We start from the raw sequence: 288,358 nt of genomic DNA on the forward strand, positions 1-288,358 counted from the left end.
GGTTAGTAGCAACACAGAGTAATTCACTATGGGTTTACACGACCTGTGATTAGTACCACTATATGCGGAATACCACGAGCTCAATTTGCCCGTGATTAGTAGCATTATGTGAGAAACATCACGGGTTTGCGTTGCCTATGAGTGGCGCTGTTATGTGAGAAACACCATAGGGGATACGGAGCCGCCTATCTTACCAATGTTAAATTTGTTTAATTCATGCTCCTTTTTCTCAGGATCTAATAAAGTTATGAAAATTAAATTTATGTGACAATTTATCCAAACCTTATTTGACATACCGACGGAGCGTTTTTGTAATTGGACTTAAGGGGACTCAGACATATACTTCTTTACCAGTCAATAAATGGAATAATGTTTTCCTAAAAAAACACCCAAATCTCGAACAGTTTTATATAAATCAGGAAATCCGTCCGTTAAAATGTTAACCAATATGAGACAAATTAATAATGAAAATTGCACAGCTCTGTGGTTAATAGTCTCCTAGAAAAAGGAACATACAATTGAAAAAATTGGAAACTTTGAAAACTGCAGTTAAAAATTTCCACATATATGATTTTTTCATTGTTAGCGCAAGTTAAAATTAAAATTGTGGCAACTTTTAATTGTTAAACTATAGTGTAATATACATCATTTTAAAGAGCAGACTTCAGAGATTTATTAAATATAAAAATGTAAAAAATATATATTTTTGACCATTTTAACCCTTCCATTTCCCCTTAATTTGACTAGGATTTGAATTAAAAAGTAAACGAGTAAAGAAACATGTGATTTTAGGCTGTTTTTCCGGAACTGCATTTAGGCCGGAAGTGATTTTCGAAAATTTTTTTTTGTTTGGTAGAGCTGTCCAAGACTCTCAATTTGAAACCTTTCCCGGCCTTTTAGCCTTTCAACCTTAGGCACAATTGAGGAAATTTGCTTAATTTTACGTTTTTTCTAAGAAATGTTTTCAACATTTTAAAAAAAGGGTTTCGCCGATGAAAGGATAAGATCAGGTAAACGTGGCGGCCATGGTCTCCAATAAGTTAAATCCTAGCAATTACCTTGTGTGAATCAGGGGGACACATTGGAGAGAAATCTTCAGGATTGCCGACAGTGCGATTGGAATATACGCTTAAAAGTACACGAGGCATACCGCGTAGCCCACACACTTGTTCGATAATAAAATTGCCATGTACTTATATGATTCACGGTGTGGAAAAAAACAATTTCATGTTGGATGTTTTTTCTAACCAGGGTGCGTGACCTAGGGAGGTTTTATTCAAAACGGTAAGGATCACCTTAAGGTTCAAGTGATACAACCACAAAGGCGGTACGAAGGAAAGAGGAAGAACAAAATCAATATTCCCAGGTCGTATTTTAATATCGCTAAAGAGAAAAGCCGATAGCCTCCTTTGACACACGCCATTGGTAGAAATGACTTCGGGGCGTTCCCAGGGTGTCATATATCAACCAGCAGCCCTTTATCTCCAGAAGAATGCGCTTGTCTCCTCCTTCTGAAGGGTCGTAGGGTTTAGCAGCAACTTGACCCAGAAGGGCGGCGCTATCGTGCATATTGATGAGATAGTGGAACCACAAGGGAAGGAAAGGGCTTCTCCTCCAGTCTACAGATGTATGATAATGTAGAGAAAGGTTAGAAAGGAAGGTCATTGACACTACATGAGGAAAATGTTTCTTATTATTCAGAGTGTGCTTACATGTACAGTGGTGCACGGGGATTTGTTAAGTCCAAATTGGACGGTTCTATTCAAAAGACCCGTGTATATTATTATTATTATTATTATTATTATTATTATTATTATTATTATTATTATTATTATTATTATTATTATTATTAGTATTATTATATAATTCGCTGGGGCCATCAAGGACCACGTTAAGTCTTGTTGCATTTGACACTGAACTTGGCCTTCTTTAGAGCCCAAATTTCCCTCATTCTTTGTGAGTGGGTCTGCTTACGCTCCTCTGTCCAAGGGGCACCGTATCTTCTCTTCGGTTGCTCGTCTCGGTTTAGCCCGTTCGTCAATATTTTCTTGCGGAAGAGATCTCTGTTAAGGGCATCTTCAGCTGAGATATGTAGCATTTGCAGGTCTTCTTTGGTATTTCTAAACCAGGGAATTGTGGGTTTGGGGTTTGAATCAAAAAAGTGAAAGATTTCCTTAGTTAACTTTCTTCCGTCCATTCTTTTCAGATGACCGTATAATCGTGCCCGTCTTTTTCTGATTGTGTCGGTAATTTTCTCTATTTTGCTGTTGGATCTCTTTTGATGGATTCCATTTCTGTACTTTCTGTACTCTCTACTTTATTATTATTATTATTATTATTATTATTATTATTATTATTATTATTATTATTATTATTATTATTATTATTATTATTATGTGCGTATGGACGCAATGGATCACGCAAAACTCTAAGGATTCGGTTTTCTGAGTTGCCAAACAGCTCTCATCCTTTCTCCGTGGATCCTTTTTCTATCTTTTGGCCACTTTGCTCCAGTCTTCTTTTTCACTTCGTTCTCTGGTTGCACTTTCAATCCATTATTTTTTTTCTTATAGAGGTTTCTGTCCATGGTGTCATTTGAGTTCATCTGGGCTTTTTCCAGATCCTTCTTCACTTCCAGTACCCATGGAATATTTTTTAGATGTTCTATGTAGGTGAGAATCTTGTGTGTCTGTCTACTTGCCGGCAGTCTGCGGACGTGCCCATAACATTTCAGACGTCTTTTGCCGATGTCAGCTGCAATGTTGGAAAGCTCTTCTGTCTATATACATCTTCTGTTTTTCGGGGGCCGAGAATTTTCCTCAGGATTCTACTTTCTTCTTTTAAAATGTTTTCTAGGTCACCTTTCCCATTTAGTGTAAAGGTCTCAATGACATATAAGACTACGGGCTTGATTTCTGTATTATAGTGTCTGATCTTTGCATGGCAGGGCAAGTACTTTTTATCGTATATGTTGTGAACCCTACCGTGGGCTTTCCGAAATTTTTGTAGGCGAATTTTCTGGGCAGCCTTCTCGCCTCCCGTTGGTTTAAGTATTTCTCGCAAGTACTTGAAGTGTGGTACTCCGTTGATTTGCCCATATGTCGTGTTCAAATTTTGGATGTCAAGTTTTGAGCAGAACAACTTGGTCTTTTCAAAGGATATTATTATTATTATTATTATTATTATTATTATTATTATTATTATTATTATTATTATTATTATTATTATTATTATTATGTGGATATTGATTTTTGTGCAAATCTGTGCAGGAGTATTTCATTGAGTATATGGCTGTGACACTTTTTCTGGATGACTAAAATACAATGTTCCTTTGAGCCATACTTCACTGGAGTCTCTTCCGTATCGCTGGCATTGAACATGATCATTACTTCTTTGTCTCGTTATGTAGGTGGGAAGAAGGGATCCAATCTATTGTGTTGAAGTTCCATCGGCGACTTGCTCGTAATAGCGTCTCATCGCGCAGTCATTTGTTTTGCGTTGCTAGGTAACGTGGCCTGTGCTATACTGTAGTAACTGTCGCTTTAATTTCACTTTTATGACGCCCCCTAGTCTTACTTTCTCTTCCTGCGAGCGCATTGTTATGTGAAATGTGCTCGTAACTCGCCACGAGGCTACGAAAGAGGAAAATATAGATCACGGCTATGCACGGTATATATTACATTACACTGCGTTCCTCTGTACTGCATATTACTAAGAGCTTACAGCCTGTGTGCGTGCGTATACACAGAACACTTATATTCCACACATACCTGTCATGAGTATTAATATGACTTATTTTCCACAGTTCTGTTCAGAAATATGGAATGTCTAGAGAATAATAATAATAATAATAATAATAATAATAATAATAATAATAATAATAATAATAATAATAATAATAATAATGTTATTTATAATGTTATTTGCTTTACGTTCCACTAACTACTTTTACGGTCTTCGGAGACGCCGAGTTGCCGGAATTTAGTCCCGCGGGGGTTTTTTTACGTGCCAGTAAATGTACCGACACGAGGCTGTCGTATTTGAGCACCTTAAAATACCACCGGACTGAGCCAGGGTCGAACCTGCCAAGTTGGGGCTCGAAGGCCAGCGCCTTAACCGTCTGAGCCACTCAGCCCGGCGTCTAGAGAAAAAAAGGATGAGCCCCATGTACATATAAAACGTTCCCTATACCATTCTTGAGATGAGAAATTATTTACAATATTTATACACAGTATAACCAGTGGCCGCGATAAGTACCCTGAGGGGTTGGGGGTGGCTTGTGAGGGGCCCATGACTGTTTCTTACTTCAGTACCTGAAGAGTGACTTTTCATATTGATAAAGCTACAGCACACAACACAGTATTATTTGTATTACAGAGGGTTATTCCAAGCTTTGGCCGTCGTAGTGCAGAGTTTCTTTCTTCAATAGGAGTACGGTAGTTATTATGAATGTGGGTTTCCCGACCTGTTCCAATAATAACTATCCCTTGCTGCCACTCACGACAATCGCAATGCTTTTCAAGTAATTAGGCACCACGAACCTACTACGCTGGCGTAGCAGGGGGAGATGTGATACTCCCACGTGGCGCGTCCCAGGTGGTGGATAGGGGGATCCTAACCGGTTTGCCGGCGGACTTGAGGGAAATAAAACAGTTCTCGCAGACCAAACACACAACCCCCTGTGGGTGGAGGACGCAGACGGAGAATACACCCACGTATCCCCTACCTGTCGTAAGAGGCGACTAAACCGGGCGAGCAAGGGATGATTTTATTAGAACTATGAAACTACTTGTGATTAGTACCACCACGCGGGGAACACCATGGGTCGCTTTTACTTGCGCGTAGTACCACTATGTTAGGTACCAAAGAGGTTTGTGATTAGTAGCAACAGAGTGCGTTACCGGCTTCTACAGTACCTGTGATTAAAACCATTTTAGGGGCGACACCATGGGATGAGCAACAGCATGATTTAGTACCCACTATATGAGAAACACCACGGTATAGTACGGGTCCCTGTGGTTAGTACACGTGTGTGATGAACACCATAGGTTTGCGTTGTCTGTAAATGTGCGAAACGCCATAAATCTGTATTCCATGTGCGAATTTCATTACCTGTGTGTAGTACCATAATGTGTGGAATGCCACAAGTCTACGCTACTTTTGATTAGTACCACAGTATGACCAATACCATGGTTCTACTTTCCTAGCGATAAGTAACCTTAATGAGGGGCCGATAACTTGGATTTTGGACCCCTTTAGAATAAAAGCATAATCGATTCAGTATTGTGCTATAGACGCAGTACCTTGGTTAGTAATACTATTGTTTCACGACAGATTCTGTGAATGTGGGGCACTGCGGGTCGGATCCACTGATTGTTTTAAATTCTAATCCATACGTTCGTTCCTCGTCCTCGCGTTTTGAATTCCGGTCAGTGGAGGATTTTGGACTTGTACTTTGTCATTCCATTTCGTCTGATTTCGTACCATTAGGGACCGATGACCTAGCTGTTAGGCCCCTTTAAACAACAAGCATGATCAGTAATTAGGCAGTTCTCAGAACCCAGTAGGCAGTGAAGATGCGATAACAAAGACAATCCTCCTTATCTAAACTCTAAATGCTGAAGTTTCGGGCCAGTTTATAACTTTCGGCAGTCAGTGTAGCTAAGTAGGTCTACGATGGACGGTTGATTAATAAATTATCTGTTCCTAGGAATGAGATTATTTCTTAATATTGTGACGGCCAGCGTGTTTTGGTTACTATAATTGGAGAGAGAGCGAGAGAGAGAGAGAGAGAGAGAGAGTGAGTGAGTGAGTGAGAGAGAGAGAGAGAGAGAGAGAGAGTGTGCGCGCGTGTGTGTGTGTGTGTGTGTGTGTGTGTGTGTGTGTGTGTGTGTGTGTGTGTGTGTGTGTGTGTGTGTGTGTTCGCAGCATATAAGTGTATTATTTTTAATTCCTTCAGATTTGAAAACTATATTGTGTAACTTATTATTATTATTATTATTATTATTATTATTATTATTATTATTATTATTATTATTATTATTATTATTATTATTATTATCGTCATTGCTGTTCATTGTAATAATATACAACCTTGTACTACGAAATTAGCTTGCAACGTTCCTTATCAGGAAACGTGGGGCCCATTTTCAATTTTTGCGGGGGGGGGGGAATAGCTTCTTAGCGCCGCTACTGAGTATAACCTCATTAATCCGAACTAATTGAGGCTCTAGTTTGTCTGAATTCATGAAAGTCCGGATTAAACAAAACAACTTATGAAATGAGCCAAGGTACATATTTAAACACTCTGTTTAGTAAAGAGAACGAGTACAGACCAGTATTTTACATGTATGAAATACAAAAGTAATTTAGTATACAAGATATAAATTAACACAGTATTAGGCCCTACAAAATACAGAGTAACTAGTGCATTACAGAATTAGAACATGGCAATAAAGGCACAACTTCACACGCTTACTGGTTTGAAGAAACAGCTGATCTTTTGTTGTCTTCCTTTGACATTAATTTCTTTAACAAATAACTCGCGCAAATGCTTTATTGGTGGTCGTAATATGCAGGTATGTTTTCATCGTTGTTATCTTCAACGTATTTAATAACAATGTTTATATGGTCTTTAATTTCACTAAGTTTTGGCTTAGGATTGATAATATCACCTTATTCATCTTGGTCTTATTCATCTGTTTCAGAGCTTTATGCAGTGACCACACTTTCAATTATCTCCTCCTCTGCGTAGTTTACAACATTGCTTCGTAACTCAGTTTTATACTGTCATATCATTTATGAATTATTATTATTATTATTATTATTATTATTATTATTATTATTATTATTATTATTATTATTATTATTATTATTATTATTAATCGATACGGCCACCTGTGGGCCACGTTTACACAATCTTCCTTCTGTCACGCAGACTGATACCCTTCTCTTTACACTCTCGCCAAAGATTCTCGAGTCTTTGACTTCTTCTTGCTCGTTCTTCCACCGAGATGTTCCGTGGCTTCGCATGTTGCTCTTCAGACGCATCCCTCAATCCCGCAACCTTCTTCCTAAATGATGTCCTTTCTTTTATATCCTCCTCCTTGATACCTATTTCTGCCAAGTCATTGTGCACGTGTGTAAGCCATCCCGGTTGTATTATTATTATTATTATTATTATTATTATTATTATTATTATTATTATTATTATTATTATTAAATGGCTGTCCGGATTAATTGGGTTCTACCGTGCAGTTTACAAAATACTTACATGGTACTGTACAAGATATACATATATAATTAATTTCTTACTGCTCCTTTATTCCAGTTATCGTTTGTTAACTAATCATTCATTAAATCATTCCTCTGCTCGCATACTTCCTTTCACTCTACCAGTCTACCGTTCACTCATTCCTTTCTCACATCTTTCACTCTAACAGTCTGTCACTCACTCATTCACGCACAGAGCAGTTCCATTAAATTAACTTTATATATATCCCATATTTTGGAAGAGGCAAGTTGTTGAGATCCTCTAACAACGTGTTCCATAGTTTTGTGAAACACCAGTAGAAGACTTTCTGAAAGACAGAGGTACGGGTGAACGATAAACAAGCGATAGACGTTGGAAGGGATCGATTTCTATAGAGACAGAGACGGATTTCCGGAGAAAAATCAGGTCATTTTCTTGACCTATTGTCTCAATGGAAGGAAACCTTATTGGATGGGAAGTGGAATGCCGGTTAATTAGACTTTCAGCACGACACTGCACTCTCTGTACATGTTCTCCGCTGTTCTAGCCTGCTCTTTAATTGTTCAAGTCCTATCGACCTCTCTGGTATCGATAATATATTTTCGTTTTGTATTGTTTCTTAGGTGTTAGTTATTCCCTTGACGTGAAAACCTCTTTCTCTTCGGTCCGGCGCTGAGGTCTACTAGCGCTGAAACGCCCGTCACAGATCGTTATTTTGCAATGCTGATATGGCCATTGTAATTTCATAGTTTCAAAAGGAAACCTGTGACGTCACTCGTCAAAATAAGATAGCCACCAAATAAGACCTAATTTAGTGGTACCGCGCAAGAGAGCAATCGTTATAACTTCAAAATCTTAAGTCGGAGTTCAACTATAGGAATAAGAACATTTTCATTTTTACGGACAGCTAAGCGGCTAATAATATCCGGATAATATCCAGAATTGTCTGGTATTGCCATTCACTTCTCCTGAATCTCTCAAAGTACGACATTACATGTAATAAATATCATTTTGGTCCGTATTGATGATATTTGATTGAAATAATAACATTAAGTTATTTATTAGACCACCTAATCAATACAAAATCGTCTTGGATGATTTACATAAATTTGTTAGCTAATAGTGGAACATGTTTCGCCTTCCCTGAAGGCATCATCAGCCATAGTCTTAACCTTAAATTAAAAATAAGCGTCTAAATAACATGTAGTAATGAAATGAATTTTAAAATCTTGAAGAGATTTGAAGTAAAATAACATTAAAAATAACAATGATGGTTTGAAAATACAATGTGATGAGATACAATAGTGGAAGTATTAACAAAATTAACATTAGAAGGCTGCTAAAATAAGTACAATGGATAAAACAACAGATTGTTATACAACAAGTAGTAAGATTGCATAAAAGAAAAGTTGATAGTCTGGCGGTTATAATTAGACGATGGCGAAAAATCTTATATAATCAAAGTAAAGAAGAGAGAATAAAAGTCAAAGTTAGTCGAGAGATCCGAAGTTAATCATGATCTAAAGATAAAAGACGAAAGTCAGATGCGTATGGTGAAGTTGTAGAACACTTTTTTGTTGAGGATATGAAGTTGGTGAATAGAAGTTGAAGAACAGTTTCAAATAGGATCACTATGGACCATCTCAAAATTTGAAGTGATGTTCAAATGTTGTAAATTGTGAGTTTGTAGATATTCTAGTTGAAGAAGCATATAGAAGTGGAATCTGTAAATGGAAGCAAGACAAGTAGGGTTAATTGTGTGAAAAGATATTTGAAAAATATTGAAGTAGAATCGTATGCACTTACCATTTGACGGTGACAAAGATAGCTTGTAATATTATGAGTTAGAAGTATTTGCAACAGTAGTTAATGTTATTATTTCAATCAAGTACGACATTGCCAAAATAATATGGATACCAGGGCATGCAGGTATAGAAGGAAATGAAAAGGCAGATAAACTGGCCAGGAAAGGGGCCGAAACACATTTTGTAGGCCCAGAACCTGTACGAGGGAGTTCCTATGGACAAGCCCGACACTACATAGGAAAATGGGTACAAAAGAAACAAATGGAGAACTGTAAAAATACTCCAGAATGCAGGCTTGCAAAGGAACTGATAAAAGGACCAAACAAGAAGCATACTGAAGAACTGTTGAAACTCAGTAGAGAAAATATAAGATGGGTAGTAGGACTTTTCATAGGACACTGCCATCTGAAAAAGCACCTACATAGAATTGGAGTAATAAGAGACAACATAGGTAGGAAATGCAATGAAGCAGAGGAATCAGCTGAACACATACTTTTCGAATGTGAGATGCTGGATAGAATCAGACTCTCCACTCTAGGACTATCAGAAGAAAGAGGAAAAAATCCAAGACGGCCCAATAAAAACAACCTACAGCTTTATGAAGGGAGCAGGTAAATGTAGGTGGGAATGGCGGAAAAACATAGTAGCGAAATATCTTAGAGGTCGACGCTAATTAGGAACTAATATTTAGAGGCCCCATGAAGAAAAGAGAAAGAAGAGAAGAAGTCGGAGTTCAAGAAACAAAGTTTGTTTGGAAGCCTGTATAATACCTACAAATGGACTTTTAAATAATTTCAGTTGGTGAAGCCTTTAGAGAATAACGTGTCTTTGCAAAAGAAATATTTTGTTAATTTTCGGCGAATTTTCATAATGCCCAACATTAAAACACGATTAATCAAGTGTAAATGTTCGATTAGTCTATCACTGATAAGAGACTTAATTCTGAACAAAACGAGACAGAAAACAGATTCTCAGCACCAAAATTGATGCATAGAGATCAAAAGTTTAGATTTAACATTTGCTAGATCATAAAAATTTAAAGGAACAAATAGAGATTATAGAAAATAAAACCGGGTGAGTTGGCCGTGCGGTTAGGGGTGTGCGGCGGCTGTGAGCTTGTATCCGGGATATATTGGGTTCGAATCCCACTGTCGGCAGCCCTGAAGATCGTTTTCTGTGGTTTCCCATTTTCACAGCAATCAAATGTTGGGTCTGTACCTTAAATTTTTTTGCTAGTTGCTTTACGTCGCACCGACACAGATGGGTCTTATGGCGACGATGGGACAGGAAAGGGCTAGGAGTGGGAGGGAAGCAGCCGTGGCCTTAATTAAGGTGCAGCCCCAGCATTTGCCTGGTGTGAAAATGGGAAACCACGGAAAACCATTTTCAGGGCTGCCGACAGTGGGGTTCGAACCTACTATCTCCCGAATACTGGATCCTGGCCGCACTTAAGCGACTGCAGCTATCGAGCTCGGTGTGTACCTTAATTAAGGCCACGGCCGCTTCCTTCCAACTCCTCTTCTATCGTCGCCATAAGACCTATCTGTGTCGGTGCGACATAAAGCCCCTAGCCAAAAAAAAAAAAATCAAGAGAAAAATTTAAATCTCAGAATTAAAAATGGAATTCATTACCACAAACCCAATGCGGGAAATATATATTTGAAAATATCTAGATTTACTGATACAATGAGATTGTGACGAATTCAATTTTTAAGCCATTCGGAAGGAATGAATGAATAACAACAGACTTACTTATCGAATACATAAGTTTTTGTGACTCAAACGTACGGAATCAATATTATGTAAGCAATTAGAGAAAGACCTCGCTGAATTAGGATCACCAAATTTGCAGGATAGGAATGTAATCATGAAAATTGTTCACACAAGTGTATTTGAAGGAGATGTGAAGGAACCAACACGACGTACCTGGTCAGAGGAACATAAATTACAACAATCAATGAAATTGAAGACCTGTTGGGTAAGGACGAAAGCTCAACAAACGTTGATTCCGCTTGATCGTAGGTGACCCATTCAGGCAGAAGAAGGAGAAGAAGAAGAAGAAGAACAATAAAGCTGTTTTCTATTTAACATCAACAATAGGTGTAATTTTTAATCAAAAAAAAATATCATTCGTATCATTTGCTCTTCAATAGAACCATTCATGGATTGAATAACATTTGGACGAAGTTGTTCCACCAGTGAGCGAAGTTTAATTTTATGAAAGGAATCCAATTTTTAAAAAATTAAAAAATGTTTCCAGCACAAGAATCCAGCTTAATTGAAATTACCACAATCCAGCTGCAAGGGCGCGGCCTGCCAGAGAATTCACGAACCACACACTCATGTAATAGTATTGCGCTGTTCATTAAATTATCAGCAACACGTCGGACTGTGTGCCTGAGAACACCAGATTGCAGGAGAATATAAATATTCCCTCGGCCAAAAATTAAAATTGAAGCACGGATTTGTTTTAAAAAAATCTCAGTTTTAATCTGTGAGAAGGCAGGCCGGGAGATGATAAAGAATACTTAATACAAGCAAGTATTTAGCTACTACAGTTCTCATCTGTGCCCTCCCCCTGCTGGCAGGGACGGCGGAATACATTTTCCTGATATCCTGACTGTCGTAAAATACAACTGAAATGTTCTTGAATTGGCAGCAGTGGCGTAGATGGGGGACGGGGGTATAAGCGGGGATATATTCCCCCATGAGGCGCTTGAACTCATTGTTATAAACAGATGCATTTATTATTTTTACGAAGGTAAAATAATAAATAAAAAGGAAAATAATAAAAACATATATTTGCAAAAACCTTAATTTAAAATATGTTTCATAATTATTGCAATTGATATCCGCTCACCCCAAGAAAAATTCATATGTACGCCACTGCTTGGCAGCGTGAGTTCATGATCACATGTAGGTGGGGGACGCAGACTAAGAATTCCCCGACGGTAACCCCTTCCTGTTGTAAGAGGCGACCAAAAGGGGCGACCAAGGGATGATTGAATTAGAACCATGAGACTGCTTGTAACACCAGTTTACCTTTACTTGCGAGTAGTACCACTATGTTAGGTACACAATAGGTTTGTGATTAGTAGCAACAGAGGGTGAATCAGTATGGGTACCCGTGATTAGTACCTCTGTATGCGGAACATCACGGTCTTAGGTTGCCTATGATTAGTACATCTATATGAGCGACACCGTGGGTCTACTTTGCCTGTGATTAAGGTACCACTGTACGAGCGACACTGTGGATCTGCGTGGCCTGTGATTAGTACCCACTATGTGAGGAACACTACGGGATAGTACGACCCCCTGTGATTAGTATACCTATGTGAGGATCTCGATGGTTTGCGTTGCCTATGAGTGGCGCCATTATGAGAGAAACACCATAGATCTGCGTTAGCTGTGTGTAGTACCGCTACATGAAAAATACCATGGTTCTTACTTTCTTAGTGATAAGTCCCATTATGATGGGCCGTTGACCTGGATTTTGGACCCCTTTAGACAACAAGCATCATCGATTCAGGATTGTGCTTTGGAAGCAGAGCTTGGTTAGTATATACTATTGTTTTAAGAGAGTTTCTGGGAAGGTGGGGCATTGCGGGTCGAAGCCACTGATTGTTTCAAGTTCAAAATCATTGCCCATCTTCTCTTCTTTTTGAATTCTAGTCAGTGGATTAATTTTGGATTTTTTTAAACTCTCAATATTGTGAGCTGGATCCGCTGATTATTTTAAATTGATATTCATCCATTCATTCTTGATCATCACGTTTTGAATTCTGGTCATTGGATGAGTTTTGGACTTTTAAATTTTCGTTACATTTCATTGCATTAGGAGCCGATGACCAAGATGTTAGGCCCCTTTAAACAACAAGCATCATCACCATCATCACATTTCAGTTCCATTATTCCTTCGACAACTCGTGTTCTGTTCTCTCCCCGACGGTATTAGGTTTGCCAGGCTTATGGAAATTTCACACCCTCGCGGCTCTTCGCTTTCTTCAGCTATTAATTCGTAATCATTGATAACTTTGAAGAGTTAAGGGGACTGATGACTGGAGTGTATAATTTCTACAATTGATCACTTAACCACAATCGAATTTAAAACACAAGCATATATTAATACGATAGAGCAGCACACAAAATTTGAAGTTGATTAGTTAATTTGTTGCAAAGTTATTAACAGATAATATTTGCCATTGATGCTTTTACGGCCCGTACTAGTATACATGGTGCTGTATAGGCTTTTGGGCTTATGCCGTATCAAAAAAATAAGGTGAAATTCTTTACGTTTCGCAGAGAACTGTGCTCTGCGTCATCAGAAGAAAATCTCGACTGTCCACGACAAAGGCTTCTTAAACAATGACATTTTGAAATTTAAACGTTATAATAGAAGTGGAAATGATACGTTCATTCGCCATCAGATGGCTCCCCGGACGTTGATAATATTTATTTTTTATATGTTGCATGGAAAAAGACCCTTGCGGCCCAGTTTTCATTATTTTGGGGTTATAATTTGGCAAACTTGTAAAAAAATACTTTAATAATAACTCTGGGTTTTGCAGTCAGGTATAAACTATCGGTGATATAATTTTCTCAGTTTCCATTATTCATACAATAGACAAAACTCTAGTTTGGTGGTATTTTAGGAACAAAAATATAAAGGTAATATTCATCTGATGATAAAATGAAGAACTACTTTTCATTCATGTGCATATTAAAACTTTCCCTGAAAATGTCAGGAGAATCTGATAAGAACTCTATCGCAAGAAGAATGCAATTGAAAGTGTTAAGAAACATACTTCAATAAAAACTGCTCTGGACTGCGAAGTGACTCCCTCAGGCTTCTATCTCCTCTTATTGTTACCACTGCTTCCACTTACTTGAAACAGATATTTCAGTTCCATTTTTTCCTGTCTGGCGTTCCTCCTAATCTCGTCTCAACTCTGCTCAGATGGCAGAGCGCAGCAGAGCAAGTGAGGAAGCGGGAGACAGGTGGAGCGAGCGAGACAGTCGTAGGGTAAGACAGAGACAGCGCTATTGCTCAAAATCGAGGAATGGGGTTCTGCACTCTGGTCAACCTAGCGAAGGCGTTGTTTGCACCTTGCGCCGTGCAAAGCACCGGTGCATGCACCCTACTACAAGGTAAATATATTCTATCAGGGTCATTGAAATGGTAGTCCGAAAGAACTTTGAAGCAAATATTGCCTGACAACCTGAAGGGGGCGTCTGCTTCTTCTATATACGTCATGCCGCTACGCAACAAATCTGACATTTAGAGCTTTAAACATGGCGTTACTGCAAAATTAATAACGGCATTTCGAAGAGGAAGAATTGGGGATTTTCAAGGTTAAAATTAAAAAGTCGATGTCTTGGTAAATATCGCAACATCTCAGTCTCGACCCCCTTAAATATTCGAAATGAGCTCCAAGTATACGTGATCTCCGAAAGTACTCAAGTAGTCAACAATTGCGGGATGGTAGTTGCGTTATTCCATCCCCTTGAAAACAGCAACCACCACTACCGTAGTTTTTTTGCTAGTTGCGTAACGTCACACCGACACAGATAGGTCTTATGGCAACGATGGGATAGGAAAGGACTAGGAGTTGGAAGACATCGGCCGTGGCCTTAATTAAGGTGCAGCCCCAGCATTTGTCTGGACGGAAAACCATCTTCAGGGCTGCCGTCAGTGGGATTCGAACCCACTATCTCCCGGATGCAAGCTCACAGCTGCGCGCTCCTAACCGCACGGCCAACTCGCCCGGTCTACCGTAGTTTAGACAATACTTGTGGAATGTCAGTATATCTCATGTAAATTTAAGGTCTTGAAATACATCTTTCTGTGGCCAATACAGTTTTTTTAATGTAACTATTTCCATTCTGTGTTTCAGGTCCGAAACATGGTGATCCACTGTGAATCCTCTTTTACCTAAACTCCGGCGACGTCATCATAAAGCTGGTCAGGTAAGACTCTCCATTGCCTCTCTCCATTTCTTAGTCACGTGTAGGTAGGGGAATGACTTTTCGCATTAACGATAAACGCGACAAAAAGTATTTTCAAGCGATTTTGAGATATATTAATGAATCACATGATTATGGTTAAGAAATTCTTGATTTCGCTTTCACGAATTACAGCAATTTAAAGCTATAAGGCCAGTTTAAAGTGAAATTTACTTATTCTGCGCTAAGAATGAAACTGCAGCGAAATTTATGGAAAATAACGAGCTTGAAATTGTATTTCAATGTTACCAGCGTAAAGAGAAATGGAAGTCAGAATAAGGATTTCTCAGTTGGACGGAAATTCCTGTAAGTTTTAATATACTAGGAAATTATTTAATGGTATGGCGATGTAGGGTTAAATCTACAGCCATGCACAGTAGGGTGGAAGGGTAGTTTGCTATGTAATCTTTATTGGAGCTGTATAATAGTCCTAATAAAGAATCCGCAAGGAACAATGGAAGGTTATCAATATTGTATTTCACATAAATAATTTGCAAATCACAAGAATAGGACTTTATAAGAACAATTTTAGAAAATTATTACAGAAAAATTCAAGCGAGGAGTAAAGACCTATTTCGCGAAATCGTACATAAATTAATGCTAAAATATTATGCTTCTACGTATAGCCTATTTGAATTTACACAGTAAACTAGTCTCTCTTCTTTTTTTGCTAGTTGCTTAAAGTCGCACCGACACAGACAGGTCTTATGGCGACGATGGGACAGAAAAGGCCTAGGAATGGGAAGAAAGCGGCCGTGGCCTTAATTAAGGTACAGCTCCAGCATTTGCGTGGTGTGAAAGTGGGAAACCACGGAAAACCATCTTCAGGGCTGCCAACAGTGGGGTTCGAACCCACTGTCTCCCGGATGTGAACTCTCAGCTGTGCGCTCCTAATCGCACGGACAACTCGCCCGGTACTAATCAATTTAAACAAGCTTAATTTAAATATCGCCGTCCCCGTAGTGTAGGGCAGCCGGGTTCGATTCCCGACCAGGTCAGGGATTTTTACCTGGACCTGAGGGCTGGTTCGAGGTCCACTCAGCCTACGTGATTATAATTGAGGAGCTATCTGACGGTGAGATAGCGGCCCCATTCTTGAAAGCCAAGAATAACACCCAAGACGATTCGTCGTGCTAACCAGACGACACCTCGTAACCTGCAGGCCTGGGGACTGAGCAGCAGTCGCTTGGTAGGCCAAGGCCCTTAAAGGGCTGTAGTGCCATGGGGTTTGGTTTGGTTAATTTAAATATCAGTGATAAATACCTACCCCTTTGATTCTCCCAAATATCTAGCCCTTTGACCCTTCCTTTATAATTTACCTTCATATTGTATCTCGCTGCTTAGTGGAACTTTCCGCCTACGAGGGTGATTTAACAAATAGAACAACAAGACCTCTCAATGTACAAACTTACGTATAGAACATAGTCCAGATTTTGTACATGTTACATTTGCACACCGTCATCAGGCTTGCCTAAGCATAGAAGAAATCAGAAGTTGAAGCTCATGTGTCCATATCCCTGACATTATATAAATTTATATTTATGTGATTTAGCTTTTGCAGATTACCTTGCCATGTTAGCTCAAAACTGAGAAGACACTCAAAAGATGCTGGAGAGTCTGCATGAAATCGCTAAAGAAAAGTGGGTCTTAAAGTCTCTTATAAAAAGACTGAATGTATGGAGTACAAGCACCAAAGCGATAGGTATCTAGAGGTAAAACATAGCAAGATTAAAAGGAGAGACACATTCAAATACTTGTGTGAATAAATCCAACTCAACCGACTGGATAAAAAGACAAACAAGGCAAGAGCCAGAAAATTAAATCTGGCCTACAAGCTAACACAGATCAGTTATAACAAACGGACATTGTACGCTTCAGAGTCTTCTTCTTCTTCTTCTTCCTTTTCTTCCACTTATTCCCCCATCTGTGGGGTCGCGGGTGCGATCTGTGTCGCACGTGTGTATTTGGCCCTGTTTTATGGCCGGATGCCCTTCGCGGCGCCAACCCTATATGGAGGGATGTAATCGCTATTGCGTATTTCTGTCGCGATTGGCAGTGTAGTGTGTTGTCTGAACATGAAGAGGAAAGTCTTGGGACAAACACGAACACCCAGTCCCCGAGCCAGAAGACCTAATCATTGGCGATTAAAATCACCGACCCGGCCGGGTATCAAACCCGGGACTCTCTGACCCGAAGGCCTCAACGCTGACCATTCAGCGAATGAGTAGGACGATTGTACGTTTCAGAGTGCCTAATTTTAAATAAAAATAAAAAATAGATAAATAAAAAATAAATAAATAAAATAAAAATAATAAAAATAAATAATAATAAAAATAAATAAAAAATTAAATAAAAAAGGGAGCTGCAAGAACTCGAAAAGTTGGAAAGAAAGATTCTGAAGAAAATGTTAGGACCACAGAGGATTACTGATCGGACTTGGAAGAAACAGTGAAATGAGGGGGTCTAAAAGAACACTGAAACATTCAGGGACACAATGCAGAAACGAAGGCTGATAATTCTACGGAAATCTGGTAATAATGGATGATGAACGACTGACCAAAATGATCTTCAAGTACATCATGGGGTTAAAGCTCACCTGCAAGTGTGTGGAAGAGGTGAAGAAGGATGCGGAAGAAGTTGGAATTACACTAGAGATGATCCACAATAGAAGAGAGTTCAGAAGAAGGGTCGACAGTCTAAAATCATTTGAAGAGAAACCACTAAAACGGAGCCCGAACAGATCATTTCCGAACAGGAGAGAAAGATCAGAAGAGAAAGAATGAAGAGATTTTAGGAAGAGAAGAGAGGAAAGGCCAAGAATCCTTCCTTAAGTTCGTAAAAAATTTAATAGTGGAATTCTTGTCGTTTTTTACGACGCTTTCCAGTGATCATGTTCCCTTCCTGCACTTCTTTTGACAAAATCTGAGTATCATAGTGGTAAAATATCTTACTTCAGTGATATTAATTCTTTTTTTTTTTTTGCTAGTTGCTTTACGTCGCACCGACACAGATAGGTCTTATGGTGACGATGGGACAGGGAAGGGCTAGGAGTTGGAAGGAAGCGGCCGTGGCCTTAATTAAGGTACAGCCCCAGCATTTGCCTAGTGTGAAAATGGGAAACCACGGAAAACCATTTTCAGGGCTGCCGACAGTGGGGTTCGAACCTACTATCTCCCGAATACTGGATACTGGCCGCACTTAAGCGACTGCAGCTATCGAGCTCGGTGATATTAATTCTTGTTGTGTGTCTGATCGGGTGATTTTCCCCTCTCCATGAGTAGTTAAAACTAATTGCGATCATGCTCAGCCGATTAATGTCTCTGCGCCGTAGTCTTAAACTTCCGAGTACCATCTCCCTCATTCTATGAGATGACGAGCAGCCAGCAGACCTCGTCACCCGTTTTATGAGGGATTGTTGGCCTGTTTTATCATGTTTAAAAGTGTATTTTCTATTTTTTTAAAAAATTTTATTGTTAACTACGCTTTATTCTGCTGACTGTTTTAGTTTTCCTTTGTGTATTTCAGTGTGATTTTCAGCTTTTAATTTGAATTATCTATGTATCATTTCACTTCAAGGGCAATGACTAAAGACGTATTCTACTTTAATGCATTTTTATATAATTTTATAAGAAAATAAGGCATTGCTAATTAGATCCACTGATAATTTTAAAATCATAATATATTTTATGAGTGTAATTATTATTATTATTATTATTATTATTATTATTATTATTATTATTATTATTATTATGAAACAGTCTGACTGATTGTTTTAGTTTTCCTTTGTGTATTTTAGTGTCATTTTTATCTTTTAATTCGAATTATTTATGTATCATTTCACTTCAAGGGCAATGACTTATGACGTATTCTACTTTAATCAATTTTTATATAATTTTATAAGAAAATAAGGCATTGCTAATTAGATCTACTGATAATTTTAAAATCATAATACATTTTAAAGTACATCATAATACATTTTAAAATTATTATTATTATTATTATTATTATTATTATTATTATTATTATTATTATTATTATTATTATTATTATATTTCGTTTCAGTTTGTACCATTAGAGGCTGATGACTTAGATATTAAGGACCTTTAAACAACAAGCATCATCATCATCATCATCATCATCATCTTTTAGACGAGGAATTTTTAACACTGTGCTCTCTTTTTTATTTCAGCATGTCAATGACAGGGAGTTTGATGCCCTTCGACAATAACAATGACGTCAACAGCAGCAAAAGTAACAAGTCGAAATCCTCGAGCAGTAACAAGGTATCGAAGCCCCAGATCCAACCTAAACAATCGACTACCTGTGGTGGAAATGTCAGCGGGTCTGGGGGTAGTAATATGGGCGGTAGCAGCAGCAGTCTGGGTGCAGGAAGCGGCTACAGTAGTCGGAGGAAGAGGCCGTGCTTCAGGGCGCATCTCAACAGTCTTTGGTCAGTGTGGTACGGACTCTGTGGGGCAGGGCTTCAAGCTTACGTCGCTGTGTTGAGTGCTGAACGCTTCCTCGCAGTTGCCAACAAACTTCCCCGATTGGAAGTGCATGCGTACCTTGCGCTCACTGGTGCTGCCGTGTTGTTGCTGCCTTTCTTCTTGACGGCCGCTGTGTTCAAGATCGGGAACTTAGCTAATGACGGGTTTAAACTCGGCAGACATATGAGTACGTGCTCCGCGGATCCTCCAGGAGTGCTACTAGGGGCAGGAAACGGAGTCATCAGAAGTCTGTGGCAGCATGGAGGTCCGACAGCACCATTCCTACACCTCACGACAGCCTTCTTCCTGCTGCTGCCTAAACTGCTCATGGAGGCGAGACTTATCCAGTCCGGACATCTTCCACAAGGTAGGAAATACTACATTATGTATTAAAGAATATTAAGCACATTACTCAGAGTCAAGTCATTAGTCAAATATTAATTTATAAAATCTGCGAATGGAATTCAGTTTTGTTAAATGTTTGCTCTAAACCGATTTCCAGGATTTTCTGGTGTCTGTTGAATTGAATTACGTAAATTTGTGAAACCCTGACAGTTATGCATACCAACCTACAGAACTGTTATATAGGTCATAGCACAAATGGGGCTCCGTCTGTCAACCAAACTGAATTGAGCTAATTTTAACCTCTTTCATCCCATGTCTGAGTTAACGCGGATGTCAACATGTCTCCCGCTGTCCCAAACAATAGTTAACTCGGATTTCAAGCAATGCGCTCGTCCTCACTTCTGAGTTCATTCTTACGCTGTTCATCACATGTTCTGTTCAGACGGCGCGTGATTCATAAATTGCCTCACCGTATTTTGACGATAATTATATGTTATGTGTTTTTATTTCACAGCTGTCTTCTGAGGTGGGTGCGCAGAAGTGTAGAGAAAGCATGAAGGAAGATTATATTTTTGAAATTTTAGGGAATGATGATAAGCCTGGCATTTAGGAGAATAATGAAGATACAGTAAGTTGGAGTGGAACAAGCTGTAGACATGTACCACGTCATTGCCTAAAAGAGCCAAGAGATAACTACTGCTAATATTGTCATTTATGACAGTTCAGTAACTGTGTAAATACAAGGTATTTTTAGCTTATTTCAACCATTGTCAAAACATCCAGAAAAATCTGGTTTGAGACATGCATAAGGCTGAAAAGAAAAGGTTAAAATCCCTACTAGTTATACCAAACGTCCTAAAGAATTGTTGTACAGGCTACAGAAAAAATGATGTCCATTACATATTTCTATTATGCCAAAACATTTTTTTCCGTGGCATCAAGCGATTCTCCTACGCCTCCCATCCACTCAACAACATTCGAAACAGAAACATTACTTGTATTTTCGCAATTACATTCTACATTATGGCATTCAGCAAGAACTGTTACTATTGCCCGGTTTCTGGAATGGTGAGATATCTGTCCGATAGCTATTGATCTGTTACACCTGTTGACTCTGTAAATCTTCGCTGAATTGCACAGCGTAAATAGCAGCTAACTTATCGAACTGTTAATTATTGGCTCGTTGATCAAGTTTCATATTACACGCTAGATGCCACCCCCTCGCACTGCTTTGTTTTTGTTCATGAGATGTATTCCCTAGACTGTCAGGTGCATGAGCTTTCCCTGCAGCTCCTATTGTCTCCTTGCCATGCAGTGAGAAATTTGTATCCGATTAGATATGGGTGTCAGATTCGTAGTGTTTAAAGACAGTCGAAGAATGTGCCATTGTTTTAGGATTTCTAATGAAATATGCACGCCAGCAGCACATGTCACGTGTGATCCAGTTTGCACTGAGCCTTATAAATATACCCTATCTATTCGCTGTTATTCCAAAATGTGTACATTGTTTGACCACAGTATTGCGATAAATATCGGGTAATTGACATAATTATATAACCTTTTACTTCCTTGTAATGTAATATCGTTAATTAAAACAACCCCAGATAAAAGTATATGCTCACTGCCAATACAAGTAGGCCTACTACGATAAATGTGTAATTTATGTTATACTCAGTTACTAGTACGTGTGCTTTTATGGACACGAATTCAGTCACAGATATAAATATGACAAAACTCGGTAGTATTAAAGGGTATCGTAATTAATATTTGGTCAACAGGCGACAATGGAAAATTATTTGCCACAGGACACAAATTGTCGCCTGTATCCTCAACCAAACGTATTATAGTATTTGTTTAACCTGAATCTGCCTTTGAATTCACTTTCACTATACTTCAATAGAACATTAGGCCGACGATGATATAATCGTGGTCGTTCTAGAATGATGACCATTTCTACAATTACTTCGTCGGAAGAAGATGAGAAAGCCATGGGAAATTTTAACAAACACAATATTAGCTGCCGATACTGAAGTATACTGCGCACGCACCCACCAAGTTAACAAATAGATATCACCTGCTCAGGCCCCTTTAAGTTAGCAGGCGATTTATCGAACCGATAGATGTATCTTACGTTCGTGCAACGCCAAAACACAAGTTAACCATTCGATATCTCACGTTCCAGAAACCGGGCATAAGTGTTATGGCTGGTTTCCACCTGAAATTATTATCCGTTGCTTGATGTCCATGACATATTGTCATCATTTGATTTTCGCAAAGGTAAAAGTGTTTTTGTATGTGCGTGTGTGGGTGGGTGTGTTTGTGTGTACTGTAGATATGTTACGCTAATATTACACTGACTGACAGAGCAAATGCAACACCAAGGAGGAGTGGTTCGAAAGGGATGAAAGTTGGGGAAGAAACCGAGTCAGCACGGAAGAATAATTGATGTTTATTTCAAACCGATATGCAGGTTACACAATGCGCACGGCATCGACTCAGTAGGATGTAGGACCACCGCAAGCGGCGATGCACGCAGAAACACGTCGAGGTACAGAGTCAATAAGAGTGCGGATGGTGTCCTGAGGGATGGTTCTCCATTCTCTGTCAACCATTTGCCACAGTTGGTCGTCCGTACGAGGCTGGGGCAGAGTTTGCAAACGGCGTCCAATGAGATCCCACACGTGTTCGATTGGTGAGAGATCCGGAGAGTACGCTGGCCACGGAAGCATCTGTACACCTCGTAGAGCCTGTTGGGAGATGCGAGCAGTGTGTGGGCGGGCATTATCCTGCTGAAACAGAGCATTGGGCAGCCCCTGAAGGTACGGGAGTGCCACCGGCCGCAGCACATGCTGCACGTAGCGGTGGGCATTTAACGTGCCTTGAATACGCACTAGAGGTGACGTGGAATCATACGCAATAGCGCCCCAAACCATGATGCTGCGTTGTCTAGCGGTAGGGCGCTCCACAGTTACTGCCGGATTTGACCTTTCTCCACGCCGACGCCACACTCGTCTGCGGTGACTATCACTGACAAAACAGAAGCGTGACTCATCGGAGAACACGACGTTCCGCCATTCCCTCATCCAAGTCGCTCTAGCCCGGCACCATGCCAGGCGTGCACGTTCATGCTGTGGAGTCAATGGTAGTCTTCTGAGCGGACGCCGGGAGTGCAGGCCTCCTTCAACCAATCGACGGGAAATTGTTCTGGTCGATATTGGAACAGCCAGGGTGTCTTGCACATGCTGAAGAATGGCGGTTGACGTGGCGTGCGGGGCTGCCACCGCTTGGCGGCGGATGCGCCGATCCTCGCGTGCTGACGTCACTCGGGCTGCGCCTGGACCCCTCGCACGTGCCACATGTCCCTGCGCCAACCATCTTCGCCACAGGCGGTGCACCGTGGACACATCCCTATGGGTATCGGCTGCGATTTGACGAAGCGACTAACCTGCCCTTCTCAGCCCGATCACCATACCCCTCGTAAAGTCGTCTGTCTGCTGGAAATGCCTCCGTTGACGGCGGCCTGGCATTCTTAGCTATACACGTGTCCTGTGGCACACGACAACACGTTCTACAATGACTGTCGGCTGAGCAATCACGGTACGAAGTGGGCCATTCGCCAACGCCGTGTCCCATTTATCGTTCGCTACGTACGCAGCACAGCGGCGCATTTCACATCATGAGCATACCTCAGTGACGTCAGTCTACCCTGCAATTGGCATAAAGTTCTGACCACTCCTTCATGGTGTTGCATTTGCTCTGTCAGTCAGTGTATATGTACTATGATGGATACTGGTGTCAACAATTCAAGGGATGAGGATACGCATGTAAGTATCGGAACTTGTACAAGGAAAAGACGTAAATTCGGTTGTATGAAAAGCGTGATGGGGAGATTTCGAGACGGTGCGTATGAATCTAGCGAAGACTGTAACTGCAAACGTTTGCAATGTTTTCAAGAGGGTCACTTCGAATGAACTGAGTAAGTTAAAAAAGGATTTTAATAAGTTAGCTAATAAAATTTCCCAGAACTCATACTTGGCGGGATTCATTTCCATAATTCCTGCACATCGAAGGTGAACACGGCAGCCTACACAAGATGCGTGATTTTTCTTTCTTTCTTCTTCTTAAAGTTCGTGTTTTGCATTAGGGACTCTCCAAACCAAACAAAATCAAACCCCATGGCACAACAGCCCAGAAGGTCTATGGCCTACCAAGCGACCGCTGCTCAGCCCGAAGGTGTGCCGAATCCTCTCGGCCGTTATTCTTGGCTCTCTAGACCGGGGCCGCCATCTCACCGTCAGATAGCTCCTCAATTGTAATCACGTAGGCTGAGTGGACCTTGAATCAGCCCTTAGATCCAGGTAAGAATCCCTGACCTGGCCGGGAATTGTACCCGGGGCCTCCGGGTAAGAGGTAGGCACGCTACCCCTACACCATGGAGCCGGCATAGGGACTCTCTAGGAAATGAGAATGTTCGCTTTAAGGCAATCATGTCGGCTTTTTTTTAAAGTAATGTATTGTAAAAGAGAAGATGTTGACAACCCACAGTGAAACACTCTTCTAAGAATCTTTTATTATCATAACTTAAGCCATGCATATCCATCAGCAAAACATAGAATGTTGCGATGAGACTTGCTCACCATCCTTTATACATAGTTCAGCGATCTGTCAGAGGACGGGCACAAGCCATCAGCGGCGTCGGAACGTGGAATGCAATAACAGAACCGCCAATATCGGCCTGGAGAGAAAGATTACTTCTGCTTGCCTCGCCCAGTGAACACTCCAATCTCGACTGTATAACAGTGGCTACTGCGGCTCGGGAAGGACCAATCGTCTTCGCTCTCGATACGGACAGGGGGACTCCATCAAGCGTGTTAACGATTTCATTTCCTGTTTAGACTTTACTGCAGCGCACAAAACCTTTAGTCCACGTTCAGCAGTAAAACTCTGCTCCCCTCCTCTTTCATCTCCACCATTATCGTGTAAAATCATGGCCTTTGAAAGCCACACGCAGAATGAATGAAGATAGATAGATAGATAGATAGATAGATAGATAGATAGATAGATAGATAGATAGATAGATAGATAGATAGATAGATAGATAGATAGATAGATAGATAGATAGATACCTTTGGAATTCACTGCTACAGTTGATACCTGGTAACAACTAGGGTTCCATGTTGAACTCCACGAACCTACTACGCAGGCGTAGCAGGGGGAGAGGTGATACTCCCACGTGGTGGCGCGTCCCAGGTGGCGGATAGGGGGGTCCTAACTGGCTTGCCGGCGGACTTGAGGGAAATAAAATACCTCTCGCGGACCAAACACACTACCCCCCTGCGGGTGGGGGACGCACATGTAGAATACACCCGCAGTATCCCCTGCCTGTCGTAAGAGGCGACTAAAAGGGGCGACCAAGGGATGATTGAATTAGGACCATGAAACTACTTTTGATTCGTACCATCATGTGGGGAACACCATGGGTTGCCTGTACTTGCGAGTAGTACCAGTACATTAGGTACGAAATAGGTTTGTGATTAGTAGCAGCAAGAGGGGGGTTCTCCTGTGGATTTCCAGTACCCGTGCGTCGTACCCATGTGAGCGACACCGTGGGTCTGCGTTGCCTGTGATTAGTACCCACTCTGTGAGGAACACGACGGGATAGTGCGAGTCCCTGTGGTTAGTACATCTAGGTGAGGAACCTCATCGGTTTGCGTTGACTATGAGTGGCGCCATTGTGTGAGAAACACCATAGGTCTGCGTTCCCTGTACGAAGTACAATACTTGTGAGTAGTATCATCTTGTGTGGAACACCGTGAGTCTTCGCTACTTTTGATTAGTACCCCAACATTACAAATACTATGGTTCTACTTTACTCGCGACATGTACCATTCTGAGGGGCCTTAGACCTGGTTTTTGGACCCCTTTAGACATCAAGCACCCTCGATTCAGGACTGTGCTTTGTAAGTGGTCCCTTGGTCAGTAATAGTGTTATTTATGACCCTTTTTGAGTCAGATCCACTGTTTTTCGTTTGTTTCTTTCTTGTTTTTTTTTTGGTTCATGTCCATCCATTCATTTTTCATGAATTTTTATTTTTTATTTTGGTCAGTGGATTTTTTGAACTTTTTGTTGTCATTTCATTTCGTACCATTAGGGGCCGATGACCTCGATGTTAGGCCCCTTTAAACAACAAGCATCATCATCATCAACCATGTTGAACTGGTGATAATTGTTCTGCGGCTCTGCAGTTCACCCAAGACCACCAAGAGGACGCTTTGGTGATTTACAACGATCTTCAGTAAGTTATGAACTGTACCAATAAAAATCAACTGACTCATTGGCGGTGCGTACATTTCAAGGAAAGTAAATGTAAAGGAAGAATAACAAGATGAAGTAATACAGATTTAGGCGAGGCAAGTCATGTTCGCATTTTGGATGAAGCGGCGAATGAAATGAGAAAAAGTGTGGTAAATGCAAAAAAAAAAGTACGAGTGAAAATGAGAGTATGATATCAACAATTTACGCCGAAGAAGTAGGCCAGCTCTTCAGTCGATGCTATGAGAAGTACTGCAGGTGTCTATTAATACCGGAGTAAATGTAAATTAAGACTCGGTGCTAGTGTCACTCCGTGCAAGTGTTCGAACCTCCTGACACAAGCCACTTTGCGCTCGCTTGGGGATTCCTGCGGCCTGAGACTAGAAGTGCGAAGTCTTAAATGATATCCCCTCTATAGTGTGATTCGGACTTGAAGCCAGTATTTAAGAATACTCGTGGCCTGTCGCAGTAATAGCTACGAACGCATGACTAAAAATGAAACGGATGATAAAAGAAGCGTGTGAAAAGTAACGGAAAATATATTGAACTCTGGAAGACCATTTATTTGTCTTTAAACGTACATTTCTGTTGTGACTACACATGGAATTTTTGAACCGTGAAATGTCGTGCTTGGCAGTTCACACAGATTTTACATGAAACAGTTCAGCCTATGCTAAAAACAACCACTTAATCCTAAATCCTTGTAAAACACAAAGTACAGTATTATCATAGGAAACTCTAAATTATTACATGTAATAAGAAATATAAATCCTCCTCCAATCATAATCAATGACGTTACTGTACCGAACCTAAAAATGTAACTAATCTTGGAATCTCCATCAATGAGAATCTGACCGGTAATGAACACGTAAGTAATTTATGTAGAAAGGTTCATGCAGCTCTATACCTCCTGAAAGGTCACAAGAATGCTTTTCCTCAAAACCATAAATTAAAATTAATCCAAGCACTACTATTCCAAATTTTAGTCTACTGTGATACGGTACTAGTCAATCTAAATGCTGGACAAGCTTTGAGACTTCAGCGAGCACAAAACTCATGCATACGATATGCCTTCGAGCTGCGACATGACGCTCATGTTACACCATATTTCAAAACACTGGGATGGCCTACGCATAAATGAACGAAATGAACGAAGGAATTTTCACCTAATGACACTTGTTTACCACGTGCTCTCGACGAACACTCCTACTTACCTCTCTTCTAATTATCGTTTCCTTTCCTCATTCCACGAAATTAGTACCCGTTCTGGTTCCCTACTTGAAATTCCACTAAGTCGAACGAATTCCTACAATCATTCCTTTTTAGTTACTGCATCGAGACTCTGGAACACACTCCCAATGGACATTCGGCACCTTACTTCCTCTCATAAATTCAAATCTGCCTGCCGAAAGTTTTTCCTGGGAACATAAAACTGAGTTGTGTGAATCATGTGTGTTTGTTGTGTGAGTGGGTTTTCTTCTTTATTATTATTATTATTATTAGTAGTAGTAGTAGTAGTATTGTCACACTAATTGCCATACTGATATGTAGACCTAACTTAGTCTTAGAATTATCTGTCCGTAGTATTATGTCCTTTTAGAATTTCTATGTCTTACTTTTATGTTTACATTTTTAAATTTTATTGTTTATAGTGGTTAAGTTTAAGAGAGGGCCGTGAGCTCTAACTTCGCTACAAATGTAAACCAGGAATAAATAAATAAATAAATAAATAAATAAATAAATAATAACCCTACACTGAATAATTAAATGTAAGTTTCAAAATAAGGGACTTTTTGAAATACAGCCCTCTATCGGGCTGGCATAGGATTATCAGTGGAGACAACTTTCATAGAGCCATCTACTGGCGAAGACAGTTAACTGCAACGACCTAAGCATTGTATTATTCGAATAAATGACTATTTTACTCAAATCAAGGTCCTAATGAAATAAATAATATTTTTTCTAGTAATATTTATATGGAGATCTTTCTTTTAATGTATAATACATAGATGTTAGTCGTGCGGTTTTCCCACAATATTGTATTAAACGTTCAAATTATTTAAGGCTATGCTAGTCACGAAGGTGGGCTTTTCGAGGACACGCCCTCTTTAACAGAGTTTTACATTTGAACCCATAATTTCTAAACTATTAGAGACGGATTTCTGAACTCACCTCCGTACTACTCAGTAAAGTGCAATCTCCGTGTTGAAAATTATTACCGTCCCGAAACTTTTCGTAGCAGTTAGGACTTCAACACCACCATAGCAATTTGCGCCTTCAAAGATTCTACCTCAAATTTTAGGAACCACGCATATGGACCTTAAAAATTCTTTCTTTCATTATTACATTTCTATAAAGAATAGGTTCATTCCTAACCAAAATTTGTCAGGTATTGCTTGTCTCTGTGGCAGCCTGCAGAGGATGTAGGAAGAAGTTAAAATAAATGACCAAAATACAGTGTGATACCAGTTGAACGTTAAACCAAATAACTGGTTGCAAACTGTATTGTTTTACATTGTTGAATGGTTGGTCCACCAACAGAACTATAAGAGTCAGTATTATAGGTAATTGTTTGGGAGGACTGCAGATGGCAGAAGTGTCTCCTTAAACAGAGGCAGTTCACTGATATCTTCGTACACCATGATGGGACTCTGTGCTATTCGCGTGATATTGATTTCAATAACAGAAAGGAGGATATACAGCAACACTGTCCAGTCTGATCGATGCACATGCCGGGTGGACATTCTCAACTGTTCTCTCGTTTGTTGGCTGTATTCGTACAGCAAGACATGCTTTAGAGACCTTCCTACATCATCTCCTTTACTTCTCCCGTTTTAATGTTACCTCTTCTGCTTCATCTACACATCATCATCTTCCTTTTCCTGACTCCTCACTGACTGGTCAGCGTATTGGACTTAGATCGTCGGGTCCCGGGGTTCGACTCCCGACCGGGTCGAGGGTATTTAATCTTGGGTATTTGTGCTGACAAGAACATCCTACTCACACCCCACACTCAACAATACTATCTACCTCACTAACATGCAGCTCCCCAAACCCACCAGATGTCACCCATCCTCGTTATGATTATTATCTTCCTCATCTTCATAAAATAATCTACCTCCATTTCTTCTTATTGTCATCTTCGTCTTTCTAATGCCATCTTTCACTTCATCTTCTATTTTGTGTTTCCATTGCCATCTTCGTCTACTTCATTTTTTACTTCATATTTCCAGTCTCCCCCTGATTCATCTTTTTCTAGTTCATCTTTCCAATATCATCTTCTCAATGCCATCCTCCTCCTACATCTTCCCAGTGTTATCTTCCTCCATTTCTTTCTCTACTTCACCTGCCTCTGCTTTCATCGTCCTCTATTTCATCTTTCCAATGTTCATCTACTTCTTTCTATAATTCACCTGCCTCTACTTCATCCTCTCCTCCTTCATATTTCCAGGTTTTTCTTCCTTTTTTTCACCGGGCGAGTTGCCCGCGCGGTTAGAGGCACGCAGCTGTGAGCTTGCATTCGGGAGATAGCCGGGTGGAACTCCACGGTCCTGAAGATGGTTTTTCTTGGTTTCGCATTTTCCACCAGGCAAATGCTGGGGCTGTACCTTAATAAAGGCCATAGTCGCTTCCTTCCTTCCTTCCTTCCTTCCTTCCTTCCTTCCTTCCTTCCTTCCTTCCTTCCTTCCCACTCCTAGCACTATCCTTTCCCTATCTCAGTCAGTGCGACGTAAAGCAAATTACAAAAAAAGAATCTCTACTTCACCTGCCTCTACTTCTATAGCTTTCCAGTTCCATCATCCTCTATTTCATACTTCCAGAATCATCTTATTCTGCTCCATCTTCGCATTTTTCCATCATTTCATCTTCCTGTACTTCTTCTTCAACGCAGTTTTTCTCTAGCTCATCTTTTCAGTGTCATCTTCTTACAATTTACCACTCCATGTACATCTTCATATCCTCACTCTCCACTACCTTACATTCATAGTACTATTTCTAATATAAATGTCTTGATGTAAGGATATAAAATTAATCTGCCTCGTCGGTCACATGAATTGCAATGCAAATACACACTGCCTTGCTCAATCTGGATTGAATTTGGAGAAGAGAACAGACGAACAAAATTTAATTCAGGAGACTTTATTTGTTTCATTGGTCAGTCCGATTTAATATGACTTACTTATCTTTAAAAAATCCTAAATTTGTCGACTTCTCGTGGAGAATGGAACCCAAATCTCTCCGAATTAACCTAGTACACTCCAATTTAAGACAGAACATTACTTTACCCAGACAAGCATGAAGTTGAAATTCGCAGCTAAAATGCCACTCATGTTGTCTGAACTTCATATGCAGATCTCGCATGGGCTACTGTTGTCTGGCTAAAGAGATATAAGCCATTAAAATTCTACGCCAACTCGTTTGTAAGTAGGATGATGCAGTTTGAAGCAGCTAAATAATCCACCAGTTCATCATGTACTTCTTTTTTGCAGACCGCCTGAGAGAATTACCAGACGTTAGCGTCGGAAGCGTGCAAAGTGTCTGTGTTATACCATGCTACTTCTTGCTCGTAAGTTAGTGAACTATCCCACTTCACCGCACTGCACATACACAGGGTGATTCAAAACTGAAGAACGGTCGAAGTTCAGTAACGTTCCAATAGGAAAGAAAGCATGCGTAAGGGCAAGCCTGTTTGTACCAGCATTCATTCTTGCTACTTTCATGTCTGTTACTTCTAACTTATGAATAAGATATCCTGAGTCCACCCCGCTTTAACATCCATAAAGCAAAGTTGGTCTGAAAACAGACCGATGTAAAGGTAGTTTCGTCCAGGAGTTAAACAGAATACTGTTGTTCGCAACTGCGACCTCACTACATTAGCTTTACTACACATCGATTCAATCTCACTCACTGTACTACCATCTTCGGATAAGACACAACCTAAATACTCAAAATTATCTACCTGTTCCAGCTTTCTATCCCCAGTCTGACATTTAATTCACAATTTCTTACCTGCTGACATCAATTTAATCTTGTAAGGGCTAATTTTCATACCATATTTATTGCACCTATTTTCAAGTGCCACGATATTAGACTGCAGGCTTTGGGCACAATCTGCCATTGAGACTAAGTCGTCAGTGTAGGACAGACTGCTTACTACATTTTCACCTAACCGAATCGCTCCCTGTCACTTAATACCTTTGAGTAGATGATTCATGTAAACTATGAACAACAAAGGTGAAATATTACAGCCTTGTCTAACCCCTGCAAGTACCTTGAACCAAGAATGAATTCTACGATCAGTTCTCACACCAGCCCAGTTGGCATCATAAATGCCTTTGATTGATTTTAATGATCTACCCTTGATCCCATAGTCCCCCTCCCCCAGTACGGCGAGCATCTTCTCCCTCGGTACTCTGCCATATGCCTTCTCTAGATCTGTTGTTGTTTGAGTCATCAGTCCATAGACTGGTTTGATTCAGCTGTCCATGCTATCCTAACCTGTGCTAACATTTTCATTTCTACGTAACTATTGCATCCTACATCTGCTCTAATCTGCTTGTCATATTCATACTTGGTCTACCCCTACCGTTCTTACCACCTACACTTCCTTCAAAAACCACCTGAACAAGTCCTGGGTGTCTTAAGATGTGTCCTATCATTCTATCTCTTCTTCTCGTCAAATTTAGCCAAATCGATCTCCTCTCACCAATTCGATTCAGTATATCTTCATTCGTGATTCGATCTATCCATCTCGCCTTCAGGATTCTTGTGTAACACCACATTTCAAAAGCTTCTATTCTCTTTCTTTCTGAGCTAGTTATCGTCCATGTTTCACTTCTTCTACGAAACATAAATATAACTCTATTCCTCTTGTATCAGTTTCCAGTTACCTGTCTCATACTGAAAATCTGATCCCTCCCCGGTCTGAAACCATACTGGTTTTTATCCAACTTCCTCTCAACCACTGATCGCACCCTCCCTTCCAAAATCCCAGTCAACACCCTGCCTGGTGTACTGATCAATGAGATACACCAACATCATTGGCGACGTCACCGGGAAGATTCCCTTTATTAAATAGAAACATACACTAGTGTCTATTTCGTTCCTGGCTACCACACAACAAGAAAATCTGTGTGAAGTGTGCGTACAGGATAAGATAAATTTATTTTATTTATCCTGGCAAAGTTAGGAATATACTCCTTTCTTACGCTTATCTAGTCTTAACCAAGAAAAATCTTAATAATGTTGTCATTGATGCTTTCACGGCCCGTACTTACAGAGTCTCTAAAAAACGTAAAGAATTTCACCTTATTTTCTTGACACGGCATAAGCCTAAAAGCCTACCTCATGTCTATCAAATCTTAATAATAATTACTACTCTCAAATGCAGCAAAAGTATAATTACACCACTATGGTGAGAAAAAAATATGTTAACAATACTAACAGTAACTTAACAGTAATAATCAAATAATCAAACCTAGTGCTATTAAGGTAGAACCATAACATGTATACCTTCTGTGGGCGGGGGACGCAGACGAAGAATAGGTATCCCCCGCCTGTCATGAGAGGCGATTAAAAGGGACGACCAAGGGATGATTGTATTAGAAACTTGTGATTAGTACCCCGTATGTGGGGAACACCACGGGAATACCGGTGCCAGAACCCCTGCAGTGACAAGTTTATGAGGTATTTTCACTTGCGACGTCTGAGCTTTGTTCCTTCGTTCCTCTACTTGCGGGCAGGAGCCAGTTAGGTTTAGATCAGATTTACAGTTTTATGGTTTCAAGCCTCTATATATCACCATTCTATCATGCCAATGTCAAGGGTCGCCTAACCACAAGCAAAAGTAAAAGTATACCCGAGTGAAAATCAATAAACTTCACTATTTAGAAATTATCCGCACAGCCATACAGTTTGTATCCGCCAAGACGCAGATATCCGTGCAGGGCTGTATTAATAGCATGCGAACTACAAACCACCCTCGCAATCCTGGAATGAGACTGTCGTGTTAACTGTTGCATTTACCGTAAGTGTCGCCTTCTGCAGCAGACAGGAGGAAAGGAAGAAGACGGCGTCTCATATAACATCACTCCCTAAGAGGGTGGGTTATTAAAGTGTCAATGTCGCGATGGCTTTTTCCACCCGGCTTGATTCTCTTTATAATTAAATCCAACCAGCTCGCTTTAAGAAGGGGGAGGAATTAGTGTTCTACGTGAAGTCTTGGCTGTAGTTTTCATCTTCTCCTGCAGCTTAAGATCGGGATGGAGAAGTTAGACATGGCGCAAAATCAAAGATATTAATGGACTGACAAACAACGCTACGTAAGAAGTGAGACAAAGTGTGTTTCGTTGAAATGCGTAGCATAACGAAGCACAGTTTCTCTTCCAACAGGAATTTATAAAATTCATTACCTACTTCCCACTGTTGGGATTTGAATATTCTATTTTAGAATCAGGCAAAATATTAATACCGAAACTTAACATATAAAAAGTAAATTTTTGATCCAAAAACGCCCAAAATGTTATTGCTGAAATATATTTATCGTACACATATTGTACCCGGGAATAGACTGTAGCGTGGGCTATCTTAAACACGAGATTCTGGGATCTGCAGGGTTTGTGCGGTCCACTATTGGAACTAGGTACAGAGAGGGGTTTTCTTGAAATACCCTAAGAGCGACTGAGTGTTAGATAATTTGTTCATTGCATATAATTGTACCTCATACCCTACAGCTCGAACGACGGTACAGTTATTTAGGTATGATATGACAAAGCTCGGAGCGGTATTTAAATACCTTAGAATTAATTACAATATTTAAATATAATTTTCTTCTTCTTCTTTCGAATGGGCCACCAGAGGACCACGTGCCAATTTCAATTCCTTCTTCTTTGTTCTTTCCTTTTCTTCCATTACGCTTTCATCTGTTCACTATGTTTCTTCTTTCTGTCTTCAGACCACTTTGAACCAGTCTTTTTTACTTTCCTACCTTGGAATCCTTCTATTTTCAATACTTTTTCCCGAAAGCCTTCTCTATTATTTATTTCTTCTGTTGTTATATTGTTTTTCTCCAAATCCTTTCTTACTTCATTGACCCAGCTTGTCGTTGATTTCTTACCCCACAAATATCTGAAAATCTTACTGGTTAATCTACTATCTTGCATTCGATATAAATGTCCAAAAAACATAAGTCTCCTTTTCCTCATTACATGTGATATATTTTCTATTTTTTTATATATTTCAGCATTACTTCGTAATTTCCAACCTTCTGCTGTGTTTTGTGGGCCTAATATTTTCCTCACGATTCGCCTTTCTAGTATTTCTAGTTTATCTAAATTATAGTTTAATGCCGGACATTCGCTTGCATATAGGCATTCTGGCTTCACTACTGTGTTGTAATGCCTTATTTTTGCATTTTTGGATAGGCATCTTTTATTGTAGATATCTTTGGTGACACCATAAGCTCTCTCCATTTTATGTACCCTCTCCTCTACTGCAGATTTTTCTAAACCATTTTCTTGGATTATTTCCCCTAGATATTTGAATTTTTTTACCCTCTCTATTTGGCCAATATCTGTTTTCAGAAATTTTGGTGCATCCCAAATATTTGTTACAAATTTTGTTTTTTCTGCAGAAATTCTTAAGCCAGTTCTGCTGGCGATTCTTTCCAAGACATTTACTTGGGTTATAGCAGATGTCACATTTTCAGAAAGTATTGCAAAGTCATCTGCAAATGCAAGACAATTTATTTCGATCCTTTTGTTTCCTCTTCCTAACCTTATCGGTGATAAATGTAATTTTAATAATAATATGATTTAATAATAACATTTTCACGCATAACATTATCTTAGGAAAGTAATGACTACCACATTTACACAGACGGCTCTCGCACACCTGATAACGCTGAATCTGACAAAGTGGGATGTGCATTCGTTGTCTACGAGAACAACAGCAAAGTGTTTTCAGCCCAGCATGAATTGACATCCAGCTGGTCAGTGTTTCAAGCCGAGCTATGGGCTATCAAGTCTGCTGTGGAGTGGTGTGAACACAATAGCAATAGTGCTCGGATACTAAGTGAATCGTAGGATGCACTGAACACAATCAACGACAAGCACAATGTCAACCCAATGGCTGCTACTAAAGGACCTAGAGCACCGCCGTGTTCCCATGTCTGTCTTTCCTGGATCGGAGGACACGCCGGTTCTCCTAGAAATGAAAAGGCAGACATTCTTGCAAAAGCAGCCTCCTCATCCAACACATAAATTACCCACAAAAAATCGCTCCCAAAGTATTCAGAAGCCCGAATCTAAGCATATATAATAAGACAGTGGAAAAACCTCTGGGTAAATTACAAAAGGGTTCCGTCACAAGGGAATTTTTCCCGACATATACAACCGACTCCAGTGCAAAACATGAATGCCCGAATTCATTCTCACTCAGTTTCTCTCCGGCCATGGAAAGTTTTTTACTTTTTATAAATTTAACATTGCAGGCGATTATTTGTGCTTTTGTGCATTTTCCCAAACAGTGGGCAATTTACTGTTTGCCTGTGCCATGTTTGGAAGGCCAAATTTGATCTTGAGTGTTACTTAAACAATTGTAATGTGGAACTCTCAAAGCCATTTGTATTGAGGAAATCCTGCTGCTACAAACAGTTCCTTAAGTTCATTCACCATATCTTTAATAATTTTGTTTCCTATTTTTGTATCAAGGACCAATAATCAAAAATATAACCCTAATATACTCGTGAAAAATAGGGTCCAAACTATTAGGATATTCATTAAATAAATAAATAAATTCCAAGACCTTGAACTTAGGTGCCAAATGACAAACCAGTTCTGCTACCCTCCGTGAGATCAGAACTCTTTTGTATAAGAGCAGATGAGTCCACTTTTTGTTCGACACTACTTCTGTTTGTGCCATCATTAGCGAGAAGCCAGAATCCGGGTGACACTTTTCTGAACTTGGTCGTGTTAATGAAGACGTAAGCAGCTTCCTCAAGTGTCTGAACTTGGCCCATCTCTAACTAGGATAATCAACTGCTCCATAACCAAGTTAGGGCAAAGGTCAACTCAACTCACCACAGAGTCTTAAGACCCTCCCAACTTTAAGAAAACTTGTTAGCGTGGAGTAGTGGAACTGTCTCTGTTGAAACCTGCCCTGAAAGCCTGGCAGGGAGACAACGTATATCTCCCCGGAGGAAACCAGAGAGCACAAGTCGAATGCATTAATCACCATTTCTTACAATTTGGGGGGGACTTCTATGACAGTAATTGGACTTAAGAATTTTACAATATTCTCATGTTTGCTTTAGCCTCCGTGGCTCGGGCGGCAGCGCGCCGGCTCTCACCACTCGGTTCCGTGGTTCAAATCCCGGTCACTCCATGTGAGATTTTTGATGGACAAGTAGAGGCGGGACAGGATTTTCTCCGGGTACTGCGATTTTCCCCTGTCATATTTCATTCCAGCAACACTCACCAATATTTCATTTCATTTGTCATTTATTAATCATTGCCCCCAGAGGAGTGCGTCAGGCATCGGCAGTCGGCACAATTCCTATCCTCGCCGCTAGATGGGGGCTTTATTCATTCCACTCCTGACCCGGTCGAATGACTGGAAACAGGCTGTGGATTTTCATTTTTCGTGTTTGTTCTAATTAATTAATCAATTAATTAATTAATAATAATGTTACTGTTTTTACGTCCTCCTAATTACTTTTGGCAGTTTTCGGAGACGTCGAGATGCCAAAATTTTGTCCCCCAGGAGTTTTTACTCACTAGTAAATCTACCCAAGTAACGATTTTCGGAACTTAATCAAAATTGACCGGGCGAATTGGCCGTGTGGTTAGGGGCGCGCGGTTGTGAGCTTTCATCCGGGGGATAGAGGGTTCGAACCCTACTGTCGGCAGCCCTGAAGATGGTTTTTAGTGATTTCCAATTTTCACACCAGGCAAATGCCGGTGCTGTACCTTAATTAAGGCCAGGACCGCTACCCTCCCCCTCCCACGTCTTTCCTATCCCTTCGTCGCCATAAGACCTATCTGCATCGGTGCGATGTAAATAAAGAATAATAAAAATTGAGAACTTTTTACGGTTGGCTATGTGATAGAGGGGTCCGACTGCAGAGTAACATTCATAGAGCCAGTTGTCTCTTCATTTTCTTTAGCGAGAACCTTTGGACTGTTAAAACCTTTTAAGGTAAAAAAATATGTGTAGAATGTAAAAAAATATGTGAAGAATGTGTTATTTTGGTGAGGGTAAAGAAACATAGCTGCTCTAATCAGATGCTGTAAGTTTATAGCAAGCAGGTCCAAAGTGTCGACCGCGAGACAATTTTTATGGCGAGTACCTGGTAGGAGTTAGCAGTCTGAATTTTTTTGTCAGTGTGTATTTTGACATAAATATGTCTTAGAGATGGGAGTCGTCAAAAAATTAGTGTAACGGAATAGTGTATGTAACAAAATATATGACGGAAGTGTAACCCTAACCAGCCATGCAGGCTGTGATGTGAGAGACATATTTATCATCATTTGATTGTTTTGTAGGAAAACCTGACATTATTTTTTCTTCATGGGAAGAAGAGAAGGACTGTCGATATCTCGAAGTAACTTAAAATTTCCCGGCTGTTTGTTCTATCCTTCGCGTGTAATTTACTTCTCTACTGCTTGAAATTCGATTAGACGAATTACTCGATTTCTAGAAGCAAAAAATACTCTGTTACTCGAATTGTGTACAACATTAACTGTGCAATACGGCATTGTTGGTTTGTGAGAAACACTTAACAAGTAAAGAAAGGGTTACAGTGATGCTGGGAGCTAATATAAAGGGAATCGAAAAACTAAAATTTCTAGTGATCGGAAAATAGGTAAGCCTCGCTGTCTCTCAAGTGTGAATTAATTAACGGTCATGTACGAAAGCAACACCAGAATTCGCGGATGACAAGCTCCATTTACGAATCTCGGCTGCATGGTATTGACGAGAAGTTTCAACGTGAAGTGAGTCAAGGTTAACAGTAACAAACAGAAGAGACTAATGGATTTCTTCCAAAGGTATTAACGGAGGTATGTTTCGTGTTTCACTAGTGTACGTACAGTATCCTGTCATCTGAAAAGCTACTATAATAAGGGTTATAACTTGTAGAGCCCGGATTTTTATGCATTAATAGGTTAGAATGCAAACTTACTGAAGCGAGTAGCAAGTATAGTCTACCTTCACAACGATTATACTATGGGGTTAGCATAATATTAGGGGTGCGGCCTATCAGAACCCCTAAAATTTATGTTACTCTTGCTATACTATGGAAGAGCGGGTGGCCGACACTGCCCACTAACCAAACTAGTTTGCAACCTAACCTGATACTGCATATAAATCCGGGCTTTAGTTATAAGTAAAGTGATACCGTAAAATAGTTTGTTTATTTTTAAAATACAGTTAAAAATAATCTATTCAGTACAATCCCGTAGATACATATGATTCAATAATGTGTTATACATGCTCAAAAACTGTATTCTCTATGTCTCGAAATTTCTACAACTCGAAGTAAAATTTAGCTCCTGAGGTGATTCCAGGTTCCACTGTATGTCAAAATACCCTTAGAACTATTTCTCCAGCAGGGCGAGAGATTTGTGGCTACGTCTGAGTGAGATAATGACGTATTTTGTTGTCTTCCTCAACAAGTAGCTTGAATGACGATCTCTGGATAATCACACAAACAAACTGCTTAACGTGGCTTTGTTCGCGTTATTTGAGTCTGATAGTTTTAGTGTGCTATGGTGCGTGATTTTTAAAATAATTATTCACCTATTATTTCTAATTATTTCAATACAGTGAGCATGAGTACAAGGAAGAATGCCAAAACTTTCCATTTGAACATGGGTATGTTTTGGGGCTGGGATGTATCTCGAATTAGCATAAGTAATTTAACGTCTTCATAAAGCCGACGCCGTAACCAGGCAACCACTGTACGTCATTAGCATGGAACATGGGCGCCATTTTTTGGACGGAAAGATATGTTTTTGGAAGGTGGTGTTATTGGACTATTAGACAGAGCAGTGGCGAATAATTTGAACGTGAAAATATTGATTAAAACTCTGAACACTCCGGAAGTAAGAGAATATTATATGTTTATTTCGATTTATCGGAATTATTTACCTCTCCCGTGGGTGGAGTGAAAAAATGCATTCATTATCTGTGCCTCCTGCATGTCGTAAGAGGTGAATACTCCAGCTTGTTTCAGTTTATTGATGAATGTTTCACTCGTCACCGTCTGGTGCAGCGGATCCATGACCTGCTGGTCGGATGTTGGAGTGCTACACCAGAATCACGTTCATGTAGCTCCCAAGTCACATGGGTGTAGAGGGAAAAGAGTTAGTTGATAGGGCTGCCAAGGAGGCGATCACATTTCCGCCGTTGCCTTACAAGGTTGTCAGCTGAAATATTTGGTGATGTCCCATTGGGAGGTGGAGTGGCAGGCCACTTCTCCAAAAAAGCTGACAAAGACTAAAGGAAGGTATGGAAGACTTCCCTTCGGGTTTCACGGAGAGAAGCAGTGCATCAGCCATGGTATAGTGACGCACTCCTACTTACTGAAGGGAAAAGCTCCCCCAGTGTGTACTTGCGGATGTGTCCGATTTGCGCCGTAGTCTAAAACTTCCGAGACCCATCTCCCTCATCCAACGAGATGACTAGCAGTCAGCAGACCTTGTCATCCGTTTTATGAAGGATATTATCCTGTTTTTCGTGTATAAAAGCATATTTTGTATTTGATTTTAATTTGTATGTTATTGTTAACTACTTTTCATTTTATTGACTCTGTTTTTAGTTTATGTTCGTGTATTTTAATGTGTTATTGTAACTTGTAATTTCAATTTCATGTATGATATCACTTCAAGAGCAATGACTATCCTATTTCAAACTATTTTTATTTCATTTTATAAGAAATTAGATCCACTGATTAATTTACATGCATATTCAATAATTATTACATTTCGTTTCATTTCGTACCATTAGCAGTCGATGACCTAGGCTCGTTTGAACAAGCATCATCATCATCATCATTCCGTAAGAAGCCACTAACAGAGCAACAACCACAGAATCTGTACTCACTCCCTCTCGTCGTCTAAGCCCCAAGACATACCCATGATTCCATGTTCTACGTATGGAGGAGAAATTTACATAGTATATCATTTTTCACGACGAATGGGAAGATTTGTTCTTTGTTAAGATGAAAAACATTATTGTTTAATTTGTAGCGCTTCAATCTCTTAAGTAAGAAAGCATTAAATGTCACTGTAGTGTTCTTCATCGTTATATTATTTTGATTCTCCACAAGGGATTGAAATTCGTAAACTGAAGGTCAAGAGAACTTTAAATTAGCATCTCAACAATGCATGCTAACAAAACCAGGCTCTCATTCTAAGAATGCATCAATTTCATACTTCAAAGTGATCAAAAAGTTTGAACCATTCATTGAAGAGGAGTTCTTAAAACCTGCCTTATATCAGGCATTGAATATAATAGCATTTAGTCCCCTACATAAGTCATGTCACGAAATCTATTGTCAATTCTTCACATAGAAGGCGTTCCGATGTTCGAACTCCATTCACACAGTTCCCAAGCGACCTGTTAGCTCCAACACTCCGCGGAGACCTTCCTTCTCTTGCGTGCGCTGGATCGAAAACGCCGCTCGATTGCCCTTGACCTAGCGAGAACGTTGAGATAGATTTAACCTTTAGAGAGCCTCGACTGAAGGTAGCAGCTTTGATGAGGATAACAAGGTAAGGATATCTCTTTGTAAAATAATGAACTGAAACACGAGAGTGTCGCAGAGATCTTCAAAAAAATAAGGAGAGGAGACAAGCAAATGTAATTTAAGGAGGCTATAAAAACCTTTCTTTGAAAGAAATGCCTGAATAAAAAGTACTTAATTCCGACGGCAACCTTCAATAAAGCTAGGATATGTAGGTCAGAATGCAAACTTACAGAAGCGCCTGCACAACGGCTATGCTGTGGGTTTTACATAAACATTACGGGGTATGGTCTATCGGAACCCCTAGAATGTATGTTCCCCTTGCTACATTGTGGAAAAGCGGGCTAGTCGACTGTTCCTAATACACACATCAGTTTACAATTTAACCTGTTATTATAGCTCGGATGTTTAGGCTGTAATAGGTTAGAATGCAGCCATACTAAAGCAAATTACAAGTATACACTTCCGGACAACAGTTCTGTTGTGAGGTGTACATAAACAGTAGGGTCTTGGCCTACTAGAACACCTGAAACTTATGTTTACTCTTGCTACATTACGGAACAGCGGGTAGACAATATCTATCCTATTACTGCAGGGCCTCTCAGAGTGCATGCACCGGTGTATTGCGCGGCTCAAGGTGCAAAAGATAACTTCGCTAGGTTGAAGAGAGTGCAGACCCCCCACTACTCGATTTTCAGCATAGCGCTGTCTCTCTCCTTCCTTATGTCTGTCCCGTTCGCTCCACCTGTCTCCCCCTTCCTCGCTTGTTTTGCAGCGCTCCATCACCCGAGCAGAATTGAGTCGAGCTTAGCCGAGTCGCCCGAGATAAAACGCTGGTCTGAGCCTAGCCGAGTCGTACCGATGCACTGTGCACAGAACCTCTGCGCCTCTGTTTGCACGCGTGAGATTTTGGGCTTTTGAGAGGCCCAGTGTTACTGCTTAAACATACGTACTCTTCCTGTTCTTCTTCTTCTTCTACTACTACTACTACTTCAAGTGTTATATCCGGTCCCCCAGACGTTGGTAATCACCCTGAAGAAAGCAACCCTTTCTTTAGCTAATTGAAGAGCTGCTCGGTGCTGTTAATACAAGGCCAGTCTTTGATGTACAGTACAGGGAACTGGAAATAAAATTAGGATGACAAAGTTGTTACTAATAAACTGTAAAAATATTGTAAGGAAAGGAATAGAATTTAGTAATTTAATAGGTATAAATTTACCAGATATTGTAAATAAATAATAATAACGCTATTGTTTTATGTCCCACTACCTACCTTTTTGACGGTTTTCGGAGACGCCGAGTTGCCGGAGTTTTGCCCCACTGGAGTTCCTCCACGTGCCAGTAAATCTACTGACAGGAGGCTGATGTATTTGGGCACCTTCAAATACACTAGACTGAGCCAGGACCGAACCTTCCAAGTTGGGCTCACTAGGCCTGCGCCTCAACCGTCTGAGTCACTCAGCCCGTCACCAGATATTGTAATAGGGGTAAAATTCTGGCTAAGAAGTTTTATTACCGATGCAGGAAATTTTCTCGAAAACTGGAGTGTTAATCGTAGTGACAGAAAACTATACCCCACTCGTCAATTCCGTAGTTCACCTCTTTGGTGAGGCCTAGGCCATCTAATACAGGTGATGGTGGAGCTGTTACGGGGAATCCAACCAGCCTTCTTGCTGAGTACTCCATTTACATACAAAGCAGATTAGCTATTACTAGTACTACAGACGACTGTGGCGGATCCAGAACACACTTAAGAAAACTTGTTCACTATAATAGAGCACTTATATTTGAATATGACATTCTTAAGAGTTATTTTACGTAAATCTAGTTCATACGTTGTAGTTTATTACTATTGTTGTTATTATTATTAATAATATTATTAATAACAAATACAGAGCAATTAGGAAATATCCCGGTGACAGAGATCACTTACAGCAGTGTGATAATCAATTAAAGTTAGAACGTAATTACTCAACAACAAGAGCACAACAAGCAATTCCATGGAAAGAAAATAGTACAAGAAGTACTACTAGTTTAACATACTAAATCCAGCAGCATCATTTACAAATTCACGCACAACTTAAGTGTTTCCAGTGCTTAACACTACAACACCGCCATATATAAATTCACACGCGCCTTAGGTTTTAAAAGATTTTACATTATGACTTACAATATGCTGAGCGGTCCAATTAAAATTTTACACTGTCACTTGCACTAGGCTGAGCGGTCCAATTAAAATTTTACACCGTCACTTGCACTAGGCTGAGCGGTCCAATTAAAATTTTACACTATGACTTACGGAAGGCTGAGCGGTACAATTAAAATGTTACACTGTGACGTACACTAGGCTGAGCGGTCCAATTAAAATTGTACACCGCCACTTGCACTAGGCTGAGCGGTCCAATTAAAATTTTACACCGCCACTTACACTAGGCTGAGCGGTCCAATTAAAATTGTACACCGCCACTTGCACTAGGCTGAGCGGTCCAATTGAAATTGTACACCGTCACTTGCACTAGGCTGAGCGGTCCAATTAAAATTTTACACTATGACTTACGGAAGGCTGAGCGGTCCAATTAAAATGTTACACTGTGACGTACACTAGGCTGAGCGGTCCAATTAAAATGTTACACTGTGACGTACACTAGGCTGAGCGGTCCAATTAAAATGTTACACTGTGACGTACACTAGGCTGAGCGGTCCAATTACTAATTATTACTATTATCTTGTAAATGCATTGTAAATACATTCATATACGTTCATATACAAATTCACACAAACCTTAAATAATGCAGATGCCTTAATATTACAGTTTACAGTGGGTTGAGTGTTGCATAAAAATGACACCATTACATAGACATTTACACACAATTTTCAGAATGCTGGAGTCTATTCTTGAAGCATGTTACATTTTCAGGGAAAGGCTCTAACAAAGCTGCACGTAATGCATTTACGTAAATCTGGTTCAAAAGATGTAGTGTTTTATTATTTATTAACAGATACATTGCAATTTGTCTCTATTTCGTAGGTATTTTTGCACGACATGAACACCGGAGTAGCAGTTCCTATTTGACTTCATGTAAAGAAAGTGTCGAATTATTTTCTTACATAGAAACAGCTTTCAGAACACGGTCCATATCACTTTCAGGTACACATGGTGGATATGAAGTCATTCATTCATTCATTCATTCATTCATTCATTCATTCATTCATTCATTCATTCCCTTTTCCCCTTATCCAGCTCCTGCCGGGTCGGGATATTTATGGCACTTCTCCAACTTCCTCTCTCCTTCCACCATTTCTTCCTCCATCATTTTGTTCGAGTCAGATTTCTTCTTCTTTTCGCACTCCTCTTTACTGAATCGATCCACCTTCTTCTGGATCTCCCCCTTCATCTCCATCATTTCTTTTCTCCTCCATCCTATTTACATCTCCAGATTATCTCAGTTTACTCCCATCAATTCTCTCATTTAGGTTTTCCATTCCGAATTCCTTTCTCACATCTCCGTTTTTCAATCTGTCTTTCCATGTCTTTCCTATCATACTCCTTAGTGATGTGAATTATAGATCTTAAATTAATTAAATGCAAATGGATTGCGTCTGTTTATGACATACGAGATAAGGGACCACAAGGGGTGGTGTTGGGCCCTATACTACCTCCTTTATATTTTCGCCTGACAGAAGAATTCTTGTTGGCACGGAAATACTGCTCTCCACTTGATGTGATCTTCGCTGAGAGACATCTCGTTGTAAACAGGTGCAACAGCAACAAACATTAAGGGAAAATGGAGTCTGGAGACAAATTGACGCAATCATGGACCAGCAGACCTGCTCGCTGCTAGAAGCTGTTAAATAATTCCCTTCACGTCGCTCGCTGAATAAACATTAGATTGTGGGTCACACACGACCACAGTATAACAAGACAAGTCAGCCATGTATCAGACTCCTCTGATAGGCCACAGAGTTCCTTCAATGTCGTTCTTTCTTTGATGTAGTTTCCTGTTTTGCATTTCTAAGGAAATTTGTAGCTATTTCATCCTGAAGTAAGGGATGCAGACTTACTTATTACAGTTACAGTAATTACTAGCTGTACCCACCCGTATTGACGGGTTAATCAGAATGAAGGCACAGTTTCACTAAGTAGAATATTCGAAAAATCCCTTCAGGCAAGTAATTCTATATTGAAAACATCCTATGGATATGAGCTACAAATTTTAGGTAAATAAAATATAATAAAATATGGGATTAATTCTTTATTCCTAAAAATTGCAATCCTTTTCTTAACCATCGTTATCCGGTCGATTAAATTAATAGTTTGCCTTTTTCTACCATTACGAGCGCTAATGTGAGTCAATGCACTGTTTCACTTAAGCACCACTACAAGCGCTAATGTGAGTCAATGCAGAGTTTCACTCAAGCCCTTATAACTACATTCGGTGTGATATTTTTCAAGAAGTCAAAAAACACCTGTGAGTATAAAAACAAGGAATACGTTACGGAAAGAATTATGTAAATAAGTTAATTTGGCTAAAATTTCAATCAAAAAGAAAACAAGTAAAGAAACAAGCGATTTTAGGCTGTTTTTTCCGGAACTTCATGTCGGCACGAAGTGATTTTCGAAACTTTTTTTATATAGAACTATCAAAGACTCACAATTTGTAACCTTTCCGGGCCCTTTAGTCCTTCAACCGTTCGACACAATTGAGGAAATGGCTTGATTTTACATTTTTCAACCCCTAATGTATCTACTAATGATGTTTCCAACATTTTTTAAAATCTTAGTTTTTGTGTTGGCTACTGCAGATATGGTCTTCACCCATTATTTCGTGCACTTTATTGCCCCCATATATAATTTGGACGTGCAACACAGTATTGTGAGAAAATTGCAATACTATAACGCATGTAGGCTATATTATATATCAAAAGAAAGGTCTCCATCTCAAGATTACTAGAAAAAAATATTTATGTCATTAAGTGCTTTGTTTGCGTAAAATAGTCATTTATTCAAATAATACGATGTATAGGTCCACGGCCGACGGGATCCATCGCTGCGCTCCTTGGTCATTGCAGTTTACTGTATTCGCCGGTAGATGGCTCTATGAAAGTTGTTTCAGTATATCTTTCTATGTTAGTCCAATAGGTGGCTCTGTGAAATTAAGTTATCACCAGCATGTTTGTTGTGGCTCCATGTTGCTTCTAATGAGCGAGAAACAGAAAGAAATCCATCTCAGGATATTCTAGTTCGAAAAGTCCTTTATTATGAAACTTATATTATTCTTCAGTCTAGGGTTATTTATTTATTTATTTATTTATTTATTCATTTATTTATTTATTTATTTATTTATTTATTTATTTATTTATCAGCAGCAGTATAACACCGAGTTACAAAGATCCGAGCTATGTACAATACATATTACTCTAAAATGAAATAAATATTTACAAAGGACACAAATATACACAATAAAACTGTACAATCCTATATAATACATATTTACATAAACAACGACATATACAAAGGAAAATACATTTACAATATATACAGGAGAAGAAACAAAAAGAATAATGATATCTTTATGGACTGCCAAGCACATTTCGTTCCGGAAATGGTAAATGGACATTTTAATTCGTGTCGCCCCAATGGTTTGGTTTATTTTCCACAAACTGAAATATACGATGTACTTAAAGGCGTTATGCTACTTGATAATGATTTAATGAACCATGTAAGGCAGTGTAATAGTTCAATGTCCTTTGCATCCCTCGCTGCTAACCGTAGCCTCATTCCAGGATTGGGTCCATACTTTTTTAAGATTCAGGGAATGATTCATAGGTATATTTCAGATTTACTGTCTACTGGACAATTGCTGATGATTATCCGGCAATTTTTATGTTACGGTTCTGTGTCTTATAAGATTATTTCAGATCTGTGTGTCATTGCATTTTTCGTCTTTGTAAGGCGATCTTGTAATTCAAACTTCGAATACTGTGTTTCTGGGTTCTATCCCCTTCTCTCAATGTTTAAAATGTGGCTCTAATTCCTCATTGAGGACGCTTGTTGTTTTGTTGTTGTTGTTATTCCACCTCTCCCTTCTTTTGCATAATGTTGTTACGTCAAATTTTAAAATATACGTTCTAATATAATATTGTACTTGTGAATATTCCTTACTTATTTACTGTCCTGTACCTACTACGAAGACCTCTGAAATCCCCAGTTGCTTCCCTAATTTATGGTGTACATTATTATCAATATTTTATTACGTCATCTCATCAGCATAAAAACGACCAGTTAAGAATGGACTTCTTCTTTCCAAATATTTAAGACAGACAACAAAATAGGTTATTTCAACATGAACATGTTACAACTCAGTTTCTGACAGGACATGGAATGTCTGGATCGTACTTTCAGGGGTTTAGAATCAATATTTAGAAACCCTACAGCTCTATCTGTCAAATGCCACAAACTGTTCCTCATAATTTTTTTGAGTGTCCAATTTTTGACAGGAGTAGATATGAGTTATTAATGCATTTAAAAATGTTTAATATTGAATACCAAGCACTTCTCACTATGGTATTTCAGAGAAGATGCTGTTATAAAGTGTTTGTTAAATTTCTCCCCTCATTTATAAGTCATCTCCATTTTAAATTCAATTGTCATGTATTAACTTAGTCTGACTATCTATAGCCCTAATATACTACTTGTAAAATAGGGTTTGTAACTGGTTATTCAATAATAATACGTCATCTAACTGTGACCACCACAGTTTACTGCTGCTAACACGGGAGTATGGGAGGTACAATTAGCTCGATCTGAGATCATGTCCTGCAACTCTGAGTCCCACCCTGTGACTGATAATCATTACGAGGCACCGGTAGACATTGTATGCAACCTATGTTATTGTCGTATGTGTGGAAGTGTGTGCTACTGTTATTACTTGAGTGAACGAGTAGAATAGGTGCTTTGATACTCGAAATAATGTTACAGTACTACCTAAGCATTTCCCTGGAATGTGGGGGTATCGGACCTAAGATTTTCCGAAGAAATCTCCTTTCCCTTCTTTCAGTGACTGAGTCCGTTACTCTCGTTATGGTTTCCGCCACATTTAGACAGAGTACTCTGTCCACCGTACAAAAATGTTTTAATTCCACTTGGGTGGATTTATAAGTTCTATGACATAGTACGAAAGCTATTTCCACCTTCCTCACCCTTCCAATTAGTAGTAGTAAAAAAAAAGTAAACTCGTATCCTCATCCCGAGGTGGTACAGCTCTCTTCAGGCACACCCCCATTTGAGGTGAGCTGCATGTACCATTTCAACCACATACCAGCCCTCCTGCCATTCTTAAATTTCTGGCAGTACCGGGAACCGAACTCGGGCCCCCGACAACGGCAACTAATCACACTAGTCGTTACGCTACAGAGTCGGACAGTAGTAGTAGTAGTAGTAGCAGTAGTAGTAGTAGTAGTAGTAAATTCTCCCATTATTGAAATACGTTAAGCAAATAACCCAATCAATTCTTCTGAGGGTTCTTCTTATTGTTCCAACAGGCTTTCATTCTTTCCGAGAAGGCTTGTTTACGTTCTTCCGACCACTTTGGTCTATACTGTTTTTGTTGTGGTTGCTCTGATGTAGCTTCCCAATTATTTACTTCGTGTCTAAAGATGTTTCTTTCTAGAACGTCTGTTGAACATATGTTCGCGTTTTTGAAGTCCTTTCGAAATTCGTTAAGCCAGGGTGTTCAGTTCTTAATTGAGATTACATAACTTATTATCCTTTTTGTCAATATATTTTCTGGTAATTTTGTGAGAAAACTGAAGAATTTCATTCGTATTTTCCTAATGTCAGTTTTGATGTTTGCGAACTTTTCTGTTGTTTTGATTTATTATAACCTGTAACCGTCGTGGGTGTATCTTGCTCCTAAGATATTCCTCTCTTCTTTTTTGATTTCTTCAAGTTCTTGTTTTCTGTTGAGTGCTAATGTTTCACTTGCGTAAAGGACTGTTGGTTTTATGAGTGTGTTGTAATAGCGAATGTTTATATGTCTTGACACGGATTTTTTGTTGTAGATATTTTGGACTAACCTTAGTGTCCTTTAAATATTTTGGAGACGAGTTTGTTGTGAGATCTTTTCAAGGCCTGTCGGTTCGATATATTCTCCGAGGTATTTAAAGTAAAGGACCCTGTTAATTGTATCATATTTTGTTCTCAGGCTCGTAATATCTGTCTTTGAACATACCTGTAGTCCCACCTTTTCTGCACTTTCTTCAAACATCTCGAACTGTTTAACGGCAGTCTCCTCATCCTCTGTTATTATTATTAATATGATTATTATCTTCGTATATAGGGCCTACTAAAATACTAAACCAAAGATTTAGTTGATCACTATATCCAAATATTTCGAAATTAATTAATAAGAACCAGTCTTTGGTGAGTTGCAAATGTAGTGCTTTGTACAAAGAGATTGCAAGTCTGCGTCAGATTTGAGCAGTTCCACTCTAGGGGAGGTGAACAAATTGCTATAGATATACGCTCGATATATCCCATCACACTCAGTGTCAACATACGTGTATTCCACCCCAGCTGCTGAATGGTCCTCCCCTAACACATGCGGAGTATGTTTACCTTCCAAGCCGGTGACACACAACGCTCTCCAAGAGTACAACCCAGTGTGGTTCAGGCTGGACTGTGGTCCAATTGGTCATTCCCAGTTACACAAATACACTATTTCCGAATATACATTCATATTCGCTTACGCTGTATCAGCCTATGAAGATAAAGCTACTTCACTGGCTTCAGGACTGTCGTCTTCAGTCGGAGGTAGCTCTTGAATCTCATGCCTAGAGCCCGGATTTGTATGCATTAATAGGTTAGAATGCAAAGTTTCTGAAGCGAGCAGCAAGTATAGTCTACCTTCACAACGAATATGCTGTGGGGTTTGCATAGGCATTAGGAGTACCGCCCATCAGAACTCCTATAATTCATGTTACTGTTGCTACACTGTGGAAGAGCGGGTGGCCAACACTTCCTATTTACCAAATATAGTTTGCAATTTAACCTGTTGCGGCATGAAAATCCGGGCTTTGCTCATGCCCTTTCGATGATTTCCTCACATGATTTTCTCTTTTTTTTTCTTCCGAGAATTTTTCCTTCATGCATGATTCTCAGAAATGTTCTTGTTACGATTGATACCCAAACAATTGTAATCTTATTTTCCCCGGTTTTCTTCTTCTTTAGTTTTGGCCGACTATAAACTACGTTAATTCGAATTCAGCTTCATCGGTTTCTGGACTTCAATCCTCGCCCAGTTCCCCTTCATCCTTTCACTCTGCAATCTCCTTTCTTCTGTCCTCGGCGCTAGGGTACGAGATCTAACTTTTCCTTGAAATATCTTGGTGGCTTTGATCCTCGACTTGTAAGCATTGCTGTTGCTGATTTCCATTCCTTGTATTCTCATTTCTTCCTCCTGATACCAGCGCGCCGTAGTTTTCCTCATCTCAAAATATCTTCCCCACTCAATTCTGTAGACATGTCCAAAGAACATGACTCTCCTCTTCCGGTTAGTATCCAAGATATTTTTCATCTTGAGATATAATTCTCTATTGAGACTTTTATTCTTTTTTCCTGCACTTTTCCCGCGAATTCTACAAAGGACCAGGATTTTCAGATTCAGAATAAAGTGCAACTTTTTTAAGTTTTAAGTATGGACGTTAAATATTTCCATATTCCTAAAAAAGAAATGGGAAATACTGTGTTCCCCAAAAGTTATATAAGGTGTTGCCTGGCCGAGGCGGAAATGGCATGCTCAGTTCGCCCGGAAGGACGTGGGTTCGAATCCCCGTCATGATGTCGTAAAATTTAAGAAATGAGATTTCCATTTCCGGAGGTGCATATGGCCGTGAGGTTCACTCAGCCTACACCAAAAATGAGTACCAGACTAATTCCTGGGGGCAAAGGCGGCCGGGCGTAAAGCTCTACCCCATCAAGTGCCGAGGTTACAGGTAGTGGAAGCCTTTACCTTCCACCCCTCAAAGGGCCTTCATGGCCTGTACGGAGATGACTTTGCTTTGCTTTGCAAAATGTTTATAAACTGAAGATAGTGAATTTTCACGTACGTGGTCAAAATAAGAAATTTGTCCCGAAGTTGCTAATGTGGTAAGTAAACAATGATGATAATTGCGGTCAAATGTAAAGTATTCATAAGTGGTACAGGTGGTTGTTCATTGAATTCTGAAATAAAAACCTGACCACTAAATAAAACTGCAAAGTGTAATAACCTTAGGTAGGTATTTTCTTACATGTCCTAAGAAACTCATTACCTGCTACATCACTTACAATGAAACTTCAAATAAATCTAAGATGTCACCAGGTAAGGCCACCAAACAAAAGAACCACGCACTGCTACCAAAAACACTATCGCGTACTTTCAAGGAGGTATATCACGATAGTATTTGCACGACCATGGGTAGTATAAACACGGAAATACCCAATAGAAGGTCGTAGCAACACGTGGAAGATACTAGGGCCCACCAAGGTCAGGTGGATAAAGAATAAATAATTTACTACTAAATAAAAGAAGTTAATACTGACTAAAATAAAACAACAGACTTAAGTTAAACAGGAACTTTAATAATAGGAAAGAAAAGCTTGACACAAATCAAATAATAAGTCCTGTATATAAGACACAGGGAAGATTAAATTAAATTAGGAATCCTTGGACATCGAGTTAGATTCAAATTAAAATCAAAAGAAACTGCTTTCACAATTCAAATCGTAGGATAAATCTGGAATATATTTCAGGGTAAATTAGGAAACGTAGTACTTAAAGAAAGTTCCAACCCTAAAATCTTGGTTTTGATTACACTATGGTAGTAGAGTAGAAAAATGCTTTTCTATGACTACTTCAGAAGTTCATCAACATAAATCAGAAAAGCCAAGTTACAGATCCCCAAAAAGCACCAAGAGCAGATCAGGCGAGCGTAATTAAAATAAAACATAGAGAAGAAATTAGAAATAAAAGCCACCAAGTAAACTAATTATTTAGTTTAAAATGTTAATACTTTAGAACACCAATAACCGCAGAAATACGAAGCACGAACTCCGATTCACATACCCAACCAGAACAAAAAAAAAACACTCAACTCACGTCATATGTCCACCAGCAACAGTCGTATCAGACGTCAAATGTCAAAATATAATAATTACATTCACCAACCAAGGGTTGTGAATGTAACCAAGGTAACCGGTCACATGACCAAGAAAATGGCTACCCTTACAAGATAATGAACCAAAGCTAGAACCAGTCATTCGAAAACAATTTTTCTACTCGTACATTCTCCATTTTCTCACAATGCTTCGTATAGTAAGATATTAAAGATTTTCCAGGCAGGATTAATGCATAGTACCTCCTTTTAAAATTAAGACGTACTCTCGAAGGTATAGTAGAAGTATGGAGACGAACTTGTCACAAAATCATTGAATACATTAATTTTCGTATTAAAAGAACATCTCTAGAGAGGTTAACAACCCAAAATTATTCTATGAATAATTACATAACAGCCCCACGAAAGTTTATAACCTATTCACAATAAAGATAACCAGAAATTCAGTCTCTTTTCACTAACAGTGATAATTGAATTTTACTTAGTACAATTTAGGTGTAGATATACCCGACGACACGGAAGAGTTCGCTGATAATTACTGTTATCACATCCATATACTTCCAGGATCAAAACGAAGATTGTAGTTACTTACAGTTTCCCAAGTTGACAAATAAAATACATCAAAACCGACTGGTGACTATCACCATACGGCGATAGAATTACCCCGGATCAAAAGGGTACATTTTCCTCCTTTTTTCCTCTGCTAATACGTAATTTAAAGATCCAACAGCAAGAGCAAGATTTTTCTTCTTCTATCCTCCATTCAGGAAAAAAAAACAGATGACGACCGAAAATATTGTCGTTGTGTACAGGAACAATGCAGTACAAGTTAAGTTGGGTACATGCTACAAGAGGGCAGCACAATACATGTCTTGAAGTTCACTGGAGGCTACTGCCTGCGGGAGGCACCAGTACTACTAGCACTTTGCAGAATGATAATGTGGCTTATTTTAAATGCCCTTAAACTGTCCAATTTCCGTCAGAGAACAATAAATTATTATTTACATATTCGTGTTAATACGGTACTTACAGCCAAACGTTTCATAAAATGTTATCTTAAAACTGCAATCAGTGAACTGAACTGGTCATATTCTTGTAGAACTTAAATACAAAACGAATTGGAAAAGTACAAAAATGGTAAGTTTCTTAGCAATGCAAAATACAAAAAAATGCTTCATTCAATTAATTAGTTACAGGCATCTGATTACAGTGCAGATGCAGGTTTGAAGCATTTTACACATTTTAAAAGTACTATTATTACCGCTAGAATTCTTCAGGATAACAACTAACTGACTCCAATTAATTTGTCGTGACACACCTGCTGACAAGTGTTAGATTCCGTGCACTCATTGGAGTTACCCTTCGGCATTTCCGCATTTCTATCTACCATCTCTTTTTTTCTTTCCCGTTGGTGATAATTGTATAGATGGTAAAAGGGTCTTTGACCTTAAAATTCTTACTGGTTCTATCTCGGTAACTCTTTATGAGGAACACTTTCAACAGCTCATAAATCAAGCAAGTAAATTTATAGGTTCAAAACTATAGGATCTAGAACTTCTCGTGGAATTCTAAATACGTTCACCGACAGAACTTTCAAAACTCAAGAGATTCGAAACACACACTTGGTAAGTACATGATAACTGTGCCACTGAGCTACAACGCTTCCGTGATAGAAAGCCGAAGAAACTGCTCAAGTGGTAAAGCTCTCGCATTCTATGCGTCGAATCCAAGAATAGTCTGTATATAATGAAATGTACTTCACTCTCAGAGAACCAGGGCACCATTTCAGGGCAAAATTCCACAATTTCATGCCAAGACGCCTGCTATCCAGCCGGGTTATTATTATTATTAGCGTATGGCAAGGAAATTATATGAGGCGTCTAGTATCAAAACCGGCCAAGTCACTCAAGGCATATTTTTCAACATGGACGAAAAACCTGTAGAGACAAAGCAATGATTGTCAGAAAGATATTTTTTCACAGTTATATCTTTAATGGTTTAATATTTAAGTTCCGCTGTTTTGAGAAATCTAACTCATAATTAACCCATCTTTTTTGTTAATTTGAATTTTGACTTGGCCGTTTTTGTTGCAATTTTGTACAATTTCACAAGGTATGAAAGTAAATCTTTCAGTTCACCACTCGGGACAATATCCACGTTACAGCACACAATAATGACAAAATACGAGCACACCGGAAATAGGATTGCTTTGGCGCCAATGACGGTAAGAAGCCCGCGAATACGTAAATCAGTGTTGCAAACGAACAAAAAACAAAATATTATGACTTCAAAGAATATACATTACAAGGAACGATTTTGCCTACTGATATTATCACATTGTTGCTTAATGTAACAACACAAGATTCCAGACAATAATGCTGCATCATAAAGATTGTCGCTCGTTCCTTGACTTGGCCGGTTTTGAATTCACTGGCTGCATGACTTGGCCGATTCTGTTGCACGACCGATAATTCAGTGCTCTATAACATGAAGACATGGACGATTTTAAAGCATATTCTTGTTTCACCTGATAGTGCTATACTTCTACTTCAAATTGATAACCTTAACTCATTTTCGTAAATTTTGTGACTTGGCCGGTTTTGATACTAGACGCCTCATATACATAATATACAATATATACACAATAACAAAAACATTGATTCACTTCAGGCATTAGTGTTATATCTGAATGTCCAACTTTTCAATCCACTGTAGTGCTTCCGCTGTTGGAGATAGGAAGTCTTCCAAACTACCCGGATAAGCCCGCAGTTGACACTCGCTTACAATGTGGGGAATAGTCTGGCGAGGGGCTCCACAATCACATTCTGGAGATGGTACAAAGTTCCACTTGTAGAGAGAATCCCTGTACCTTCCATGACCTGTTCTGATCCTGTTCAGTCTGGACCAAGTTGCACGTGGTAGTTGGAATCCATTTGCAATATTTTCCCCTCTGAAGATGTTATGCAGGGGCACGTTGGGAGAGTTATTCCAGCGGCCTTTCCACTCCTCCAAAGCACTGAAGTTGGTGGACGTCTTCAGAGCAGCATCACAAAGAGTGATCTGCCCATACTGGATCGTCAGGTGGTTGGTGTGACGACACGTTCAATCGTACTGGTTGTCTTTGAGTTAATGAGGTCCACTGTCTTTCATATTAGACAACCTCATTTCGTCTCAAGAGGCTGACCGAACCTCGTTTCTGAATTTGCTTTACGTCGCACAGCATCCTCTCTGAAATACCACAGTGAGAGGTGCTTGGTATTCAATATTAAACATGTTTAAATGCATTAATAAATCATATTTACTCCTGTCAAAATTGGACATTCAAATAAAAGATGAGGAACAGTTTGTGGCATTTGACACGTCAAAGGGTTAGGAGTAGGAAGGAAGCGGACGGGGCCTTAATTAAGGTACAGCCCCAGCATTTGCCTGGTGTGAAAATGGGAAACCACAGAAAACTATATTCAGGGCTGCCGTCAGTTGGGTTCGAGCTCACTACCTTCCGAATGCAAGCTCACAGCTGGATGGCGCCATCCACACAGCCACTTGCTCGATATTATTATTATTATTATTATTATTATTATTATTATTATTATTATTATTTGCTTTATGTTTGACACAGATGTGTCTTATGGCGACGATGGGATAGGAAAGGGTCAGAAGGGGGATGGAAGTGGCCGTGCCCTTAATTAAGGTGAGAAAATTGGAAACGGCGGAAAACTATCTTTTCAGAGTTGTCGACAATAGGGTTCGAATCCCCTGTCTCTCGAATGCCAGCCCACAGCCGCGCGACACTAACCGCGCGGCCAGCTTGGTCAGTTGAAATGTCTAGATTTACCAGGAATCGAACCTGTGTCTTTAACATTTTAACGCTGCACCACGAGACGGAATATCTGAGGAAACCATTCTTTAAATAAATTCTCCACTACACGGAAAGGCAATAGAATCATGGATATATGTTTGTGCTTAGAAGTGGATAGAGTAAGTATAGATTATCTGGTCGTTCCCCTTAGTAGCCTTTTACGACATGCAGAGGGATACAGATTTGATGTTATTTAGCCTTCCTGTGTGTCAGTTTTGACGTTTCGTTTTCCTCTGTTAGATGGCAGAGAAATTAGAACTCTTATTGGGCAATCGGATGCTCATTTTAATTAATTAATTAATTAATTAATTTGATACGATACACTTCAAACGACATGGAGGTGCCAATTGATAATTTTTGTCACAATTCAAAAATTAAAATACCTCTATCGACACTTCGTGACTAATCCAAGAAACTGCATATGTTGTTGTGCTTGAATAACCTAAAATATTTCGAAAGGACAACATTCCGGCTTCTTTGAGAGAGTGTGTTCGACTAGCGAGCTCAGTTAGAAACCTGGCCGAGCATACAATTAGCATACAAAAAATCTCCGCAAATAGTTGGAAGCTCCAGAAATGTACTACTGAAATTTTTCATTATTAAAGGAGCCGATGACTGGAATTTTTAACTTCTACAATTTTTGCAGATATCAGCATGAAATTTTATGAGCACATCCATGAAATAAATATTACCTATCATATCACGTTTCAAAGCAGTGGGTTGATTCAACCTTCTTCAATATTTTTTTTTTTTTCATATTTGCTTATGAGTAACTGAACAAAGTTTCCTAAGGTACACTTGTGGCTTCTATGACTCGATAGCTGCAGTCGCTTAAGTGCGGCCAGTATCCAGTAATCGGGAGATAGTGGGTTCGAACCCCACTGTCGGCAGCCCTAAAGATGGTTTTCCGTGGTTTCCCATTTTCACACCAGGCTAATGCTGGGGCTGTACCTTAATTAAGGCCACGACCGCTTCCTTCCCATTCCTAGGCCTTTCCTATCCCATCGTCACCAAAGACCTCTCTGTGTCCATGCGACGTAAAGTAAATAGAAAAAAAATGTTAATGGTGTTCACATACATATATAAACATAACCAACTTTAAAAGTGTATTCTTCTGCTTCTTCTTTTTCTACCACTTTTCCCACACCGGTGGGGTTGCGGATGCGAACTGCGTCGCACACGTGGATTTGGCCCTGTTATAAGGCCGGATGCCCTTCCTGACGCCAACCCTATATGGACGGATGTAATCACCATTGCGTGTAGTGTGTTGTGTGAATATGAAGAGGAAAGTGTTGGAACGGACACAAATACCCAGTCCCCGAGTCATAAGAATTAATCAAAAGCGATTAAAATCCCCGATCCGGCCGGGAATCGAACCCTGGACCCTTTGAAACCAAAGGCCAGTACGCTGACCATTCAGCCAACGAGTCGGACAACCAACCTAAAAAATGTATTTCTCCTCAAATATGTATCAGACTAGAAAGTTATGAATTTCTGGTCTGCTAATTTCTTTGGAAAAATGATATACTGTCGTAATCAAATGCATGTAAAGTTGCTTCCAATCAATAACTAAAATTATTTATAAGTATGTTTTGTTAGCTGAAGATATTACTGTAACTCCAGAAAGTTCCATATCAATCAAACTAGAACTGCAGCACATGCAACTTTTTGCAGAAAGTAAAGCACTATAATAATTTAATAATTTCGCGTGGCTATTTCTAGCCTAGTGCAGCCATTGTAAGACAGACCCTACGATGAGGGTGGGCGGCATCTGCCATGTTTGGGTAACTGCGTGTTATTGTGGTGGAGGATCGTGTTATGTGTGGTGTGTGAGTTGCAGGGATGTTGGGGACAGCACAAACGCCCAGCCGCCGGGCCATTGGAATTAACCAATGAAGGTTAAAATCCCCAACCCGGCCGGGAATCGAACCCGGGACCCTCTGAACCGAAGGCCAGTACGCTGACCATTCGGCCAACGAGTCGGACAGTAAAGCAGTGAAAAAATGAAAGGCGATAGAAAAGGGCATCTGAAATTTTGAATGCACCTGTTATTTTTTAAAGATTAAGAGGTGAACAGTGGAATGTCCTAAAGCTCTGACACCATACCACTGTCGTTTATGAAACCTTGGAGCTAAATACAAATGGAATTGGCAAAATGTGCAATAAAGTGCCATCAGTGTGAGGAGGACGAAGCAGAGACACCAAGACGGCAGCCCATTAAAATGTTCGTAGGGTATTTAAAATTGGTGAAACTTTAAATATTCTTCCCTTCTCTGATAATAGTACGATTAGTGTTATTTTTTAACAATAATTCCGAAATTAATTTTTTGTAAGGAAAACACGAAATTTCAATCATCAGTCCCTTTAAACGGTAGATAAAACGATTAGAAGATTCAGATGATGAGGGGAAGTGTGCCTATTCTCAACCCAGTACGAACATATGTTTTCCCACGCGCACATTTTCGTTCTTATCAGTGCACCATAAAGGAGTGAAGCCTTTTGCTCCCTGACTGAAAGCCATTTCCGTTCCATTCTGCTCAGCTCGTGGATACAGATTTTTTTTTTCCTTTCTTCTTCTTCTATGCCAAGTCTGTGTCAGCAGTTTGGAGAAAACGTTTTCGTGATATTCATTGGCAGTTACTAAAACAGCTAAAACACTTGTTTGTGGGAGCAGTGCCAAGCCAGAAGGCGTCATGCGACAAATCACACAATTGCTCTCGTTATTCGAGGGAGAAAAGAGAGGACAAATGTTTTATTGTTTTCACTGAAATCAAAAGAATATTTTTTTTACATATTCATATATTTTTACTTCCTAATGTTCAGCAACATCCGCCGAGAAGTGTGGCTGTTAACTTAAAATACGTTCTTCCCTTTCGCCTTACGGCACACAAAGCATAGTAACTCTTGAATAAAGTACGTTGTCCTATTAACACATTTCTTCAATATATGTAACATAAAAGTATGTGTATATCAGAAATGAAGAAATTATCTCTTCAATGAATTATATTATTATTTTTTTATTTTTCTTGATTCGTTGTGCCCAACTGTCGAGCGCGTTTGAACTTATTTTGCACAATGTTTCTTCTTCTTTTCTTCCTAATATCTCTTCATTTTTTCACTGTGTTCCTTTCTGCGTGTTTCTGTCCAGCCAGTATTTTTTCTTGTTGGTTTCCCTGCAAATTTATGTTTGTTTACTAAGCTTCTAAATTTCATTCTATCTTGAATGGTTTCGTCCTCAATACCCATTTCGTGTAGATCTTCATGAATTTCTGCTAACCAATTGTTGCGGATTTTCAGGGTTAGAGCTAGATTCAGAATTTTCTTTGTCAGCCTGTTGTTATCCATTCTGTGTAGGTGTCCGTAGAATTTTAGTCGTTTCTTTCTGATGGTATCTGTGATTTTTTCTGTGAATTGAAAAATTTCGTGTGGTCTCTTTTTCATCCAAATTCCATTTTCGAACTTTGGTCCTAGGATTTTTCTGAACATTTTCCTCTCTTGTTTCTCAATGCTTTTCATTTGTGACCTGCCGCCAATGATCAGTGTTTCAGATGCATAAAGTTCCTCTGGTTTGAAGACTGTATTGTAGTGTCGCGCCCGATAGGGGAACAGGCACAAAACCCCACGGGGAATTATATTATTATTATTATTATTATTCTTTTATTTTGCCCATTCAAAGAGCGTGTTTGAACTTGTTCGCTGACCTGATGGCTTTCGCCTTATTAACCTCCCTCTGTGTTGCATCTTGCGCTCAGTGGACCACTTCCTACCAGTTTTATTTTTAGGTATCTTCACGAATTTGTGCGTGGCTACAATTGTACTAAATCCTCCACGATCTTCTATGATGTCGTACGTGATATTAATTTCTTGGATGTCCGCCTCAGTTTCTTCTAGCCAGTTTGTGTTGACCTCCTTTGAGTTGATTACATTAAATAATCTTTTGGTGAGTCTGTTGCTGTACATACTATAGATATGGCCATTAGAATTTCAGGTGTGTCTTGTCTACACCATCAGTGAACCTGTCAGTAAATGAGTAGTGGCCCGCTGTTCTCTTAATCCACATTCCATTTTCTCTCGTGGAATCATAATTTTTTTGAAGTATTTTCCTTTCTTATGGTTTCTGGGGCGCATAAAGCATCCGGCAAACCAACTGTCTTGTAGTCTCGTAATTTTGCATCACGTGATATGACTCTTCTGTTGCAATAATTCAGCGTCATTCGATACGCCTTATGGATTTTGGTGGCTCCTTTTACGTCGGCCCCACTGTCTAGTTCCGATGGTGGTATGATTTCTCCAAGGTATTTGAAGGATGACACCGTTTTCCATCTCTATCGGAGTATTTTGTTTTGCTGCGCTGATGTAGAGGTTTCATATACGCTACTGGTTTTTCCTTTTTCTTTTTGCTAGTTGCTTTACGTCGGACCGACACAGATAGGTCTTACGGAGACGATGGGACAGGAAAGGCCTAGGAGTGGGAAGGAAGCGGACGTGGACTTAATTAAGGTACAGCCCCAGCATTTCCCTGGTGTGAAAATGGGGAAACCACGGAAAACCATTTTCAGGGCTGCCGACAGTGGGGTTCGAACCTACTATCTCCCGAATACTGGATACTGTCCGCACGTAAGCGACTGCAGCCATCGAGCTCGGTCTACTGGGTTTTATTACTGTTATTATTATTATTATTATTATTATTATTATTATTATTATTATTATTATTATTATTATTATTATTATTGTTTTCGAATGGGTCTACTATGGACCACGTTAAGCATCATTCATTTACGGTTCTTCCTCTTTCGATCGGCCCAGTACTTCTTCATCCTTTCGGAGTGGGCTTCTTTACGTTCTCGTGACCAGTTGTTGCCGGTCCGTTTTTTGCTACTTTGATCTTAGAATCCCTTAATTTTGTTGATAATTTTTCTGTATTCCTGTCTGTTGTATACTACCTGCTGTGATATATTATTTTCCTCCATATCTTCCTTGACCCCTTTAAGCCGGCTAGTTTGTGTCTTCCTGTTCTCCATGTATTCCAGAATTCGCTTGGCTGTTCTCTCTGGTGGCATTCTTTTAATGTGTCCGTAGAAGCAGAGTCTTCTCTTCTTGAAGGATGTTGTGATTTTTTCGGTCCTTTTGTATAGTTCCTCATTTGGTCGCAGTCTAAATTCTTGACCCACTTTCCTGGGCCCTAGTATCTTCCTCAAGATCTTCCTTTCCGTCTTTTCAATGTTTATTATTATTGTTGTTGTTGTTAAAATCGGTGAAATGGAAGAGAGAGGGGAAAGGAAAGGACAATATTGAGGAAAATCTAGGGCGAATTGAAAACGGAGGAAGGAGACATAACGATCTATACAAGAACGAAGAAAATGAAAGCGTGTCAGAAACGATCAGAAAGAGAAGAATTAAATGTTTGGTCAGATAATGAGGAGAGATAACGTCATATTGACAAAACGAGTGTTTAATCATGTTTACAAGAGCAAGAACGATACAAAATTTCAAGAGTTTCTAGGAGTTCTTTATTTTTTTTTACACGTTGCTTTACGACGCACCGACACAGAAAAGTCTTATGGCGACGATGGGACAGGAAAGGGCTAGGAGTGGGAAGGAAGCGGACATGGTCTTAATTAATATACAGCCCCAGCATTGGCCCGGTATGAAAATGGGAAACCACGGAAAACCATCTTCAGGGTTGCTGATACTGGGGTTCGATCCCACTGTCTCCCTAATGCAAGCTCACAGCTGCGCGCCCCTAACTGCACGGCCAATTCGCTCGGTGTTTCTAGGAGAAGGAGAAGAGGAAAGGTAATAACAACTAGACACAAGAGAGGAGTAAACAGCAAAGTGAAATGATGAAGAACTATTGGATGTCAAGAAAAGATAGAAGATGAGGTGGAATGGTAGGACAGCCAGGATTTGTTCATTAAGTTTCTGAGGAAAGTGTAGACGGTAAGAACGGTAGCGGTAGACCAAGGTATGAATATGGCGAGCAGATTAGAGCAGAATTAGGATACAGTAGTTTAAACCAATCTACGGACTGATGATCCAGACAACAAGAAATAAAAATTACACTTTCAAATCCACTTCATGAATTCACTGAAATGGTTCGTCAGTCACGTGGTAGAAGGTCTAAGGACGCTCATGACACCATCGTTATGATAAAGTAAGAAAGAGGGTAGTAGAGCGTGAGGTAAACATCTGTTAAGTGAGAATTCTGGTTACAAATTCAAATAAGTTGCACAAAAAATATTGAATTTCTTTCTCTCTGCCTGTCTTCACTTTGCGTGTTGACACACTACCAGTGGTGTAGAGTAAGAGGAAGTGCGTTTTAACTGAACAGTAATGACAGTGCTGGAGCTGTCACCTGTCACTTCGGGCTGTTGACACTTCCTCGCAACAATTTCCTGCAACCCTCTCAGGGGCTTCAAGCCTAACATAGAACAGTATGTGGTCCACAGTTTACAATTCGTAATAACAATAATACAGCAGCCAGCAAACACCACAAGGCGAGACGTCCACGAAAATTCATTGATTAGCTAAATTCTCTGTAACTCAGACATTATTTGATTTAGAATCATAAAACTTTGCACACTGATTTAAAACACATTGTTAAATATATTGTTCTTAACTATAAACATTAATAACTTAATTTAGATAAGAATATTTGGAATTTTTTTCAATTTTCAATTTTGATCCTGTTGAGGTACCTTTTCCTCAGGAACGGCGAGGCCCTGGACCTTGTAATTTATTTTATTGAGTTCTTAATCCTTGACAATATAATGCCTGCAGGCGTTTCCCATTTCATGCCTATTTCGATTTTTAAACGGTTCCTTCATCTTTTGTTGCCCAAATATCCTTTCGCACTCTAGAGATGTGTATTTCCAAAAATTGCGCATCAGGGCTGTGTAATGTTACATTATTACACATTTTTTATCTGAATACTAAACCTTTTGATGTTTGAGCATTATCGTTTATTGAAAGCGAAATTCAGATGTGTTGATCACCCAACGTAAATGCATAAATGAAAACTAAATAATAATACAAAACCAAAGAAAGTGACTTATAACTATAAATAAATATAATGAATTGCTGAAAACGGCAAAATAATGATGCAGAATTGAAGAGATGAACTAAATATTTAAAAATTGCCGAAAATGACGGCAAAATGGCTTAATAAATACACATACTGTATCCGTAATCAGGTGTCAGTAGTGATATCTAAATTAGCAATGAGTATGATGGTGCATCAGTTAAAAAGTTACATGTCATCCAGGCCCTAGACATGACTTTGAGGAACCGTCCTGAGCGAAGAAAGGCAAGATTTAAAAGCAGTTGGTATTCTTTGTTCGTGACATTGGGAAGTTATTCTAAATGAACAGCTGTGAACTTGAAGTCTGTGGAAACCAGAGACGTGACGAATATGATACGAACCTGCCTGTAGGAAAAAATTGGACCATCTCAAGAAAATAGTATAAAACCTATCAACAACACGCGTAAAATAAACTAAAACAGATATTTTAACACAATCTGTATCCATTAATATTTACAAAGGACTTACTATAAGATTACAAAACTAATTAATTTATTAATAGATTTTATTTGGAAGTTCAATATTTTTAGGGATTGAAATACAACTCAATTAAACATGTATTTCTATGTTCATTACAGTTTTGAAACTTTACTGTACTGCATTTGTTTGTAAGAAATTGGACCATGCAGCGAAATTTCTGCCGTGCAAAGACATTGACAGTGTCATTGATATGCATGGATGACACATTCCTTGGTGACGAAGTTGAGTTCACAGATTCTGTCTTGGTTCATAACTATGGAAAGGATATTTAGGCCCGAATAGGTTGGAATAGAAACGTATTTGAACAAGGCGCAAGTATAATCTAGCCGCTCTACAGTTATGTTTGATAAGTTGCATAAAATTTAGGGGTTCTCATTTCAGATTTATGCAAATCTCGCTGCAGAACCGTTGTGCGGGTAACATACACTTGCACCTTGATTAAATACGTTTCCATTCTAACTTCTTCGTGTCTAAAAAATAATTTCGCTAGTCATAATATTTCGTAGGTAGTTCTTTATACGTTTTAGTATCTAAAATGATATTTTCGCGAAATCAACTGCAACAGAATATTTTGGTCTAAAATCTGATATTTTTGTACCAATTTTCACTGCTTCTTTAACAATAACTTGGCACAGAATTTGTGAGAGTGAGTTTAGCTGTCTTAGACTCAACACAATAACAATAGTTTGGAGGCAGATGCGACTGTCCTACTATTACTCTACACGCGCACTGTATAAACAAACTTTTCAGCCCATTCTACAAACACATCACGATGTTACTTCTCCAGTGTACAGTGGCATTCGTTGTTCAGATGTATTTACTTTATCTGGAGAAGTCTGTGGGCTCCTAAAGCACCGCGCACTGCAGCTCTTGCATGCTCTAACGTTATACCATTGGTAGAAACAATAAGAATTCTGAGAGAATTTGGCAAAATTGACAGTTCCACATCAACAATTTCGTGCACAGTAAGAGGATCTGTCATAATAGCTCCATACAAGGTACCTGCATGGCTTAAGGAGAGTATCAGAAGTCTATCCTGGTAATGTGGAATTTATTAGATTTATATCCTGGTTTATCTGGAATTGTCCAAAATAATAAAACGAAATTTTTATAGGATATAGACTCATATCTATTACATTTGGTTCTACCTTTATTAGAAATGTGTGTCTTAAAATTCAAGTTCATAAATGTTTAATTTATTTATATTTTTAAAATATTTAATAAACTATGTACGATATCTCTACTACTTTATATCAATATATTAAAAATAATGCTGTTAATGAGAGTTAAACATTTCAGAGTTTTAGCTTGAATAGTTTCTGAGAAAATGGGAAATATTCACAAAAAATAGTTTTACAGAAATCACACTTGAAAAGGTAATGATGCCACTTATGAAACGTGGATGCTACAATGTTTTTACCATATAAACATCAGGGAAGTGATATCAAAGCAACCAAAGTAGCCAACTTATGCAGCAGGGTGTTTAGGCTACTATAAATCAACATAAATTACTGCCTTCTAGAGCAAATAGTTCCCAATATCTTAACTGAACAAGTGTTCATGAAATCTGGAGTAATGGCTTGTTCAGTAACATATATTTTTATAATTGATAAACTCTTGAAATCATCCAAAATCAATGAAACAAACATCAAATTAAAGAGAAAACTCCGAATAATAATTTTAATAAACAACTAAAACTCTATCACCTTTTGTACTCTCCTTAACATGTTCTGTACAAAGCAGTGTAACAAAATAGATGTACATTTTCATGTTCTACCATACACATGCATCAGAATAGCGAGATGACGCCGCTGCAAACCTTTTATTAGCCCCACAAACTCCTGTAATAACTTCTATTATATTTCATTCCTGTATTATCTATGTGCACTTATTATTTTTTCTACTTTATTTTAAATATACCAGCCTTTCTGAGGTCGGACTTTCCATATAAATGTATTTAATTTCACCCAAGTGTTTAATTTCTCATTTCCTCTCCTTCTTTCCCACATTGCCGTTATTATTCTCCTACCCGTAGTTTTAATTGCCTCGACTTTAACGTTGGTGCACATTTCTCAAATGTACATTTGATTGCCGTGTCTCCAGAGGACGAGATGAATGTGGTTTGTATGCTAATGTTCTCGTGTGATTCTGTGCGTTATGAATAATAAAATTAAAATAAAGTAGGTGTTAATTCAGCATTTTTCTTCTCAGTACACATTTTTCTTAATCACGAAGAGTAATATTGTTAGATCTCAGATATTTCTTGGTGTATAATATAATGTATTAGGCATAAAAATTCATAGAGTAGAAGTGGTCACAAAATAGTATATAATAGTTTAGCAAAATGATTGATAAGAGTTGATGAAGGGATGAATTCTTCGTTCTCACATATAAAGAAGGGTTACTCAAGGCACTTACATCGGGCCATTCTTGTTGAAAATTTACATAAATATTTTCTGACACACGGCAAACTGGTATTAATTTTGATTAAATGTGTTATGGAACGTTTATTTCATGCCATTAACCTAATATTAATATTAATACCAGAATAAGAGCCCAGCATGGCAGATATCAGTTCTGGAAACACAAATGGAATATCGTCGAGGATCCTCCCTTTCTGTAACGTTTCAGATGTGCCTCAGACCATCGTAATGGAGTGCCCCCTCCGTAAACTTAACGGCACAATGTAGGATATCCACAAAGGCACCTATGAAGCTATGAATTGGTTAAGAAAATTGGATATTCAGCTTTAATTGTACTGCAGTTAGTCATTTATCAGTCCTAATGTATAAATATTTAAATTTACTACTAATTAGCACATATTGCTAGTGTGGTAACAGTGTATTCTTTTGCCATACGAAATAAATAAATGGAAATTGTGTAATGAAATGTCTTCGAAATGCCAGTACCATGACATGTAAATTAATGTTTCCGATTTCTAAATTATATTAGTTGGGAAGTCCGACTCGTTGGCTGAATGGTCAGCGTACTGGCCTTCGGTTCAGAGGGTCCCGGGTTCGATTCCCGGCCGGGTCGGGGATTTTAACCTTCATTGGTTAATTCCAATGGCCCGGGAACTGGGTTTTTGTGCTGTCCCCAACATCCCTGCAACTCACACACCACACATAACAGTATCCTCCACCACAATAACCCGCAGTTACCTACACATGGCAGATGCCGCCCACCCTCATCGGAGGGTCTGCCTTGCAAGGGCTGCACTCGGCTAGAAATAGCCACACGAAATTATTATTATTATTATTATTATTATTATTATTATTATTATTATTATTATTATTATTAGTTGGGAAGAAATCAAAAATATCGTATTCTACGGGGATATTTCATTGCAAACTCAGGATGTTTATTCTTCTAGGATAATTCCATTGTTAGGATGTTTGTTGCCCTACGATAGTCGTTGGATAAGGGCAATTAATCAACGTCTAACAGAGCTAATTCAATGAATTCATATTTGCCGTGAATATTACTTATCTTTGTTTAGCTTCCATTGCAACATTCTCGTAGGGTTTCATATGGTCCTGACCGTGTTCAATGGTTCGGATGGTAGATGATGATCCCAATACCTGCGATAATTTGCGGTATTCACTGTTTGGTACGGATGAACTATACGCCGCAGTATGACACCTTCTCCGGTTCCTGGCTCATTTTTCTTTTGCAGGGGTGATGTTCATCTTCGCCTTGCACTGCCTAGGAAACGGCCTCTTTACCAAGGCTATCCATTCAATCTCCAAAAATTCCCTCACTGGAGAAACATTGTGACAACGGAGCATCCTCCCTGTTTACCGGACATAGCCCCTGCAACTTCGACCTGTTCCCTAAACTAAAGGTGAAAATAGACGGAAGCAAATTACAATAAACATCTCTAGAAACAAAATGTCAATGTGTTGGGGTAATTTAAATTATGAAACAACTGTTATTATTTTTCTCCCCTTAACACTCAACTTCTCTTTGTCACAAGAACGCCATAGCTTCATTCTCTAAATCCCGTGTGTAACGAAATAAATGGCAGTTCTGACTAACGGAAACACAAGGCTCACCTTAAGATGTATAGCCATGTAATATAAACCTCTCTCGGCAGTGGGTGTGTGTGTGTATATGCGCTTATTCAGCATCTCCCGTGCTTAAGCTTTATTCTCGGTCTCCACAACGTCAAGCAACCCCTACACTCCACCTCCTCCTTTCTTGGTTTTCCTTCCACGACTCCACCCTTTTAATCAACGTCAAAGCTACTTTCTTCATAGTTGAAATAAATTTATGACCATCCCTCTCATAGGTAGTACTAGCAGAGCACAAACATTCATCACCCTTCTCAACATTATGGTATAATACATTTTTTAATAATTAATGGAATTTTCACTCCTAATTAAGAATATCGAAGAAACTGTTACTGTATCGATTAAATTATTTATTTATTTATCCATTTATTTATTTATTTATTTATTTATTTATTTATTTATTTATTTATTTATTTATTTATTTATTTATTTATTTATGTCATCAATCCATAGCCTGGTTTGATGCAGCCCTTCATGCCACCCTATCCTATGCTAATCTTATAATTTCTACATAACTAATACACTTTGGTCACAGGGGCCCCGGGGTTCGATTCCCGGCAGGGTCGGGAATTTTAACCATCATTGGTTAACTTCTTTGGCACGGAAGCTGGGTGTATGTGTTGTCTTCATCATCATTTCATCCTCATCACGACGTGCAGGTCGCCTACGGACGTCACATCAAAAAGACCTGTACCTGGTGAGCTGAACCCGTCCTGGCATCTCCCGGCACTAAAAGCCGGACGCCATTTCATTTCTTCTTCTGATCAAATTTAGCCAAATAGTTCTCTTCTCGCTAATCCGATTCGGTTCGATGGATTTGTGATTCCATCTACTCATTCTTTAAAACACCACATTTCAAAAGCTTCTATTGTCTTTCTTTGTGAGTTAGTTATAATCTGTTTTACTTCCGTACAATACCACACTCTAAATGAAAGTCTCAAAAACATATTTCCAATTCCTATATCAATGTTCGACTTGAGGAAGTTTCTTCTGCTAAAAAAAGGCCTTCCTGACTTGTGCTAGTCTCCATTTTATGTCCTCCTTACATCTGCCATCGTTATTTATTTTATTACCCACGTAACAATAATCATCTACTTCATTTAAGACGAATGAAGATACACTGAATCTAACTGATGAGAAATCGACTTCGCTAAATTTGACGAGACGCATCTTGAGACACCCAGGACTTGCTCAGTTGGTTTTTGAAGGAAATGCAGGCGATAAGAACGGTAGGGGTAAACCAAGGTATGAATATGACAAGAAGATTAGAGCAGATGTAGGACGTAGTAGCTATACCAAGGCCCACAAGAGATGGAGTCTGATATTTAGCGCCATCGGCGAGGAAAAGTTGAGTAACGCTGCTCGAAAATGGTCTGTTGCTATGGCAACGATAACAGCGGTGCCACATTTAAGGACGCTATCGCCACGCGGGCTGGCTTTCTCTCAGACGATTTTGTGATATTGTTCAGAGTGGTAGAGTGTTAGTTGTTGTTACTTTATGTGTTTGCGTGTTTGTTTTCTAAATATTATGTTTGTTGTTAGTTTGTGTTTTTTTTTTTTTTTTTTGTAAATTAATCTATGGCTAGTTGTACTGTTCTATTTTGTATGTTCATTTGTTAAGGTTATTATCAGAAACTGATGATTTTGTTAGTGATTATGAAATCTAATATTTATCGGCAATGACGTGTCCTGTCTCAAATGCTGGAATTATTAGCACGAGCTTAGGAACGGGTTAAACATTATTCAGTGGCATTAGGCCAACATAGTTGGTACAATATTCAGCCTGTATGAAAGGGTGATATGCTGCAGATGGAGGTAACTATGACCACACGGCGTATTTCGTAGTTATTACTTTCGCCACTCAAAGTCAGTCTCCAACTCTCGGAGGCCCAACCGTACGTAGAAATGAAAAGATTAGCATAGGGCAGGGTGGTGTGGAGAGAGCTGCATCAAACCAGTCTATGGACTGATGACTCAAGCTAAGAAACTAAGGTGTCGCCATGGAAACCACTGTGTTAAAGCTTTTGTAACAGTATTGCCAACGGACAGAACCATAGCGAAACATTTCGAATTTTTATTACACTTTTAACAACTTCTAAAGTTCAATTGTTGTTGCTTTTATGAGGTTGTTACATTGAGAACTTGCTTTTCAAGTAATTTATCCAGAGTTTCCTTCTCATTATCATCAAAACGTTAGTACTCTAATTTATAAACGGCCGCTACTTGCCTGTCTGTACAGAAGTGAGCAGTGTCCCTTCCTTAAGATGAATTGCTACGTTGTATAAACTTCCCCTGTGAGTGTGTGTATTTGTGCGTGCTTATTCAGCATCCGCCGTGCTTAAGCTTTATATCGTTATTCCTATCTCTGTCTCTCCATCCCCCTAACCATCCGTTTCCTCTTTCTCTCTCCATGTCGTCAAACGCCATCTCCTTCCACTCCCCCCCCCCCCCACCCACTCATCCTATCCGCATTTTAATCAACGTCTCCACTACTTTTATCTCGCTTGAAATGAATTTATGACCAACCTTTCTCAAAGGTCGTATTTTGGTAAGTGAGAGAGTGCGCAAGAACATCCAGTCCCCCCCATCCCCCTCCACCCTTCAGAACATCTTCCTTTAATGAGATTGCAGCTGTAAGCTTTACAACAACCTTAATTTAATTGAGAATCTTCCATATAACCAATTAATTAATTAAATATTTAATTGATTGAAAAGTTTAAATCTTTCACTACCTTTCTAAATATACATTTTCAGCCGATAGAGATAAATACTGCTTTTTGGCCTATCTATTTTTACTTAATTATGAACAAAAAATAGAATTACCTTTGAGGATGGAGAGACAAAAACTTGCACATAAATGAGAATGTCTTATAAGTCAGGATCTGGACGCCCTGAACCTAATCCAAACAATCTTATGGAAAGTTGTATGGCGGTCATTCATCATTATGGTTTTCTAACGGCTTCGATGCCTAGTGGAGTCCGTGCCATTGCCATCATCAAGGCTAAAAAATGGGAGGGGGAGCCTCGTGTCGGAAAGTTTGCCAGCACGTAAACAGAGAGCTGAGGGACAAAATTTCGGCACCTCGGCGTGTCCAAAAACTATTACAGAAGATAGTGTGACGTAAAACTATTAGTATCTTTATATTACCGAGCTGAGTGGCTCAGACGGTTAAGGCACTGGCCTTCTGACCCTAACATGCCTGATTCGATGGTGTCCTGCGAGGCGAAATTCCGGCACTTCAGCGTCTGCGAAGACCGTCAAAAAGTAGTTATTGGGACATGAATATTATTATTATTATTATTATTATTATTATTATTATTATTATTATTATTATTATTATTATTATTATTATTATTATTATTATTATTAAGAGGTTCTAAGTCCGGTGGTATTTGAAAGTGCTCAGATACGTTAGCCTCTTGTCGGTATATTTACTGACACGTAAAATAACTCCTACGGGGAATAAATTCCGGCATTTCGGCGTCTCCGAAAACCATGAAAAAGTAGTTAGTGGGACTTAAAAGCCAATAACATTATTATTATTATTATTATTATTATTATTATTTTTGCTACTTGCTTTACGTCGCACCGACACAGACAGGTCTTATGGCGACGATGGGGCGGGGAAGGGCTTGGAGTGGGAAGGAAGCGGCCGTGTTCTTAATTAAGGTACAGCCCCAGCATTTGCCTGGTGTGAAAATGGGAAACCACGGAAAACCATCTTCAGGGCTGCCGACAGTGGGGTTCGAACCTACTATCTCCCGAATACTGGATACTGGCCGCACTTAAGCGACTGCAGCTATCGAGCTCGGTATTATTATTATTATTATTATTATTATTATTATTATTATTATTATTATTATTATTATTATTATTATTATTATTATTATTATTATTATTATTGGCAAGAGATGCTAAACACTTTTCTTGGACGAAGAAAATTTAAGTTAAAAAAATTAGCACTGAACGAGTTGACCGTGTGGTTATGGTCTCATACCTGTGAGCTTGCATTCGGGAGATGATGAGTTCGAAACCCTGAAGATGGTTTTCCATGGTTTCTCATTTTCACACCAGGCAAATGCTGGGCCTGTACATTAATTAAGGCCACGGCCGTTTCATTGCCAATGCTAGCCCTTTCCCATTCTTGTGTCGCGTAAAACCTTCAATGTGTTAGTGCATAGTTTCACCACTAGCAAAATAATAATAATAATAATAATAATAATAATAATAATAATAATAATAATTTAGGGTGGGGATATAATTTCGTTCCTATTGTTATCCATACAGTAGGAATATTCAACCTGGGGAAAACACAACCCACTCTACAGCATTGATAACACAGGTGTCGTTGCACTGGAATGTTAGGAGATAAGACGGCAACTTGTCCGTCCACGCCGTCAAGCAGCAGTGCATATCTTTCAGGGGTGGTAACTAGCAAGTCGAACGAACTTCTGCCCCCAATAGATAATAATTAGTCGTGGTGGAAAACTTAGTAGACTGTAACTGGTATGAAAACTAACGATTAAGAAATAATCATAGAGAAAGATCGTGGAGATTCTAAAGTATGTTGATGTATAATACTTTAAATAAATTCCTTAAAGGGTTAATGTAAATATTCGTTTAAGAATAGTTTTTCAGTATCATCTGCGTTTACCTGCAAATAAATAACATGCAAACTTCGTTAAAAATGTGGACGCAATTGCTATGCTTTTCTAAAATTTGAAAATTATCTCATGAATTGTGATGAATGTATTGTTAAGCATGTACATTTTTAAATAACGTTATTAAGCCAAGGAAAGTGCATCTCTCCCGTAATATTTTGTACTAATTATCTGTCTTCAATAATTTTAAAATGGGGCAGAAGAGGAGGATTATCATCCCTTGAGAGAAAGTATTCCTTTTCCACCCTGTTTTCCTTGAAGGGTAAAGTTCTCTACTTAAGTCCTGGAAGCAATTTAGCCAGTAAACTTTACTTAAAGAAATGGTGATTTTCTTTCGCAAGTTCAAAAAATTAATTAAATTCATCCTCTGCCTAGTAATAATGGCGATCATTATTTTCTGCTTCTAAAAATATCTTTGCTTTTGTGGTTAATTTTCTTTTTATTTCTCACCAAGCAACGATTTGTTTCCCAGACTTAAATTAACTTTCTAAAATAGCCAGATGCTTGTTAAAAAGTTTTGTCTGTATAGAAAATCTAATTTCATGATGACTTATCTTTAATTCTCTCGTTCCGTTCTTTTATTCTTTTTCATATTTAGTGTTTATATTATTGAGTCCGACTTCTTAGCTGAATATTCATTGTTGAGGCCCTCACTTCACTAAGTCCCATTGTTGCGTCACTCAGCAACCTACCTCCCTGAAATGTGACCGCTTTTCAGTGGTTTTTTGTTCATGCTCGAGTCACATTGTCGCCCAACGCGAGGACTTTATAACTTGGTGTTATTTTTGGGACAATGTTTGATTAGCAGGCACGGATTTTGATGGCATGTCATATTTTAACTGACGTATCAAACAGATCATATATAGGATTAGGAAGTTTATGAACTAGGGAAGTACAAAATTTTCAAGCAAAATTGCCTTCAAAACTAGTTTAATATGACATATGCCTGTCAGGTCATCAGCCCAGAGCCTGGTTGGATCCTCAAATAGCACCGCCAAAGGCTATGCAGTTATAGGGAGACCGCAAAAACCAATGTCAGAACCAAATGGGGTGTACTAGGCAAGATGCGGAGTGAGGTAGTTTGCCATTGCTTTCCTCACTGGACCAGAAGGTGTAACTGCAGCACGACTGATCCTATGAGCAACACCTTTCATAACACTCAGACACTAGTTGTGCTCCAAATGTCATTACTCAGCACCACCCATCCCCCCCTGCAGCTTCCATGTTATCAGTCATGGATGAGACTGGGACTTCGGTGGAAGCTACACTTTACTCTGGCTGTCCCAAGAGACGGATACAAAAATACTGCATCCATCAAGAAATGGCAACAGGCCAAATATGACAGAATACAAGGTAAAATATGACTTAAGAATTTCAAAGATCGATAAAAAGTTATTAGAGTTATACAAACATTAAACATACAGACAGTTATTTAAGTCTTTTCTGAGCATTCTTAGGTCATTTTATGTCATTTTTCGACATTTATTAGCTCATCAAATCCCTTCCCTTTTTATTTAGTCCTCCCTTAAGATAATGTAGAGAAACATTATAAATATATTATTACTGTAATAGATGGATTTCCAGTGTTCGTACAGCAGGTCCTGGGGGCATCAGTTTTCACTTCTCGAACTGTATTAGGTGTACAAATATTAAGGGCGTTAGTTTTCATCGAAGTTTATTTCTTATTAATGTTACGGGAACAAAGAGGGAGGCACGGGTAGGAGGGAGAGTAGAAGACATTTGATAGGGAAGGGAGAGGATAAAAAAGGAAAGTTTTCCAATTTTCAGGCCAACAGTGGCGCACCAGCCGTGTCGATACTGTGTTAAAGCTATTGTGTTAGGGAAGCGGGCTGGTTACTATGGTGACAACACTCGGCATATGGACTGAGTACACTGTGCTCGCTGAAGCACGGAAGAGTCAAATGTCTTGATGAAATTTTCTGATATTCTTAGACAATATGCTAGTAGCACTCACACAAAAATGAATGATAAATACAAGGTTAAATCAAAAAGCAAAATTTCCATAGTTTATTGCTCAGATACAAAGGGGCAGAACTCGTTGCAAACTATTTATCTGCTGTTTTGTAGTTCCACAATTATTATTATTATAAAATGGTGTAGGAGAAAAGGCAGACGTGTGAGGATGAGTCATTTAGAGGTGAACACTGAACAGTACATCGCTTTATGTCATCAAAGAGAGGAGACATCCATTTTAGACTATGACAAGTGTCTGAATTATTTCTTTTTCCAAGCCGGATGAGCGCCCATAACACACTCAGGCTCGGCTCCTCTGACTTTTTTTGCTCTTGGCTTTACGTCGCACCGACACAGATAGGTTTCATGGCGACGATGAGATAGGAAAGGCCTAGGAGTTGGAAGGAAGCGCCGTGGCCTTAATTAAGGTACCGCCCCAGCACTCCTCCGACTAGGAGAGCGTATGTCCGACGTTCTTGCACTAGATCCAGTGGCACTTTACTTTTACCTAAATCAGGCTCAACAGCCGCCCTTCTTTCTCTCTTCGGCACCTCGCTGGACAGACTTTTCTATACTAGATGGAGTCATCAAGTCTTTTGACGTGACCGTACCAGTGGAGCTGTTTTTCCTCCACCTTGTTGCTCATGGACACAACTGTAAAAATCCCTCGCACTTGCTCATTGCGCACTTAGTCATGCAGTGACCCCGGCGACTATTTCAGAATCCGCATCTTTCTGACGTGTACTCGCTGGTCATGATTCTTCTGTCCCGCCCAACATACGGAGGCGTACATAAGGGCAAGCAAGATTGTGACTTCGTACACTCTGCCCTTCAGTTTTATTGGCATCCGCTTATCACAAAGAACATCGGTGAGGGGTTGCCATTCCAGTCATCCAATACCATATTACCATTAGCAGTGATGACTGATTCGAGATACTTGAATTTGTCGATCATCATCAGCGGTTAGTAAAATATTGTTGTGTGGACCTACTTGGACTGGCTGCCCGAAGTTGAGGAACATGTACTCAGTCTCCTTGCGACTTATTTTGAACCCGTTCGCTTGTGTTCATTCCAAGACCGCCCCAAACTTTTCACATGAATCACCAGCCAAAGCAATGCCATTTGCGTGAAGTATGGTCTACAGCAAGTAGACTGGTTTGTCATGTAGTTGACAATATCGAACAATTCTGGGCTTAGTGCCGATCCCTGAGGTACACCGACATCAACACGGAAACTGTCTGAAAGATCTGCAGATTTTTTATCTTGGTAGGTGGACGTAGGTACATGTTTTTGGTCATCTTTACATGTTAGATTTACTTAATAATTTTCTTGATCTCGCTTTTAATAACTTTCACGAATTTCGGAGTCGCCATGCTGCCAGACGTTTGTAACACGAGGGTTATTGAATGTGCTGGTTAACTTACAGAAACAATGATGGCAATATGAGGACCTTCAGATACCATCGATCTGAGCCGACATTGGATCCGCCAACTTGGGCTCAGGAAGCTTTTACAATCTGAGCAACTTAGCCCGGCACTGTCTTTGGTGGTTATGCTGAAATATAAAGGACTTGATTCCTTTACCCTATGTCCCCTTACGGAGGAAAAGGACTGCAACGAATTTTCTTCCCTGATCTCGTATCCTGGCTAGCGTCTGCAGGTCTGCCCAGGATTTGCCAGCCTCCCTCATCTCTTCCTCCGCGCTGCTCCTCCGGGTCTTCTCTGGTCTCCACATTTACCTTGCTCCATGAGGGTTCCATTTGAGGGCTACTTCCTTTCTCAGGCAGTGTCGTATCCAGCCCCCACTTTCTGTGCTTTATCTGTAGATTTATTGGTTTTTCTTCAGTCCTCTTCAAAATTTATTCGTTGCAGATGATCTGTGGCCATTGGATCCGCGAGGTTCTTCTGAGGCAGCAGTTGATGAAGACTTGGAGGCTCTTGTGATAAATCCCGATGTTGTTCGATGCTCTCCAAAATCCTTCCATCTGATCTAGCTCACAGTCCCTTTTCAATTTACTTCTTTGCCACCGGTTTCCAGCATCCGATTTTCGTAAGCATTTTCACGCCAAAAATCGTCAACTTTTTGTCAGGTCGGTTTCTTTTCTTTGTTGCAGTTTCAGTAATAATGGTTTCACCGAGCTCGATAGCTACATTCGCTTAAGTGTCGCCAGTATCCAGTATTCGGTAGATAGTGAGTTCGAACCCCACTGTCATCAGACCCATTTTCACACATGGCCACGGCCGCTTCCTTTCCACTCCTAGTCTTTTCCTGTCCCATCGTCACCATAAGACCTATCTGTGTCGGTGTGACGTAAAGCAAATTTTAACTTGTAAAAAGTAATAATGGTTCCTCGGGGATGCGAATATTGGCCAACAGTTGCCATAGTACAGTGGATAGGCTGCCTCCTCTAGGCGTTTATGCCCACCTTCTGGTTGCTTCAGGGTTTGACGTTTATCACTACTCCATGAGATGGACGGTGGTACTTCATTTGTGGTCCCATCAGGAATCAACCAGAGTCCCTCCTCGTTTCTAAATCGCGATTGAAGGAATATTGCTCAAAGAAGTCAGTCTTCCTTTTCTTATCCTATCTTCTCCTCTTCGCCTACAAATCAAAAGGAAAATATACTTGTTTGAGTGATCTCGTAATTGTTTTGGTCAGTAAAACAGATTCCATACGCAGTAGGTAAAAACCTGTGCCAAGGAATCAGATACATGGTTAATGAGCAGTGGTATTTTATTAACTCTTAAAAGTATCTAAAGACTGTGTGTCTTATGGCCCCCTTATTATCACGGCACGATGTTAATGGCCCCTTTATCCAGACCCAAGGTGCTGTTTTTCACTTTAACTCCAATTTCCACTCCATTTACTATCCCTCCTTCCTCACAGATCATTAACCTTTTATTGAGATTCTATGTTCCTATATATCATTTGTTTTAGGGAACGAAAACATAGTAAATAATATCCTTCCATATCCCCGAATTCGTCAAAAAAATTACATTCAAATACGATGTCCTATAAATCGTATCTTCAGTTATTATTTCTTCGGAAAAAAATCCCTCGTTAATTCAGATTTATGTTCATCTCCTGTCATATTCATCTGACAGCCACATATCTGAGAGGGAGTCCAGTCACGTAAAAATATATGCCTTTTGGTTATGATCATGTTAGCATCGCCATGTAAAACTTAAGTTCCCGAGGCAGTGATAATGATATCAATATTCGTATAAAATTTTAGCTTCTGTGGCTATGATGTTAATATTAGCAATGACTTAAAACTTCAGCTTTCTTGATTTTTTTTACATTATACGTCCCTCTTTAGGTTATTTTTTTTGTTTTTTTTTTAATGTTCAAGTATTTGTAGACCCTCATAAATTACGACGGAAATGTCCTCTTTGTTTCACAACGTACAAGGCTGTAAATTGTTAAAATACAGAGGGCTATGTTGCCATGGTAACGGCACTGTGCCGCCTTACCACGTTTCGTAAACACGAGCGTTAGTTGTTAACCTGAGTAACAAGGAAGCTTCTCTGATTACATCTTTACTCCTCCCTTTGATAGGCTCAGTCAGTATACGATGAACTGCACTGTACAACCCCGAGTCTTAACAGCACCTACTGCAAGGTCTGCAGCTTCAAAAACAAAACAATTATTAGAATTATTACATAGAACGTATTCTATCAACCTCTAGCTTAAGGTTTAAGCCAATTCTCTGCGCACTTTCACATCACTATTATTAATATTATACATGCATCTTCGTTATAGACAGTTACAGCGTTGGGACTAACCCGGTGGCGGCCTCGATTATTTCCATACCTCTTATTTTTAAATCATAAAAGTCTTAGTCTAACCACCGTCGTCTTGTTCTGCCTCTACTTCTCTTCCCCTCCATGACCGAGTCCATTATTCTCCTAGGTAGCCTATCCTCCTCCTTTCGCCTCTCACGACCCTACCACCGAAGACAGGTCAGGCTTACAGCTTCATCAACTGAGTTAATTCCTAACTTAGCTCATATCATGTTAACCCCATTCTGCTCCCAGTCCAGAATTAAAATCTTTGAACTGGTCGGCATGGCTAATAATAATAAGAAGAAGAATAAGAATAAGAATAATAATAATAATAATAATAATAATAATAATATTTACGAGGTCTAGAATGTCTTTCATTTTCCAAGGACTCATGATCCTTACCATTCTTTAGTTGATACGCTCATTTTTCTTTCCATATATTGAAATTCTGTCTCCCCAGTGGGTGGAATAAAAGGATGCATCATATGTCCCCCCTGCATGTCCTAGGAGGCTAGGCTATTAAGAGGGGAACAAACAAAGAATCAGTATTCGCACTCTCGTCTTGTGAGCCCATAAAAATCCATAATTCTATGCTTTTCCGTGTAGGAAAGAAGGTGTATAAGAGCGAATCTTTTTGGGATAGGAATAAGGATAGCTGGTTGCTCAAAATCTCTGGGATTTCTCCTGTTATTTTCATTCACTTGTTACCTTGAATAGACTGGCTTTCACTTTGTCTCTTAGAACCTGTAATATCTCTACAGCAACTTCATCTGGTCCTGAAGCCTTTCTATGTCTTAATCCCTTGAGAGCCTTATTGAATTCTTCTCTGAGTATTTTGTGGTCCTAGCTTACAAACCTCCACACGTTCCTCAATTTCCAGGACATCTGTATCCAGACTTTCTTGGTAGAGTTCTTCTGTGTACTCTTTCCAATATAGCACTAATTCATTTTCATACGTAAGGGTAGCAGGGATGCATATAACCTTATAACACGTAAGCACTAAATATCCCTTTCTCTTTGTTTGTCATATATTATTTCTCTATGTTTCCTCGGAAGTCCCGTATTGTTTTGTAATATTCCTCTATGTATTATTCCATAATGAACTTCTTCTGTGACAGCGTATCATGTTCTAGATCTTTTCAAAAATGCTTACGGATCTATGGAAGGAGTTGTTACAGTTAATCCTGCAAAATAACTTTGTATTTAGAATGCAGTATATCTTCTTCAGTTACCTCTATTTATCTTGACGCAATTTCCATACAAATGTATATACTCTTCTCTTTTTTTCCTTGCTTGTCATTCTAATTTATGGTCTGCCGTGTGGTTTAGGTCCGGCAAGTAAAACCCCATTCTTTTTTTTTCGTAAAACGTTGAGGGATTTTTGTTTTCAAGGATTTATGAGACTCGTGGATTAGAAGCGGCAGAGCGCGGGCCACCGCTCATTCACTAAAGAAGACGACTACAGATATTTATTCCGAGATAACGTTTGTATCATTTTCATCTTTCTTGGATGGTGTGCAATAATTAAAACTGTTGTAGGACTTGTGTTCGTTACTTGGAGATTTATATCTCGTTTCTGGCATTCATTGTATAAGATTAGACCATCAGATGAGAAGAATTCAATTTATTGTATTTAAATAGAAGGTGTGTAATAGTCTCAATCGTAGAAAAGTCAAAGAAAATATATTGCAAATTTTGCTAACAGTAGCTTGAACATTCGTCTAATTATTATTCATTTCTGTTTGCATGTTTGGCTGTTTTAAATAACTCAGTCCAGAGATTAACTGAATGCTTAAATTTCGATCTCTTGTACTATATCGCTGAAAGAAAACTTTTGAGTGACAGACGCGTGGTAAGGCAGAACTCATTTCTATTTAGTTGTATTTAGTATTGATCAAACAGTAGCACCTCACGTTAATCATTATGAAATATATACTAGATTTATTTTCTTCTGATCCATCTCTGCTTTTATCTGGTGGGGACAAAGACCGTTTGGACCAACATACAAAACGCCTGGATGGTATGCATAGCTGCTTAACGGCGTGGACGGACAAGTTGCCGGCTTAACTCCTAGCCATTCCAGTACAAGGACACCTGTGGTATCGTTGCTGTAGAGCGGTTTGTTGCCTCCTCAGGCTGAATATTCTTGCTCTATAATGGATTACAATGTGAATGAAAGTATGTTCCCACAAGATTTTTCTCTAACATGACCAGTCCCGCTGATACGCGGAATTGCTGAAGCGGATTCGTATCCTACATTAATTGCTTTTGAACTCTAGGTTCTCCTCCAAATCCAGTTTTCAAAGATCCGAGAGGAAAGAGTCCCTCCAACTCTTACAGGTCCAGGGATTTCCCCTTTGTCTCTTCCCGGGAGGAAGTGTTACGATTTCCGAAGATTTGCCCCTGAATTAAACCGTTCGACCTAAATTTCTAAGTACTTCCCCTAAGACCGTAATCGACAGGGAGGAAACTGGGCAGTGAAAACTGACTTCTGGAGGCAACTGAGGCACACCCACTTAAGAACATATAACCGAAGACTTTGATGTATTCCTAAAACATTGTATTCGTCAGCTAGTGATTACCTATGGTGATGATAAGATGGAAGAAATGATTAATCAATTTATTAAATGATAAATTAATACGAACAAATCAAACTAATGGACAGAAACAGTGTTGATCGAAAACATCTTTCACTTTTTCATGTTGAAAACATTTCTTAGCAGAATAATAATAATAATCATCATCATCTAATAAAGGTTGTAGCCACATCTGACGATCTTCTACTAGGCTCTTCAGGTTTCTCTATAAACCACATGCCAGATCACCGACGGAGTTCCTGATGTATAACATCCTTGGTCGTCCCCTGGGTCTCTTTCCCAGTACTGTACTTTAACTTCAGTGATGATTTGGGGAGGAGAGTCATGTCAGTACGTGTCCAAGGAACGTTGTTTTTCTCTTCTTTATCGTATTTAATGAACACCGACCCTCCTTTACGTTCTTTAAAACAAGGTCATTTGTTTTTATCCATCCAACTTACTTCTGTAATAATTCTCCAAAACCACATTTCTGCTGTCTCAAGTTTTGTTTCGTCCTTTTTCCCAACAAAATACATACATAAATGTCAGGAGAAGAATATTTAATGTTACTCTTTATCGATGATGATTGAAGAAGACTTCAGTTCCATAATGTACAGTACTTCAACAAACAAGGCAGCGTTTCACACGTTCTGAAAAGGTTGTTTGCTCTAAACCTTGTAGAGCCTGTTAATCTCATGAGTCGGACTGGCAGTTGGAGTGGACACCTTTAACAGCACCACTAATTGCTTCCTGCCTCCCTGCTTGCCTTCTACCCTGGGGTTGAACGTGGGTAAACATTAGATTTGTCAGTTCGAAATACGTAGTATCCGCTCTGCCTCTGTATATACAATGTAGTTCACTGTGCGACAAGGCACGTTGGAAGTGGATACACCCAGAATTAATCGGAATGACATTACTTGGATTAGATATTGGCTTTCCACCCGGAAGACTATACTTTGTATTCCGGTCCATCTAGGGTTGGAATTTTACTTAGATTAAGTGGCATCAATAAAGGTATCGGGCCTTAAACCCAAGCCAAAACTAAAACCGATGACAGTTCATGAGTCGTCTGGAAAATCTGAGATTTTTGGTAAGAAAGGTTTATGATTTGTTAATTTCACCGAAGGGGATACTTATTCAAATATACGTAGTAGGGTCATTAAGTTCGTGGACTGGCCGACTAGTGTCACTGTGGTGCAATATAGCTGAGAGTTTGTACTACAGGACGTTGTTGTGACAGTTCTTCACTAGTTTCAGCAAGAGGCAGTTGCGTGTTAACAGTAAAAGCAGAACTACGGTCCGTATTGTGAAGTGTAGATGAATTGGAGAATGTCGTAGTTTAAGGAACAGGCAAATTTCAAGTTGTGGCAAAAATGATGAAGTCAAAATCGTCCGTTTCACCACGACGGGTAAAAGGTCGCGAAAGTGCAGATCAAAAGATTAGCGCCAGTCAACGAACATACTGTCTATAGTACACACGTGTAAACTATGTTGCCTATACTCTAGGCGCCAGTCCACGAACTTATTGTCTGTAGTACACAGGAGTAAACTGTGTTGCCTACACTGTAGGTGCCAGTCAACGAACATATTGTCTGTAGTACACAGGAGTAAACTATGTTGCCTACATTGTAGGTGCCAGTCTACGAACATATTGTCTGTAGTACACAGGTGTAAACTGTGTTGCCTACACTGTAGGCCCTAATCCACGAACGTATTGACCGTAGTTGTATATATAAATGTGTGTGTTTCCCAACGTAGCTCTGGACTGCATGGAGCAATTTCAAGCAAGCTTGGTACACATATGACTTACTGTCGACTGAGCGAGTGGCTGAGCTGTTTGAGTCACGAAACTATCAACTTATATTCGAAAGATAGTGGGTTCGAAACCCACTGTTGGCAGCCCTGAATATGGTTTTCTGTAGTTTCCCACTTTCACTGCAGGCTGTAACTTAATCAAGGCCGTACGACCTATCTCTATCGGCGCGACGTAAAGCAAATTTTTTTTTTTTAAACTTACTATCTGGAAAAAATATTGCTGGGGTAAGACACTACTAGTACCTCTTAGGGCAGGGATTGGGAGGGGGGTGGATGTAAAAATAATCGAAAACAACCAATATTAATGTTCAGTCAATAGGTTTCGGCGTCGTTGAGATGAACAATGACACACCGGAAGCCGTTTAAGTCCAAGTTCAGCTCCCTTCAGCTTTGGGGATGAGAACGGGGTGAAAAAGAATGCCCAGAACCACCAAAAGTATTGACATATGTGTGAATGTTCCAGCATAGCTCTCAACGAAACTTGGTACACATATAATTTACTATTTAGAAAAATATGTGGAGTAACACACCCCCAGCACCCCTACGGTGGGGGAGAGGATGGCATAATCGAAAATGACCAATATTATGTTTATGTGGGTCGGTGAGATGAATATTGACACAAAAGATGTCGCGTCCGTCCAATTCGTCGTAGGGGTGAGAAGGTGTGGAAAAAATGTCCAAAATGACCTAGATTGGTACTGAATCCACAATTTTTGGGGTCAGTAGACGAAACGGTTGGGAGAAGAAGAAATTCATGGCTGAAAGACCTTCGAAGATGGCACTGCTGTACTTCAGAAATGGCATTCCATTCTGCGCTGTCAAGATCAGATCTAGTTACGTGGATCGCCAACCTCCTCTCGGAGACGGCGTCTTAAGAAGAAGAAGAAGAAGAAGACGAAACGGTGACAGTTTCAATGACATCATATCTATAGCACGACGCGTAAATACACACACTTATAACTTATTTTTATTATTTATTTGAAAGGGTTAACTACTTCCCAGACTATATCGGCTGTCACATGGTCAAACATAATAATAACTCTAAAACTAAGAAAAATAGTTCATAAAATACCATTCAACGTCACAACCAATAAATATACAAAAATTTCACTTCATACAGAATTAACTGGTAGTACAAATACAAAACGTAAACATTCAAAAATTCACCCGGGCAACGCCGGGCGCTGCAGCTAGTAATAAGTAATACTAGAAGGTATAAAATTTTGAGTAACATACTTCTTGTAGATTCCTTATTAGGAGTGTGACGTATTAGTTCATTAAACGAAGGTATAATCCCTATCCATTTAATTTGCCGTTCCCATGTTTATTTAATTTAATGTTGGCCTAACAACCACTCACACACAGTCTCCCACACAAATGAGAGAATATTTTAATAGCTAAAACCCACAACAATTGTGGCACTTCTTTGTAATATACAAGCCAGAATGATAATATCCCTTTTCCTTTCTTGACATTGTACAAATGACCAGCCTCCACTCTACCCATTACATTCTCTAACAGAAAAAAGACCCTGTCACAAACATTCGAGAAACCATGCGCTTTAATAAGAATAAAAAATCAAGTATTACATTTTATACACAATAAGAACGGAAAATATTTATATATATGTAGAAGATAAATTTTTTGCATTTATTCTTGTGGTCGTTTCTAATATGGAAAAAACCTCTTCTCTTTTTTTAATTCTCTTCTGGATTTATATGCATACATTCATGCAGATGTATACATCCATGTACGTCTGTTCGTTTTTTGTACACATTTTGTGTATGTTTTTTCTCGCTTGTGCACATCAGGTAATATCTTTTGTAGTACTTCTTTATATGTGTATAAATCCTGCCATATCCAGTATATACTGTGCACACCACATCAGCCTGTCTGTCAGTACACTGTTGGAATGTATGTATTCAATGGAATTTATGTACGATTCACTGTTATCTTGTGATGACTAATCGTAATCCAATATTGAACTTTAAGTTATAACATTTCAATAACATTTCATTCTCTGGTCAAATATTTGAACCTATATTTAGAGAAAATCAGACTTTTTAAGAAAATCTGTATTATCTACTATGATTTCAACACTTTCGCAAATACACACTTGTTCGGAATTGAATGTCCAGTTTTGAAATTTTCGTGACAACTATGTTCTTAAATGGAGAAAAGAAACCCTCACTGAAATTAATCTCCATTTTCGTGATATGCCTCTGCAAACAATGCTGTCAATCCCATTCTTAAAGAAGCATGCACCGGGCGAGTTGGCCGTGCGGTGAGTTTGCATCCTCGAGATAGTGGGTTCGAATCCCACTGTCGGCAGCCCTGAATATGGTTTTCCATGGTTTCCCATTTTCAAACCAGTCAAATGGTGGGGTTGTACCTTAATTAAGTCCACGGCCGCTTCCTTCCCACTCCTAGGCCTTTCCTATCCCATCGTCGCCATAAGACCTATCTGTGTCGGTGCAACGTAAAGCCACTAGCAAAAAAAAGCGTGCCTCCCATGCGAAGATCAAGTCTCCGAAGACACTTTCTGCACCATCCAGAAGAACACTTTTTTTTTCAAAAAGTGATTTCGGTGTCTAAACACGTGGTTGCCTCTTGGTGCTAAGTCAGGATAATATGGAGGATATGGGTATATTTCTCTCAATTTCGGTTTAGATTTTTAACTTGAAATTGTTCACTTTCTGCTAATATAATAATAATAATAATAATAATAATAATAATAATAATAATAATAATAATAATAATAATAATAATAATAATAATAATAATAATAGAAAATGTGCATAAGTTTGAGTCGTTCAAATTACAAAGCTTTGTTCGTCTGAAGAAGTAACCTTTACGTCAACTGAAGGTACCATTAAACGAGTGTACATTAGTCATTGATGGGAAATCTAACAAGGGCGTCGTTATGAATCTAATAGTCAGATTTGAGCGAGATAAAAAGCAGTCCAAAGAGGTTGATACAGAAAAGAAAAGGCAGCTCGGCAAGTATAGTATAAAAACCGTGTTTGGCACCGTCGCTAAAATAGCTCACAGTTTATGTAAAATCAAGGACAAATTGCCCCACTATTACAAAAAATTCCCTGTACATGCGGCTAAGTATGCATTGCCCAAACATGCCGGCCCATTGGTACCCCCTATCAAGGATGATGACCGAAATATTCGTCTCAACCTGCCAGACAAGTCATCAGTTGCTGAGCACGCTCTATCGTCGGGTCATGATGACGTGTTCCAAGATGCTCGAGCTCTTCCCCACACTAAACGCTACAAGTCTAGGATTATATGTAAAGCTTTGGAAATACGTAGAAATCCTAACTATTTCAACAGGAACACCGGCTATCAATTAAGTAATACGCGGTTGCCAGCCATTATGGATTTGCGTAGGTAGTCCCCTTCCCTTTCCCTTCACTATTGTTATTTCTTCTCAGTTTTTTTCCAAATTCATGCATTGCTCACCACCAGATGTTTCATTCGAGGCTTATGTTAGTGTGACACTTTCATACGTATGTCCACCTGTTATGCACCCCCGCCCACTCCTTCTTAGACCGACTCTGGTGGTACCGTAAGCTGCCTCGCTGTACGAGCGTACGGGGAGCCATCTGGTGACAAAAGAAAGTACCACTTCCTGCTACTAACGGCTAAATTCAAATCCTCATTATTGGAGAAGACTTCCTCATGAACAGTCGAGATTTTCTTCTGAAGAAACGTAAAGAAGTTCACCTTGTTTTCTTGAGCAAATCGGTATTTTGTTTCTCTCGCGCAGAACAATAACACATTTATGTGTGAATGTTACCAAAAGGTTTCGAAAAAATCATCTGTGTAACTTAAAAGTTATTTGAATAAATATAATCCACTGTTGGGGGGAGGGGGTTAGCTGCCTGAAAATTAATAAATATTGCAACATTTAAAAAAATTCAATTGAAAATTTATTAAATGTATTTTCTTGTTGTCCTTATGGATTATTCAGTAGACTAAACCTCTGTAGTTTCCCCGGTATTAAGGGAGTTATCCTAAGTCGATTTCCTCTCTCTACCTTGGTATCTATCAACCCACTACACAGTTCGAAAACACAGTCGATATCTCGCCCATTCGTATGTTTGATCAAGCGTATTTTGTAGTGTAAGGTGTCTCGGGATGTAGCGCGTATGCTTTCATTAACAAGGCGTCCTTTTGTGTATAATTGCCTTCATGTTTCTCTCATGTTTTGTTGTCTTTCATACAGCAATGTCATTATTAACTGGTAGATAGCAGGGGTTATTTCATTCTGCGATCCTCTATCATAAAAGATTCCCTCGCTGATTCGTAGCCCAGTATTAAGGAAATAACTTTCAGGAAGTGTGCTTTAATTTTTTTATATTCAATAGGCGATTCGGCAGATTTATTTATTTATTATTTATCGTATGGGAGTGTCCGAGGGCATGTTCGGCTCGTCAGGTACAGGTCCTTCGAATTGACTCCCGTAGGCGACCTGCGCTTCGTGATGAGGATGAAATGATGATGAAGAAGACACACCCAGCCCCCGTGCCAGCGGAATTAACCAATTATGGTTAAAATTCCGTCCTTGCCAGGAATCAAACCCGAGACCCCTGTGACCAGAGGCCAGCACGCTAACCATTTAGCCATGGAGCCGGACATTCGGCACATTATCTCCTGTCACTGAATCAGGTCATGGATGTTGAATGTTCTTAATATCATCCCCTGTGGGCGGGGTACGCAGTTGAGGAATACACCCACTGTATCCCCTGCCTGTCGTAAGAGACAATAAAAGGAGTGAGCAAGAGATGATGGATTTTGAACCATGAGATTACCTGTGATTAGTATCATCACGGGAGGAACACCACTGCTCGACTTTACTTGTTATTGGTACCACTATGCAACGAATGGTCTGTGATTAGTGTCATCGTGGATGGATAACTATGAGTGACTTTACCCGTGATTATTATTACTATATTGGGAACACCATGGGTTTATGTTGCCTGTTATTAGTATCACTATGTGAGGAACACCATGGGTCTGCATTACCAATGGTTACTGCCATCATGTGAGGAACACCATGGGTTTATGTTGCCTGTTATTAGTATCACTATGTGAGGAACACATGGGTTTATGTTGCCTGTTATTAGTATCACTATGTGAGGAACACATGGGTTTATGTTGCCTGTTATTAGTATCACTATGTGAGGAACACATGGGTTTATGTTGCCTGTTATTAGTATCACTATGTGAGGAACACATGGGTTTATGTTGCCTGTTATTAGTATCACTATGTGAGGAACACCATGGGTCTGCATTACCAGTGGTTACTACCATCATGTGAGGAACACCATGGGTCTGCATTACCAGTGGTTACTACCATCATGTGAGGAACACCATGGGTTTATGTTGCCTGTTATTAGTATCACTATGTGAGGAACACCATGGGTCTGCATTACCAGTGGTTACTACCATCATGTGAGGAACACCCTACGTCCGGGCGTTGTCTGCGGTAAGTACCACTATGTGAAGAACACCACGGGTCTGGGCTGCGCCTGTGATTAGTACCGCCATGTAAGGAACACCATGGGTCTGCGTTGCCTACGAGTGGTGCCATTATGTGAGAAACATTATAGGTCTGCGTTACCTTTGGTTAGTTAGTTCCACTATGTGAGGAACGCCATGGTTCTACTTTACCAGTGATTAGTACCATTATGATAGGCCGGTGACCTGGAATTTGGACCCCTCTAGACTACAGGCGTCATCGATTTAGGATTTTGCATTGTCTCCCAGATACAAGCTCACAGCCGCGCACCTCTAACCGCACGGCCAACTCGCCCGGTGAAAAGAAGCCGTCTCTTGTTCAGTTTATACCATTGTTCTACGGCAAGGAGGAACATAGCGGGTTGTAACCACTGACTGCTTTAAGTTCATAATCAATTTTCATCGTCGTCTTTTTCAATTCTAGTCGGAGGATGGGTTTTGGAATTATTTTAATTTTCAATATTGTGAGTTGGATCCGCTGATTATTTTAAATTCATATTCATCCATTCCATGTTTTGAATTCAGGTCGATCGAGCTCGATAGCTGCAGTCGCTTAAATGCGGCCAGTATCCAGTATTCGGGAGATAGTAGGTTCGAACCCCACTGTCGGCAGCCCTGAAAATGGTTTTCCGTGGTTTCCCATTTTCACACCAGGCAAATGCTGGGGCTGTACCTTAATTAAGGCCACGGCCGCTTCCTTCCCACTCCTAGCCCTTCCCTGTCCCATCGTCGCCATAAGACGTATCTATGTCGGTGCGACGTAAAGCAACTAGCAAAAAAAAAACTAGAATTCAGGTCGCTGGATGAATTTTGGAATTTTAATTGTCATTTCATTTCGTCTCATCTCGTACCGCGAGGGGCCGTTGACCTAGAGGTTAGGCCCCTTTAAACAACAAGAATCCTCATCATCATCATCATCGTCGTCACTAATCGTTATCAAATTGATATTTTCATTGGAAGCCATATTTATGACCACTTGACTTTTCCAAAGGGAAATTTGACATTATTTTCATTAATTTCTCAATTCTCATGTCACTGACCATGCTCCTTTCTGGCAATGACCTACTCATCACACACGAGTAAGAATGTATACAAGCAGCCATTGTTCTGTCTGAGAACTACAGGAAACTCTTCCACCCCCTTCACTGTTCCAGTATGTCAACCAGCTCTCTTAGCACTCCGCCCCTCATCTACCACATCTGGTACTGGTCCCACCATCCCTCCCCTGTATGGATATATATTTCAATTACTACCGCATTCTAAATGCGCTTGCTATGACACTCTATGAAGGGCTTAAAGAATGCTAGCGAAGCAAAATTACATTTTCAATTAATTTCCATAGATAAGTGGAGTAGGAAAGATTAGGGGGTTCTGGTAAAGTGAACATGATGTAAAGATTCAATTTGTACCGTTAATAATGTGATCAGGTCCTCTTTTGTATGTATGAGATAGGTTGAGTCACTTTCAACCCGCGTATGGAGTAAGAGGGCGAATCCGCTGCCGGGGATTTAATAGAAGTTCCTCCCTCCTCCCCATTTCCAACTGGTATAATATTTTTATTAATTCCAATGTAATACATCCTGGAAGATACCCCTATCGATTTTTAACCCCCTGTGGGTGGGGGAGGCAGACAAAAAGTACACCCATGGTATCCTCTTTCTTTCGTAAGAGCTGACTAAAAGGGGCGACCAAGGAAAGTTGGATTATCAACCATGAGATTACCTGTGATTCGTGCCGTCAGGTGAGGAACACCATGGGTCTGTGATTAGTATCATTCGGGGAGAAGCACCATGGGTTTACATTGCTTGCGATTAGTTACACTATACAGGAACTCCACAGGTCTGGGCCGGACCTGTGATTAGTACCACTTTGTGAGGAACACCATGAGTCTGTGATTAGTATTATTCGGGGAGAAGCATCATGGGTTTACATTACCTATGATTGGTACACCATATGAGAAACAACATCGGTCTACGTTTCCTGTGGTTAGTACCACTATGTGAGGAACACCACGGGTCAGGGCTGCGGCTGTGATTAATACCACTATGTGAGAAACACCACGGGTCTGGGCTGCGCCTGTGATTAATACCACTATGTGAGGAACACCACGGGTCAGGGCTGCGCCTGTGATTAATACCAGTATGTGAGGAACACCACGGGTCTGGGCTGCGCCTGTGATTAATACCACTATGTGAGGAACACCACGGGTCAGGGCTGCGCCTGTGATTAATACCACTATGTGAGGAACACCACGGGTCTGGGCTGCGCCTGTGATTAATACCACTATGTGAGGAACACCACGGGTCAGGGCTGCGCCTGTGATTAATACCACTATGTGAGGAACACCACGGGTCTGGGCTGCGCCTGTGATTAATACCACTATGTGAGGAACACCACGGGTCAGGGCTGCGCCTGTGATTAATACCACTATGTGAGGAACACCACGGGTCAGGGCTGCGCCTGTGATTAATACCACTATGTGAGGAACACCACGGGTCTGGGCTGCGCCTGTGATTAATACCACTATGTGAGGAACACCACGGGTCTGGGCTGCGCCTGTGATTAATACCACTATGTGAGGAACACCACGGGTCTGGGCTGCGCCTGTGATTAATACCACTATGTGAGGAACACCACGGGTCAGGGCTGCGCCTGTGATTAATACCACTATGTGAGGAACACCACGGGTCAGGGCTGCGCCTGTGATTAATACCACTATGTGAGGAACACCACGGGTCTGGGCTGCGGCTGTGATTAATACCACTATGTGAGAAACACCACGGGTCTGGGCTGCGCCTGTGATTAATACCACTATGTGAGGAACACCACGGCTCTGCGTTACCTGTGATTGGTACCATTATATGAGGGACACCATGGGTTTACATTGCTTGTGATTATTACCACTATGTGAGTAACACCATGGGTCTGCGTTATTTATGAGTAGTACCATCATATGGGGAACGCCGTGGGTCTACGTTACCTGTGATTAGTACCACTATGGGAGTAACACCATGGGTCTGCGTTACCTGTGAATAGTACCATTATTGGAGGAACACCATGGGTATGTGTTACCTGTGAGTAGTACCATTATATGAGGAACACCATGGGCCTGGGTTACTTGTAAGTAGTACCATTATATAAGGAATACCATGGGTCTACGTTACCTATGATTGGTAACACTATGGGAGGAACGCCATCGGTATGCGTTACCTGTGAAGAGTATCATTATATGAGGAACACCATAGGTCTACGTTACCCATGATTAGTACCACTATGGGATGAACACCATGGGTATTCGGTACCTATGAGTAGTATCATTATATGAGGAACACCCGGGGTTTACTTTACCTATGATTAGTACCACTATATGAGGAACACCATGAGTCTACGTTACCTTTGATTAATACCACTATGGGAGGAACACTATGGAAACTGCGTTACCTGTGAGTATGAGGAACAGTATGGGTCTATGTTACCCGTGATTAGTACCACTTTGGGAGGAACACCATGTGTATGTGTTACTTGTGAGGAGTGCCATTATATAATGGATACCATGGGTCTACGTTACCTATGATTAGTACCATTATGGGATGAACACCATGGGTATTTGTAACCTGTGAGTAGTACGATCATATGAGGAACACCTTGGGTTTACATTACCTGTACAACTAGTGTGATATGAAAGGTGGCATTTCAAAGACTAAAGTGACTTCGGTTGGGAAGAAACCTTTGAGTACTTAATGTCCGGTAGGAAATACGAAACAGGAACAGGTGGATCATTTCCTGTATTTAGGATATGTATTCTTCCAGCATAAGGAGCCTGCGTCGCTCAGGCGAGCCGGCCTGTCACCGCTGAGTTCCGTGGTTCACGTCCCAGTCACTCCATGCGAGCGTTGTGCTGGACAAAGCGAAGGCGGGACAGGGTTTTCTCCGAATACTCCGGTTTTCCTAGTCAGCTTTCATTCCAGTGACACATTTCAATATCATTTCATTTCATCTGTCAGTCATAAATATTTTCCTCAGAGGACTGCGACAGGCTTCGGCAGCCGGTACAGTTCCTATCCCCGCCGCTAGATGGGGTATTCATTGATTCCATTCCAGACCCGGTAGAATAACTGGAAATAGGCTGTGAAGTTTCATTTTCATTCTCCCCGGATGGAAGTCTAGTAAGTGAAATCGAATCACAGTGTAACAAAGCTAATATAGTGAGCTCACAGTTGCGATCAATGGTATTCTCTAAGATAGAAGTGAATTCTGAGACAAAATGACTTTTACATGTCTGTGGAATTGTAAGTTTTAATTTACTTAACCATCTTTCAGAATACTAATGGATTTTGGTCGCAATTTGAAACCACTGATGGAACACGGTTATGTTCTTGCAAAAAAAAAAAAGGAGAGCTAGCGTACTTTATACATTTTCTAACAAATCCTCTGCTGGTAACAAATAACTTCCATAAACCCATGTCCATCCCCATCATTTGTCATTTTATAGCCATCAGCCCATAAATACAATTACACCCATACGCACACTCGCTGACTACCGGGAAGAATTAATTGCTGATATGGCAACCTCGCGTTGCAGACTCTGATACTGTCACAACTGAGCTATAAATGTAGCCGAGCGGTGAGTTTATCACCCACCTCCCGCTGCGGAACAAAATATGTGAGAATTATACTTTAATTGTTATCCTTTTTATCACCCTGCGTAATGTTTGTTAAAATACGCGTACGATAAGTCCCACCGTTCTATAGAGGAATTATGGACAGATATTCTTGAAAACTGTTTATTTTATACGCATAAAAATTCATAATGTTCAGAACTTTGCTTTATTTCTCTGATTGAATATCCGCTCGTGAACGTATTCAAGTATTTAAAATGCCACTATATTTCCGCAAATGACTGCTGTATGTTTATACAGCGAAAAGATTAATTCGTATGGAGGAAGGGATCAAATATTTTCCGGGTATTTAAACCAGACGTCGTATTGACACGGTAGCATGTACAAGTCGTGAATACTGTTTCTAAATATAAGCTCTACCAAGTCGCTTTTATATATAAATTCACGTGAAGATTATTTTTATGACACAACTCTTTATAAATGATATAAAACACAAGAGGACGGGTTTACAAAATACATTTCAAAATTACGTATTTACGACTAAATTGGAAACACGAAATACTGTACATGTGGGGTTTTATATGTAGTATAACATGCTGGTTTTAACGTTGTTTTCGGCATTTGTCATTACTGTAAAAAGTTCTACCCCAGGGATACAAATTATACCCTCTTCAATTCACTATTTTCATATTCTTGTAATAATAAATTTGTAAGACACATGAATAGAATGTTCGGTAATGGCGCTTGACTTCAGTGCGGTGATGGTGGTGGTGATTATTGTTTTAAGAGGAGGTACAACTAGGAAGCCATCCGCTATATAACACTAATCAGAGAGGAAAAATTGGGTGGTATCCGATATATCGAAAAATGAAGATATCCGCCAAACAAAGACACGTGGCACATAGAGTGTGAAGAAGAAATAACTTACTAGCTCTCGATGCGATGTATATCTGTTACAAAAATGTGACGATTACAATTTTATTTCAAGAAATAAATTACGAGTATAAAATCACATTTTGTAAAAAGTAAGAATTACAACTAATTCAATTACTTTTACTTAATTACTCCCCAATTCTGGTTAGTTGTAATGTATCCCTTTGATGTCAGCTGTTGGCGCTAGAGGACTAATTATACCATACATTCTGCCATCCTGCCTCAGTGGATAGACTAGTCTCACATTTACTCAGAAATGTATTACCAGAACAACAGTTCGATATTACACTGGGTATTCGAAGAAGAATGTGGATGCAACGTCATGAGACACCATCACACGTCACCAGTACTGACAGGGATCATCTGGCGCCCACGTTAGGGAACCAGTGGATAGGCAGCGTGAGATCCGTCACCTGGCCGCCAAGATCGCCTGATCTCTTCCTGTTGAGACATTTCACACAGCTCATATATGACACATCCGTTGAATCAGAATATAACCTCATCGAAAGAATTGCGGCATTCGATGAAACCCATCGTGACAAGCCGGTAGATTTTTAGTCTGTATAGAAATAAATGCTTCCGTGCTATATATTCTCGCATTGCTGCTGATAGTCCAGCCTTCGAACAATTTCTGGTAAACTAAAAAATAAATGAATTGCATAAATCCTGTATTTTTCGAGGCCGGGAGAGATCCATCATCTGGCCACCAAGATCTCCTGATCTCTTCCTGTGGAGACACTTACGACTGCTTGTATATAATTTTATCGAAATAATTGCTTTAGTCGCTGAAACAATACATGACACGCCGGAAGTTTTAAGCATGTATAGAAATCAAAGCTTGGACGTTATAAATCCATGAATTGCTGCTGATAGTCTTACTTTCGAGCAATTTCTAGTAAACTAAGGAATAAACTAATTGAATAACTCGTGTGTTTTTATATCACCTCCAACAACAATTTCGCAAACATTCTGTAACAGAAACAACTAACTTCAGCGAACATACATTCATATTTCTTTTTTTCCTTGGTGTTCTCTACCTCCTGAATGAATTTGTACGAATAGTTTTCTATCATCTCTTGCACAATAAGTACGATTTATAGGATTTATAGTCCTTGACAAGAATTTCAAATGATTTCAAAAGAAAGTTCTGGATGTATTCTGTTTTGCAGTACACACAGTATATTGTATACTGGGCTGAACTTGATTCCCTCTCAGCAGGTCCCATATGTGCCAGCGACCAGTAATAGCCCTCTCTCCTCACAGGCCTGTTCGTAGGTGGTGGGGGTGGGGGTGGGGGTGCAGGGTGGAACTGCGAGATGCGTTAAGACTGCGTGAGTGCGAGCGAATCGATACCACGGGGCACTACCACCACGCTCACCGCATAGCAAACACAGCAATACTGTGGTACATACAACCAGGCTTCAGATAACCACACATTCTTACTTACGTTGAATGTTTGCCAAATTAAACCATCCACTAGCAACTATTAAACTGTCGCAGTACAAAATATACAATAATGTATCGAAAAAAAAATCCGGTGGAGCTACAGAAGGGGGGCTGTTTCGCTGTGTTTTTTTTTTTTTTGTCTGACTTAGGAAAAAATGAAAGACAGGTCGGTCAGTCAATGCAACATAATTTAATTGACTAGTTTTCGATGATGTAACAACAGCAAATACAATAATAAGAGCACAATAAGCAAATCCATGGGAAGAAAATATTACGAGAAATGTTACTAGTTTAACATTCTATAGCCAGCATCGTCAAATACAATTTCGCTCACAAGTATTTCCAGTGCTTACCACTACGGCTTACAATACTATATGTTGATCTTACTACTAGCTTAAAATTACAATTAGTGATAATAAAGTAAAGTTTAAACATAATTATCCAACAACAATTAAAACAAGAGTACAACAAGCAATTCCTCGGAAAGAAAGTCTTACAGGAAATTCTACTAGTTTAATACTCTTAATCAAGCATCATCATATACAAATTCATGATGGCATCGTAATGGGCAATTGTCAAATAAATCTATATATATATATATATATATAGGAGAATAATGGACTCTTTTTTGGAGGGTAAGAGAAGTAGAGGGAGACCAAGACGACGATGGTTAGACTCGGTTTCTTACGATTTAAAGATAAGAGGTATAGAACTAAATGAGGCCGCAGCACTAGTTGCAAATAGATGATTGTGGCGACGTTTAGTAAATTCACAGAGGCTTGCAGACTGAACTCTGAAAGGCATTTCGGTCGATAATGATAATGTATGTATATATAAAGTCCCCATTTCTGTCTGGCTTTCACAGCACAATTGAGAAAGCGAGAAGGTTTCAGCAGTTCAAATTGCCACCAGATAGAGTTTATTACCAGTCTGTACGAAATTCAGAATGCAGTGATAAGAAGTCTATGTAAAAGAAGCAGCAGTCTAGAAAGGAGTGAGGCAAGACGGTAGTTTGTCCCCTCTCCTCTTCATTGCTTATATAGAACAGGCGGTAAAAAAGAAATCACAGAGAAATTTGGAAAGGGAATCACAATCCAAGGAGAGGAAATAAAAATCCTAAGATTTCTTGATGATATTTTTACTGAGACTGCAGAAGATCAGGCAAAATTGCTGAATGATATGGACAGAGTCTTGAGGAAGGAGTAGAAGATGAAAATAAATAAGTGCAATACAAAATTAATGGAGTGGAATCGAAAGAAGTCAGATAATGCAGGAAATATAGGATTAGGAAATTAAGTCTTAACGGAAGTTGACGAATATTGTTACTTGGGTGGTAAAATAACTAGCGATGGCAGAAGTAAGAATGACCAAAATGCTAAGTGGCACAAGTTACGAATATCAGAAAATAATTTCAAAATTTTAATTTTTTTTAAATCCACAGTTCTAGCTCTTTAGGCAAGCATCTCAATGTTGAAAATATCTTAGGGATCTGAGGTAGGAATTTTAGGTAAATGAAATATAATAAAGTATGAGAATATATTCATTTTTTATCCCTAAAAATTACCATCCTTTTCTTAGTCATCGTTATCCGGTCGATTAGATTAGCAGCTTGCCTTTTTCTACCACTACGAGTGCTAATGTTAGTCAATGCACAGTTTCACTTAATCCCTTAATATTCGGTGTGGGCATTTTTCAAAAAATCTAAAAAACACCCGTGGTTATTGAACCAAGGAATACATTACAGAAATAATGATCTAAATGAGTTAATTTGGATAGGATCTGTATAAAAAGGAAAACGAGTAAAGAAACAATAGATTTTAGGACTATTTTTTCAGGTACTGCATTTAGGCCGGATGTGATTTTGGATGGTTTCTTTTTAGTTTGATGGAGCTATACAAGACTCAAAATTTGAAACCTTCCCGGCCCTTTTAGCCATTCGGCACAATTGAGGAAATTCCTTAATTTTAATTTTTCATAGTATGGGGGAACCCTACTTTGTTTACTAAGAAATATTTTCAACATTAAAAGACCGACTCGTTGGCTGAATGGTCAGCGTACTGGCCTTCGGTTCAGTGGGTCCCGGGTTCGATTCCCGGCCGGGTCGGGGATTTTAACCTTCATTGGTTAATTCCAATGGCCTGGGGGCTGGGTGTTTGTGCTGTCCCCAACATCCCTGCAAGTCACACACCACGCAAAACACTGTCCTCCACCACAATAACACGCAGTTACCTACACATGGTAGATGCCATCCACCCTCATCGGAGGGTCTGCCCTACAAGGGCTGTACTCGGCTAGAAATAGCCACACGAAATTTAACATTAAAAAAAGGAAATAAATGTTCTCACTTCGAACACTGATATAGGAATTAGAAAGCTTTACTTTCGTTTGGAGCGTGGCATTGTATGGAAGTCTAACATGGATAATAACAAGTACAGGAAGATACAGAATGGAAGCTTTTGAAATGTGGTTTTACAGAAGAATGGTGATGTGTTATAGATGAATCGAATCACGAATGAAGAGGTGTTCAATCGACTTGGTCAGAGAACGATTTTGCCAAACTTTGGCCAGAAGAAGAGATGACATGAAATGGGGTATGGCTTTTAGTGCCGGGAGTGTCCGAAGACATGTTCGGCTCGCCAGGTGCAGGTCTTTCGATTTGACGTCCGTAGGCGACCTGCGCGTCGTGATGAGGATGAAATGATGATGACGACAACACATATACCCAGTCCCCGTGCTAGAGAAAGTAACCAATGATTGTTAAAATTCCCAACCCTTCCGAGAATCAAACCCGGGACCCCTGTGGCCAAAGGCCAGCACGCTAACCATTTAACCATGTAGAGAAGAAGAGATAGAATGATAGGACAGGTCTTAAAACAGTCAGGACTTGTACGGTTGGTTTTTGAAAGAAGTGTAGGTGGTAAGAACGGCAGAGGAGTACGCCAAGTTATGAAAATGACAGATTGGAGTAGATTTAGAATGAAGTAGAAAAGGTTAGCACAGTTAGGGTGGCATGGAAAGCTGCACCAAAGCAGTCCATGGACTGATGACCCTGACGACAACAACAACCTCTCCAATACAATAAAAATACAGTGCACCTCTCACGGCCACTATTTTGAAGAAGATGACTCGTTTATTTAGTCTGGCCACCTCTGAAATTCAGAGTATTGATTGCTAGAAAGGAACGGTTGCCCATTCCATATCTCTCCAGCTATTTGTCGTGCACAAATCTCGGTTAGGGGATCCAGTCTACTGGAGACAGGAGAAGATTCGCCCCCTCCCCCCCCTACTCCATCACCACCACAACAATGGTGAGGGGCGTGGTCCGACAATCAGCCGTAATGAACGTCTTCTTCACTTCAATCTCCCCCCCCGTACTGTCCACACTCTTCTCCTCATTTGTTTCAAGCAGCTTCGTTAGACGAGAACGAATGTTGTGCTGTTCTGTTCTCTGTTGTGCTCATCGCCGGCCCATTGCAGCTGTTCATTGTCCACACTCTTCGAGGGAGACGGAATGGAATGCTCATCCGGAGTAGGTAGGGGTGTGAACGTGAAGGGAGTGCCAAATTGTTTATTTATTTATTTGTTCTCCGGTTTTTTATTTATTTAATTACTTAATTTATTTATTTATTCTTTATCTTATTTATTTATTTATTTATTTATTTATTTATTTATTTATTTATTTATTTATTTATTTATTTATCTTTGCTTCACTTGCCTAAGATTAATAATTGTGAATTGATATTTTAGTCCGCTTCTGTGGTGTAGCGGTTAGTGTAATTAGCTGCCACCCCCGGAGGCTCTGCCACGAAATTTGAATTTTTCTTTCCATTATCAGCTATATTCTATTCCTTTATCCAGTCAGGTTAGAGTAGATGAAAGACATAGAAGTTACGTAGAAATAAAAGGACCGGGCAAGTTTGCCGTGCTGTTAGAGGCACGCAGCTGTGAACTTGCATTCGGGAGATGGTGGGTTGGAGCCCCATCGGCAGCCCTGAAGATGGGTTTCCGTGGTTTCACATTTTCACACCAGGAAAATGTTTGGCCTGTACCTTCATTAAGGCCACGACCACTTCCTTTCCACTCCTAGTCCTTTCCTATCACCTTGTCGCCGTAAGACCTATCTGTGGCGGTGCGACGTAAAGTAAATTGTAGGAAACAAAACAGAAATATAAGGTTTAGCACAGGATAGGGTGGCAAAGAGGGCTGCATCAAAACAATCTATGTACTGATGACCCAATATTATTATTGCCAACTCTTAAGTAAGTAAATAATAATAATAATATTTTTCTTTGGATCATCGGTACGAAGGCTCGATGGTGCGCTATCCTATGCTAAACTTTTGATTTCTACTTAACTACTACATCATAAAACTGCTGTAATCTGTTTGTCGTATTCATACTTTGCTCTACCCCTACCGTTCTTACCGCCTACATTCCCCTCAGAAGCTAACTGAACAAGTTCTGGGTGTCTTTAGGATGTGTCCTATCATTCTATCTCTTCTTCTGGTGAAATTTTTCCTAATCTTTCTTCTCGCGTCAATTCGATTGCATTAACACTATGTGGGGTAGGTCGTTGAACCCACAACTTTATATATTACTGATATTTCCCTTTAAAATATTCACAGATTTATGTCCTTTCCATTAATTTCCCCTTAACTAGTGTATAAGACCATAGTGTTATAATTATGTGTGTTATATTGTGTACTTGTTTTTTTAAATGTTAGTATGGGTTCAATGAACCCTCCTCTTCGGAGCCCTTGGCATATTTGTATAGTGTTCTTTATTAACTTTCTCGCGTTTGCATCAGTCAAGCGAGAATGTTATTTGGTCTACAATGGCACTTGTCAATAATTACATTCCTTTGTACGCATATACATTGTATATTTTAATCCTACAGTCAGTAATGTTCTAATGTATTTGTGCTCGAAAAATCGGTTCCATGAAATTGACTAAAACGCTACGTGAATCATCAGTTGAACGGGTTTTAATTAAATAAATTATTGAACGAAGAATCATCTTCAGAGATTTAATTAATTAATAGAAGTGAAGATGGGGGGCTGTGGAGAATGGTTCAGATATGATTGCATTACTCTCATGTGAGAGTTTTCAATAATTCAAAATAGTTTAACTTATTGCATAATAGGGACATTTTCTAGTGATTTTTTAAATGGATAAGATTTTAATTTTCATTCCTTAAAATTATTTTATGTAGTGTGTTCAACGAATCCTCCCTCTTCGGAGTTCATTATTACAAAAATAAGCTTCACAATTCTAGCGTTAATGCAATAAAAGGTCGTATTTACAGAACCCAAAGTGACAGATTTGATCGAACCATGCGTTCATGTTTCTTACAATCCCTCTCAGTTGTTCTCCGCACGTCGACTAGAGTGAAATGTCATTAAAAGCTTTGAGGTCACTTATAGCTGGGTGCACTGAAGTGAATGGAGACTCGGTTCCGGCTCGTTAGCTTCGACCTCTCTACTTACTGAGCTTGATTAATGACATCTTCCAAGTGCGTTCGGTTAGAAATTGTTCTTGCTTGCCTCTCTCCCTCCCTCTTCACAGAAAAAATAACCAGTGAGATAAACCCTTGCGACTGGTATTGCGAAATAGTCATTTCTGTATTCATAGATTTGAAATTATTCGCCTTTTAATATGTTTAAGAACCCTGCTTTTCGGTGAAGAAGATTGTCTAAATTTTGTCTTCATACTTTTCGACAATTAATGTCTTTCCCGTCTTACAAGGAATCGCTGATCTTGCGTAAATTTTGCACACACGCTAAATAAGCCAAGAATAACACAATGGGCAAACTATTATTTCGTAAATCAACTCGTGCGGCTTACAAATAGCGATAAAGATCGTATGTTTGAATTAGCGCGTTCGCCTATGGAGGCCCCTACTCTATAGCCTACCCGCAACTCGCACTCTCCATCAGCTGATTTGAGACTACGCTGACATACGCTTATCGTCGTTGTATGGGACAAGTGGTTGTTTGCATCATGGTAATCAACATAGACAACTTTATTTTTGTGTTGGTAGAAAAATATGGAACATGTGATATTAACGCCTTATCCTCGCTTAGTTAGGTGTGGTTGACGCAAAACTGCTTTGCGTTTTTCAACATCTCTACCGCAAGCATCAATCACTGTTTGCAGAAACTGTAAGGAGTAACTTGCTTTCGTGTGAATCGTCCGTTGATATACTAATTAACCTTTATTTTCACTATATCAATCTTATTCTATTGTACAATTTACTGTACAATTTAAAATTTATTTGCAGAACATAACAGGCTTCCGCCCAATTCCATTCCAAACCAAATAATAAATAAAAATAAAATAAAATAAAATTCTAAATCTACTATGTGGGCGCTCACATGGACGGGAAACCGAGCCACATGTATGTGCCACCCCTATACTATGTGGTCTTATTCTATTGCCTGTATTGATCTACAATCAGTCCATGAATTAAATGATCTTAATTTTCACGACGTGTTACGCGATTATTAAAGCAATAGAAAAGAACAGATTAGTGACGCGGTCCCTCGAGAACTGAACCCAGTACGCGCCGCAGTCCTGCGAAGCCAAGAGTGCCAATTCAAGCGTGCGATCTTTAACGCTTTCTGTAGATCACATGAATTACAGTATTTCCGAAATAAATGTCTTGGCCCTTGTGTTATTCTTGACTCTTTTAACGTTTGTACAAAGAGTACGTAAGATCTGTGATTACCCTCTGCCGGCCCCGCTGTGTAACTTGCCTGCCTCTTACCCGGACGCCCCGGTTTCGATTCCCGGCCAAATCAGGGACTTTCACCTAAATCTGAGGGCTCGTCCGAGGTCCACTCAGCCTACGTGATTACTATAGCTCGGATTTTTAGGTGGTAATAGGTTAGAATGCAAAGTAATTTGGTTTGTAGGAAGTGTCATGCAACCCGTTGTACCATAATGTAGGAAGAGTAGAATAAATTCAAGGAGTTCTAAAGGCTGTACCCCTAATATCTATGCAAACCTCATAGCATAACCGTTGTACAGTGTAGGATATACTTGTTACTGGCTTAAGTAAGTTTGCATTCTAACCTATCAGCACCTAATAATCCGGACTCTAGTGATTACAATTGAGGAGTTATCTGACGGTGAGATAGCTGCCCCAGGTCCTGAAAGCCAAGAGTAACGGCCGTGAGGATTCGTCGTGCTGACCACACAACACCTCGTAATCTGCAGGCCTTCGGGCTGAGCACCGGTCGCATGGTAGGCCAAGGCCCTTCGGGGCTATTACGCCATGTGGTTTGTTATGGTTCTGTGATTCCCCTTCCCTTGTTGGACATGTGACATCAACCGAACGGGGCATCGAAATCACTGTTTCCAGCATTTCCTGTCCATTGACAAGGGTCAGTTCTGGGCCAGTTTTATTTTGCAACGACATAGACAGGTCTTGTGGTGACGATGGGATAGGAAAGGGCTAGGAGTGGGAAGGAAGCGACCGTGGCTTATATTAAGGTACAGGCCCACCATTCACCGGAGCTGCCGACAGTGGTGATCGAACACATTATCTCCCAAACGCAAGCTGATAGTTACGTTATCCAAACCGCGTAGCCACTTACTCGCTTCTAACCTATAATTCCTCTCCTTATAAACTAATATTTGCCCCAATTTGTCCTCCAATTCCAATTATTTCTTCATGTCGTGATGTCCCCTCCATTTAAATTCTACGTTCATGCTTTCTCGTTCACTACCGCCATCTCTCCACTGACAGCTCGCAACATACCGCCTAGTCGAGGAACTCGTCTCTTTACTCCGAAGTCTTCCCAAGTACAACAACAACTATACTGTACATTAACTTACGGACGAAATCTACTCTGCAAACAGACCAATCTGACACAGGTTTGCGTTTGAGAAAATAACAGCAGTTTTGATTGGTGAGTCTGGGTGGTGGGAGGTGAGCTTCTGTGCTCTGATTGGTTATCTGGTGATCACACCGGGGCCAGCTTCGCCCTCATTTTGGAGAGAGCGAGAAAAATTTTCGTCGGCTTTCGCTTCTCACCTGTCCAGCGAGTCAGACGTACTTCGGCGATCATTCCGCCCAGGATGGCCCGCCTTGGGGAAAGCGCTGTTGGTTTCTTTTCCGCCTTAATTTAAATTCAATTTATTTTCACATAGGGGTTTACCCCTACACGCCCAGACTCTCCACACAACTATTAAGATGACATAGCCTTTCAGCTGGGCCTGCCCGTTTGATTTTGGAGGCATTCCCCTTTCTTCAAATTTGTAAACTGTGTAATTAAATTATTAATTCTATTTCCCTCCGGAGTGGCCTCCAGTAACTTCACGTCTCTTGTTACACGCTATTGGTTCCTCTGCCCCGCACCAGAAGTGATTTTGGTGTGGCAGTAAGTTGAACTGTCCTCTGCATCAAGTTTAAGTATTTCTGATTTCCCCCTTGTTTCCATTATATGGCGTGATTGTCTGAAAGCGCCCTTAACTTTCTCTTAATCTGTATTTCTTAGATCATTGGTTCTATATTACTTTCAATCGTTGTATTTTGGAAGTTTCTTTGCCTTAGCCTCTTGATTTAAGGGAATAGCCCTTAGTGCATTGCTTCTGATTTGTTGTTTTTCAGATATTGTAATTTGTTTTGGTACTGATGAAATTTATTCGAATTTTACTTGGTAACTTGTATGTTGGGAAAACAATATCATAGATAAAGGGATCACCGTTGGTTTCTCTTCAAATCCGCAACCTACGTATCCCCACCGCACTGGTAAGGTTCACGCACCCGTTCCACAGCCGTCATTATAGTCGTCACGTTGTCAAACCTGATGTTCATTTGCTTATTTCTCGACGTAGTTTGAGCTGGTGTTTTGTTTTGTCTGACAGCTGTCCAAAGTACGTGTGATTTAAGCATTATTATTATTATTATTATTATTATTATTATTATTATTATTATTATTATTATTATTATTATTATTATTATTATTATTATTATTATTTCCTTACTATGTGTGTGTGACCGAGCTCGATAGTTGCAGTCGCTTAAGTGCGACCAGTATCCAGTATTCGGGAGGTAGTAGGTTCGAACCCCACTGTCGGCAGCCCTGAAGATGGTTTCCCCGTGGTTTCCCATTTTCACACCAGGCAAATGCTGTGGCTGTAGCTTAATTAAGGCCACGGCCGCTTCCTTCCCAGTCCTAGCCCTTTCCTGTCCCATCGTCGCCATAAGACATATCTGTGTCGGTGCGACGTAAAGCCAATAGAAAAAAATTACTATGTGTCATGTAGCTAGTTAGCGGTTACACAATGAACTGGAACCCAGTTACACAATCAACTGATACACAGGGATACAAGAAAGGATGCCATCATCCATAATGTTTCGATGTTTAAAACTGCGTTTCGTCTGGCTAAAGTCATCTGTGTTTAGTCTGGCATGACCCTGGGGCTATCGATATTGGATCGTCCGATCGATTGGCCAGAATCGCTTTTGTATGTTTGTAAGTTTCGATCTGATGTCATCCTATCTCATGCCAAAACCAATCCCTTCTAATTCAATACGCTTGCCTCCATCCAATCTGTACCACCCAAACCTGCTCAATTTCCCTCTTCCCGCGAACACCCCACCCCCTTCAACCCCCCTACTTTCACCATCGACGCGCGTAACTCCCTCTAATTCGATTTCTCGTTCGCGAGATTGTGAGTGCGGTATGCGCTTCACAATCCTGCCCCTTCGACATGATTTCATCGTACAGGTATCGTACCTGTTCAATACGGTCACTTGGACTGTCTCACTTGATATACGCATGCATAGAATACCCATGTGAAATGCCCTTCTGCGAGGAATCTTCATGCATATTGGAAGTAATATGATTTATTTACAAAGCGTGTGCTTAAGGACTGGTGCTAAAAGGACAATACCCTTGAGATTTGTCAACTTCTGTGAAACATATTGCCTGCGACACGGTTAGATTAATAATAATAATAATAATAATAATAATAATAATAATAATAATAATAATAATAATAATAATAATAATAACTAGAGAACTTGTGCTGCTTCGCAGAATTCGTGATGAATAGGTCAGATAACTCATCTTGATACGCCTTTCGTAGTCATATTGTTTGTGTTACGGGGTTACCCGTGGAGCAGAAAGAGGTTAAAGAAGGTGCCGGAGTGAATGGGTCTATATACAATATCAAAATTACTTTAAAACTTGAACTGAAGTTTATATTTCTTCAAAAAAACAACAACTTAACAAATTTTCACTTAGTGGGCATAACAACATGTCTGATACAAAAGCAATCTTGAAACCAGACTAGAAAAATCCAAGATTAGTGAATTGTACAGATTCTAGACTTCAAGCCCCTAGTTTAACGATTCCAGAGATACCGGATCGAGTTTACAACTTTAATTCAAAACAAGGATTCATTGAGTCAAGGGCAGAAATCCCCTAATTCAAGAGCACTCGCTCCCAAAATACAATATCCAGCCTTCCAGAGGCACTCGTTACTCTTACAAAACTTTGAAAAAGAGCTAACATGCTTTCAGTTCCTTACGGCCCACTCAAGGCAAGATTACATCAAAACTTACAATATCTGGCCTCTCAAGCCACAATTTACAATTTAAATTGGTTTTTACACAGGGGTATCTAGTACCCAACCTACAGGACCTTTGCGAAAATGAACAGGTTAAATAAACGGCCCGAACTCAAACTGAATGGAGGCGTTCACAGCGCTTCAAATAATGAAAAATTTTAAAACCTACAGGGCTCTCGGCCGATGAAACAGGGGCTGATCACAAGCTACTTGAGGTGGCGCGCATGGAAATAACTGTAATACATTAGAGAAAAAATAGGTTGCAAAATCGCAGACACCTCAAACCAAGATGAAGGGGAGCTGGCCTTTTCAATGATTCTATGAACATTTAATAAGAAGCGCGTTATGGCATGCCGCAGTTAGTACTCAGAATTCATCCATTCTGACGTCATCATGCCACCTGTTTGGTAAAAAAAATATACATATATTAGCTTTCTTATCCTGCAGTTCTTGATGTAAATCTTGGTATTGTGTCGTAGAGAGCAATCGCATTTTTAATCCAAGTTCTACTATTTGACACCAATTGTCTTGTGAATTCATAGGTTAGTCTCGAAGGAGCGACTTTTTTCCAAGCAGAGAACTCTTTTAGGATGCATGCCTTCACACTTTCTAGTACACCTACGTTATCCTTCGATAGGTTTCCCAGATAATACCTACGACGTATGTCATGATGGGGTCTTTTCCCTCTTAGCAGCATGTAAGTTATTAGGACCGCTCTGCCATCTGTTGAATGTATTTGGAAGCTAGGAAAGGTCAGAGAATCAAAAAGCATCTAGCAGGTAATAGTATTCTTCCGTGATCAGAGGAAGTGTGTACTCTCTGGCTTGACAGGTAATAATCAAACATGGCTGCATGCAATGATATTACTAAGGATGAACATCACATATATCAGAATATTAATGAAAGTGTTAGTCGCTTAGCAACCTGCTAAGTATAGAATGTATTGCGAGTTAGGGTAATCCTTCGCCTTTAATTATTGGAGTGATTATTTAATTATTTGATTTTTATGATTACTCAAAGCTGACTGAACGTAAAGACCTCAATTTCGGAGAGAATAACACAAGAATCAAGCAAATCGGTCCAGCAGAAGGATGGACGACTGGACAAAGCTTTTAATTTTAATATAGAGATGATAATAATAATGAAAATAATAATAGAGAAGCAGTTTAGGAAACTTCTTCAGGTAAATAATTTCAGATACTCAGGAGAAAGCATCCAGCCAACCGAATTAAATCGTGAAGCAACCAGAGAGAGGATTTCTAAATTACAAAAAGCTATAGAATCGCATGTAAAAGGTACAACGAAAAATTAGTATCACGGAACGTTAAATTAAAATACTATAACACTATAACTAAGCCTAAAGCATTATATACATCAGAAAACTTGAGCATTGAAGGCAGATCACTAACTAAAATATTAGAAAAACAGGAAAGGAAAGTTCTTAAGAAAATCTTTGGTCCAGTATGCATAGAAGGAATGTGGATGAAAAAGGAGGTCTCCTGAAAAATACCATACTTCTAAAGAATATCAGACAAACTTAGAAAAAGTTGACAGAAATTTTATGGCTATAATCAAAGAATCGAAGTATGAGTAATAATTTGAAGAGCACTGAGAATGTTATTTATATCACTGTGCCATACACTCTAAATCATCCTCCCAACGATCTCATGAGTAAAGTAGCCACGTTTAAAATTCGCCATGTTCATCCCTGGGAGGAGCTCGTAATTCCCTGACTTATTCATGCAGCTCCAGAAAGCCGAGTGGAGATCATTATGTAAACCGCTCTCAGAAATTGTTACGGCCAGGGCTCATCATTATCGTCAGACAAATGTGAAGTCAAGTGTATTACGGAAGTGGAGGTAGTTTTTATGAGAAGATCCAGATAAAGGCTCTCACAAGCCGTAATGCCTTATGATTACATGCAAATATGGCTGGCGAGCTCCAGAGGAGAGGAACCTAGCCTATCAGTTCGTCAGCCGTGTTCACTTTCATCTGAAACATAAAGAACTGTTCTCAATTACTTAGGTGTAATTATCATGCTAGAGACCGAATATTTGGGATAAACAGGTTAGAATGCAGACTACCTGTTGGGGGGACAAATCCGTTCGTATCGTCATTCAGACCACCTGAATGTTATGCATAGCCGCATAACAGTGTCAGCGGACAAGTTGCCGGCTAAACTCCTAGCCATTCTAGTGTAAGGACAACTCTTTAATCAGTGTTGTAGAGTGGGTTGTGGCCTCCCCAGGCTGAATATTCCTGCTGTATGGAGTAAAACGCGAAGGGACTTAGGTCCCCAACAGGTACATTTGCCTGGTAGGAAGTGTCGCCTTGTCCACTCTCCCATAATGATATTAGAGTAACATAACGGCTAGGTATTCTATTAAGCTAGGCCCCTAATGTTTATGCGAATCTCATAGCAGGACCGGTGTGCAGGTAGAGTAGTTACTCCCTTCAGTAAGTTTGCATTCTAACATATAAATGTCATAGCTCGTTGTTCACTTGAGTTGGTAAGCATTAACTATGGTTTCTGTCTATCTGAAAAAAATAGTTTGATAAAGTTAATTGGTCCAAGCACTCTGTATTGTTCCTTCCATTCTTCTTCGTCCTTTACGGTAACACCAACCTCATGATTATCTTCATTGTCGTGGTGGTGGTGATGATTATTCATTAAGAATAAGGTACAACTGGGCAATCATCCTCTATTAATATTAATCAGAGGGAAATAGGGTAGAGTTCCACTTCTTCATAGAATGAAGGTATCGGCCAAAGAAATAGAACGGCCTCGAGGAGCCTAAGAATTAAAGACTCCCGAAGTCTCGCAAATTTAATACCGTCGGGGTCAAAAATAGCAATAATTGCCGTCAAACAAGAAAGATGAAGGCGAGAAGACTGACGCTGGTGAAAGGAACGTAAGACTCAGCTAAAGGCCCCGTTGACACAAACAGGGATCTCCCGATGAGAGGCCCTCAGGGTTCCACTTTTAGACTACTCTTACAACAGGCAGGGAATACCGTGGTTGTATTCTGCCACTCTCATCCAGAGGGTCGTATTACATGATCACAATCTGCACAATAATAATAATAATAATAATAATGTTTGTGTCATCTGTCCATAGGCTAGTTCGATGCGGCTGCCCATGATATCCTATCCTGTGCTAACTACATCCTACATCTGCTCTAATCTGTTTGTCATATTCATACCTTGGTCTACCCTTACCGCTGCTACTGCCTACACTTCCCTCAAAAACCAACAGCATAATTCCTGGGTGAATTAAGATGTGTACTGTCATTCTATCTCTTCTTCTCGTCAAATTTAGCCAAATCGACCTCGCCTCACCAATTCCATTCAGTATATCTTTATTCACGACTCGATCTATCCACCTCGCCTTCAGCATCTTCTGTAAATACACATTTCAGAGGCTTCTATTATCTTTCTTTCTGAGCTAGTTATCGTCCATGTTTCACTTCCATACAATGACACGTTCCAGAGGAAAGACTTCAAAAACATATTTCTAATTCCTATATCAATGTTCTGGTGAGCAAATTTATTTTCTTAATAATAATACTAATCTTCAGTACAACATCAGTAGCACAGTTACTGTACACTAGTTTATATCTGCCCTGCACGTTATGCTCAACTCCATTCTTATCTCAGGCATTGTGCGTGCCGCTATATCTCGAGTCTCCAGAACTTCTTTCTTCTTATAGGAAAGTTGCGCCTTATTTCTATCCTGTAGTTCCTTCTTAAGTTTTTTGCACTATCTTCTTGTCGTTAGCTCATCTTATTAATTCAGCTATTTTTCTCCTCATCGTCGCCTGGAATATCGAATAAGCACGTAGAACAGAGAGAGTAAGGCAACAAAAATCTGCGTTCTCTGATGTTAGCGGATGTAAGGCAAAGAAAGCAGTGAAGTATAATAAGTTAGTACATAACGTTTCTAATTCAGCGGTAGGGATAAAGTCTGGATCTTGGCTTGTGAAGTTATCATATTCCTTTGCTGATGGGAGTAAGTAAAGCTAAGGCTGTGAATTTCTATTATCAAGCTCTAGTTCGTGAACTGTTGAAAACATTTAAGTGACTTAGGATTGTCTGGATACCAGTGACTAATTCTGACGTAGCTGTAAAAACCTCTACTAATTCACAGAAGTCCAAGTACAGAGGTGAACAAACTAAACTGCTTGCCTCATGCTTCAGTGGTTTAGTGGACATATTTGCGAAATTTAAGGGGGCGTTACATGAGAATGTCATAAAGTTACAGATTTCTTGAAACGGATGTATCATAAAGAGTATTAGTTGAAAAGCCGCAAAAATTGACACATTTGCGAAACACGCCTTGAAAAATTAAATATATTGTCAAAATGTTCAGTTTTCAATTATTGCTTAAATAGCTCCTATTTAAACGTTTACAACAATTTGTACACATAGGCCTATGCCATTAAAATGTTCCTTTTTTTTCAGAAACCAGTAAGTGAATATTGTTAATGTTTAATATGAATATACCTAAGACATAAACACAATATCTGAATCATTTATTTTATCTACTGTACTGTCCGCTTACGTAGCGCAACGGTTAGCATTATTAGCTGCCATCCTGGGTGGTCCGTGCTCGATTCCCGGTACTACCAGAAATTTAAGAATGGCAGGAGGGCTGGTATGTGGTTGAAGTGGTATATGCAGCTCACCTCCATTGGGGGTGTGCCAGAAAAGAGCTGCACCACCTCAGGATGAGGATGCGAGTTTACTTTATCTATTTTACTAAAACATTTTTAAATATTAACTTTAATTTTCTTTTTTACGAAATTGGATAACTATTATATTTTAAATAAAAATTAAATCAATTGTCAACATCCCAAACGATTCAGATTGTTGTATATACACTAGGAATCATACAGAAAAATTCATTTCAGTTGGATAGTGGATAGAAAAGAGCCAATCTGTAATCAAAATTATAAATGACGAGAAACGGCGACTAACCCAACCATTGCAGTTTATATCTATTACTCACTTTGGCCAGCTTCACTGTTTCCAGCAACATAATCTTCATCTTCCTCCATTTCTTTGCCTTGCTGGGCACTTATTGCTCCTCTCTTGCTTTTCTTATGTTGTTTCACACTGATTTCAGCTTGTCGCATACAAAGGTTGTCCGGTTTTTAAGCACACTGCCAAACCACACTCCTGAAGCAATGCCCTTCTTCTGAACATTTCGTTCCTAGTGATGCTTCCATCGTTGAAGCATGCTATGGCTTTATAAACAGCAATATCTAGAGTCATCTTACCCACAAATGAAGGAAGTTTTTGGACACCTATCCCAGATCATTGAGTTCAATGCCTCATTCACATTTTGGGTTTATCCTTGTAAAAATTCCTTTATAAAGTCTACATTAGCCAAATCTCTACATATGGGCTTTATAGTTTCAACTACAGATGTTGGAAGACTGTTCTTGTGAGTTTATTTGGATCCATCGATCTGACTTCTATTTTACTTACACCATGTGCCATCACCCTTTGGACATAACATATGCTGAGGATGGTCATCGGCAGTTTAAGGGCATGGCACCTTCAACTTTCAATGGCAAAAACAAAGAGAAAGAGGCACATTTTCTAGAAAATAAAACAATGGCTAGATTTCTTAGACTCTTATGACTAATCCAAACCAAACTCCATGGCACTACAGCCCTTGCAGGGCCTTGGTCTACCAAGCGACTACTGTTCAGCCCGAAGGCCTGCAGATTACGAGGTGGCGTGTGCTCAGCACGACGGATCCTCTCGGCCGTTATTCTTGACTCTCTAGACCGGGGCCGCTATCTCACCGTCAGATAGCTCCACAGTTCTAATCACGTAGGCTGAGTGAACCTCGAACCAGCCCTCAGGTACAGGTAAAAATCCCTCACCTGGCCGAGAATCTAACCCGTGGCCTCCGGGTAAGAGGCAGGCACGCTACCCCTACACCACGGGGCCGGCCTTATGAATAATAATGGCATAAAACGAAAATTGAAAAAAATTTAATATGATGTTACTCCCCCTTAAAAGAAATTTTTATTCTTTATTTTGCTGTTCATATGTTTTCAGTGATTGGTTTAGTCTCGATCATAAAGCCTTCACGATCATCTTGTTCTGGAATACCACAAGACTTGCCGGCAGCACCGCCCGTGTTAAGCTAACACCACACCACACCACACCACACCACGCCCGTCACTCACTCATCTCTGGTGGGTGAATTATTTAGTGACGCACTTTGAGTGCCTCACGCACTTCCCTCTACCTACACGCAATTACCCCTTGCACGAGTCTGACGCTGCAAAAATTCTGATTTCATTTGTGCCGAGTTTGTGGAAGTTTGAAAGTAAGCCCTTCTTTACGGAGTGAACCATACACAGGTGCTTTAAACACAGCACCTTCAGCACTCCAGGGAATAAACCTTGGCATTGTAATATAGCCTGGTAAACATTATGAAACTTCATCCATATATTTTTCATATTTCCGCAATTCCACATAAGGAATTTATGTCGGCAGGGAAAAGGTAATTGGAATTTAGTCAAATTGAAGTGGATGAATCCTTTGCTATGTAATAATCAAGAATAGAAGTAGATGAATGCAAATTAACTACCTGTGAACACGTGTGTAGGATTCCCTTTCAAAATCCATAGTTTCATTCTAGAAGACATATGGTGCAAAGTTATTCAGTAAAGTAGATTCCATTGCTTTGAGAGAGTAAGAAGTAAATATGATTGACATGAATGGGGATGAGTGAGGATCATGCAAAGGGATGTAAGAAGAAGCAGAGAGATTGAGGTTGAACAAATTAGGAGATATAATTTGTGAATACTTAATTCTCTATTAGAAAGAAAAAATTTGAATGAAAAATTACCGGTATAATAGGTATCTCATTAATTGCTCATTAAGAACCTTTCCATAGTTAGAGAAATAATTGTAATACGAGGATAATAATAAAGACAGTAATAACAACAACAATAAGAGGAAGCAATAAAAATAAAAGAAACAATGAAATTTACCAGAACATAGAAAACATATCAGAAACAATAAAAAAAGGAGATTGCTATTTCTTGGATACATTTACAGAATGGATGACAATAGACTAACTAAACGAATTTTCAAGTACCTTTGGGAAAAGAAATCAACTACCACCTGGATTCAAGAAGTCAAGATAGACCTGGAAAGGAACACCATACGAGAAGAAGAATTATTGTAAAGAAAGATTTTTAGGAAGAAAGTCTTACAAATGGAAGGATTCCAAGGGAGGTAGAAAAAGAAAGCACAGTGAAACAATGAAAGAATACTGGAAGAAAAGGAAAGAACAACTAAGGAGGAAGAATTGAAATTGTAACGTGGTCTTTAGAAGGCCGGAACGCAAGAAGAAGAAGAAAACACCTAAAAGTGAAATACAGTGTGTCATTGGCCCAGCCAGGACAGTGTGCGTACAGTAGCAAAACGTCAACGGACTGGCTAGCCAGTTGGACTCGCGCCAATGAAAGAGGAATGGTTTTTAACATGTGGGTGGAGAGAAAATAGATATTCATTGAGACAGATTCTAGATTTCAGGTTCCTAAATATTTAAATAGAAATAAACATAAATTTGTATACATTTCTAAATAATTCAGTGCGATTTTATACACTCTGATGATGTTCTTTGAAGAACGAAACATGTCATTTTGTTTTAAATAAGTTTTTTTCTTTTTCAAGTATAATAGAGTTACCATATGTTATCTTTTCCAGGTAGACTAAAAATGTATGACTCAAAATTAGTTTCAGCAGACTGAAGAACCTAGCAGTTAAAAATTAACTGAGTCCAAACTTAAAAGAGAAAGAAAATTTTCAGCGAATTTTGAATATTTTTCAAATTATAACTCGTAACAATAAATAGTAATCAAACTCCAAATCCATAAATCGTTTCTCTGGTAATGACACGTGAACCAAACGAAAATGCTAAACAACAGAGTGCCCGCAATCATCAATATGTTGGGTATTCAGCCCGAAGGCTGGTTTGATCCTCTGCAGCTCCGCCAACAGCTGTCATAAATAGCCTAGGCGTCACTGAAGAGGCGTACTAGGAAAATGAGGAGTGAGGTAGTTTCCCGTTGCTTTCCTCACAATCATTAGAATGTATAATATACCGCTGAAGAGATCAGCTCAGAATTTTGCATCGTATCTAATTCCAATACTGGGCTTTGATGATGTAGCAATTATTTTATTAAAGTGGAGGCCATTTATTTCTTCAGTAAACTAATTTATGATGATATATATATATATTTTTTTCACTATTTGTTTTACGTCGCACCAGCACAGATAGGTCTTAAGGAGATGATAGGATAGGAAAGGTCTAGGAATGGGAAGGAAGCGACCGTGGACTAAATTAAGGTACAGTCCCAGCATTTGCCTGGTGTGAAAATAGGAAACCACGGGAAACCATCTTCAGAGCTGCTGACATTGGGGTTCGAACCCACTATCTCCCGGATGCAAGCTCACAGCTGCGTGCCCCTACCGCACGGCCAACACGCCTGGTTAAATATGTTTTATAAAATACCTGGAAAATAAACAAATTAAATTAGAATTCTAATTTAGAACTTCAATTTAGATTTCTAATTTACTTCAACCTGGAAAATAAACAAATTAAATTAGAATTCCAATTTAGAACTTCAATTTGATTTAGAATTAATTTAATTTAGAATTATAATATAATTTAGAAAACCCGAATTGTCCAAACGTTAACAGGATTGGCAGATATGATTTGGTGAACCAGATCGTAAATTTAGGAAGCTTTGTGAGGAGTGACGGAAACTGTGATCTGGAGATACGCTGATACATACAATTGGGGTGCACTGCAGTGATTGAGAAGACCAAAATATGGTGGGACACGTGAATAACCAATCCGACAAAAATCAACCTTGACAAAACCCTTGTCTTCCCTGGTATGTTCTACGCATCAGAGACATGGACTTAACGCACCGCATCGATGCATTTGAGATTTGGTGCTGACGACATATGCTTCCCATTTCGTGGACAGTGCACAGAACTAACACATCCGTTCTGGAGGAAATCTGCCCGCGACAAAGACTGTCACCCCTGACACAAAGAGAATCTTTACATTCTTTGGGCAGATCGCTCGTAGTCCCTGTATGGAGAAGCTGGTGGTCGCGGGGAAGTTCAACGTGAAGCGCCGACGTATCAGGCCGCCAACCCGTTGGATTGACCTCGTAGAAACCCTGTTCAACACCAACCTGGAGCTGGCTGAACACGGCAGGGGATGGCGTGGAACATTACGACATGTACAATAATCATAACATTGTGTCCATCATATGTCTGTAAAGACTTTCGGAATACGACATACCATAATCATAACATTGTGGCCAACACATGTCTGTAAAGACTTTCGGAATACGACATACCATAATCATAACATTGTGGCCAACACATGTCTGTAAAGACTTTCGGAATACGACATACCATAATCATAACATTGTTACCAACACATGTCTGTAAAGACTTTCGGAATACGACATACCATAATCATAACATTGTGGCCAACACATGTCTGTAAAGACTTTCGGAATACGACATACCATAATCATAACATTGTTACCAACACATGTCTGTAAAGACTTTCGGAATACGACATACCATAATCATAACATTGTGGCCAACACATGTCTGTAAAGACTTTCGGAATACGACATACCATAATCATAACATTGTGGCCAACACATGTCTGTAAAGACTTTCGGAATACGACATACCATAATCATAACATTGTGGCCAACACATGTCTGTAAAGACTTTCGGAATACGACATACCATAATCATAACATTGTGGCCAACACATGTCAGTAAAGACTTTCGGAATACGACATACCACAATCATAACATTGTTGCCATCACTTGTCTGTAAAGACTTTCGGAGTACGATGTAGCATAATCATAACATTGTTGCCATCACATGTCTCTAAAGACCTTCGGAATACGATGTAGCATAATCATAACATTGTTGCCATTACATGTCTCTAAATAATTTCGGAATACGATGTAGCATAATCATAACATTGTTGCCATCACATGTCTCTAAAGACCTTCGGAATACGAGGTACCATAATCATAACATTGCGACCAACACATGTCTGTAAAGAACTTCGGAATACGACGACAACGAATATGGCAGAGCTTTAAATTTTAATTTCTCCTTGAAAATAAAACACGTTTAATGTCAAGTGAAATTATTTATTGTACCTTCTGTGATAATCGTGTATTCTTAACCAGTCCTTTTCTTCATCTGCACGCCCTGGCAGACAACTGTAATTGGCCTTCTCCATTAGATAACTGGAGGCAGTTCCCTGGTCCTCCTTCCTCCTACCTCCCTCCTCGTCGTCGTCCTTCTCCTCCTTCAACTGCCGCTAATCTCGTTACCCCGACAAGCCAGCACAAAGATACACCAGCACAATTCTCACTGCTGCAAGTAATTTGCCCTATGCTGGAGACAGTTCCACCCCATCCTTTCCTTTTTGGGTCTTACAACCGCACGTGCAAAAATCCAACCCTTACTAAGGATTTAATTCCTATTTAGAGTCTAGGGAAGGTAACTCGTTTGAAGCCTCCACACATGTATTTGAAATACAAATGGGTCATTCAACAAAGTTTCATCAAATAGCCTATCCAAATTTACATCCAGTACAAAGCAAAATATTTGCAGCCTTTTGTTTCATTAGCAGTGATCTATGTAAAACAAGTAGACACGCCATTAATTCTGCACTGTAGGAACTTCAAGCAACCATCCAGACCAACTTATTTACATATCTAATGAAGTTTCTAATGCAGAAAAGAAAATGACGCTGTTGGTTGTCAACTGTAAAATTAATATTGAAACTAAAGAAATACCCGTAATGTCAGCAAAGGTCTAAAATAATACACTTTTTCACTGCCCAATTGAATATATCAAAACGTCCTTCTATTCTACTTTCATCATTATTGTCCATTCTTGCCCTCCCTATTTCACTCTGTCGTATCATCTTCTCAATCTTATTGCATTCATTTCCATTGTATTTATTTCTGTTAATCTTTCTTTTACATATGGCTATTCCCATGTATTATTTTGCCCTCGATTTTAGTATGGTCTACACTCCCGTATTGCCTTCCCCTGTTTTATGCTATTATTTTCCATCGTAAATGAACATGCCCTCATTTAATCTCCTCTGTTCTCCGCCATCATTTTACATTCTCTTTATAACATCTTCTACTAGTTTATATACTGCGTACTCTTGTATTCTCTTTCTCTTTGATATTCTTTGGTCTACTCTTTATATTATTTTCTAATTTATCGTCTGTTTTCTGATTATTTTGTTATATTCCTTTCCATTCTTTCTCATCCTAACGTATTTCTTCTGTACTACACTGCACTTCTATTTTCTATCTATTCTTTCCAGTTCTTCTTAATTCCTTTACATTCTCACACATCCCATTCTACTCTTTTCAATTTCTTTCTCATTTATTACTTTTCTCTCTTCCTTTTTTGTCGTCTTTTACTTTCTGGCTCACCCTTTTCCTCTATTGTGTACCAGTTATGATTACCTAGTTGTACTTCCTCTTAAAACAACAATCACAATCAATCACTATTGCAGTGCATTAATTTCTTTACCATTCTTCTTGTTGTATTCCATTTATTTTGTATTATTTTCCGTTGTCGATCATTCTCTTGTATTCATTTCTATTTTCTCATTATGCTGAAAATAAAATTCATGTCCTTGTGTTTTAAATTTCAGGTAGAATTATTGAAGGTCACGTGAAACTTTAAGCTTACGTGGTGTTTTTATTATTCTGTATTTCTTTCCTGCTAATCTATTGTTTTATTCAATTATTATTTTCAATCTCTTGCTTTAATTTCTTCTCTTCCGTTATTTTATATTTTCTCGCACCTTTTACTCTTTTCAATTTTATTTTATTCTGTTCTTCTTGCCGTCGATTATGCATTTATTTTTATTTTGTATTATTAGTTATTTTTAGATGAGCGATGCTAGTAATGCCATTCCTTACACAGACAGTCCCTGCTATGAATGGTGTGAAAATGTTGTTTATAGGGTCACTTGTTGCATGTATTTCAGTGGCCTTGGCAGACTACTATGTAATAGCAACTTCTGGCTCTGTGAGGAAAGCAACGGGAAACTACCTCACTCATCATTTCCCTAGTATGCCCCTTCAGTGATGCCTGGGCCATGTATGACAGCTGATGGCGGAGCTTTTGAGGATCCAACCAACCTTAGGGCTGAGCACTGAACATACACTGAGGTCTGCTACAACCACGTGTCATTTTCAATTCATCCTTCTTTGCTGCTTCCTCTTCCGTTCCTTCCAGTATTCATTCATCATTGCACTATGCTTTATTCTTCTCTTCTCAGACCACTTTAGACCGGGTTTCCTTTTCAGTATTTCTTGGAATCCTTCCATTCTTAAAACTTTCTATTTAGAAATAAAAGGAGAGAAAAGTGAACTAGAGATTTTCTATTATTTTATTTTATTTCTTCCTACATCTTTCTTTATCTCCTGTATCCTTTTCGTTGCTGAATTTTCTCCCAAAAGTACTTGAATATTTGTTTTGTCAATCTGTTATAATCCATTCTATAGATATGTTCAAAAAATAGCGATGTCCTTTTTCTTATTGTTTCAGTTAAATTTTGTATGTTCTGATATACTTCCCTATTTCTTATTATCCATTGTTGTATTGTTTTCATTGGTCTTAAGATTCTATTATTTCCAGTGTATGTAAATTATAGTTCCAAACTAGACATTAATTTGCGTAAAGACATTCTGGCTTCAGCAATGTATTTTAGTGCTTTATTTTACGATTTTTAGATAAGCATTTCTGGTTGTAAAATTTCTTAGTGATGCCATAAGCTCTTTCCATTTGCGTAACCTTTGTTCTACAGCAGATTTTTATAAACCATTGTCTTGAATGGTTTTTCCCACGTATTGGAATTTCTTCATTTTCCCCATTCGACCAATATGTGTTGTCAAAACGGTTGGAGCGTTTTTATGTTTGTAATAAATTTGTTTTTTCTACAGACATTGCCAAACCTGTTTTGTTAGCTATTTCATCCAATTTTACTTTCATTTATTCTCTTAAACTAATCCATATATATTCTCTTATCCCTTCCCTTGTAACCTCTTTTAAAAAATTATATTTCATTATTCTCCTCTATCTCCCTTCCCTATCGTTTTAATTACTACTATAATTTCATATTCATCATCATTTTCTATTCTATACACTAATCGTTTGCATCTCACCAGCTCTTTAATTTTCTGATGTTTTGTCGTGTCATAATTCATTCAGCGGGAGTCAAGAAGATGGCGCACAGAGCAACCTCGTGTAAACCTTGCTCCGAGAGTGTAACACACGTTGGTCTACCCTCCAGGGGCCAGTTTAATGAAAGAAGATGACCTCCTGTTGAGTTAGCTCATGTTGCTCGGAGCTCTCCGAGGGCTCAACTACTGTGGGTATAGGACACCAGAGGTAGATTCCCCAGAGAGTTGTAACATGTTAGTTGGTATAAAGCTGCCTTGTGATGTATTACGCTATCTTATTTATACGCTTGAGATTGAAATTTGCTTACGTTAAAGCATCGTCTAAAGAAATTAGTATTATTCCGTAACCTTAACATGATATTCGAGATTTAATTTAATTTAATAATGACATTAATAATAACCTTTATAGCTTAAGGAGGTTCACAAGAACTTGGAAGAAGTGGAGATCCAGAAGGGAGATATACAAGAAAGAACAAACTTCAGGAAGAAATTTGCAGAGATGAGGGATGCACCGGAGAAACTGGTCAAGTCACGCAACATTTCGGTTGAAGAGAGACAAAGGAGAAGTCAAAGGCTTAAGATCCTCTAGAAGGAGTGCAATGGAAAGGGAGTAAGTTTGAGACACCGAAGATCTGGTAGATTGTATAAATGCGGTCTTTAGAAGACCTTAACGAGTGAAATAAATAAATAAATAAATAAATAAATAAATAAATAAATAAATAAATAAATAAATAAATAAATAAATAAATAAATAATGTTGGCTTTACATCTCACTAACTACCTTTACGTATTTCGGAGACGCCGAGGTGCCGGAATTTAGTCCCGCGGTGGTTAGTTTACGTGCCAGTGAATCTACCGACACGAAGCTGATGTATTTGAGCACTGGACTGAACCAGGTTCGAACCTGCCAAGTTGTGATCTGAAGGCCAGCGCCTCAAACGTCTCAGCCACTCAGCCCGGCAAATTACACTGACGAATGTGTTAATACCTTATGAATTGAAAGCAGAACTTTATGGGTAAAAGTGGTTCTTTCCTTTATAGATAGAACAGCAGCAGCAGCAACAACAACTACTACAACAAGAATAATAATAATAATAATAACAATAATAAGGGGATAAATAAAAACGAAACACGTAAAAATAAAATACAGCGTGACACAGGGCAGGAGGCATGGCGTAGTGAAAGGTCAACGGACTGAATAGCCAGTTGGACTCGCGCCATTGAAAGAGCAACAGATTTTTCCAACACGTCGCATTCTATGCGAAGCGGACAACAACTGTGCGTGTATTTTATGTAAAATCATCTGCTAAAATTATCATATCTTAATTTGTACAAATAGGAAGATATCCGTTAAAAACTTCTGCACAAACTAAGTAACAATCTGTATTCTCCTTAATTTAATGAAGAAATAATTTTGTCTTCGATTTGAAAATATATTTCTGTAAATTCCGTCACTTGCTACGTCCAGGATTTACTAATGTGCCGAACATGACCTACCGAAATTTTATTTCGAATACATTGCGGTCGTAATTATTTTTTTTTTTGCTACTTGTTTAACATCGGAATAACACATTGAAGGCTTTTGGTGACGGAAGGATGCGAAATGGCTAGGATTAGGAAGGTAGTGGCCGTGGCCTTAATTAAGGTAAATTACGAGTTTTTGCTGGTGTGAAAGGCGGAAACCACGGAAAACCATCTTCAGAGCTGCCGATGGGGTGTTCGAGTTCATTATCTCCCGAATGCAAGATCACATATGCGCGAACTTAACCGCATGGTCTACTCGCTCAGTGGTCGTAGAAAATTAAGTATTCGTTGAATTTGTCCACAGCGGTGACTTGCACGCATTCTGCAGTTATATTAGCAATAGTGTAGCTAATATGCTTTCAAACGGAACAAATACGACCTAGGCCACCACAGCTCAGTTGGTAAGAGCATCGGACGTGAAATCGTAAAGTTGCGGATTTGAAACCCACTGGTATCCAGCGGGTCATTTTTGTTCTATACCTAACATCTTTCAATGTGTATTATATGAACTTAATACCACCTAATATGTTGAAAGTTCGTTTCGAACAAAATTTGTTTACGAGGCATTTTTAATAGCCAAGGTACAAAAAATGTATTCTTCTAAATTTAAGGTAGTGAAAATTAAACTCCCCTCCCCAAATTGGTAAATCGTTCAATATTAACATAAAAATTCTTCCACCGTTGACCGAATAAGACGCAGTATTAATTCTGGCGTGGCAACAGTAAAAGTTACCAGTAGGTATAATTGGAGGGTTCTGCAGCCTCTTCCTCCGCATCCACCTCCTCCTCCATTTTATATTTATGGGTTTTATTATGCATGCTCTTAGAGGACTATCTGAAGGTCTATTCCTGTATGCTTTAGCTAATTATGTTAAGATGCTGAAGCTGAAGTCGGGATTGAGATGGAGGAGGAGGTCTCCCTGGCGCGTGAAGAGGATGAGGCTACAGAACTCTCCAATTATACCTACTGTCTTTTTTTTAGTCTTCAGCCCTAAGGGTGGTTTGAGCCTCAACAGCTCTGCCATAAGTTGTCATAGATGGCCTGGGCATCACTGAAGAGGCGGACTAGGGAAATGATGAGTGAGGTAGTTCGCCGTTGCTTTTCTCACCGAGCCAGAAGTTGCTAATAAATATCAGTCTGCCAAGCCCACTGAAATGCATGCACCAACAGACCCTATGAGCAACATTTTCACACCATTCATTGCAGGGACTGGCTGCAGAAGGAATGGCATTACTAGCATCGCTCATACCTCAGTCACTTTCATAAAGTCAAAGCCAAGGATAAGACAGAGACAGATCAATGAAAGTAACAAATTTGCTCTAACCTGTACCGGAAGATATAGTGCACTGTAAACACTAGGTCCTGCCAGCAAAGGCATATACTTACTGTTACCAATTTAAAACGAACCACTTTTGTAGCCATTTATTATTCGTTGCTCATTACTGTTTCCAATTTCTCCTTTTCCGCAACACTTTTTAGAGTCAAGTATATTTTATATTAATCTCCAACAGACATATTTCTTTAACCTGCATGAGTTTTAATTTTAATTCACTGACGCATGCATACGTTAAGAAATAAAAAGAGTATTCTTTTTTTCCATCGTCCATTCGTGCGCTGGTTGAATCAAAACGAATTATTTTTAAAATATACTTCTTCCCTTACTAATTCCAATTTTGCCACGCAACTAAATCGCATTGATGGAACGAAGATGTATGTGGCAAGCGGGAGAGAAATGGGATGGGGAGCAGAGATGAGTACAATAAACACTGATTACAGTGTAAATGACTGGGGAGAAATATGTACATTTAAGCCTTTTTTAAATATCTCCCTCAGTATGGGGAAGAGACAATACTGCACATGTTGCGTATTGTCCACTAATCTTCGCTGTGTTGGACGTCCGTTGTTTTGTTCAGGAAGTGAAGGGAGAGTTGTATACGCCAGGGATGTTCAAAACTTCGTTCACTATTCTAGCTCATAAATGATCGCATTGAATTTAAAGGCTTTATATTCTTCTTCTTTTTCTCCTCCTCCCAGAACTGCTTCATCCTTTCACTTCTGATCTTTCTCAGATATGACCAATTTGGGTGTACAATTTTGGTGGTTTCTCCTGGAATGTTTTGATGCTGTCCACTCACCTTCTAAATTATTTTCTGTTATGAATCATTTCATTCAAAACTGTGAAGTGACATAATATTTCACTACTATTAAGACGTTGTAGTCGCTAGGCATATTGCATCAGTTTCGACGAAACTTGCCGTATCTTCCTTTCTCAGTGAGAAATATGCTGATCCAAACAATGGTATTTCCTATTTTAGATTACGGCGCTGTAATTTACAGCGATATCTCTGAGAAATATAATAGCAAACTCCAACGTATTCAGAATGCCTGTGTTTGATTCGTCTTCAATATTCGTAAAGACTGTCACGTAACATCTTACTACAAAGCCGTAGAGTGGTTGAAACTCAGGGATAGACGATCATACTCAGCTGCTTGTTTACTTCTGAGAATTTTAAAATCTAATGCTCCCTCATATTTGACCAAGTCCTTTGTCCAGATGAGTCAAGTGCACGACCGGGACAATAGGTTTACAGCTAACACCCTTCAGGTTCCACAGCATCGTACGGTAAAGTGCAGTAAGTCGTTCATTGTCACTGCCTCTCAATTATACAACGATCTTAAACTATATGAAATTCAGCAAAGTAGTGTTGGAACTCAGAAAAAGTATCTTAAATACCGCTACCTTTCCACTTATTAAGCCATGTAAATGAATTTTCACCAAATTAATTAAATAGTACGAAATATCATTATCTGCTAGATACATTTTAAATGCTCAGTTTTACTCTTAATTCATCCTCGGCTTTAAAATTCTTAGGTTTCTGTTTCGTCTTCTGTTCCTTGTTAGTATAGTGTATGTTTATGAAATGTTAAAGTATTATTGTAACCTCCTAGATGTTTAGTTTTTAATCTTATTCTTATATCCTCAGTAGGAAAATATATCTTACGCTTTTTATGTATTCTCTCATTAGATTTTGTATGTTAGGTGATACATTTAAGTTCAAGTGGCAGTTAGTTACAGCCAAAGGGACCTCTGGTCCTACTTGTAATTAACTTTAAATAAATATATTTCTATTCTATTTCTATTTCTATTTCAAATGGGTTGTCAGGACAGATTTTCAGCTTGTCATATTATTGGGAAATTCTACACAGAAAACAGGCATGTTTAGCTTTGTGGTATGTCAATAGAGTAAAGATGTAGTTAAATAATATATAGTTTTAGTTCATAAAATCGATCACATACTAAAATAATTATCATCGCCTTCTGTCAATCATTCACTTGAATTTGAATTTGAATTTCATTTGAATTTAGGGCAGCCGCCTGGTTGAAAGATCCTTCATTAGTTGTTTATCTAGTATTTTCTTAACCGAGCGAGTTGGACGTATGGTGAGGGTCGCGTATCTGTGAGGTTGCATTCGGAAGATGGTGGGTTCAATCCCACCGTCGGCAACCCTGAAGATGGCTTTCCGTGGTTTCCTATTTTCATCCCGGACAAGCGCTGGGCCTGTGTTTTAATTAAGGCCACGGTTGATACGTTTCCTGTATTAGCCCTTCCCCATTCGTGCGTCATCGAAAACCTTCGATGTGTTAAAGCGACGTTAAACCAATGGCTTTTCTTAAATTGTTTCAAAGAAATTGGTAATTTATCAAACAACGACAAGAGAAATTTCAGGTATACAATCGGCCCAACTGTCAGATTTGAGACTGATGTGGCACAGCCAGTAGAAGTCAACAAAGCAACAAAAGCTCTTCAGTCCGTGTATCCCCTACTATCTTCATAGATACCACTTGCAAAACCTGGAAGTTGTGTGGCTCCCGGTCGAAGCCAGGGGTACGATAACGTCTTACTTCGTCGACTAGTACAACAGACTCATAATCAATAAACATGTCATCCACACCGTTGCTTTTGATCTTGATCTTGAGACATCATCGACATGCATCCTCATCTTAACGCATTCTAGTGCTGCAAATCATCAGTCTCTCGCTTTGATTTTTATATTACATCTTCATTCATAACTGAAGTCTGGATTTTTAGGCAATAATAGCTTAGAATGCAAACTTACTTAAGTGAGTAAGAAGTATAGATTACCCTACACAACGCTTATGCTGTGAGTTTTGCATAAACATTAGGGGTATTGCCCATCAAAACCCCTGGAATATTGATGTTACTCTCGCTACATTACGGAAGAACATGGTTGTCGACACATCCTAAAAGTAATATTGTTTGCATAACATCAGGGCCTATTCATAATTGCTTTAGAATATTAATGTCTAAACTTCCTGTAGTATTCTAGTTGTTGTGATCACCTTGTGGGCGCAGAAGTACTGCAACAACAACAACAACAAACAACGTGCGCACGTACCCTTCTCAGCTCATTGACACAGCAGGAGCGGAACATTTAAAAGCGTGGGGGTGTTTTGCTTGTAGCCGGGAAACTGTACTTTTCAAAAAACATGAATTCATATTCAAAATCTTGTCAGCTTGGCCCCTTCTACAACCATCAAGGTCTGTTACAAAAATGTAGGTACATCCTGTATAAACATCCTTCTTAATTCTCAATCCGAAGATTGGTTGGCAGCAATTCAGCTCCAACATCACCTCTGATCTATCTAGAGCAGTGCAGCCTAGGTCTTCCTCTTTCTCTGTTGCTTTGAACCATTCCTTTCATTACATTTGCTATAAAGGTATTCTACCTATAGAGATAGCTAATTAATTAGTCTTTTCTTTTCCTTACTGTTGGTAGTAGAGATTTTTTTCATCCATTCTTCTGAGAATTTCTTTTGTGAGCTTCGATGTGTGTTAGTGCAATGTCAAAGCAGTGGTTGTTCTTAAATTATTTCAGACGATCTGAAATGTATCAAACAATGACAAGAGAAATTTCGGATCGAGCTCGATAGCTGCAGTCGCTTAACTGCGGCCAGTATCCTGTATTCGGGAGATAGTGGGTTTGAATCCCACTTCGGCAGCCCTGAAGATGGTTTTCCGCGGTTTCCCATTTTCACACCAGGCAAATGCTGGGGCTGTACCTTAACTAAGGCCACGGACGCTTCCTTCCCATTCCTAGGCCTTTCCAGTCCCATCGTCGCCATAAGACATATCTGTGTCGGTGCGACGTAAAACAAATAGCAAAAAAAAAAAAGAAATTTCGGTTATGTAATCGACACAGCAAGTAGAAGTGGACAAATAATCCGTGTATCCCCTGCTACCTTGATATACCACTTGAAAAACCTGGAAGTTATGGGGCTTACGGATGAAAGCAGAGGCACAATAACGAGATGTTTTCCATCTTCTGCAACACCACATCTCAAATGCCTGCAGACGTCTCTTATTGCATGCACCAATAATCCATGTTTCCTAGACATACAACGCCACACTCCAGACATAGCACTTAATAAATCTCTCTTTTATCTCCACATTTAGATTCCTTGATCTAAGCACCGCTCTTTACCTGTAATAGCCTACCTTAACCTGTGAAGTGGACAACGACGCCGGCAAATTTGTGCATTCGCCCAGGCGGGGGATCACATTGAAGATGGTTGAACATCGGTGTTTGAGTATTCACAATAAGAAATTATACACCAGTTCATCAAATCGTTTGTTCCTACCCCAAACTTCAGTTTGCACAAAATTCGATGTCGAACTTGCGAAGTTACGAAAATGATTTCCAGTTCTGTTTGTTTAATGAGCTCACACAGAGCTACATAGTGTTAAGTAACAGGTACCACTGTTCTTCGTCTACTCTAATGATTTTTTGATTCACGAGACAAAGTGCCATTCCCCTCACCCCGGTCTCTCTGAAGGGCTGCGAAGGGCCGCTGGGAATGCAGGGTCTGTTCTGCGTTAAGGGTGACATACAGGGAGGGGAGGAGCGCAAGGCTCTGAGTCATCTGACATACAGAATAGACATTACGATGCAGGAAGGACCTATTATTTTTACTTTAATGCGTTTTGTTTTTTGCAGGAATGCGGAATTCCTCTGCACTCACCCTCCTATACTCCAGTTGTAGTTAACTTGAGTCTTCTTTACAAGCTTCTAGTAGGTATCTGAACAATATTTGCAACAGTTATTTCTGAGACTGACTTACCTAACAAGAACTCCGCTTCTTTTTCCTTTAAATGGGTTCGAATATTAGCTGAGTTAAAAAGCTTAATATCCTTCTCTAAGCCTTCCTTCCAAAATAATCTGTTTTTTTATACACAGACGGAAAATGAAATCCCAAAACCAGGAAGGACTTGTCCTAGAAAAAAGAAATTCAGGAGGCGTGTTTGCATATCTGAAAGATGACGCTTATTCACACTTGCGCGCTGGTCGTAGAAGAGTTGTGCTAGTAGTGCCCCTATGGCCTTGCCAAGCAAGTTTGCTATAAATATGCGCTGTGCACCTCGTGAGCGTTAGTCATCGTCCGGTGTTGACGTTGTCAAACATTCCTTTAAGCGGACGAAGAAGTCAGTACCAGCAGCTAATTGAGTCTGAATGAGGCCGTGTAATTGGGCTACAAGAGGGTGGATGTTATTTCCGCGATATTGCAGAAATACTTCGCACAGATACATCAGCAGTTCATCGGTGTTGGCAATAATGGTCACGGCAAAGCGCTGTCTCATGAAGACCGCGGTCAGGTCACCCACAGGCCACTACGGAGAGGGAAGACAGCTGTGTTCGCTACATGGCTGCGGTGAATCGTACTGCATCTGCAGCAACCATTAGAACTTCAGTTCTGATACAGAAAACTGTAACAAGTCAGTTACAAGTACTTAAGGAACAGTTCCTAGCCAGATGGCGTGTAACATTCATGCCACTAACTCCGAATCACTGCCATCTGCAACTTTATTGGTGTCAATTTAGAGCCCATTGGAAGGCGGATTGGAAAACTGTTGTGTTTTCAGATGAGATCCGTTTCAGTCTTGGTGCCAGTGATGGCCGTAAGTTGGTAAGGAGGAGGCCAGGTGAGCACTTGGAAACAAACTGTGTGATCCGTCGACGCACTGAACAGGAGCGATTTCCTTTGACAGCAGCAGTACTCTCGTCATTATCCCAAAAACATGGACAGTGGATTTGTACGTCGGACTGGTGGTGCTGTGATTCATTCGCATTATTCAAGGGGGTGTTTTCCAATAGGATAATGCTCCTCCTGGTACCACTGCTGTCACCCAACACAGTGTCGAACAGTTGCCTTGGCCTGTTAGATAACCTGAACTGGCGACAAATACAGCGTCAGCCAAGACCAGCATTAACCGTTGCGGACTTCACTGACCAGGAGCATCAGACGTAGAACTCCACCCCCACAAATTACATACGGCACCTGTACGATATATTTTATTCACGTTTACATGCTTACATTCAAAATTATGGGGACAACAGCGTTTATTAATGAACCACAATGACACATGTTTTCTCGCGAATACCTGAACCTGTGACCTCGAAACTTTAATCAAATAAATACGTTATCTAGAAAATTGCTTAGACTAAATTATATTCAGCTAAACGAATGTCTTCCTGGTGCTGGTATTTCATTTTCTGCAATATATATCTTAAAAGTAGCGAGTGTGATTGCTGGTACAAAAAATACACAGTTCAGCCCTTCAGGCAAGCAACTCTGTTTTGAAAACATCCTAAGGATATGAGTTACAAATTTTAGGTAAATAAAATATAATTAAGTATGAGAATATATATTGTTTATTTATTCGTAAAAATTGCAATACTTTTCTTAATCATAGTTATCTGGTCGATTATGTTAGCAGTTTGCCTTTTTCTATTACTACGAGCGCTAATGTGAGTCAATGCGGAGTTTCACTTATGCCCTTATAACTAGTTTCGGTGCGGTCATTTTTCAGAATCAAAAACCTCCTGGAGTTATTGAACCAAGGAACATATTATGAATTATGTAAATAAGTTAATTTCACTACGATTTCAATAAAATATTTTTTTACAAGTTGCTTTTCGTCGCACCGACACAGATAGTTCTTATGGCGACGATGGGACAGGAAAGGGTTAACAGTGTGAAAGAAGTGGCCGTGGCCTTAATTAAGGTACAGCCCCAGCATTTGCCTGATGTGAAAATGGGAAACCACGAAAAACCTTCTTCAGGGCTGCCGACAGTGGGGTTCGAACCCACTATCTCCCGACTACTGGATACTGGCCGCACTTAAGCGACTGCAGCTATCGAGCTCTGTTGAATAAAATAGAAAACGAGGAAAGAAACAAGCGATTTTAGTATGTTTTTTCAAGACGGACAATCTGAACCCCTTCTGGGGTCTTTAGCCCTTCAACTTTCGGCATAATTGAGGAAAATGCTTAATTTTACGTTTTTCGTAGAATGGGGACCCCTACTTTGTCTCATAAGTAAAGCCCGGATTTTCATGCCGTAACAGGCTAGATTGCAAACTAAATTTGGTTAATACGAAGTGTCGGCCACCCGCTCTTCCATAATGTAGCAAGAGTAACATAAATTATAGGAGTTCTGATGGACCGTATCCCTAATGTTTATGCAAACCCCATACCATAATCGTTGTGAAGGTAGGCTATACTTGCTGCTCGCTTCAGAAACTTTGCATTCTAACCTATTAACGCATAAAAATCCGGGCTGTACTCATAAGGAATGTTCTGAACATTAATACAAAGAGTAAATCATATCTCTCTTGCAACTGATTTTAAATTAAGCATAATCCGAAGGTAATATGCTGGCACTGATTCTGTTGTACATTCTTTACTATTGATTACCTCAGAATCGAAATCTCCCATGCTGCATAGCTTAAAGTGCCTTAAATCGTTTCGTAAAGTTACAAGCACGCAAAGTATAGGGAAGGAGAGAATTGAGGAGGGGGATAAGCGTAAAGAAATTGCTCCGGAATTATCCACCTCCTCCTCCTTCACCCCTCTCTTGAGTTTATGGCCCTACAGAGAGAAAATATGTGGACCTATTAAGTCATGGATCCCTTCCTTTGATTCGTGGTCGTAAATACATAAGCCCATTGCTTGCTGGCTTCGCGTTTTCCTGTGTTCTTTTCTTCTATCTGCTCCTGCTTCTTCCCTGTTTTGTTCTTCGTAAAGGAATGAGATAAAAGTACATGGAGGGTGCTGCCTTTCGTGTGTGATATAATAACCATACACACGACCGGAAGTGGAAGACAAAAGTTCTTCAGTTGTTCGTACCAAGTCGTTTAACGCCATGCTCTTCCCCCCACTTTTCATTCTCTTCCTTAGGGGGAAAAGTAACTAACGAAACATCCCTGTGTTAAGTTTCTTCCATGCAGAATGCTATACATCAAACGTGTGAAATGTTTTGTGGGCGTGTATAACACAAGGGGTTATATTACAGTTGGTGAAAAGAAAGGCAGGAGAGAGTATTTGCCAGGTTTCTCTGATCTGTAATTCGTGAACGGGTGATTAGAGAGACGGAAATTGCTTCTCCCCAAACCAATAAAAAATATCAGAGACAGTGAGAAAACAAGAACTATTAACTAAAAAGTTTCTTGAAAACTCAGACAATATTTAAGCCTTAGACTAGGGCCTCTCAGGGCGCATGCGCCTGGTGCATACACTATGCACTGTGCACGGTGCAAAAGACGACTTCGCTTGGTTGACCAGAGTACAGACCCCCACTCCTCGATTAGGAGCAATAGCGCTTACTCTCTCTTTCCTCACGCCTGTCTCGCTCGCTCCCCCTGGCTCCCACTTTCCCACTTGCTCCGTAGCGCTCCAAATCCGAGCTGAGTTGAGCCGAGTAGAGCCGAGTAGAGCCGAGCTTAGCCGAGTAGCCCAGAGACGAAGCGATGGTCTGAGCCAAGCCGAGCGGCACCGATGCACAGTGCACGGAGTGCTTGCGCCTCGATCTGCACGCGTGAGATTTTGGGCGTTTGAGAGACCCTGCCTTAGACTTACGTCTACCAAAACAACGTCTAAGTCGCTAACGATCTTCCATTACATAAACAATATTCAGCCGGTGTTTAGCTAGACGTCGTTTAAGGTTTCAATATTGTTTGAAAAATGGAAATAGAAGTATCTTCCATGCAACTCTTTGCTTGTGGCAACCATTGAAATTCGTCGGTGCGTGCACCAAACGTTAGTCAACTGCCGTCTTCCTACAAATTACTCAAATAAATGGCTAAGCATGAACATGACTTGCCCACAGATAAGAATATCGCTTTCAATGGGAATAAAATCTCATAATGATATCAACATTAAAGCGACACTCCACCGTACGAGGAAGTGTCTTCTTTTCCTGCCGCTTCTTCCCACACCTGTGGGGTCGCGGGTGCGAACTGCGTCGCACATGTGGATTTGGCCCTGTTTTACGGCCGGATGCCCTTCCTGACGCCAACCCTCTATGGAGGGATGTAAGCACTATTGCGTGTTTCTGTGGTGGTTGGTAGTGTAGTATGTTGTCTGAATATGATGAGGAGAGTGTTGGGATGGACATATACACCCAGTCCCCGAGCCAGAATAATTAATCAGAAGCGATTAAAATCCCCGACCCGTCCGGGAATCGAACCCGGGACCCTCTGAACCGAAGGCCAGTACGCTGACCATTCAGCCAATGAGTCGGACGGGAAGTGTAATAATAATAATAATAATAATAATAATAATAATAATAATAATAATAATAATAATAAGACAACAAAGCACCAGGAGAAGATGGAATAATCGCTGAAATGTTGAAAATTGGTGGTGACAAACTGGCCCAGAGTATTCAAAAAATCTTACAGGACATTTGGTTTTCTGAAGAAATTCCGGAGGATTGGAAATGTGCATTGATTCACCCACTTCACAAGAAAGGAGACAAATCAGATATTAATAACTACAGAGGAATTTCTCTCCTCTCACTCGTATATAAAATCTTCTCTAAAGCTCTACTTAATAGATTAGAGAAACAAACAGACCACCTGATCGGAGATTATCAGGCTGGATTCCGAAAAGGGAGATCCTGCGCAGAACAAATCCTAAACCTAAAAACCATACTACAGATTCGCAAAACCAAACAAACAGTAATCACCTTTGTTGACTTCAAAAAAGCGTATGATTCCATAGATCGGCAGACCCTGTTCAACATACTAGAGGAATTTCAAGTCGACAGGAAAACGAGGGAATTGATTAAACAAACTCTGACCAACACAACATCAAAAGTTAAGTTCTTGGGAGAAATTTCTGAACCGTTCGAAATCAGAACTGGCGTCCGACAGGGAGATGGACTATCCCCACTACTATTCAATTTAGTTTTGGAAAAAGTGATTCGTGAATGGAGAAAAGAAACTAAAGGTATAAACATTGGCAGACTTCTTAAAGACAAAATTCACCTTGACTGCTTAGCTTTCGCAGATGACCTTGCGATCCTTTCGAACAACAGACAAGAAGCAATCCAATCCATAGAAAAATTGAATGAAATAGCCGCAAAAACCGGACTTCAAATTTCATTTGAAAAGACGCAGTTTATGGAAGGAACTAAATCAAGATTCGACAATCAACCATTAATCACCAATTGTGGAATAATTTCCCAAGTAGACAAATTCAAGTATCTAGGTGAAATTATTCAGCCAGCAGGGTTAAATCAGGAAGCTAACAAAGAAAGAACTGCTAAACTGCAAAGGGCTTACAAAATCACATGGAACAGATACAACAAAAGATGTATATCAAAAAATGCAAAATTACGACACTACAATACAGTCATCAAACAAGAGGCACTTTATGCATCTGAAACACTGATCATTGGCGGCAGGTCACAAATGAAAAGCATTGAGAAACAAGAGAGGAAAATTCTCAGAAAAATCCTAGGACCAAAGTTCGAAAATGGAATTTGGATGAAAAAGAAACCACACGAAATTTTTCAATTCACAGAAAAAATCACAGATACCATCAGAAAGAGACGACTAAAATTCTACGGACACCTACACAGAATGGATAACAACAGGCTGACAAAGAAAATTCTAAATCTAGCTCTAACCCTGAAAATCCGCAACAATTGGTTAGCAGAAATACATGAAGATCTACAAGAAATGGGTATTGAGGACGAAACCATTCAAGATAGAATGAAATTTAGAAGCTTAGTAAACAAACATAAATTTGCAGAGAAACCAACAAGAAAAAATACAGGCTGGACAGAAACACGCAGAAAGGAACACAGTGAAAAAATGAAGAGATATTGGGAAGAAAAGAAGAAGAAACATTGTGCAAAATAAGTTCAAACGCGCTCCACAGCTGGGCACAACGAATCAAAAAAAAAAAATAATAATAATAATAATAATAATGTTATTTGCTTTACGTACTACTAACTACTTTTGACGGATTTTGGAGACGCCGAGGAGCCGGAATTTTGTCCCGCAGGAGTTCCTTTACGTGCCAGTAAATCTACCGACACGAGGCGGACGTATTTGAGCACCTTGAAATAACACCGGACTGAGTAAGGATCGAACCTGCCAAGTACGAGGAAGTGTATCTTTGATTATAATGCTGTTACGGTGAGTGTAGTCTAAATAGTTTCTGCGATGGGAAGATGGAACAATATTACTGTGTAACAGAATGAGTTGTTCGGGCCATATAGATGTAGGTTGCATTCTGGAGATTATAGGTTCGAAACACACCAACGGCAGCCCTGAAGATTGTTTTCCGTTGTTTTCCCATTTTACATCGGGCAAATACTAGGGCTGTTATTATGGCCAAGGCTCTCTATCTTCCCGGTCCTTGCCTCTTCCTAGCTCAAAGTTTCCGAAAACTTACCTGAATTAGCGCGACAATTATACGTAAAAAACCCATACACACACCCTAATATTTAGTGCTCTCAAGAGTGTCCTGGTGCAGATCTTTTGATTCGACTCCCGCAGGCCACCAGACTCTGTCGGGAATCGAACCCGGGACCCCTATGACCAAAGGCCAGCACGCTAACCATTTAGCCATGGAGCCGGACAGTAAATATAATAACTAGAGTCCGGATTATTAGGTGCTGATAGGTTAGAATGCAAACTTACTTAAGCCAGTAACAAGTATACCCTACACTGTACAACGGTTAAGATATGAGGTTTGCATAGATATTAGGGGTACAGCCTATAAAACTCCTTGAATTCATTCTACTCTTCCTACGTTATGGAAGAACGGGTTGCATAACACTTCCTACAAACCAAATTACTTTGCATTCTAACCTATTACCACCTAAAAATCCGAGGTATAATAATAACTGAATCCCTCCCTGATGATGTATGTGGCAGCCCTCTGACGATCGGGACAAGTTACTCTGATATGGTTGTAGTCGAAGTGACCTATAATTCCAGGGAAATTATCAAAATATAATAAAATATATCGGTTGCCAAGAATTGTAGTCAAGTTAACAGTTACCGAACTGTCCCTTATTTCATTTTACATAACCTCTAATTGTGATTCACACATAAAATTTGAAGTTAAACAGTGCTCTCGACAGTGTTTAAACATGGCCGGTTGAACATCGGTTTCAGAGAGTGCCTGAGTGATAAATAACGTCTTTGCAATGCGGTAGCCATACTTAGACATTGTTTAATCGTAAACATAGTCTAAATACAGTTTCTGCAATCGGCCCTAAATATCATCTTTCCCATATTATCAGGAATCTCCCTAAGCGTCAGAGTGCCTTATCCTAGCTAAGTCAGAGCGAAAAGAGAGAAACATCCCTACAACGTACTTGGCCCAAAGTAGAAAAACGGGATCTACAGGACAGAATATTACGGACACATGCGCAATCCCAGAGCTTGTTTCTACGGTCACCTGCGACGCACGGTTAACTCTCGGTGGACAAAAGCATTGTTAACATTTTCGACTCAAAACCAAAAACAATAGTTCCCGGGTACGTTAACATCAAGAAATACCTCGAAGAAATGGGCCTACGAGCGGAAGACGCGTACAAGCGATACATTTTCAGAGCAAGCATCGTGACTTTTAGGAATTTCCGGGATGAGAAGTGGACAACTGGTGCAAAGTGGTCGGATAAACGCCGTGCACGACTGGACCAAACGAAATTTGAATACACACCAGAATGTATAATGGAACTTACAGTGGTCCCGATAAGCGAATAATAAATAAATAAATAAATAAATAAATAAATAAATAAATAAATAAATAAATAAATAAATAAATAAATAAATAAATATTATTATTATTATTATTTACGATCTGCCTTAAATCACACCGACATAAATAATAGGTATTATGGCGACAAATTATTAATAATAATAAGAAGAAGAAGAAAACGAATAATAATAATAATAATAATAATAATAATATGGCCTTAGAAATCGAAGCAGATATTTTGATTTTGCGCCATTCAGGCTCCATTACCGTACATTTTGAAGTTCCTTTCTACTCTACCAGATTGTTCAGGAACGAGAACCCCACTGAGGGACATACGACTAATATTTTATATTAATTTATCCGATTAAGCATAAAATTTATCACTAAAGGTCTTTTACACACCAACATCGTAAGACATGGCATGCAGAATACTGCATTATTCTTTTTATGCTTTCCAAAAATCAGCTACCCCAGCCAAGTTTGAACCCATGATTTTGACATTTAAGCAATGAGCTCTTCCTCCGATTAAATTGTAGTCTCATACATCAGGCTGTTCGAGTGAATATCAGGCGGGATGAGATCGAAAGAACGAATTTATTTATTTATTTATTTATTTATTTATTTATTTATTTATTTATTTATTTATTTATTTATTTATTTATTTATTTATTTATTTATTTATTTATTTATTTATTTATTTGGCGAAGTTTGGGCTCACGGCCATCGCTTACACTTCACCACATATACTGATCTATTTATTTGAATTATATCGTAAATTTCGTACCGTAAGCTTCCTCCATAAATGAAGGTAAATTGTCTGATAGTTGATGTTTATAAGGCATAAAAATGCTCTTCATTTAAAAGTCGAAAGAATTGTTACTGCTGGTTATAATTGCAAGAGCGCTTTGCCCAGTTGAGAGCACTTCTACCTTCTGGAGTAGAAAGTCCCTCGCCTCGCACGGCTCGAGTTAGTGGAGAAGGGGGAGAGAAAGTGATGTGCATGTGGGGGCGGGTAACGTCTCTTCGCCCCTCCCTCCCCCTTGCAATAATAACTCAAGTACGTGAGTCGTACGCTCACGTCCCAGAATATTGGAACACTTCCTTCGACCGCAAACTCATTCTCTGCGGATATATCTCAATGCCTTTAGAACCATTTCTTCTTATTATTATTCTTCTTGTTCCTCCTTTTCGCAAAGGGCTCACTTAGGACAACGTGAAAACAACATTTGTTGAGCTTTCCTCCTTACCCAATAGTTCTTCATTTTCATCGATTGTTGTAATTGATGTTGCTCCGTTGGTTTCTTCTCATCTTCCTCAAATCCCCTTGTGTGAAAAAAAATCCGGATTACATTTCTATCCTGCATATTCGATGATCCTAATTCAGTGAGTTCTTTCTCTACCTGCTTATACAATTTTGGTCTTGTACCTTTGCTCTGCAGGTAGGTAAGGGTTATTCTGCCCGAAGGCAGGTCCGAACCTCCGCAGAGGTGTTCCTGAGCCGGAGTTTACGTGCGGTAGGGTGGCCAGTTCCTTTCCGCTCCTCCATTCCCTTACCCCCCACCAACAGCGCGTGGCAACCCATCCAACTCCTGACCACGCCCAATGTAGCTTAATTCAGAGATCTCACCGGATCCGGTGTTTCAACACGGCTACGGCCGTTGGTTTTGCTCTGCAAAGGTGTGTGTATTCGGTAAGTAAGTCTGTTGTTATTCATTCATTCGAAATGGCTTCTAAACTGAATTCGTCACAGTCTCATTGCATCAGTGAGTTTACATATTTAAAACAATCCGAGTTAGGTATGGGGTAATGTATTCCACTTTGAACTCTTGGCCCTAAAATATTTCTCAAGATTTTGCCTTTCTTTAAATTTTTATGATGTAAATTGAGCGTTTCTGTAGCATAAAGAGCTTCGGGTTTGATCATTGTTAATTTATGACGAAATTTACTGTTCCAGGACAAGCATTTCTTGTTATAAACTTTTTCTGTGTTGAAAAGCAATTTCCACTTTCTCAATTCTTGAAACTACTGATTTATTTTCATTGACATTTTCAGTGGTCCGCCTCTGTGGTGTAGTGGTTAGCGTGATTGGCTGCCACCCCCGGAGGTCCGGGTTCGATTCCCGGCTCTGCCACGAAATTTGAAAAGTGGTACGAGGGCTGGAACGGGGTTCACTCAGCCTCGGGAGGTCAACTGAGTAGAGGTGGGTTCGATTCCCACCTCAGCCATCCTGGAAGTGGTTTTCCGTGTTTTCCCACTTCTCATCCACGCAAATGCCGGGATGGTCCCTAACTTAAGGCCACTCCCCCTTCCTTCCCTCTTCCTTGTCTACCCCTTCCAATCATCCCATCCCTCCACAAGGCCTCTGTTCAACATAGCAGGTTAGGCCGCCTGGCCGAGGTACTGGTCATTCTCCCCAGTTGTATCCCAGTCCCAAAGTCTGAAGCTCCAGGACACTGCCCTTGAGGCGGTAGAGGTGGGATACCTCGCTGAGTCCGAGGGAAAAACCGACCCTGGAGGGTAAGCAGGCTAGGAAGAATCAGAAGAAGAAGACATTTTCAGTGACCCATTAAAATCCTTTACTGTTGCAATTTTGTTCATATCAATGGCAAGTTCAGGTCGAACATTTTTGGTATATGTCGTAAATTTAGTTTTGCATAATGATATTTAAAGTCCTACTTTTGTTGATTGCTCTCTTGTTTCCGTGCATCAGAGATGTCTTTGGCAATTAGTGCCTTATCATCAGCAAACGCTAGAGAGTCTATGTCAATACCCTTCATTTTTGTCAACGGCCGTAGCCTTGTTGAAACACCGGGTCTCGTGAGATCTCCGAAGTTAAGCAACATTAGGCGTGGTCAAGATTTCGATGGGTTGCCACGCGCTGTTGGTGGGGGGGGAGTAAGGGAGTGCAGGAGCGGAAAGGAACTGGCCACCCTACCGTACGTAAACTCCGGCTCAGGGACACCCCTGCGGAGGTTCGAACCTGCCTTCGGGCGGAATACACCCTTACCTTAAGTTTTGGTGCTAGCGGTGACATGGTGCACCTGCTTTCCTCCACTCTCTAATAACATTTTTTAACAGTAAAGCGGGGATGGGGGACGTACACCCGTATTTCAAACTCATCACTATATCCACACATAAAGTTTACTTAAGCTTTCGTTTCAGTCAGTGTATCCTTTATAATACTTCCTGATTGTATCGGAATTAAGAATTTAATCTGTGAAACTCCAAGAGAAGCTTGCATCTACTGTTTGACAATTAGGTATCATAATTAAACTTCGCCTACGCCTTAGAACTCCGTTTCTTGTTTGAGGCAAGGAGAAAAGGTGAGATGAATTCACATGACATTTTCTTAACAGTTTCCTTTACGTCGAAACCGACATAGATAGACTTTGTGATGGCGTTGGGGTAGGAATTGGAATGAAACCACGGAAAACCATCTTTAGGGCTATGGAAAGTTGGGTTAGAACCTATAAATTTATTATTATTATTATTATTATTATTATTATTATTATTATTATTATTATTATTATTATTATTATTATTATTATATAATTCGCTGGGGCCATCAAGGACCACGTGAAGTCTTGTTGCATTTGACACTGAACTTGGCCTTCTTTAGAGCCCAAATTTCCCTCTTCTCTTCGGTTGCCCGTCTCGGTTTAGCCCGTTCGTCAATATTTTCTTGCGGAAGAGATCTCTGTTAAGGGCGTCTTCAGCTGATATATGTAGCATTTGTAGGTCTTCTTTGGTATTTCTAAACCAGGGAATTGTGGTATTGGGGTTTGAATCAAAAAAGTGAAAGATTTCTTTAGTTAACTTTCTTCCGTCCATTCTTTTCAGATGACCGTAAAATCGTGCCCGTCTTTTTCTGATTGTGTCTTATTATTATTATTATTATTATTATTATTATTATTATTATTATTATTATTATTATTATTATTACATCGTTATGCCCTACTTAGAATCTCGATTGAACTAGCCTAGTTGATGTGTTGGCCTTCTTCTCCTCCCAAAATCCCTTCATCCTCTCGCTGAGCTTCTTCCTTCGTTCTTCTGTCCAAGTTATAGTGGCTCCACTCATGCGTGATGGTGGTTCCTTACGTAGCAAGGCACATCTTAGTTACCCGTCTTAAGTTCGAACATTGCACACCACTAGTAGATACAAAGCTTCTCATTCAGTTCTGAACGGTAACATAGTCGAGTAATTCCGTTCTAAACCACTCCGAATGTAAATTCCAGTGGAATGAGAATTCACAAGCGTTTGCCAATCCAGCAGGCCAGATGCCAGCCTATCTGCTCACTGCCAGTAAAGCAATATCCTCACCGCACTGCTTTAATTCAACAAAATAATTTGTCTGTGTTTTACTAGAGGACAACATATCGGAAAACGTCCACCAGTTTCAACAGAGAAATCCATTTACACGAAAACATGTTAAAATTGTATGGGGATTTTTTTATTTAACACTTTAACGAGGTTCATTATGCTGTAATTTACGACACACTTGAGTAACTTAAGAGGAACATAATAAAGCTGGCTTTCCGTAAGTAAATATAGACAGCGTGACAAAAAAATTTAAGCACCCAGTAGGGGAGGACGTAACGAAATGAAACCACACGTGTTGATAGGGTATGTGATGTTATTTCAGTGATTCGAAAATCGACTCAAATTTTTAAAGAACTTAGAAGTACGAGCCTACTTATCAGTATGACGTTGTACCTCTCTGGCCTGGATGCACGCATCGATTCGTTTGGAGAGGGATTCATAAAACCAAGCTGACCCACAACTGTTGTAACTGGTCCTTGATATCCTGGATACTGGCACGGGGAGGAGTTGACATCCGAGCTAGTCCCACACATGTTCTATCGGGGACTGATCTGGGGATCTTGTTGGCCACAGGACAACCTCAACATCACGCAGATATTTCAGAGAGACACGTCCCGTGTGTGGATGAGCATTGTCCTGCTGAAAAATGGTACCACGATACTGTCGCATGAGGGGTAACACTTGAGGAAGCATGATGTACCGTTGTGCCGTCAGAGTTCCCTCAATTACTACCAGCCGAGCCCTAAAGTCACACCCGTCAGCTCCCCACACCATGTCACCAGGAGTGAGACTGCTGTGCCTCTCCAAATCATTGGGGGTATGGGACCACTCCCCTGCTCGCGCCATATTCGCTGACGATGGTCATCCGGGATAGTGCAGAACCGCGATTCAAAGCTGAACACAATGTGACGCTATTCATCAGCAGCCCATGCTTCCTGGTCACGGCACCACTTCTCACGTAGCCGTCTGTGTTGTGGTGATAACGGCAGCCTGCTCAAGAGACGGCAATTCCCTAGTCCGACCAATGGTGCGGAGTGACACAGAATGTTGCAACGACGGGTATGCCTGCCTTCACGTTCCTATGCAGTCCAACATTGGGTAACTGACACATCTCACATCCGAATGCCTCACAAAACTGCATATTGCATGGTTCGACCATCCGCCCAAGTGGAGTCCCACAATGAAAACACTTTCAGACTCTGTCAGGTGCTGATAATGCTGTCTCAAACGGGTACGCGGCATCTCTGTGCCCTTCACAGTGATAGCTCAACATCTGACGTTGTTCACACCCCTTATATACCCTACCAGATCTGGTAACAGCCAACTCTAATGCACTCTGATGGCCGTTCTACCTGTTACAGAAAATTGCAACTCTAATCATTTACGCACCCGCCGATGGTGCGTACGTGTACAAAGTTACAGTGACATCCAATCATTTCTTCTGGGTGCTTCAATTCTTTTGCCAGGCAGTGTAAAGACAGAAGTACTCATCCCAGAGGAACACTTCACGTACAACAATAGTAGTATATTAAATCTACCCCCTATTTAATATTATTCTTTCTGCCTAATGGAGTTTCGCATGGTAGGCAAAACAAACTCTTATGAAGATGTTCTTCAATGATGCGTGCCTGCAGAACTACAGAGGGGGCAACAGTTCAAGGTTGGTTCATGCGAGGAGACTCATGGTTGTGACAAACACAAGGCTTAATATACATGATGATTGTTACACCATTGGCAACCACTGTACAAGAAACTAAACAATCATACCGTTAATTATAGAGTTGTATAAATATATAAACATTAAGTTTACTACAGTAATTTCCTATTAACTACGAACATGGTTTCATGAATCTACAAAGTTAAGGGCTATCATTTTGCTAGTAAATCTTCATCTCATCCCTCTGCTATATTCAGACCTATGAATATATTCAGACCTTTGAATAAACAATCATTAGTGTTAGGGTCTGGTCGGCCTGCTGTAGATAGCCCCCGTGAGGCGAGGCAAGGGAGCATTAGGTAAATCACTCCGTGTGTTTTCAAAGGAGTTCAGTCGGCGTGCGCCCTTTCAATAGCCATCTCTGACGTTTGAACAAACATCCGTAGATTAATATTACCTGAAGAGCTCCACAAAAGGGGCTCATTCATTAAGAGACAGAGGTTCTGCTGACATCAGTCACTTCCTATTCGCTCCCAGGGACACACATATATAAAAAGACTCTTATTTCGCTCCTATTGACTAACTTTTACGGGTAGTTCTACTGTCAGGTGAACCAGGAAAAACCAAATTAATGTATTCCTTAAGGTTATATTAACACTGTACCAAAAAACAATTCTTTCTAGATATTATTGCTGTTCTGTTTCGAGAGAAAATACGTTGTCAAGTTATTTTTATTTTTATTATTATTATTATTATTATTATTATTATTATTATTATTATTATTATTATTATTATTATTATTATTATTATTATTATTATCACTATATTCATTCGACTGAATGAATAGGATGAAATAAGGACTAGATAAAATAGTACTCTTATTGCTTTATATGAAGGGTTCCTCAGGGATGAGTTCTCAGACCTTTCTTATTCTTTATTTATGGACTATGTTCTTCTGTATTTTTATATACCTTATGGAAAGTCAGTTGTACTTATTATTGCCCCTAAATTACAGCAAAATGAACCTGGCTGATATATTAAACAAGAAATTCCATATAAAATTTTAGCACATTACGTATGTATATACATATTGAAAGCCAGTTTTGCTTGTTATGTTCCTTTTAAATTATTCGGAAACTACAGCACAATGACCCTGGCTCATACTTTAAACCAGAAATTCGACACAATATTTTAACACGCTACGTGTAAATCGATTTCTCCGTTGAACCTTAATCACGGAAAGTGTATATAACGGCACCAATCCCAAAGCTATTGGATTAGATAGGAACAGTATTAAAGTGATTTATTTAGAGGAATCGTTTTCCTTATTTTGTTGATTATTTCTCTTTCGGGTCTTGAATGCAACCCGTACAACAACCACGGGTACTTAGGCATGTGAAGTCTAATGAGGACTGCAAGTACAGTATTTGGAATAATTTGTCAGTAATTCCCGTAAAGGATTAGAACAGGTAACTGTTTAGGACTATGTATTAGATGCTATCTCTTTTCTATGGGTTTAATTATGAAAGGAACCACGTAATGCCTGTCTGGGTTAGATAGAAAGTGATCTTCGATTATTTTCATGAGGTAGTGGGTAGTTCCCTACGTTAGGAATCAGATACAGATAAACGTTATATCCCTTTTTTGAAACGAACTCTATCCGTTGAGTTAGTAATATTCTGGGTTATAGCTTATCTCCTCTCAAATCTTCATTTTGAGAATTAATGTTATTTGGAATGTTTTCGCGTGGTTATAGATAGATATACACCTTTAAATATTTGAATAGAATATACATTTGATAAAGAATATCATCAACCTATTCAATCTTCCATCTCCTTTCCCGTGCAGGTGCTTTTGAGTTCCTTCACGACCCTTCACATGGGAGAAAGGGGGAGTGAAGGTTCCTCCCTAAGCTTCTTCATATGATTTCTCTGTGTCTTGTGACAATGGGACCGAAAAGTTTTCTCTACTCCCAGCCGGGCTGGTTTGTTTACCCTCGTCGCATCCACACAGACACATACATACGACACCTGCCCGCTCTGCTCTGCCTGTTACTAGGCAACCCACACAGCTTCCTTCCTCTGCGGACCACTCCAAAGCTCGTACAAACATTAGCATCTCTGAGGGTGGACCAGAGAACGGCAACGTCTACTACAGTTACTGCAGCCGATGTTTGATTCTATTTAACGCTTTCGTAGCCTCGCAAATGGCTACTGGCCCTTTGAGAAAACCCATTGGCTACAACTCCAAATTAGAATATACACACAAACCACATATTTGATATATTCTATACATAAAACCCTTAAAAATTTGGAGAATAATTATACACATAATGGAGTAAACATCAAGAATGATGAAGTAAATTTACTTTGTCTTATATAGGGTGTCCCAAAAATTCGTGCTCACTCTTGGAGTTACAGTAAATTCACTGTTCATTAATATAGATACAGGGTTAATTATTTAACGTAAATTAATAAAGACCATGAAATGCAGTAAATTAAAGTAACAAAGTCAAAGAAAGAAAGAAAGAAAGAAAGAAAAGAAAAGAAAAAGAAAGTCTGGGGTCTCCTGCATGTTCACAAATGTTTAAAATTGCCTGGAATGATGAGGCTACCATTAAGTTAAATGGTTCAATTAATCAATACATTTGCACCTACCGGGTAACTGAAAATCCACATGTGAAGAGTTTGGCCTGTTTGTCAACGCTTCCAAGAGCAAAGTTGTAGTCTTCTCTAAAAGAAAAATTCCAGCAACTCTGTCAATAAACGGCAGTAAGATTGAACAAGTATCCTCCTTCAAATACTTGGGTATTGTGCTAGATGAGGAATGTGATTCCAAGAGAGAGATAAAATCTAGAATAGAACAGGCCAGGAGGCATTTTTTTAGCATGAAACAGCTATTTACAAAATAGGACCTAAGTGTGCAATTAAGAATGCGAATGATTCGGTGCTATGTATTCTCCATTTTTCTCCTTGGATGTGAAAGCTGGACCCTTGACCAAAATCTAGAAAAAAGAATTGATGCTTTTGAAATGTATCTATATCGCCGCCTACTCCGAATACCGTGGGTGCTGAAAATTTCAAATGACGAAGTCCTTCATAGCATGAAGAAACAAAAAGAACTATTACTTACTGTTAAAAAAGAAAAACCCAATATCTAGGTCACATTATGAGAGGCGAGAAGTACCAGCTATTACAACTCATCATTGAAGGTAAAATACAGGGGAAAAGGTCTGTTGGCAGGAGGAAGAATTCATGGCTGAAGGACATCCGAAGATGGCACAACTGCACTTCAGAAGATGATTTCCATGCTGCAACATCACGTCCAGAGCTGGCTATGTGGACCGCCAACCTCCGCTAGGAGAAGGCGCCTCAAGAAGAAGAAGACTGTTGAATAGCATGTGAACCTTCCAGAAGTTAGCGTGCGGGGTTGAATATCTGCACTGGGCATCCCAGGGCCATTCTTTTTTTTTGACCAAAATGTCACGGAGGATGTTTACCTAAACTTACTGGAGGAATCCTTTGGTCCACGCATTGCAGAAACATTTCATGATGAGGAGTGTTACTTCTATCAAGAGCGAGCCCCACCCCAATAAAATCATGTTGTCAAGGCCTATTTTGATGGCACACTTCCGAACAGATGGACTGGGCGAAGGGGCAGCGTTGAATACCCTGCGCGTTCCTCCAACCTCAGGCCAGTGAACATTTTCTTCAGAGGATACATCAAAGATGAGGTTCACCTCAGCAGTCAATGCGTTGAAAGAGGAAATTGCAAGACAATATAACGTAACGTTATTGATTCCACTGGTCAACGTTTCCAGCTGTTTCATCAGTTTGAACATTTGCAAACCTATAGCGGGCACTAGACTTGGTTTTCTTCTTTTCAGGACATGGTTACTTTAATTTCCTAGATTTAACAATATTTTATTTTAATGAAACAATTAAAATTGTGTCTATATTAACAAGCACTGATTTTTAGTTATTCCAGGAGTGATTACATTTTCGGGACACTCTGTATTATGTCTAATGTAATATGTTAACGTTCTTAAAATAATGTGATAACCGTAGGTATTTACGGTAATTTTGAATTGCGTTCTGTACTGCGCTTTCGTAAAACCGTCACATTAACAAGATCCCATATTTTGGACATGAATAGGTTAGAATACAGACTTATCTGGTTATAAGGAAGTGATGTATAGCCATTCTTCCATAATGCAGCTAGAGTAACATAAATGATGGGCCGTACCCCTGATACTGATGCAAACCTCATAGCATAAACGTTGTGCAAAGCATTTCCTAATATAATCTGAACAGGTATGGGCCGATGATCTCCTTCGCTTGATCAGTATATTTTCTGGAAAGGAAAAGTCTCGCCTTCATATAAAGTTAGAAAACAGTGCAGGAACATAAAATGGGGTTTCTGAAAGCTTACAAAATAAGCAGAATACCACGTGCTGTCTTGTTTAGACTGACAAGTCATAGTTTAGCCAGTGAAGTAACACAGACGAAATTAGGACAAAAACAGAACTGCCACCAGAAATGGAAGACCAATTAATTCAAAATTTAAAAATTATTTTTAAAAATTTCATATTTGTATCTCACATTTTTAAAGATAAAATATGCCCGTTCTTTCAGAACGTGTTTATATGACTCCGTTACAGTATCACAAGCACTTCCTCATGTGTACCATTCAAACAGAAGTGCTATTATTAAAGTGACCCTAATTTACAAATATTATTGAATATAATTATGCACATTGGTGTGAAAAATTTAATTCCCTGCCGCGAACGTTGACTTCCCATTGGCAATTGCTAGGCTGGCAGTAATTTCATGGTGGGGGAATCTATCTCCCGAATGCAGTTATCACTGTGCTTCTACTAATGGACTTCTGAAAAACTTCACCTAGCATCAGAGAGTACGGCCTGACACGTCCGATCCTGATGAGCGTCATGTCTAAGACAAAACTCTGGTTTCATAGAGCAAACGCTTGAAAAAATTTTACATCTAATTCTTTGGAAAAGAGAATAACAGAATGGTATTTCATGCCTGTCCCACTTCATATGTTTAACGCAAGTCCACTGCATAGTTGTTTTAGACTTCACCTCTATATAAGAAGTAGTGTATTATAACGTCATAAAACCAGTACGTTAAATATATTTACCTTAAAACTTTAGCCGGTAGGTTCTGTCGGTTTAGGTTCAATATTGTCTTAACGAGATATGTGTTGTGGGTCAGTATTTCTCCAAAATAACTATTACTAGACTCCAAATTTTTAGGCAGTGATAGGATAGAACCCAAATTGATTTCGTTATTAGCAAATGTAGCCGAGCCCACTCTTCCGTATTGTAGCGAGAGTCACATAAATTCTAGGAGTTCTGATAGTTCGTACCCCTTAAGTTTCTGCAAAACTCACGACATAACCGCTGTGCAGGGTAGAATGTATTTGTTGCCATTGATGCTCTCACGGCACGTACTTATGGACATGATGACATAGGCCTTTGGACTTATGCCGTGTCAAGAAAATAAGGTGAAATTCTTTACGTTTCGCAAAGAAATTCGCACTCCGCCTTCATAAGAGAATCTGTACTGTTCAGAAGAAAGGCTTCTCAAACAATGAGGTTTGAATTTAGACGTTATAATAGAAGTGGAACTGGTACGTTCATTCGTCACCAGATGGCTCACCGGACGTAGTACAGCGCTAGCGTTCGAAGCGGAAGCTGACAGAGCCATCAGAATCAGTATGAAAGGGAGTAACAGGTGATGTTTCATTCGAGGCTTGTGTCACTTTCATATGTGTGTACATCAGTTATGTTATGTGATTCTCTCTCAGACTGATTCCGATGGTTTTGTTTCATTCCAGCCTTGTGTCATTGTCGTACTTTGATGCGTGTGTATACCTGTTATATTATGTGACTCCCTCTCAGACTGATTCTGATGGTTCCGTCAGCTTCCGCTTCGAAAGCTAGCGCTGTACCACGTCTGGTGGGCCATCTGGTGACGAATAAACATACCACTTCCATTTCTATTATAACTTCTAAAATCCAACTTCATTGATTGAGAAGCCTTTCTCGTGAAGAGTTGAGATTTTTTCTGAAGACGCAGAGCAAAGTTCTCTGCGAAACCTAAAGAATTTCACCTATTTTTCCTGACACGGCATAAGCGCAAAAGCCTATAACATGTCTGTAGAATGTATTTGTTACTCGCTTCAGTAAGACTACTGGGATATAGTCATTGGTCGTTATGTACAAAACATCCAGACTGACCGCAGAAGCGTTGAAGATTAAAGTTCTTCAATCTTTTCCGGAACATTACGTCACTGTGGCTTAACACGAAACAGAGACAAGAAAGAGTAATCTGATGTTGTAGAAATACGTGAAAGGAGAGGAGTAGGATGGTAAGTGGGGTTGGGGGTGGGGGAGATATAAGCCGGCTTTAGTACCCCTGAGGGCGTTAAACATCGAGGGAAAGTTTAGCAGGACTCCAGAATGGCCATCACATGTTACGGTACCTGGCAAGAGAAGGAGCAACCAGGCGAGAGTTTAATGAATAAAGGTCGCGCCAAGTTTCAGGGAACTCCACAAGGGAGCCTAATGACGTGCCCAAATTCATTTAACTAACGACCAAATGTAGAAACTTTCTTCACTTGCAAATGGAAAACAGTTTTAATGGAGGAGTGGAATTCTATCTCGCTTTCTCTTCCGCATTTCTCTGAACGTCCATCTCGGAGATAATGGAATTTATTTAACCCTTGCTAATTTCTCTGAGTTCCCTCTCTGGTGATGGTGGTGTTTTTAGTTAACGCAAGGAAAACTAAAATTCTCTCCACCAATGGCGCCTTCAAAGCCTAAGCAAGCCATAAACGCTGCTCGATTAAGGACAACTAAGCAAACAGGAAATCTTATCAAAGGTATCTGCGAATATCTACTTGAAACTGTGCTTCCTCGAATTGACTGCTCAGAAGTGGACATTAATGTGGAATCGAACTCTGCAAGGGTGACTGTAAACCAGATGGATGAACATCTCCGGGGGGGGCTGGCAGACAATCCTTCCTTCAGCAAGCATTGTTGTTCTAATGTTTAAATTGATACTGTCACGGTTCGTAATTGTAGATATGTACTTCTTCTTCTCCTTCTTCTTCTTCTGCTGCGCGAATGGTTCACTTAGGATCATGCATGACTAACATTTGTGGAGCTTTACTCTTTGTCCAATAGTATCCATTATCATTGATTGTTGTAATTTCTATTCCTTCGACCAAGTATGTCGTGTTGGTTTCTTCCCGTCTTCCTTGTGTGAACAATATTCCTGATTTTCCTGATTCCTGATTCCAAATGCTTTAAAAATTGAATTCGTCACAGTCTCCTTGCGTCAGTAAGTTTATACATGTACATCCGTTATAATAATCTCCATTATTGGAGGAGTCTTTCTCGTGAGCAATCGATATTTTCTTCTGAAGATGCCGAGAAATGTTCTTGGCGAAACATAAAGAATGTCACCTTGTTTTCTTGACACGGCAAAAGTCCATAGACGGGTTCCATGAAGCACTCCATGCCACCCCAACCTTTGCTAACGTATTCATTCATACGCAATTACTACATCCTTCATCTGCTCTAATCTGCTTCTCATATTCTTATATTGGTCCTCTTCTACCGTTCATGACGCCTACACTTCTCTCAAAAACCAACTGGACAAGTTGTGGGTGTCTTAAGATGTGTTCTATCATTCTCACTCTTCTTCTCGTCAAATTTAGTCGAATCGATCTCCCCTCACCAGTTCGATTCCGCATCTCTTCACTCGTGATTCGATCTAGCCCATCTCACCTTCAACACCACATTCTATTCTCTTACATTCCGAGTTATTCATCGTCCATGTTTCACTTCCATACAATGCTCCAGAAGAAAATTTTCAGAAACTTCTTTCTAATTCCTATATCAATTTTTGAAGTAAGAAAATTTCGTTTCTTAACAAAGGCCTTCCTTCCTTGCGCTAATCTACATTTTATGACCTCCTAACTTCTGCTATCGTTAGTTATTTTACTACCCAAGGAACAATATTCACCTACTTCCTATAAGATTTCATTTCCTAATCTAATATTTCCTGCATCACCTGACCTCGTTTGACTGCACGCTATTACTTTTGTTTTGGACTTATTTACTTTCATCTTGTACTCCTTCCACAAGATGCTGTCCGTACCAACCAGCAATTTCTCCAGATCTTCTGCAAACTGAGATAAAATAACAATATCATCGACAAATCTCAGAGTTTTGATTTCCTCTCCTTGGATTGTGATTCCCTTTGCAAATTCTTCTTTGATTTCCTTTATCGCCTATTAGTGATATGAATTCAAAACACTTTTTTTCACGTGTTTGAATACACCCCATGTAAGAGGGTTAAAATAATTATTACTTTTATTAATCAAATTAAAACGCCCGCACTCAGTAGCTGAGGCCATTTTATTATTTTGATTATGTATTTCTTTATTGTGGCCAATTAACGAACGCGTTTGAATTGTTTAGCTTGCTATGACGGCTTCCTCTTATTCTTATTCTTCTTATTCTTCTTCTTATTATTTGGGATGATAACCTCATTTCACTTCCTCTTAAAACAAAACTCACCACCACCACTATCTTCTTCTTCTTTTAAAATTTATTCATGAATTCGCTGTAGTGCTTTTTTCGTTCTTTTGTTCACTGTTTTCCAGTGGCATTTTTATCTTTTTTCCACGAATATGTGATTTGCACCCAGAATTCCAAAGAGTTTTTGTTTTGTATGGTGTCTGTAGCGTTTATTTCTCGTAAATCCTACTATTTCTTCCAGCCAGTTGATATTGACCTTCTTTGAAGTGATTATAGTTAATAGTTTTCAGTACGAGGGCTGATCAACAAAGACTGAGACTGATTTTTCCCTGTAGCTTCTGTGATAGTTTCCTATCTGTAATATAAATATATGAAAAGAGCAGGTTTTTATGTATAATGCCTGGGGGCGACAGTACTCTCGTATCGGTAGATTGGTAGTAATGCTCTATTGTGTAGATGGTACGTGCATTTCGCATACCAGACAATGGAGGTGACGCGAGAAGAACAGTACAGCGCGATCAAATTATGTTTTCGTTTAAACCATACAGCCACTGAAACTTACGAAAATCTAAAGCAAGCGTACGGTGAAGATTTACTACCTCGCGCAACAGTGTTTAGGTGGTTCAAGGACTTCAAAGTAGGCCGACTTGTCTGTGTGAAACAAGGTGGGCCTGGTGTTTCGGCTTCTGCTGTGACTAAAGTCAACATCAACACAGCTGCTATGATTGTCCGTGAGGATCGGCGGATAACATTACGTAACCTCAGTGAAATGTTGTTGAGAATTTCATATGACAGTGTCTTTATGATTATGCACGATCATCTCCATACGACCCGAGTTTGTGCCCGTTGGGTGCCACATCTGTTGACTCCCGAACAAAAGGTTGTACGAATGGAGACAAGCCGCGAGGTGCTGCGTCTCTTTGCTGATGGAGGGGTTGCGTTTTTTAAATTGATTACAACCGGTGATGAGTCATGGCTGCATCATTATGATCCTGAAGGAAAACAAACCAGCACAGTGTGGAAATCGCCAGGTTCTCCAACACCAAAAAGGTCAAAAGTTGTTCCATCTGAAGGGAAAGTGATATTGATCACATTTTTTGACTGCAATGGGATGATTTACCAGCATGCAGTTCCCCCTCACACTAGTGTTACTTCACGTCAGTATTGGCTACACTGAGGAAGCACATTGCAGTGAAACGACCAGAGCTCTCTCGGACTGGGTGGTGACTTCATCATGACAATGCACGGCCTCACGTCGCAAGTCAATTCATGCAATTTCTGGCTCGATTCAACCCTACCTGTGAACCGCATCCACCTTATAGCCCTGATCTTGCACCCTGTGAATTTTGTTATTTCCATCACTAAGGCAAAGCTTAGGGGCATTCGATTTGAGAACTCTAGTGCTCAAGAAAAGTGAGGTTATTCTCAAGGGCCTGACAAAGAATGGTCTGCAGTATGTGTTCAAGGACTGGCAGAGACGCTATAAAAATGCATTGAAGTAGGAGGGGGCTACATTCAAAAGATCATGTGAACAATGAAATGGAGTAATAAATATCTGTGAAAAAATCATTCTCAGTCTTTGTTGATCAGCCCTCGTAAATCTAGTATTGTCCATTCCACAGATAATAGAATTTCAAGCGTCACTAACGTACGGCATAAGTAAACGTATCTTTTGCTGTGTACAGGTCTGTATTTTTTAAATCCATTTGCCATTTACATGAGTGAGGCCATATACTTTCCTAAGAACTTTTCGTTCTTGCTTTCCAATTCCATCAGTGTACGAGTGGTCTCCTAGAGATATAGTTTCTGAGGCAAAATAATTGTTCTGTAATGACGAAGTTTCGCATTACGCGATATCACTCTTTTTATTGTAGAGATTCCACGTCATTCTATACGCTTTCTGGAGTTTGGTGGCTCTTTCTAAATTGGCTTTACAGACCATTCTAGATGATATTATTACTTCTCCGAGATATTTGAAGGAAGGCACATATGAAATTATCTCATATTTCGTCTGTAGTGGGGATCTCCTGATATTTGTAAGTGAACTGTCCATAAAACGATTTCTTCATGCGATGTTTGGAGGCCTTTCCTTGATGTTATCTCATGTAATGTCTTTATGGAATACCTGGTTTCTTCACTAGTCTTAGTAATGATAGCTAGATCATCGGAAAAATCCGGGCACTTCGCCTTGATTATTATTATTATTATTATTATTATTATTATTATTATTATTATTATTATTATTATTATTATTATTATTATTATTAAGTTCGACAAGAGAGATGCGTCCAGGTATTGGTAGCTGACGGAACCCACGACAGCACAGGTCTCAATATCCCCAGCCCTTAGGGCTTCTCAACTAGAGTGAATGGATGGTTGGCCACGTAGGAAAGTTTCATCATTTATGTAAGAAAATGAATTGCGTCGTAAATTTATAATGGAATTGATCTGCGTGAACAAACAGTGGTATAATATATTGAAGAGAGATAGTGTGTAAGAAAAACCTGAAAGAATGCTATTAGTTCATCTGGTATAATGGAATATTGACGCTAGTCTTTGGGTGTTGTTCGATCCATTGATCTGGAGCGCCGATAAAAACGTCCTCAGGAGGTGTTCTATAGCAGCGTCTGTTTGTGTTCTCTTAGGAAAACACGCCAGCCAATAAAGACACATAGCCTTACGGCCATGCTGAGTCCTCTTTCCGATAACATCCAACCAACAGTGTTTGTTTCTAAGTGAGCTCGTTGTAAAATTACCCTCGTTTCCTTAATATCTTCAAAGTGAGCGGGTATAAATTATATAAAAATAGAAATATTGAAATTTGATTAGGACTATATTGTATATAAAAATAGAAATATTGAAATTTAATTAGGACTATATTGTATATAAAAATAGAAATATTGAAATTTGATTAGGACTATATTGTATATAAAATAGAAATATTGAAATTTGATTTGGACTATATTGTATATAAAAATATAAAATATTTAAATTTGATTAGGACTATATTGTATATAAAAATTGAAATATTGAAATTTGATTAGGACTATATTGTATATAAAAATAGAAATATTGAAATTTGATAAAACTTCAAACCCGTACTGACTATTGTAGATACTTTATTTCGGCAAAACCTATCAAGCGGTGTGGCAAGAATTTTACGCCAAATGTGTGCGGCGTGAACTCGACAGCACTTCGTTCGAATCTTTTATTATTAATTTATAAAATGTGGTGAATATTTAATTTCAATTAAAAGCAAATAAATCAACATTAAAATATCATTCCATCATAGAAAAGTAATAAAATATTAAGTGTTGACGAACTTTGCTCTCTCCAAAATATGGCATCCAGTTTATAAATTCGACAGTGATTTGTACATATATACGCGGTTGAGTAGGACGTAAACACAAGGCAAACAGCAGAAATGAAGTGTATGGTAATTTTATCACAGAAAGTACACACTCTCTAAGAAATGAACCGATAAAGAATTTATTAAGATCTCAAGAGTCTACGGTATGTTGAACTGGGTTGGGCCGGGTCGTTGTTTCATTAACTTCACGTATGTGTTGTGCTAGAGCTATTTAAGTCACCCTGATAAATAATACTCTAATATATTCGAAACATCGACAGAAATACAACATACAGCACGATTTATTCCAAACAAAAAAGGATATCTAAGTAAATAGATACAGTGACATTGACAGGTGGAGAATTCAACTGGCGAAATGTGGATTGACGTATTTTGCTCTTAATAAATGGATTAAGGACGAATGAAAGTAAAAATAAATTAATATAGCCACAAACAATCAGTTCAAACGTTAGTGTTGTGACTGAGGGGTATGATGGAGCCACGTAAATGAAAATCTCTTAGAATGGACATTAATGAATTTTGAGAATATTGATCAATTAGAATGCATGTGCGTCACTAGAAATGATGATGATGATGATGATGATGATGATTAGGATGCTTTTTAATTTTGGAGGCATACATTCAAGCATAGTCAGGCCACGTGTCTTGCAAGGGCTAGTATTCAGATCACAAAATTAAGTGGATGGGAACGTGTGGACATCTACAGCCATTCCTATGCTGCGCGAGTCCGCTTCCTAAGTGTATTACCACAAGAGAGCGGTGGTGGCAACCCTACTCTCATTCATTCTTGACAGTGTAGTTGAGGAACTTAATCAGCGACGTAATATCGATCAGATAAAGTTTCTTTCCAAAAGAAAAAAGGCCTTGAATTGGCACAAAAAATAGTAATGAGAGAGAGAGACAAGGAGAGAGAAAATGTAGAAGCTATCTTGAAGATAAACAAGAACTTCATTAAGAGACAAGGTAATGATGAAATAAATAAACAAGAAGCTTCATCAGTCTAATAAATGAAATGGACGAGGTGTTTGTGTTTCCGTTACAAAAACAATTTCAGTTGAATGCTTCTCAAATGAACTTCGCTACGAATGTTTTAATACATTGGTATAATGAAGAACCGTACTTCAGTTTTAACACTATTTCTCACCCTCTGTTTACTTAAAACACGGTCCACTGTTATAAACTCACTCGACCGACCTTTTCTAATCTATGAAGTACTTTGTTTCCTCTCTGCATCTTCCAGTGTTGATAATGTTAATAGTCAGTACTACAAAATTCAATTAAAACCGGGCGAGTTGGCCGTACGGTTAGGGCCACGCAGCTGTGAGTTAGATAGTGGGTTTTCCGTGGTTTCCCATTTTCAAACCAGGCAAATGCTGGGTCTGTATCTTAACTAAGGCCTCGGCCGCTTTCTTCCCACTCGTAGCCCTCTCCTATCCCATTACCGTCCTAAGACCTATCTGTGTCGGTGCGACGTTAAGCCAGTCAGAAAAATGCTAATACTAATCAATTAGAATAGAGAAAATCGTTTACAATATCTACAGATGATCACTTCGTTGCTGCTAAGGAATATGATGGAGCCACGGTAATGAAAATAATTTCAAAATTAGATAATTACTATTTATTAGTTATGAAAGCCCACTATGGAGCGCTTATGACTTGTTCCCAATAGCTCCTGAGTCCTTTATTACTTTTTCCTTTCTTTCCTGTGAAAGAGTTTTCCGAGATCTAACAACTTTTGGTAGAGGAGACCACGAATTTACCAATTTATCAAATTTAGGGCGCTCTTTTTTTCTAATTCTTTGTGCCACATGCTTCCAGTCTTGTTGTTTTTGATGAGTGAGAAGATCTTCTTCCTAACCATGCCGTTGTCCATTCTTAGAAGGTACCCATACAACTTCAGCCGCCTACGTCACATGCCAGTGTTAGCCGTTTCCAACTCTTGGTACAGTTCAGAGTTCGCTTTTAGTCGGTAAGTTTCATCCGAGACCACTCGTCGCCCATGAATTTTTTCCAGGTCGTCCATGGTGCCTTTCCTGTTCATCAGTAAGGTCTTCACAATATATCAGGACTGGGGTCTGACAATAATTTTGTAATGGCATATTTTGGCGTTCTTAGAAAGGTACTTCTTGTTGGAGCGGTTTTGTGACAGTTGGTATGCTGCGCTGAGTTTGGTACATTTAAGACCGAGGTTCCGTCTCTACCATTGAGGTGGATTACTATTCAATAATAATAATAATAATTATTATTATTATTATTATTATTATTATTATTATTATTATTATTATTATTATACCGCGCTCGATAGCTGCAGGCACTTAAGTGCGGCCAGTATCCAGTATTCGGGAGATAGTGGGTTCGAACCTCACTGTCGGCAGCCCTGAAGATGGTTTTCCGTGATTTCCCATTTTCACACCAGGCAAATTAATTTATTCCACGTCCGCTTCCTTCCCACTCCTAGCCCTTTCCTCCCCCATGTCGTCATAAGACCTATATGAGTCGGTGCGACATAAAGAAACTTTTAAAATAATAATAATAATAATAATAATAATAATAATAATAATAATAATAATAATAATAATAATAATAATAATAATTTTTGTTATTTTTCGGTTATCAGTCCATTGACTGGTTTGATACAGCTGTCCATACCACCCTACCCTATGCTAAACATTTCATTTCTACGCAACTACTACATCCTACATCTACACTGTCCGGCTCCATGGTTAAATGGTTAGCGTGCTGGCCTTTGGCCACAGATGTCCCGGGCTCGATTCCCGGCAGGGTCGGGAATTTTAACCATAATTGGTTAATTTCCCTGGCACGGGGACTGGGTGTCTGTGTCGTCTTCATCATCATTTCATACCCATCACGACGCGCAGGTCGCCTACGGGAGTCATATCAAAAGACCTGCACCTGTCCTCGGACATCCCGCCACTAAAAGCCACACCCCATTTCATTACCGCCTACTCTTCCCTTAAAAAAAACAAGTCCTGAATGTCTTCAGATGTGTCCTATCATTCTGTTCGTCTGTCCAAATTTCGCCAAGTCGTTCTCTTCTCTCCAGTTCAATTCAGTATCGCTTCATTCGTGATTCGCTCTACCCATCTCACCTTCAGCGTTCTTGTGTAACACCACATTTCAAAAGCTTCTGTTTTTCTCTTTCTTTCTGAGCTAGTTATCATCCATGTCTTCAAAACGTCTTTCTAATCCCTGTAACACTGTTCGAAGAGAGCAAATTTCTTTTCTTAACGAAGGACTTCCTTGCTTGTGCTGATCTGCTTTGTATGTCCTCATTACTTCTGCCATCGCTAATTATTCTACTAACTAATTAATAGTATTCATCGACTTCCTTTAAGAATTAATTTTCTAATCTAATATTCTCTGCATCACCTGACTTCTTTGGACTGTATTTCATTAATTTAATTTGTTTATTTTCATCGTGTACTCCTTTTCCAAGAGTGTGTTCATACCATTCAGCAATTTTACCATATTTCTGCAGACTCAGATAAATAATAATAATAATAATAATAATAATAATAATAATAATAATATTAATAACGAAATATAGACAACTCTTAACAAGGAGAACAGACGATGCGCAGTAGATTTAAGAGCTTGTAAAGGGAAAGAGCTCATTCCAATCAAAATTTGTTTAAACAATTAATTACTGAAAACAGTAGACGAATTTACGTATCTGGGCTATAAGTTGCAGGCCCCACGGTGTAAGGGTAGCGTGTCTGCCTCCTACCCGGGTTCGATTCCCTGACAGGTCAGGGATTTAAACCTGGACCTGAGGGCTGTTTCGTGGTCCACTCAGCCTACGCGATTACAATTGAGGAGCTATCTGACGGTGAGATGGCGGCCTCGGTCTGGAGAGCCAAGAATAACGGCCGTGAGAATTCGTCATGTTGACCACACGACACCTCGTAATTTGCAGGTCTTCGGGCTGAGCAGCGGTCGCTTGGTAGGTCAAGGTCCTTCGGGGCTTTTGCGCCATGGTTTTTGGGGGTGGGGCTATATATTATCTCATACAGAGGAAGCTGGCTTACCATGTAAAATCATAAAATACCGAGTTCGATAGCTGCAGTCGCTTAATTGCGGCCAGTATCCAGTATTCGGGAGATAGTGGGTTCGAACCCCACTGTCGGCAGCCCTAAAGATGGTTTTCCGTGGTTTCCCATTTTCACACCTGGCAAATGCTGGGGCTGTACCTTAATTAAGGTCACGGCCGCTTCCTTCGCAGTCCTAGGCCTTTCCTGTCCCATCATCGCCATAAAACCTATCTGTGTCGGTGCGACGTAAAGCCAATAGCAAATAAAATCATAAAATATACAAAAACTTCGGGAGTTGTAAATCAGGTTGTGAAGCCATCATTAGTTCAAAGACATACCCACATACGTGCATACAAAACCTTTGTAAGAACAGTCCTATCTATAGATGGATAATAATCAAAACTGATGATAATAAAATTACCAATACCGAGCTCGATAGCTGCAGTCGCTTAAGTGCGGCCAGTATCCAGTAATCGGGAGATAGTGGGTTCGAGCCCCACTGTCGGCAGCCCTGAAGATGGTTTTCCGTGGTTTCGCATTTTCACACCAGGCAAATGCCGGGACTGTACCTTAATTAAGGCCACGGTCACTTCCAATTCCTAGGCCTTTCCTATCCCATCGTCGCCGTAAGACATATCTGTGTCGGCGCGACGTAAAGCAAATAGCAAAAATATATATATATATATCAATAATAAGGTGAAATGGATGAGAATAACAGCGGGATATACTCGACAGTATCATAAAAGAAATGAAACGATATTGAAGGAATTCAAAATTGAATGAGCAGTACAATATATACATGGTTAAAAAGAAAAATGGAAAAAATCATCTTCGAAGAACTTCCCTGTTAAATTCTCACGTAAAACCCTAAAGGAATGATATAATCGGGCATCCAATCAAATATTGGCGAGAGAATACTTTATAGGATCTCAACAGGCCACTAGCTATAATACGTGAATGGGTGATGATGATGATGATGATATGACCTCAGTTACAATGTTCAGTCGTTTTCATTTAACATCATTTAGCCTGCTCACGTGCAATTTCGACATACCGTTCTACACCGTTTACAACCGGCATCTTACAACATGGACATGCGAATGGATCCGTCCTACAAAATATCGACTATCTCTTATGCTTTTGAACCAACGATGTTGCAATTTGGACGCCGACACTCCATTACTTATCTACAGAGGGAGTTAGATAATCAGACCTACAATATATATATTCAAAGATTAGCATTGTCGCTGAGGGATATGATGGAGCCACGGTAATAAAAATTTCGTATACGCATTATAATACGTAATTCACTTCTTGTCCTTTCTCTTAAAGATATAAATATCGTATTTATAATTCGAGTGTATTCGTAATAAATTAATGTACACATTTGAATGTAATATACTGCATTTATTTAATTCCAGTGTGAAACCACGGAAAACCACTGTCGGCAGCCCTGAAGATGGTTTTCCGTGGTTTCCCATTTTCACACTAGGCAAATGCTGGGGCTGTACCTTAATTAAGGCCACGGCCGCTTCCTACCAATTCCCAGGCCTTTCCTGTCCCATCGTCGCCATAAGACCTATCTGTGTCAGTGCGACGTAAAGCAAATAGAAGTAATAATAATAATAATAATAATAATAATAATAATAATAATAATAATAATAATAATAATAATAATAATTCCAGTGTTTATGTATACATCTGTATTTATTTTGAAATGAAATATTAAGAATATTAAGTATTGTATTACAACGTACCATCGTAGTACAGTATGTTCGAAAAACAAAAATGGGTTTTCACCTTTGCCTCGCATTCCCTTCGTTCCTGTATATTAACCTATTGATATTCTATTTGTATGTTGGAAGCATTGTTCAGGAAGAACTTCAAGCATGCATAACAGACAGCCAGGAGTACCTCATAAAATGTGCTGCGCAAGGCTATCAAATTTTGCTGAGTTAGAACGGAGTCATTAATTAGCATTTGATACGCCTGGTTGCTTTTATTAATAAACTTACCGCATAAAACTTTAGTAATTAGATGATGATTAAATACTGGTTCCTGGTAAGACCAAAGGGCTTAAATATCAAAAATATACCCCTTGAGAGTAAATCGCTTGCTCAGTTAAATATTCCTCGAAGTAGCTCAGGTAACAGGATATACTGCAAACATTCAAGTTCAGATTTTTCCAAGGTATCTAGTTACTAGGAAAATTAAAAGTTTACACTCTTGAAAATTGTATCAGTTACCTTGTATAAATATTTACTTTGAAGCACATGTTTTAATCATACCCAGTTTTAAAGTAATAAAGTCAAAATTTGAGAAAGGTTTAGAAAGATACGATGGAAACACAGTAATGAAAGTTTCGTATGCACATTAGGATACGCAATTCTGTTCTTATCCTTTATGTTAAAAGATATAAATATTGTATTTATAATTCGAGTGTATTCCTAATAAATTAATGTAAACATTTGTATGTATATGTATTTATTTAATTCCGTTGTTTATGTATATACTGTATCTATGTCACGAAATTGTGGTGTTGTGTGGTGAGAATTAAGAGAATTAATTAATGTCTGTTTAATACTGACATTTAACTAACAGTGGCGTGTGGATTTGTTGTAGATTACATGAACTAGAATGATTTGGGAAGTATATAGCCGAAATAATTCAAGTATCAATCATAAGAATAAAACTTCCACTTGTAGTAATTTGAAGAATATCATTCAATTTTGTGCGGTTATTGCTACTCTGGTGCAGTTCTTGTGTAAGGCAGCCCCTCCGAAGACGGTGGGCGCCATGTGCCATCCATAGGAAACCGTATGTATTCGTAGTTGTAGTGATATGTTTGGTGTACGAGTTTCAGGGATGTCGCCGACCCAAGGAAATTAAACTTTTAAATTTTAAAATCTTCGACCTGGCCAGGGATCGAACCCGGGATCCTCCAAACTGAAAGACACTTCGCTGACCATTCAGCCAAGGGGAATATAAATTTGTTATGATCTATTTTCCTTGATTTTATGGAAATCTTTCCATATAACCCTTGAAATTCAATGCATTGCTTACATGTTGCATGTTAATATAAAATGTATAAATATTAACTTCTTTCCCCCTCTGGGTGGGGGCTGGTAGAATAACACCCACGGTATCCCCTGCCTGTCGTAAAAGGCGACTAAAAGGGGCCCAAAGGCTCTCAATTTTGGAGCTTGGGTTGGTGACCACGGGGCTTTAACTGAGTCCTGGCACTGCTTCCACTTACTTGTGCCAGGCTTCTCACTTTCATCTAGCTTATCTGATCTCCCTTGGTCAACTCTTGTTCTTTTCCGACCCCGATGGTATTAGAGTTATCGTCTTCGTATGCAAGCTCACAACTGCACGCCCCTAACCGCAAGGCCAACTCGCGCGGTATATTTAACACTGGCCCGTAGTCTATCAATAGCGGTCCTGCCTCTAACCGGGACGCCTTGGTTCGATGCTCGGCCCGATCAAGGATTTTTACCTGGATCTGAGGGCTAGCTCAAGACCACTCATCCTACGTGAGAAAAATTATGGAGCTATCTGTTAGTGAGATAGCGGCCCCGGTCTGGAAAGCCACGCATCACCTCGTAATCTGGCTGAGCAGCGGTTGGTTGGTAGGCTAAGACTCGTTAGGGTTGTAGCGCCATCAGTTTATTATTATTATTATTATTATTATTAAACACGCAAGCACTCCTGCCTGAAACCAGACTCGAAACAGGAGCCCAATGTGACCATGCCCACTGTCGGTAGCTCTGAAGATAGTTTTCCGTGGTTTCCCATTTCCTCACCAGGAAAAGCCTAATTAAGGCCGGCGGCGCTTCCTTCCCACTCATAGCCCTTCCCTATCCTATCGTCGCCATAAGACCTATCTGTTTCTATACGATGTAATGCAAATAATAAAAGTTTTGTCATCTGAGATTTACCACTAAAGCATTTAGACAGAGAGGTATAATCTAGATTTATTCACAGAATTCCTTTCCGTCTCACTTCTTACTTCGTTTTATGTTTAGACTCAAGGCTGCGATATCTGGATTCCCTGCTTGATGCATTGTTCTTATCGACATTGCTGTATCTGCTCTAAATCCTAAGCCGCCTGTAGATACAGTGTTCTAGCTTGAACAAAAACGCATCCTCGAGCGCTCCTGGCGCCATTACCAGCTCTCTTGAGCACGCGATCATCTGATCAAATTCTCGTGAGCTACATTATCTACTTCTTCTTCTTTGTCTTTTCTTTCTGCTTATCCATAGCTCGTATTCGGAAGCGTTCTCTTCTCTGCTACCGAGAGTCAAGTAACAGTTTTATTCAACAAAACACTTCATGGCTTTTATATGAGTACCTGAGAAGGAGCAAGGAGAGCTCATCCCTGCATAAATTAATTTCAAGTTTTCAGTTATCTTTAGACTGGTTTGAAATTTCACATATATCATTAATGCTCGAATGATGTTTAATAATACCAAGTGCGGCCAGTATCCAGTATTCGGAAGCTAGTGGGTTTGAACCCCCAATGTCAGCAGCACTGGAGATGATTTTCCGTGGTTTCTATTTCCACACCAGATAAAAACTGAGGCTGTACCTTAATTAAATCCAATGTCACTTCCTTCCCATTCCTAGTCCTTTCCAATCGCATTGTCGTCATAAGACCTATGTGTGTCGGTGCGACGTAAATTATATTGTAAAAATAATATCTTGCATTTCCTTTCACCGTTCAGTCTGCAAGCCTCTATGGTTTAACTATGCGCCTCGACAATCCTCTCGTTGCAACTAGCTCCGTAGCATCGCGTTCATTTCTACAAATCATAAAAAATGTTGAGTCGAGCCATCGCCTTGTTTTTTCTCCCTCCATAACGCCTGACATGACTCTACCCCTGAAATCAGTTTTATACGCACAGATTCATCCATCCAGTTCATTCCTAACTTGGCTCATTCCAAACACTCTCTTGCCATTGTTCCCACCTGTTTATAGTAGCAATCATTCTCCCTACTTGCATGTCTGTTATTTCGAACTTACGAATAAGATAGCCTGAATCCACCCAGCTTACACTCCCATAGAGCAAAGTTGGTATAATTGTGAGCAACTACAAAAAGACCTTGACAATGTTTTGTGATGGACAGCAGGTCTATGGTATGGGTTTATGGGTTTAAAAGTCAGGTTGTGAGTTTCACTAATAGGAAAAATCCTCTCAGTTTTAATTACTATGATGATGGGGTGAAAGTTCCGTATGGGGATCACTGTAAGTACCTAGGTGTTAATATAAGGAAAGGTCTTCATTGGGGGATTGTGAATTAAAGGTACAGATCTCTGCACATGATTATGAGGGCATTTAGGGGTTGTAGTAAAGATGTAAAGCAGAGGGCATACAAGTCTCTGGTAAGACGCCAACTAGAGTATGGTTCCAGTGTATGGGACTCTCACCAGGAATACTTGATTCGAGAACTGAAAAAAAAAAAAAACAAAGAAAGGCAGCTCGATTTGTTCTGGGTGATTTCCGACAAAGAAGTATTGTTACGAAGACGTTGAAAATTTTGGGCTGGGAAGACTTGGGAGAAAGGAGACGAGCTGATTGACTAAGTGGTATGTTCCGAGCTGTCAGTGGAGAGATGGTGTGGAATGGCATTAGTAGACGTAGAAGTTTGAGTGGTGTTTTTAAAAGTAGGAAAGATCAGCATTAAGGTTTGTTCGGTTTATACGGAAGAGCGGGGGTTCGATGCCCAAACTTTGAATCCTGGTGTAGTTTCGTAGATAATTATTGTTAATGTTAAATTTGCCTAGCAAACACTAGTGCGTGAATGAAAGGTACTGTTTTCAAGGACCACGACTGTACGCGCAGTTCTTGCGAGCGAGAACATTAGATTCCAATAGTGGGCGACTCGTATCTTCACCTCCTGTAGTATTTCACATCCACCCCTCGTTAATCTATTCTTCCCCTACCTGAATTTACGTATTCTGAAGTAATTCTTTCTATTCCCCTTCCCCCATCTCCTGACCCCTATTTTCTGTCGCACTAGCAGCAGTGACATATACTCTCAACTTGTATCTTAACTGATTCCTTATCATTCCTTTCCTTCCCCCTCAGATATTGCATTACCATCTTCTTCATCATCATCATCATCGTTATCATTATCAGCATGATAATTATCTTCATCTTCTCCTTCCACCACAATTATTTGCTCTACAACTATAATCTTATTCTACAATTTATTTTCCTATTTTCTTTTTTTTTTCCAATACTTCCTTTTCTTCCACTACTATATTTGTTCTACAGAACATATTTACCATCTTCGTCTATTACCCTATGTTTATTTTCTTCTTCTGCCTCTTCTTCGTCCACTACTATATTTCGTCGCTGTGCGGGACAAAGGTCATATGTTGCAATGCTCTTCCTATCTATTATTTTCCTTAAGACTGGTCTTAAGGAAAATAATGGATAGGAAGAGCATTGTGAGATATGGCCTTTTCCCGAACAGCGACGATTTGTTCTACATATCGACAATCATCATCATCTTCCAATACTATTTACCGAGCGAGTTGAAATGAAATGAAATGAAATGAAATGAAATGAAATGGCTTATGGCTTTTAGTGCCGAGAGTGTTCGAAGACAAGTTAGGCTCGCCTAGATGCAGATCGTTTGGTTTGATTTGACGCCCGTAGGCGTCGTGATGAGGATGAAATGTTGATGAAAACGACACATACACTCATCCCCCGTGCCAGCGAAATTAACCAATTATGGTTGAAATTCCCGACCCTGTCGGAAATCGAACCCGGGACCCCTATGACCAAAGGCCATCACGATAACCATTTAGCCATGATGTTCACCGTGCGGTTATGAGCTTGCATTCGGGAGATAATGAGTTTGAACCCCATTGCCGGCAGTCCAGATGGTTTCCCGTGATTTCCCCTCTTTCACATCAGGCAAATATTGAGACTGTATCTTGATCAAGGCCACAGCCGCTTCCTTCCCACTCCTAGCTCTTTCCTATCACATCGCCGCCATAGGACCTATCTGTGCCTGTGCGATGTAAATCCAATTGTAATAAAAAGGCATAAAAAACTAGAATTATATTTCCCATCCTCTTTTTTTTCTTCCCCTACTATATTTCTTCTACGTATTTTCCTTCTTCTTCTACTACCATATTTGGTCTACATGTTATTATTATTATTATTATTATTATTATTATTATTATTATACCAAATTTGTTCTATATATTTGCCTTATTCTTTTTCTTCTCCTCCTCCTCCTTCTTCTTCTTCTCCTTCTCTTCATAGCTGTTATCTTCTACTTCTCTTTCTTGAACTTTATTTGCATTACATTGGTATCATCTTCTTTTTTTCCTGATGTTTCTTCCTCTCCTGATTTGTTTGCTTTGAATAATTATTATTATTATACTCTTTTATTCTCCTTCTCTCATTATCATTAGCTCATTATCCGCCCCCTGTAGATGTTGTTTGTAAAATATATTCGGAATCACAAGGCAGTAAATTTTGACTCTATGTCTGGGTCAACTTCATGACTGTATGAGCCGAGTTGTGTAGTCACTGGCTTGTCACCAAAGCGACCGCGGTTTTAATTCCACCCAACTGTTCTAGCATTTTTAAGGAAAAATCAATTCTTAATGGTTTGGATTCCACGTAAACCAGTATGTCCAGTGGCTATGATTACGATATCAACATAGTTTTCTGTGGTTTCCCATTTTCACACCAGGCAAATGCTGAGGCTGTGCCTTAATTAAGGCCACGGCCGCTTCCTTCCCACTCCTGGCCCTTCCCTATCACATCGTCGCCATAAGACCTATCTGTGACGTAAAGCAGCTTGCTAAAATAAATTCCACGATATCAACAGTCACGTAAAACTATAAGCATGCTTATTTTTGGTCGTCGAAGAGAAACTTTCTAGATTTTCTGACCAAAATCTTAAATTATTAACATCGGGTTACCTCAAGGGCTGCCTCTAAGACCTTTACAAATGCTGTCCTCCCTTCTTACAGTAAATACGCGTTTGTTACCCTTATTAAAAGAGCAGAAAGCCTCAATTATGCAGTAGACTTATTTATATATACCTCTTCGTAGACGTATATTAGCTTGTAAACTTTCGAAAGAGATTAACCCGTCTTATTGCCCCCATTTGATGTTCATCTTATTAGCACCCCGGGGCTATTTCAGGAAGACACTGTGCTGGCTTACTTGATACTGTCAGCCACGAGAATCCGCTTTATAGCAGGCCGGTCCTAAAGGGTTGTAATATAATCATCCCCAACAGTGAAGTTTCTACTGTATAAATGGTGCAGACGAGCTCTTTTTGTTTTACTGGCACACAAGACATGAAAATGAGTATAACTCCGGTTATTTTGTAATATCTGAAGCCGTCTGTTTTAAGTTTCGACTGTTAATGTATACTTGCTAGATTCTTCGGTCTTCCAAAATTAATTTTAAATAAAAAAATTTACAAACTAACTGAAAGAGAAAACATATGGTAACAGAATTTTAGTTGAAAAAAAAGAAACAAATATAATGCAATGGAATATTTCGTTCCTGAAAGAACATCATCGAATTGTATACTATCACACTCAAATATTTAGAAATCTATATACTAAAAGAGTTTTCTAAAAACAGCTTTGGCAAATCCGTCCGTCCGTTCTAGTGGACCAATTTGCTTCATGTTTGTTCTACTCTCTCCAGAATCACCTGCCGGTGAATCATGGGACATTGATAGGTTTCTGAGTTCACCTAACTTCAAGTAATCATATAATCAAATCATTAAATTATCACTCCAATGATTGCAGGCGAAGGCTTACCCTAACCCGCAATACATTCTGTACTTACCGGGTTGTTAAGCGACTAACACTTTCATTAATATCCTGATGTATGTGATTTTCATCCTTAGTAATATCATTGCACGCAGCCATGTTTGATTGCTACCTGTCAACTCAGAGAGTATACACTTCCTCTGATCATGGAAGAATAGTATTTCCTGCTAGATACTCTTTGATCCTCTGATCTTTCCCAGCTTCCAAATATATTCAACAGATGGCAGAGCGTTCCTCATAACTTAGATGCTGCTAAAAGAAAAAAGTCTACGTACAAACAGACCCTATCATGACATGGGCCTTAGACATTATCTGGGAACACCTATCGAAGGATAAACTAACTACACTAGAAAGAGTGAAGGCCATGTATCTTTAAAATGTTCTCTGTCTGGCAAAAAACGCCTAACCTATGAGCTTACAAGACAACCGTTCTATATAGAACTATGATTAAGAATACCATTGCAGTCTATGACACAATAGGAAGCTTTACATCAGGAACTGCAGGATAAAAAGCGAATATATGGACAGATTTTTTTCAATCAGATAACATGATGACGTCAGGGTGGATAAATTCTGACTACGGATTGCGGCACAGTATGTTCGTAAAACCATCGAAAAAGGGCAGGAAAAACAATATGACTACGGCAGGCATGTCAAAACATGTTATCTGACCTATCTGTAACGAATGCTGCCGAGTAGCACGAGTCCTCTAGTATATACACTGACTGACAGTGACAATGCAACACCAAGGAGGAGTGGTTCGAAAGGGATGAAAGTTGGGGAAAAAACAGAGACGGCACGGATGAATAATTGATGTTTATTTCCAACCGATATGCAGGTTACACAATGCGCACGGCATCGACTCAGTAGGATGTAGGACCACCGCGAGCGGCGATGCACGCAGAAACACGTCGAGGTACAGAGTCAATAAAAGTGCGGATGGTGTCCTGAGGGATGGTTCTCCATTCTCTGTCAACCATTTGCCACAGTTGGTCGTCCGTACGAGGCTGGGGCAGAGTTTGCAAACGGCGTCCAATGAGATCCCACACGTGTTCGATTGGTGAGAGATCCGGAGAGTACGCTGGCCACGGAAGCATCTGTACACCTCGTAGAGCCTGTTGGGAGATGCGAGCAGTGTGTGGGCGGGCATTATCCTGCTGAAACAGAGCATTGGGCAGCCCCTGAAGGTACGGGAGTGCCACCGGCCGCAGCACATGCTGCACGTAGCGGTGGGCATTTAACGTGCCTTGAATACGCACTAGAGGTGACGTGGAATTTTACGCAATAGCGCCCCAAACCATGATGCCGCGTTGTCTAGCGGTAGGGCGCTCCACAGTTACTGCCGGATTTGACCTTTCTCCACGCCGACGCCACACTCGTCTGCGGTGACTATCACTGACAGAACAGAAGCGTGACTTATCGGAGACCACGACGTTCCGCCATTCCCTCATCCAAGTCGCTCTAGCCCGGCACCATACCAGACGTGCACGTCTATGCTGTGGAGTCAATGGTAGTCTTCTGAGCGGACGCCGGGAGTGCAGGCCTCCTTCAACCAATCGACGGGAAATTGTTCTGGTCGATATTGGAACAGCCAGGGTGTCTTGCACATGCTGAAGAATGGCGGTTGACGTGGCGTGCGGGGCTGCCACCGCTTGGCGGCGGATGCGCCGATCCTCGCGTGCTGACGTCACTCGGGCTGCGCCTGGACTCCTCGCACGTGCCACATGTCCCTGCGCCAACCATCTTCGCCACAGGCGCTGCACCGTGGACACATCCCTATGGGTATCGGCTGCGATTTGACGAAGCGACCAACCTGCCCTTCTCAGCCCGATCACCATACCCCTCGTAAAGTCGTCTGTCTGCTGGAAATGCCTCCGTTGACGGCGGCCTGGCATTCTTAGCTATACACGTGTCCTGTGGCACACGACAACACGTTCTACAATGACTGTCGGCTGAGAAATCACGGTACGAAGTGGGCCATTCGCCAACGCCGTGTCCCATTTATCGTTCGCTACGTGCGCAGCACAGCGGCGCATTTCACATCATGAGCATACCTCAGTGACGTCAGTCTACCCTGCAATTGGCATAAAGATCTGACCACTCCTTCTTGGTGTTGTATTTGGTCTGTCAGTCAGTGTATATTTATGTTTATTTTTTAAATACTTATGAATTTGAAATTTTGAACTTATCTTAAGGATGTCCTCCTTTGTCTCTACTCCAGCTGAAGTGCCGGGCTGAGTGGCTCAGACGGTTAAGGCACTGGCCTTCTAACCCCAACTTGGCAGGTTCGATCCTGGCTCAGTCCGGTGGTATTTGAAGGTGCTCAAATACGACAGCCTCGTGTCGGTAGATTTACTGGCACGTAAAAGAACTCCTGCGGGACTAAATTCCGGCACCTCGGCGTCTCCGAAGACCGTAAAAGTAGTTAGTGGGACGTAAAGCAAATAACATTGTTATTCCAGCCGAAGTGTAATTTGATATAGACTGATGATGTCCTTTCAAGATCGAAACATGTCATTCTATTTCAATTAAGTTGTTCCTTTTTTCAGGTGTAATGTTTTCTCTTTCAGGCAGTTTATAAACTGATTTTCTCAAAGTTAGTTCGGGTAGACTGAAGAAACTAAGTTATAAATTAACGCTCTTTATGCATAAGGACAAGACAGTTGTGAAAACGGACCATTCTACAGTACAAAACTGCGATCCGGTTTCGTACAGGAGCAATTTTGAATTTATGGTCATAGTCCTTGTAGTATTTCCTTGCAGACGACATTAGTTGCTCTACTCTTAATATACAGGGTGTCAATACACAACGGCAAAACTTCAGGAATGGGTTCCTCAAATACAGATGACATATAAGTATTAATACGAGGACTGGAAAAGATCCAAAAGAAAGCGGCACGATTTGTTCTCAGAGATTTCCGAAAAATGTAGTTACAAAAATGTTGCAAACTTTAAGCTGGGAAGACTTGTGAGTAAGGAGACGAGCTGCTTGACTAAGCTGGCGGTACAGATATGTTAGTAGACGAATAATCATGAGAGGAGCTTTTAAAAGTAGGAAAGGTCTTATAAAATGAAGATAAAGTTTGAGTTCAAGAGGTCAAATTGGGGCAAATATTCATTTATAGAACAACGAATAAGGGACTGGAATAATTTACCTAGGGAAATGTTCTATGAATTTCCAACTCATTTGAAAACATTTAACAACAATTCATTATTGTTAATTCGTTTCGGTGTTTTCCAAATTCGTACGTTACTCATTGCCAGATGTTTCATTCCATGCTTGTGTCAATGTCATACTTTCATATGTGTGTACATCTGTTCTGTTACTCCCTCTCAGACTGATTCTCTTGGTTCCGTCAGCTTCCACTTCGAACACTAGCGCTGTAGTGCGCACGGTGAGCCATCTGGTGGCGAATGAACATACCACTTCCACTTCTATTATATCGTCTAAATTCAAACCTCATTCTTTGAGAAGCCTTTTCTCGTAAACAGTCGAGATTATCTTTTGATGACGCATAGCAAAGTTCTCTGCGAAACGTAAAGAATTTCACCTTATTTTCTTGAGACGGCATAAGCCCAAAAGCCTATATCATGTCTATAATTGATACGGAATCTGCCACCCGGGCAACAGCCCAAAATGCAGATTATTGTACTCTCATTGTATGTAAGCTTTAACGAGTATGACAACCAATCTTAGTGGTTGAGTGACACGATATCCAAGGTTCAAATCCTGAAGTTGAAAATTCCTACATTGCTTTTACTCTTCCCCACAAATGTATGCAATGCATGGCCATCGTGTAAAGAAATCTCCATCCAAATGTTTCTTCTGCAACTGCTTCTTTCTCTTCTGCTTTCGCCTTTCACCATTCCTTCTTTCAGTAAACCGTTCCTCCTCAAACATTCTTCACCTTCTAATGATTTGTAACATACTTCGTTCTTCTTCAACTCTTCGTAATACCTCTTCATTCCTTACCCCAGAGCCTCTCAGGGTGCATGCACCGGTGCATTGGGCGGCGCAAGGTGCAAAAGACGACTTCGCTAGATTGACCGGAGTGCAGACCACCCACTCCTTGAGTTGAGCAATAGCGCTGTCTCTCTCTTCCCCTACGCATTTCTCGCTCGCTCCGCCTTGTTCCCATTCCTCACTTACTCTACAGCGCTCCAACATCCGAGCCGACTTTTTAGCCGTGCTTAGCCGAGTCGCCCCGAAAAAAACCCTGGTCCGAACCGAGCCGAGTCGGGCCGATGTACGATGCACGGAACCTCTGCGCCTCGGTTGGCACGCGTGAGATTTTTGGACGTTTGGGAGGCCCTTTAGCCAGTCTTCCCATTTTACACGTTCTGTTCTCCTCCATATCCACATCCATATTGCCTCTAATCCTCTTTCGTCTTTCTTCCGTACTGTCCAAGTCGCTGCACCATACAGCTCAATGATCCAGATATAATACATCTACACCGCTCTAAAGGCCATGATCAGAAATCTGCCCCGTGCCTTGAAAGATCGTACACTCTAGCCCAACTCTGATTATAAAACGGCGCCGTGGCACGAAGGAATCTTAATCAAGACCAATATTGCCACTGTTGATGTCTGTTGAAGTTTGAGGTTGAATGTCTGTAGGAGAAAAATTCTGGAAAATGGAATTAAAGTTACATTCATTTCTAAATATTCCAGAAAGATAGGAAAACAATTACATCGGCAGGGCTGACCACAAGTATAAAATTAGACGGGATTTTAGCAGAAGCGTTTGGGGAATATTTTAATTCATTGGGAAGAATGTTAATAATAATAATTTTATTTGCTTTACGTCCCACTAACTACTTTTCGGTTTTCGGAGACGCCGAGGTGCCGGAATGTTGTCCCGCAGGAGTTCTTTTACTTGCCAGTAAATCTACCGACACGAGGCTGACGTATTTGAGCACCTTCAAATACCAGCGGACTGATCCAGGATCGAACCTGCCAAGTTGGAGTCAGAAGGCCAACGCCTCAACCGTCTGAGCCAGTAAATCTACCGACACGAGGCTGACGTATTTGAGCACCTTCAAATACCAGCGGACTGATCCAGGATCGAACCTGCCAAGTTGGAGTCAGAAGGCCAACGCCTCAACCGTCTGAGCCACTCAGCCCGGCTGGGAAGAATGTGAAGGGGTGAAACAGTTTACCAGAGGAAGTGTTTGATCATTTTTTTTAAATCTGCTATAAGATTTAAGAATAAACAGCAACAGAGAAAAGAAACGAAATGTTAGAGGGCATACGACCTGTGCAGGTTATAAATTAATTCCATCCCCTGGTCTATGGAGACAGGAGAGCCGAGGTAGGGGACTTCCTGTAGGGGTGAAGTACAGTGGGCACTTCGAGGGCCGTGGGACCGCTACGGTAGCTGTGAAAGCCCTTTAGGAACTCTGAAAAGCGGTGACAAAGGAGGCTCGGGTTAAGAAGCAGCAGGTCGTTATGCATGTTAGATACCAAAATGAGTAAAAAAATTGCAATGTAAATTTAAATCTTATAGCAGTTGTATAGTATTATTTGAAGTAACTAATGCATATGAGTTGATTATATGTGTAAGTACAGAAAATGTTACGAGTAGAATTTTGTAAATAATATAAATTTATTAAGAATGAGCTGTGTGTTTAATAGAAAAATTGTTAGTGTAACTTGTATGATACTGCATTTTATAAAAATGTTTTCTTCTCTTTTAATTTAAAATTTAGTGCTTGAGAGTAATGTATATTTGTGTACCATTTGCCACCGAGATAGACACTTCATTTGCAAATAAAGTGATTTTGATTTGATTGTGAAAGTATTGAATCGTGATGTAAAAATTCTTCCCTACTTTCCGGGAGCGGATTTGCTGTGATGGTAACATCAGGCGTAAAGAGTTGATATTGCCGTCGTATATGACTCTAGCTGCGTGTAAAGTCGTATTACCATAGCGTCTGTTAGGAGGTAAGGAGCCCGATAAAATGAAAGATACTTCCCTTCTTGTATGAGTTCCTCTACCGCTTTATATGCAAAGAGGAACCAGATAGAGTCTCCAGGGAGAAACAGAGTCAACCTGCCTCATCACATTAGTTAGGGAAGATGAATTGAGGGAAGGATGACATTAAGCTGCATTTCCCAAAGGTGCTAACTTAACGGGGTATCGCCCTCCTGCAAATCAAATACTAATTTACTTTCTCATCTACAGTGTCTCCTTCCTCCGTCATCATCATCGAGAAATAATGCATATTTTAACTTAAACTCCTATTCCATATTCTTTTTTTTCAGAACATGTGAAATAATATTCCAAAAATGCCGTTGCTTTTCCAGCTTGGAAAATTTTCTTTAGGTGACGTACACAGAGTGATTCAAGAGAAATTTAAATCACTTACGAAACGCGCTTTTTAAAAACTCAGTAAAACTCATCTTTCCCAGTCACGTCTTATCTTAGATGATCGAATCAAGAAAGACAATCTCACATAAATGGCATCCGTAGATCTAGAAAAAGCATTTTTTTGTGATATTGATGTAGAGCAATTTATTTGAGATTCTGAAGGTGATCGGAATCAGATACCGAGAGAGAAGAATTATATGCAATCTGTAAAAAAAAATCAGTCTGCAGTGATAAGAATCGAGGGCTATGAGAAAAAAAGAAGCATCAATCCATGAAGGAGTGATGCAAAGCTGCAGTTTTCCCCTCTTCTTTTCAATGTTTACATGGAACAGTCGGTGAAGGAAATCAAAATCCAACGGGAGGAAATCAAAACCCTGAGATTTGCCGATGATATAGTTATTTTATCCGCGTCTGCAGAAAATCTGGAGAAATTGCTGAATGGTATGGACAAAATCTCGGAGAAGGAATACATGATGAAAATAAATAAATCCAAAACACAGGTAATGGAGTGCAGTCGATCACAGACAGGTGATGCAGGAAGTATTAGTTTAGGAAATGAAGCCTTAAAGGAAGTACATGAATGTTGTTACTTGGATAGTAAAATAAATAACGATGGCAGAAGTAAGGAGGAAATAAAATGCACACTAGCACAAGCAAGGAAGAGCTTTCTTAAGAAAAGAAATTTGCTCACATAGGATGTATAAAGATGTTTTCAAAGACTTTCATCTGGAGCGTGTCATCGTAGCTCAAAAATAAAGTGAATAGAAGCTCGTGAAATGTGGTGCTACAGAAGAATGCTGAGGGTAAGATAGATCGAATCACAAATGAAGAGGTGATGAATCAAATAGATGAGATGAGCAGAAGAAGAGATAGAATGATAGGATACATCTTAAGACATCGATGACTTGTCGAGAGAAGTGTGGGCGGTGAGAGCGGAAGGTTTAGACCGAGATATAAACATGGCAAACAGATTAGACTAGATGTAGAAAGTAGTAGTTTCATAGAAATGAAAAGTTTAGCACAGGATAGGGTAGCATGTAGAGCTGCATTAAGCAAGTCTAATGATTGATGACCCAAACCCATGAAATAACATATTTGTTCAAAATCTATTCAAGAGTAAATTTACTACGTCCGGTCCCCTGTTCCCGTAGAACATAAATTTATCGGGTCTTAGTTTTTCATACGTTGAGAACCGCTACATTAATTTATGTTTTTATGAAGAAACTTTCCCTGTAGAGGTTTAGGCCCAAGGTCTCGTGAAAAGAAAAATTTTCTCCGCCAATCTATTGCAATATCGATCTTAACACGAAGATCATCCCTGACATTTTTTTTCTTCGGTAGAGTTCTGATGCACCTTGTATAAGGGAAGTTTATGGTTTAAATAAATTATATTTCTCTCTGAAGTATTTCTATATAGCACGGATTAATAAAAATAATTGCTTTTCTAAAATATAACTTATTTGTTTGGGGACCAATTAAATAAACCGCTGCACGATCCTAGAGATTGGCAAGCAGTGCGTCCTTTGCCTTTGCAGAGAGTATTCCCCAGAGGTGCTTTTGATCTGGCCCGCATGTTTTAACGCGAAACCGCTCTTCTGCTGTCTTACTGAGTTTGATTGCTGTGGTCGGGCAGAGGCACTGAAGAACAGAGGAGAAAAGAAAGAGAATTGGACAACCAATTGGATGGGGCCTGTGAACGGTAATGAAGGATCAACGGGAAAGAAATGGGATACATCATTCTTCTTCTTCCTCACAATGATGAAATGGGCTACGCAGAACCTTTGCGTGACACGTGCGTGTGAGAGAATGTTCTCGCCTTGTTGCGAATGTAATTTATCGTGATGTAATAAACTGTATGTGTGTCGAGTTGTATATATGTGCTATGTCCTGGAGCTTCAGAATGATCATTAATCTGTTGTCTCAGTAAATAAATAGAATGAAAAATCTTTCAATACCACCTCACCTATATCCAAGATTCTGATCAGGTGGATGATGCGAATTTGTAAAAATAACCAGCTGGGTACCTAACTTAACTTCAGGCCACGGCCGCTTCCTTCCTCTCCCGTGTCTATCCCTTCCGATCTTCTCATCCCGCTGTAAGGCCCATGTTCAGGATGGCAGGTGAGGCCTCCTGGGCGTAGTATTGGTCCTCCTTCCCAGCTGTATTCCCGATCAAAAGTTTTCGATCCAGGACACTGCCCTTGGGGCAGTAGAGGTGGGATCCTTCGCTGAGTCCGAGGGGAAAAAACCACCCCTGGAGGTTAAACGAATTAAGAAAGAATTATTATTATTATTATTATTATTATTATTATTATTATTATTATTATTATTATTATTATTATTATTATTATTATTATTATTATTATTATTATTATTATTATTATAACTAGCAGTTTCCCGCTGGCTCCGCCCCCAATGTACAAAGTATGGTGTTGTTCGTTACTATCCTCACGGATGTATTTACAAAGCATCGAGTTAATGAAATAAAGCACATGATCTGCTGTGATAATAGAATGTAATATTATGTCAACAAAACACTTGAAAATACATCACACAAAGAAATTGAATTAAACGTTCCTTGGAACAACACTACGCGCCGAACTGTTGAAAAGTCCTTCAAAGATCTTCGTCATGGAGACAAATATACTCATAACTTTTCTTAGAATCTACCAATTTAAGTAGTTATTACCTCAGAAGAAAGCCCTTGACCCACTTAGTGTTTTTAGACCAAAACGAACTCCGTACCGCAATTAGAACGAAAGATATGATTGCTTCAATGAGAAAAAATGTTGAAGAAATGAGACGTCAAATTGAATGTGCATTCATAACTTTCCTCATAATCAACCAGTTTGAATAGTTCATCATCATCATCATCTGTTTACCCTCCAGGTTCGGCTTTTTCCCTCGGACTCAGCGAGGGATCCCACCTCTACCGCCTCAAGGGCAGTGTCCTGGAGCTTCAGACTCTTGGTAGGGGGATACAACTGGAGAGTATGACCAGTACCTCGCCCAGGCGGCCTCACCTGCTATGGTGAACAGGGGCCTAGTAGGGGGATGGGAAGATTGGAAGGGATAAGCAAGGATGAGGGAAGGAAGCGGCCGTAGCCTTAAGTTAGGTACCATCCCGGCATTCGCCTGGAGGTGAAGTGGGAAACCACGGAAAACCACTTCGAGGATGGCTGAGGTGGGAATCGAACCCACCTCTACTCGGTTGACCTCCCGAGGCTGAGTGGACCCCGTTCCAGCCCTCGTACCACTTTTCAAATTTCGTGGCAGAGCCGGGAATCGAACCCGGACCTCCGGGGGTGGCAGCTAATCACGCTAACCACTACACCACAGAGGCGGCTGTTTGAATAGTTAAGAGCTGAAATGAAAGAACTTGATCCACTGAGTGTTCTTAGGCCAAAACGAACTCCGTACCTCAATTAGAACCAAAGATATGATTGCTTCAAAGAGACAAAAAATTGAAAATATCAAATAATTTGAGGAAGGCGGAAGTTTAGTGATTTATAGTACCTGATGACAAATCTGTGCATAAATACCTTTCAGTTAAAAAAGAATGAAGGAAATCGACCGGATAGAATGGCCGGACTGACTGACTTAAGTTTTCATAAAAAAATATATTGATTATTATTATTATTATTATTATTATTATTATTATTATTATTATTATTATTATTATTATTATCATTATTCACACATATCCACGGTCTCCTGACTTCTTATACTACTGTACACGTATTACTACTGTTGAACAGATTTCCCGTCCTCGTATTTCCTTGCGGCCTATTTATTATTCTGTCGAAAATGTACGGTAAGGAAATTAAAACTTTTGGATGAGTTTAATTTTGAATAAACAGTCTGAAATGCTAAATCAACTTCAGAGCAACTTCGAACGAATGAATTAATTAATGTTACGGTCGTTGAAAGTCACTTGACGACTGTAATTTAGCCCCACGTCAGCCAAGTTGCGGCTGTGGGAAAGAGTTCGTTTGTTATGTTTAGAGAACTGAGATGAAATGCAAAGTAAAATTCTATATACATCCATTAACATTGTTGGATCGGTTTCCCCAACCTTAGAGAACAAACCTTCGCAGGTTTTTGGTCACTTAGTCGGTAAGATTTTCTTGTTTAATTACTAGATACTTTTTCCTTTTTTACAATTCGCTTTACGCCTTACCGACACTGAAAGGTCTTATGGCCACGATGGGATAGGAAAGGGTTGGTAGTGGGAAGGAAGCGACCGTGGCCTTAATTAAGGTACAGCCCCAACCAGCATTTCCCTGGTGTGAAAATTGGAAACTACAGAAAACAATACTCAGGGCAGCCGACAGTGGGGTTCGAACCCACTATCTCCCGAATGCAAGCTGATAGCTACGTGACCGAAACCGCACGGCTGCTTGCTTGCTTGCTTGCTATAATAAAAATAATAAATTATTAAACTATAGATTAGATAAACTTGAAATATTAGACAGAATAATCATTAGAAATATCTGGGTCCAATAAAGTGTGTAGAATTGTCGAAATTAAGAAGTAGAAAGGAAATACATCAAAACATAGAAAAGAGAACGGAAACAATAAGGAAAAGGAGTTTTTTCTCCGCTTAGATGGATGGATGGATGAAAAAAGATTAACAAAAAATATACCTTTGGGAGAAAAAGTCAGCAAAAACCTGGAAGTGGTGGTGATTGTATTGTTTTTAAGAGCAAGTAAAACTGGGCAACCATCTTCTTATTAGCAGTAATCAGGGAGAAAATGTTGAAGGAATCCGACATTTCGAAAAATGAAGGTATCGGCCAAAGGAAGACAAGGGCCACGAAGGGCGTGAAAACGAGACTCCCTAGGGGTCGAAAAGAACAAAAGTTGACCAAGGCAGCTCTGATAGGATGGATGAAAGTAAGAAGCCTTTCACAAGTAAGTGTAAGCAATAACAAGAGTCAGCTAAGTACCCCGTGGTCTCCAACCCACGCTCCCAAGTAGAGAGCCCTTGGGGGCCCCTTTTGGTCGCCTCTTACAACAGGCAGGGGTTAACGTGGGTGTTATTCTACCGCCCCCACCCACAGGGGGACAACAACCTGGATTCAAAAAAGACTTTGAACGAAGTAATATACTAGAAGAAATAATTTTTAAAAAAGAAACTTTTCCCCTTGCGAAAAGCTGATGATCATGATCTTTCAATAAATGAATGTCAAATATTGATAACGACCAAGGCCTACGGTGACGTCACTGACGGTACACTTCTGTCGCGTTACACAGGTTTTCGGATGACCCTCAGCTATAAGTCATATTTACGTCAAAAAAGATATATATTGAGAAAGTGTTAAATGGGACTGCAAAGGGTGGTACTGGTAAAAATTGTCGAATTTTAGGGGTTTTTTAATAGAAAATTATTATTTGGAGTTTCCTCTTTAATTTGATGGATGTTTAATTGATTTCGGATGACTGCAAGTGTTTATAAATTTGCGTTAGGGCCTACTGCAAAAGCATTTGTCCAGATTCCGTGAGCACCTGTTCAGTTAACACAAGAAATCTCTGAAACTATATTTGCACATTGGTTGCTATTATATTACCTCATATCTGGTGTTTTTGTGGTAAGAAGCATGGTAGTATCCACGCCTTGTAATTTCGATTGTAATTTCTGAGAAAGTACCTTTTTTCGAATTTTTTTCTTTTTCGAATTTTTTCAGAAACTAGTTAAGGTAGAGAGCTCTGAAATATTTGTCTTCCATTAACAGCATTATTTTTATGCGGATCTACAATGGTAGAGATACCGCACATAGTTAGATCATAAATATTGTTTAAAAATAGATACATTTAAAAATTTTAAAACTTGATTTTAAAAATCCATATCTTGATTTCTAATCAAGTTAGAACCAAGAAAGTAGATTAGTGAATGCATTCGATACGATTCTACATCATATCAAAATTTTGTGTTATTACCTTGGAGGGTTCCAAAGAAACCGGGATAAAAATATTTTGAATTTAACATTTTCAAGATAAACCTTTGTTACTCTCCTTAAATATGGAAGGATTTCAAAAGAAGTGGTTATTTATTTATTTATTTATTTATTTATTTATTTATTTATTTATTTATTTATTTATTTATTTGCTTTACGTCGCAGCGACACTGATACGTCTTATGGCGACGATGGGAGAGGAAAGGCTTAGGAATGGGAAGGAAGCGGTCGAGGCCTTAATGAAGGTACAGCCCTAGCATTTGCCTGGAGTGAAAATGGGAAACCACGGAAAACCATTTCAGGGCTGCCGACAGTAGGGTGCGAACCCACTATCTCCCGGATGCAAGCTCACAACTGCGTGTCCCTAACCGCACGGCCAACTCGCCCGGTCGGCTACTTATTTTGCCTGTTTTTTCTTGTCTTGCTAAAGAAGCCTCCGTTGCGCAGGCGGCAGCACACCGGTCTCTCACCGCTGGGTTGCGTGGTTCAAATCCCGGTCACTCCATGTGAGATTTGTACTAGACAAAGCGGAGGCGGGACAGGTTTTTCTCCGTGTACTCCGGTTTTGCCTATCACCTTTCATGCCAGCAACACTCTCCAATACCATTTCATTTCATTAATCATTGCCCCTGAGGAGCGCGACAGGATTCGGCAGCCGGCACAGTTGCTATCCTCGCCGCTAGATGGGGCTTCATTCATTCCATACCTGCTCCGGTCGAATGGCTGGAAACAGGCTGTGGATTTTCTTGTTTTTTTTCTTGTCTTGCTAATTCATCAGTTGTTTTATTGTTGTTTGCTTGTTATGCTGGATGATAACTTGTTTATTTTGTTCATTGGTTGATGAAGCGTTAGGTCCAACAGTTGGTTGACTTGACTGACTGCCTCATTGATTTTTATTTCGCCCACACGTCTATATTATACTCTTCCTCATCCTCTCCACATTCCACACTCCGTCTTTTTTTAAACTCAGATGAATGGAGTGTGTACATAGTCTGTCCCTGAACTTGCAATGACCCTGCTCCTTGGCGCTGGCTGACCCTGTGTAAGACTCGTCTCTTGCAGACTTCTTTCTCCTCCACCCCCGCACACATACACAGACCACGTGATCCATGCTTGCACCACGCTCTGAATCTTTTACGACCTTCCAGCCCTTTCCCCTTGCCTCCGCGCGTGCTCTACGATCGATGGAAGTTCTCTGTCCACCAACTTCTCCGCTAGACGGAGCTCCTCATACATCCCCACTTCCTGTTGCAGTACTCTCCTAGCATCCAACAGTCAGTGATGTTATCCCACCCGCCTGAAGTACGTCCTTCACTCCGAAGAAAGATTCATGTATTATTATTATTATTATTATTATTATTATTATTATTATTATTATTATTATTATTATTATTATTATTATTAAAAGAGTTTACTAAAAACAGCTTCATTTTTGTTTACTCTCTTCGGAATCATCTTCTGGTGAATCATGAGACGTTGATAGGCCTCTTAAGTTCATCCGACTTTGAGTAATCATCATCTAGGTATTCTGCCTTATGGCAGATCTTGTCATGGGATGAACCTCTTCTACTGTTGCCTGTCCTGCGCCAAGTTTTTCATGTCTGAATATTTATTTCCTTGGATATTGTCCAACATTTGATATTTTTCCTTCCTCTTCCTCGTTTGCCTTTCACCATTCCTTCTATTCCTTCTTTCAGTAAACAGTCCCTCCTCAAACATTGTCCGATCCAGTTCATTTTTCTCCTTCTAATGATTTGCAACTTACTTCGTTCTTCTCCAACTCTTCGTAATACCTCCTCATTCCTTACTCGGTCTTCCAATTTTACTCGTTCTATTCTCCTCCATACCCACATCCCTAGTGCCTCCAATCTTCTCTCATGTTCCTTTCTCAATGTACAAGTCTCTGCGCCATACAGCGCTATGCTCCAAATATAACCCGCAATACATTCTGTACTTAGCAGGTTGCTCAGCAACTAACACTTTCATTCATATGTGATTTTCATCCTCAGTAATGCCATTGCACGCAATCTGTCAAGCCACTTCCTCTGATCACGATCCTCTGATCAGGGCTGCCGACAGTAGGGTGCGAACCCACTATCTCCCGGATGCAAGCTCACAACTACCTTTCACAGCTTCCAAATATATTCAACAGATGCAGAGCGTTTTTAATAACTTTCATGCTGCTAAGAGAAAAAGTCTACGTACTAACAGACCCCATCATGACATACACTTTAGCATTGTAGAGATGATAAGGACTTTTGGGCTTATGCCGTTTCAAGAAAACAAGGTGAAACTCTTTATGTTTCGTAGAGAACTCCGCAGGCAGTGAAAGCATCAGTGTTGTCTTAGACATTATCTGGTAACACCTGTCGAAGGATAACCTAGCTACACTAGAATGAGTGAAGGCCATGCATCTTTAAAAAAATTCTCTGTCTGTCAAGAAACGCCCCTCTCCTTCAAGACTAACTCATGAGCTCACAAGACAACCGTTCTGTATTTAAGAACTGCAATTAAAATTACCATTGCCTTCCACGACACAATACCGAGCTTTACATCAAGAAGTGCAGGATAACAAAAGTGATTATGTGGATAGATTTTTTCCAAACAGACGGCATGATGTCGTCATGATGGATGAATTCTTACTACGAACTGCGGCATAGCATAAAGGACTTCTTATTAAATGTTCATAAAACTGTATAAAAGGGCAGACAAAACATTATGACTACGAGAGGCATATCAAGATGAGTTATCTGACCTATAAAATAGAAACATCTTTGTGTTATCCTCCTTTTCAATGTAGTTCTTCAATATAGAATGGTTGTCTTGTGAGCTCATAGATTAGTCTCGAAGGAGTGTGTTTTTGCCAGACAGAGAATTTTTTAAAGATGTATGGCCTTCATTCTTTCAAGTGTAGCTAGGTTATTCGATAGGTGTTCCCAGATAATGTCTAAGAGGTATGTCATGATGGGGTCTGTTTGTACGTAGACTTTTTTCTCTTAGCAGCATGTAAGTTATTCAATGTATTGAAAAGGAGGATAACATAAAGAGTTTTCTATTGTAAAGTGATAGCCGTCAATACGGAGTAAGACTTATAACATGCAATTATCTGACCTAATTATAACGAATGTTGCGGAGTAGTGCGGATCCCCTACTTATTATTATTATTATTATTATTATTATTATTATTATTATTATTATTATTATTATTATTATTATTATTATTATTACGGAGATATCCGTGGTAGTTAGAGGTGAAAGAAGGTGCGGGCTTGAATAGGTCTCAACTACAAAATTAAAGTTAATTTAAAACTTTAACAAAGGTTATATTTTCTTTTCAAAATCAACAATTAACAGAGTATAACAGGTACCAAGTAGCAGATCAACAAATTAACAAATTACAGTTCGTTACAAGATTTGGGCTTCGAGCCCCAAGTTTAATTCCTGAGCTCACAGCTCACAACCACAATTGCTAAAGGGCAGAAAACCCCTAAGTACGAGGAGCACTTGCTCCTAATTACAATGTTAAGAAAAAGAGCAGACCCGCTCTCAATTGTACCAGCCTATCAAAGGCTACAACAAACTTCATTTCTATCTGTCCTTAAGGCACACAAGGAAACAGGGGTAATTAATACCCAACCTACGGGGCCTTCGCATGAAGAAAACAAAACATCAGGTTAAGTTACTGGCCCAAAGTACAGAAGAGATTGGAGGCGTGAACTTGCACTCCTAAATACACTTTTAAAACCTAAGTGGCTCTAGGCTGAAACACAGGGGCTAATCCCAAGCTAAGGAGGTGACCCGTATGAGAAAATTTAATATTTTAAGGAAGAGAAGAAACGGTTATGAAAACGTAGTCACCTCAATTTCCAAATGAAGGGGAGTTCGAGAGGGTAAAGCACTCTCTATCCCCGCTTTACAGTAATTTATAGATTTATAATTCATAGATTTTACATAGACAGAAAAGAATTTACATTTTAAAAAGGTTGGTTACATACTAAAGGTTTCGAACCCTCCCCGAGAGTTAAACTGCTGAGCTAGCAAGAAATGAAGATGTTAACAGGCCATTACCTTGTAGAAGAACTGCTGCTTGAAGAAAGAGGCGCTTCCCGCCCCCTGCTACATTTCCACACACACTAAGTTGGATGTTACTGAAGTGGCACCGAGACAAGAAAATTAGCAGTTTGGAGTTTATATACCTTCGTGGAACATTCGAGACCTTTCAGGAATGAGTAGACACACCCTTTCGCTTTTATTGGATAACAGCAAAAACTAATACACAAGACGAGGAAGAAACACTTTATTGGTGGAAAATTAATTACATAAATTCCTGATTGGTTACATTCAAAACGGGCGGAAAGAAAGGATTTATATTGCCAACCCACAAACCACAGAACAAAATTTAGTAAAAATAAAACTTAGGAATACAATATTTCTTCAAGAAAGTTCATTCCATTGCACCAGAGTGTGTTACCATAGTTTTGGGTAGAGACATATGTTAGAGATTGTCCACACCTCTTAATCGTTGAAAAACAAAAGGCATATAAAAAAACACTCAGTGACATCTTCTGAATAACCGTGGAATTAGTTCAGTAGTTAAAGTTCCAAGTTTCTCCAGTAGAGAAGTTTCAATTGGCGCAATATTTGAATTAGCGGCGTGGAGGTGTACCGCCCGGTACAATTATTAATATTATTATTATTATTATTATTATTATTATTATTATTATTATTATTATTATTATTATTATTATTATTATTATTTATTATATGCCTTTGCTGGCAAGACCTAGTGCAGCTCTCCGTGCTACCCTATACTGTGCTAACCTTTTCCTTTCTACGTAACTGCTTCATCCTACAACTGCTCTAATTTACGTCATATTCATACCTTAGCTTACGCTACCGTTCTTACCGCCTACATTTTTCTCAAGAACTAAATGAACAAGTCCTGGGTGTCTTACTTAAGATGTGACCTATCATTCTATTTCTTCTTCTAGTCAAATCGATCTCCCCTTACCAGTTCGATTCAGTACCTGTTCATTCGTAATTCGATCTATCCATCTCACCTTCAGCATTCCTCTGTAACACCACATTTCAAAAGCTTCTATTCTCTTTCTTTCAGAACTAGCTATTGTCCATGTTTCACTTCCGTACCTTGCGACATTCCAGGTTGAAAGTCTTCAAAAATATCTTTCTAATTCCTATACCAATGTTCGAATTGTGGAAATGTTTATTTTTAAGAAAAGCCTTCCTTCTTCGTGCTAGTTTGCATTTTATATCCTTCTTACTTCTCCCATCATAAGTTATTTTTACTACCCAGCTAACAATATTCACATACTTCTTCTTTTCAATTCCTAATCTAATCTTCCTTGAATCACCTCATTTCAGTTAATTTTGTTCTAGATTTATTTATTTTCAACTTGTACTCCCCCAAGACTGTCCATACCATTCAGCAGTTTTCCCAGATTTTCTGCAAACTTAGGTAAAATAACAATTTTATAGGCAAATTATAAGAGTTCTGATTTCCTCTCCTTGAATTGTGATTCTCTTTTCAAATTCCTGTTTGATATCCTTTGCCGCATTATCTATATAAACTTTGCAAAGGGGAGGAGAGAAACTACATCCTTGCCTCACTCCCTTCTAGATTGCTGCTTTTTCATAGCCCTCGATTTTTATCACTGCAGACAGATAGTTGTTCCTGTGGCTGTCTGTCTCTGGACATCCCGTGCTGTTCGATCCAAAGGCGCCAGCGTAGAACCTCATTTTGCTACTGCTACAGCGTTTAATCTTCGCGAAAAGTTTTCCACTAAGTTCTGTTACACTGAAGTTAGAATTTGTTTCCATTCTTCCTGAATAATGTAGTGTTGTTGAACAAATTGATCTGACACGCAACCAACGCTCTACTTCATCACAAAACTGTTCAGTGAGGTTCAGGTCGGGGCACTGAGCAGGCCGGTTCAGCACATCCACCTGATTTTCTGCGATCCACGCTGCAGTGATCCTTGCTTTGGGGACAGGAACATTATCATGCTGAAGTCCAATTTCAATGGGACGCATGTTATTGTCTGAATTGTTTCCATAAACACCTGCGTTCATTGTACCGTCGACCAAAACTAATGGTCCGAGCCAAAACCTGGGAAAACATCCCCAGACCATCACAACACCTCCACCTTATTTCACTGTCACCACAAGACACTCAGAAAAATACCATTCTCCAGACATCCGCCTGGTCTACATACACGCCCATCTGATATACACTCCTTAGAACCTTCTACTACTCCACAGACCTATGATGGTGCACCGCTCTAAGCAACATCACGCATTCGTTCGTGAGATCAGTGGTTTCTGGGTAGCAGCATGACACTGAAAAGAGTTCTATCGCCTCGCGACGTGTCGTTCTTTCACTGGCCTGTAACGGAAATACAGTAGTTGACAAGAATATTTGTCGATTAGTTCGTACAATACGCTTTAGAGTTCGGTCTTTCCTTAGGCGTACCAGAGTGATGATTGGGTTCGGTGCTTCCCTGTCGTTTTCACTTCACAATGACATCGCTAACAGTGGACCTGAGCACCTATAACTTCCGCAAATCTCTTTGACGGAAAGCCCAAGATGTTGGACTCCTACAATCACTCAGTTCTCTACGTTGGCTCATTCGAACAGAATTCCCTGTGAAAATGTCAAATGATCATAATATGACTCACAGCCATAGCCATCAATGGTTGCTAGGTTTCACTTCTGTCACACATTTTGTTACATGACATTATAAGTATTTCGTTAAATAAATTTTCGGATGACTCCAGCTGTAAGACATATTTATGTCAACACGTCTGCTGTATGTTGACGCGATGTCCCTGCACTTATATACTCCCGGATACGTAGCCGGGCGTCATACATAACGCTTCGTGTGACAGTGTAAATATTTTGTACATATTAACTAACGTAGTAAGTTCATTAAGTTCGTGGACTGGCCGTCTAGTGTCGCTGCGATGCACTACAGAGGAGAGTTTGCACAACAAAATGCTGCCGTAAGAGTTCTTCGCTAGTCCTAGCAAGAGGCAGTTGCGTGCTTACAGTTTAAGCAGAACTACGGTTTCTGTTGTGAAGGGTAGTAGAATGTCAGCGGCGGAACTTGAGAATGTCATAATTTGAGCAACAGGCATATTTCAAGTTCTGCCAAAAGTTAGGCAAACACACTAGCGAAATGTTTGAGAAGATCAGGTCGAAATCACCCAGATTACCACGACGGGAAAAAGACGTGAAGAGGCAGGCAAAAGACGGTGTTAGCACCAGTCCACTAACATACTGACTGTAGTTCGTACTTAGGTGTACACTGTGTTGCCTACACTGTGTGAGCCAGTCCAAGAAGTTATTGGCTGTAATACATGAGTGTACACTGTGTTGCCTACACTGTAGGAGCTAATTTACAAACTTATCGACTGTAGTAGCGCTTACGACGTCCTCTGTCACTTTTCTCACATCCGTGGCGTTGGGGTGTCGCAGGTGTGAACAATGGCCTTGTCTTATGGCAAAATACCCCTCTTGACGCCAACCGTAGCCAGTTACATATCTTGACTACTGTATGTCTTATCCTTTCAGAAATCGTGATTCATATTTTAACTTGTGTACATTGATCGTTTGGTTGTCTAAAATTGTATGACTAACACTTGCTTTATTCGTAGCCAGTTGCTCATCCTGCCTGTTTTATCCTTTCAGATGACGTGTGGCGAACAGATCTGGACTTCATGATGGTGCACAGCGACCGCCTTGTAGTCCTTAGTTTCATGACGAACGGATCGAGCCCTTTGCTGACACCTCTCCCGTCCTCCGCCAGCTCTGTAGCGCCATCACCGGCGTCCTCCGCCTCCCCTACGGCCAGCTCCAACAGTACGACGGGCTCTGCCCACAGTGGCAGCGGTAACGCCACTGTGAGCACTCTAGCGCTTCTGGGAGAGCCGGACGAGACAGTGGAGCTGCGTAGTGCCGACTGGGGACCAGTGTCGGCCGAGTTCCTCAACTACGCCCTCGCACTGTTGGTGTACACAGTGAGGTACCCCTCTGTCTTCTGGCACACCAACAAAGCGTTTGCTGCCCTCTTTTCCTTCCAGTTATTGGCCAATGGAATGCAGAGTCTGGTTGCGTATGCCGGATTGTGTGTCTTGTACAAGGTAAGTCAGGCTTATATCCAGAGGATAGTAAATAAGTTTAGACATAGGTTTAACATAATAAATAAAATCACTATTAGGTTTAACATAATAAATAAAATCACTATTTCTTTTGTCAGATTCAAGACAACAGATAAAATTAAATACAGCGTATCCATATAAACAAAGACCGACCAAGCGGCATTTGTACTCTCCTGTACGTAATGTGAAGTATTGGAGGCACGCGCATACGTAGTTCTTGACTTTGCAAGCAGAGTGCACGTGTTCGACCTTGTAAGCATCAGTCGCCAGTCTAAATATCAGCCGTTAACATGGTAAGACAAGTTTTTTTCGAGACGACAGTACATGCAGAGAGGTACCAAGAAGACATTTTGACGCTGTTACTACATCAGTTAACGGAAGAATAAAAATAGCCCCTGCTCATACAGCAGAAGATTCCCTTCTTACAATCTCGGAAGTGTTTGTAGACAGAGTAATCAGTGCTGGTCTGTTTCCCCGTCGTTCTCCAGACCTAACAGTGTGTGATTTTTACTTGTGGGTTTAACTGGGAGGAACTGAATGTAAACATTACGAATGACATCAGAAATATTATAGTGACAGAACTCACTCGCTTCAGCCAGAATTTGGTTACCACATACAATCCATATAAGACGGTATACACGCTTAAAGCAGGGCGGCCGCGCACGACATAAGTTCGGCTAAGGCAACTGCCGTAGTACATAGGGCAAATACTGTGCGCTCGGTCTTAGTTTATATGAAACACCCTGAATTACTTCACCCTGACATGTATATATTTTGTCAGTTGTGGTCTCAGGAAATAAGAGATATGTTATACATTATTATAAAGATAGATTCAGGATAGAGATAAATATTACCTTTCCAAGATTCTGTCCAATAGATAATCAATTATTTCTTTCAGACGAATTTACAGGATAAATCTTCTCTATCAGATATAGGTTCAACAAAGATAATATACTTTCTTTTCTTCTCAGATATACAGTATCTGTCAGAAATTGAAAACTTCTCAACAACTTATGTCTGTAAATATGTACACTACAAGAGATATCCAACAGAACAGGTTAGAAAAAACAAATTGATGGCTAATAATAAAAATTACTCCACAGTTTCTACTAATAGAACTTGGTTGAATTAGGAAAATAAAGAAATTCAAATGTTTGCAAGAAACAATTCAAGAAAACTGTTTAGAAAAAATCGCTATAGAAGAAACACAAGTTGGAAAGAGCATACGGTATAACTGGGAATATTTACAACAGGAAGTGTTTATCTAAAAACTTCAAAATATAACCCTACAAGACAGTAGTCAAACCGACTTCCAACTGAGCACTCCTCTATTGAATACTCGCCACAGAACCTGTCTATCGCGCGTCTGGCAGCGGAGAAGGAAAACGCTCTGTCATCGGTCAAGGATTAACAATAAACCCCTGTATTTACAATTCAATACAAATGTTCAGAAAAAATTTATCGTTAGCTTTTAGGGCAGAAGTTTATGTTGTGGAGCGATATTTCATGTTATTCGAATGTGGTCTTAAACTTCTTACCGGCACCATAAATAGGTTAATTGCGTAATTTGTAAATAATACTGCTAGAACTCCAGCCATCGACAGTCTGTGATGGAGACATTGTAGACCCTCCCACTGCTTCCTCGTTGCAGGAGCTTCATTTCCCTGGATGCTACCAGAGTTATATCCATGTCGTGTGCTGTTACAGGTCCAAGTACTGGGAGCCAAGGAGGCACTCCCCATGCTGCATTGCCGAATGAACCAGAACGCGGAAGGAGGTTCGCCATTCCTCCTCAATACCCACGTCACCCTCGCCCTTTTCGTACTCTCCAACGTGCTTGTTCTCGCTTCCAGCCTCGTTCTGTATCTCTACGGATATGGCAGGTAAGTGCTACTCCTTCACAAATAAGTTAACACTAAACCTGAAAGATTGCATTTCATTTTAGCAAATCTACCAGTAAAAATAAAACTGTATTGCCGCTATAACAGCAGCCCGGCAGTGTCTTCCTACAAGGGTGTAGAAGTAAACAGGAGTGAAATACCAGCACTCTGCTATCTATATAATTAAGTCTGAAGTGTAGGGTGAGGAATTATATAAGATGAGTAACGCATGGTTGATAGCAGTGGCGATCTGACGGACCGAAGCCTAGCACACCTATCTCCCGCGGTCCCCGCTCCTGGCCGATATATAGCAGCAAGCCCCGCGGGGCGAGTCGAGGGGAGAGGGACGAGAGTCTGGGCTGGAATATCAGTCTCCGATGCCTAGCTCTCATAAATACGTGCGATATTTTTTCTCACTCCTTTCAAGTTTTATAAATGCAACAATGCGGCAGATGCTTACATTATAATGTGCTTTAGACTTCTATCATTCTCAATTGAGGTTTGGGCTTCACTGTTAGCCTTGGTAGCCCTCAGTATACGCCACTGCCTGAGACGGTGTGAGGTATTCAACTTAAGAACGGCCGGGCTGAGTGGCTCAGACGGTTAAGGCGCTGGCCTTCTAACCCCAACTTGGCAGGTTCGATCCTGGCTCAGTCCGGTGGTATTTGAAGGTGGTCAAATACGACAGCCCCGTGTCGGTAGATTTACTGGCACGCAAAAGAACTCCTGTGGGACTAAATTCCGGCACCTCAGCGTCTCCGAAGACCTTAAAAAGGTAGTTAGTGGGACGTAAAGCAAATAACATTATTACTATTAAACTTAAGAACGTACTTGGGTATATTATTTCTAAAGATGTTCAATGTATAGTGTTAGTTAAACACAAGGCTGCGAACATTCCTTAGAACAATATGCGAAATATTATTGGACAAAACATTTTGAGTATTGTTGCAAACAATCTTGGATATTCTAATACAATGCCTGGATAATCATGAAATACAGGAAATACAATTCGGCAAATGTTTAGAAACAAACCTTGATAAATGGTGGAGAAATTATTGAAGACGTTGGTAGGCACGATTCAGGATATACAGAGTGTACCATAACTATACCGGCAAAAAAAATCAGTGATGTTCTTCACGTTCTGTTAAGAACGATCGTACAATGGGATTGGCAGAGAGACTTTTATTTTGGAGAAAATGTAGTTACTTATTTACTTCTGGACGCGCGATTCAAATTGAAGAACTCGCCATAGTTGCTATGCCATAGAACAAGCCACTACCGTGCATCAGGGAAGAGAAGGGGAGTTTAGGGAAGTGAAGTGTATGTTGGAGACAGAGATAATGCACAAGTTTCCTCGTTCGACTCGCACAGGATTGTGCTTGTCTCTTACAGGCAATATACACAGTTCGTTCATTCAACAGCCGTAACTACTCACACTGTAATTAAGATACACTTGTCAGTCAAGGAATGCTCCAGATCGTTTCTCCTCTCGTCTGTTGGACGCAGTAACGTTCTTTATTATTTGACATGCTCGAAGATGCAACACTGCCGCCCCACGATTATGTAGTCCTTCACTCACAACATTGTAAATGGAATGAAATACTGAACGAAGTAAACAATAGGCCCAATGGTTTAATTACAATAAATGTATAAATGTTCAATACGCCCCCCCCCTCCTACTTCGACGCACATTTCACAACGTTGTAGTGTTGACATTTGGACTCTTCTAGTGGCTTTACGTCACACCGACGTAGATAGGTCTTTACACTAATAATTGCTCATGGATTATGTTCTTCTGGTTTATTTGCATTAGCTAAGGCGACGATGGGATAGGAAAGGCCTAGAAGTTGGAAGAAACCGGCCGTGACCTTAATTAAGGTACAGCCCCAGCGTTTGCCTGGTGTGAAAATAGGAAACCAAGGAACACCATATTCAGGGCTGCCGACAGTGGGATTCGAACCCACTATCTCCCGGATGCAAGCTCACAGCCGCGCGCCCCTAATCGCACAGCCAACTCGCCCGGTCTATGGACTCCGCTTCCTGGCTACGTCTGTGATGTTTTAAGTATAACTGTATAGTCGAGCTTGATAGCTTCAGTCGCTTAAGTGCGGTCAGTATCCAGTATTTGGAAGATAGTGGGTTTGAACCCCAATGTCGGCAGTCCTTAAGATGGTTTTCCGTGGTTTCCCATTTTCACACCAGGCAAATGTTGGGACTGTACCTTAATTAAGTCCACGGTCGCTTCCTTCCCAGTCCTAGCCCTTTCCTGTCTCATTGTCGCCATAAGACCTATCTGTGTCGATGCGACGTAAAGCCAATTGTAAGAAAAAGGTGTAAATGTATAGCTCTTGGTTTGGTTGCCTTCTGTACTCGTCATCTACTCTGCTCGGTCCCAGGCTAGTATCTTTCTCAAGATCTTCCTCTCCTAGACTTCCAATTATTATTATTATTATTATTATTATTATTATTATTATTATTATTATTATTATTATTATTATTATTATTATTATTATTATTATTATTATTATTATTATTATTATTATTATTATTCAACATACGTTGTTCTCAACGAGCATTTGACATTCTACTATACAACATCCGCCTTTCCCTGGAGACCTGTAATACAATACTATGAGGGTTCCAACGAAGAAACAGTACACCAGTGACCTACGTAAACGATTAATACCTCTGTTTGGAGATACACAAGTTAAAATTACGCATGTTTTTCACATTACATCGTTCCTCCCTTTGTCGTTCGGAATGTTTAATATAAATCCTCTGAGCCATCGTGACTCCCTGTGTTAACGCTCTTGTTAAAAAGGCCTTTGAACCTTTATGTTTGTGTGGTTGCTGATACAACAGGCGACTTTCCGTGTGGGATGTGGCGCACGCATTGTGAAGTGCAATAAACCTTGTACAGTTTTGTGTTCACGTGAGGCACTCTGGTCAGCCTGTAGAGTGTGCTACTTGCTGGACAATGCCGTGTGGGAAGTTGCATAACCTACAGGGGCTTCAGATAAATAATGGAGCAGCGCTGGCCGGATTCGCTAATCTGACAATCTCTCTCTCGTTTCATTAATGGTTTACGCCTCATTGTTATTATTATTATTATTATTATTATTATTATTATTATTATTATTATTATTATTATTATTATTATTATTATTTATATCCCTTTAACATCGTCACGATTTCCTCCTTTTCTTAAAAATATTTCTTTTTGTATATTTTCCCCGCGCTTTTTCCGCTCTCTTCCCTTCTTTTGCTTTGTGTTGTGGCCTCGTATTCTCTTCTCTTGTCTCTCCTCTTCTCCTCTCCTCCTTTCTTCTTCTCCTAACTCCACTCCTCTTCTCCTCTCTGCTCTTCTGTCCTCTTGCTGTCTCTTCCCTTTTGTTTTTGTTTGAGTTCTCTTCCTCTCGCTTGTTTCGACTTAATTTCTATTCTCCTCCTTTGTGTTTTCTTATCTCCTCCTCCTCCTCCTTATTTTCTGTCCGCTTCTCCTTCTTTCTCCTCTCTTCTGTTTTCTCTCTCTCCTCCCTTATTTAGCCTAGGATACTCTTGACTTCTCCCCTCCTCTCTTCTCTTCTTTTATTTTCTCATCTCTCCTGTTCACTAATCTCCTCCTCTCCTTTCTTTTCTTATTTCACTTTACGTTGTACTCTCTTCTCTTATATTCTTATTTTTCCTTCTGCTTCCTCTCGTTCTAGTCTCCCCTCCTCTTCTTTGGTCTTACTCTCTTCTTTGGCTTTGCATTATATTCTCTCCTCTTTACGTCTCTCCTTCTACTTCCTCTCCTTCACGTCTTCCCTCCTCTTCTCTGCTCTTTTTCTCTCCGTTCTTCTCTTCTTTGGTTTTGAATTGTACCCATATTCTCTCCTATTTTACCTTCTCTCTTTTCTCATTTTCTTCTCTTCTGTTATTTTTTCTCTTACCTATTCCTTTTATCCCTTGTCCCTCTTTTTTCTCTGCTGTAGTGATAACGTTCTCTTTGCCTGCAGGTTCAGCGCCTTCCTGGACCAGGAGCGCGAACGCCGGGTCATCGTGTTACGCCACACGCGCAGTGGTGGAGGTTGGGGCTACTTCACCCACTGCGCCGCGCTCTGTGTGCTCCTCGCCATCGCCGTGTGTAACGCCCCTTTGCTCTATGACTACACTGTGGTGTACAGGTGTAGCCTGGACGGTGCAGTCTTAGCCTCGGTCATTGGAGCCATTATGCACCTCTTCTTCTGGGTACTCCTCTGGCTCATCTTGACGGTGAAGCAGCGCTGGTCCTTCAAGCTGCGGGTCACGGTGGGAAGGGCAGCAGTTAAGTCCGCTCGCTCTATTAAACTGGTCACTGATGTCGACCTGGTGTCCGCACACCACTGTGATAACGGGACAGCCCCTCTTCTGGTCGTCGGAAATGGAAGGACCTACACCATCGCCGACACTTCACCCAAGAAAGCCATCATGAGTGTCATCCAGAAGACAGCGTTGGAACGGAAAGCCAAAGCTGCACAAGGTAAGCAAACACTTCAACATGGCCACGGTCGCGCCTTCTGTGCATCTTAATATGGTTATAATTTGATTTTCTTTATATAACATAATCATTCTTTTATAATTCCTTTTAGCATATTGGTTATCAGTGTTTCTATAATATGAAAATGTCCATAACTTTATTTTTATCTTACAAATTTATTATTGATTTTTTTTTTACAACTACTACCTAACAAACAAAAAACTGACCGCTCCTCAGCCCGAAAGCCTGCAGAGTACGAGGTGTCGTGTGGTCAGCACGACGAATCCTCTCGGCCGTTATTCTTGGATTTCTAGACCGGGTACAAAAACTACACTTGTTCAAAAATCCACCACATTTCCTCGGAAATTGGGAAAGCACAAAAATATTACACTTACGTTCGTTTTCATACGGACATTATTATTAACAAATGCATTGCAATTGGGAAATATCCCGGTGGCAATGAACTCTTACAGTAGAGTGATAAAAAAGTTAAAACATAATTACCCAACAATAACAACAATTACAACAACAAGACATTCCTAGTTTAACATTATAAATCCAGCATCATCATATACAAATTCATATACAACTTAAGTATTTCCAGTGCTTAACACTACGACTTACAATACTATAGATGCAGACATTTTTATTTGACGCCATCTGGCTGTCTGCTCGTCAATTTCGACGTTCTGTTTTACTCTAGGCCTACTAGATGGCAGACACAGTAAACTGAATCTCTCTTGAGCGTTTGTGGCTGAGATTTAATGACTTTTGTCGGGTAAACACCAGAGATCTTTTACATGCCGACATCGTGCGACATGGAATGTCGAATAGACTTTTTCCACCCTTCAAAAATTCGACTACCTCTGCCGGGTTTGAATCCGCTATCGGGGGATCCGGAGGCCGACACTCTACCACTGATCCACACAGGCACAGGTTAACATTACAAACACTTTTATATACAAATTCGCACATACCTTAAATAATTCAGATGATAATAATAATAATTTAGTGTGGCTATTTCTAGCCGAGTGCAGCCCTTGTAAGGCAGACCCTCCGATGAGGGTGGGCGGCATCTGCGTGTTATTGTGGTGGAGGTTAGTGTTATGTGTGGTGAGTGAGTTGCAGGGATGTTGAGGACAGCACAAACATCCAGCCCCCGGGCCACTGGAATTAACCAATGAAGGTTAAAATCCCCGACCGGTCGGGAATCGAACCCGGGACCCTCTGAACCGAAGGCCAGTACGCTGACCATTCAGCCAACGAGTCGGACAATAATTCAGATGCCTTAATACTACAGTTTACTTTGGGTTGTGCATTGCATTAAAATATGACATCGTATAAAAATTTACACAAAATTTACAGAATACTGTAGTCTATTCTTGTAGCATCGTATATTTTTGGGAAAATACTCTAAGACAGCTGCAGGTCAATTGTCAATTCCCCTATTTACAAACGAATATTTATCAGACTAATTTCATACTAAAATTATGAATGTCTTCTCGTACATGAATTTTTGCTATAGCGGAAATCTGATAAAATGAACCAAAGTTAACGAATTTCAAAATCAGGTGATGTTTTTACTAAAAATGGAGATGATAGACAAGTTTAAACTAATCCAGTTTCGTATTGAATTAAGGGACCAGTTTAGGCACTTTCAAGCCACTCTAGGCAGGTCAGTTTCTTACGGTTTCCACACACGAACTTTTTGCAGATTGCGCAGGTTTGGTAACTTTTGATCCCAGTTCTGGAACACAGTGCACATTTCTTTCGTTTCTTGGCACTCTTGTCTATTTGAGGTTCTTCAGGGACTGCGATACTCTTCTTTCAGGATGTGCATTATTTTTATCGTAGCTGCCAACGAGACCTAAGGTGAGGAATGGCGAGTTCCTTGGCAAGTTGTTTCAGGAACTGCCTCTTCATGAAATGCTTCTCTTTGTTATTCCAGACATAGACAACTAATGCATTTCTAGTTGTGACATCCAGAAGACGAAACAACACTGTTAGGGAATAGCTGTTGGATTTTCTTCCCACAGAATACCTTCATTGCAGATATAAACTGAGAAAAATGTACGCATACGAAAACGGTCGCGGTGGATCGTGATGAGCCGCAAACAACTATCCTCGAAAACTGGTAGCTTCGAAATGATTGGTGACTACAGATTTGTGTAGAGGGATGAGAATTAAGCCTGTTGTACACTATCAATTTTTTGACAAATTTTAGACTTCACAAGAATTATCAGTACTTAACAAGTTTACTTGTCAAATCGCTTGCAATACTTGAAAAGTCCTGAGAAGTCTTCAAAAAGTGTTCTAATGTTCTAATCGATGAAAGAGTAGCCAAGTCTTTGACAGAATTGACCAACGGAATTCGAGTATTAACGGTGCGCGGTATCAAATCAAATCAAAATCTCTTTATTTGCAAATGAGGTGTCTACCTCGGTGACAAATGGTACACTAAAATACATTATTGTCAAGCACTAAATTTTAAATTAACAAGAGAGAAAGAACATTTTCCTAGAATACAATATTATACAATTTACGCTAATAATTTCTTCTATTAAACACACACATCATCCTTAATAAATTTATATTGTTTACAAAATTCTACTTATAATATCTCCTGTACTTACAAACATAGTCAACTCATATACAGTATGTCAAATTACTTCTAATAATACTACACAACTGGTATAAGATTAAAATTAGCATTGTATTTATTTACATATTTATATTTTACCCATGCCGCTAGCATGCTGGGATTGCCAGAACGGGAATCAAAACAATGAAAATGACTTCTTCATGATCGAGGGATGTTGTATGTGTATTAATTGCCAAGTGTGTGGCGCATTCCTGCTTATATTCAGTTGACTCCGCAGAGTATCAAAATATTATGAATAAAATGGCAGCGTACGAGGTGATTGCAAGAGAAATATCTCAAGGAAGTGCACAGCTTTGATGTTTATTGCCGTACGTTAACCTATAAGTATATACTATCAGCAATGATCGATTTATGATGATCTTCTCCTATTATTATTATTATTATTATTATTATTATTATTATTATTATTATTATTATTATTATTATTGTTATTGCGTTCCGGCCTTCTAAGGACCACGTTACAATTTCAATTGTTCCTCCTTAGTTGTTCTTTCCTTTTCTTCCAGTATTCTTTCATTGTTTCACTGTGTTTCTTTTTCCTGTCTTCAGTCCACTGTGTGCCTGTTTTCTTTTCCTTCCTCCCTTGGAATCCTTCCATTTGTAAGACTTTCTTCCTAAAAATCTTTATTTCCAATAATTCTTCTTCTCGTATGTTGTTCCTTTCCAGGTCTTTCTTGACTTCTTAAATCCAGGTGGTAGTTGATTTCTTTTCCCAAAGGTACTTGAAGATTCGTTTAGTTAGTCTATTATTATTATTATTATTATTATTATTATTATTATTATTATTATTATTATTGAATTCCTAATACGTTTTAATGTAATAAGATATGAATTTCTGTTGTATTGCTATAATTTTTATTTAATTGATGTGAGTAAATCCAATATAACATAACCTCTGCATTTATTTTTAGAATGTACCCACTGCTAGTCCAAGAAGTACAACAGCTGTTTGCCTATCCTCCATGTTAAAACAAAATGCTATCAAACTCTGCCAAATCTTGTCAAACCTTCAGCAATGTTGAACAATCTTTGACAAGATTTGACAACTTTTATTGTGAAGTATTGACTTGAAAGGAAAAATAGATGGTGTACAACAGGGATTAGAAAGGCAGTGAGGGGGTTGGAGTAGCAGTTTCGCCATAGGTGGTGATGGGGTTAACGAAAATATAAGCGTGCGGGGCCGCCTCTGTGGTGTAGTGGTTAGCGTGATTAGCTGCCACCCCCGGAGGTCCGGGTTCGATTCCCGGCTCTGCCACGAAATTTGAAAAGTGGTACGAGGGCTGGAACGGGGTCCACTCAGCCTCGGGAGGTCAACTGAGTAGAGGTGGGTTCGATTCCCACCTCAGCCATCCTGGAAGTGGTTTTCCGTGGTTTCCCACTTCACTTCCAGGCGAATGCCGGGATGGTACCTAACTCAAGGCCACGGCCGCTTCCTTCCCTCATCCTTGCCTATCCCTTCCAATCTTCCCATCCCCCTACAAGGCCCCTGTTCACCATAGCAGGTGCGGCCGCCTGGGCGAGGTACTGGTCATACTCCCCAGTTGTATCCTCCGACCAAGAGTCTGAAGCTCCAGGACACTGCCCTGGCGGTAGAGGTGGGATCCCTCGCTGAGTCCGAGGGAAAAGCCGAACCTGGAGGGTAAACAGATGATGATGATGATGATGATGATGATGATGATGATGATGATGATGATGATGATGATAAGCGTGCGGGTCATAGTGACTCACCGCGACTGCTTACGGGTTAAGAAAATATTAATTTATCCAGTTTCAGCTCTTACAATAAAAATTGTCTTAACTTTCCAGTTTATCACTTTTTGGTTGGGAAGGTTCAGTTTTTCTTTTTTTTTTCTTTTTTCAGCTGGAAATGGTGCTGGAGACAGTAATGATGATGGTGAGGAACAGATCTACTGGCTCAGACCCAAGCCTCCCTCACCTAAAACCTCACCTGACTCGACCTCAGATCGTCTTACCTGGCTCAACCGGAAATTAAGCAGCAACAGTGGTGGAACAAAGCACAAAGTCACATTCGATGATTCGCTGGGATCGTCTGGTTCCAGGTAATTATATCAGTACTGTACTGTATTCCATACTTGGATAGAATTCTTCATATGACACAACACCACAGCAACCAACTTTCCTTTCTCGCTCTGTCAACATGACTATACTGTAATCAATGTAATGGGTTAAACCAGGCAGTTTAGATGAAACTTGGTTGAATATCCTAATGGAAATAATAATTTTCCCAAACAATCAAAAGTATTATTATAGGTAAGGTAAGGGTTATTCTGCCCGAAGGCAGGTCCGAACCTCCGCAGAGGTGTTCCTGAGCCGGAGTTTACGTGCGGTAGGGTGGCCAGTTCCTTTCCGTTCCTCCATTCCCTTACCCCCCACCAACTCCTGACCACGCCCAATGTTGCTTAACTTCGGAGATCTCACGGGATCCGGTGTTTCAACACGGCTACGGCCGTTTATTATTATACAGAGAAGGAAAATAGTATATATGAGCATCGGTCCGGAAATGCGTATTTTATTGGCCTCCAAGATCACCTGATCTAAACCCGTTGGATTTATTTGTGTGGGTTTAAGCAAAAGTCTTTGCTGCTGTATAAAATGAAGCAAAACTACACAGCAGAATTGTAAGGTGCATTCAAACAATACGTACAACACCAGGCATATTCGGATGTGTTCGTAACTCTATGCAACGTCGATCATAAGCCTGTAGTATGGCAGGAAGTGGGCATTTTGAACACCTCTTTTAAAGTAATGACTGGCGTACGTCAGTACATGCCAGCTAGTCCAAAACTCCTGAGGTTTTAGCCCACGACAGAGTCTGATAACTCGAAAAGTAAGCGTTTTCGGACCCATGTTTAGATAGACACATTTCCTTCTCTTTATTTCAGGAATCCATACCTGAAATTATGCCATATATATTTTTGTATCATAATTGACAGCGTAAATTGAAACAGCTGTAAGAAAGCGATACTAGAAGCAAAAACGTCTTTGTAAACATGGGTCTGCAAACGAGCCATTTGCGAGATAATTTAGAATTTGTGGTTACCAGCGACCACTGACTTGATTGTGTGTAAACGTCATCCTGATTAGGAAAAGGTACCAATACAGCATTAAGAAAAGTTATTAGATACTTTGGTAGAAGCGCAGTTGTTTTTTGTGAACAAGAAAACAGTATTACTTAGTATGTTACAGTTGCATGTTACTAGTGGCAGCAGTATTCAGGAGATAGTAGGTTCGAACCCCACAGTCGGCAGCCCTGAAAATGGTTTTCCGTGGTTTCCCATTTTCACACCAGGCAAATGCTGGGGCTGTACCTTAATTAAGGCCACGGCCGCTTCCTTCCCTTTCCTAGCCCTTCCGCGTCCCATCGTCGCCATAAGACCTATCTGTGTCGGTGCGACGTAAAGCAACTAGCAAACTAGTGGCAGCTGGTGGTATCTGAAGCTGGATGTTGCACCAAAATTTTCGTTATCACATTTTTATATGAGAAGCTTACAGAAAAACAAGAAACTATATTATAATTGATTAATGAACTGTATTCCAATTAAAACTGAAATATATTGGACAATTAAAACACAGGGAATAAGAGGGTAATTATACAATACAACTACAGTTATTCTTATCTTTTTGAATTGAAAATTTGCCCTCCTGTTTTTCATTGATGAAAAATTTTGGTAATGTTGTGGGTGGTCCTGTATGGCATACCCTAGTGGCGTTGAAAAGAAGTTACCACTGCGAGAGGAGAGAAAACAGAAATGAAGTCATTTCTGTAAAGTGGTGCAATTTAACGAAGACGTTTGGAAATGTTTCTTTATATGGGGCTTGCTGGTCTCATGCAACATGCAAGGAACGTTACTGGCGAGCATGCTACCTGATACTATGTACAGGCTTAGGCTCGTCCCTTCTGAAACTACATTGCGCCGTGCTGTCCTCTTGGGAGTTGCCGTTGGAAAGCAAAGCCCCTGAGTTTAATTTGAAGCTCGCAGCGTTTATTGGTCCATCATTAAGCATTAGTACAAAAAGCAACCAAAGCTGGCTGATTTTAACATATTTTAGAATATATGTTAGCTTTATTAAACTAGAAGAAAAGATGACAAATGAAGAGTAGAATTATTGGGAGTTGCACAACACTGCAACAATACTACGTACCGCCCCTGCATGTTACAATGACTGTACAGTGTATTTACTCGTAGTAAAAGGAAGTGTTCGAAGATTCATACTGTTTTCTTGTTCATTAAAAACAAGTGCTCTTCTACCAAAGTATCAAATAACTTTTCTTAGTGTTGTATTGGTACATTTTCCTAACTAGGATGACATTTACACACAACCAAGTCACTGTTTGCTGGTAACCACAAATTCTAAATTATCTCGCAAACGCCTCGTTTGCAGACTTATGCTTACTGAGACTTTTTGCTTCTAGTATCAATGACTTCCCACAGTTAAAAGTTGTCACAATTGCCAAAGTATAGTGAATCAGATACAGAAATGTTTATCTACAGAACTGTAGTGGTAAACACGTGGACAGAACCTGACGGCCTCAGTTCCTGGAAGAGAGCTGGAAGCCAGCAGTCAATCATACCCTGCACCCTGCTGAGTTAGCGAGTTCTAAGTGATTCTTGTTTGATGTGGAAAGGTTGCTAAACCACTTTCTTCCACATACTGTTCCGTCTTTACCCTTTCTTCCTGTCTAGCACAGTTGACGATTTGACAACTCCGGCTACAGTAGACGTAGTAAATCCTATAAGCCGCTAATAGACACTGGTGTGAGACGAGGTTGTTATGTTTTGTCCCCAAGTATAGAACGGTTTTTATATTCTGGAGGTCTGATCAAGTGAGATTTCAGAATGTTACAGATCCATGTATGATGGTGGTAACTATGCTTTCAATGCTGTTCATAAGCAGCCGTTAGGCCATTAATCTCTATTTCATTCAGCTGATACTGTTTTTGTGGAATGGTGTGGTGGGCGTATAAATGTTCTTCTTCTCCAGGTGGGCACCATGGGGCCCTTAGCTGAATCCTAGCATTGCTTCCACTTACTTGCTCCAGGCTCCTCACTTTCATCCATCCTATCAGCCTCCCTTGGTCAACTCTTGTTCTTTACCAACCCCGACAGTATTAGAGCATTCAAGGCATAGGCAGTCTTTAATTTTCATGCCCTTTGTGGCCCTTGTCTTTCTTTGGCCGATTCCTTCATTTTTTGAAGTGTCGCACTCTTGCTTTTTCCCTCTGATTAATGTTATATAGAGAATAGTTGTCTAGTTTTACTTCCTCTTAAAACAATAATTACCACCACCACCACCTTCTCAAAGGGACTTCAGTAAGGTGACCAAAGTGGTGCTCAAATAATAATGAAGCTTTTCTTTAAAGCTAATTATGTCAACTCACCTCGTACTGCCTGTCATAGACAAAAGTTGGACTTCTTCATGCTCATGGAAGTTTTTACTGCAGAGTTATTCTGTAATCAATGGTCTTATCTTGTGGTTTTCTTAGTACTTCACCATAGGGGCAAGAACCCAGAATGAATGTAAACCTCTCTGGCACATCTGCGATAGAAGTTTCCATCCTGAGTTCTGCCTAGCACAGTTCGTATTGCAGAAACATTTCATGTCATCTCGATTGCCTCCTGCCATTCGCTACAAGAAAGTCCTTGGTGATGCCTTGCCTGGAGTGTACTCTTTATATAGCTCTACACCACACATAGAGCACTTGCTGAAAAATAGCTGGGTTCCTCTTTCTATAAATATATATTTGCCCCAATTTGTCCTCTTGAATTCCAACTTTATATTATGATCTTTCCTACCCTTAAACGCTCCACTCAAGCTCATTCGTATACTAATGTCATTCCATACCATCTCTCCGCTGACAGCTCTGAACATAACACTTAGTCGAGCAGCTTGTCTCATTTCTCCCAAGTCTTCCCAGCCCAAACTTTGCAATATTTTTGTAACACTACTCTTTTGTTGGAAATCACCCAGAACAAATCGAGCTGCTTTATTTTGGATCTTTTCCAGTTCTTGTATCAAGTAATCCTGGTGTTCGTCCTATACAGTGGAACCATACTCTAACTGGGTCTTATCAGAGACATCCTTTACATCCTTATTACAATCCCTAAAATACCCTACATAGATGATATATAGGAAGTATCTGTTATTTGTTCTAGGAAGGGCAAATCATTGCTCTCCAAGTCACCAAAGAGTGGAGGTAAGGGGAAAAACAAGCATCATCCTCGAGGATTGGACCAGCTCTCAGAGTCAGAGGATGATGGAGATTATGCCACACTCAGAGAGCTGCCTCTGATGGGCTCGATACCAAGCCAGAGCGAAGACACAGCTTCAGAGGACAACAAGGTATATATACAATCTGAATTGAGTAGTTATATTCCCTGTCTGCTTAATCATTTCTTCTACCTTATTTCAGGTACAGAAGAACTTAATGTAACTAATACACCGTCTAAAACTAAACAAGAGTTCTTCATCAATTCCTTGCAGTCAAGACATGATGGGGCTGTCCAATGTATTTGTCAATAAATTCACAGTGTAATTTTTTGTAGTACAGATTCTTAAAAAACTTATTTTGTTGTAGGATAGATTCATGATTGAATTTACTTCAGATCACATTTATAATCGCTCAATTTGTTGTAGATTGTAGGTCAAATTCATAGTAGCTCAATATGTTGTAGATCAAATTTACACTGATTCAGTTTGTGTCTGACAAACTCATTATGATTCAAGTTTTGAAAGTCAAATTAAGTGAGGTTCAATTTTTTTAAGGTCATATTTTCAGCAGCTCAAATGTGTTGTGAACCAAGTACTGCAGTTCAAAATATTTTTTCCTCTATCTTTACTTTCATTGTTTTGAATATGTGTGTTACTAAAATATAATCTGAATGAGTGCCATACCTTAGAGGGACAGATAATGTTGCTAATACTATATAAAATAGAATATAATTTCTAAAAGATTAACAAGATAGCTTTTTAATCGTTAACATTACTAATACTATGTAGGCTATCCAGAAATTAAGTTTCCCTATTTCTTTTCTTATAAAATAAACATATTTAGCTAGGAAATAGAAGCATGCACGACAGATCTATGACGTTATCATATACCAGCCAGACAAGTTCTGCCTCATCTCAGTAATGCAGAAGCAGTGGCTTGAATTGGAGACTCGTATTTTTTCTCCCGACGCCTGCGAGGTTCGGTCTGTCATAAAGTTTCCACGAAAATTGCGATGGGCCATTCAAAACAAGAGGCGTGGAATCCTCAGTGCTGGTATTGTGCTGAGCCATGGCAATGCTCAACAACTGTTCTGCAGGATTTTGGTTGGGAGGTGTTTGACCGTCCACCATACAGTCCTGATCTTGCTTCCTGTGATTTTTGTCTTTTCTTGCACCTCAAGAAATTCCTGTCAACATTTTCACTTGGACAAAGAGCTGAAGATGAATGTCACACGCCGTTCCATTCCCATGCGGCAGACTCCTATGACACCGGCATACAAAAGCTGATACCGCGATATGACAAGCGTCTCAATTTTTGGTGGTGATTATGTCAAAAAAATAGCTCCAACTTTTTTTTTTCAAATAGGGAACTTAATTTCTGGATGGCCCTAAAATGTTAAATAGAATAGACTTTCTAAAAGACTAACAAGAATGCTCCTTATACTAACAACTTCCTCGGTGGTTGCAGCTTCTGGAGCACGACATGTCAGATGATAATGTCACGTATGCCCACACTAACAAAGACTCACCCCCCGTGGAATATGGAGATCCAAGTCCCCCACTAACCCCACAGCCCACAGAGGACCTCCCACCACCTGTAACGGCCCCTGTTACCGTCACTGTTCACAACAGTTCGTTAACTGGAGATGCACATCAGGTAAAAAGGATCTTTCTTTCTTTCTTTCCTTCTTTCTTATATCTCTATATGATAATGTTCAGGGTACTATTTCTTTGTGGTTCTATAAAATGTTCAATAATACTTTATATATGGAGATCTTCAGTAAATTATTGTAATTTGCAAAAGAATTGGTCAAAATCTTATTTAAAACTGAAATGATGAAACGGCTAAAACTAATTGTATCTTCTTCTCTAATGCCTGGTTTCTTCAACTCTGTGTTAAATTTTACTTAACAAATGTTAACTAACAATTGTTATTAATTTAACACTTTGGTTAAAGGTCCCCTCTTTCTCAAACACTTTTCCAACATTTGTTACAAAACAATTCTTAAAGACAAATTAACATATTTCCGTGAAATTTCTGAACGCATTTCCCAGTGAGTGACTTTTGTTTCTTTACATAAAGCACTCGGAGCGGTATATTGAAATTGTGAACACATCTGATATTATAGGTTACAGTTAGTGAAGACCACTAAGACCTAAATATATGTGTAATAAGACGCAACAAAACGTTATTACAATGAATATGAGACAAACATTATTATAGATTTAAACTGAAAGTATGTGAGTGTGCTTGAAAAATAAAAGAACAGATGGATATATCACAGCATTCAATATATTCTTATAAGAGTTCAATCTAAGGCTCCTACAACACTGGGAAATTGTGATAACTGATATAAGTCTTAAATGTTTTTTGGGCATTCTTTTACTGTGAAGAATATAATGTAATGCCTTGCCAATGCTGCAATGGCAGCATAAACTCTTTGCAAAATTCTATACACTTTTTTCTTGCACTCATGAATGTAGTCACCTACAGTTACATGAAAAGAGTCTGAAGAATAACATCGAAGAACTCTAAGCAAGTGCTGCACTGGAGTCGCTGATAAGTTTCAGTCTGTGGGAAACTCGAACCTAATTTCAATTTCTTCTAGTAACTTGTTCATTATGACTTTGGTTATTAGACATCTTTGTCGCTTTTCCTTAGTATGGCTCGTCCTTTGCCTTCTTCAGATCCTACCATTTTGAAATGTTAACAGCTGTTAAGAGGTTTAACACATTGCTGGTGCCATGTTACTTTAACACAAGTATTAAAAATTTGTTAATGTTAACAATTCTAATTCTTGAGATGGCCATTTTGTTAAATTGTGTATTGAGTGTACTTAACAGTAGTGTTAACACTTAACATTCATTGAAGAAACTTGGCCTAAGAGTTTTACAGCCAGTGTAGAGATTTAGTTTGTATTTCAAATATTCTCACTACAGTATAAACTTATATATGACAGGATTCTTTGTATCGTTCCTCAAATCACTGGTATAGTAGAATTGTATACATTATTATGATAGAATTCTTTAAAGTAATTTTATAAATAATAATGGTTTGTTCTTTGGACCCCATCTGAAATCTAGTGATATCCAGAATTTAGTGTCCAGGACAGTTGTTTTTTTTTTTAACAATGAATAATTTACTGACGATCTGCCAGATACTTTTCAGTAACTCAACTCAAGGTCTACATTGTATATTATCTTGCTCCTCAGCGAGGCAGCCTTCGTGTGAGATGGAAGATTGCTGTGTAGGCGAACCCCCTAGAAAGTAAGACTGAGTAAGCTGAGTGTCATTGCTGACAAAATGTCTTGGCTTATTTCCCTCCCCTCTTCATTCCAGATGTAACCCTGTCTTGTTTTCAGCTTGCTTGACTTGAGTTGTTCTCGGCATTTCCCCTGTCAACCTGATTAACATGTCAATTGTTTATATGTATGCTGTCATAGCCTAGAATAATATGTACAATATTCCTTTAAGGTTCATTCCTATGGGACAAACTGCAGGAAAAAATAAATTTTGCACTTAGAGCAATTGTGGTCAGTTGTGTTGATTTCCAGGAAAGCAAAGTAAAGTCTTTGCTAAACACAATGTTTCCCTTCAGTTTGTCTTGTTTCACATGGCATATCATTATCGCTGCTGCTGAGTATAAGGCTGAATTCCTCCATTTCATTCTGTTGCCTGACAGCATCTTTACTTCTTTCCAGGTTTTCCCTTCCTCTGCAATCTCCTTTTCCATAGACTTCCTCTAAGGTCTCCCACTTCTTTGTCCTTCCCATGAATTTTAGGGTAGTGCTGTATATACTTATATAGTGCTGCATATACTTATATACTCAAAATCTGTACCCAATATGTATAAGAAACAGATGGATGGCAGAAACTTCCCATTTAAGCACCTGAGTACACGGGTCCAAAATCTTCAGCTGCAGTCTTTGCCAGTGGAGAATACAGTACAAATAGTGGTAATCATTGTTGATAAGTAGATGCTGTTTGAACATGATAGTAATACATTTATTGCAGCCATGAAAAGAGAATCAGAATACACTAAATTGTACATCTGAACCTTGTTTTACATAGTCTGTAATTGATTTTGTTCTTTTGCTGCAGAGTTGTAAGTAGTAGCGTTCACACGTATATCCCCATAGTTTACATTCACACATCTCTGTTGCTTCATGGTAAGATGTGTTGGTACAAATAATATGGTGAAAACCATGTACTGCCAATCTTGTAAACACGTGCCTCATCTCACAATTGGGTGTTGTCCACATCCGACTGATGTTAGTTTTCTGAGGATCTAGCATTGGGAAGAGGCAAAAGTGTTCTAAGATCTTCAATGAGGAATGATTCTCATGCAAGGAAGTAGATGAGTCGGGATCTTGATATTCTGATCGCTCTTTAGGTGTAAAGCGCTTTTATGCTTTCTAGTGCTGATAGGTTTTTTTCTGTGAGGTATGGCCAATGATTTCTATTCCATATGATTTCTAGTTACTTTTAGTTCAGGAAAGCGCCATTGTTGTCTCTAAGCTGACAGTGCTAATTACATGCACTGCTTGTACCACTTGCACATGCTTTGTGAAGGAATTAGCACTTGTTCGCAGCATGAAGACTAAGTATTCAAAATCTTTTATGATAGTTATTTTCTTGATGAAGATTTCTGCCGAAGCTTGAGCCTTCCCTCCTTGTCTAAACACCATCATTTCCATCTTTCAAATGTTAATTTTGAACTTGTACTTGGAGCACCATTCTTCCATGTTGCTTATTGTGTTTTGGAGTTTCATTATGTATTTGATCCGATCATTATATCATCAGAGCAGTGTTCTCCCTAGGACCTTTTGAATGGATGCACCACCCTGCCATTTTTACAGGCTGCCCGGCTAACATAACCTAGATATGTGCTAATTACATACCGTAATATTAATACACATTTGAGTCATTGGGTGTTCCAAATTTAAATTTAAATACTGTAAAACTGTTTATTTACATGCTAAATCTTTATTATTGTCAGCATAATTGCATGAGTTACATTGGAGTTTAAATGTTTAGCTTGACTATCACATAGTGTGCATGAGCGCTGACTGCATTAGTGTGAAATCACATGCGATCACTCGATTCTACATGATGTCACAAACCCGTATAGCACTCCACAGCAATAGAGTGATGATCCCCAGTGTTACATGATTATGAACGAGAAGTAAGAATACTAGAAATTCAAAATTTTCTGTTATAGTTCAATTTTGCGATTAATGTTTACCTGTCTGATATTAGTGTTAATGCCCTGAGGGGAATTCCTGCCACCCAGCTGATGGACATTTCTGGGGAGAACACTGCAGCATATGTGTGTGATGTGTCCTCCTTTTGGGCTATTCTCATAATTTCCTTTGCTGCCAGGATGAAAAGTAAAGGGCTTCATTGGATGACCCTGTAGTACTCCTTTTTTTTTTTTAATATCGGTTCTGAGAGTGAGAGATTGTCTGAAATTCTTATTTTATTCCATGTGAGTACTGAGTTTATAATTTGCGTCCATATATTATTTCTATCTAGGTTTCTTCTAGTTTCTGAATCACAAGTTCCCAGCTCATAAGATCAAATGTTTTATTGAAGTCTATAAATACTATGTTAAATTTTTCTTTCAAGGGTTTCCCTTATGTTATTTAGCAGTAGTTCTATTGTAGATCAACAATAATTGCCAGCATTCGTATTCTATCCTGCACTGATAAAGGCTCCAGCCGAAAATTTTGGACATGTTTCTTTTAAGTGTACTCTATCCATTCATACTTATGTGGTAAATTGCTGCTCTCCATCTATTTCTTATACAGGATGTTTCTAAAATACATGGCATAATTTCAGGATTGAATTCCTCACATATAGAGAAGGAAAAAAGTATATATAAACATGGGTCCGGAAATGCATATATTCCAAGATATTGGACCATGTCGTGGGCTAGAACCTAGAACCAGCTTTCATAACTGATGTACCCTACTCATTACCTTACAAGAGGTGGCCAAAATGTTTGTCATACTGCAGGCTTGTGTTCATCGTCGCATGGAATTACTAACACGCTCGAATATGCCCCATGTTGTACGTATTGTTTGAAAGTACACCTCCAACGATTCATAGAAATCGCCATCCTTGGGTCACTAACCATGCCTGCTATCATCTGCATGGACCAGCTTAATGCTTTCCGAGAACCATCTTGAGTCAAGATTCATATTGTCAAAACAAACTGTTCCTGAAATTGCTTGACCACTGAAAAACTAGCAGTTGCCAGTATTAAGATAGAAAATTTTCTGGGACCATAGAAAAATATTGCTTAATGTGAGTTTATTGTTGAATCAATCTTCGTTGATAAAATATTTATTCCTTTAAATGGAATGTTATATATTTTCCATCATTCAATTCTTAAAAAGATGCTTCACATTATTTGACCTTCTTCAGCTATTTATTTATTAATTAATTAATTATTCTAATTCTGATCATTCTAATTAATTATTCTACTTATTTTATTATTCAAAGTCAGTATGAACCAATATGGTATTCATCAATTGTAGTTTTGATCTTCATTATACGGAGGTTCGATTGTATGTATTTCATGGCATTCACAGAGATTGCTGAGCTCCCTTGCTTACCCCAAAAATCTGCCAAGGCTACAAGATTTTATTTTATTTTCAGTTGTATGATCTCCAATCTAGCTGTCTTTTATTTGTTTATTTCCCATTTTGTTAGTTTTTCTTGTTTTTTTGGTTTATTTATTTTTATTTTTACACTATCCATTATTGTTTAATTTTCTTCAAGTTTAAATGCAGAACCCTCAGCAGGGAGGTCTGGTACAGAGGACCACCTCAATACAGGAATCCTCCCAACGTAGGAGTTCGCCGCCAAGTTTACACACCACCACCACCACATCCTTGGAACCAGCCCTTATTAAGGTACAGTGGGGAACGATTATCACTCTGTCCAATCCTTCTGGTACACACTCATCATCATTTTTCATTCAACTAATACAATCTAAATGATAATATCATCAGAGATAGAGCCAATGCTGGTAGCCGGGTGGTTATCGAGCTATCTTCCTTGCGTACAAGATCCTGAATGTAAACTCAGGCAAAAGTCCATGAATTTCTTGCTTGCTTTCTAATACACTTATATAGGGTCCTTGATTTCACCACCTGAAAGCCAATTGCTGTGGTTATATGATACAATTACAATAGAAACCTCATATAACACAGTTATCGGAGGACATACTTCACCCCTACATTATAGCTTAACTTTGGTTTCAAATGGGGTGACCTGTGCAGTGAGACAGATTACACATTGGTTATTTCATCTACTGTATGCCTCATTATTAGTTGTTGGTATAAAAAGTCCATAAGCATTGTTTGGCAGGTTAATGCACACATTGTTTTATATTACAGTTTAAAATTCTCATGTTTAGACTGTTCTGTATTGACTGTATATCTGTATTGTACAATTGATATTGTCAATATGGATATGAAGTTGATATTGTGCAATTGACTATATATCACAAGAAATTATACAATTAAAAAGTTCTGTGTTAGTTAATACCTTTAGATTTATACTCACAAAATGCAGTAAACGAATATGATTTGATTCACTTTGCCTCTCCATGCATGGAATTATTTGAAGATTGCTTAAGCCATGATGAGATTCTTATTCCAAACACTATCCATTAAAGTCACTGTTGCTATGTACATTATGGAATTTTACAGCTTGAACTTTAACCTCTCAGAGACACGGAACTTTTGAGTTACACATTAACCAGTGGACGAAGGTGATTCAGTTGTGAACACTAAGAAAGTTCAGCAGTCTCTTTAAAAATTCACTGTTACAACTGTTTAACTCAGATTGTTTTCAAGCATTTACAGTAAAGATTCAAGAGAATGTAGTTACATTCATTGATTATACATATACTAGCAAATGTACCCGTGCTTCGCTACGGTATTCTACATTTTAAAATCGAGCTGGAGAAATTTGATTATGATTGAAATCTGCAGCACTGTCTAACGTATCAACAATCGAGACACGACAATAAGTCATAGGACCAAACTCGTTGATCTCTCCAAATTGAAGCATGATTGTGCTATCTGTTTTATGATAGGACTTACCATTTAGCCACCAATTATCCTGAAATGAAGGTCTGCACCATCATTAGAATTGCCTCCATATTTCGATATGTTCCGAGGCCAAAATGTTATACATTTGAACAGCTTCCAGTTTTTCCTCAAAGGAAAGAGTGTCCAGGTTTCTGGATTATCACTCGCATCCATATGGAATAATTAAAGAAGAAAGTATTACAGTTAAGTTGAAATTAATAGATTATATCTGAGGACAGCCAGATAGGACAAATATGTAAATACCAAGTGGATGTATTGGGAAATGAAATGTCCCTCACTAAATTGTGATGATATGAGTTACAGATATAAGAAGGCAGTAACAGAAGAGAAATTTAGGAGCAGGGATTCTTAAGTAAACAGGTAAGAAGATGACTTATGGTATTATTACTTAAGCCTAAAGAGGCAAGGCAGAGGCAAGAAATTAAAGCGGAAAACAGAAGAAAAACAGAAATATGGTAAAAATTATAGCAAATGCCAGAAAACACCTTACAGTTTGAAATAATGGGCTACACTCCGCAGTACTGTTCAAATATTAACAATGCCCCTTAGTGCTATTCGAGGACGATTGTTAACTTCCAACGGTATTTCACCAATATCCCACAGAATGGCTGATTGACGTCTCTCTTGCTCTCTACCCAAGGAACTACCACGAGTTTACAGGAACGATGATGAAAATGGCAATACGTTACTTCCCTGCTGGCAAGCAGTCAGAGACGTTCCCATGGTAGCCTGTAGGTTCGTTGTCGGTTTGTCGGTCACTCAATGCAGAGTGTGAGACCCACACAAAATAGTAATTTTCTCCATCATTTGGAGAGTAAGCGAAATATTGTACATACATAACAGAAGTTGTTTATAATGAAGGGACATTTTACATATAGTCCACGGATTTTACAGAAAATTAATAGTATAAGAGAAAATGGAAGAAAATTCTGGTTTTCCCATACCCACCCCCTCCCGTATATTCAGAGATTTTTAAATCATATGCACATCAAAGCCTTCCCGGGGATAAGTATACTCTAAATATGAAGTTTGGTCAAGATCTATCCAGCCGTTTTGTCGTGATATTGGAACAAACAGACACGAGGAATAAAAACCACTGATATGTTCTTGAGTTGACCTAAAATGGATACATATCTGAAAAATTGGCAAAGTAAACAAAATTACAGACAGCTGACCCCCTGCAACTTTATTTATATATATTCACACTTTATAATCTGCTAACAGAGAAGAGACTTGCCATAATTTATACGGAATGAAAGTGATGTTCTTGTATTTACGTGGGTTGATTCACAATGAAAGTAAAAATTAGGGTAATTGTTGCCTCAGAAACTTTGACCAGAAGAACTGGAAGCAATAGTCAAAGATTAATTTAGCCCAGGTTAATGGGACGGTTAGTTAATGAGAATGAGGGTGTGTACTTTGGCATGTTTCATCATCCATTACATGGTCGCGCACACCATGCACTCCCATTCGTTATGCGTCAATTCTCACTTTGCTCAGTTCAGTCTGGTGCAGTGATGTTATCGTTTGATTTGTTCCAACTTAATCATTTCACTTTCATCATCCAAACTGCATTGTACCATGCTTCTGCACCAAGCAATATTGTATCTCAAAGCGACAGTGAGCAGAGTAATTATAAGGGATTGATAGAATTATAGGAATCCTCACATGCATATCAGTGGAAAGATGGTGATTTATACCATCAATTTACAAAGTAAACATAGCTAGAATGCAGTGCAAATTAAAGTCTATATGCTCTCAAGCAAAAAAGAGATCAGACTGTTTCAAACTCCACAGAAAAAAAAAAACTGGAAACATTGATTTGAGCTGATTCATACATAAAAGGAAGACAGAGATCTTCAGCTTCATCTTGACAACTTTACATCAGTACAAGCTAGAAGGAAATGAAGTTCGGCCTTCAGAGATCTATACCATGCATGGAAGTCAGCTTCAAGGGTTAATAACTAGTTCTGAAATTGGATTTATCTAGTTATCTAATTTTTTTTTTCTTTGCAGCCCCACTTCACTTACAACTGTGTATACAAAGCTGCTAAAATTTTCTTTTTCCTTTTTCCACCCTCTAATGGTTCCTTCTGCGATGCCACCCTTTTGACTCAACATTCTTTACACAAAGTTTATCACTAACACAATATATGCTTTCTTTTTTTGGTGACATCATTACACGTGCAGTGAACTCAAAGCCAAAAACTACACAAATTTGTGATAAAGACTACTATACTGTACAATTTTCATACAATGCAGGGGGAGTAATGGCTTTTCTTTTTGGCAGTCAAGGACACCACAGTGTGCTTTGGTAAGAATTCTAACAAAAGTAAAGGCTGTAAATAGCTTTGGCAGTTGTTTTTTTCTGGTTGCTTCTGTGAAGTCCCAGCCCCTAAAGGCTGTATTGTTTCCTCACAGCTGAGAATTTGAGGCGACGACAGTAATGTCGAGCTATGGCAGAGTGAAATGACCACAGACCGAAAAACACATTAAAAACTTCACTTTCTATTCTGGGAGACATGTTATATCTGAATCTGTGGTATGCCATTTATACCAGACTTTTTAGTATGGGTTGGAACAGATACTGTTCATGTTTATCACTCTACATCTCCACCACTGACAGATCTTATTGACTAATCTCTCTTCTTTCCATTATCTTTCTTGCTTTTTTCCTCATAGAATCTTGTTCCCCACTGTATAATATTCCCATTTAGTGCATTGTTGTAATTGGACTTCCTTCTTGCCCTTTCTCTAAAATTGTAATACAAAGAATAGCATTATGTTCTTTCAAAGATATGGTATCAGAGGTACAGATCATGTACAATAGGAGTCCAATGATGAAGATATATAAGAGTGTCTACCCTGAATGCCCAGTATTAGTAGTATTTAAAATTTAACTATGTCCGACTCGCTGGCTGAATGGTCAGCGTACTGGCCTTCGGTTCAGAGGGTCCCGGGTTCGATTCCCGGCCGGGTCGGGGATTTTAACCTTCATTGGTTAATTCCAATGGCCCGAGGGCTGGGTGTTTGTGCTGTCCCCAACATCCCTGCAACTCACACCACACATAACACTATCCTCCACCACAATAACACGCAGTTACCTATACATGGCAGATGCCGCCCACCCTCATCGGAGGGTCTGCCTTACAAGGGCTGCACTCGGCTAGAAATAGCCACACGAAATTATTATTATTATTATTATTAATTTAACTATTAGTATGCAGACTGAAAACAATATGGTAATCTTCAGCAGATTGTTAAACAAAATATATTTCCTGAAGGGCATTTTAATGTTTATTGCAAACAATTTCAAGAAATACTCATATATAGCAAACACATGGAGAATAATAACTTACCAGTGTATTAAAGCAATTGCGTGTAGCTATTTCTAGCCGAGTGCAGCCCTTGTAAAGCAGACCCTCCAATGAGGGTGGGCAGCAGCTGCCATGTGTAGGTAACTGCATGTTATTGTGGTGGAGGATAGTGTTGTGTGTGGTGTGTGAGTTGCAAGGATGTTGGGGACAGCACAAACACCCAGCCTCCGGGCCATTGGAATTAACCAATGAAGGTTAAAATCCCCGACCCGGCCGGGAATCGAACCCGGGATCCTCTGAACCGAAGGCCAGTACGCTGACCATTCAGCCGACTCGGACAAAGCAATGATAGAATACACATGAAGGAAGAGAAATATCACAAAAATCCCAAGATTTATTATTATCTCTCATTAAAGGAAAATAAGAGGAATCAGGGCCATATATAACATTTTTGCCAGCCCAGACACACACACACACTGCCTCCTAACAAAATTGTCGGAATATGTGAAAATAATTGAAAGGAAGGCAGTGAAATGACTAATCAACATTATGATACATTCCCCCCTCTAGCAAACTAACTTCTTCTTCTTCTTCTTCTTAATCTGTTTACCCTCCAGGGTCGGTTTTTCCCTCGGACTCAGCGCGGGATCCCACCTCTACCGCCTCAAGGGCAGTGTCCTGGAGTTTCAGACTTTGGGTCGGGGTATACAACTGGGGAGAATGACCAGTACCTTGCCCAGGCGGCCTCACCTGCTATGCTGAACAGGGGCCTTATGGAGGGATGGGAAGATTGGATGGGACAGGCAAGGAAGAGAGAAGGAAGCGGCCTGGCCTTAAGTGAGGTACCATCCCGGCATTTGCCTGGAGGAGAAGTGGGAAACCACGGAAAACCACTTCGAGGATGGCTGAGGTGGGAATCGAACCCACCTCTTCTCAGTTGACCTCCCGAGGCTAAGTGGACCCCGTTCGAGCCCTCATGCCACTTTTCAAATTTCGTGGCAGAGCCGGGAATCGAACCCGGACCTCCAGGGGTGGCAGTTAATCACGCTAACCACTACACCACAGAGGCGGACTAGCAAACTAACAAATATGCAAATTGTCAAAAAATTAGGAGAGCTGAAAGAAGTTGCGATTTTCATGTCAAATCAATTTTTATATTTAATGATTGATTTTATGTGTTAGCCATACAAAACCAGCTGCAAATGTGAGACTTTGTTAGAGGGTAGACATTATGTAACTAATAAAATCTAGACGAAAACTTCAGAACTACAAGCTCTCAAGTTCATCACTTTTGCTAATTTGGCATAGTGGCGATGATATTGCCAGATAAAATTCCACTATTACAATACACTGTTTGTTTATTCTTTTCAAAGTAACATTATTTTAGTAAAATGGAACATGTTTCATCCCATTGGAACATCTTCAGTCATAACAGTACGACAAAGTATTCACAGAATAAAACAAGGATGCGTTAAAATTCACACGCTAAAAAAGCGCTGGGTAATTCTTGATGTGTTATGTCCAGTGCCGATTAAAATGTTACTGTTGTCAACTTGCAATACTCTTGACAGTAATTGCACTGTTGACGAGGTTGTCTTCATGCTTTTTGATGAGCAAAGCCATCAATTACTTCATATTCTAAGGATTTTAAGATTTTTTTTTCAATGCGCAGGAAGAAAAACTCCTGTAAGCTTTTCTTAGAAAAGAGAAGAATGGAGATATATTTTGGTTTGTCACAATATCAAAAATTAACGTTCCACTGAACTGTTGAATATAAGGGTGCACAGGTACAATTGTAAACTCATGTCCACATACAGGTATACATTTTTCAAAACCTTTTGTCAAATCAAAATGTGTAAAACAGGTGTTACTTGCCATTGAAGTAATATACTGTATTAGTGGTTGAACGTTGCATTAACACATCGAAGATTTTTGGTGACACAAGAATGGGGAAGGGCTAGGATTGTGAGGGTAGCTGCCATGGCCTTAATTAAGCTACAGCCCCAGCATTTGCCTGGTATGAAAATGAGAAACCATGGAAAACCATCTTCAGAGCTGCCGACGTGGGATTTTTACTCACCAGCTCCCGAATGTAATTTGAAGTAATATGATCTGTTCCATAACAATAAGGAAGTTACAAGCATAAATTCTGCACGTGACATGAAAAGATTGTCTGGTTGGACATCAAACATCAATATGTATCTAAACTTAACACGTTATTTAAGTAACTGAACATTTTTTTTAAACTGTGATAACTTGCATCATGAGTACAAATAATAAATTTATTATTTATGGCATAATAAAAAAATCTTGATTTAAAAAGTATCTGCCACCTCAGGCCATGGCTCACGTTGGCGATGTGTGCTGCTATGGGACAGAGAAGGGGGAGGCACAAGAGACAGAAGACAATAGGTAAAAAGAGTACTTTTCTCATGTAAAGAGTGATCAAAAATGATTAACGACTGTATCTTCTCATCGAGAAGGACTGGAAAGCAGTTGATGCTGAAGTCTAAGAAAGTACCGTACTTAATATTGTATGAGAGAACTGAAAATGGAACTTGTATTGAAATACATAGGAAAATACAGAAATAAGTGCAAAGATCAGGTTAATAGAATGTCTAAAGAAAGAGTTCACAAGCAGACTGTAACAGACCACTGAAACAGTCTGCAAGAAAAGAAGCTTGTATTTTTTGTATGTTGATATGATCATAGTCTGAACAACAGGGACGTGAATTTTCATCTCAAGAGTCCCACATACATTGCCTGAAATTTGAACATCAGTTGCAATGGACAGTATCAGTCTGGATGATACTGATGATGATGGTTCATACTTTCTTTCTTTCTTTCTTTCTTTCCATTTTATATGGTGGGCAAAATAAAATTGGCTCAGAAAATATTTACAATAGGACTGACGCAGGATCGACCCTTGTCCATCACAGAAAATGCTGGAAACCGTGGTATAGATGCACCAATCGGTTATAACTTTATATATTATATACTATAAATTTTACGCTGGGCTGAATGGGTCAGACTGTTAAGGCGCTGGTCTTCTGACCCAAACTTGGCAGGTTCAATCTTGGCTCAGTCCGCTGGTATTTGAAGGAGCTCAAATACATCAACCTCACGTCGGTAGATTTACTGGCACATAAAAGAACTCCTGTGAGACTAAATTCAGGCACCTCGGCATCTCCAAAAACCATAAAAGTAGTTAGTGGGAAGTAAAGCCAATAACATTATTAGTTTAGAAATTTATTAATTTAAATTAGTTTTGGTAGACTGAAGGACCTAAGAGTTTAAAAAAGAAAAAATGAAGTAAGTTTTTTCACCTTGTGACTTCACTTTTCTACCAGTGAGTCTTTTATTTAAAAAATATATATATATTTGTAAACATATGGAGCAACAGTAAGATGGAGCAACAGAACCAGCTTTATGGTTTGTCAAACCATGTGCATCCAGGCCATGCCATTTGGGCTCATCAGTTCGACTGACGTGCCTTTCCAAGACGCTGCTTAGCAGTGGCTGCACAGTTTCACCATGTTAGCAGATAAGGACTGGAATGGCCAAAATGCTGATTCTACTGCTGTGATTTTTAGATATGAAATAACTAAAAATATTTCAATTTCTCTTTTGGATTGAAAAAAGAATCAGTGGACATCCTCTTGCATTTTTTTAAAAACTTGTTGATTTTTTTAATTTCCTGCCCTCCAGCCTCTCATGTTCATGTCGCAACCATTTATTCTTCATGTTCATATTAATCCTGTGCTTTGATATTCACTAATATTATGTGTAAAATGTTGTTATTTGAATGAAGAAAGTAAAATATCCCAACTTACATTACAATTTTTGCAAGTTTTTTTTTTCCTTCTTGTTTTTACTAACATGGCAGTCTTGCATTGAGCATAAGGTATAGGAAGAGATGTCTGGGCATCCTTTAATAAACCACCAAACCTCTCATAACACATTGATTATAAGATATGCTTGGCAACATTTCTAACTTGAAATAAATTATTCTGCACATTACTTTTTTTCTTCTAAATGGCATTTTGATATAGATGAATATCTGCTTTCACTACTTATTTGCACAACAAGTGCTTGGCCTTGCTTCATAAAGCGAATTTAAAATGTTCTATATGCTTGGTTATTATTATCATTCTAATTCAAATGGTAAAAATTTTGGAGGAATATGATGGTGAAACAATTATGGAGGCAAGAGTGAAGTTGCCAGATTATGTCTCATTTTGTTTAATATTCCTGTAGAACAGGAGCAAATAAACACGTACAGAAATTTGAACAGAAAATAATCAGCCACATCTTAAAGGGAGACATATAAAGCTCTTAAATTTGTGCTTGATGATATAGTAATCTTAATCCAGCTAGCAAAGTTTATGAAAGTGTTAGAGAAGGATATAGACACAGTCTGTATCACAGAACAAACCTAGATAATAAGATGTAGAAGAATGAATATTGATTCTTGGGTAGTAAAATAGCAAGTGCTGTGTCTTGGGTTACGCTGAAATAAACCAGTGTATCAACTGGATATCACACCATCTATCTTCCTCTTGCTGCAATATGTGCAGAATTCTTTGAACAATTCAGTGATTTTTAGTTCTATGAAAATAACTTCTTTGTCTCTGCTATGTCTAATACAGACTATAGCAGGTGATAAGAAATGCAGTACTTATAAACTTTAAGGGATTATAGAAGAGAATTAAATACCCATTTCATTTTTGCATGGCTTCACCTCAGAGTGTGTGCAAAGATGGCTTTTAAGTTCTTGAACTGCTTCCCATGTGGAAATTCTCTATTGCATATTACATACAGGGGTATGTTTTTGCAAAGAAGGACTCTCAACCCTCCCTGGGGAAAAATGAACAAGTGTCCAGAATGTAATAATACATTTTTGCGAAGTGACGATCTCAAAAGACACTATTGCACCTACTCAGAGGTGAGACTATCCGACATGCAGTAATACGTTTTCACGAAAATGACTAGTAAAGAACCTATATAAGAATGTTCCTCAGAACCAGCTCACCTGATGAGTTAAACTGAGCATTGTCCCTGCACTCCAGAAGGCCATAGCCCTTAGGGGATTTACAAGGATTTATTTATTTATTTATTTATTTATTTATTTATTTATTTATTTATTTATTTATTTATTTATTTAAGTACCCATAGTTTGGAAATTGATAATTGAGGTAATTTGGCTTGTTTGAGAATGAAAATATTACACTTCAATTTAACTGTAATCCTTCATAAAAACTATTCAAAAGCCCAGCCTCCTGCTAAAATAGAAGCCCATTCTCCTGACCTCACTCAGCTTGACTTTTTTATGCACAGGCACTTGAAGAGCTTGGTGTATGAGACTCCAATTGAACTGGAGGAAAAGTCTGTTGCTCGGATGTGTGCAGCTACTTCCTCCCAACAGCAAATGCCTGGAGTCTTGCCAAGGACATTGTGCAAAGCTTGTGATGCAGCAGTAGGCCACACTTTCAAACAGATCTTATAAAGGATTACAATTAAACTTTTTTTAAAAATAATTTCCTTTATGTCGCACCAACATGGACGGGTCTTATGGCGAAAATGAAATAGGAAAGGCCTAGGAATAGGAAGGAAGTGGCCGTGGTCTTAAATAAGGTACAGCCCCAGCATTTGCCTGGTGTTAAAATGGTAAACCACAGAAAACCATCTTCAGGGGTTCAAACCCACTATCTCCCGAATGCAATGTCTTCGTTCTGTGAGCAATCCTCATCATTTTCATTTCCCCTTGTCCAGCTCCTGCCAGCCCGGGGTGTTGATGGCACTTCTCCACTGTTGCCTCTCCTTCCACCACTCCTTTTCAGTAATTGTATTCCAATCCAGTCTGAGCAATATCATGATAAAACCCTGAAAACCTGGAATTCAGAATCCAAACTGCATAACTGCAATGATATCTACCTTCTGTCAGGTAAAGATATGTACCCAGTTATGATGATAATAGCAGTACACATCTCTGTTTACCCAAATAATTTGAACTTTATTTCACAAAGTCAAAATTTTCTTAACTGGGACTTAACCAATCACTTTTTTTTTCTTTTAGATAATATATTAATACTAATGTGACAGTTTTAGATGCTAATATGAAATTTGTCAATATGAAGTACTTGCAGAATTTGAAATAAATGAAAACTAAAAAATATAAAAAATAAATGTATCAGCTTCCTTTCATATTTCAATGTCAAAAATAAAAGAACTAAATGAGTTTAATGCTAAGACAGATAATTATAGTTTAGGATATAAAAAGAATTATTCATTTAGCTCAAAAATTGACAGAGTTGTAAAGCCTCAAAATATGGGTGCGAGATCATACCGGACTGTCTTGTAACGAGTGGAGAGAGGCTATAAAGATGACTGCTAATGTTTCTGCGGTGCGCTCGGTGCCAGGCAGATCCCTGGACTACAACCTCTGTCGGCATTGCCACGGAGAGAAAGAAACTCTTGGTCATGTCCTGGGATTCTGCACACGCGGGGAGCTCCTAAGAAACACGCGACACTACCAGATCAGATCCTTCATTGCCGAAGAACTGAGAAAGGAGGGGTTCATTGTACATGAGGAGGTACACGGACTGGCCATAAATGGTAGTTCGCAGAGAATTGTTGACATCATAGCCTTTAAAGACAACAGTTCTCAAGGATTCATATTAGATCCGACTGTAAGGTTCGAGCACCATAGCGGTCAGCCAGAGGAGGTTAATCTCGATAAGATTAACAAATACAAACCCACTATCCCTTATTACAAATCTAAATACCACCTTCAGGAAATTGAAATAATAGGGATAATGGTTAGAGCTCACGGTACCATACCTCGTCACTTCGTCACCACATGGAAGCGCTTCCAACTCCCAATGAAGCTCATCCGCGAAATAGCAACCCTCGTCCTCTGAGGCTCCATCAAGATCCTGAGGCACCACCTCTACATCTAATTTTGAATTTTCTTTAATTAATAGATATTTACAGAAAATTGATATGTTTTACCTTGTTCTTAGCGGCAGCCTGTAAATACAGGAGGTCTTTCCAAAATAAATGGAAATTATATACATTACAAATATAGGCGTGTTCAATGTGTTAAGACATATTTGTATTATTCCTTCTATCATCCCTAGACGTTTTGAGTATTGTGGATTTTCTTTTTTTTTTTACACCCGGTATATCTAAACTACTAGGAAGATAGACTAAAGTGTTGAATAAAATTACAGGTACTTCTGTTTTGATAAATAAATATTTCTTGATAAATAAATATTTCCTCATAAATTCCAGATAAATTTCTTTCTAGGAAAAAATTTAGGATTTTCTAACAAGGAATTGTTAACCAAGAAATATTCATACATGTGCAGAAACTGGTTTCATAAATTATCTGTTCATAATTCTCCATGAAGGAAAAATATTCAAAGTAACTGTTATTTTTGTAGTTCAATAATGGAACAGAAGAAAGTATTTCAGTTAACATATGATATTTTCTTTTCAGTTCCAGGGTTCAGTAACACCCCGCTGCTTACGCCGAGCCGATTCAGGAATGCCCCATGAAGAACTTACTCCACGTTCTGATTCTGTGAGTACGGAGAGCTCTGGATCTGGTGGGTCACCTCCGTGTGGAAACCACAGCGAGACATCGAGTGGAGTCCACTCCAATTCAAGTTCAGAAAACCATAACAACCAGTTGCAGTCAGTAAGCGAGCAGGATCCAACCAACGCTGGTCGGAAATCCACCAGCGTCGACGATCTCACCACTTCATTGGAACAGCCTCGTGTCCAACCACCTTGGCGTAGCTTTTCCCTCCAGAGAAATGTGATGCCACCCACTTCTACATCCCCTGCTGTTATAAACCCTCTGAAGAATTCCTATGGAGCACAAAGTAGCTGTGTAGTTGGTACAAACAGCAATGGACAGCCAATTTATTCTTTTGGTAGTGTTCTTATTAAGCAGTACAATGGTCCTGTGAATAAACCATCCTCTAACAGTGTAGCTGCAACAGCAGCAGCACCATCATCATCTACTAGCACAAAAGAAATGCCCCCACCCAATGGGTGCCCAGCGGTGTTGCTGGAAAGTGCAACCGAAAGCACCGTTGTAATACGTAGAAAACAGTCGAGGCCAAAGACTACTGATGGAAATCCTCAACTTGTGATGAAAGACGAACCTTTTGGACGTTCTACAAACATGCGCATGACGTCTTTCACCGATGACGGTTCTCGACCGACAGTGGGAGAGGCATTCCCATCGTCGTCCTCTACCCTGCCACATTATCCCACTCAACCAATACCCGTCACTGCTGTATACCCTCACTGTTCTACCATGCCTCTTCCCAGCAGCTCATCTGGTATGGTTTCAAGCGTTGGTGCAGTGCATCCTGGAAACAACTCAGCTGCATCCACAAGCTGTAACTCTTTCCAGAGGCCGCACACGACCATACCCACACACCACAATGGAGTGAGACTCTTTGCCGGACCTAATCCGTTCGTCAAACGTTTCCCACCTTATCATCATCAAGGCGGAATGTTGAACGGCCGTCCTCCGCAAGTAGTGCTTGCACCCGTCGGAACGTATGGTACGATGCCGGCAAGCTCAACCACTGGAAATGATATGGTCCAGGGTAGCAACCTCACGGGCCATCACACTTTCCCCCACATCACGCCGACAGTCAAGTACAACCCACAGCAACATCTCCACAAGCAGGAGAGGGATTCGGCCAATTTTTCGATGGCATCCAGTGGTGATTCTGACCAGTATCTGCCACACAACACATGAGACGATAGAAAAAATTGTGACCGTTACAGACATGTTGTTTCTTAAATTAAGTCGATGTATATATATTATGTTATTAATACCAAAGGTATAAAAATTTATAAAAGGAAGCATTCACTACAGTAAATGTTGGATTCTGAAAAAAGCGAAATATTGTTTAAGGCGATTTTTAAGTTTGGAAAGCCAAAGCTTGGATGGATTACCTATATTATCTGAGGATAATTTAGTGTTATATCTGTCTATTAGTGTGGATATGAAACATGGACGTTAGATATGCTGTGTTACTCAAGACTGGTTATTAAGTGGCTTCTCTTTTATTGGTTTGTGATATTCACAGAATATTGCAAGTCCCAAACCACAGAGCTTTTAAAAATGGGAAACAAATGACTGAAAAAGTATTAGAGGAGAAACAATGCTTCTTAAAAGCCCAGTAATGTGTCATCTCCTTGTTTTTTATATTTTTTATATAGAATTATTTATAGTTCTTTAAATTATTTCATGAAAAAAATGTTAGAGGATGTTTTGATGCAATTTTTTACATGAAGTAAATCTCCTTTTTAGACACTGTTCTCCACTGTCGACTGCCTGTAAAGTGTAATAATAAAGGATGCTTGAATTAATTCTCACTATTGTTTGCCACACGAGTTTGTTGTTACTGCAAAAGAACAGTACATGATATATTATTGAAAGTAGTGTCCTTTCAAAGCTACAAACTTTTCCGACCATTTGAGTAACAAATGGATCCCACAATAGAAAAATGTAGGTTATTTTGAGGTGATCCAGTCATCAAGCTATTTTTTGATATCTGCAAAATAATGGAAGTACTGATCAGAAAGGCTATGTTGTAGTGACCAAAACAAATGGTAATCTGATGGAGCAACATCAAGGAAATAGGACAGCAAACATATCCTTCACATGTTTGTCGCTATGCCATCTGGAGAAGGATAACCTTATCGTGTATTGCAGGCGTTTGTCAGTCAGTGGACATTTCAAATTGAGTAACTGTCGTTGGTACCGTTCAGCATTGATGGTTTCACCCGGTTGCAGCAACTCTAAACACACAACACCAACTTGGCACTGGGGTTGGTGGTTCCCCAGGATGGGTACATCCCGGTGAATCACTTTACATCGACAGTCACTATTTGATGCAAAAACAAACTTCTGGTTTTGGCTTTGCAGGAACATATCACAAATGACTGAACATTTTGCAATGTCTGTTTCCTGCAATTCATGTGGGATCCAATTTCTGAGCTTCTCAAACATTCCCATTGCTTTTAAACATTTGTTAATGGTTAACTCATTGACATGCAGTGTTTCTGACAACTCTTTGAGCATTCAACATGAATTCTTTTCCAGTAATGCTTGATCAGGGCACTCTGTCCTTCAGATCAAAATCATTGTCTTTGAACCATCAAAACCAATCTCTGTAAGCTGTTTCTGGTTGAGCACATTCCCCATAGGCCTCCACCAGTAACCAATGAATTTTAGCAGACGATCTCTTGAGATAAAAACAGAACAAATGCTCTTTTTTATCATTTTGGTACAAAACCCAACATCTGATCGCATGTCACAAACTGATTCTTACAGCTTACTGATGGTACTTACATGCGCAGCAGTTTGACCCAATTGACATCACACAACAGTGAGAATTAATTGAAGCACTTTGTAATAATACTATGCCCCTCAAAGTAAAAACGTATTACTTGTACTCGAGTAGTTAAAATTGTAAATGCTCTTGCCGACCACAAAGAACAAAGTGTAGGAACGCACATGACTACTACAATATGCCTTACTTTGATACCAAATTTAGATAAGCTTTTTCTTTTAAATTGTGGTTTTTCTTTTTTGATAAAATGGAAAATGAGTGGTCTTACTGAGGTGATACTGAATTGTAGGAAAGAGTTATTTGGTACTTATACAAATATAACTGTTTAATATGTACTTTTCTGCAACATATTCATGACCTTAATCAAAATTACATCTTGCTTGCTTTGATAAAAACTGGTTGAAAACTCATTCAAAGTAACGTCTGTTTCTAGCATTATAGCTGACCAGTTTTGGCAATTCCAGTAAAGATGAAATCCTTTTATTGAGAATATTCACAAATAATTCATAAAGCACTTAGTTTTTTGGCAGTTTACTTCATATTTGTAAAAGAATTTTACTGCTATATTATTTTCGTATTGAGACCGTTATTACTCGCCTCTCTCCCATTGCCCTGTCATCATGACAGAAAATACATCTGTCATGTGCAGAAAGCTTTCTTTTTTATGTTGTTGATTTTCAAATGAATACAGCCCTGTTTTTCATTAAATCAAGGCTTGACAGAAAAAAGAATGTGACAGGCTTATCAGCTCAAATAAATTTTGATTTTTACTGTTTTGACTCTTCACCCCTAGATCTTCATTTATCTAATTACCTATTTATTCATTTGTTTGTAATTTTTAAATAAAGAACTGTGTATTCAAATTACACATAAATAATGTTTAATTAACTGTAATAGTAGGCTTCCTCAGTCTACCATCTTAACATATTCACTCCCGGCTGTTTCCTAGCAACTTCCACGCATAATGCCTTCCGGTGTGGTAAGCCCTCTGTCAGTTAGACACATATACCAATGATGCCTTGTTTTTTAATGTTGAAAACATTTCTTAGCGGACAAAGTAGGGGGTCTCCATACTAAATGCAATTCCAGAAAAACAGCCTAAAATCTCTTGTTTCTTTATGCGTTTTTTTTTTCAAATCCTAGCCAAATTAATTTATTTATGTAATTATTTCTGTAATGTGTTCCTTGGTTCAATACCCTCAGATATTTTTGATTTTTTGAAAAATGCCTGCACTGAACGTAGTTATAAGGGCTTAAGTGAAACTCTGCATTGACTCACATTAGCGCTCGTAGTGATAGAAAAAGGCGAACTGCTAATCTAATCAACCAGATAGCGATGATTAAGAACAGGATTATAATTTTTATGAATAAATAAGGAATATATTCTCATACTTATTATAATTTATTTACCTAAAATTCGTACCTCGTATCTCTAGGATGTTTTGAACATTGAGTTGCTTGCCTGAAAGGTAGAACTGTGGATTTGCTTTTTACATACGACAGACGACAAAACAGCCCTAAAACTACCAAGGTTCTCCTTCCACCTCACGTACCAACAACCGTTTATTTCCTGTGGATCCTCTCCATCATATTACCACAGGCTTCAGGAGTACCTCTGCCTCAACCACAAAGACATTACCAACCTACGGTCGTACAAGTGTACTTGCGCCTTGCAATACGTACCCATGGCCAGTAGACAGTGATCACAAAAATTTGTGTATATATTCTATTATGGCAAACTGCATCACATACAAGTGTTAAGGTGTTAGCTCCAAATACCTAAATACATCTGAGGCAGTAAATATTTTACAGGGAAAGAAAAATACTGTTTGAAAGTGTATAATGTATTGTTGACTTACCCTTCTAGAGCTTGATATTTTTCTCACCAAACACCTTAAGGCACTGGTGAATTATTATCCGCCGTAAGTCGAATACGGGAGTGAACGTGTTAAGTTACCCCACATTTTAACCTTTGTTCCACAGGAATATTTCAAGAAAAGGGTTTCACTTTGGATATTTGATGGAATCACTGAGAAAAATGTTAGACACTAAGTCTTGAAAAATCAGTCTTATCTCATCTTTAACTGAAATTTGTAAAAAGAAATCTCAAAGAATAATTATTCCAATTATCTAAAGTAAGTTCTTGGTCAACTTTGGATATGAATGTGTTTTACAGAAAAATCTGTCTATACCCTAAAAGCTGCCTAAAATACATAAATCCTCTCTCAGTCTGAACAAGCTAATTATTGAAATTATGCACAAGAAAAACCCTAAAAATTCTGTAAGAATCAACTTTCATCCATTTGATTCAAGTTTGAAACTAGATTAATACATTTGAGGCAGTAAATATTTTACAGGGAAAGAAAAATACTGTTTGAAAATGTATAATGTATTGTTGACTTACCCTTCTAGAGTGACAAATTTAAATTGGCTATTTGTGAAAATGATTTTAATTAAGGTTTCATTATTGTGAGAAGCAAAGAAAAATACTAATCCAACTATTATGTAAAATTTGAACTTCCTACATTATGGGGTGTGAGAGATATGATGATGAATCAATAAGTGGTATTTGACTAAACATTTCTTCTTCTTGTCCATTTCACCCTCTTTTGGGGTACAATAGATCTATCAATGGTTAGTGAGTCGTGTTTTTCTGTCCTCCCAGTACTTTTTCATTCTTTCAGATCTTGCCTTCCTCTCTTCTTCAGAAATTCTGTATAGTCGTTTGGGCTTCACCCTGTCCTGAAAGCTCTTTATTTTATCTCTGGTTATTTTCTTTGCAGATCCATCTACAAGCATCTCTTCTGTAATTTGGAATTCTCGTAGGTCCTTCTCAGTTTCCTTAAACCAGTTCGGCTTGGTTTTCTTATTACGGAAATAGTCGTCGAAGATTCTTTTAGTTATCCTTTTCGGATCCATTCTTAGGATGTGGCCATAGAAGTCAATTCTCCTTTTCCTTATTGTGTCGGAAATCCTTTCAGATTTCCTATACAGGGTATAAAAAAACATTTTGATTTTCTAACAGTTTTGAACACTTCTTGAGTTTATAACAAATCGAATGAAACATTTCACGTCGTTATAGGTGCTATAGTACTCTCACGATTTCATGTCAGCAATGGAAATATATATGGGTATCATTTTCCTACAAAAGCGTACTAAATGGTTAACTTTTCAAAGTTGAATTTTACAGAACTTATTTGAATAATGGACACTTCAACATCAAATGCCCTTTGCATATACGTCATAGAATTTTCTATTTTTTTCCTCGTGATCATTTTAGTACAATTGTTACATACAAGAACACAGAGCGCCGAAGTTGTTACGTGGACCACAAATACAGAAGGAAAGAGTGAAAAAAAATTAGCTATAAACAGTAAGTGATCTTGAAACTGCATTCATTATTTACAGTGAAATATTATTACACAGATCAACTACGAGACAATTGTGTTCTCAAGCGAATTTCAAATAAACCTTTGTGTGGTACCATAATATAAATTGCTGAAGGATAGAAACAAAACTCCACAGCATTTTGACAATTTTCTAGCCATCCTGCCAAGACAATAAGTTTGGCCCTGAAAAGTAGAGTACTTAAACTTTCTTGAAGCATACTTTCTAAAGTGACGTGTTATTATATCATTCAGCTTACTTGAAACTGTTACTGGATGAGGACAGATCTCGAAAAGAATGTTCAAAACTCATGAAGGTGATGAGTCGATCATGCTAAACAAAAAAAAAAATGTCTTAAATGCACATTTCAAAGTTTGTGTCGTTTCCAAGATACAGTTGTTTGAATACACAATACAATATTTCAGTCAATGGAGCTGCTCTCATCTTCACTAATGTTAAATATGTAAATATACAGACAAAATCCTCTTAGAGTTGTAAAATGCATCAATATTAATTGTGGAAATTTGAAAATGTACAGTATCATTAACTTTAATTCATCACTTGAACAAGAAGTATTGAAAAATAAAAGGATGTAATCAGTAATCTTAAAAGAGTATAGTATATTCAAACAGATCTATCTTTGAAATGGCTTGGCATGTGTATATGAACATTTTTTGCTTGGCATGATTAATGAAATTACCTTCTATCTACAACATAACCATATACTTCTCAATCACATGTATAACCTTCATGGATTAGAAATTGAAATTGTGGTTTTCATTTCTGTTAAAGCCATAAAAATGTATATAAAAATGACAAAAATAATTTATACATCTTCAGCACTTCAAGACAGAATGATTACCTTAATTTAAATCTGTTTTAATGACAGTCATGGAAAAGAATGTGAAATTAAAAGTTCTAATTATAAAGCTGACAAGCAAAGTACGGTATGTAAATTATTTGGAGGTGTGAAAATTTTTCTATTATAGCAATTTGTATGTCATAAATACAAGCTACCCTTTTTGCTAACAAAAAATTAACATGAAATGGCCATTTTGGTTGCATACTCATTTACCAGAGATGTTGAAGTCCTGTATATAGGCCTATATGAAAAATTTCAAAAAATATTTTCCCTGCATCTAGGCAATAAATATACTTCTAATCAACATAGAACTGGAAAGATTTTATTTTCAAATTTGAGAGATCTGTCAGAGAAACTCAACCAGTCTCATTAACTTTACAATAATTGTCACATTTTTAATCTCCTTGACCCATGAATGTAGGGATCAGTTCCAGACAGGTTACATACAGCACGCAGTTGTGTAGAGAGGTGAAATTACCTTCCACATATGAATGAACTAAGGCTTTTAAATGGCCCCACAAGTAGGGTTACTATTAGCAGCAGTGTAGAACATTGGGAAATTATACACTGAAATAAAAAATATTTGGAAATAAACAATATTTAATTAAAGTTATACTCACATAAAATATATCACAAAATATCAAAATTGACAAGCACACAGCCAAATGGCATCAAATAAAATGTAAATAGCCAAGGCCATACGATTATTATTATTATTATTATTATTATTATTATTATTATTACTATTATTATTATTATTATTATTATTATTATTATTATACAACCAAAATCAGTCAGACTTTTACAATGAAACTCATTGATATTTAAGAGACCTACTAGGACTAATATCTTACAAAATATCTAAAAAGCAAAGCAAAGTCACCTCCATACAGGCCATGAAGTCCCTGGGAGGAGTGGAAGATAAAGGCTTCCACCATTGTTAACCTCGGCACCTGATGGGGTTGAGTGGTTAGCTCTACACCCGGCCGCCTTTGCCCCCAGGAATTAACCTGGTACTCATTTTTGGTGTAGGCTGAGTGAACCTCAGGGCCATATGCACCTCCGGAAGTGGAAATCTCATTTCTTAAATTTTACGACTTCCTGACAGGAATTCGAACCCACGTCATTCCGGGCAAACCGAGCACGCCTTTACCGCCTCGGCCAGGCAGCCCCTACAAAATATCTAGCCTGTTTAAAACTTAATTTAAAAAATGAGTCTATCAACTGAGAGAGAAATCAATTTTAAAAACCTGCCCTTACATTTGCATTATATTCAGGAATAGCAAAAAATTATTCTGCAATTTTCAACAAACTCAGAATGACAGAATGAAGTATCTCATTCACTTACCATCAGATGACACCATTTCAAGGCTTCAACTGTTTTGTTAAAGAAATTGTTTTAAATTACACAGCTGGTCACAATAATACCACCTGCAGCCACGATAATAATCTGGAAAACTTTATTTTGTTTTCAAAAACAATTGTCCGTGAGGTCAAGCTACTTATAAATTTATTCTTTCATGGCAGGAAAACACTATTCTTAAACCACTGAATGTTTCAAATTCAAGAATTATAAGAAAGTCCTCCAGGATACCAGACAGGAGGTTAAATTATGGGACATATCCAAAATTTTCCAGACCTGCGAGATAATTGAAATCAAACAAGCACAGAGTCCAGGCAGTTGGTCCTGCTCTTCCTAACCACTGATAAGGTAACATATACTATATTTACCTGTGGGCAACTGTACTACAAGTAGTAGCTTGTGCTATAGAAAGTTCATGTGTGTCAACAGCAGGGATAGCATGACGCACATGCACATCAGGCAGCAGCCAACATGTTAACATTCACAAATTCCTGAGATTACTTAAGCTACGTTTTCATATCCCGACATGTTACAATTTCATACAGAGGCAACATCATCCACTTGAGATGGCAACTTTTTCTTCTGAGAGTTCTATATTTATGGCCCTCATATTATGAATGTAGGGACAATTTGTACTAACCAAATAATTTTCACACCTCTGTTATAACAGTGAATTCTATATGATTTGTTTTACTATTACAAAAAAAGTGTGAACAAATTTGGAAGTGATTATTTTAAATACAGGTTATGTATACAAAAATAATTGTGATACACTTGTGGCTTTTAAGTACATCAGAAGTATATTTGATCAAAATATCCAAACTATTCATTAATGGCCCAAAATTCTAAGTACTGTACTATCCTATATCTTAGAAAGACTATGAAATCCCAAAATTGTAACTGAAAAGAATGGTGTAATTATCAAAAGTGTATATTATCTGTTCATTTTTATTAGCAAAAAAATGTGATTAATAAAAATGAAAAACTGTAATCCTTGCACAAAGAAATCTTTTGAGATTGACAAGAGAAATGGATATAAAAGTTATAGTGGTAATTATGTACATTCATGAATTTAAACGATGTTCCGAAGAATGTAAATTCACACATTTTTTATTTCATTCTTGTAAGTTTGACGAGCATTTCTTATACATTAAAGTTCTGTTTGACACTTTAATACATGGTATTTGATTTTTCCTTGTTTTTTTAATTTCATTTTTTACCTGAAACAGGAACAATACAGTCCATTCATTGACAAATGACAGTGCTAGTTGCACCGAACCCAAGACGTAAATACACACATATAACACGACGGGAGATTTGAGGGCATGGACTCCGATCAGGAGAGGCAGATAACAGCCTCGAACTGAAGGCGTTGATCAATAATAATTCATGACAAGGAAACAAAACTAACTACCAGCAATAAAAATCGAATAAAATTAAATGAGGGTTTATTAAGATAAAAATGTACATGCAAGAAAAGAAGCCACCAAAGAAAATGAAACATTATTACATACGTGCTTTTGTCCTTCAGGTTAGTAGAAGCTAGCAGCGTAATCGTTCGAGCACAACATACCATAAATATATGAATAAACAATATCTTACGACGTGCTCACTGCTTAATTGATATTTTCACATATTGAAACATCTTATTTTGGTCATTTCTTTCCGCGAAGTAGTTCACATTATATTTACCAAACATTACTCAAGCCTCCATCATTATTACAGCATCAACAATGACCATCACAAGGACAAAAGATCACACAGCCTCTCGGAGTAGAGCAAACAATAGTTACATGAAGGCAATGTAGGTATCGAGATGGCCAGAAGTGCAGCATCTCAGTACCAAAGAGCACACAAAAGGCAAAGAAAATAAAGTGGGTGTGCACATCACCCGAATTAAAATGAAACAAAAATGGTGGCCATAAGAACGAGCAAAACGGTCATAAAACAGACCAAGACAAAATAATAAACACCGCACCCGAAGTGAAAAACAAGTGTACGAGAAATAAATGAAAAGGAACATAAATTAACTGACCGATACGACATCCCTTTAGCCCCTCGCTCGCTCTCACACATACACACAAACATTCAGGCATTGTCAACATCGGGCAACAATATGGTCAATAACCTCTTTTCAAAACAGATCGCAAACACATGTAGTATGACTCACCTGGCCATAAGTAAGTTCCCACACATGACGTAGAAACGTGCACACTGCAAATATTTTATAAGCAGGACGATATGGACCCATGGCCCACGTACAAGCCCACCAACACACGCACTGGGTACGACGTATCTCCGTGTCGACACCCAGAGCCTACTAACATTTGGTGGCAATAAAGAAGTATAATGTCGTGCACATAATGACAATTCTCGTAGAGACCCAGTTACCTCGTCACCACCACAACAATAATGCCCTCAAACACACACCCATTCATATCGCGGGGCGAAGACGTATATCAGTCAGTCGCGATTACAAGGCACTTGAAACAGCCACAAGATAAACATAAAATAAAAGTGAAAACACAGCTAACATTACCTGTAGTAAAATGCTGATCAATAAAAATCTGAATATGAATACAGGCAGAGTTTAAACCTTATAAAAACCCATCGATAATTCAAAAATGCTACTCCGATTAGAGGCGACTCCATCTTTCTTTCTGTCCTTCAGGTCATAACAACCACAACAAACATCAAGTCAAGGAGAGAAAAGTCAAAGACTCGCGGAAGGAAGGACCATCCGTTTACAAAGCAGGGGCGCTGCCCTCTGCGGTACAGTTTGGGAAATAGTTAATAGCCAGTTTAGTGAAGTCAAACGAGAGCTAATGCAAGCTCTTAGCAATCACAGATAAACCTACATGTTATGAACATGCTAAACGAGCATGTTTCATAGTAAACAAACTGTGTTAAAGCTTGCCAAAGACCACAGAACTTAACTGCCCATTCCCAAGATAGCAGGTCTGGCAATGGTTTAAAGACATGACAGCTGAATGGAATTGTCGCTGGAAAGAGCTGATTCCACTCAATCCTTATATATAATTATGTAAGGAACGCAAAATTATGGGAGGTTGGTATGTTGTTTGACCTTGAGAGATGACTCATTCCTCAGATAATATTTCCAAAACCTCAGTAAAAATAAAATTATTTTTCTAAGTACCATGTTTCACTAAATAAACAAATAAATAGATAGATATTTATTTCAATAATTAATTCCAACGAGCCAAAGGCTCATACAGAGGAATTGTACAATGAATAATATATTCAATGGTGGATCTACAAACTCTGAATGAATACTTACAATGATATAATCAGGTGACTTAAACAGTAAAAGTAGAGACATCAATACAGAAAGTGTAACAATAAAATACCATTCTATAGTTCCTTAATTATACTAAGATACTTAAACTACTTAGTATTACAAGTGAGTAACAATGCAACAGGATTGACAAAGCAGGGCGAGTGTTTGTTTTAAACATTACATATTTATATTTCACCTAAATTGTGCTATAGCCACAGAACAGATTCCATGGTTGATGAGTTTCATTAATAATATCCTTTGATTTTAAATTTTTTTTTTAAGTTCAAGTGCTGGGATGTATATACCGAGTTAAAGCTTCTCTTAATATTCAATTCCATGGGTGGGTGGAGGCCTTGAGACGTTCGAGCAGAAGGGAAAATCACGTGATCGCCTAATGGTTGGCAGGTTCAAATCAGCTTGGCCACTTAGTTCCCTTGGAGCTGCTAGTGTATTCAGATAGGATTGGCTTGCATCTGCATTACCTGTCTTGGGTACCTTTAAGCGAGGAAGGCCAGCAAAATGCAGCAGATTTTTTAGGAAAATTGGGATCTATCTGCCTAAGCCTAATTGAAAAGTTTATTTCCAAAGTGACGTAAATCCATTAAATGCAAACTTCAGAAGTCACAATTCATTCATTCATTTATTTCTTCTGTACTCATTGTGACACCATGTTTTAAAAATCTCTTGTCAATGGAAATGGCAGCAATTATCTCATGTAAGTTGAAGTTAGGAGGTTCTGCAACTAAATCATTCATTGAGCAACATGTATGAACATTTAAATATTCAAACACAACAATGCATATCTACATTTAAAATATTGATCATAAAGAAATTACACCAGTTATTACATTTTAAAATAATGCTCAAACATGGCGTAAATTACATCATCTTCAATTATCGCCATCACTGTCACTATCATTATTAATATTCCCAGCTAGGGAAAAAGAACATTATGATAAAAACGTCATTGCAGGACGGTCCTCCGTTATGCTAAGTAGGCTATATTTTATGACTTATCTTCTCTCATTTCACTGGCTGGCCTCATTTCACTGGCTCGACAGATGACCTTTTTTTTTTTTACCCCTCTTCAGTATTGTACAAAAATATGCTGACAGCCCTAAAAATGTGAATTTGCAGAACACTTGGTTTGCACTTATCTGAATAGATTTCAACAATGAGGTATTAAAATCCATTTTGATTTAATATGTTCCCTAGCTGGGGTTTTCCATGTGATGAGATGCCAGTCTCTGCCAAGAACATGTACTGTGTCAACTTATCCAAAAATAATGTTATACTAGGCAGGCAAAAGGACACTTTCAATTTTCCACAGCTTCTTTTTCACCCTTCCAAATACATGATGTACATAAGTCACAAACACTATTCTTCTACCAGCTGTAAACAGCCATGTTTCTGCCTCATATCATGTGATGTGCAGAGAGCCAGTAGACTGGTCAAAACAATATAAGACACAGTGGAAATAAATATGTATTGAAGTTACCTCACTTTGCAAATAAATATAGTTTTCAGATCTCTATAACATGGGATATAAGAGGTATTGAGACTTAAATCTTCAGTACAGAAGGTCGTTCAGGATCTCTGGAAAAGATGTTTAAAGGGTAATTAGCTTATGAAAAGCCATGTCTCCACCAATGATCGTGATGAATTGGAAAGCCAGCATTTCTAGCTATAGCCTGACAATGTAATTTCCATTGCAGCCATCTTTTTCTTATCCCACTCCTCCTGAAAGGCTTTCCAGAGGCCATTGATAGTGCTTAGATGTCTATCTCCTAAGGCCTTTTATAGGAGTCCAAATGCACAGTAGTCCATGGGTGACCCAACGGGTGCCTTCACCGGAATGTTGGTAAAAGGAAGTGCATGGGTTCCAGTTTCCACCTCAATTCTCTCAAAGAACAGATGAGTCGAACAAGAGGTGTCGCTGCATGCTTTATCTTGATGTACCAATACCTGATTTTTCGCCCTCCCATACAGTGCTGGGATATCTGTGTTGTAAATGGGTATTAAAATCTCTTGCTGATAGGATGTAGAGTTCACCTTCACATTATTAGCGACACGGCCACTGTAGCAGTATCCAGTGATGTTCATGAAACCCCTTGGAAATCTTTCCTGGCATTTTTTATACAATGTTTGATAAAAAATATTGTTTCTAAGGCGGTAGTAAATAGAACGGGGTTTGTTACAGTCACTAAGGTATGCATATGCTTTGTCAAATGTCACCACATTTTTCCATCTGTCCCCTGCCAGATAGCCCTCTTGCAGCTTTCTTGCATTAGTGTGACGTTCCTGAATGTGACGAGGCAACAGCTTGGAAACTCGCTGCTTATGCCGCTTTTATAATTGCAGATTATGGTGTTAACTGTTGTAACAGACATCACCAACTTACATGCAATAGTCCTTTGAAGGGCAGGTTTACCATCTGTGACAAGGGCCTTCACTTCCCTCACCATTTCTGGTGTACGGCTGGTAGCTGGTTGTGAATTTGCCTGTTTTTTCCCCTGTGGAATTAAGCCCAGTTGGTCTTTGCCTTTTTTATTCAATACAGCACTTCTCCCATTCTTTGATATCAAGAAATCATACTTCGTGCACATCCCTTGGATTGCAGAATAGCTATAGTGTATTTAGCATCAGAAAGGGCTGTTATGTAGCCCTTCTACTAAGGGACAATCTGCTTCCGCATCGTTGCACCTAATGTCACGAAACTCAATACACATGTTCTCAGTACTGACGTGAATTGTCACTCCCTGTTTTGACATGTTCAAGTTGATAACAGTGCCACCAGCGGCCTTCAAACACATCACCAGAGATCGTGAACGACCTATTGTAAACGAGATGAGAACCTATAAACTACTTCATGAATGCAAATAATGAAAAATAATCAATTTTGGATTTACATCACTTTAGAAATAAGCTCCTCAATTTTACATTATGTGCACCAACATACGTACAGGTAGTCATTAACAAAATGAGCAAGCAAAGCGAAGATGGTGATGCGGCATATTGAAAGAATATTGTATACACTTTATTCAAGAACAAGGCTAAATAAATCTTAGAACAATCTCAATGCCTCAACAAGCCATTAGTATCAAATGGTAAGTGAATATCCAATCTACTAAATGATAAACACTACGATTTATTGGGAACATCAGTAAGCTGTTTATAGTATGCACAAAATCACAACAACTCACATGACAAATGAAGAAATTTCGGTGGACTATGGAAAACTAAAAAAGTATGGTATGCCACCATCAAAGCAATTGGATTGAGTTTCTCTCAGATTATTTGAAAAGAGAGATCAGGAAGAGACCCTTGACCAATATAAATACACTGTGGAGCCATTTGTAGAAGGAAGGGAGGGAAATTTCTGAAGAAACAATGGCATATTTGATAGGAAGGATAGTTAGAAAATGCAAAACAGTCATCAAAAGAAGAGGAGATTACTTTTGAAGAAAGCATTATCTAGAAAGTAGTATTTAGTTCCTTAAATAACTCTATTTGTACAACTTTGTTAACCCCATTTTTCCACTAAATCTTGACAAAGAGAGATGTTCAAAAATGTTTGAGTGGTAGCGAACAATATAACTGTACATGGGAGCAATGTTTGACTGTCTGTTTGTTCAGCCATAATCTGGAAATGGCTGAAGATATTTCAATGAAATTCAGTGAATGTTCCCATGAATTCTTAACTGAAATCATCTTCATCCTTTTGGGTTTCCTTTTTATTTCTCCCTCTTACCACTTGTCATTGTGTATATTCTGTTATGTGTTCACATTACTTAATCCGGCTCCATGGCTAAATGGTTAGCATGCTGGCCTTTGGTCACAGGGATCCTGGGTTCGATTCCCAATAGGGTCAGGAATTTTAACCATCATTGGTTAATTCCGCTGGCAGGGGGCTGGGTGTATGTGTCGTCTTCATCATCATTTCATCCTCATCCTGACACGCAGGTCGCCTATGGGCCTCAAATCAAAAGACCTGCACCTGGCGAACTGAAGTCCTCGGACACATCCCAGCGCTAAAAGCCATATGCCATTTCATTTCATTTCTTTTTTATATATATGACTTTAAATACTAACCTAAATATTAGAAATATGAACAAGTTGCATGCAGTTAAAGAAAAAGTGTAGATAAAGCTGGCAAGAACCACCTGACCTTGGCCTTCAAAAATTCAGACATTCTTGTCCAATTGCAGATGGAGCAAGAATGGTAAGCATACAATTTTTTAGATCTTAACTAGATCTACAAAAGAGTAAGTTGAAGCATGTGTTTGTTTTCAATAGATATCTCACAATAAGCATTTACATGGTTTCCATTCGTACCGTTAACAGAACAGTAAAAATGTTTGCATAGTTATTGCAAAAGCTTGTCTAGGAAACGGTCAAACATGAGCTGTATGACAGTTACGGCAGAGAAAGCTGGGATTATGTGGCAAATTGAAAGCAAATTAGCTTTGCGGCTTAGCAGGCAGTAAACTAAACAAGTTGCCATTCAAGAGGCTCGGTCTTTAGAAGAGTTAATTCAAATATTCCAAGTTACTAATGCCATAATGTGAACAGATCAACACAGAGGTGACATTATTTATAAACATTTCCTGAATATACATGAGAAAAGCTAGCTAGTTATTACAAAATATCTTGTTCTTTCCCTGAAAGCTATCTTGACTGAGTATAAACCACTCAGTTTTTGTTGGGCTGAGTGGTCCAGACAATTAAGGTACTGGATTTCTGAGCCCAAGTTAGCAGGCTTGATTCTGGCTCAGTCCGGAGGCTGTCAAGTTGTATTCAGGAAATAGCGGGTTCAAATCCCACTGTCGTCAGCGCTAACAATGGTTTTCCGTGGTTTCCCATTTTTCACACCGTAAGACAATGGTTACTTCCTTCCCGCTCCTAATCCTTTCCTAACCCATTGTCGCCATAAGACCTACCTGTGTCAGTGCAATGTCAAGCAAATCGTATTTGGAGGTGCTCAAATACATCGGCTCTGAGTCGGTAGATTTACTGACATGTTAAAGAACTACCGCAGGACAAAATTCTGTCACCTTGGCAGCTCTGAACATTGTAAAAGCAGTTAGTGAGACAAGTATTTATTATTATTAAAATCTCAGTTTATCATATGATAATAGCCATAAGGCTTTTCACCTAACCTACAAAAAGAATGGTTTTCCTCTGAACTACAAAGCCTTTTATAGTACAAACATAGAAGAGAATTTATTCAGCTCAGAATGTCGTCATAATAATAATAAAAAACATATGGCCTCAGTTACCATGTGCAGGTATTTTAGTTTGATGTTATTAAGGCTGCCTGCACATCAATTTTGATGTTCTGTTTTAGTCTATCGGATGGTGGAATAGACTGAATCTCTGCTGGGTAACTATGGCCAAGTTTTTAAAATTAATTTTGTCAGGTAAACACAAAACACATCACTAGAGATCTTTTAAATGCCAACATCATATAACATCGAGTGCTGAATGGATATTTATCCGCCTTTTAGAAATCCGACTGCCTCTGTCGGATGTGAACCTGCAATCTTGGGATCGAGAAGCTGACACTACCATCGATCCACACAGGGAGCTAATATTTCATGGTATGAAGCAGATGTGCCCCACACATCCTATAAAAATAATCTTGGTAGCATAGAATTTAATGCATTGTTTAAGAGAATACCAGACTCTCTATCTACTGTGCAATAGATTTTACAAAATACATATTTGAAAGCTTTTGATAAAAATTCACTTATTATTTTGACTGAGATAATGAGAAGATTCCGTCTATTACTGGAATTTGTATCCAGTAATTCAATTTCAAAAGTATTTCTATTGTATTTTAACATTAAAATAATATTTCTATTTCTCTTGTTCTTCTTAAAGTTAGATTTTCACCTAAGGGACTGGTTTTAATAATGTCATTGAGATTGATGTTGAACAGTAACATCCAAGAATATATCCTCAGAAAAATTACTGAAATTTATATTATGATGGAAATATCCAGCTGGTTTTGTGAAAAGGGTTAAATCCATGACAAGGAAGAAGGATCTTTGCTTAGAAATAGTACTACTTTGACCATAAGAACTGTCATAATTGCTGCATATTAAGTCTTTGTGTCTTTAAGGGTTCTTTATTTTCCTGACCTAAGGACCTTATTTGCAAGGGTATCCCCAAGATGTATTTGGTTCCTTGCAGCTTCCTATTATAGAGCCACCTTTTTCATCCCTACATATACACTGCAATGTAAGGTACTTTAAAATGTCTGTTTTATTCACACACTGGCCTCTTGTTATCCAATATAATTCCTTCCAACAATAAATGTTAACAAACTGAGCAGAGTATTTAAGCAATACAAGGGAGATAATTGATTTGAATTCCACAATTGGCAGGCCCTGCACATAGTTTCCATGTTACAAAGCAAGTATTTTACAGTATCGATCCCATGTATGACAATGTATAAAAAAATTGTATGACAAGTGGCAAACTTTATAGAACTAGTATGCCCCTGGTTTGATTTCCAGCCAGTCCAATAATAATAATAATAATAATAATAATAATAATAATAATAATAATAATAATAATAATAATAATAATAATAATAATGTTATTTGCTTTACGTCCCACTAACTACTCTTTTACGGTTTTTGGAGACGCCGAGGTGCCAGAATTTTGCCCTGCAGGAGTTCTTTTACGTGCCAGTAAATCTACCGACATGAGGCTGGCGTATTTGAGTACCTTCAAATACCACCGGACTGAGCCAGGATCGAACCTGCCAAGTTGGGGTCAGAAGACCAGCGCCTCAACCGTCTGAGCCACTCAGCCCGGCCAGTCCAAGAACAGACTTGAACATATTTACATTTGGAGAGATATGGTACATTAAGTAATTCCAATTCCAGTTTCAATACAATAGATATAATTTAACCTGTCAAGCGGTTCATTTCTTTCGAGGAGCTGCTAACACAGTGGCACATTTTCCATAAGGTACTGGGAAGTAACATACAGTGCGATACTCTTGTGTAGTATAGTATTTGTATCAGGTTCAAAAGCACAGAATATGTATCAAGCTGTCAAAAATGATCATTGTACGAAGGGCAAGGTGTCTGGCTCACTGAGGAAAACAACGGGAACTTACAGTGAGATACTTTTAATTGGTCAGGTATTTTCATCAGGTTTAAAAAACAGTCTCACTTTCAAGCTGTTAACATGATTACAGTGCCAAGGGCAAGGAAAGAGAATCTGGCTGTGTGAGGAAAGCAACAGGGGACCTACAATAACATAATCTTGTGTACAGGCGTGAGAAACAATTGAAAATATTCTAGCGGATTATTTACATCTTCAATTTGTACATTCAGTCCAGGTTGCCCTGTAAATGTAAATCTCGCCCGTTCAGATCCTATCTTTGTCCATACATCGAGCAGAATATCACCGCTAGTGCTACCGTCACGTTCACTTGAGTAGCTTTCACCATTGCACTCGCTATCTCCTGACATTTCAACATTAGTATATCAGATGACACATCACTCTCCGAATTGTCACAGTGTAATAAATCGAATGGGATTTCTTCTCGCACATGTTTCCGAGCTCCACTTGTACCTGCCATAATGCACTATCTACCACTCTCAGCAGCCGGTACTGGCCAAAGAGATGGTACTGGCTGGCCGCCAGCTCCACGCGGAGCGAAAGCATTTCGTCCGGTCACGTGGTTTTAAGAGAGTGCTGCTGCTGTAGACAAAGCTCAAAACTAACATACACGGATAAAGGAAAGCGATCTCGGATCATACGATGGAATAAGTCATCATACCCATCGCCGAAAGACATCTACAATGTGATGACGAAATATTATGTCATGGCCACTTAGGAAGCCGTGCGGCTATGACGATTTATTCCGTCATTACCACTTCAAAGGTTAAGAGTCCATGGTATTTGCTTGTTATAATTAAAGTCTCTTACCAAATTTCCAAAACTCAGTTTAAAAGATGCTGTTTGTACTGATGACGAAAACATTTCTTAAGCAGACAAAGTAGGAGTCCTCACGCTACAAAAAACATAAAATAAAGCAATTTCCTCAATTGTGCCAAAAGTTAAACAGCTGAAGGGCCCAGAAAGGCTTCATATTGTGAGTCTTGGATAGCTGTATCAAACTTAAAAAAAAAAAAATTTGAAAATCACTTCCGGCCTAAATGCATCTCCGGAAAAAGAGCCCAAAATCGTTTGTTTCTTTCTTTTTTATTCAAATCCTATCCAAATCAACTTATTTACATAATTCTTTCTGTAATGTATTCCTTGGTTCAATGCCCTCAGGCGTTTTAAATGTTTTGAAAAATGTTCACGCTGAATGTAGGTATAAGGACTTAAGTGAAACTCTGCTGCATGGACTCACATTAGCACTCGTAGTGGTGCTTAAGTGAAACAATTCATTGACCCATATTAGCGCTCATTGTGGTAGAAAAAGGCAAACTGCTAATCTAATCAACCAGATAACGATGATTAAGAAAAGGAGCAATTTTTAGGAATAAATAAAATATATATTCTCATAATTTACATTATATTTTATTGACCTAAAATTCATAGCTCACATCCCTCGGATGTTTCAACATTCACTTGCTTGCCTGAAGGATTTTTGTTTGTGTTTCTGAAAGTCTCGTACAAAATTTCCAAAATTAAATGTAATAGACATCATTCATTTGAGAGTCCAATGTATTTGTTTTTATTTACCTCTCTCTCTTCATCCTTTTAGTTGAGTATGTGCCTCCATTTTGCTATGGATTATGTTTTTTAATGCCTTTTTTTCAGTTTCATGTCATCTTTTCTGATGCCATTTAACTGATGCGTTGTTGACCTTCCAATTCCTCTTTTGGCACCCACTGTTCCAAGCATGACATCTTTTCCCAAGGAGGTACGAGTACTTGCTTCTCATTATGTGGCCAAAGTGCAATAGGTCTTGCCTCTTTTCCAAGGATGATTTTGGCCTGACCTGGTCCAAGATTTTCTTATTACTAATTCTGGCTGCCCATGGTATTCTCATCAGAACCAAAGCTTTTCCTTTACCTGTCAGTTTTCTTGATTTATTTAATTAAATTCCAAATTTCAATACAACAGATGTACAGTAATTTGAGAGGCCACTCTATCTGCTTATGTTTATTTAAGTCTCTTACAGATATCATTTGAGAATCCCTCGTATTTTCTTGTTTTTATTAATATCTCCCATCAGTTTTCTTTTCAAATTTTAACATACAGTAATAGGTTCGTTTGAGAGCCCAGTGTATTTCTTTGTGTTTGGATTAATCTTTTTTCAACAATTTTCAGTATGTACTAAATTTATTATTCTTGGATGTTATGGCAGTTATTCTCACAATTAAGTCTCTAGACCAGTTTCCAAAATTTAGTACAAAGAGTGGTCGAAAACAAATGACATTCATAGTACAGGGAGATAAATCTAACCTGAACCTTTATCTTATTTTGGTCAAATGTGACATTGTCCTGTTGTCAATTCAAAATTGCTACAATTATGCAGTGTGTCCCAGGAAGAGTGGTCAGTATTCAGAGATATGACAGGAGCGATCATTTAAAATAAAATAAACTTCATATAGACATATGCCCCATTCCGAATGGTTTCCACGATGGAACACACGTTTAATGTACATTTGTTTTTTTGGGCTAGTGGCATGCACGTACATGTCTTACCCACCCAACCTCTTTGAGGTTTTGAAATGGGTACAAAATTTCCGCATGTAATATTCGCCATACACGTGATCGTGGGACTTTGATACATTAATAGCTGCCGTGTGCTAGTAGTAGGAATGCAACGCACCATTTCAACAATATGGTTGCTGTTCCTGCACAGGTTGTTGAACTACCTGTTTCATGCAATGTGCTGAAAACTCTGGTAAGCACTCTACGATCAGGAATTCGACATGTCGGAAAGCGCTGACGGTATTCCTCAACAGTAGCAGGAGCACTGCCATCGCAGAAGCCATAAACATACACCACATCTGAATATTCTTCATTAGTGGTTTGAAACAAAGAGAGGAGTGCAGCAGGGCAGCTCACTGTCACCACTTCTATTTATTATTGTAATGGATGTAGTAATGAAATCTAGTAAAAGAAAAGAACATGGAGATATCAAAGCCTTCACATTTGCAGATGATGTTGCGATCTGGAGTGACTCAGAAGAGGAATTGGGAGAGAGAATACAAAGCTGGAATGAGGAGCTTAAGAAATATGGTTTAAACATCAGCAAGACCAAGACGGTGGTGATGAAAGTGTATGGGGAAGGAGCAGAACCAATAATCATGATAAATGAAGCTCAACTGGACAGCGTTCCAGTTTTCAAATACTTGGGTAGCGTTATATCAAATGACAACCTAGCAAAACATGAGGTGAACAATCGAATCAATAAGACAATACAATTTTACCACCAGGTAAGACAACTGCTGTGGGATGAGCAAATACCCATGAAAACAAAAATGACATTGTACAAGTCCTACTATACACCAATTCTTACATACAGTCTCGAAACCACAACACTGACCAATAGAGATAATTCCAAACTTCAGGCAGCTGAAATGAAATTCCTACGCACTATGATCCAGAAAACCAGGAAAGACAAGGTTAGGAATGAGAAAATTAGAGAAGAAGTAGCAATAGATGATTCTCTCCTCAATAAGATTCAGATATCAAGACTGAAGTGGTTTGGTCACATGAAGAGGATGCCAGTAAACAGAACTGCAAGGAAGGAATTTGACAGAAAGGTAGAAGGAAGACGACCCGTGGGAAGGCCACGAAGGAAATGGATAGATTTAGTTAAGAGTGATGTACTGCTGAGAGGTCATGATTGGGACAAGTTGGTGGAGGAAGAATGGTACAAGGACAGGATGAGATGGAGGAGGCTCATACACCACACCCGGGAAACTGGAGATGGTTTAGGATGATGATGATGATGATGATGAGTGTAGATGTGTGGCGCATGTACAAACATAGTTAACCAATGCTTTTCTCTGATACACTTCCAATCCCTCGCAGTACTTCACTCACTCACAGCACAACTGTGCATTCAATGGGCTAGTTTAATGGCAGAAAGACATTCTGAGCAAAGAGGTTTAAAGCAACGAGGTAGGTTGGGCTAGAATAAAACGTCAAAGAGGTTGGGCGGATAAGACATATGTGCACATAGATAGCCCAAAAACAAATGTACAGTAAATGTGTTCTATGTCGGAAACCATTCAGAATAGAGCACACATTCACATGAATTTCTTTGCTTCAAATGATTATTCCCATCATATCCCTGAATATTGACCATCCCTCCTGGGAAACCCTGTATATAAATATAATGTAATGAATAGACAAGAATTTCAATGGGGAAAGGAAATAAATTTATGAAAATTTCATATGTTAAAGCACTGAAATCTTCCCATGGTTCATTTGGCCAAAGTAAATTCTGACCACTCTATGTAACAGATGTCATTTAAAAGTCCACTGTATTAGCTTGTGTTTGGATTAGGCTTTTTCAACAATTTTGGGTGCTGAATTTAGTATTGGATGTTATATCACTTGTACAATAAAATGCATCTTATCATTGTGTTTTGATATGATATAAATATTTGGTACGGTATAAGAATGTGATTTGCTACGTAATTTATAGAAAAATGGAGATGTAAGGAATTTTGTTCCCTTCCTTTTTAGCACTCCCTAGCAGTTCATCTCTCCGAAATACCATAGGTATTTATAGTAGATTTTAATCCAATAGATGGAAGACACCAACATTTGTCTCTGTATAGAACACACCTGAGAGTGCAAAACAATTAGCTTCATTAAACATTTTTAATTACATTTTTTTACAAGATTTTAAGAAAGCACCACCATGGATTGACAATAAAAAAAACAACATTTAGATGTCCCACTTGTGAAAAACTAATCTATTCTTGGAGATGATTTAACTCTTATTACATTCCTCATTCAATGGAAAATCCCAGTTTTTGAACTTGTAGGAATACTGTATCCTGCTCTTTGTGAACCAATTAGTAACCTGATAAAAGAAGAAGAGAATAAACCCAACAGTGAGTTGACTTAAACTTACATGATAATATACTATCACAATTATAATGTTTTATTTTATGTAATTGAGGTGCTGGAAACCAAACTGAAGTTTCTTACTTGCAATATTTCTCTGTTTGTTTAAAACAAGCAGGTTATGTTGTCAAAATATAACTTGAAAAGTTGGGAGATAAATTAAATGTTTAAACTGATATTATTAAATTTAAAAACTGAATATTCTATTCCAATTCTATAATTCACTTTCATTATAACTACAAGAAATTACCAATGTGTTTTTTTTTTTTTTTTAGAAGACATGTTATACAATTACTTACCAAGTCTTCACTGCCAGTTTGGTTAAATCACTCTTAAGCAGACCCTACACGGTCAGTAATACTGATCAGTAATACTGAGTCAATAACACTGACAGTACGCATCAATATTGTAGCGACCTTACACGATCATTATTACTGTCAATATTTTGGTCAGTACCAGTGCACTAGCTTACCATTGCGGCATTCTCACTTTACAAATAAAGTCAATAACCGTCACTACGGAATGAGATTTATAACATGCAATTGCGGTATTCTATCAAAATGGATCGTAAAAGACGGGCATTTTGTAGCTATCATATTAGTACTGCACGAAACGCAGTTTTAAACGTAAACGATGGGTTAAAGATTGGCTTAGGAAAAGAGAAAAGTATTCTCATATGAAGTGTTGAGGGGAAACACAATATACCGAAGCAGAAGATTATCAGAACTATCTCCGAATGCGTGAAGGTACTTTTTCGAAATTACTACGAATGGTAGAGCCTTTTGTAATAAGGCAAAATACAAACATGCGGTGCTGTTTATCGGTGGCAGAGTGATTAGCGGTGACAGTGAGGTATCTTACAACTGGTATAAATTTTGAAGATTTAAAGTTTTCTGCTATAATGTCACCAGTTTCCATCAGTACAGCAGTTGTGGAAACATGTAAAGTATTGTGTTAAGTACGTTTATTCTGGCAGCGTTTCATATAGCTCGATAAACTTTTGCAATAGGCCTACTTAACGGTTCCACAAGCACCTCTACTTGGCCTTGGTGAGAAACGCATTTGTCGTCCACCGCTGCTCCGTTGATACTGACAGAAATAATGACAAGCGCACTCACACGGTCAGTATAACTGTCAGTATCCCCACCACTCTACAGTACTGACGCTCGCAGATCAGGAAATCCGGATCTGCTTCAGTACTGGCCTTCATTCCATCATTCCAGTCCACACGCGATCAGTATTACTGTCAATATTTTTCGGTACTGACAGTATTACTGACCGTGTAGGGTCTGCTTTATGGAACATTTGGCTAATTTTGGTCACCACTGCCTCAATTATGGATGTTTATATAAAGAAAATATATTTATAAAATTTTACTACTTGTCTGATTTCATATTTCACAAAAGAGATTATTCAAAGAGTCTTTAGTAAATAATTTTCTTGCACCATCATCTTGTAATACATTTGAACCTGATAACTATTTTATTGATTATTTTCAGTTGCCTTTTTACTAGGCCTAGTACTTAACTGAAAAATATTCCTCTTTGAAAAATTAGCTCCTGTTCTGTTAGGCTGTGGTTGCATTTTTTAGGAATATTTACATTTCACTCCAAAATGATAGATCTTTCGATGATACTGACCAGTGGCGGCAATGGGGAATTAGAAGTGGAGGGAGGACGTCTGTGGCTGAGATGTAATGAATTTTGTCGGGTGCCCACCAAATGTGTCACCAGAGATCTTTTGCATGCTGACATACGACATGGAGTGTCGAATGTACACTTTTCCGCCCTTCAAAAATCCAGCTACCTCTGCCGGGTTTGAACCCGCTATCTTGGGATCAAAAAAATACACGGGTGTTGGAGATATAGTGGGGTGGTGGGGGTAGGCATCAAAATTGCTGCAAAATGGTCATTTTTTAATGCTCTCTGAATGAATTTTGACAGAGAAGTAAAGGTTAGCAATTTATCAACCTAATTGCAGTATTTTTTTTTTTTTTGTTGAGAATTTTATTAAATACTATACAATAAAACTTTCACCAAAGGAACAGGTACACATGAATTATAATTAAATAGGCGTAAAGCATGATTATGCAATTAAAAGGTCATTTAGCATTTGACTATGCACTTAACAAAGTAACAGACACTAGATAGAAGTACACAGACACATTTACTGAGTGAGACTTCCAGAATGACGAATGTGCACGGCAAGCGGTTGAATCATACCTCATTTGGAAAAAATATAGCCCAACTTCCCTTACTCACACCACATGCTACACCTTGCCGAGTGAGTCACCACTATTTGCTACGCCGCTGTTAGCCGCGGCAAATGACATTTTGTGCATATTTCCACTAAGTACTTTTTTAATAATTAAAAATAATAATAATAATAATAATCGTATGGCCTCAGCTACCATGTGCAGACATTTCAATTTGACGCCAACTGGCTGTCTGTTCATCGATTCCGACTGTACGCCTACTAGATGGCAGACAGAGTAAACCGAAACTTTCTTGGGCGTCTGTGGCTGAGATGTAATGAATTTTGTCGGGTGCCCACCAAATGTGTCACCAGAGATCTTTTGCATGCTGACATACGACATGGAGTGTCGAATGTACACTTTTCCGCCCTTCAAAAATCCAACTACCTCTGCCGGGTTTGAACCCGCTATCTTGGGATCCGGAGGCTGACACTCTACCAGTGATCCACAAAAGCAGCTTAATAATTTTAAAAATTAACGGAATGATTAGATAATAAAACAATAGGATTTGTATAAATTGCCTTTTATAATTCCTACTTTCAAGTGGCCATTATAAGATTTATTTGCTTTTATTTTACATTTAAAGCAATTTTGGATATTAAAAAATAATTACTTTCTAAATTTATCTTTAAGGGGGGGGGGGGGAAGCTGATTAATGATTTCAGCTTGAAGTTTGTATTATCTTCATCTCAATTTCAGGGATACTTCCAAAAAATCCTTACTGAAATATGAAATCAGTCATTATGTACAGAAAGGATTAATGGACTGCTGCATGAAATGTAAAACAGAGAGATTTTAAAATAATTATTTGAGGCAAAATCGTTTTGAATGGCTTCATGGTTAAAGCTTTTCTACCTCAAAACTAATAAGAGTATTATTCTGAAACTTTGGTGAAGCATCATGAATACAAAGAAATGCTGTAGAAAGAAGCAGTGCTAAATAGAAAATCTTGAATCTAATGATCTGTATGAAGGGATTAAATGTCTTTCTTATTTTCTTGTTAAGAAGGAAGCCATACTTTCCAGTGTCAACTCAGTTAAATATAAATTAAAAGATTTTCAGTCTGTTGGACATATAAATACAGTATCACGCTACAACATACCTGTTAAAAAACCTAAACAAGGAATAGTGTGTATTTTTATTCCTTGTTTAATAGTGTTTTTTTTTTTTTTTTTTTTTTTTTTTTTTTTTTTTTTTTTTTTTTTTTTTTTACAATTAGTACCAGTATGTTATAGACTTACATTGGATTAAACATCTGTGATTTTCCTTTCTTTGCTTTTCAGCCTTACTCTTCCAACACTCAAGATGAAAATGTCAAATCAAATCAATCACTACTGATCTGCATTTAGGGCATTGCATGTTATAAATCTCATTCTTTATTGACAGTTATCACTTATATTATCCTCCTTTTCAATACAAAAAAAGTCTATATTAGATGGGATAATATGCATACATGTTCCAGCATATCTAAAGTGTGTCAATAGTGACGTGAGTCCGCCTCTGTGGTGTAGTGGTTAGTGTGATTAGCTGCCACCCCCAGAGGCCCGGGTTTGATTCCCGGCTCTGCCACGAAATTTGAAAAGTGGTACGAGGGCTGGAACGGGGTCCACTCAGCCTCGTGAGGTCAACTGATTAGAGGGATGTTCGATTCCCTCCTCAGCCATCCTCGAAGTGGTTTTCCATGGTTTCCCACTTCTCCTCCAGGCAAATGCCGGGATGATACCTAACTTAAGGCCACAGCCGCTTCCTTCCTTCTTCCTTGTCTATCCCTTCCAATCTTCCCATCCCCCACAAGGCCCCTGTTCAGCATAGTAGGTGAAGACGGCTGGGCGAGGTACGGGTCCTCCTCCCCAGTTGTATCCCCTGACCCAGAGTCTCACACTTCAGGACACTGCTCTTGGGACGGTAGAGGTGGGATCCCTCATTGAGTCCAAGAGAAAAGCCAACCCTGGAGGGTAAACAGATTAAGAAGAAAAAGTGACGTGAGACCAACAAAGTCATACCACTCGAGACAACAGCCTTTTAACGAATGATGTACACTCATTATTCCCTTTATTGATGGTCTCACTAAGCTGCGCAACACAGTTTCTACTTTTAGAAAGAATATCCAGTTTTATGTCAACCAAACGAGTTTTTTAGATGAGAGGATTTTTCTATCTTAACTTGCTTTTAATATGTTAATCGTGACCATTGTCTTTTAATTCCACACTTTACCAGTGGTTTTATTTGTTTGCTTAAATGTAATATTTGAGCTTCTACTGAGGATGACCTTTAGACAGGCTGAATCATGTATAGATATTATCCCATCTAATATAGACGGTTTTTTGTATTGAAAAGGAGGATAGTATAAGACATTTTTATTTGTAAAGTGCATTTAGGGCAGTCACCCAGGTGGCAGATTCCCTATCTGTTTTTTACCTAGACTTTTCTTAAAAAATTTGGGAATTTATTGAACGTCTTTCATTGTAAATTATTCCAATCCCTAACTCCTCTTCTTATAAACAAATATGTGCCACAATTTGTCCTCTTGAATTCAAACTTTATGTTCATATTGTGATCTTTCCTACTTTTAAAAACACCACTCAAACTTATTTGTCTACTAATGTCATTCCACACCATCTCTCCACTGACAGCTCGGAACATACCACTTATTTACCCTGTTTCTCAATGTACAGTACACTGGTTTGGTTAGTTGGTGGTGATTATTGCTTTTTAAGAGGAAGTGCAACTGGACAACCATCCTTTATTAAAAAGAACAGATTAGATGTAGTTACTTTTTTCAAGGAATGGTTGTCATAAAGGTTGTCCAGATTTGGCCACACAGTGTGAAGCAATAAGTACCAAATCATTCTGTTCATCATTGAAGGAAAATTCAAAGACAGAAGGGTCTAGGAAGAACATTAATTTTATGGTAGAAAAATATCTGCCAATGGACTAACATGATATCAAGTGAGCTATTCTGACAAAATTTGAGGAACAGGATGGCTGCTAATATCCTCTGAAGACCAGTAGCGGCGATTGGGAATTAGAAGTAGGGGGGCAAAAATGTAAAGACAACAAAGTACCCAAGTTTGTGGGATATAGCAGGGGGGGGGGGGGGGGTGTATATACGTTAAAACTGGAAGAGAAAGCTACTAAATGGAATTTCGACAGAGAGGTAAAGATTCTCAGCCTAACAACTTAACTGTGTTGATAATATTTATTTGAGATTTTGATTCAATACTATACAATAATTCTTTCACGAGAGGAACAATATTACACATGTATTACAATTAAATAGACGTACGGCGTGATTATATAATTAAAAATCATTTAGTAGTTGACTAAAAACTTAAAAAAACTAACAGACACTAAAGAGACTGCCAGAGTAACGAATGCGCGCGTACCCTTCCTCACAGCACACAAAAAGTCTCCACTGGCACTATACAAATCAGTTAACCGCGTGAACGACTTTGTTGCATATTTCCGCTAATAATTTCGTTATTAATTAATTAAAGCAAATAATTAGCTGATAAAACAACAGGGCTTGTACAAATTGCTTGTTTTAATAATTCCTATAATTCCTTGTTTCATCCAGCTAAAATGGAATACAAATGCAAAGTTTTCTCCACAAAGTAGGGGGGCGACTGCCCCCCTCGCCCCCCTAATCGCCGCTACTGCTGAAGACAAGGCATATGAAGAAGACGATCTATTCTTCATTTAGGATTGACTTTGTCATAGTTTTATGTAAGTTACAGAGCTCTCATTTTACAAGAAAATTTCTACATTGTTTAGCCTTTGAACGACTTTTTCTCCCCCTACTGTACGTCATGCTTGCAGCATTCCAATAAAATGAATTTAAATATTATTATTAAAAATACTCTACACGCATATAAGATTATTACTCACCATTTGTTTCAAGCAGCAATCCAGAAAGAAGTGAGGCAAGGCTCAGTTTTTCACCACTCCTTTTCAATGTTTACATAGAACAGGCTATAAAGGAAATCAAAGAGGAATTTGGAAAGGGAATCACAGTCCAAGGAGAGGAAATCAAAACCTTGAGATTTGCCAATGATATTGTTATTTCATCTGAGACTGCAGAAGATCTTGAGGAGTTGCTGAATGGTATGGACGAAGTCTTGGGTAAGGAGTACAAGATGAAAATAAATAAGTCCAAAACAAAAGTAATGGAGTGCAGTCGAACGAAGGCAGGTGATGCAGGAAATATTAGATTAGGAAATGAAGTCCTAAAGGAAGTAGATGAATATTGTTACTTGGATAGTAAAATAACTAACGATGGCAGAAGTAAAGAGGACATAAAATGCAGACTAGCACAAGCAAGGAAGAGCTTTCTTAAGAAAAGAAATTTGCTCACTTCAAACATTGATATAGGAATTAGAAAAATGTTTTTGAAGACTTTCGTGTGGAGCATAGCATTGTATGGAAGTGAAACATGGATGATTTCTAGCTCAGAAAGAAAGATAATAGAAGCTTTTGAAATGTGGTGTTACAGAAGAATGCTGAAGATGAGATGGATAGATGGAATTACGAATGAAGAGATACTGAAGTGAATTGGTGAGAGGAGATCGATTTGGCTAAATTTGACAAGAAGAAGAGACAGAATGATAGGACACATTTTAAGACACCCAGGACTTGTTCAGTTGGTTTTTGAAGGAAGTGTAGGTGGTAAGAATGGTAGGGGTAGGCCAAGGTATGAATATGACAAGCAGAATAGAGCAGATGTAGGATGCAATAGTTACGTAGAAATGGAAAGGTTAGCACAGGATAGGGTGGCATGGAGGGCTGCATCAAACCAGTCTATGGACTGATGACTCAAACAACAACACTGTTGACTATGACCGTCTTCCACAGTCAGACACCTTATGTAATTTAAACAAATTATTTGCCACTTTCAGTAATTTTGCATTGCATGTGTTGTTTCTGCCTTGAGTTCTATAGTACAGTTTCCAAACAGGAGCAGCACATTTGAGATATTCTTCAGTCTACTTCAGATTCAAAAGAACTTCAAGTGATATATAAAATGCATTCACTCTGTAACTCAAGTATTTCAAACTAATATTATTGAAGAATTAAATTCATCCGAATTTATTCAGGCAGGTAAAACTTTAGATACCGGTATTTCAAGTAAATCCCAGAAAAACTCTACCTTTCTTTCTTTCTTTCTTTCTTTCTTTCTTAGTCCGTTTATCACCCAGGTTTGGCTTTTCCCTCAGACTCAGTGAGGAATCCCATCTCTACTGCCTAAAGGGCAGTGTCCTGGAGTGTGAGACATTTGGTCGGGGATACAACTGGGGAGAAGAACCAGTACCTGGACCAGGCTGCCTCACCTGCTATGCTGAACAGGGGCCTTGTGGGAAGATTGGAAGGGATGGAGAAAGAAGAGTGAAAGAATGTTTTCATCCTGCCATTTGCCTGGTGAAGAAGTGAGAAACCATGGAAAACCACTCAGGATGGCTGAGGTGGGAATCAAACTTCCTCTACTCATACCTTCTGAGGCTGAGTGGACCCCGTTCCAGCCCTCGTACTTTTCAAATTTCATTGCAGAGCCAGGAATTGAACCCGGGCCTCCAGGTGTGGCAGCTAATCACACTAACCACTACACCACAGAGGCGGATGAAAACTCTTCCTACTCTACAAAAATAGTAAAACATTCTGCCTAACGATTCACTATCTACTAGCTCCATCATTGATCCTGCATTAGCTCACTTTCCAAGTACTAAAAGCTTTCCAAAATTTCAAGGTCTTGTTATCTTATTTTTATTCACCCTTATTTTTATTCCGTAATTACCATTATAATTATGTTTACTGAGTAGCTCGATGGTAGAGCCAAGTCTGATAGGTTTTTTTTTTTTTTTTTTTTTTTTTTTTTGCTAGTTGCTTTACATCGCACCGACACAGATAGGTCTTATGGCGACGATGGGACAGGAAAGGGCTAGGAGTGGGAAGGAAGTAGGCGTGGCCTTAACTAAGGTACAGCCCCAGCATTTGCCTGGTGTGAAAATGGGAAACCATGGAAAACCTTTTTCAGGGCTGCCGACAGTGGGGTTCGAACCCACTATCTCCCGAATACTGGATACTGGCCGCATTTAAGTGACTGCAGCTATCGAGCTCGGTGTTTCTGACAGGTTTGATCCTGACTTAGTTCAATAGTATCTGAAGATGCTCAAATACAACAGCATTATTGTACACATCGAGTGAGTTCACCGTGCGGTAAGGGTTGTGCAGCAGTGAGCTGGCATTCAGAAGATAGTGAGTTCTAACCCCACTGTCGGCAGCCCTGAAGATGGTTTTCTGTGGTTTCCCATTTTCACACCAGGCAAATGCTGGGGCTGTACCTTAATTGAGGCCATGGCCGCTTCCTTCCTACTCCTAGTCCTTTCCTATTCCACCATCGCCTATCTGCATTGGTGCTATTTAGTGCTATGTAAAACAAATCATCATCATATGCAGTTTCCAACTGTTGGCCAGGTCTGCTTGAAACATAAGCCTTTCCATCTCCTCTTGTCTTCCCACCACTTCTCCCTCTTCACTCTCGCCCACTCTTCTCCTCTCTGTACAATTTTTATTTTATTTTTTATTATATTTATTTATTATATTTTATTATTTATTCAGGGCGTCGACCTAAGAAGATCTTTTGCCCCAACTTTGCACCCTATGTTATGAACTTGCGTGTATTTGAAAATTGCGGAAGTGTAAAGTGTTGAACATGGGGAAAGGAACATTAAGGATGACACAAAAACCCAGTCCCCAGGCCAGGGATATTCATCATGTACAATTTTAAAAAACCTGACCTGGCCGGGAATCGAACCCAGGGCCACCGGGTGACAGGCGGACGCGTTGCCCCCTACACCACGGGGCCAGACTTGTCTGTACATACTCTTCCATTCTTTTCGGTACCGGGCGAGTTGGCCGTGCGGTTAGGAGCGCACAGCTGTGAGCTCGCATCCAGGAGATAGTGGGTTCGAACCCCACTGTCGGCAGCCCTGAAAATGTTTTTCCGTGGTTTCTCATTTTCACACCTAATTAAGGCCACAGCCACTTCCTTCCCATTCCTTGACCTTTCCTGTCCCATCGTCGCCATAAGAACTATCTGTGTCGGTGCGACGTAAAGCAAATAGCCATTCCTTTCATTCAGCTGTCTCTTGGTCTTCCTCTTGGTCATTTTTCTATTATCTCCATTTCGTACATCGTCCTCGGTATCCTTTCCTCTGTCATTTTCTTTATGTGTCCACACCATCTCAGTCTAGATGCCTCTAACCTGCTCTGTAGTGGCCCTTCTTTGTAAAACAAATAATAAAAAAATTATTGTATATCAAGTGGAGTGGCCACACATGTTAACACACAACAGCTATCGAGCTATCGAAGAGAAATGGGTTCAAACCCCACCATCGGTTATCTGAGAATGGTTTTCTGTGGTTTCTGATTTTCACTTCCAGGCAAATGTGGGACAGTTCCTATTCATAGGCCAAAGACGAGCCCTTCCACCTCCTTACCCAATTTTATTCACCGTGATTAATTTCATCTTAGTCAGCTCCTCAACTGAGGTTGGCATCTGGAAAGGCATCCGCTGTAAAAAAAACATGCTATTGCTCCCCATACTGCAAAGTCAGCTATAAACAATATGAGAAATAAAATTAAAATAACTGTTATTATTTATTAATTTATTTACATTCTATGGCCTTCATTGGACCACTTAAGTCAATTTTATAAAAAGGATATTTCAGTTTCCTGTTAGCTCAGTACAGTAGACTCCCTCGTCTGGCTCCATGGCTAAATGGTTAGCGTGCTGCCCTTTGGTCACAGAGTCCCTCGGTTCAATTCCTGGCAGGCTTGGGAATTTTAACCATCATTGGTTAATTTCACTGGCATGGGGGTTGGGTGTACGTGTCGTCTTCATCATCATTTCATCCTCATCACGACGGGCAGGTCACTTACGGGCGACAAATCAAAAGACCTGCACCTGGCGAGCTGAACATGTCCTCGGACACTCCCGCACTAAAAGCCATATGCCATTTCATTTCATTTCAGTAGACTCCATCTAGTTCAGCCTTTCCAGGACCAGACCCTAGGCCGGGCTAACCGATAATATTTAGCTTAAGTGAAATACAGTACACAAATAAAGAACCAATTATAAGGCAAGTAGTATTAATTTCTTTACCAAGTGTACTCACCCGAAATGAGTTGTTGTCTTTATGATGTCTCCATACACTATTGAAGTTTCATTTCATTCCCGATGAGAGATGAACACTCATGGTGGAAAATTAAATGCAGAAAAACATATTACAAAAACTCAGAATTTAATTTATAAATGTACACTGACACTTCATATAAACATCACAGACTGTCGTAAACAACAGGAACTCACATTACAGAATAGCACTGTGTTATAAACTCTGCAGAATTCAAAAATAAAATAAATCGGTGATCTTTTTCTGCTTTTTTTTTGTGTCTTGCTGTTTTTTATTTTAGAAGCAAAGTCACGCGACTTTTTTATAAACATTACATCAACTGCTGTTACTTCTGTCTGCTGCTCGATATAAGTCGCTGATGATTGTAAACTTGCACTTCCCTCAGCATTACTCATTCTTCCCTTTTCATTCGGATAGGTGCCGGCCTGACTTTCCAGCGGCTGAACTAGAGGGAGTCTACTGTACTTCATTCTCTAAATTTTTAAAATTTCTATTGTAATTTGTATTTCCCTCATGTCTTCCTTGATTTCTGTAATCCATTTAATACTGGTATTATTATTATTATTATTATTATTATTATTATTATTATTATTATTATTATTATTATTATTATTATTATTATTATTATGCGTGAATGGTCGCTTTCAGAACATGCGAAGCTTTATTTATGATTTTGTTTGCGGAGGATCCAGGGTGCTCCCATCTATTCACTGAAGATCCTCTTCCTTTCTTCCGTCCACTTGGTACCTGCTCTTTATGGTACTTCATTCTCTGGAGTAACTTCCCATTTGTCAATTTTTTTTCTATATATATTTTGATTCAAAATTTCTTCAGGTTGAATTTGTGCGTTCTTCATGTCCACTTTTGTTTGTTGTGTCCAAGGGAAATTCTTCAGTTTATCAATTCTTTCAAGAATTTGATGGGTTAGTCTGGTTTCTGGAAGCCTCTTAACATGTCCATAAAATTTTAGCCTCCTTTTCCTAAGGTCTGCCACAATATTAAATCTTTTGTGTGTGTGGATTTCCAGAATTGGAGGCAGTACCCTTCTTCCGTGTGTCTTGGTCCTAAAATTTTCCACATCATTTTTCGCACATCTTTAGGATATTTTTGAGCTTGCCCTTTTTATGAAGTGTTAGTTCCCCTCCAAATAAAGCCTCAGGTTTGAATACAGTACTGGTATTTTAATGCTTAATCTTAACATTGAAACACATACATTTTTTGTTGTAGATTTCTCTTATTATTATTATTATTATTATTATTATTATTATTATTATTATTATTATTATTATTATGTTTCTCTTGTACATACATACATACATACATACATACATACATAATCACTATAGACCGTCATGCTTTTCAGCATTCAGTGTATAAGCCTCTGTGAATTTACTAAACGTAGCCACAACCCTCTATTTGCAACTAGTGCTGTGGCCTCATTTAGTTCCATACCTCTTATCTTTAAATCATTAGAAACTGAGTCTAACCATCGTCGTCTTGGTCTCCCTCTACTTCTCTTGCCCTCCATAACAGAGCCCATTATTCTCCTAGGTAACCTCCTCCATTCGCCTCACATGACCTCACCACCGAAGCTGGTTTATGCGTACAGCTTCATCCATCGAGTTCATTCCTAACTTAGCCTTTATTTCCTCATTCTGAGTACTCTCCTGCCATTGGTCCCACCTGTTTGACCCAGCAATCATTCTTCCTACTTTCATGTCAGTTACTTGTAACTTACGAATAAGATATCCTGAGTCCACCCAGCTTTCTCTCCCGTAAAGCAAAGGTGGTCTGAAAACAGACCAATGTAAAGATAGTTTCCTCTGGGAGCTGACTTCCTTCTTACAAAATACTGCGAGCTTACTGTAAACATCTCATCAGTGGATAAAGTATTGCACCATATGCATATACTAAATAAAGTGTACTACTATGTACAGTCTAAATCTTATCACATCAGTAATTTCAGCTGAATTCTACAGCCCACTTCTCTAACTTCATGATACTACACGCAACGATGTCTTTGTAAAGAGTGTTTTTCTCCCATCTTGTACAGCTGTCTTCTATGTCTGTATAAACTAGCACTGTATGTACATTTCATTGTTGAAATTATGATGATTCAAGAACTTACTCTGTTTTTAATACTCTATATCTGTATTATTGACATGAACTTAATATGAATAATATTAAAGATACTGTGCATCTATACGCAAAATATATGTAAAAAAAGTTAAGGTATATAAGCACATCACAATTAATGACAATGAAAAATGAAAATGCCATAAAGGAGAAAAGCATTTGCTGACTTTAACAATTGTTGTGGGGAGAGGCTGTGGTCTTATTTGTAACAAGTGTAATGTTTTACCTATCACAAGGTAGGTTTTCCAAAATGGTCTCATTTTTGTTTGTTTGTTCGTTTGTTTGTCATCGGTCCTTGGGCTGATCTGATGCAATTCTACAATTCATTTCACCTTACTCTATTCTATTCTACTCCTCCAATTAATCTACATAACACTTTTCCCACTACAGACCGCTCAACCCTCCAAATTTAACCTGCAAGTCTCTCATAGCAAATGAGGCCAGCTCTCCATGTCACCTAGGTTATCATTCATATCGTTTCAACATAACACATGCATTTCTGAAATGAAAGGGTCCACCTGTTAACACTTTATCACATATATTTCATTATATATCACTAGGAATACATGTCTCATCTCTTATACAGACATCCTCAGATGGGCATAAGATTACAAGGACTACACTTAGTCATCGTCAGCAGCTTTAACTCGTTTCCGAGTATTGAACTTCTTCCCACAAATTCACTTCTGTTTGTGGATGTACTTTCAATGGTTGAACAGACTAATTTTAGCATGGAATACGCGTCCGCACAGATTGCACAGAATTGTTGGAGGTGGGCGTACTTGTGCTGCACAGAGTTTTTGTTCTTTCCTCCTGGCCTTTTCATATTTGCGTCACTCCCCTTCAAACAGACTGACAGCAGAAGGGATGGTCCGGCACCAAATTGTACGGTCTTGAGCTAGTGTCCCAGGTTTTTGGATTGAGACCTGTCATCTTCATAGTGTGCTTAAGCTGGTCCTTGTAGCGCCTCATGAGGACTCCACAAAGTCTGGTGCGGGAACGAAGTTCACCATACAGAATGTGGCGTGGAAATCTGGTATCACTCATCACGGACATAACCAATCCATTTAAGCTGATGACCAATGATGGACGATTCTATGCTCTTGGCATGCACTTTCTCAAGAACGGTAATGTTGGTGACGTGGTCTTCCCTTTTGATCCTAAGGATGAATCGAAGTTTTTGTTGGTGGAAACGCTCAAGATTTTTCAAGTTACATCAGTAAAGGGGTCCAAGTTTTACAACCATACAGCAATGTTGTGATGTCAACAGCATGGCACACCATGAGTTTTGTCTTCATGGTCAGGTCCTCATTCACGAACACCCGGTGTTATAGTCATCCAATTCTATGCAATTTGTGTGGACGCTTATTCCATGCTAAAATTGGTCTGTTCAGCCATTGAAAGTACATCCACAGACAGCATTATCGTACACTACACAAGGCAAGCTACACTTAGTACTATTACTTTTTTTTTTTTAAGATAATGCCTATAGGTTAAATTTTATCTTGAGCATCAACTTGCAGTCTATGCATACAAATACTGGAATTCAATGTTGTAAGGATAACCTTAAAATTATGTGGATGATAAAGTCTTTAAATTGTATCTTGAGCACCAAGCTTAGTCTACACACACTTAGAATTACAATCGTATAAAATAGAATCCAGTCAGATACCTTTAAAATGATTTATAGCAATTCGAATTTAGGAACTGATTATGGTGTTTAAAATGTTTTTTAAAATCAGTAAAATGTCAAAGGGGAAACTCCTTCAGATGACAATTGCATTTTTGTGGAACATGTTGTAATCCACCGAAAGTTCCAGTGTGTTGTGTCTAAAATGAAAGAATAGGATGTATAAGTATTGTGTGGATAAAAGTAAGGTCTTTCATGGATCATTTTGAAATATGTTATTCACTTCCCCGCTGATGATGTCTTTATAAGAGACGAAACATGTGCCGGATTTCCTACTAATATATAACGCAATGTGTGAGATGAAGTCATCAAAATTGACTTTCAACCTATTAGGTCGTGTTACGTACGCGAAATCTTGCCTAGTACACCTCATTTGGGCTCTGCCATTGGTTTCAGCGGTTTCCCTATAACTGCATAATCTTTCGTGGTGCTATTTGAGGATCCAACCAGCCTCTGGGCTGATGACCTAACAGACACAGACATGCATGCCTATTAATGCTATAAAAATCAGAGTTGCCAAATATTCTCACACACTGCAGTTAATTATATAAAAAATGCAAAATTGCAAATTCGGGAGGTTAAGCGTTCGGATCCCACTGGTGTGCAGTTGGCCATTTTTGTTCTATACTTAACACCTCTTCAACACGTTCTAAATGTACGTAACACAATCTAATAGTTTGAAAGTCTATTTCAATTACAATGTGGTCGTGAAAATTCAATATTCATTATGAGAAAAAGTGCTGAACAAGTGGACCCTTTCATTTGAAAATTGGATAGTGTCGACACAGATATGGAAACAATGAAATCCATCAATATTCTTGTAACCCATGCATGTCATACCTCATTATTCTGAGGAGATACTGTGAACATTAAGGTACTACCCGACTGGGCCGGTTTGATGCAGTTCTCCATCCAACTCTGACGAGATTCTTGTGTATATTATTAGGTTACTTTCATTTATTTATTTTTTGTATTAATAGTGTAGGTTTTGCATATGTTTGTAAAAATTTGTATATATTTTATTTGCATATACATTACTTTTTTAAAGAGAAGTCAGTGCACAGAAAAAAAAGATTAGTGATGGCGATAAATACATCTTTGCCCTATAACTGCGCTCTGCCCTAGTTTAGCAACAGGCGAGTTGGCCGTGCGTGTAGAGGTGTGCGGCTGTGAGCTTGCATCCGGGAGATAGTAGGTTCGAATCCCACTATCGGCAGCCCTGAAAATGGTTTTCCGTGGTTTCCCATTTTCACACCAGGCAAATGCTGGGGCTGTACCTTAATTAAGGCCACGGCCGCTTCCTTCCAACTCCTAGGCCTTTCCTATCCCATCGTCGCGATAAGACCTATCTGTGTTGGTGTGACGTAAAGCCCCTAGCAAAAAAAGTTTAGCAAAAACCCGTCTTCATTCTATTTATTGTCACAAACTCTTACAATATCAAGGATAAGTCTGAAGAATTGTTTAATTTAAGATAAATTATAAAATAAAATATTGTTTATCTGCAATAACGACTTTAAGGGATACCTAAACTTCAAAATTTTGGGGTCGATGAGGATCAGCTTGTAGTTGTCTGAATGAGCTAAAATTTTGCAAAGATTGTTCTTTTTTTAAAATTATTATTATTAATTGGAAGAAGATAAGTGGGTGGGAGCTTATCTTTTTGAAAGTTGAAAAACAAGGGCTACCCTAATAAATATAGAGTAAATCACTTAAAACTTTCACCCCAAATATTTCAGAACTGGAAGATGCTTTTGATGCGCCATTTTCATAGAAATGAAGTGTAACCAAGGACTCATAACTGTAGCCCACACACAGATTTTTATAATTGGTAGAATGTGTATTATTTTAGAAAGTTACATTTTTCAAATGAAACCATGCCTATTGACATTAACAAAATGAAACTAGAGTAAATTAGAATGTCAATGATGGTGCTTTTTTTTTTTTTTTCTCTTCAAGAGTTTAATTCAAGTCGTTTATAAGTTATTGTAGTTTGAAAATTGTAAATACCGACCGTTGTCTGCTCCAAGTGTCATCATTAACTTAAGAAAAAGTGAATAGACAAATTCTTGATTAACAACATGACTTTCCTTTGAAGGTACGTGGCTGCTGCTCAAAGAAGTTACCAAAACAATGAGAAATGAAAGAGAGAGAATATGAGGTGTAAGTTGATCCAGTTCTGTCTGATGTTCAAGACATAGCTAGCATTGGAATAACTGCTTCAAGAACGTGTTTTCATAAAACACTTGTTTCTAATTTAAACTTTACATTAATTACATAAACTTAGACTGGGGTATGGTTGGTGCCGAGAAATGACATTTGGAGCACAACTAATGTCTGAGTGTTATGAAAGGTGTTGCTCATAGGGTCAGTCGTGCTGCCGTGGCACATTCTGGTTCAGTGAGGAAAGCAATGGCAAACTGCCTCACTCCTCATCTTACCTAGTACGCCTCATTTGGGCTCTGCCATTGGTTTCTGCAGTTTCCCTATAACTGCATAACCTTTGGTGGTGCTATTTGATGATCCAACCAGCCTCTGGACTGATAACCTAACAGACACAGACCTGCATGCCTATTAATGCTATAAAAATCAGAGTTACCAAATATATTCACACACTGCAGTTAATCATATCAAAAACGCAAAATCGTTAAATTAAAATCCCTTTAAGACCTACCATATATGACAAATCTTAGCCGCGCATTATGAGACAGTTTTTCGGCTAATTTTGGGGCTGCCCAATGTAACTTGTATCTATCACTGGACTCATGTCAAAATTATTGCTACATGCACCAATATACAGAGCTAATTAAAGTAATAGGCCCTTGATAAACCATTTTACTAAGAGTTATGTATTTCTAATGGGTTCACTTAACTCCTGAACATATAGAATGCGGTGCACTTGGCTAGTACGTAAATGAAATAACACATGTCCCATCTCAGGTCACAGTATTATTACTTTTGCTGAAAAGAGTGAATACATGTGCTTATATGTGTAGTGTTGTGATTGTTCGAATCCACCATCTCCCGAATGCAAGCTCACAGCTACGCGACCCTAACCGCACAGCCAACTTGCTCAGTCATATCATTGCCTGCTGTCCATCTCACAACATTGCCAAGGTCGTTTTTGCAATTTCTCACAATCCTGTAATTTATTTATTACTCTATACAGAATCTGCCAAAAGTCTCATTTGTGATTCCAATTCTTGTTCATAAGATAGATTGTAAAATCCACACATATTTTTGCAATTGCTATTTCATCAAATCATGTAAATTTTTAAATGTTGCTAATTTTGTTTCATAATTTATTGACTTACATTGAATACAGGACAAACCTACATTTCATCCATAAAGGTAAAAGTTAAAGGTTGTTACAGGATATGTTCTTCATGCTTCTGTCAAAATCATAGAAATTCGCATCCTCGGGTCATTAGGCGTAGGCTACCCACTACTGTCCGTAGGGACCAAGTTATCGCTTTAGAAACATTTAAAGGCAGGATACCGTATATAGGGTGCAGTGGCGTATGCTGGGATCAAGAAATGGGCTACCACTAGACTTAGGTTACCCCTTTTCGATGGTTGGTTTAGTGAACGTCAAGCCTTCAGCGTTTTGAGCTGCAGCCAGTAGCCAACGGAGAAGCCTGCTGTGTTGTGAAGGCTGCTTCACAAGCTACTGCTCCGGCCTCTGCTACTGTCAATACTCAACACCTGATCAATTAAGATGGCAGCGTAAGGTTTAACAAATTGAAGTCCGGTTTTGTAGCTAAATGGATAGAATGCTTGCCTATGATCCGATGGCCCCGGTTCTTTTTTTTTTTTTTTTTTTACTAGTTGCTTTACGTCGCACCGACACAGATAGGTCTTATGGCGACGATGGGACAGGGAAGGAAACGGCTGTGGCCTTAATTAAGGTACAGCCCCAGCATTTGCCTGGTGTGAAAATAGGAAACCACGGAAAACCATTTTCAGGGATGCCGACAGTGGGGTTCGAACCTACTATCTCCCGAATACTGGATACTGGCCACACTTAAGCGACTGCAGCTATCGAGCTCGGTGGCCCCGGTTCAATTTTTAGAATCAACCCTTTCATGTTGTTAATTCCCCTGGCTTTGGGACTGAGTGTTTATGACTTCTTCGCCACTCTTCGCCATGAATTTTATCCTCATTAGGTTACCACCAAGCCTATACAGATTCCACGCACCATTATTATTATTATTAAATAAACATGTTTAATTTTACAGCGGTCGTACCCATCGTTCACTGGTTAATTAGCTTCCTCGGGAGATCAGTGGTATCCGACCCTTGATTATGGGTTCGATTCTAACCCACGGGGGTTGGGTGTACGTGTCGTCTTCATCACCATTTCATCCTCATCACGACGTGCAGGTCGCCTACGGGAGTCAAATCGAAAGACCTGCATCTGGCAAGCCGAACTTGTCCTCGGACACTCCTGGCACTAAAAGCCATACGCCATTTCATACTGCATCAGAGGGCTGCGCATCCTGATAAATAATTTGAAAAAAATAATTTGACATCTCGTGCCGTTGTCATTTTATCAGCTGCTGGAGTTTGCCAATCACATCACTTCACGGGTGAATTCAAATGCGCTTTGCAAGGCGGTGTTGCTAACTCTGCATGTGGCTTAATGGAACCAATCGAAGAAAAACCTTCACCAGGAGGAGCGATTTAAACATGGACCTCCAAGCTGACTCCAGCTGAAACCAACGGTATGTGTGTGTTTGATGCCAATTTCTCGGCATTGGTACCTGCTACGCGACTGATCACTAGGGCCCAGACTTTTTTTAAATGCATATTTTGAACGTTAGTGCATATTTTGAATGTTAATGCATATACAGACATATTGTTATCTTATGTGTGATTGATTATCTAAGGTTTCTGAACGAAATGAAAAATTTAATGAAAACAGTATGTTGCACATCACTTGGCAACATGAGAACCTTCCCTGATCAAGGAAAATGCTTTCAGTGTTGGAATACAAGTAGGTAGATGGATAATGACGTTTTACACAACAGCAATTTCCTTCTTCCTGACATTCCTTCCTCCTTCTCCTTACAGTAGCCCCCCAAGGTTTGCTTAAACAAGTGCGTTCATATGTTAACTTGCTCTTTGTCTATTGCAGTGTTTTACCAGATTAAACTGCAAAAATGTCTAAAGTCTTTGCCAGAAGAATGTTCCGAGCAGTCAGTGCCGGTGTACAAGTATTGCCCAGTTACGTCCGTTAACGTAGAACGATCATTTTCAGCGCAAACATTACTTCTGTCCAACAACAGAATGTCATTGATTCCTGAAAACATTGAAAAACTGTTGAAACCTAGTGCCATGCATCATTTTCTAAGGAATTAAACTTGTTTATCAATTTAACACAGAGTTAAAATTAAATAATTTGTTGGTAATTGCAATATGTTTTATTTTTAGTGCATGCATATTTTTGGAGTTTTTAGTGCATATGAATCCGGGCCCTACTGATCACCTACAGAAATGTTCATTATTCAGCCATGTGGCATGCGTACTGTGGACTTGAACTCACATTGGAGAACTGTTACATTAATTTAGAACAGTACTTTAATCCTAACCATAACATTAATGAAATAAATTCAAAATCTAATATTCTATTTGATATAATCATTCCTATATTCACAAAGTATAAACAGAAAAAGGGCATGTTAAGTCCACCAATCAGTTCAAATTTACCTACCCGCCCCTTCTCACACATCCCTCCTCCAACCCCTGCCATCATAAGCTATACCCCTGCTCCCTCTCAACAGGCAATCTAGTGTTGGTATTAGGTGCACGCAACTTATGAAGAACATAGGGGTGAGTCTCATATAGCTATATTTATTTATCTCAATCTACTAGCTTCCCTTCTTTTCTCAATAATTTACTTCAAATTATTTTCTTTTCCGACATTCACTTCAAACCAAATTCAATCAATCACTACTGATCTGCATTTAGGGCAGTCACCCAGGTGGCAGATTCCCTATCTGTTGTTCTCCTAGCCTTTACTTAAATGATCGCAAAGAAATTGGAAATTTATAGAACATTTCCCTTGGTAAGTTATTCCAGTCCCTAACTCTCCTTCCTATAAACAAATATTTGCCCCAAATTTGTCCTCTTGAATTCCAACTTTACATTCATATTGTGATCTTCTACTTTTAAAGACACCACTCAAACTTATTCGTCTAGTGATGTCCTCCCACGCCATCTCTCCACTGACAGCTTGGAACATACCATTTAATCGAGCAGCTCGTCTCCTTTCTCCCAAGTCTTCCCAGCCCAAACTTTGCAACATTTTTGTAACACTACTCTTTTGTCAGAAATCACCCAGAACAAATTGAGCTGCTTTTCTTTGGATTTTTTTCCAATTCTCGAATCAAGTAATCCTGGAGAGGGTCCCATACATTGGAACCATACTCTAGTTGGGGTCTTACCAGAGACTTATATGCCCTCTCCTTTACATCCTTACTACAACACCTAAATACCCCCATAACCATGTGCAGAGATCTGTACCCTTTATTAACAATCATATTTATGTGATTACCCTAATGAAGATCTTTCCTTATATTAAAATTGATCCTCAAAAGGAACTTTCACCCCATCAACACAGTAATTAAAACTGAGAGGACTTTTCCTATTTGTGAAACTCACAATCTGACTTTTAACCCCGTTTATCATCATACCATTGCCTACCGTCCGTCTCACAACACTATCGAGGTCACCGGACCATGTCATCCTGCGCTGCCCTCTTCATGCCTACTCCGGAAGTCCCAGCGACCTGTTTCATCTTTCAGAAAGTGCTGTAGAGTGGCTGAAACACTTGGACCTGGACTTATAAATTTGTAGTTATAATCACCATACGATTAAATAAATAAAATCGAGGTCACCCTGCAGCCACTCTCAATTTTGTAACTTATTTATTACTCTGTACAAAATAACATCATCTGCAAACAGCCTTATCTCTGATTCCACTTCTTTACACATATCATTGATATATATAAGAAAACATAAACATGAAACAATAGATCACTACATCTGACGAAAAGGAATACCTATTCAAATTATGAATGTTCCCCTTCAAGCTACATAAAAGTCATTACCCATATCACATTGAACAAACATAAATTATAAATCAAGTTGCTCGTCTATACAGATAGAGATGCCAACTCCCAGATCACCTCAGAAACATTTGGCTGCTGTAGGAGTGACGACATAGTTTGGCATCAACCACAGCAGTTTTGATGTGTCAATTAGTTTCAAGTTTGGATGTGTTTTGTTCAGACTTTATCAATGTTTTAAATTAAGATTGTAAATTGTGGCATACCAGAGTCTTTAATTTATTATTGGTTATATGTGTGCATGTGTCTTCCAATTGGAGCATGGCTGAAGATGACCCAATATATATGAGGTCGAAACTAGTCCCAGTTTTATAAGACAATATACAAGCTAATAGTATTGAACAGGTGGACCCTTCCCTACCCCTTGATAGTGATCAGTTGTCAATACTGACCATAATGAACTTCATAACTTATGACTTGAACTCACATTACAATGCAAGTCTTCTTTGACTGGTGCTCGAGCTGGTCTTAAACCATGTGCATCGACTCGCAAAGCCCATTTGAATTTGCCTGCAAAGTGATCTGATTGGCTGACTTCAACAGATGATAAAATAACAACGGCATGAGATATCGAATTATTTCTTTCAAATTATTTATCAACAAGACCAACCCTTTAATGCTGATATAGGCCTAGTTATTTCTGAACATCCTGTATTCTAATAATTCAACAATAATTTATTCAAAAGAAGAAAATTCTCCATTGTCATTAATTGCTTTGTGCTGACATTTTTATCAGAGAACTTGTTAAAAATTTTATCAAATGATCTGTTTATATGAAAATAATAGTAAATGGAAAAAAGTATCAAGGTATAACAGCTTCTATTGTGTGCATGTTTAAAATTTAATACTGGAAGGAAGACATAAAACATTTTTTTTGGCTTCCTTTGTACTGTATAAGCAACTCAATGAAGAAGGAAACAATTTTGTATGTTGTTACAGACTGTGTATATTTCCTTAAAGTTCCCATATCTTCAAACAAACCATTGCTTTTGTGACATGACATGTTGCACTCCTTTGGATAGAAAATAATCTGAAAATAAAAATCTTTAAAAAAATTCAGTATTTTGTTGTTCTTTATACTTATAAGCAGGGATTTGAGGCAGAACATGCCAGAATGGTGTTCCGGTACCTCTCTTTAGGGGAAAAAAAAAAATACGATAGTTAAAAATATTTATAATCATATTTTACTATGTTGTTAGTGAGTACTTGTACTTCTTACACTTCACATAAAAGAACCATACAGGTCGTAACAATCGATTATGATGTGAGGCTAGGGTAATTTGTTGAACATTACTACTGCGTACTGCGAACTGTGGCTACTTCACAGTAGCAGGTGGTAGTGTGACTTCAAGGCTCCCTTAGAAAGATTAGTGAAACTAATTTCATTCTAGACTTGGGCTTGATGGCTGACGCATAGCAAGAGCTCTCAAAGTTAAACAAAGCTTTGCAACATCGCAACGTTGATCTCAGCTACGCTAACAAGAACTTAAAAATTACAAATGTTTTATTTGAGGAAAGAAAAATCAGTTCCAGGATTTTATCAAATGGCTTATCAATGGCTCAAGAAGCAGTGAACATTTTTTTTTTTTTTTTTTTTAGTTCCTCTCCATGAGAAAAAAAAAAAAGGTAGGAAAGACAACCAGCCTTTGAATTAAAAAAAATTTATGAGGCAATTAAAAACTCTATTGAAACAAGACTAATCAGCTTGCAGACACCAACAAAGTAATGGATGGAAGAAAACCACAGGCCACAAAACGTCCCAATAACGTTTGGGGAAAATAAAATGAGGAAACTTGCCTCCAAGTTCAAACTCAATGAAAGGCACCTAATTACCGGATTCTGCAAGTATCTCCACTCGGTGTTTCTGTAAAGTCTCATCCCTTTGAATCAGTCAATCAATTCGATAGCCATATCTTTGAGTGAATGTGAAAGAGGTTTCTCACAGATAAATGTTATCATCACAATTTTGAGATCATCACTGAATAATGCAACATTTTCTGGTCTGTTGTTTGTAAAGATCAATGAACCTCCTCTTTGGCTCTTTGACCCAGCTAAGTATGTTGTGTCTGAACACCATTCAGCATTAGCCGTCAAGAGTAAGGAGAGGTATGATGAAAACATGTTAAAGTTTCGGACAGTCTTTTAGGATGGGCAGACAACTTAAACATCATGAAACTGTGCTTTTTACTGCTTTTATTACCTTACTACAATGCATTTTTGTCCTTGTTTTGCAAAATAATCGAACATTGCTTATAAGTAACGGGCAGATTCCTATGACATGTCCTCTTATCTTTTTTTTTTAGTAAAAGTCATCATCTGTCATTTTACTTTTTATATATTTAATATATTTGGCATTAAAAAGAAAGGAGCAGCAGGACTTACAAGCTTTCTTTCATCTTTGCAGACGACACGGTAATCTAGGGTGAACCTGAAAATGATGTGGAGGAAAGGCTGCAGAAATGGAGTCGAGAATTTAAGAGACATGATTTAAATATCAGCAAGGTTTAAATTGGCTATATGAACGGTGTTATGCATCATGTGTCAAATCTTAGTTTTGAGCAAAATGCATTCAAAGGTTTTTATATTTAAAACCATCTTAGAAGAGATTTTTTTTTTTACATAATTTGGTGCACGTAATGTGATTATTCATAAGAAAACTCATTCAGGACAATATTTTCCCTTTTCCTCAAATTTAACTTAGCCGTATTTGCAGTTTGAGGATCGCATCAAGCGGCTAAGCACCGAACTGTGGCAGTTGACTTGTTGATGCTCAGGGCTATGGAACATGTAGTTATTACTTAAGATTTTATGGTTAATAACCAATATTAGGTTTTCAATACCCATTTCTATTTTAAAAAAAATATTTTACACCCACATTGAAGCTCTTTAATCAATCCACACATTTAAGTCTTAAGAGTATTAGCTACAAATCTAGCTTATGTTTCTTCTTCTGCTCCAAGAACTTCATTCTTTCCAATTTGGCTGCCCTTTCTTCGACAGTTATGCTGTACTGTTTGCGTGTAAAAAATTTTAGTTTAAGTCTCAAGTCTCTATTTCTCAGGATGCTCTTCTCTTCTCGGTCTTCAATTTGCTGCATTGTCAAGCCTAACTCATCTAACTCATCTTGGACTTCTTTGAATCAATTATTCTTGGTTTTTCTTTTCCGAAAGTAATTGAAACAATGTTTCAGTACCCTGGTTTCTGGTATTTCTATTTTATTATATAAGAATTTCACAGAAACAGAAAGGCAAATAAGTGTTGAACTTGCTAAACAAATATCAGAAAGAGAATTCTAACGACCTGACATCCTTCTAGGTACACCTCCACCTGTGCTGGCACACCTACTTCAAGGCCTTAGTGGATGACTTCTAGTTAATTATTAACTTAATGAAAGCTTATTACTAAGCTGCTTGGTGAAATTAAGTTACTTACATCCAAACAGGCAACTGCACACTTATAGTGACTTGACATGTCCCTTTCAATTATACTTTCTATCTCCTCCAGCTGTTCTATGGACAATAACACAAGTATTTTTTTGCATTTTTGTCATCATGCGAGATTAAGAGTGCCGAACACACCACACCACAAACAGTGTATTCAACGTAGGCTACTAATCAGTTTGCCAACTAATATTCAGGGACAGTAAACCGGCATGCAATGCCACATAGTCGGATGTTACAGAATCAATTCTTTCAATAAAGTGGATAGACAGCTGATGCATAACTTGTAACCTTGCATTATGATAGTGGTGCTTAAGTTTTTCCTCTGTTACAGCTGTTTAAATTTAAATAGATCTCCGTGAGTATTTGAGCAGTTAGATAGACTCTTTAGGCGATAGATGGTATCAGTATTCTGTTTTTTGAAAATTGTCGCTTAGCTGGTTGGTGCATAACACCGTCCATATAGAGTGTTCTCCGTAATCTAGGAAGAAAACAAAATCCCAGAAGATTGAAGAAAAGGAATCATCAACCCACTGTTCAAAAAGGCTAATGGATGGAAATGTGCAAACTATAGGGGCATGACGTTGTTGTCACACACACCCTGAAGCTGTTGGAAAAGATTATCAAAATGAGGCTTAGGAAAATAGTGGAACCTTTGCTTGAGGAAGAACAACACGGATTCAAGAAAGATCAAAGTACTATGGATCTCATGTTAGCCTTCAGAATACTTACAGAAAAGTACTGTGAACAAGGAAAGAATCTTGTGATTACATTTTTGGATATTGAAAAGGCCTAAGACAGTGTCCTCAGAACAAGATCTGGGAATACCTGGAAGACCTCAAAGTGCTCAAGTACCTGACTGACAAAGTAAAGATGCTATATCAGAACTGCTACAGTCGTTTTGAAATAGGCAATGGATGATCAAAATGGTTTGAAACAAAGAGAGGTGACCAACAAGGAAGTGCCCTATCACCACTCTTGTTCATAATAGAAATGAACAAGATAATAAAATCTATCTAGAAAATGGACAGCATTTGCTGATGATGTGATTTATGGGGAGAAACAGAAGCTGAAGTACAGAAAAAAAACTGACTGAGTGGAACAATATGTTCAATAAATTTGAGATGAAGATCAAAGATGGTAGAAATGACCATCAACAGGAAGAGTTGTGTAACAAAGAAAGTTGGTCCTTCTGTGCACACAGTTCAATTTCTGCTCCAAAAAGGCTCATCCAGCAATTTGTATTGATTACAAGTTCAAGATGAAAGTGAAATTGATGACACTGTTGCTTAACTACCAAAACCATTCTCAAAGGGAACAACACACACATCCAATATTTTCAAGTTTCCATTGAAATTTAAGCTTTTAACTGTTCTGTAGATGGGCACTTCCCTTGTATTCTTCTTCTTCTTCTTCTTTCGTTTCACCCTCTTTGGGGTACACTGAATCAATCACTTATTTGTGTGGTTCTTTTACTAGCGCCCAGTATTTCTTGTTTTCGTTTCCTCTCGTCTTCCGAGATAATAGGTTTGGCTTTTAATGTAGATTTGTCTTGGAACCTTATATTTTCGTCTTCAGTCATTATTTTAGCTGTTCGATCGAATAGTGAATTTTCTGCAATTTTTAATTCTACTAGGTCTTTTTCAGTTTCTTTAAAACATTTGGGTTTTGTTTTGCGGTTACAAAAGAAGTCAAGGATTTGTTTGCTTAATCTATTCATTCTGAGAAGATGACCATAAAAATTTATCCTTCTTTTTCGCACAGTATCTCAGGAGTTTTTCAATTTTCTTGTAAAGCATTTCATTCTTGATATATGTTATCTTATTGTCCTGAAATGTTGGTATTATGATCTTTCTAAAAATTTTCCTTTCTTAGAGCTCAAATTTCTCCATCTGGCTTTTGAAATTCATGTTTAGTGTTTCTGCTGCGTATAGTGCTTCTGGTTCAATCACCGTTTTATGTTAAATTTTGGACCCCCATGAAAGGGATTTCTTGTTGTACATATATGTTTTGTTAGCTGGAAGGCCAGTTCAAGTTTATTTTTTACTTTCCAGGATTTCGTTGCTTTGCATTCCAACTAATCCATTCTCTGCAAATATCCTCAGCCTTTGTGGGTGGGGTTAACTTCCAATAAATAACGAGGGGAACCTGACCCCTAGAGCGCGTCCCCAGGTGGTGGACAGGGGGCCCCTACAGTAAGTAGGACTTGACTTGACTTATTTCCTGTTGCTCCCTCTGGAGCATAGGGCCTTGGCGAAATTTTTCCACACAGTACGGTTCCTGGCCATTCTCGTCACTTCGCTCCAGGTCTTGTCAACCTCTGCAATTTCCTTCTCAATCATCCTCTTCCAGGTCTTCTTGGGCCGACCTCACTTCCTGGAACCTTGAGGGTTCCAGTCCAGCGCCGCCCTCTCAACAGCTCCATCCGGCTTCCTTAGTGTGTGCCCGATCCAGCGCCATTTCCGCTCCTTGATCTGGACGTCAATCGGCTGCTGATTGGTCATGGTCCAAAGATCTTCATTTCAGATTATGTCTGGCCACCTCACATTTGTTATGCGACGCAGACATCTATTAATGAACACGTGTAGCTGGTTATTGATCTGTTTTGTAACTTTCCATGTTTCACAGCCGTATAGAAGAATCGACTTTACATTGCTGTTGAAGAGGTGAAGCTTAGTCTTCCTGGAGATGTTTCTATTCTTCCACACGGGGTAGAGCTGGACAAACGCACCATTTGCCTTCCGGATACGGCTTCGAACATCTTCCTCTGCTCCCCCATCCACTGTAACTATACTTCCAAGGACTCAACTCGCTCAATTTCCTTTCCATTTACTGTCAAACTGGTCATGGCATCCGAATTAATCCTCATCTCTTTGGTCTTGTTTGTGTTACAGTAAGTAGAGCTTGTTGAAATACCCAATACAACCCGCGGACCAATAGGGAGCCCAATTCCTGGGGGCTTTAAAATAATGTGACACCCTCTCTCCAGGGGTCGTAAATATGGAGGGCCCTCGCCCTGGGTTATGGATGAAGACCTCAACGGCATCTACGGCGGAGAAGATGGACTTCAGTACGGTGGAGATGGCGGAACGGGCAAACCCGTAGCGTCTGTACTCCAGAGGAGCGGCTACAAAAGGCGTCTGACTCCATGTTAGAGGCGGCCTAATTTGAACCTGGCAGAAAGTAATAAAATGCCTATGGGAGTGGCGAACCCATCGTACAAACAGCCTGTAAAATGACTGCGAGATAATCGAGGACTCGGAAAATGCTAGGGCGTTACCCTGAAGTGACGTGCAGTTCCTGGTGCTCTGAGAGAACTGTGAGAAGTGGGCTACCAGACATCACAAGAATTGGTATCATCATTGTCATGACTTTGAATGGCAAGGCAGCAGAACTGATAGAGTATATGGAGAAGAAAGACATAGCAATGATGGGAATAAGTGAGACAAAATGGAAGGAGAAAGGTCAAACATAATTGAAGAAAGGGTATAGATTATATTGGAGTGGAGGAAAGATGGCAACAAATGGTGTTATATTGAGAGAAAACCTAGCGCAATATGTGGACAAAATTGACCAGATCAGTGACAGGATAACTAAAGTTAGACTTGGACGAGAGTGTAATTAAAAGATTTTATACAGGTTTATGCACCCCAATCGGGGAATACAGATGAATGTTTAGAAGAGTTTCTAGAAGAACTGGAAAGTTGTATTGAAGACAAAGAAGTTATAATAATGGGAGATATGAATGCACATGTTGGAACAGACAGACAGGGAAATTGGCCCCTACAGTTATGGAAACCAAGATGAAGGAGATTTGGTAATAGATTTTTGTAGAAGGAATGGAATAATTGTTGGCAATACATGGTTTAGAAAAAAGAACTCACAAAAAATAACTAAATATGGTTGGGGGGATAGAAAAACAAAGACAATGATTGATCTTATTCTGGTGGAGAAGGAGAAATGTAGACAACTGGAAGATGTGACAGCAATGCCAAGAGCAGATTTTGAAGACCATAAAGTGGAAGTGCAAATGATAAAAGCTATGTACAAAAATTGTGTGAAGACTAGTACTGTATAGGATAAACAAAATGGTTTAAAGTTGAAACTGGTCTCCAACAGGGAAGTGTACTATCCCTCATACTATTCATCATAGTCATGGATGAAATTCATAAGAACATTAAACAGAGATTGGGAAGACAGGCAACAAAAGCTGTGTTGTTTGCAGATGATATAGCGATATGTGGTGAGGATGAAACAGAAGTGCAAAAACAAGTAGACGTATGGAATCAAGAGATAGAAAAATTTGGGATGAAAGTAAGCATAGAAAAAAGTAAAAGAATAGTAATTACAAGGGGAAGGAAGGAAGGAAGGAAGGAAGGAAGGAAGGAAGGAAGGAAGGAAGGAAGGAAGGAAGGAAGGAAGGAAGGAAGGAAGAGGAAAGATACAACTAAATAGTAAAATTCTGGAAGTGGTTAAAAGTTTCAAGTACTTGGGAAATGTGATCACAGAAGATGGAAAAATTACCGAGGAAATTGAGAAAAGAATACAACAAGCAAACAGCTTCTACCAGAGTGTAAGGGGTATTTTGTGGAACCAAGATGTCCCAAAGAAATGTAAGAAAGTATTATATTCCAACTATTATGAACCCATACCAACCTATGTAGCTGGATCGTGGACTACAACAAAACGAGAGTAGAATACAGGTAGCAAAGATGAAATTCCTAACAGGTATCGAGGACAAGACCAGGAAGGATAGAGTTAGAAATGAAGAGATAAGGAAAAGGACAAGAATCTTGAAACTTCAAGACACGATAGAAACAACATAGCTAAAGTGGTATGGGCATATGATGAGAATGGGAGAAGAGAGAGTGCCAAAAAAAAAGCTTCTTCAGAGAAGTTAACATGAAAGAGACCACAAGGAAGACCCCGAAAGAGGTGGACAGATTCAGTGTGGGAGTGCATAGAGAAGAGGGGAGGAAAACCAGAAGATGTACTTAAAAAAGGAGAAGAGTGGTGGAGAGATAGGCAGTGATGGAGGTCCTTGATTCACAACCCGACCTGGGAAGCTGGAAACAGGGTGTGTCTGTTTGTTGTCTGTCATGATTTTGTTTTTGAAGGAGACGTTAAGCCCTATTTTAGCTGCTTGTTTCTCTAGTACAAGGATTTGCTTCCATGCTTCCTCCATTGTTTCAGCAAACAAGGCCATATCATCTGCAAAAGCAATATAATTAATTGTAAGGTTCTTCATCTTGCAACCCAGTCTAATTCCACTCTTTATATATTTGTCTCATTGAACAAAAACGGTGAGAGCCAATCTCCCTGTTGTACTCCCGTTCTTATTTCGAAGGAATCTGATAGTTCACCCATGAATTTAACTTTCAAAAATGTATTTGTGATAGTCGCTTTTATGATCTTAGTTCTTTTCTTATCCAAACCCATTTCCTTCAGGACTGATAACAGGGATTCTCTATCAATCAAATCAAATGCGTCACTTTGATTGTATATTTTAATACTATTTTTTTGTTTTTTAGCACTTAATTGTTTCATCATTGTTAATAGAAAATTAACGTTGTTGAGTCATCAGTCCAGAGACTGATTTGATGCAGCTCTCTAAGATTTAACATTTTGGTAATAAATAACTAAACAATAAGAAACAAGCCCTAATCCATCTCATCCTAATAAGATTCTAATTAAATTTGGTCTAATAATCAAAAATATTATTGATAATACAAATATTAATACCAAAATCATAAATCGATAGGATAGCGTATCCTGTGCTAACCTCTTCATTTCTACGTAACTGCTGCATCCTACATCTGCGCTAATCTGCTTGTCATATTCATACCTTGGTCTACCCCTACCATTCTTACCACCTACACTTCCCTCAAAAACCAACTGAACAAGTCCTGGGTGTCCTCGTCAAATTTGGCCACTTTCTTAAAATTTTCCTTTCTTTTAGCTCGAGTTTTTCCATCTGGCCTTTGAAATTCATGTTAAGTGTCTCTGCTGCGTAGAGCAGCTTCTGGTTTAATCACTGTTTTCTAATGTTTAATTTTGGACCCCCATGAAAGGGGTATATATCTTTTGTCTATGTCTATGTTGGAGTTCATTAGAAAGACTTTTTAACTATTCAAATAGAAATATATTTGAAGACTATGAATACCTACGTTAATTGTACCGTCCTTCATTGTAATATGCTTTACTGAAGTCCATAATTCATTCATTGTGAAGTGCTTTCAAAATATTTAAATTTCTCAGGAATTATACAGTTGACGATTTTTCCCAATTAGGAAACCAATGAAAAGAGAGAGATTTTTCCAAGATTAGATTTGCAGTATTAGGCCCCATTAAAGAAGCTAAGCAGAACTGAAACAAACTCCCAACACTGAGACAACTTGTAACTATCACCGATTTATTTAAGAGCTGCAATAATCTCATTGCGCACTTGCTGCTGAATTGTATAAGTAATGTCACTACGTTCGAGAGAAAAACTGTTATCTCTTATGTGGAAAACAGGGTTGTGTTTCTTTATTCAACACTTCTGGGTTTAGCTTTGTATCATTTTACACTGAACTGCTCTTTTAATTTAGGCCACGGTCACTTCCCTCTGCGTTCACTGCCATAAGACCTGTCCATGGTGATGCTACATAAAACCAATTTTAAAAAAATCATTGATAGGTTCCTTCAGTGCAGTGAGGGCAATGACATAGATGACATCTCTGCTGATTCTGAGTTTAAAAAAAAAAAAAGTTCTATGACTTCAAGATTCTTGATGTGATATTTACTGAGCAAGCAGGCAGAGAATTAAATTTAAAATCAAAGTAAACATAAATATCAAATTTATTTTATTTATAACAATCTATACATTTACATTTTATCCATAATTCTTTGATTCTGTAATCATAAAACTTTGTATGCAATGTTCACACTTACAATATACTAAAAAGGAGTGCTCAAATTTCTTATTACATTATAACTTTTAAAGATGTGGATAGGTAAATGAAGGGAGTCTATAAATAATTAATTAAAACATTTCTTTTTAAAATTTACACCAATACATTCACAATTAAGTTTGTACATATTATGCCTTAGTAAGCATTGTGCATTTTAAGAAGGCTTCTATTTTCTGCTACATTTACATCATACACAATCTGACAACAAACATCAAGGCAATTCCTTTCTTTTCACTACAGATCAGTTTTCAACCTTCAATAATATTAACATTAGTAGGAAGAATAAAGGATCACAATTTAGATTAGTATGAAAGATATGTTGTCCCACAAAGGTATAGGAACTTGCTGGTTAGCAAGGGTTGTCACATACTTCCAGCATGACGTCAAAATGGACAAATAAGAAGCATTAAGCAGGGAGCACACCGCTACCGTTCCGTTCAGTTGACCTTGGATATTACATTAATGTGTAACCAAATGTCTAGCCGCCCACTGCTTCAATTCTGAATGCTTCAGCATTTCTCCCCCACCACCCATTCCTTCGAGCTTGCCCTCACAAGCAAAGTTGATGGAAGACATATCTTCGGCAGATATGTTCGCCTCCAGCGAAGTGTTTTATTAGAGTTCAATGAGTGCGATCAATGAAAGACTGATTGAAGTCGTAAAAAGACATGCTGATATCGACAAGAAGTGATAATGAGGTAGCAACTCTGCCATGGCTTCTATGCGAAGAAAGAGGTCAAATACCTCTATGGCTCATGTGCAGACAATTTTTTTTAAACTTGGAGCTTGGCATTCTGAAAAATTTAAATAATTTGTCCTCATCACATAGCAAGTCTGGAAAGTGAAGATAATATTCACCACACTATTCACTTTTTAAATTTATTTCGTGTATCCAAAATCATCTTTCTTTTTTCTCTCTCTCTTCTTCTTCTTCTTTGCAATCTATCATTTCTCTGTCTTCAGACAAAAAAGCTTGATATTGGTAATTGGTATTTAAAAAACACAGACGCTGTTCCAAGCCAGGTTGACTAACTGCTTCTGAAAGAGACAGAAGATATGTGCGACAGACGAACTGATGCGAATGGATAGGAGGGAAACCAAACTGAACCAAACCGAGCGGGAAGGATGCAATGTGCTCCCTGCTTAACTGTGAATTAAATGACAGGAAAAATATGAGAACCTGAGATAAATCTGTCCTGTATCAACTCTATCGAGAATAAATTTTGCGGTGCAAGCATGACAATTGAACATTAGCTTTGTAACTGTGAAAACCATGAAGTGGACCATATCTTCGCATAAAGCTCAAAAACTACTGTCTAGTCAATTAAATATAATTCACGTTTATCTCCTTTAAAATAAATAAAGTACACTTCCCCACTGACATGTTTAGTGCACATTATTATAACAGAAAGTTTGAGTTTCTTACAGAATGTTGCGTTGTTAGAAAATGCAGTATACGCTTTTATATCTTTGCTGTAATATTTTTAAAATATTCACCAGAACAACAGTATAATGGACACTTTGTAGCTAAATGCGAAGGAGAAAAATCTCCAGAAAAAGAAAAAACCCGTGGAAGACTTGGAAATTATTCAGCGAAACTACTTGTGGAACGCAAAAACCACGCTACTCACAGAAATATTGACTAGATATCTAAGAAACTATAGCATTTCTAAATCATTACTAAAAAACCTAACAAATTATTACTCAAAGTAATTAGTTATAAATATATTTCATTATTATATTTGATAATTTAATTATCTGATATTATGGCCTAATATTTTATTTCATTAATATTTGTTATGCCATTTATATAGACTACATTTTTCAACTCCTTATCTATTAGCCATGTGAAGTGTTCTATTAGTACTCCAATGTTGATGAACTACTTATTTATTGACTTTTAGAAATATTGTACTATCCAAGTTATAGAAATGGAGACCTATAACTTCAACACATTAGTCACTACTGCAATACAAGATTTTCATACATCCTCCCGTATCTTCAGAGCCATGATCTTGGCTCCTCCTCATCTCAATGGCATCGCAATGCTTATCGTGTTATCTACGAACATGATCGTGAGAACATAATGGTAAAACAATTGAATCATATGTCTCTCTCTTGCCCTCTAAGTATGATTCTGACATCACAGTATGACATAGAAAGTGTGCCTTGCTATTGGTTCAAGAGGGTTTGGAGAAGTGAAGAACAACGAAGGAACAGAAGGCTGAGGTTCGAATTTTGGTCAATTCTGGGTTCAGATTGTCATCTCAAAAATCATGTGGCATCAAAGGAGAATGCATCTGGGCGACTGCAGCAACCCCAGAAATACCTTAGAAAATGTGAAGGAAGTTTTAGTGCAGTGAGCTGTTCTTTTAAGTTCATTAAACTTTTTTACTGATGATAATGATGATGGCATGTGAGCTCTGGAGAGGCCTGGTGCAGGTATTTCGAGTTCATGCTCATCAGCGACCTCCACATCTGTCAGGATGGCGCCCTACCTAGGATGAAATCTATAATGCTGAAAAGGGCACCAACACTGAGTCCTCGAGCCACAGGAATTAACTAACGAAGGTTTAAAATCCCTGACCTGACTGGGAATCAAATCTGGGACCTCTTGGACCAAAAACCCAATAGCTGGATGTTGTTTAATGATATGTATGTATGTAAAAGTATCAAAAAGTTCCCAGGAACGCTCAATAGCTGAAGGTCTAAAAAAGACAACTGTATACAAATGATACAGAAGATACCACAAAGGGACGAAATGGGGAGAACAGTTTTGTGAGGGTGATTATGCAAGATGATCAGTACATGAATGAGCATGAAGCGAAATGAAATGCATTTACTTCTGAGTAAAAAGTGCAACAGAGTCTGATTTCTGTGAACATTTCTGATATTACTTAATAGTGTTGTTAAGAAATTATTAAATACTACGAGGCGTGTTTTTTTAAGTAAGGGCTGTTTGAAAATAACTACAAAATGAAAGACGATTTTCAAACACCACATTTATTTGCAGATTCCACATACTTTACTCTATTTTTCAACATAGCTGCCAGTTTTGTTTTTGTACAGATTTGAGTGTTAGAAGACGTTTTTGACTCGTTATGCCGAAGAAGGTGAAGACACGTTGAGTCAGATCGTAACGGGAGACGAAACATGGGTTTTGAATATCACACCCGGGACACACACATTCGCCTGTAAAGGTGAAGGCCAAACAGACTCTGTTCCAGCGCAAGATCAAGACGATCAAGAACTCTTGGTTATCGGAACAGGTGGCAAGTTTCTATGAAGAGGGTATTCAAAACTTAGTTGTAAGGTATGATAACGGTTTAAACAAAATTGCCGGCTATGTTGAAAAATAGAGTAAAGCATGTAGAATCTGAAAATAAATGTGGTGTTTGAAAAACGTCTTTTGTTGTGTAGTTATTTTCAAACGGCCCTTACTTAAAAAATATGCCCCGTATGTACTATCCATTAGCACATAGAGAAATGGAGAATGTGTCCCAAATATGGGATTGTTTATGAGAACAAGCCTTCTTAGACTTCAATGGAGACTCATGTGTTGAAATTAACTCATTAAGAATGTGATCAATAGCATTCACACATAGAAGAAAAACATTCACATAGATCTAAAATTTTTGGAATTTATTATCATTTGGAATTTCTTCACTGGTAGAGAAGAGAAGAAAACATGCTCTCCAGATGGCTGTGTGCCTTGATCCTGTTACAAGGAATCAGAAGGAAAAACAAATAGGAGCATTTACCTGATGTTGAAATCGAGTACTTCCCTTGGTTCAAGTTCCAACTGATGACCAATTTTAAACTGAAACAACCATCAAAAGGATATGGTAGATCCAAGTGCAATTAGATCAGGGTTATGAGATTTGAAAGAAGATCAGGGTTAGGAGATTTGAAACGAAACCATTTACAGTATAGGCATTTTGCTGGTGTTAGCAGTCACATCAATAAGAAAAGATGTGCTTAGCTTGTACTGAAGTGAACAGATGTTACTCCTAAAGGTGTAGCCACAGAAACCGTGCTGGTAATGTTTATGATGTGCCCAATACATGCAGACAACCAGTTTTATGGCAGTTATGTTCACAGAGAAAAGGAATAAGAGGAAACAGGTCATGAGCATGTTTCTTCTATCTGTGTGCTACCAACTCCATTCTTACTGTACCTGGCTGATGTAACTTACACAATGCGACTTGTTCGCTTTCATACCTAAGCATTCATTTCTTCCATAGTATTTTAATGCATGCTACATTTAATCTAAAATTCATATTAAAAATAATTATTATAATCTACAAATAATAGGACATAAAATAATCAATATTTTTATAAAAGGTACCTTTAGATAATAAACAAGAAAACTGACCGATAATTGTATGCAAGTGTTCATACTTCTTTATCCATTATCAATGCTTTAAATGCTCTAAACTCTGCAGATAACAGCCTATGACTGGCGGTGGGTTAAAACTATTTCACAAAACTGTACACATAGTTATCTTATGATAAATATAATATCTGTCTAGCACTTTACATTTTCTTACTTTTAATTTATAACATTTTTGAAGGGGAAAAAAGATGAATTTATTCTCTTGTCGAAAGAACTTCACTAATTTCCGAAGACTATTTAAGTGCTTTATTTCAAATAATTGTTATTTGCTTTTCCACTCTAGGAAATTCGATTGTATATGTCTAAAATTCTGTGAGTACTTGATCTCTTCCTTGCTGAAACAGTCTTGTGAACTGCCAAATCAGAAAGTTGAGTTCATTTTGCTGTGGTTACCGTCTTCAGTTTGAGGAATAAAGCTCCCAGGCAATTATTTACATGAGTTTGTAACATCAATACATAGGATGTATCAAGGACTTCATATACTCATCAGTATAAATACACATTTAAGGTGATAGATTAGAAAAATGAAAGCAGAGTTACTGCTGACTGAAGGGATTTTCAATGCTATTGTCCATCTCAAAATAATGGGAAGCTGTTTCCACCGTGGTCGAATTTATGAAGTTAAAAAAAATGTTGATTTGGTGCATGTGATATTTAACGCAGTGACATATTTCAAGGAGTACAGCGCATTGAGCACTTGGGATAACGCAACAATTCTGAGTAGATTCTTGAGGTCAAAACGCTTCCCCTTTGACACAGACTACAGAAATGAAATGAACTAAGTCATCTAGATTGGTGCAATATGAATTTCACCAGGATATATCTATATATGTAATGTATTACTTTGTCGGTTGACATCGTCAACAAATAATTATTATTTATGTACTTATTTTTTTGAAGATTTTATTGCATAAAGTTAATTTTGGTGCTCCAATGTGGGCATAAACAGTGTAAATAAATGTAAATAATTGCCTGGGAGCTTTATTCTTCAAACTAAAGACGGTAACCACAGCAAAATGAACTCAACTTTCTGATTTGGCAGTTCACAAGACTGTTTCAGCAAGGAATTTTAGACATATACAATCAAAAAAGAATTAACATTTGTTGAGCCACAGAATTCAATGAAAGGAGCCCATTGCTAAAACTGATCTGAGAAACCACATATACATTAAATGTCATTCTACATTCCAACAATAATGCTTCACTCCCTGAATGTTGATGTAAATGAAGCTCACATATTATATTCTACAGATTTTGAGGAGAAAATCTTAGGAATAGAGACTGGTCTTTTACGTACTTGCCAATTTTTCAAGCATTTTATGTCAAATTCTTAATTATTTTTTTTACAAAATAGATGCTATCTTTTAATTTTTTTTTTTGTATAAATTCCTGCTTGTTGCTAAATTTGTCCCATAGGCAAAGGTATTGTACATCTTCTGTGAAGTGTATACTGGCACAGGTAATAAATTTTCTTAATTCATTTTTAAAATCTTCCAATATCAGGATGCATGTGTTTCAATGAATAATTCCAGTCTCTATTTTGTAGGGAGGTTTACAAGAGTAATGGGGTACTTATTTGTAGAAAAGTGCAACAATCTACAGAGAATAATGTGAAGTAAGTTTTATTTTCTGTAGAGTCTAATATATTATGAATAAAACAATAAGTCTGAAATATGCGAATATTGCACATTATTTTTTAAAAAATTTGCACTGAAAATTGCAGGCGTGCACTTTATCTGGGTTAGGGTTATTACCGTCCTCGTGACACCTGAATCCTGTTGTACTTCAGTGTTCCACCAGGCGATAGTTGCCTAGTTTATTTTATAACCATTAGTTTCTTCAGTCTGTCAAAACTAATTTATGAATAAATAACTTTAGAAACTATCTGGAAGTTAAAACATATGATACCAGAATTATACCGAAATAAGAAACAACTTAATTAAAAATTGAATTTTTATACTTATATGCAGTTATAAGTAAAATGTGATGCTAAAAGCTGAAACTGTATCCTGGAAACTAGGTATCACACACAGACTTCAATTGAAGCTAGCCGGGGCTGACTAACACGAAAAGATGTTGAATTTTCATCGCTATGTAATAAATTTGTGCCTGGAATATTCATATATACTTAATGTAGGACTTCAGCCCGAAGGCCTGCAGTTTATGAGATGATGCATGGGCACTACAATGAATTTTCTCAGCCGTTATTCTTCGTTTTCTAGACTGGAGCCAGTATCCCACCAGCAGATAGCTCAATTATTGTTCTCACACAGGCTGAATGGACTTCAAACCAGCCCTCAGAACCAGGTAAAAATCCCTAACAAGGCCAGAAATTGAACCTGGAGTCTCGCAATAAGAGGTAAGCTCACTAGCCCAAGACCAAAGGGACGGCAAAGTAGAATTCATTTCTTGTAAATAAAACACAAATTAAAGCTACTTTTACTTCTAAAGGATGTGTGGATTATTCACTTATATACAGCAATCACAACTTTTGTCAGGTCAGCATCATCCTGTTACCATATGTGACAGTAGACCTGCGACTGTCTGGCCGAGTGTCAACAGACCTTTACTAAACTTGACACCCAAAGGGAGGACCAATTGGCTATGGGTGGAGTAGCCAGGTAAAGTTTTGAGTAGGAAATGGCACATAAATTCACCAAAAAGGAGAACATGGTTAACGGTTTAAATGGCAGAAGAGTACCCCAGTCCCAACAGCAGATAAAATATAAGAACTTTCTCCTTTCAGCAATGTTTGTACTTCAGTGAAGCGATTGCAAAAGGCATCTGTACTCCTGAGGAGAGGCCTAAAGTTACACCAGGCATTAGGTATAAAATGCATCTGGGAGTGGCTACCCCACCGTAATAGTAGCCTATATATGATACGGCACTTTGGAGGAAAGAATACAAAAACAGATGATGGAAATGATGTTCGAGGAAAAGAGAACAAGAGGGAGACTTAGAACATAAAGAGCAGTGAAAGAAGAAGAAACCTGGACTGGGACAAAATGATCAAAGAGGAATGGTGGAAGGAGAGAGGAAGGTGGAAATGAAATGGTGTAGGGTTTTTAGTGCCGGGAGTGTCCAAGGACTTGTTCGGCTCGCCAGATGCAGGTCTTTTGATTTGACTCCCGCAGGCAACCTGCGCAACGTCATGAGGATGAAATGATGAAGACAACACATACACCCAGCCCCCATGTCAGTGGAATTAACCAATGATGGTTAAAATTCCCGACCCTGCCAGGAATCGAACCCAGGACCCCTGTGACCAAAGGCCAGCACGCAAACCATTTAGCCATGGACCCGGACAGGAAGGTGGAGAAGTGCCATAAATGCCCCAATCCGGGAGGAGCTGAATAAGGGGAAATGAGGATGATAATGATATAGCAATCACAGTCGGCAGGATCGGTAATAAAATTACTGTTGTGAGACAAATGAAAATTCAATCATAAGTGGTGAGGAGGAAAAAATAGTATTAAAGGTTCTCCCCTCCCCTATAAGACCACAAAAGAAAATTTCATGTAGGTTTCTGCACAATGAGTGGTGAGAGTTTATGAATAATGAATAATTATGAAAATAATAATAAGATATTGCACTAAGCCAAAAGCCACTCGGCTCTATAACACCCTTCTACCAATAAGTATCCAATTCTTGAGAAGAAGAAAAAACATTATAACTATTCAGTCATTTTCTTAAGCATAGTATAATACAAGTTAATTTTAAGTGTTAGAGTTTATCACTACATCTACTTTTATTCTGCAAAATGTGGCTATTACAAGAAACATGTCAAGAGCAGAATAATACTAAATATACATCTTTAAACAATTCAGCAGACGAATCAGAACTGGAGCTGTCCAGGAATATGACAACAAAACCACTGATAGTATGTAATTCATTCATCATAACAAATAGAATCAATCATTCTATTTAGAAGTAATATTATATCATAGTCGTCTCTCTGAGCGGACCAAGTTGAATATCTTACTTACGCTACAACAAACATACAGAAAACATCAGAAATCTAATCTGCACTTAAACTGATGCTATTCTTTAGCTTTCAAGAAAAAAAAAGAGAGTTCTACAATAGAAGATAAATTTACAAGCACAGCCAAAAACTCCAATTTTTTTTAAAATGAGCTTTATTAGCATTTAATGCTAACCCCAATGATATCATACTCAAGTGATTCATCACTTCAGACATTTTTGAAGAGATAAAAAAACCTGAATAAAAAACATTATGCAGGCTATACATCAGATAAAATGCAGATAAAAGGTATCTGATACAGAACACATAATTCACATAAAAAATATGACAATGATAATGAAATTCAATAAATAAAGGTGTAGTACTGTTTGCTTCTAATTACTCCTTTCAGATCAGTAAAACAGTCTTTCTCTTGGACAACAGATCACAGAGAATCACATACACAATACCAATATACTAAATACAAGGTCATTCATTACATGCTATTGTAGTAGCGGGTTTCTTGACAGTGCCTCAGACGAGATTTGTACATCTAGCAAGACTTCTCTGGAATCATCCTGGGAAAGTAAACCTATGTTGCCAGTAATAATGATCTAATTATACTTAGAATCTGGACATTAAATATTACCAGAGGTGTGATTTTTTTAGCACTTTAAAATCAAAATTTAAAATTTTTATTTGTACTTCTAGCATTTTGTTTGTCGGGCTGAATAACTCAGACGGTATAGTACTGGCCTACTGAGCCCAACACTGCAGGTTCGATCCTGGCTCAGTCGGGTGGTATTTGAAAGTGCTCAAATACGCCAGCCTCATGTCGGTAGATTTATTGGCATGTAAAAGAACTCCCGCAGGACAAAATCACGGCACCTCATTGTCTCCAAAAACCGTAAAAGTAGTTAGTGGGATGTAAGGAAAAATAACATTATTATTAGCATTTTGTAATATTTATACATTTCGTCCCTGCTCTGGCAAACTAACGAATCTGCAAATTGGCAAAACATTAGGAGAGTTGAAAGAAGTTGTGATTACTCATGTCAAATCAATTTTGATATTTAATGATTGGTTTCATGTGTTAGACATACAGAACGAGCTGCAAATGTGATACATTTTTAAAGAGTTAGACATTATATAAATAATAAAATCTAGACCAAAACTTCACAACTACACTTTCCCTAGTTTGTCAGTTTCGCTAGTTTGCCGTTGTGGGGATGATTTGTAATTTAATGTTGTATAGTGTTTTGAAGAAAACATAGTTTGAATTATTTCTGATGAGTAATATATTTCTGATAACATTAATGTGAAATTAAAATTACATTTGCATAGAGCTAACAGTAAAATAAAAACGAAAAAATTGTCAGCCCCATACATTTCAATATAAATTTTGTATTTTATCTCATTTTCAAAAGACATTTAAAAAGTTGTTTATAGGTCTTCAAAAATGAAAATACACAAGTACAAGCCATTATAAATGTGTTGCATGATATTGTAAGAGCAAAAAAATCACCACCCCGAATTATTACTTGAAAAATTAGCCTTCTTCTAGCCAAAATGTTTATATTTAAAAAAATTAATACTGAACCAGAAGTGTCATAATATTAACATACAGATGAATTTTCTAGAAAGTGATACAGAATTGGAAAAATTCAGAATATCTTCAGATCGACAGGAGTAAATTTACATAGGTCGTTTCATACATCACGGCAACCATGTTATACCTTCTGAACACGTGGCAGCAGCAGCAGCGCGCGCGCGCGCACACGCACACACACACACACACGCATATATATATTTGAAAATCTGTGTACAATGATGGCTAGATAAGAATACATGAAAATGTTAGTGTGCTACACTCTGTGCCCCAAGATGAATGTAAGTAAAGTTGAACAGCAGTCATACATGAAAATTCCTGTTCTCTGAGGTAGAGCCAAGTGGAGCTAAAAGAAGCATTCAGTGATTGTCATTTATCATACCAAACTACGGAGACCCTCAAATGTAGACGTGTAGCAACTGTTGAACTGTCACAGGCTGGACGTCCCATCTCTGAACAAAAGAAGTGTCAGTGGTTGTAAAAAAAAAAAAAAAAAAAAAAAAAAACAACCCTGCTTAAGCGCTGGACTGTCCAGGAACTATCCACACATATTTCTATGTTGAATGTGTTCTGAATTTTACAATAGGACTTACACATGCCCAAGATTTGTGTCTATAATAAAACGATTTCTTCTTCTTCTTGCATTCCGGCCTTCTAAGGACCACGTTACAATTTCAATTGTTCCTCCTTAGTTGTTCTTTCCTTTTCTTCCAGTATTCTTTCATTGTTTCACTGTGTTTCTTTTTCCTGTCTTCAGTCCACTTTGTGCCTGTTTTCTTTTCCTTCCTCCCTTGGAATCCTTCCATTTGTAAGACTTTCTTCCTAAAAATCTTTCTTTCTAATAATTCTTCTTTTGATTATCTCTTGCTGTTAACACCTATACCCAGACAATTTGGTGCCAGAACTGAAAGTATATTCCAGTGACCTTCAAGAGCACACAGTACATATAAATGGCTGCTGCTTTATCAGACGATATAACACGCTTCCGAGTTAAGAAACGGCCCTCGTAACATAATATTTAAAAACAGTCGCATGATCTTCCACATACATAAGATGCACCATACCCTTACTGAAACCTGTTCTTAAAACAACTGATGTTAGATCAGTAGGGGAATGGTGCAGATTATGAAGAAGTCTAACCTTCGAGCGGTAGTTGGTGAAGAGTGGCTTGTCCAATGGACTGTACAACACAGCAGGGGCACTTGTCAAGAAGCCAGTAACTACATTCAATGATGACACAATACAATCACCTCCAATCATCAAAACATTATGCTGATTTCAACCAAACTCAGCATATATGTAAAGGAAAATTAAGCAAAAAAATATAGTCCATTTTAATAGATCTGTTCACCCAGCATTTGATCTTATCTTCTAAAATAATTAAGCAGGGACTGTCACAATTCTGCCTCAAATATATCAGTTTTGTGTTAACATAAATGTCCAAAATATTTGTGCATACAACTTACATCACATGAACTGAGGATACAAATGGCAAATTCAAATATTAACAACAAAATTCTACTCAGCACAATTCTTAAGATTAAATTTAAATTTGATTTAAGTGAAGAACAGTTAAATTTCTTAGTTTCTTTTAAGACCCCCTTATCTCTTGCCATAAGGTAAGAAATGGAGCACAAGATATAATGTTATCAATATTTTTTTTCTGTCCAGGATCCAAGTTGCATTCATAATTTTTGAACATTGTGTATTTATTCATAACTCCAATGAGACCATTCAAGAAAAGTCACATACATAATCAACTGGGCAAGCATGAAGATTATGTCTGTAGGATAAGTCACTAAAGGATATGACTCTTCATCTCGAAAATCTCATGCTCTTTGTTGGATATTTGAGCCTTGTCTAGAATTGTTATAATATCCCCAAGCTAAGATATCCCACCAAAGTACATTTTGTACTCCACAATCTCACAATGCTGAATTTAACTATATTAATATAAGGAAGTTCAGCCTCTCCTTAAGGTATAGCTAAAACTTATATATTAATTCTATATAATACACCCAATATGGGCAAAATTATGAGATCTTCAAGATAAGTTTTCCATTTGAAACTAAATTATTGAAGATACAATATATGAAACTCATAACAGAGACTGGTAGAACAGCTGTACAAATACAGGGTGAGGAAAATATGATTTGCCCGTGAACGGTGGATCAAGTCCAGCTGCATTGTTGGCCAAGGTCACAACTGAGAAGCCCAGAAACCCAAGCTTCGTGGGAACCGTGATTAAGTTATTAGCCTGAGCTAAACCGCACGCGTACAGCAGTATGCTAAGAAAGTTATAGCTAATAACAGGCCTAAGTATTTTATTACAGAACAAGTATGTATTTATGATTTGTATATGAATATTGAATCAGCTTTTGCTATCAGGAATTACTTCAAGAGAAATTCCCTAATGATTCAGCTTCAAGTTGTATTGTGATTCAAAAATTATATTATATCATAAAAAGTATTTTGAGAAGTACACCTTTTTCCAATACTGAAAAAAAAAAAAAGGTTGTTCTCAAAATAATTTGTATGATATAAGATGCTTTTCATCAATTTGGACTTCAACCATGAAATTTATTCCATGCAATTCATAAATTAGTAAACAAATTTTGAGAAACGAAAACTGTTAGAGATAAGAAGTGAAGACTACAATGCACAGTGTTCACGGAAGTTCTTGATGCCATCGGGTAACACCTAAAAAATTCTCCTAGAAAGTCAATTCAGTGATCTTCTCAACAACTGGGAACTTCCTATGACTCTGCATGAAAGGTCATGAAATTATTAA

The 288,358-nt window shown here is 38.9% G+C and overlaps 1 protein-coding gene across 1 annotated transcript; it reads left to right on the forward strand.

The window, feature by feature from the left end:
• Positions 1-17,597: 17,597 nt before the first annotated feature.
• tinc (tincar) lies at positions 17,598-221,230 on the forward strand. The gene is made up of 10 exons (XM_068229790.1): positions 17,598-17,734; positions 19,250-19,914; positions 185,264-185,715; positions 187,441-187,616; positions 191,612-192,114; positions 196,653-196,833; positions 200,950-201,136; positions 202,473-202,661; positions 219,950-220,348; positions 220,406-221,230. The coding sequence occupies exons 1-10, from the start codon at positions 17,598-17,600 to the stop codon at positions 221,228-221,230; spliced, it is 3,714 nt and encodes a 1,237-aa protein (XP_068085891.1).
• Positions 221,231-288,358: the final 67,128 nt, after the last annotated feature.

The sequence above is a fragment of the Anabrus simplex genome, chromosome 12 (assembly GCF_040414725.1).
Source record: "Anabrus simplex isolate iqAnaSimp1 chromosome 12, ASM4041472v1, whole genome shotgun sequence".
Taxonomy (NCBI): Eukaryota; Metazoa; Arthropoda; class Insecta; order Orthoptera; family Tettigoniidae; genus Anabrus; species Anabrus simplex.

What these genes read in the sequence shown, in the direction of transcription:
- tinc (XM_068229790.1), top strand. Translation starts at nt 17,598, where the DNA reads ATGGATGATGAACGACTGACCAAAATGATCTTCAAGTACATCATGGGG. An exon ending in TATCTCTACGGATATGGCAG is followed by an intron (nt 187,617 to 191,611) that starts GTAAGTGCTACT and finishes CTTTGCCTGCAG; the next exon opens with GTTCAGCGCCTTCCTGGACC. An exon ending in CTGGGATCGTCTGGTTCCAG is followed by an intron (nt 196,834 to 200,949) that starts GTAATTATATCA and finishes TATTTGTTCTAG; the next exon opens with GAAGGGCAAATCATTGCTCT.